The sequence below is a fragment of the Hippichthys cyanospilos genome, chromosome 15, assembly GCF_059441005.1.
Source record: "Hippichthys cyanospilos isolate Australia breed blue-spotted pipefish chromosome 15, RoL_Hcya_1.0, whole genome shotgun sequence".
NCBI classification, from domain to species: Eukaryota; Metazoa; Chordata; class Actinopteri; order Syngnathiformes; family Syngnathidae; genus Hippichthys; species Hippichthys cyanospilos.
The window spans coordinates 6,354,768-6,588,630 of NC_142383.1; the positions used below are offsets into that span (position 1 = coordinate 6,354,768).

At 39.0% G+C, this 233,863-nt stretch overlaps 14 protein-coding genes and 1 long non-coding RNA gene across 27 annotated transcripts; 8 read left to right on the top strand and 7 right to left on the bottom strand.

Moving 5' to 3' along the window:
- The first annotated feature begins 317 nt into the window (after positions 1–317).
- On the top strand, positions 318–8,511 carry loxa (lysyl oxidase a). Of its 2 annotated transcripts, XM_088435025.1 has the most exons (7): positions 318–1,061; positions 2,455–2,563; positions 2,933–3,064; positions 5,766–5,922; positions 7,697–7,792; positions 7,869–7,984; positions 8,061–8,511. In XM_088435025.1, the coding sequence occupies exons 1-7, from the start codon at positions 464–466 to the stop codon at positions 8,065–8,067; spliced, it is 1,215 nt and encodes a 404-aa protein (XP_088291151.1). In that variant the 5' UTR covers positions 318–463; the 3' UTR covers positions 8,068–8,511. The 2 variants fall into 2 exon arrangements, with proteins under 2 accessions (XP_088291151.1, XP_088291152.1); XM_088435026.1 differs by lacking the exon at positions 8,061–8,511 and having other exon boundaries at positions 7,869–7,988.
- Positions 8,512–11,156: 2,645 nt separating this feature from the next.
- snx24 (sorting nexin 24) lies at positions 11,157–16,533 on the top strand. Its single transcript, XM_088434375.1, has 7 exons — positions 11,157–11,481; positions 12,216–12,299; positions 13,730–13,834; positions 14,670–14,764; positions 14,861–14,890; positions 15,002–15,066; positions 15,383–16,533. Exons 1-7 carry the CDS (start codon positions 11,413–11,415, stop codon positions 15,451–15,453), a joined length of 519 nt encoding a protein of 172 aa, XP_088290501.1. The 5' UTR covers positions 11,157–11,412; the 3' UTR covers positions 15,454–16,533.
- On the bottom strand, positions 16,525–25,741 carry ggcx (gamma-glutamyl carboxylase). Its single transcript, XM_088434365.1, has 15 exons — positions 25,532–25,741; positions 25,141–25,344; positions 24,909–25,067; positions 22,819–22,984; positions 22,677–22,755; positions 22,497–22,603; positions 22,267–22,430; positions 20,986–21,275; positions 20,664–20,795; positions 19,533–19,684; positions 19,264–19,433; positions 18,746–18,876; positions 18,509–18,656; positions 18,235–18,433; positions 16,525–17,512 (listed from the first exon to the last, which is right to left on the bottom strand). The coding sequence occupies exons 1-15, from the start codon at positions 25,554–25,556 to the stop codon at positions 17,353–17,355; spliced, it is 2,286 nt and encodes a 761-aa protein (XP_088290491.1). The 5' UTR covers positions 25,557–25,741; the 3' UTR covers positions 16,525–17,352.
- Positions 25,742–25,862: 121 nt separating this feature from the next.
- On the top strand, positions 25,863–33,408 carry gmcl1 (germ cell-less, spermatogenesis associated). Of its 5 annotated transcripts, XM_088434372.1 has the most exons (17): positions 25,888–25,926; positions 26,062–26,138; positions 26,258–26,635; positions 27,326–27,496; positions 27,588–27,707; positions 27,900–27,996; positions 28,778–28,875; positions 28,969–29,081; positions 29,232–29,297; positions 29,905–29,989; positions 30,076–30,166; positions 30,247–30,387; positions 30,507–30,576; positions 30,666–30,741; positions 31,430–31,575; positions 32,158–32,245; positions 32,315–33,408. In XM_088434372.1, exons 4-17 carry the CDS (start codon positions 27,332–27,334, stop codon positions 32,453–32,455), a joined length of 1,497 nt encoding a protein of 498 aa, XP_088290498.1. In that variant the 5' UTR covers positions 25,888–25,926; positions 26,062–26,138; positions 26,258–26,635; positions 27,326–27,331; the 3' UTR covers positions 32,456–33,408. The 5 variants fall into 5 exon arrangements, with proteins under 5 accessions (XP_088290499.1, XP_088290497.1, XP_088290496.1 ...); XM_088434373.1 differs by having other exon boundaries at positions 25,863–26,448; positions 26,533–26,635; XM_088434371.1 differs by having other exon boundaries at positions 25,863–26,138.
- Positions 33,409–34,523: 1,115 nt separating this feature from the next.
- Positions 34,524–35,553, bottom strand: timcc (TIM double twin CX3C motif chaperone). The gene is made up of 3 exons (XM_088434376.1): positions 35,262–35,553; positions 35,051–35,191; positions 34,524–34,901 (listed from the first exon to the last, which is right to left on the bottom strand). The coding sequence occupies exons 1-3, from the start codon at positions 35,346–35,348 to the stop codon at positions 34,713–34,715; spliced, it is 417 nt and encodes a 138-aa protein (XP_088290502.1). The 5' UTR covers positions 35,349–35,553; the 3' UTR covers positions 34,524–34,712.
- A 328-nt stretch (positions 35,554–35,881) lies between these two features.
- On the top strand, positions 35,882–44,661 carry pcyox1 (prenylcysteine oxidase 1). 3 transcript variants are annotated; one of them, XM_088434367.1, is made up of 7 exons: positions 35,882–36,006; positions 36,348–36,465; positions 37,954–38,160; positions 38,320–38,494; positions 38,571–38,782; positions 38,850–39,002; positions 41,598–44,661. In XM_088434367.1, exons 2-7 carry the CDS (start codon positions 36,357–36,359, stop codon positions 42,266–42,268), a joined length of 1,527 nt encoding a protein of 508 aa, XP_088290493.1. In that variant the 5' UTR covers positions 35,882–36,006; positions 36,348–36,356; the 3' UTR covers positions 42,269–44,661. The 3 variants fall into 3 exon arrangements, with proteins under 3 accessions (XP_088290493.1, XP_088290492.1, XP_088290495.1); XM_088434366.1 differs by having other exon boundaries at positions 35,907–36,006; positions 36,330–36,465; XM_088434369.1 differs by having other exon boundaries at positions 35,960–36,006; positions 36,305–36,465.
- A 194-nt stretch (positions 44,662–44,855) lies between these two features.
- On the top strand, positions 44,856–50,909 carry LOC148411528 (uncharacterized). 2 transcript variants are annotated; one of them, XM_088434280.1, is made up of 13 exons: positions 44,857–45,004; positions 45,074–45,121; positions 45,201–45,227; positions 45,714–45,764; positions 46,573–46,608; positions 46,690–46,710; positions 46,787–46,825; positions 47,323–47,358; positions 47,448–47,489; positions 47,595–47,633; positions 47,714–47,746; positions 49,330–49,359; positions 50,820–50,909. In XM_088434280.1, the coding sequence occupies exons 1-13, from the start codon at positions 44,950–44,952 to the stop codon at positions 50,822–50,824; spliced, it is 462 nt and encodes a 153-aa protein (XP_088290406.1). In that variant the 5' UTR covers positions 44,857–44,949; the 3' UTR covers positions 50,825–50,909. The 2 variants fall into 2 exon arrangements, with proteins under 2 accessions (XP_088290405.1, XP_088290406.1); XM_088434279.1 differs by having other exon boundaries at positions 44,856–45,004; positions 49,330–50,909.
- Positions 50,910–52,054: 1,145 nt separating this feature from the next.
- Positions 52,055–69,283, bottom strand: slc20a1b (solute carrier family 20 member 1b). Its single transcript, XM_088434278.1, has 11 exons — positions 68,969–69,283; positions 66,920–67,547; positions 65,440–65,580; positions 64,855–64,940; positions 63,904–64,000; positions 57,947–58,066; positions 56,007–56,282; positions 55,024–55,588; positions 54,752–54,937; positions 53,685–53,769; positions 52,055–53,585 (listed from the first exon to the last, which is right to left on the bottom strand). The coding sequence occupies exons 2-11, from the start codon at positions 67,260–67,262 to the stop codon at positions 53,421–53,423; spliced, it is 2,064 nt and encodes a 687-aa protein (XP_088290404.1). The 5' UTR covers positions 67,263–67,547; positions 68,969–69,283; the 3' UTR covers positions 52,055–53,420.
- A 3,864-nt stretch (positions 69,284–73,147) lies between these two features.
- On the top strand, positions 73,148–82,157 carry stard7 (StAR related lipid transfer domain containing 7). The gene is made up of 8 exons (XM_088434173.1): positions 73,148–74,001; positions 74,652–74,815; positions 74,898–74,947; positions 75,961–76,071; positions 77,606–77,688; positions 79,170–79,269; positions 79,356–79,440; positions 81,270–82,157. The coding sequence occupies exons 1-8, from the start codon at positions 73,559–73,561 to the stop codon at positions 81,452–81,454; spliced, it is 1,221 nt and encodes a 406-aa protein (XP_088290299.1). The 5' UTR covers positions 73,148–73,558; the 3' UTR covers positions 81,455–82,157.
- Positions 82,158–89,975: 7,818 nt separating this feature from the next.
- On the bottom strand, positions 89,976–96,397 carry drg1 (developmentally regulated GTP binding protein 1). Its single transcript, XM_088435062.1, has 9 exons — positions 96,218–96,397; positions 95,202–95,325; positions 93,325–93,500; positions 93,161–93,230; positions 92,676–92,845; positions 92,461–92,591; positions 91,613–91,780; positions 91,372–91,494; positions 89,976–90,312 (listed from the first exon to the last, which is right to left on the bottom strand). Exons 1-9 carry the CDS (start codon positions 96,254–96,256, stop codon positions 90,213–90,215), a joined length of 1,101 nt encoding a protein of 366 aa, XP_088291188.1. The 5' UTR covers positions 96,257–96,397; the 3' UTR covers positions 89,976–90,212.
- Positions 96,398–97,470: 1,073 nt separating this feature from the next.
- kcnn2 (potassium calcium-activated channel subfamily N member 2) lies at positions 97,471–141,009 on the bottom strand. 2 transcript variants are annotated; one of them, XM_088435862.1, is made up of 9 exons: positions 140,189–140,959; positions 139,748–139,843; positions 121,968–122,386; positions 120,571–120,712; positions 119,101–119,211; positions 118,889–119,016; positions 112,797–112,805; positions 107,673–107,742; positions 97,471–102,220 (listed from the first exon to the last, which is right to left on the bottom strand). In XM_088435862.1, exons 1-9 carry the CDS (start codon positions 140,924–140,926, stop codon positions 101,945–101,947), a joined length of 1,989 nt encoding a protein of 662 aa, XP_088291988.1. In that variant the 5' UTR covers positions 140,927–140,959; the 3' UTR covers positions 97,471–101,944. The 2 variants fall into 2 exon arrangements, with proteins under 2 accessions (XP_088291988.1, XP_088291987.1); XM_088435861.1 differs by lacking the exons at positions 107,673–107,742; positions 112,797–112,805 and having other exon boundaries at positions 102,064–102,220; positions 140,189–141,009.
- Positions 135,154–161,932, top strand: slc2a11l (solute carrier family 2 member 11, like). Its single transcript, XM_088435867.1, has 13 exons — positions 135,154–135,322; positions 151,828–151,924; positions 152,034–152,132; positions 152,205–152,365; positions 152,445–152,569; positions 152,678–152,807; positions 153,363–153,511; positions 153,613–153,800; positions 155,336–155,446; positions 158,828–158,929; positions 159,009–159,084; positions 160,495–160,622; positions 160,704–161,932. The coding sequence occupies exons 2-13, from the start codon at positions 151,886–151,888 to the stop codon at positions 160,914–160,916; spliced, it is 1,521 nt and encodes a 506-aa protein (XP_088291993.1). The 5' UTR covers positions 135,154–135,322; positions 151,828–151,885; the 3' UTR covers positions 160,917–161,932.
- Positions 152,651–163,956, bottom strand: LOC148411534 (uncharacterized). Its single transcript, XR_015868056.1, has 6 exons — positions 163,819–163,956; positions 160,678–160,845; positions 159,005–159,097; positions 158,734–158,923; positions 153,316–153,782; positions 152,651–152,820 (listed from the first exon to the last, which is right to left on the bottom strand). It is a non-coding gene; the product is annotated as an uncharacterized LOC148411534 (long non-coding RNA).
- Positions 163,402–207,044, top strand: nt5c2l1 (5'-nucleotidase, cytosolic II, like 1). Of its 3 annotated transcripts, none has more exons than XM_088435865.1 (19): positions 163,402–163,547; positions 165,992–166,065; positions 167,361–167,478; positions 167,578–167,673; positions 167,744–167,835; positions 168,858–168,915; positions 169,019–169,112; positions 169,194–169,247; positions 169,764–169,847; positions 169,932–169,967; positions 170,772–170,879; positions 171,934–172,000; positions 172,087–172,257; positions 172,324–172,375; positions 172,585–172,645; positions 173,550–173,726; positions 173,807–173,889; positions 173,978–174,047; positions 206,911–207,044. In XM_088435865.1, exons 1-18 carry the CDS (start codon positions 163,468–163,470, stop codon positions 173,997–173,999), a joined length of 1,527 nt encoding a protein of 508 aa, XP_088291991.1. In that variant the 5' UTR covers positions 163,402–163,467; the 3' UTR covers positions 174,000–174,047; positions 206,911–207,044. The 3 variants fall into 3 exon arrangements, with proteins under 3 accessions (XP_088291991.1, XP_088291990.1, XP_088291989.1); XM_088435864.1 differs by lacking the exon at positions 206,911–207,044 and adding an exon at positions 179,590–179,608; XM_088435863.1 differs by lacking the exon at positions 206,911–207,044 and having other exon boundaries at positions 173,978–177,129.
- sppl3 (signal peptide peptidase 3) lies at positions 199,156–231,244 on the bottom strand. 2 transcript variants are annotated; one of them, XR_015868055.1, is made up of 12 exons: positions 230,692–231,244; positions 213,139–213,216; positions 209,307–209,398; positions 209,100–209,219; positions 208,817–208,895; positions 206,997–207,109; positions 205,464–205,570; positions 203,773–203,936; positions 203,312–203,502; positions 202,475–202,584; positions 202,067–202,340; positions 199,156–201,467 (listed from the first exon to the last, which is right to left on the bottom strand). XR_015868055.1 is itself a non-coding variant. In XM_088435866.1 (11 exons), the coding sequence occupies exons 1-11, from the start codon at positions 230,715–230,717 to the stop codon at positions 201,399–201,401; spliced, it is 1,149 nt and encodes a 382-aa protein (XP_088291992.1). In that variant the 5' UTR covers positions 230,718–231,242; the 3' UTR covers positions 199,156–201,398. The 2 variants fall into 2 exon arrangements, 1 of the variants encoding a protein (XP_088291992.1); XM_088435866.1 differs by lacking the exon at positions 202,067–202,340 and having other exon boundaries at positions 230,692–231,242.
- Between the last annotated feature and the right edge of the window lie 2,619 nt (positions 231,245–233,863).

Genomic DNA, 233,863 nt, shown 5'->3' on the forward strand with positions numbered 1-233,863 from the left:
AATTGAATGGTGAGACAGTCAAAGATTCTGACTCATGTAGATATATTATCTGCTCCTAGAGTTTTTCAGGTGACAAGCCTTTACTCGGTGGATTTAATTTTCATTGTGTTGCAAGGTAAAATTGTTAGATTGTGTTCATTGACCTACTTTTGCCGAGCAAGAGTGACAAAGAATTGACTGGTTTCAAAAGAACTTGTCCCAGAAGGATCAGACAGACGTGAGACGTCACGTATTCAAACGTTATATGACAAGTAACAGCCTTGTGTAACCATCCCTTCAGTGCCAACTCACAACTCCGCCTCCTCCTCATCGTTAAGTGCATGTGCAGGCTGCAGGAGTGGAGAGATGTGACTTCACACTTTCCCTTCGCCTTGCGTGTGCTCTGCGCGTCAGTTTTGCAATTGACATGGTTGATTTGTAAATTCAAACAAAGACAAGTGCCGGGGTCGCGAGTGAGTCCAACATGGGATTACGCATTGGCACGCCGCTTTACGCATTCGCGTGCTTCTATTTATTTGTCTTGACCCTCCGAGGTGCGACTTGTCAGAGGCACCCGCTGAGCCCCCGAGGGAATAATGCCCCTAGAGCCGCTCCAAGGCAGACTCTGCAGTGGTCTCACAATGGCAACATTTTCAGCATTTTAAGCCACGGCGCCGAGTACCAGCCGGCCAGGCGTCGCGGCGCGCCTCAGGAGCAAGTGCAGCAGAGGCCGATCACCATCATCAGCGACACCCCGCAGCAGCCCGCCGCTGCCCGGACGGGGTCCGAGGCGCTTCCGCCTGCTCTCCAGCGGCTGGTGAGAGGCAAGGAGCACCGCCGGGTCCAGGTCCCGGTCCAGGACCGCCCGAGCGAGAAGAGCAACGACACCCAGGCCAAGGTAACTGTGAGCCCGCCTCAGCCCAGGAGGGAGGACGGGATGGTCGCCGACGACCCCTACGACCGGTCCAAGTATTACGATATGGAGGACCACGATAACCCCTATTACAATCATTACGACGTGTACGAGAGGCCCAGGTCCAGATCATCCAGACCCGGATATGGCACAAGGTACCATCAGTACGGTAAGAGTGAGGACTCGCGTCGTGATATAATAATGTATGATAAAATAATATCTAACAATGATGAATACAATTTAATTCTTAATAAAATAGCACAATGAATGTTAAATTGTAACTTTGTTTAATAAGTAGTTTATAATAAGTAGTTTTAAATAAAATGACATTCAATGACATACAGTAATGAAGAGGAGATTGTTCTATTAAAAAATAAAATGGGGTACTGAATTAGACAAAGAGTGCTAATAATATAAGAATTTTGAAAATTAATTAAAACTGTAATTTATTGAGCTTTACTTCCATCCATCCACTCATTATCTTAAGTGCCTATGTTCGCGAGTGGCGCGGACATGCTGGAGTTAATCCCAGTCTTCAGGCTTTTAGGATGGCATACATCCTGAACTGGTTGCCAGCCAATTTTAGGGCATCCTAAGACGAACAACCATCCACACTCACAATCACACCTAATTAGAGGGTCTTATACACCTAATCTGCAGGTTTTTGAGTTCTCTGAATAAATTCCGGAGAAGGCATGGGGAGAACATGCAAACTCCATACAGGAAAGCCGGAGATGTATGTGAACACATGTGCTTCACATGTGAGACAAACGTGGTAACACGGTTTTCCACTGTGTTTGAAATAGATAAAATGCATAATAAAACCAAATAAATAACCAATAATAAATAATATACAATTACAAATAACTATATATTTGATATTGAATGAATACTATGACAGAAAAAATACAACACAAACACAAACATATTGGCACAGGGGAAGACTGGTTCGTATGTTCGTCTCATAGTTCAAAGGTCGTGGGTTTGCTTAGAGCTGCGGCCTTTTTTTTCGTTGAGTTTCCATGTTCTCCCCTTGCCTGCATGGATTTTTCCGGGGTTTTTCAATATCTTCCCACATTCCAAAACAATGTAGACATATGAGACACTCTAAATAGTCCTTAGGGGTGAACGGTTGTTAGGCTTTGTGAGACTTGCGATTGGCTGGCCACCAGTTCAGGGTGTACCCCACGTATTTCCCCAAGACAGCTGGGAAAGAATCCAGCATGCCCGCAAGCCTTCCAAGGAAAAACGGTTACAATTGGGTGAATGGATCTCACAAATGTCTGCCATAACAAAGATTAAAAACATCCAGTAAACCGACTTCTGCCAAGGCTTGTCATTTGTGTCCAGTAGGTGGCGGTAGAATTTCACAATAATAAATCCTATCATATTAAAACTACTGATAAATAACTAGAAAGAGCTACCATTACATTCATGTATGTGTTGTAAGATAGTATATAATATTTGTAAAGGCAGCTTTTTTATTTGAGCTTGTACTAGAATATTATGATCTGTATCTTTAAGAATGTTTCTCAATTTAAATAATAATGTCTTTGGTATAGGTCTTCCAGACTTGGTGCTTGACCCATACTATATTCAGACTGCGGCTTACGTGCAGAGCACCCCCATGTACAACCTCAGATGTGCAGCTGAGGAGAACTGTTTGTCAAGGTAGGCTGTTCACTTTTCGAGCCACCGGTGGTTTTCAAACAAAACAAAACAACACAGCAGTTAGCGTGATTCAGAGTCAGTTCCATGACTTTAAAGTGCTTGCGGCTAAGCTCTGCCCTGTGCAAGGAGGTAAAATGAGCCAAATCCTGCCAGCGATGGGCCTGCAAGGGCGGATAGGAGTAAAAGTAATCATAGTTTGCCTGAGGAAAAGAAGTCGGAATGGTAAACACATCACAGAACCCAACCAACCACGTGCATGCTTGCTATTTTCCACCCGCCATTTAACGCCAGGCTGTTTTCCCTCAGAGGCTACACCTCAGGTCAGGACGCCATTGTTGGAAAAAAACAAATATTCCTTCCTTTCTGCAGCTCGGCTCACTCGGCCCGAGACTACGACACCAGAATGCTGCTGCGCTTCCCCCAGAGAGTCAAGAACCAGGGCACGGCTGACTTCCGGCCCAGCAGGCCGCGTTACGCCTGGGAGTGGCACAGTTGTCACCAGTGGGTATATACACATTGTAGTAGCTCAAAGTGAAGTGACATTCACGAATGAATCTAGGCTTTTGAGCGCCTTTTCACTCTGAGCGATGGGAATCGATTCTTTATGAATTCCCATCACTACAAACAGGATAGTAAGGAAGTCTTTGGGTATTTGCAGGATGATGCAATGCTGCGTCTTTATTTTACACTAGCCTTCAGATGTGTGGGGTCACTTCAAAATGTTGTTACTTTTTAACATTCTCAAACTTCAGCTATAACATTCAAAAGCCCAGTAAGGCTCTGTGTTCATCAAAAATAAGTTAGAGCTTCTTGTCCTAAAAAGTATATTTCATTTTTATTTGGACATCACCGCCGCAGTTAAAGACAGACACATAAAAAATCTGCAATCATTCTGTTAAAATGTCTTGCACCTGAAAGTTTTTGGGGATGTCAAGAAAAAAAAAAAAATTACAATACTATGTGCTATGTGGTTTTGTGAGTCTAATTTTTTTATTTTGCTGAATAATGCATTTGTGGAATATGACTTAGACATCAAAATCCACAAGGTTTGGCAGCACGTGTGGTAGAAGAGTGGTTAGCACGTCTGCCTCACAGTTCAAAGTCCCGAGTTCAAATCCACCTTCCTCCAGTCTTCCTATGTGGAGTTTGCATGTTCTCCCGAGCCTCTTTCTTGGCACTCTGGCTTCCTCCCACACTCCATAAGCAAACATGGCAAGTGTATTGGACACTCTAAATTGTCCATAGGCGTGATTGGGTGTGTGAATGGTTGTTTGTCTCTAAGTGCCCTGCAATTGGTTGGCAACCAGTTCAGGATGTCCCCCAATTACTGCCCGTAGACAGCTGGGCTAGGCACCAGCAACCCAGTGGCCCTAATGAGGATAAGCAGCTCTAGACATTGGATGGATGGATGGATCCACAAGGTTTATTTATCCATTTCATCCCTATATATATATATATATATATATATATATATATATATATATATATATATATATATATATATATATATATATATATATATATATATATATATATATATATATATATATATGGCCACCTTGCAGCTACGACCTCGACTGTGAAGAACTTTTTTTTTTAACTCTCCTTTTGCTTTTCACTAGAGAGGGAGCTCTTATATCACACCTTAAGAACCAGTGCAGGCCCTTATTGAACATTTTTGTTTAACTTTTAGGGCAAAATTCCAAATTATCTAACTTTCACATTCTTTCAATCGAGAAGTTTCTCTGTATAGTAGTAACAACGTCTTTGTTCAAGGCTTACAGCACCATCAGACACAGTTTGTCCTTCAAATAGCCAAAGGACTAGCGGTCGGGTTTGAGTCATCTTAATGCTGCCTAGCAACAAACATTCAAACTCTATTTCAGTTTTGACGCTTTGTCCACTCTGACAAATGATTTATGTTTGTTCGATGTACGGGCAGCAAAGTATAAACACATACAATAGAAGGGTAGAAAATAGATCACAATAACTATAACTGAATTAGAGGGTGTACTAAAATATGGTTATTATTGGCCATTGGGGATGAGACAATGCATATGTTAGACAACAAGATAGAATCTCATCATGTAACACTACCTAAATTCATTTTTTTATCTTAACCTATTTTTAAAGGTGAACCCCCACAATTGACAATGAAAAAAAATCAGCATACGCATTTACTACAACACAGCAGTAGTTCATTCACATAAGGACATCTAAAACTGAGTAGCGTCCTCTAAACCAGGGGTTCTCAATCTTTTTGAAGTCAAGGACCCCTTTTTGGAAAGCAAATTTTCCAAGGATCCCCACTGCAAATGTTTGTGGAATCAAATTAAAAAAAAAAAAAAATCATTTGAGCCAAACTTATGTGCCCATTTCATTCACCGGCATATTCAATTTGACAACAAGTATATCTGTTACTTTTCAGCCATACTGAAGTTTACAAGATAAATATAGCAAACTGCACGCTTCCTCATAACAAACTTGGTCAATTTTCCCCAAACAGGTTGCTACACCTGTGCTACACCACAAGAAAACGCTTTTTTTTAAGTTACGAGCAAAAGGGTGAACTTCACATGACCTGCCAGTTATTTTCATTTGCAACACAGACATTGTAAAACTAACGGCAATATCAAGCCCTTTTCCGTAATGGAAAAGTTACTGGCTTTTCAATTCCACAGAAAAATGACCTCATTCCATAGTTATGTCTGGAGGAGAAAAAAAAAAATCAGCTGTCTGTCCAAATCTAAATGGTGAGCATGTGGCCAAGTTCCAAAACACTGCTGATGTATGCTAAATAGATTTTTTTTTGGATTACATACTGTAGTCAATGTATCCATACATTGAACAAACTCTGAAGGCAAAAGAAAAACGCTGGTCAGGTAGAACCTCTTAGAAATTTTAAGATATTAAAGTTTTTTACTTTCGAATTTTAAAGTTTTTAAGCCTTGCTACTGTTTGATAAAGAAGAAAACAACAACGGATTGAACAAACGCTTTTCAAAATTAATTTATGCTAACAAGATCTGAGTTATAGTCACAACATTATGTATACGATATTTGCAAAATTAACCCAAATTAAATTATTGTAAATATGAATACACCCTGTTTTGTGTGGTAGTTGAGTAAAAAAATTGGGAATCACTGCATTAGACAATGTTTATGTGTCAAGTGTGTAATAACATGGCGGTGTGGACCCACAGGCACTTTCACAGCATGGATGAGTTCAGTCGCTATGAGCTACTTGACTCCACCACGCATCGAGCGGTTGCTGAGGGCCACAAAGTCAGCTTCTGCTTGGAGGACACATCCTGCGACTACGGCTACTACAGGCGCTACGCTTGTACATCACATACTCAGGTGCTGTTAATAAGCTACTGTAATGCAAGGATGGGCAAAATATGGCCTACAGCAAGCGTTAACGCTATTAGATCCTGTATCCTGTAATATTTGTTGCCATAATTTAGCTCTTATTTCCAGGGCTAGAAAATGGAACCCAAACACCCCTCTCTAAGACACATAAAAAGCAATGACCATCCGGGGGGGGCAGAATAGTGGTCCTTTGGGTCACCTTTTACAGTGCTGTTTTTGCAAATGGAAAAAAAAAAGCACATAAGCGAGTGGGAGCAGGGAAAAAGACAGCACGCGAGCACAGGATGGAATTGGAAAAGGCAAACAGGCAAACATGCCTCACAGACTAGCACAAGTGGAAGTGGGGGAAGTATCGGATAGGAAATATGATAGCCCAAATGCACTGAGCAGGCTCCACACGCCATGGAGGCCCGACCACATGATGGAAGAATGAGAAAGTAGGGAGAAAAGGGGGATCTCCAGCAACTTCCTGCAGATGAAAGTCCAAAATAACACTTGCTTTGGGAACAGGATGACCATAATTTCAGTTAACCTGGAGCTCTCAAAGGGCATCCATCGGCTAAATTGGCAATCATTTCTTCGAAGCGAGCCGCTAACTTCTCCGAGCTGGTATTTATCTTATGCAGAAAGTTACTCAGTTGACCCATCACCGGATTTAGAATGTTGCTCCCCTGCCATAAACAACTGAGCGTGACCGAAAACTTCCACAACCCTCTACATCTGAATTTTGTAAAAAATCTGAAAACTGCCAGCTTCTTGTCAGAATTCTCATAAGATATGATTCTCCACCAAAAGAACTGACAGACTTACCATCTTCCACTCGTTCAAGCAATCCAGGGTATACTCATCAGCAAGCATTCAAATTTTTCTCAATTGTATAGAAACCAGCTGACCAATATTTGATATGCGCAAGGATAAGCAGCTGGATGCTGCGATGATGTGAAACCTTACCTAGATTTTTTTTTTTTTGATTTAAAAATATTTTGTTGCCTTTTTATATGCAATTCCTAATTATTCTCCGAAATCCAAAAAATCATCCGAGTCCAGAGTTCATTCACCCACATCCCAGTAAAAATGGATCTTTGAGATTTCTTGCCATCAGTGACAATGAATGAGTTCAATGTCTTTTGCAAAGTGGCAGATTAGGTCATGGATATATTATTTATTTATTGCAAGGAATGCATTTTTATGCCTGGAAATATGCCAGTGATGTATTGTGGTAGAATAATTACCTAATCCATCCATTCATTTTCTAGAGCGGCAAGGGTCACAGACTTGCTGGTTCCTACCCTTTGGGTAGTAGACGGGAGACACCCTGAACTGGTTGCTAGCCAATTGCAGGGCACACAGAGACCAATAACCATTCATGCACCCAATCACACCTGAGGACATTTTAGTATGTCCAATACACCTGCCATGCATCTTTTGATCGTGGATTTTCCTCCGGCTCCGGACGTCATCTGTGAAATTTGCATGTTCTCTCCATGCCTTTGTGGGTTTCCTCTGGGTACTACGGTTTCCTCTCATGTTCCAAAAACATGCATGCTGGGGGGATTCGACAATAAATTTTCTTTAGGTGTGTTTGTGAGTGCAAATGGTTGATCATGTACCAATGAGTTCCGTGCCTTACTAGTTCCAAACAGACTTGCCATTTCTCAAATCTCTCCATTACACACCCTTAAAATTGCTTTTGAACTCATATAACTGTATTAAAAGCGAATGTTTACACAGATCAATAATACCGATGCTGCCCATTATCCAGGGTCTGAGTCCAGGATGTTACGACACCTACAACGCAGACATCGACTGCCAGTGGATCGACATCACGGACGTGAAACCGGGAAATTATGTTCTCAAGGTTTGCCGCATGGAAACGTCTCCAAAGACGTGTTTACTGCATCCTCATCATCTTGTTCTTCACTTTTCGTCCACAGGTCAGCGTGAATCCTTTTTATCAGGTGCCAGAGGAAGACTACAGTAACAACATCGTGCGTTGTAACGTACGCTACACGGGCAACTACGCCTACTTGTCTGGTTGCCACATGGCAACGTAAGGCCCGACTCGCCATACTTGAACCATCATCCTATAAGTATTCACCAACTCATGAGTCAATGTTACTTTTCAGGTATTAACGGAGGAGAATCGGTCACAACATCTCAAGTGTGTGGCTGACATTGAGGATGACTGCATATGAACATATTTACAACACAAGGAGTCATTGATTAATAAAGTTTGAAATGTCAGAATACTAATAGTTGATATAGTTTAGATATAAATAGAAATTATTTTCATTGCATGCCTGGTCCCTTCAGTTATAGATTTGTTATGGTTTTAAGGTTTTTGTTTTTCTGCTTTTCTTCTGACAGGCTCTTTATATTTTATTCTTTACTCATGATTGTTTTCATTTTCTCTGTGAAGTATTGCAAGTAATAAAAGCCTTCTTTAAAATCACAATTGATTACAAATAATACAATAACATGTCTTTTTTTTAAATCACAGTGAGTGTATGGGTTGTTTTTTTATAGTAAAATGTGTTCAGCACGTATCCTATTTGAATAAAAAAATGTGATACTGTATCATTTTCAAGAAAGATTGATTTGAATTGATTCACCTATCTTTCCGTGTGTGTGTGTGTGTGTGTGGGGGGGGGGGGGGGGGGGCGTGCTTTTTCTATTGCTCCAACTATCTAATTTAATTAAAACTTTAAGACAGTGTGACACTTTTTTCTTATGAATATAATTCATATGTTCTCTTCAAATACAGTAGTAAGAAATTATATCAAGATATTTTTTTCTACCAAAGTACATAGTATTCATTGTCGTAAAAAAATATCACTGGATCCTCAATCAACAAATTGCAGGAAGAATATCACGCTCTCAATCAATCAAACAACAAATTAATCAATCAATCAATACAGTCATTAGTAACAATCATTCATCCATCCATTCATCCTGCGACACCGCGACATGTAGTCCGAGTGTTCGCCTTAAGAGGGCGCTAACGGTAACTTGTGAAGTGAAAGTTCTCCGTATGCTTTGCTTGCACAGTACAGTTCTTGTACCTGTGGACTTCTATGGTATGGCAAGCCTTTTGAGCATTTATTCGATATCAAGGATATCAGCCATTTGCATTTTTCACTAATTTGGTCTTTGCCGGCACTAGTTGGACGTACATCCAAACTAGTTATTAGCTTTGTCTTACTAGTTGTACAAAAACGCCGACTAGTGGCTAATTTTCAACAAGTAGTGGCACTTTTGTCCAACAAGTGTTGATTGGTTGTCCCACTAGTGAAATCAAGAAACACACTTGTAGTGCCAATTGCCCAACTAGTTTGCTTTTTGATGCACATGTGGCACACTAGATTGAACTAGTCATGTTCAAAGTCTTACTAGTTAACTAGTAAGACATATAAAAGCGTCAACATGTTAACTAGTCAAACACAGTTTGTTCCTACATGTTAACTAGTGACCTCTGATTTCCTCCACTAGTTTACTAGTGACAGCCGGAACACCCACTAGTGACACTAGTGACAGACAAATTACTGACAAGTTAACTAGTGTGCTCCCCTACATCCCTTGATATCGAACTAGTGAGTGTCAAATGTTTTACTAGTTAACTACTGACGTGCCAAATATCCACTTGTTATACAAGTGGGACAGTTTGACCTCACTAGTTATACTAGTGAGACCCAAAATGCTCACTAGTGCAACTAGTGGATGCCAATCTGCTCACTAGTTAACTAGTTACACAAAAATAATGAGGAGGTGGGGCAGACATGTTGCATCCTGAAATTCCATTGGCTACACAATTACAATCCTCCAAGTTCAGTAATGAGCCTGACAAGTGAGACAAAATACCTTCCACTAGTTCGCTAGTGAGATGACAATCTGTGTCACTAGTAAACTAGTGAGTAACTCTGGCAATAAGTAGTGTTACTAGTAAGAAAATGTGTTTCACTAGAAAACAAGTAAAGTCAAAATGAGACCAACTAGTACAACTAGTGGATATATTCAATTTACTAGTGAACCAGTTGACATTTTGAGCCTCACTAGTTAGCATGTAAGGCCAAAAGAGGTTGCAAGTAGTCAAGCAATCTGTGTTTCAGCATTCACAAGTTAACATGTAACCCGTAAATGGCAGCCTTGTTAGCTAGCCGCAATTCTTCAGAACAGCTTGTAAGCTAGTGTCCAACATGCAAATAAAGTGGGTGGGCTAATAACAAAATCTAAATCCTGACTGGAGGATTGTAATTGTGTAGCCAATGGAATTTCAGGATGCAACATGTCTGCCCCATCTCGTCATTATTTTTGTGTAACTAGTTAACTAGTGAGCAGATTGGCATCCACTAGTTGCACTAGTGAGCATTTTGGGTCTCACTAGTATAACTAGTGAGATCAAACTGTCACACTAGTATAACAAGTGGATATTTGGCACGTCACTAGTTAACTAGTAAGACATTTGACACTCACTAGTTTGATATCACGGGATGTAGAGAGCACACTAGTTAACTTGTCAGTCATTAGTCTGTCACTAGTGTCACTAGTGAGTGTTCCAGCTCTCACTAGTGAGCTTGTGCTGCAAATCATAGGTCACCAGTTAACATGTTAGAATAAGCCACAGTTGACTTGTTAACATGTGACTGAAAATGAGTGACAAGGTAGAGTTTCTGTGCAACTTGTGTGACAAAGTGCACATCTAGTGTGGCTGAATGTCCAACTAGTGCTGGCAAAGACCGAGCTAGTGAAAAATGCAAATGGCTGATATCCATGATATCGAATAAATGCTCAAAAGGCTTGCCATACTATGGCGTCATCAACAAACACGTCCATCCTTGAACATACTTGAAGACAGGTATCTGTACTACTACTATTGCTACTAGTCTTACTAGTCAAAATAATAACAACAACAACAACAACAACAACAACAACAACAACAATAATAATAACAATTATTATTATTATTATTATTATTATTATTATTATTATTATTATTATTGTTGTTGTTGTTGTTGTTGTTGTTGTTGTTGTTGTTGTTGTTGTTGTTGTTGTTATCTCAATTTACTAGGCGCATTTTAGGGAAGAGAACGACAATATCTCGATGGTATTCATAAATACATTTTATATTCTTTTATCGATTGAAGTCATAAGAAAGGATTCCCCTTAGCCATGGTCCATTGAACAAGTACCCGGATGTGTTTTGGTTTCTGTGTGAAAACTCCCAGTACGATGCATTGTGGGATATGTTGTATCCTTCAAACGCCACTAACGCTCTCACGGTACCGGGGTAAGGAAGCTAGCATGCAAGTACGAACGAGCGTACTTGCTTGCTCGGCCTTTTAGCTAGCTACCGAATTGGATGTGACCTTTAACTACGCGTCTGCTTACGTGTGCGCACAAGCGCGTCATTCGAGCTCACGCGAGCGTGTTTGTCATCTAAATGTTGCAACTCAGGACCTAAGTTGTACACCAGTCGTCGTTATGCATCCTATCAGCGTGTCCATTCCGTCTTTTCGTTCAGAAATCAACCACACCGAGAGGGGCTACACGGTGGGTGAGCTTATATTTGTTTTGCGTTGCGGCTAATTGTTGTTCATTTCCCAGTGAAAGGAATCGTACACTGTCAGTGCTTTGTGCTGTGTTTTATTGACACTGCGACAGTTTCCACTGTATGACGTTTCAAACAGAAGTTTTGAAAAAAAAAAAGACACAGTTATAGGTAGAAACGTTCAATTGTTGGCTCGCTTTTTCATCATACTACGTTTCCCAGAATGCATTATAACATTTATTAAACTCCAAAACGGAGAAATATTCTCTTCTGCTGCGGGTCTTTGGATATATTTAACTGTCAAATTATACGTTTTTTTTTTCCAATTCCAAATCGTCTTTTTCTCCTTTCAAATGTCTATTCTAGGGGTTTCACTATGAGACTGATGTTTTTTCAACCTAAAAAACACGTTAGATCCCCTGTCAGTAAATCACAGGGAAAAGATCCTTATTATTTCCATTTTAAAATTGGTGCCTTGGCTCAGTACAGGTTAAAAAACACTGTTTTCAAACAAACCTTTCAGATTTTGTCACTTTTTTATTGTGTTTATGTTCGTTGTAAAGTGATATTCTTTTGAGAAGTCGCAGGGACAAGTGGGACTGATGGGGGGGAGGTTTAACCGTCATCGCCACATGTTTCCTCCTGATAACCACGGACACATCAGCGGTCATTTGAGTTTGACTGGAAGTGGATCACGATGCAAACATCCCGTTTTTCATGGTCGTTCCTCTCTCAGGTTTTTCGAATCGACGTGCTGGTAAGAGGAAGGCAACATGCTGTTGAGAAACGCTACAGAGAATTCCACTCCTTGCATAAAATGGTGAGCTGATTAAGCATCACGTTCTTCTTACGCACTATGACGACGTTAAGCGGACTTGGAAATGTTTAGTCAACAGATCTGAAAATTGGGGTGGATTGTATGGGCCTTAATCTTAGATTTCATCTTATTATTTTATTATTAACGGTAAATAAATCAATGGGGAAAGAAATATGAAGGAGAAAGCATGCCTCTGCCAAAGTTAAAGTGTTAAAAATAAGTGCAGTATTTCTGTTCATTTGTCCATATTATAGCGTCTTACAACTACAAGAGCTAATCACTGGTTCACTAAGGACAACAGATTCAAGCTTCAAGAGTTTTACTGTCATATGTATAGTAATTTTATGCACACAATGAAATTCTTACTCCGTTCACTACCCGAGTAGCAGACCACATTCCATGTTCGAGCAATAAATAAATAGCAATAAGAATAACAATAAATAGCAATAAAACAACAGAAACAATGGTGGTAATAATATAATGCAAATATATAGTGCAAAATATTAGCGCAAAATATCATTTATGCATGTAGTAAGAAGCAAATTAGTGCGTGAGAGATTTGTTGAGAATCCGGGTGGCTCGTGGCTAGAAGCTGTTTGCCAGCCTGGCAGCCCTGGTACTCAGGCTCCAGTAGCGTCTACCTGACAGCAGCAGTTCGAACAGATCGTTTTGTGGGTGTGTCTTGTCCTTGATGAGGTTGCGTGTTCTCCGCAGAACCCTGGTGTGGTAAATGTCCCGCAGTGAGGGTAAGGCTGCTCCACAGATGTGCTGTGAGGTACAGCGTACCACATGTACCACTTTTGGGTACTTGGATTTTCTTGGCTTGATGCACTTTTTTAAACCACCACTTTCAATTTGCAATTATACAGTAGAAGCCATCATCTTTGCATAGGATGAAACTGTGAGCTGTTGGTAATTGATATTAATCTAATATCAGGATGAAAACATATTTTGTTAAACGTGTAAGCACTAATGGGTAGTGTGTCAGCACACAGGAAATCTCAGCCTCAAATAAATCTGTTCAAAAAAATGTATTTGCATGCTCAGCCATAAGTACTTCCTCTTCCCACTTTTGATTATAAACAGGGCCTCTTAGTAGAACATATGCAACATATCTGTTCGCATCATCTTCTCCCCCCGACCCAGTTTGATTCCAAAAAATAGTTGACTAGCAGTTTAGGACGATGTATTCATTTATTCACAGGTCTACTGATATATTAAAAAATCAACCAACAGACAACGATGAGGAAAAAGTAGGATTTAATTTGGATTTTTTTTTTTTTTTTTTTTTTTTAAGAAAATGGAATAAAAAAAAATTCAACACCCTTTTATTGGTAGGAAAAACAATCCAGTCTATAATGTATAATATATAACTAATCATTATTGTGAGATTTCACTAGATTTTCTCTTTTTTTTTCTTTTTATGTTCTCAGCTAAAGAAGAGCATAAAACCACCGGAGATCCCGTCCAAGCATGTGAGGAACTGGGTCCCCAAAGTGCTGGAGCAGAGGAGACAAGGACTGGAGCTCTACCTGCAGGTACTTGCCAGCACTACAAACCTTGTTTGCTACTGTCTCGACATGAGACCAAATTAAATAAAGTGATGGTGCCCTTCTTTACAACGAGTATCTAATCAACAATTGAGTTCACAGTGTTTGCTTCAGCCTGTTTATTGTCACTTCCAGTCAAAGTTCGCTCATAAAACAAAGAGAATTACGTATATCTTTAACCAAAGCATATAATTTAAAAGAGTCCCCTAGGTTAATCTAACAGTACAAAACTCCAAAGATGGTCGAACAGAAGTAGCTTCAATTGAGCAGTAAACATTAGAACACCGTAAAATCTCATCCCTCCACAGCACAAGATCGTTTTTCCTGCCTGTTTTTTGTGCATTGGAATACACGAAAGAATGCCCTGCTTGTTAATGCTCGGTGCTGCTTGTTACTGTTCCGCAGGATAGTAAAACACGCTGCCAAACATGGCATGGAGGCCCGCCTACTTCAAAATAAACATTACCATACCGAATATTACCGCATCTTACCAAATCACTTTTTTTGTGAAACTCTTTTGTCACAAGTTTGTATTTTACTGCCCCCTGCTGGCCAAGGTAAACAAATGAGAAGAAGCACAATGTCAATGAGCATTGAAGCACGTTGCATAAAGCTGGTTAATCCCTTTCATTCTACTTAACAATTGTATTACAATGTGATTTCATAAAGTACAGATTTGTGAATCGCTATTTTCTTTTTTATTTAAAAAGGACGAATGATGGTTCAATCAGTTTTTAGCTGCACTGGGGTCATCTAAAGCAGAAACAAGTTGCCACGCAGGGTAACGTGTTTTTTTCTCTGCTGTTTTCTCATGTCTTGTCAGACTATAATTATGGAGAATGAGGTTCTTCCAAAGATATTCCTGGACTTCCTCAATATCCGCCATTCCCCTTCCCTGCCAAAGACGGAGAGCTGTGGGTAAGTTGAAACTGAATTCAGACAGAAAGAAAAATTATTGTTTTTCCTGCTTTCGGTGGTAAGTCTTTCCACCTCACCTTCCATTTTGCCTTTAAGGTCTTTGGATACAGACTCAATGGAATCGAGGTGAGACATTTCTGTTTTACTGTATGCCGAACATTCAAAGTTACTGCTAGTCACTCAAATTAATGAAAAAAAAAATGTAACAGCTGGTTGGTTTGTTTGTGTGACTTTCAGCAAACTTTCACATCAGCCAGTCTTAGTGTTTCTGAATGACCCCTACCTCTTGCCAGATGCACATGGTGAGTTCAGGCCACAACATATTACACAACACTTGCATAGCCTAACGAGATCATTACACATTCTACCTTGGTAAAGATGACAGTGCCCACCATGAAAGATATTAGCAGTGTGTATATAATTGTGGTTTCAAGAGTCGGTTCTAATATTTTGTGAACGTATTTATCAATCAATTTTAGAAGTTTGTGATTTCATGAACCAATGTTATTTTGTTCATTGATTTTCATTGCAAAAAAATGCTAAATTAAAACATACATCAAACTTGTATTTCCCTTTAATCCCTGGTTTTAAGTGTTTCTTTGTCTTGATTACTTTTAGATGCATTTTCAAATGTTGTGATTGAAGGCGTCATCCATGGAGTTTTCTACGCTGACCTTCAGCCCAGGTAGAGCTACAAAAAGTCTGCCTGGAAGCAAGTCTCGGAGAAAATAACCTCATTTATATTCTCTTGGATAGAACACATTACTTTTTTTTTGGCTCAAACTTTAATCTCAGCGTAGATACGATGCATTTGAATCAGATGAAGTTCAACTTGAAGTGACTGAAGCAGCAAAATAGTCTTTTGCAGTGTTTTTAACATATCCTATACTGTGAAATATCTATTCCTAATCAATACAGAGGTTTGAGGAAAAGGAGTTGAATCACAGGGAGAGATTTATTTGTCCAAAATGGAATGATTAAGGGATACAAGCTGCTCTGAGGTGCCACAAGAGAAATGAGGCATGGAAGGCCTCCATGCAGAGCAGGGAGGTGCCACTCCCTTTACAATACCAGCAGCCGGGTCACAAAGGACATTGAAGGGACATTGGGTTCATTTTTAACCCTGAAGACTGACCTTACTTTGGTTTAATTTTGTACTTGCACAATGCTTATCAGAACACTTAATTTTTAATGGCCAGTATGTGACACTCGTACCAGTAATGTCCCAAGGGGGATGCAAATAATGAAGGTGATGTTAGAATGAAATCTTGTGCAATATAAAACCAAACACTTTGTCGCACATGGGCATCTCGATGAATTATAATACTGCAGTTCAATTCAAAAAGTGAAATACTTTTTCAGAAGGCCACTACTAATGTTCCATTTTTTCAAATGTACTTTTTTGAGACTCTTTGTTTTTTAATCATGGAATATTTTATTGTGTAGCAAATCTCTAAAACAAGTTTTACTTTTTGTGTTGAACTACAGATATATTAATTTTAGATTATTGAGATGGCTTTGTATATTGTCCAGTAAATATCCTGGAAGTAGGTGTATTAATGTGAATTAATGTCACATGTTGACACAGCAGTCTATTAGACCTCATCTTCATGTACTGAATCATCATTGAACTAAATCTTCTTGGTAATAGTGTACTCTCATGTAGGCAATATTGTATTGTTTGTGTTCTGATGTGTGACGAGTCTCAGTGTGTCACAGAATGGATTAAACTGACTAATTTATGATTAAAAACCCCAATGTTACTGACATCACAGACTCATTTTTATTCTTATAAAAGTGAATAAAAAGGCTTTGGCTTGACAAAAATGAACTCACAGTATGGAGGTTTGTATACAAGCTCACACCATTAGCAGAAACAAATTTGCTCATGTCGACGTATTTCCTCAAATAGTCTCCTCTGCTCTAATCGGCACCACATAATTTAGTTTTCTATATTGCTCTTTTGGGTCATGGCTGAAGAAGACACAGGAATCAGTTTAGTCTTCACTGAAAAATGGGGTGCTGTGAGACAAATGTGAACCACTGCCTCCTCCTGATCCTGTGGGTCGTAAATCTGAACCATATTATAATATTTTACTTGCTGACCTTTGTGTGTAAAACCTTCAATTAAGCCCCCATTACTAATCAGTTCTCTGTCAAGTATTTCAACAATTCTCGAGTAATAAATGACTAATGGTCATGAGTGTTGACAAAATGTAACCATGCCTGGCCACCGTTTGAAGTTAATATATATGATCATCAACATTTTATAATGTGCTTATTCAAATGATCTTGACTTACAGCAAGGTAAGAAGATTCGCATCCGACTCCAATCGTTTTCATTTAAAAAAAAAAACAAAACATTGCTCCTATTTCAGTCAAAAGTAAACCGCATGATCTTTTAGTGTTACGATTGCATGTTAGGCAAAAATACTGACTTTTCCTACTTCGGAAGTAATCTCAAACGACAAATACTTTTACAAAAATGTCCATTGTCAATCTGGGTTGCGTGTGTTTCCCAGAGTAGTAACAGTCCAGTAGTACAAGCAAACACACCCCAGATGCAGGGGAATCCAGCAAAAACAGCTTTAGAGTTCTCCGTGACCTATTTCATCTTTAAGACGCTCGTCCTGGTTTCCGTCTGCGTCAGGTTCCTTCAGGTTGGCAAACGCCACTTCCTGTGTCAGCTGCTCAAGCGGAGGCAGACCCACCGCCAGGTTTCTCATTGCAATGGCGGTCATTAAGAAGCTAAAAGAAAAAGAGAGGTTAATGATAAATGGTTCAGTACACAGGGTGGATATTTGCTCGTGCTGAGTACACACGTATTGAAAATTGTGCAGAATTTGAGCATTTTAATTTCCTTATGATCAAATTTTTTTACTACCCATTCTGCACAGAAAACAGTTAAATTGTAATGACATAAATTCTTGTCATATGTATTTGTGTTACAAGTTGTTGAATTGTTAATATATTAAATCTTAATTTTTATTGCACTATGCAGTTTTTGTTTTTTTAAACAGTGACCTTAATTTTGTGGAGTGACATCCAGCTCAGTTCTGTGCACAGCTTCCTTGCATTGCTCGCCTATGATATTGATTTCAAGAATCATGATTTGCTTTGTTTGGGATGACAAGCCCACTAGAATAACCTCAGTAAATTTCATGATCTACATATATTTAGGCATACAACGTTATGATATAGATTTATTGTGTATTGTTTTTGACTGATGTTTGAAGGACCAGAATTGGCCGATTAATCAGTTGGGCCTTTTTTGTATTTGGATGCCCAGCGGTACCTTGCTAGCTCTCATAGGTCAGTCTGGAAAAACCTCTAGTTCTGTTGGCGATATTGCTATGTGTTGTTGGTAATGTGGAGTACATCACACACTATAAAAGCAGGAAGTGATTACAATTAAAAAAAAAAAAAAAATCTATTCAAATATTAAGTTGTATTGCATGTACCCCACTTACCCTCGTCGTATGGCGTAGTACTTCTTGACGGTAAAGCGTTCAAGTCGTTCTAGCACGCCGGCCTCTCTGCGTTTCTTCACCTCTTTAATACGTCGCTGTCTCTTAAGAAAGAGCCTGACAACAGGATCGGTTGCATTGACTTCAGCGCCGTCTTCGGTTGACATGAGTGGCTGCAGCTCAGGTGGAAGAGGTTCCGTTTCTGTTTAGGTATGACAAGTCATTTATTTTTTGGGTTGTGGATTGTGTGTGAATAGTTTTTTTTTTTAAATGTCACCTGTCCCATTGCGTATGCGCTCCTGAAGGTCCAGCAGTTTGGTGAAGTTCTGCTGAAGCGTCGCCTCGGTGGTGTTGATGTAGATGTACATGTAGCATGATGGCTCCTCGGACACCGTGTGCACTCTGTGGTAAGCTCCGGCAGGAACCTCCACCAGACAACACATGACGACCATTATTTAATTGTGTTAAGCAGCCAAATGTATGGTAATGCAACTGTATCCCCCCAATTTTTTACCTGGATGTTCTCTCCAGCCTGCAAAGAATAGTTCTTCTTGTCCTCCACTATCTCCACTTGTAGGCTTCCCTGCAACAGATGGATGCTGGTGTTGCCCAGATCTTCACTTACAAAGTTCTCTAAATGGAGACCTGCAAGGTAGGCAAAACACAGGAAGTGCACACACATAAATGCTTGTAACAGCAGTTCAGTAACTAATAGGGATAGGACGAGACACAAATTCAACAAGGCGAGATGTCTCATGAGATTGACTCCACGAGAACGAGAGCACGTTTTTTCAAAGTTTGTAATATACGGTAAAATAATGCCAAGTATAAATGTGGAGCAGCAGCTATTGAGTATTTTGGTATTTGGATAAGAATAAAAGAAATACAAAACAGAAAACCAAATAACATATTTACACCTAATTATGAATGACCATTTTTATGTTTTTTTTTTCCTCGTGGTGTTCTAATGTCAAAGATCTCATCGTACGAGATCTAGTTCCATCTCGAGTACTTCAACAAGGAGATAGTAACCTGGGAAGTCGGCGATGAAGACAATCTCAGTCTGATTGTCCAACGTGCTCTCGATTTCCTGGAACTTGGTTCTCCATGGCGAGAGGTCCACCAGCAGGGGCATGAGCCACTTATTGGGTCGGAACGGCGACCAGTCGGCCCTGACAATGTCCACGCGTGGGTCGAAGATCCTTGGAGTCAATAACATTAAATGACTCGCGATTACAGAATTGTAAAATAAAACAAAGCTAAAGAATCTTGTTGCTTCGTCCTGAGCTATACTGCGTTACCTTTGCTGGAATCGTTCATTTATGGACACCCAGATATCAAAGTATATTTCGGGCTCAGAAATGTTGTAGCGAGGCAGGAGGTCACTGAGGCACGTGGCGTACTGCTTCAGCATGTCGCCGTGGTCCTTCCAGCGCCGGCTTTGTGTGAACACCTGACACACATAGTTTAACTATTGTAAAACGTGCCTACAGTCAGGTTTGGATAAATATAAATTCACTTTATTCATCATTTAACTCATTCAATTCCAAAGACATATTTGTATGTTTGTTTTAAGAGTCCAGAAAGTCAATCACAGGGAGTTATTTGTACAGTTTTTCGAGTGTTTGGATAAAAGAAGGTTTAATATGGCTGATATCTATAGATTAAATTGGTGCCTGAATTAAAAGGTGATTTAAAGCAATCAATCAATTCTGAAAAGCAATTTATGACTTTAATACTGTACTGAGGACACGCTCTTTTTAGACCCTTTGTTACCAAACACTTGGAAAACTGAGATGGCAATTGTATTGGACATACTAAATTGTCCTTAGGTGTGATTGGGTGCGTGAATGGTTGTTTGTCTTTGTGTGCACTGCATTTGGCTGGAAACCAGTTCAGGGTGTCCCCTGCCTACTGTACGAAGTCAGCTGGGATAGGCACCAGCAACCCTGTGACCCATAAGCGGCTCCAGAAAAAGGATGAATGGGTGGAATTAAATAAGATGATTATCATAAATATACATTTTAACAGATTCTAAATGATAGTACATTAACTCTCAGTGATCGATACACAGTCACAAATAATACAAATTTTGGATCATTTCTCTTAATGACACAACCTGAGGAAAAAAAAAAGGATCCCTGGATTAAGTACGAATGGCAACAGATGGATACAAGTTAATTGTACAAATCCTCTCTAATCTAAAACACCATTTGCTTGTTCTGCTTGTCACTATACATCGCTGGCATAGAGTAGAGAAATTAAGTTGTATTTAGTCATTTTCAGACAAGTGAAATTAATTCTCAGTGGGATCCCTGATGATAGTCGCCAAAACACCGTAAAAAAAATACTTGAGTTGGATGTCACCACAATGTGCATGCACTGTATCCCTATTGTAATATTCATTGTGTGTCAAGTGGCCACTAACTCACCCCTGGGTTGAGGTATCCCACTTCTCCCATTTTCCCATCCTTGTAAGTGATCTTAACATGCTGGTGGCTACGTGAGTGAACCATCATGTCCCAGGAGTATCCATACAAGCCATTGGTCCAGTTGTTGTAACCCTGGCAGACAAAAGCAAACGATCATGACATCAGAGACAGAACGATCCTTTTTATCAGCGGGCCTGTGACCCTGCTGACTCTCATTGCTCAACTGCGAGTAATGATAAGGCTCTGTTGACAGTAAACTGAAGCTTCAGAAGCCTGACGCAACAAATGATTACATGCTGTTAATGCAAATAAGCGCTTGTACCTGAGTGATGAAGTGGGAGTAAGGCAGGAAGAACTGCTCCAGTATGTAGGCCAAAGAAAAAATGGCCGCTAGCTTGTGTTTAAATCGTAGTTTAGGAGTTTTGGTCGGCGTCGGTTGGCGTCCCTTGCCGGGGGCCTCGTGGTAAACGCAGGAGGAGCTGGACTGAGGCTTGGCCGAAGTGAGCGGGAGGATGCCACTGAGGCACGCCGGGAAGCGGCCAAAAATCCTCCTCGGCCAGTCGGCATGGCAGAAGAGTGGACTAGTTGCCAGCATTGCATACGGGAACATGCCTGTGGGGGGTGAGCATGAAGGGAACGTCACACACAGTAAACATTTGTTACTTGTTGTAACACACTAATCCGCTGTTATTGGCAAGAAATCTCTGCCATGATTAGTGAAAAACTATGGTTATAGGCATGCTCCCAAAATGTTTACAATTGCTCTTGTTAGAGTTGAAAAGATAAACCTCACACAAATCACAAATCATGCTCTATTCCAAAATCCTTTCATGGGATGAACTTTAAAAACAAATACAGTATTTTACAGATTATTTAATATTCAAGAAAATAAAACATCAGATAACCCATACACGAAACCCCTCGACCAGAGTTATGTTTAAAAAATGTACATAATGTTTTTTATTGTGGCAGTTCAAAAGATGGATATAAAACAACAAAAAAGTGGTTTGCTCAATTATTTTCCTGAACAGATGCCATTTTAACAATTAATCTTCAGCTGTATTAGAGGTTATTTGCAAATACAGGTTGCAAATACTGGTTTCTTTCTGTCACTTGCTAAATAATAAGATATTAACATTAAAATAAATCGTCCATCTTGTCCGTTACAGACTTGCTCAAACACGGGGAGTTTTTTTTAGTTTAGTTTGGCAAAAAGCTTTGTTATAGCTCACTATACAGTATTGGCATCTCTGTTGCTACCGTTAGCATTTTGTAGCATATTGTCACACTACAAAAAACTACAAATAAGTTGAGTTTCTTAGCAAATAGTTACAGACAACACTTACTGTGCTTATTGAAGTAGAATATAATAGAATGCCTGCCTTAATGGCATATACATAAGCAAACATTTACATATTAAACCTTCATCTTTTACAAAACATTTATAAGTTAAATGTGTATTTGGAATTAGTTCATTTGACAAGCTCAAATAAATTAAATATGTTCAAATGTGGCCTTTGAGTATATTAATTACTGTACATATGATGAAATTAAACCATAAATTGTGGTCATAATAATAGTGGACCAAAAAAAAAACCCTCACCAATACTGAAGAGTTGAGAGTTCATGCAGTGGAAGTAGGTGACAAAGACTATCACATAAGGCCGCGTGGCATCGAAAAAGAGCAGGAAGCCTGCGCTCAAGTCCAGTATGAGGCCGCCTCCATGTACCACCAGCAAACTTACCAACTCCACGGGGAGAATCACTCTGTAGGATTAACATGATGAGTTTAAGTGAGCTGGGACTTAAGAGGCACATTTTAATACTACCTACTTGAAGGGATCAAACAGCCAATGGTGCGCCAGGTACGACATGGAATATCCTTCCACCCAATCAGCATCCAGCTTTTTCACACCAGCGATGAAGTAGACTATGAATATCTATCAAGAGACAACACAATTAGACAACCTGTAATGATTACATGCATTAAGAGAATGACCACAGGGCTCAAACCTGCGTCCTCAACAGAGTGTAGTTCCAAAGTGGCACATGTGCGTTTCTGATGGAAGGTCTCCTCAAACCGTCAAGTGACCTAAAAATTCAAAACATAAACATAAAATTCTCCCAGCAGCTTCCTCATAAAGCAACCACTCACCAGTATCTGTTGCCATCCATGAGTGTGAGTTGAAATCCGATGAGGCCATAGAGGTAGGAGTGATTATTCCATGCCGTTTTGTCCAGGAAGAAGATGTACCAGTATGTGGAGATGAACATGAGACAAGACAAACGATACAAACAGCCCAGCATAATGCCCAACGCACCTTCAGAGAAACACAGACGCACACACAAACACACACAAACACTTCAAATAAAAACGATAAAAGATTGTTTGAGGCATTGTTTATCTTGATTTGTATTGGTTGAACGCCAGCATCAGCAGAGATAATCCAAACATCCATCCATTTTCTAGGGCTGTTTATCATACGGTTCACCGGCTTGCTGGTGCCTATCCCAGCTGACTTTGGGCAGTAGGCGGGCAACACTCTGAACCGGTTGCCAGCCAATTGCAGGGCACACAGAAATGAACAACCAGTTACGCACCCTATCACACCTAAGGACAATTTAGTATGTCCAATACATCTGCAATGCATGTTTTTGGAGTGTGGGAGGAGGCCAGACTGCCCAGAGAGAACCTACGCAGCCCCGGGGAGAACATGCAAACTCCAACTGGAGCAAGCTGGATTTGAATTCGAGTCCGTGAGCTGGGAGGCAGACGTGCTAACCACTGTTCCACAGAGCTGCCCCAGAATAAGACCATTATTTTATTTCATTTTTTTTTTAATTTGTATAAGTAAGTTTGTCCTCCTGGTAAGCAATAACAGCAAGCTAAGATAATAGTTTCTTCTCCTGAGAAAAAGCTAACATTATCACACATTTGTATCCCTTTTACCTGCAAACCTGTTACTGTACTGTGATTGGATTCTTTATTTATGGAATCATGTAAAAAAAAAAAAAGTGTGGCAAGTGTAAGCTGTACTAATGAGACACTCAGCTAAAATAGTCGTCTATTTACTTTGGTGGAGGCGTTGTAGAGGCGGTACAAGGGCCTATTAACATCATTGTGTCTCCTGCAAACCATTTTTATCTGCTCTGGCATGGCTTGAGGTGAAAGCGCAGAATAATCAAAGAATTCTAAGAAACACTTGGGGGTGTTTAGGATGAAAAATGAAATGTTGTAACATGGTTGAAATCTCAGAGAAGTTGAATTTTTATGATACGGGCCATTTAATAACACATTTCCCAATTAAACATCACCTGTGTTCAAGGAGCAAATAATCACCTGTCGGCCAGGTGAGCCATGAGCCTGTGAATTCACAAGCAGAGCTGTGATTGGTTGTCTTGACCATGTGATGTCATTTTCATTTGACAGCAAATGAAAAATGTGTTAGTTATTAATTGTAGTTGAAAAATAAATTTGCAAATTGTTTACCTTTTAATAAATTAAACCCTTTTTAAATGTCTGTTGAGTTTACTACTTAGATTAATACCTTCAATAAAACATTTTTCCACTTACTGTCGACTGAAATGCCATCACCTGCATTGGATAACAACATATCATGGCTCATCTATTGGGTCATATAAATCTTGCAAGTTGAGCTGTGACTCCCTGAGTCTTGGACAGATGATGTCATTACCATTCAACACCAAGTGGAAAAGGTGTTTTTAAAGTTATGAATTATGATGTTTTTGTTCATCATAACTGCCCATAATGACAAAAAAAAAATTAAGATCGGATTATTTTGGACACATTGCCCAGCCCACTGGACTACAGGGTGTGCCAACCGATTAGGGGTTTTTGTGACCATGACCATCAAGGGCAAAAGCATGAATTGTAGGGAAAAGGGAGACTGCGTTTCCACTTGTGAAAGCAAGCACAGCAAATTAAGTGATTTAATCAAAATAAGCTGGTCAAAATGTATATGTACTGTAATGTTAAATATATGTAGGAATCTAAATATCTAGCCTAATACCATAATTGACCAAGTCATTTTTAACATTCTATCACAATGTCAATTAAAACATTGATGACTACATAAGGTTTGAGGGGGTGCAGTTCAAAAGCAACAGATTGCATTTGTGCTTTCATGTGCAATAGTGTGACGACCCCCGCGGAGATTTTCCCTTAAAGCTAAAGACGAGAGTGCTACTGATGGGTGAGGGGTGTGTATAAAAAGTACAACTCACCAAGGAACATCATCAGGTATACAAAGTACATCCAGTCCATGGGAAGGGGTTTCAGGAAATTGAAGAGTGGAAATCGGCAGACGGGGGCACCGTCCAGGTACTTGTAGTCCACATGACTGAGACCACGCTCCTGTGTGATGTCCACAGCCATCAGCAAACCTTAACACAAACACAAGATTGTGATACTTAGCACTTTGAAACAGTAAGTCATTTTACTAGTTTTAATAGTCACCAAACAAGCAACGGAAGATGCCCAGGGATGCAGGGTCCGTTGGCCGGTTCAGGAGCGCCACCAAGCTGGACCAGGAAGTCAGGTCCTCCTTTTTGAAGCCAAAGAGGTGCTCCAGTTTGCTTTGAGGTGCAGTTTGTTCTGTTTTCTTAGGCGCATTAGCGTTTTTTGCATTCGTCTGCTCTCCATCGCTGCCCACTAAAGCACCTATGGTTTTAGGGTAAAGTCAAAACACCCTCCTTGGAAAACCTTTACACGCATTATACAGGTGGTGCATGAGTTTATACTTGAAGTCGTGCAATCACCCAGATCTTACATAAATTATCAACGTTTTATTTTAAATATGAGTTGATTATTACGTTGGCTTAAAACTACAACACATAACCAGACTTACCAGCACTCGCGTCTCTCGCTTCCATGGTTGAAAAGCAAAATGTTGAGATGAAAGCAGTTACGGCGGGGTGAGTTCGGGCAGGGGCTCGGAAAAAAATTCAGTCTGCTATTCCGGCCCCAGGTAAGATGTCTTGCCCGCTGCAGTCAACCAGGCAGACCAACTTACGTGTCACAGTCCCACGCAGACCAAAACCACAGGCTGACCAGTAGGCGGGACGTTGGGTTGTTGTCGTGGAGACTCTCGTCGTCTATTGATTGGTTTCTCAGTAGACCGCGCCCCTATTAAATTTCAACGTCATATCCTGGTAGTGTAGACTTTTTTTTTTTTTTTTTTTAATAGACGAACGCTAGCAAAAATACTACTTATACGCAGTACAGGATTTTTATTCAGATAAGGTTTGTTGTACAACTGCCTTTAAATATATATTCTAAGCGTTTATTTATTTTATAAAAAGACGTGAAGTTAAATATTGACTGTTTAATGCACTTTATACCAGGCGAGAACGCCAGTTCATTTGACAATGTTTACAGAGTGCGATTATGCAGAAATTGTGCAGGACCGAGCGGTGTGAACGATGGAGACAAGGAAGCAAAAACCCTTTAACCAAGTACTTTGAGCCGCTGAAACACTTTCGTGTGGATATACTTGATGTTTTTTTTTTCTACAAGACAGTACATTTTAAATTGTACCTTCTGATTCACAACATACCGTTTATTTTTTGTACAGTTGTACTTTTACGAGCTGACGCGGGCGGCGCTATTGAGCCTGACATCCTCCTATGACGCAGCCGATGTACGCGTAGGCAATGAGAGAAGAAGAGCAACAACACAGCAGCAGATTCCCACTATTGTCACACTTTAACATTCGTCTCAGTTTACATCTGTACCATTTTGGGGGGAGCGAACAACATGTAACTGGTTTGTCAATTTTTGTAGAAGCGTAGATTGTGACGGCCAACGCTGTCGTCGTTAGAGACTTTTGTTTTGTATGGTATTTCGTAGAGCTAGCCCATCCTCAGCTGGCTGGGTGAGGTGATAAAACAGACGTGATTTTGTGTTAAAGTCCACGTCAAAACTACCCGACTGATCCTGCGCTCGTCAAAAGGTAAAGTAACATGTACGTGCTGAATATGCTGAAACAAACATCATATAGGTATACACTGTCCACCTATATGGCGGTAACCAGGTAGCCCCCGAGGATCACATGAACAGCCAGGAACCCTATTCTCCAATTAGCTTACGAGTGATAGAACATTGTGATTCTTTTTTTAGGAATTTTACAAACAATTTTACGTTTAACACATTTACATTACGTATCACACTTGATTTACATATGTATGGAAGCTGTTCTTTAATTATGAGAAATTAACATGATCGGTGTCTTCATATCAACTGGTAGCCCTTCGTATTCCTCAGTATCAAAGAAGTAGGTCTTCGTTTCAGAAAGGTTGGTGATCCGTAGAACGGTTACTTGTAAGAGAGCACCTTTTTAGCTGACTGCAGCATGGATAAGTGTTGTTCAGTCCTTGTATGTTGTGCACGTAGGAACCTACGTACTAATGACACAGTAATCTACTTCATGTAATACAGGGAAATGTGTTAATGTCTGTTTTGGAGGAATTGACTGAAAGTAACGTTCAACAACTACCTCATTGACTTCATAGATAATTGTAGTGGACGAAAATGTTGTTAATACAGTATTTATTAAGTTTAATTGTCTTCAAAAAGTGAAAATGTTCATTTTACAAAATGGCTTTCCAGTCACACTGTGTGTTTGTTTCTTCTGTTTGTTTAGGCAAAGATGGGGAATATGGGAAGCAGATTTCAGTCCTCGAAGGGACCAGAGGAAACTGGCGAAAGCAGCCGCAAACATGGGTGCGAATGGAAGAGGAAACGTAACACACAGTGTGACTGCGAGGATGACAAGGAGGACGATGATGCCATTCTAGATACACCGCGCAGGCAAGTCAACAGGCCCACCGTTGGTGAATCAGCAAGCTGTCCTCAAGTACCATCTTAACATTGCATTTTTTTTATCTCTAATCCTGAACAGGAAGAAACTGAAAAGCACATCTAATTACATTTATCAAACGTTGTTCCTCAATGGAGAAAACAGCGATATTCGCATCTGCGCGCTGGGACAGGAGTGGAACCTTCATAAATTATACTTGTGCCAGGTGAAACAAACTTATCACACACCTCATTTTCAAATGCACTTCCATGTGCAGTGGTAGGCTGTCCAGACACTGTGCCCCCACTTAAAAGGAAAAAAAAAAAAACTTGGAATGGTGTCTCTTGAGTTATGCAGTGTAAATCTAGCCTTAATGTCCTTTTTATATTAACGTTTCCCCTCTTTTGGTACCTGCCAGTCGGGTTATTTCTCCAGCATGTTCAGCGGCTCATGGAAGGAGTCCAATATGATGGAAATAAACCTGGAGATACCTGACCAGAACATTGATGTAGAAGGTGAGAAAGTCGCCTGAAGTATTAAGATCTTACAATGGTTCAAAAAATGTTTTTAAATAAGTTTTGAGAGGGCAGAAGGCAACAGGTTTTCTTCAATAGGTTAAGAGAATTAAGTGTTGAATGTGAAACTTCACACTTCTCTCCCCTTATTCTGGCATTCACCACTCAGGATTTACACCTGCTCTGATTCTGCCACCGCACATGGAATATTGGCATGATTTATTAGAGCCGTTAAAACATTCATCAATTTTTATAGCCCTTATTGTCATCGCGGGTGAGCATGAGCCTATCCTAGCTGACTTTACGTAAGAAGTGGCTGGCCAGTTTCCAGGCACAAATAGATAACCATTTCTCACTCACATTTGCACTTACAAGCAATTTTTAGTCTTCGGTGAAACTCACACGTATGTTTTTGGAATTAGGAGAACGCTAGATAACCTGCAGAAAACCTAAGCAGGTATGAGCAGAACATGCAAATGCCATACGGGAATAATTTATCCCACCCCCTCCCACTGTTAAGCAGCCATTCTAACCACTACTATACACAAAGCAAAGCAAAATAATAAATGCAAATCCAAATACTTGGTACATGTACATCCGTACTATAAACTGCAATGAGATGTTACATCTTTCCATAGTACATAATGCTATATATTTGCAAATGGTGAATAAAAGGCTTATAACAGGCTAAACTTTATCACTCATTCACTCACTTTTTAATCAATGACATCAGTTGTGTATTACATACTCTGATTTTTTTTTTTTTTTTTGGTATATTTAGCTCTGCAGGTAGTCTTTGGATCCTTGTACCGCGATGATGTTCTTATTAAACCCAGTGGGGTTGTCAATATCCTTGCAGCTGCTTGTATGCTACAACTGGTTAGTAAAATACTGAATTAATGTTTTTGTAAACGTGTCTGGCTCCAACATAAAGGCACAGTAAGGCAAAGTCGGTCTTTGGTGTTTTGGCAGGATGGTTTGATCCAGCAGTGCGGTGAGACCATGAAGGAAAACATTAGCGCAAAGACAGTGTGCAACTACTATGCTTCCTCTTGCATTTATGGCTTGGACTCCGTCATGAAAAAGTCAGTGCTTATTTTCCCTCAGATCTCAAAAGATCTCACCTCAGCGTTTTTGTCACATGGAAATTCTACCACATGATATAGATGTTGTGCCTCAGAATTCCTGAATGCTCTTATTTGCTGATGATTTGTCAGTGTGTTATCTTCTTGCAGATGTCTGGAATGGCTACTAAACAACCTCATGACACACCAAAATGTGGACTTGATGAAAGAAATTGGGTACGTGGTCCTTATAATAATCTGCATATAATTGGCATCCATTGAAATGCTTGGTAGATGGGGAAGTAAACCTCCAAAATGCTTCTAAAACGCTCAATAATATTCAACACGTGTTTTCCATGAAAAAAAAAAAAAACTGGTTAGAAAAAAAAGCTAAGGGCAGGGTAAAAAAAAAATAGATTGGAGCTGTTGACCGCAGAGAATCCTCAATAATCGGCATGCACACTTAATAAAATACACCAGGCCCCGCCTCTGAGAGTCACATCAGACATACAGACACATACAATATTTTCTATGGAATGTAGAATGCCTTTATTATCATTGTACAGCAAGTGTACGACAAAATTGAGAATTTGAATGGCAACAAGGCTCTGAACCCATGTGCCATCTTCCAGCTGTATTAACAGTACAATCCTTAAAGAAGCAAATATTTAACAGAAAAACATTCCACATAATGGTTTGTCATGGAACGCAAAAACAAGTGTTTTTTGACTCACGGTCTACGTTGTTGTTGGAGTTCTTATATTGGATCTCGTGAGATTGTGCAAGTGTACTTTACGTTTGTCGAGACTAGTGAACGTGAACTCTCATATACTTGTTTGCTCAGAACGGAGATGATGGAGCAACTTATCCAGTCGTCCGACCTGTTCGTCATGCAGGTGGAGATGGATGTCTACACTGCTCTAAAGAAGGTATATACAGTATTTGCTTTTGTTCTTTATTGATTGTATTGACTGAGTTCTTAATTGACTCTCGTATTATTTTTGTTTCTTGTCAGTGGATGTTCCTGCAGCTCAACCCCATGTGGGACGGACCCATAAAGCAGCTTTTGGCTGATGCCGACGCCTGGCTGTGCAAGCGCAGGACCGGTACTGTGTATAATCCAAAACAGTTAGCTTCCTTTTGCATATTTTTAAGACAATATTTATGGTTGGTATTTGCTTTACAGATCTCTGTGAGAGGGAGCCCTTCCTAAATACAGAGGAGGGTGCCCCCTTTTGTTCCGTCTTCAAATATGTGCGTCTTCAGTACATCGTCAATGACCTCGCTTCTGCGCGCATCCTGGAACGAGACAATATTTTGCCTCTGGGTATGCAGCTTTTTGATTCTAATTCAAATTCCATTTCATTTATGACAGTGAGAAGGAGATTTCATGATCAGCACAAAGCAGTTATGGTAGACCACATTGCTCCTTTTATACTCTTTCAGATTGGTTGACAACGGTGTACAAAACACAGTGGTTTGCCATGTTGCGGACAGAATTTGACAATGATAATGGGTGAGTTTTGCTGGGATCATCTGTGCCAGATATGTATTTGAACTGAGCTTAATACAAAGATAACATAGATTAATGCTGGTCAACTTCAGTCCACAGGAAGCCAACAAAGAGGAATTTGAATTCAGCAGCATGAGGTGTGGTAGGAAACTGACCAAAGATGGAGATGTGAGTGAGACATAATTATGATTTTTTACATTATTTTTCTTCTCAAATGCATATTCTCTATGTAATTGCGTAGGTTTTCTCCAGGTTATCCAGCTTCTCACATTTTAGAAACATGAGTGTGAATGCTGCCACTGTAAATAGATAAAGGCTTGAAATAAACAGTGTGACATAAATTATAGACATTGCCCCTCATGTAATCACATGGAATCACAAGACAGAATCTAACTCATTTCTGAGGACTGTCCCAAATGGTTTTTGAATGACAGGTCATTTGCTCAAGAGTGCCAGATTTTGTTATGCTTAAATCTGTGATCCATATGGATTTTGGTGACTAAATTGACTCATCCTCAAGAGTCCTTTATCCCAAATTATTGTTATCACATAGCTACCAACATCAACGCACCACCATTAAAGAATCATAGTCAATCGCTGATTGTTGAGGCTCAGAAACCGCTCATCAGTTATGCTGTCATTGTATGATACGGCACAAATCCCCGCTTGATGCTAATGTGAGACATATGACGCAGTCTGATATTTCATTCAGTAAAAAAAGCTATCATTAAACATTAATGACTGTAATAATAATAATTGTTGTCATTGTTATTTAATTAAAAGAATTTGTAATAAATACAGTATATGCTATGTATAAATTGATATGTTAAGGGTTTATCATTTTCATAATCCTCAGTACTGCTGGCGATGGACTGGTTTCAACTTTGGTTTCGACCTACTTGTAACCTACACCAACCGCTTCATCATCTTCAAAAGGAACACGCTAAGTCAGCCATGTGGGGGAGCTGTGAGCCTGCAGCCACGGCGACATCTGGCATACAGGTTTGCGGGGCCACCTTCTGACTTCCTGTTGTGGCTACAAAGCTGACACTGCATGTCAAGAGATTTTTTTTTTTTAATGTGGGTATATTGTCTGCTAACCCTATGTCTAAGCTAGGGTAGGTATGTGGATATTGTCAGTAGTTTTTCTTCTTATGGTACGTCTTGTAGGTGTACACATGACATTCACAGGCATTATAGCTGTTTTTTTTTAATAAAAAAAAATTGCAAAGCACTAAGGGCACGAAAGATGAAGCACGAAGTGGCAATGGAACACTGTACTCTGAACAAAGGCATATCCCCTGATATAAGAGTAAGCAACTTTTGCAACTGCATTCTCTTACATTTAGAAAATAATGTATTTTTTTCAACAAATTTTTTTCAGAAATATTCAACTCGTTTCAAGGCAGCTAAAGACTTGAAAAATGTATTTTTACTAGACCGTTGGTAAACGAGAAGTTTACAAATGATTAGATTCGTAGAACACATTATTTGAATCAAAATTGTCCAGTAAAGTTGATGAAGCTTTAGAGTCCTGGAAGAGCTTCATTAAACTGAACGATTCTGCCGCTATGATTCATCCAGGTTACGCTTGGCCTCCTTTGACAATCTTGGCAAGCTGGTGTGCAGCCGCTCTACTGGTTACCAGCTTCTCACGCTCGAAAAGGATCAGGTCAGTCACCGTGGTCCATTCTAGCATGACGTGAGTCCAAGGTTTTTGAATTAATGTTCCTCCTCTCAGGAGTACGTGGTGATGAATCTGGACAGCCGCCTGCTCTCTTTTCCGCTTTACGTTTGCTGTAATTTCTTGTACACGTCGCCTTATGTGGACCATCGGCTGGACTCCTCGGAGCAAGAGGGAAGCACACGCAGCATCTCCTGATCGGCACACAGTACCCGTTTTTGTGGTAACGTTGGTACTGTTTGGACACTTCGCCAGCACCTTCAACAGCACCAATGAATCACCTGTAAGCCAGTGTTGGGTTTATGTCACTGATATCTGTCACCTGGAGGCTGGTGTCATTCCACTGTGGCGCAAAACTGCATACCTCAACACGGTAACTTTCCAGTTGTACACTTGTTGATGACACCAGTGTTCCACATCGCAGTCACCTCACTTCATTGATGGGAACATTAACGAGACTGTCCTACAGACTTTTGGAAGTCAGAAAACGGAGACTTCCACATCATCTTGGCATCACAAAGCTGGAGTTTCTAGAATTTCCTTTTTCCCTAGTGTACATATAGTTTAAATACTTGAAAAACAGCAGCTGTGTTAAGAGGAGGAATTAATACAATTTGCTGTGCATTAAAGATTTGGTGTTAATATACACTATTTACAACTTAGAAGCTTCTTTTTTCACCTTGTAAGTACATCTAAAATGTAATTGGTTTCCTCTCCATTTACTTTGAATAAGCAATGTAATAATACTGTGCTCCACAGGGAGTCCAGCAATCTTGCTTCCTTCGCCACAAAGCCCCACTTTCTTTTGAGTTCTCAAATACACTTTTCTTACTTATTTAGACACATTTTTTTTGTTTGGTTTTCTTTTTGGTGCGGGTCCACATTTTCGGAGGGAGGTACGCCACAGTTCACTGCTTCCGTCTTTACAGTACCACTTTCTGCACTTCACCTGCTCATCTGTTAACTGAGATTGCCTCATAATGTCAAAAAGGCAATACAAGCTAGCACTCATGCTGCAATGGCATACCTTGTATTTTTATTCCAGTTTTATTTATTAGGTTTTTTTACTGCTTTTTTTTTAACTGTTTAAGATGTTTATTGCTAATAAAACTCCCACGATGTGGGCTGTGGTGCTATTATATTAAAATTTACATCTACTTCTGTTTTTATTTACACCACATCACATTAGGACACCATTAGACATTTAAGCTGCTGTTGAAACCGTTTCTACAATTGTTGCTGGATGATGAATCCAAATGCATTGTGCATTTGGATGTAGACAGTTCGAGGGTATGAATGACTCTTCAGGTAATGAACCAATTTATGACACGGTAGTTCAATTAGGTTCAGAGCTTCAGAAAGCCTCATTTTGCCCTACTCAGCTGACAGACATGATGGAGAAGGAACAGGGGAGTACATAAGAATGATAATTTGATTGCAATATTGAATTGTATAGATCTTATGTGTTGCATTAGGTTCAATGTCGCGCTCTATGGTTCTGGCAATGTTTTTGCTTTGCCATCACAAGAACCGAAAAGTCAAAGTTTAATTTGATTGCAACATTGAATTGTATGGATCTTATGTGTTGCATTCGCTTCAATGTCGTGCTCTGTGGTTCTGACAATTTTTTTTGCTTTGCCATCACAACCGAAAAGTCAACACAGTCTAAACTACTCTGAACTCTACTTTTTTAAGAATTGAGGCATATTTCTCCAGGAATTTTAACACAAACTTGGACCAAATGCAGACATCAAAGTCCTGCAGTATTTTGGTACACTGACTTTGTCTGTGAGGAAAGGCTCCCCTATGTTGCTTGAAATTATGCTATCTGTTGCCATGGCAACAATGGAACAATTTTCTTTATGCCAGTGCACCATTGTTAAAAAAAAAAAAAAAAAAAAAACTATGTATTTCACATATTGTCAAGTTTTAATTACAGCTAATAACCGTTATACAGGTAATAACTTCTGGAGTGCCACCCCCCATGTAGTATAATTTCATAACTACGATTATACTTTAAACATACTGTTGGTAGTTAAGAACACATTTATTTGCAAGTTTTTGAAATTTATATTTTATTAATTTTTAAAGAAAAACGGTCTAAATGTTGCATATTGACACTTTAACATTGTGTTTACTACTGCATGCCACAATTACCTTATGTGCCATATTTGCTTTGTTTTTTTTGCTCAGGTTCTACAGGAGATGCAGTTAAAAGGCAGTTGCTCTCTGTACCATGTTTCATTGTATTACAGAAACATACCTCCACCATTGAATGTGGGATTTACTTGTATTAAAAATGACAAACTTAAATATGAGACAGTTCAAAACCTTCTGGATGATTCCAACGGTATGGCATTCTGGAATGTTAGGATGCCATGTCTCCTGTGTTTTCATTTCCATTTCATACTTAATGCTCCCACTGGGCTCAGTACAAGTGTTGACTATGGTGGTTTCATTGGGCTATAGAGTCTAGGTTCTCCTGGATTCTACGGGTCATGCTGGGGATCAGGTTCATGTGGTCGTCCACGCAGCTGCCCACGCATCTCTCCATCAGGGATCGGACGGCTGGCTCCTTGGCACCCGAGTCAAACAGATCCTTTGCCTTATCATTGCAGTGCATTGTGCATCTGGACAGACGGTCCTGATGGCGAGGGGGGAAAAATGGTTCATTTCATTATCAACTGTCTTGAGAAATTACGTGAACACGGGAAGAGCTGGCAAACTTCTCAGCGATCCAATTGTGCTCATCACGTTGCCCATGTATGGATAAATGGGCAACTTGTCTCTCACCTGAAACTTTTCCAGCTCTGAGGTAACCAGTCCCTGGGCTTTGGCCAGAGGTGTGTGACACCTATCGATGCACTGATGCACCTGAGTCATGGAGTCCGTGGATCGATCACAGCAGTCCGCGCTGCATTTAAACATGCGAGCCTACCAGCACGAACAGACCTCGTTAATAATTGCACAGACATGGCCAAGTGTGAACGATCGGAAGCCCTACCTGCATTTTGCGGATGTGATCCCTTTCCAGGCTTTGGACCATTTCCTCCACTACAGCCTGAACGCGTGCTTGGTGAGCCTCCGCCATGTCTGCCTGTGCCGCTCAATACTTTTACTTATGGAGGAGACAACTATTGTATTAAACAATACGACGCATTTGCGTAACACGGACGAGCAAATGGTTTTAATAACCCATTAGATTAGGCATTAAGGTGACCTCCATTCAAGCATGGTTTCAAAAGGCAATTTCGTCACTTCCTGCTTACTTCCGTTATCGGGTTAACAAGGACTACCTTTTCCGGGTTTTGTATTTGTTTTTTTATCGATTAAAAATACCACAATTTATAGTTCTCTAGTTGTTGTTTATAGCACTAGAGGAAAGGGATACAAAAAATGGGCTGCAGTTTGTTTGTATACTTGAAAATGAACGTCTACAGTGGCCTCCAAAATAAAACACTTATAATATACTACTAGGGTAGAATGTCATATATAAATACACATTTAGAAATTAAGAGCCACTTTAACAAATAGATTATCATAGAATGAAATGATACTAAATTATTGGTCTCAAAAAGCTTTCCACACATGTTAACATTTATTTTGTCAAGAAGAGAAAACGTACCCGGAAATACGCTTCGAACATCGTTCCAGTTCCTCTGTCCTTAAAACTCTTCAAACTCACAAAAAGAAGGTTGCCTGTTTCTCTTTAAGCCACGCTTCTTAAAAAAACACACCTCCCCTTTTGTGTAAGTAATCAAATAGTCTTAACAATTTGTCAGTTTGTTTATTTTGTCGAAGAGAGTTGAAGTAATGTTAAAGACAATACCAGACTGGTGGTTGACTTTTTTTTTAATTGGTTTCACATCGAAACTACGAAATATTTTTTTTTCTGCTTTCTCCATCGACTTGACTGTATGGGAAGTTGAAATGTGTTAAATGATACTGAAGCGAGGACCTGCTTCTTCCTACTTGTTTTTTTTTTTAATTATTATTATTTCAATTTGGTCAGGATATACTTTGCGCCATGACTGATAAGATTTACAGCCTGACTGCTTTCATGTACATTCAGTTGTCCTTGGACCCTTAGAAACGCATCATGAGTGCTTGGACCCTCAGCCTGAGAGCATTCCTCGTCTTGACAGTCTGTCAATCAAGGAAAAGTTTGGCCTCCACTTCAGAGCTGCAACAGCCACCCACAAACATTGGTGAGATTTGAAGAGAAGCTTAGACCCTTTACTTAATTATTGCGCTAGCCTTTTTTCACACGCTGCAGCAAGACTTACAGCAGTGTCGTCTATGACCACTTGCTTCTTTGTGGGAGATTTAAGTTAAATTTACATTCATATTGATTCTATTTGTAGGGCCACCCTGCAAAGGGAAAAACATGTCACTGAGATTAAAATGTTACTCTTACTAGAATAAGGATTTATATTTTCAAGAACGTTTTAAGTGTTTTTAGTATTTCAATGCAAAATTGTCTGAGAACCAAGTATACATTCCTGAAGGAATTTTATGTGAGGTACATAGACTAAGGTAATCATAATTTATAGATGTGTCTTTGCAGGAGAAATGTATCTTTTCAGATTAAAATAAAATCTGACAAAAATTATAAAGGGAGGTTTTCATGATTAAAATCCTAACTGATGATTGTCATGTTGTTGTTTTTTAATTGGTTAATGTAGTCATTTTACAAAAAAAGGTGTTATATTTCAAAGAAAGGAATCCTTGACTGTCCAGATTGAATTTACAAGTTTAGGAGAATAAAGCAGTATATCTTTTGGACAAAGACATATATCACTGGTGCTGGTCCGAAACCATTTATCTCCAAACCGTTACTATTTAGGAGACAGCAAAAGTTACATTCTTGTTCAGTCATTAACATTGCATCACCAAAGAGAGCAAGCCATTTTCAACAGTTTAAATGAAACAGTATTGACTAGTTGTACAGATTGTTTTCAAGTGTATGAAAATGATGTATTTGTGACTTTTCATGTTTTAGCCCAATGCCATCGAAGTGCTAAGAGATTAATGCCATAATAAAAATATGGTAGCATATTGACCATTTCTCAAGTGATTTTTTTTTTTTTTTTTTTTTTTTTTTTAGGAGAACACAGCTATTTGCTTTTTTTGTTGCCTGGGAGGGGTGTATATTTTCACTAATAAATTTGTAATTTCATGATAATAATGTGGTAAATATTAGAGTCACATTTTCAAGTGTAATGTGTTAGAATATACAGTATTCGAGAATTAAATATGTTTTCAGAAAAAGGAGAATTACAGAGTTAGTTGGAATATTTTTGATGATAGTCATAATTTGACAGGAATAAATTGAGTAGTTGTATATTTGTGTTGTACATTTTTAAGAGCCAATTTTAACTAGTAAAGTCATGATATTACATCACGAATCATATTAAGAAGGTCCAAATGTACATAATCCGCAGCATGGTATGCAACGTTTGTACTCCTGTGCATTAGAAGTTCTCAGGGAGGAAACCAACACTGCTAGCTCTCATTTATATGTTGACATTTTCATATGTATAGTCAATAACTGGGTCTATTCTAACTATTCATCCCCCAAGCCAGTCTCACACCCCATGCATGGATTGTACATATGGACACTCACAAATAGGACTTCATCATGCATGGTTGGCTGCACAGCATTTATTGACAGTCTTGACATTGCTCCCATCCAGCTGTTGTGGGAGCAGGCATTGGCGGAACAGCCGCGGCATTCTACCTGAGGCAGGAGTTCGGACCCACAGTCAAGATAGACGTGTTTGAACCTGGCGATGTCGGTGGGCGGCTGGCGACAGCACAGATGGCAAATCAGGAATATGAGACGGGAGGTGTGGTGATCCATCCTCTCAACCTTCACATGAAGCACTTTGTTGACAAATTAGGTAATGGCTTTGACACACTGGGAGCATTTCTTTGAGAAATCTAGCTGAGGAATTTTGTAAATAATCAAAACTATACTTTCTATGCTAAATCAAAAGCGAAGAAATTTGGTGGAAAAAATGTTTTCTTGTTATGCATCTATCTAATGTGTCCGTTGTCAGGCATCTCCACACGTCAGGATGTCCCGTCAAAAAAAGCAGTCTTCGATGGCAACGAGCTCACTTTTGAGGAAAGCGACTGGTTCATCGTAAACTTCTTGCGCATGCTGTGGCGCTATGGGCTCAACTATCTGTTCATGCAGATGTGGGTGGAGAGCGTTATGGATAAATTTATGAGGTGAGGGCAGGGAGGGACATGAAATCGAATACATACAATGATATGAAGGTGTAAAAATAAGTTCTTCTGTTGACAGAATCTACCAGTACCAGCAGTATGGTTATTCCTTCACCAGTGTGGAGAGACTCCTGCACGCCATGGGCGGGAATGACTTTCTGAGCTTGATGAATCACTCGCTGGAAGAAACCATGAGGGCCGAAGGATTTACACAGATCTTCCTCAACGACGTTGTGTCTCCCCTCACGCGCCAGACCTACGGCCAGAGTGTCCGCATCAATGGTCTTGCAGGTTTGGAACCTTATTACTCACTTGGTGATCAAGTACTTTTTTTGACTTGGTTTTGTTGTTGCGTCAGGGGCTCTGTCACTAGTGGGGGCTGACTCGGGCCTCTGGGCAGTGGACGGAGGTAACAAAAGAGTTTGTTCTGGACTTCTTTACCACAGCAAGAGTGAACTCATTCAAGCCAAAGTGACCAGCGTTACGTTCAAAGTCCGCCCATCTAAGAAAGGTAACCTTCAGTTGTCATTTATGGACTATCTACTACAATATAGCCACCCATTCTCAAAAAAAAAACGTGTATATCTGCACAGTATTTACTTTAAACAGGTTCTTTAACCTGTCAGGTTCATTCAAACGTTTTATTCTCTAGGCAGCCCCACTAGTCTAGACATTACATTCTGATTAATACTGTGTTTGTGGAATATGAAGTTCAAAGGTTCCTTTATTTATATCTTAAGGTAAATTTTCTTTGCCGGCAGACACTCGGCGATCCGGGTAAAAACACACAAACAGGGTAAAAACACACAAACAACAATACAGCAGACAATACAATACTTAAAACGCCAGTCGTTGAGAGCCATAAGATCCTATGATATCTCCCAGATCAAAAGGTTCAATGGAGCCCAGTACTCTTTCCTCTCTTTGCCACGCTGTTGAGGTTATAAATGGCTGCTGGTATAAAACTGTTTTTGTAGCGTTTGGTCCTGATCTTGGGGACCATGAAGTTGCAGCCGAAGGAACGAGCTGGAAATCGCTACGCAGAAGGTGCTAGCTGTCCATTATTATGGTGCGGGCTTTCCGCTGCAGCTATAGAGCGCTGTCATAGGGAGTTGAGGCTCCCCAATTAGCCTTCCAGCCCACTTGACTACCCTTTCCAGTGCATTTTTGTCCTAGAGGGTCAAGTGTGCAAACCAGGACACCAGGGCAAAAGATATAACTGACTTGATAAAAGCACAGTAAAAAGGAACAAGCATGGTCTTACCCACATTAAAATGGGCCAGACGACGAAGATAAAACAAACACTGATGTCCCTTCTTACACACAGCTTCATTATTTTGGTTAAAAGACAGTTTTGAGTCAATAACAGTCCCGAACTGATTGCTCATGCATTCTAGAGGTTGTCCCTTAATGGCTGTGGGAATGTAGCTTGGTGTCTGGGTTCTAAAATCAATGACCATGTTCTTTGGTTTGAATGCGTTGAGCAACCAGGAAGGACTGATCGCACCAACTGCTAAAATCCTGAAGGACTGGACCATGCCTTGCTTCTGCGTCGTGAGAGAGGCTAACAATAACGGTGTCCTCCGCAAATTTTAAAATATAACACTCCTGTTTGTGTACAGGATGAAAAGTAAAGGGAAAAGAACACATCCCTGAGGTGAGCCAGTGGAGGAATAGAGTGACTCAGATAAAATGCCATTCACTTTGACTCTTTGTTTTCTGTCTGTTAAAAAATCTAAAATCCAACCCACCAGGTTCTAGTTCAGTTGGAAGTGCTCGAGCAGCATCCTAGCTAAAATGTGTGGTTGGATAGTGTTAAAAGCTGAGGAGAAATCAATAAAAGTGAGTCTAGCATATTTTCGTTTCCCTCTAGGTGTTTAAATAAAAGATTAAGCAGAGTAAGAATGACATCTTCCACACCTCTATGGGCCCTGTAAGCAAACTGCTAAAGGTCAAGTGCATGCGCAGTTTTCTCTAAAAGTTCATTGTGAACAAGTTTCAAAGAATTTTGATAATAGAGAGGTGAGGGCGACTGGTCTAAAATCATTAAGAGTTTTAGGTTTATTGACTTTGGGAACAATGATAATCTCTGCTTGTTTCCACAACCTAGGGACCTTCTGATGGCTTCATGAGTCATTAAAACCTATTATTTTTTTTAGTTAAGTTGCAAAATACACGCGTTTTTATCTGTATTCGGGGCAAGCCATCTTGCAGCTTGCTGTCAATTAAAAATCCCATCAGACTTGTTCATGACTCAGTTTTCGACCAATAACAGGTCAGTTACTCAAGGGAGGTACTCAACATACAGTAAGTGATATCTCATGGAACCAGCGCATGCCTATTATATTTAAGCCTCTCTGGCACATATATGCGATTAAATGTATGTTAGCAGCCTGTACGACGTACAGGTTCCAGTTCAGTGTACAGCGTACGTGGTAAAATGTTTACACACACACACTTCCGTATGTACCACTAGAGGGAGGTTTTAATAAACAGTAAATTGAGTGGACCTCTCGGGCTTTTTACACCAGATGGTGCTCAAAGCACTTCACAAAGGCTCACATTCATTCATTCACACACCAATGATAGTTTTAACCAAAGGTCACTTACTGGCAGACCGGGTCTGGGTTCAGCACAGGAAACGGTTCCATTTGGACCTGGACGTAGAGCCAAAAAAGAAAAGCAAGAAAGATTCCATGATTGAAAACCTGACTGGGCTCTTCTATTTCAAGCGGCGCAGTCATTGTCGACTTTATAGAAGTGGGTTAGTGAAAGTTGAGTTGTGTAAACCAATTGCATGTGATTTAGGCCATCCCACATGACTTTACTAAGCCAGTCAAATCTGCATTTCAGATAGTAAACCTTGATTTAACAACGGAGACAAAGCCACCAGAGGCTCTCCGTCTGCCAGGCTAAAATTAGGTCCTCCAAATTCCCTTTTTTTTCCTGTGGAGTGCAATCTTACCTATGTATTTATTATTCTGCTCTGTAATCTGCCATGATAGCACTAATACCCCGTTGAATAGGAAGGATACCCAACTATCTCTTTAAAAGACACAGAAAAGGTCATTTTGCCATAACATCCAAATGTTCACTTTGTTTGCAGGGCCCTCCACCAGCTTCTATGAGGTCAATTATGTTGGAGACAGTGGTGCGGGGCACTCAATGTATGACATCGTTGTCATAGCAACCCCGCTTCACCAGGGCAAGTCTGACATCTCCTTCTCAAGTTTGTCCCCACCAGTGCTTTCCCAGTTCCCCGGCATCTACCACCAGGTGTTCTCCATTCTGGTCCACGGCGTGCTCAACACATCCTACCTCGGAGTCACGCAGCCCGCCTCAGAGTTCACGGTGTCGGAAGTTCTCACGTCAGACTCCAAAGATAACATCATGTACAGTTTAACATCCGTGGACCCGGTCCACATCCCATCCGGCTACCGCCGACCTCCCGCTAGCCGCAGCAAAGTGTGGAAAGTGTTTTCCCCCAGAGCATTGGATCGAGAGGACCTCGGTCGTTTGTTCCTCTCCTGGGATTCCATTTCACGGACTCCATGGCTGGCCTATCCAGCTTACCGCCCCCCGCAACGACAGACCCCGCCCTTCATCCTCCATAGCAGACTCTACTACCTCAGCGCCGTGGAGTGGGCGGCCAGCTCTATGGAGATGAGCGCCATCTCGGCCAGGAACGTGGCGCTGCTGGCGCACCACCGCTGGCACCAGCAAACGGGTCGGATCGACCAGGAGGACCTGCACACGCGCTTGCGAGGGGAGCTCTGAAGTACGCGGCTTCGGGCCAAAAACATCAGGTATTTAGGTTGCGTCAGGGTTATACTGAATTTAATCAAGAACATTACTGTAAAGTGATGACTTGTCATAAACATGTCTTCTTATTGATTTTACAGTCATACACAGCATAAGCAAAGAGCACTTTTAACATCAGCCATCGCTGCATAAAATTGCTGTAGAGTAAAATCGGACATACAACAACAACGACGACTAACAAATGAATAACAAAAACACTAAAACAATACTGATTCAAAAGCCATAAAATTATATTTGTAGAGACGAGTTTCCAAAATGGACGGGTAGGTTCCTTGCATTTATTGGAAGGCCATTTCAAAGGGAGCCATTTCTTTCCAGAATTACCTAACTAAATATTTATTATTTTATATTTTCCCTTATGAATTCATTTATGGTAAGCAATAAACTAAAAGCAATTTAAGTGAAGTTACTCATTCACTGGCGTGGAATGAGTTAATTTTTTATATGTTGCTGGCACATGTCAGAATAAAATTGCATTATTTGCAGTAAAGAACTGGCTCGCTCTGCCATTTCGCAGAAGAACATTCAACTCATTCTCTGCCAATGACAGCAATAGACGTGAAAGATTGATTTGAACTGGCCTGGCAGTGAATGCGTTAATTTTCTTCATTTGATTTATTATTTCAATAATATAATTTTACTTACCCTTTGGCGAGCGTGCATACTGGATTGTTTGAACAGAAACACTACACACATTTAGTGTCAAGTTGTACATAGCTATCGAATATAAAATGCCTTTGACATTCCTTCACAAATATCCACTTGCCACACTGGTTCAGAACTTTTGACGGGAAAGCTTTGTCTTAAGCAAATTCTGAATATAAACGGGTGACAAGCTTTCCAATAAGTGTGCATTACCTTGGTATGTACATGCTTATGTGATCGCTGTTCTTTAGCATTAAGTGGCAAGTGCTCAACAATTTCACCACAAGACAATTCAAAAGTAAATGTTCTAAACCCGTAAAATGTAGGAGCCACTTTGGCGGTTCCACCTTTTCGCTGTGTCACGTTGGCCTCGCTCTCTTTTCAAGTCAGCCGCACAGTACTGGAAGTCACGTTTGTGAAAGTAATTAAGCGCCAACCCTCGCCTACTACGCAGAACTGGTTGTCCCTTTCTCGGTACCGACCTGCGTGACCGCATTGCACTGAGATGAATTGTAATGAAGCACTGTGAGTCACGTGACACTGCAGAGTATGCGCTGCCAAACTTTAATGTGGCGCCAATGTACTTTCATTTTGTGTGTCATGATGGTGACATTTCATTTGGTGGGTCTGCGCAAACTAATTCGATTAGCATTATGCAATCCAATGTAAGAGATGTATTCAAGATCCTGCCTAAATGTAGATGACAATGCTCAGTCTTGATTGAGTGGTATTTAGTCTTTCATGTTTAGAATTGTGATCGTTTACATTGGGGTACAAGTGTTCTACATAACTACTACTGTAAGATTTTTTTCTTTTCTTTTTTTTTCCCTTTAAGTGTTACCATGTAGTTAGGCGTCCAACATGAATAGTGGCTTGATGTTCCGGGAGAGTATGACAAGTTTGTTTTCATGAATGACAAGAAGAGGAGAAAAAAGAGAATCCACACTAATCGCTCAACTGTCATGACTTGAAATCACAAAACACTGGAATTAAGTGATAGATTAGTAACTTTTGAGTTAGTGTCAAGTGGTCAGTTTTGGCTCATTTATTCATCATTGAAACCTTTCGTACGATAATGAATATATCCCCAGTCGCTCTTCTGACACTGTTTCTTGACTCATTGTGACCGCTCAAAATGCTAAATGTTGGACCCTGTTTTAGTTTTCCCCTTCGGCCTTAATTCCTCATAACTTACAAAAGTGTAAATATGCTTAAGCTGTAAATGTTTGTTAATGACTTCTTCCTTAAACCTACCTCCTGAACAGACTATTGTTGAGTTCTTTTTTGGCGAAAGGAGGTAAATGCCACTATTTTTGTCCCTAATATGAGGAGAATAACAATGCTGGTGTAAATACAATGTCACCACCACAAGCAGTTATCAGATTTGATTATAGTATTGGTGCCATATTGTAATTTTATAATGTATTGACAACTATATTTTCAGAGGGAGTCATTTGCTAAAGCACTTTTAATGGGGCTAATCATGCACTTTGATTGACAAACTCCAAGAACTCTAACAGTCGGGAGCACAACTAAAAGGTTATTTTTATGAGATGTGGCTACAATACTGTTTACAATCAGTGTTTTTTTGTTTTTTTTAAACTGTGATTTGATGTATAGCGATCGTTTAAAAAAGAAAAAATACTGCGTCCCTTCTTGTGATGTCATTTATCAGCCAAATTAAATTACAAGAAAACAATAAACATCGTCTATGCGCAGTTTTTTATTTTGTTTATGAATTGGTGGGGGGGGGGGCAGCGTTGCGTGCCCTCCCCAAAATAATGGCCCATGTGATCAAAGTCTGAACAATGGGTGTCCATTGAGCCTTTGAATAAGGATGAGTCTGTTGTGGGGATGTGACTCAGGTATTGAGGGAGTCAAGGGTAACAATGGTACCAGAATACAAAAAGGACATGTGACGGGACATCAGAGGCCATATAAGATCTTTGATTCCGTTTGTCCACACGCACACAAAAGCACAAGGAGTTAAGATGAGATTTCTAGTTCCGATTTGTCTCCTCTTTGCTGTAGCAGCTTTGCAGTCTGGTAAGGTTATAAAAAACTTTTCATTAGTTTCTATTGCGTAGCATTCAAATGAATGGTCCTGGCTTGCAGCTTTCTCTGCATCACTGCAACCTGCTGAAAAGGACAAAAAGCCTTATGGTGAGTAGTGGTTTTGATGATTATAATATTGTTGCTGTTCATGATTAACTTAAAATTATACGGATTTTTTTTCTGGCAGATGCGCTGACCGAACTGCAGAAAATAGGTGATGTGCATTTCATTGTTCATATTTGACATGTAAATCAGATGAAATAGAGCATGCTCTACCATTGAAATGTGTTTTAATTGATAGCTTTTCATTTGCAATTAGCTGAACATGCCTTATAATCAAATTTGACTTTTGTTTTTAACAGAACTTAGAATACATAAGTGATTATGCAATCTGAAGTATGTATAAATGTTAGTTTTTTTCATTTGTAAAATATTTAAAAATGCATTATGTGTAATAGGACCACAAGTATTTATACCGTAGACAATGTACAAGGTAGAAGTAGTTCATTTTGAGTTTTTTTATTTCAATATGGAACAAAAGGTAAGACGTAATGTAGTTGATCATAGGTAAAGAAACAGTGTAACATTACAAGTTACATTGTCTCATGATATTAATAGCATTATGATTCTCAAAGTAATGCATGTATTAACAAAGCAGTGTTTATCATTTATTTCTGATTGTGTCTGTGTGTGTCTTCAGATCAGCTGGAGTTTGAGGCTGCTCAGAAAAATGAAGCCGCTCAGCTGAACAGTACGATTCTATTAACATAATGTGTTGTGTGACTTACTGTATGTTGTTAGTGCTGTGAAGAGACTAAAAATGATTAACACCTGTAATTAACGGATGCAATCATCTAATTCTAATCTCACCTCAAAAATTCGAAAGATATCACCCAGAATGTTTTTTTAATACACCATGTTATTGTGGCAGATCCCAAAAAAAGATGTGGATTCAATACTTTTTCTTGAATAGATGCAGTTGTAACTATTTACCTTCTGCCTGCAACCTTTAGCGCTGGCTGCAACCTTTAGTTTTAACCATCAGAAGGGATGGTGCTGTTTTCTTATGCCGTTTGCCAAATCATTCGAAATTGACATTAAAATAAACCATTGTACATCCTGTTTGTACATCCTGTTGCACACTCGCTCAAATGAGGGGTGTTCCCAAATTCAGTTAGTAAAAAAAGATTTGCTACGACCTGCTATGGTAGTGTCTCTTTTGCTATGGTTCCAGTTGCAGCTGGGTGCTTTGCATTTATGTGGTAGTCTAAACTTGAACTGCTTTTAAGGTTAAAGAGCTCTTTCCTATAAAAACACATCGAGTATATCTCTCTACCATTATTGGCCAAGGTGCCATTAGGGCTTTTCTTGTTATATTTACCACTCAGTCAACCAAAAAAATCACATGCTCTTGCATTTTCACACCTTCCTTCTGCTCTTGAACGTGCCCTCTAACACGACAAAAAAAAGACACTTCAACAATGACTGTAATCAACTGATTGCAATTAATCTGCCACCTCCAGTAAATGTATTGAATTTAATTGACATATGTCTTCCAGTTACAGAGAAGCAAGGCGAAGATGCACGCTATCTTGGTAAGTGAATCTTTTTTTTTCAGACTCATCCAGGTTTTTATGATAATATGTGTAATGCCTTGTGTTAAATATCCAAAACAGAGGCTGCTACAGATGATTCTGGTAAATCGTCAAATACACTCATGTTACTAAGTACTGTACACATTTCTATTAAGTGTCACCGGTGTTGTTTCCACAGTGGAGGTACACAGTGAGGATTTAGTCAGTGATGCAGCTGGTAAGTGCAGCTACTGATGTATAAACAAATAAATAAAAACATAAGAAAAGCAAAGAACGAATCTCACTGGGCAGTAAACAAGAATAAATGATCATATGCAGTACTGTACTCTATGGACAGTACAGAAAAAATGTGAACAAAAATCTGCAGTATTGTATACAGTATAGCAAAATGGCTATAAAAAATACAGTACATGCAGCTGTGAGTTGTACAAAGACATTTTCGATATATGAACAGCACAAATAATGAACAAAGCACAAAAATGTATAACTTACAAACATTTATAACATTTTAAATATAAAAAATATGTATGAACATGAATGTGAATTTGAAAAGGGTTTATAAGTCACTCTCATACATAAAATTATATGTACATGAGTTTAGAGGAGCATTTTTGTGGAGGAGCTTTTTTTAACGCGATTAATCGCAAGAATGGTCAGCGGCATTATGAGACAACTTCACACCAACATCATAAACCTTTGCGTTTATTTTCACAGTGGAGGTACGCAGTGAGATTTTGAGCGATGCAGCAGGTGAGCGCAACACGTGCTGGGATGCGGCACACATGCGCACAGCGACCCCATTACATAACACACCCATAATCCCCCTGTTCCTCCTGCAGAGGCGGAACGAAGCTCTTCTGACGCAGCAGCTGCTGAGAAGGGTAAGAAGGGGCATAGGCCTGTAGGTGGCGACAAAGCCCACTTGGGGAAAGTCACCCGCGAGTGTCGCATGAAATATCACATGACCTTGTTGTGTCTTTGTGCAGGTGCAAACTGTCAGTCTTCAGAGGAGATGGTGGCAGATGGTGAGAAGCACACGCTCAACTCCTTTGGAAAGTTGTCAAGTTATTAAAAGCGGTCTTGTGTAATTGTTGTTGCCTTGCAGAGCAACCACCTGCACGCCCAGAGAGCACTGCAGGTAAGTAAGGTCAAAGTGCCTCTAAAATGACACACTCACATAACAGCTTTCCCTAACATGATGTGAACCCATGCCACATTTGTTACACGTCAATCATGCCGAAAACATTGATTCAAAAACAAACAAACAAAAAAACACAATATGCAAAACCTGACATGTCCAAACATGATTCTTTGTGACATAATATAAGGTAGCACAGGGCAACACTTGACCTGTAGCAATAGATAACACAAACATGATGTATCGTAGTGTTCTGGAAATATCTTAAAATTGCAAGAACATTGTGATTTTCTAGCAAGTTTACAAACACGCATATATTTACATTACCTATCACACTTGATTTCCATATTTACTACATCTGTTTCTTAATTAGTGTGAGAAATCCTGAACATGATCCGTGTCTTAATATAAATGCATATAACATTAACCTATAACAGTAAATTATGACAGCAAATTTTTAGTGTGTATCAAACTAGTAGTTAATAATATTACCAGGAAGTAGATCTCATTTTCAAAACTGTTGGTGATGGTCCCCTGGTATAGTGCAACGCTATGTAGAAAAAAAAAAACTAACATAACAATGCAGTGCAGTTCAACACTACACTTCAAAAGGCAGCGCCCTGATATAAAGCTGCAATAATTACATTCCATAGTACTGAACAGCACAAAAAAAGAACAACATAATGCAACATGCAATGACACAACACTCTTGATAGAAAAACAATAGTTAAGCATCCAAAAACTATATCAGAACAATACAACAATACAAGACACTTTAAAACAAAATAGTTTAGCATAATACAACAATACAGTATATAAAAGAACAATACAAAATGATAGATTATAATCAACACTGTGCGTTGTTGACGTGAAAGGACGTCAACGGAAACCATACCAATTAAGGAGCACCATTGAGGTCAATTGACAAAAACTGTCATGTTTTGTTTTGTTTTAAAACTAGGAATAGGTGGAGAAAAGATTCGGGAAAATTTTGGAAAAAAAAAAACAAAACGGGCTTAATCACAATAGTTAGAATTGTCTAGCAGGTTCTCTCGCTATTTTTTAATGGCCGCCATCAACAGTTTAACAGAACAGCAAATACAACACGTCATAATACAACAATGCTAGATAACAATTTATGCAATATACTGGACAAACCTTTTATTATTCTTCAAGAAAGAAATTCAAGTCACTTCTTATAACCTAACAGTGCAACAACACATTAAGTACAACAAAACACAAGACAACATGATGTGACACACTTAACTGAAAGGAACAACAGCACAAGAAATGATAACAAAACACAACACACTACTTCATAACAAAAAACGTACAAAAAAACCACAGCATGCATATTGCATTACATAACACAGCAGACCACAATGTAATTCAACAATACAGCATGCGGCAATACATGACCTTGGGAGAATATACTACATAACAAAATTTATACCATAACACTGACACACTGAACAACAACATACAACGCAATAAATACATATGAATGAATAAATACAAATAATATATGAATAAATCAAAGAAATGTACCTAATCATGTGGCCCTTTTTGTTACGTTTGTGCAGATGAAAGCAAGGATTCAACCAAGGAACGAGGTGACCACACAGGCACACGTACGGTGTCGATATAATCTAAACAAGTGATTCTAAAATACGGGTGTTGGTATTCCTGGGGGTACGTGAAGGCTCTGGTGTTTCTGCAGGTATCAGGAAATCCCAATGTAGTACTTTGTAATGCCGTAAGAGGAGCACATTTTCAAAATGCATGGGAACATAAGGCAACCTATTGCTAGTTTGTGTTCTTGTGACTCCTCCGGAAACCATATAATGCTTTTATTTTGTTAAGTTCGATACAAATTCAAATTGTCATTAGTGACGCCAGAGCAAAACCGGATGTGTGGTGATGGCCCAAATGGCGACCCCACACCCATTGTTAGTCTCTCGGAAACGATCAAAATATTAGAGCAGTAGCACTACAATGCCAGAGGCTAACGTTAATGCTAGCGTCGTGTTTCACTTTATTCTTTTTAATGCTTTACAAAATCATCTTGCCGGCCGGATTCAACTCTCTTGTGGCCCGGATCCGGTCCGCGGGTCGTACGTTTGACACCCCTCATCCGAACGATTAATCGTCTATCTAAACTATCAATTTGCTCATTTGTTGCACCCTTAGTAGTAGACGCAGTGTGCAAAGCCAGGGAATAAATATGCTATGGCTCACCTACAAGTTATTATGTCATCTTGTGTACTGTCAGGCGCAGTTGGCACGTTTTACTACTGCCGGCTCAGTTTGACTTCCACCCCATGACTGCCATGGTATTTTTCGCGACCGTTTCCAAATCTCGCTGTGCAGTCCCGGGATATTACATTCACCCATCTCGTTTTGTCCTCAGTGGCCTAAAACCGCAAAGCGGGTAAACATAACTTAGAAGTGACACGTTCACTGCACCAGTCTGGCTTGATGCAGTAAAAGTGACTCCGGTGTGTGTGTCTGCGTGTGTGTGTGTGTGAGAGAGGGAGAGAATTTGAGCTTATGCAATGCAGCACATTTGTGGGGGAAACTGGACGCAGCCAGTCTGGGTCAGCTGGAAATAGTCAAAAGCCTTTTATAGGCCTTGGCTGAGAACATAGCAGTGACACTTTCCACACTAGTGTTTTTTGTTGATTTTTTTTTTTTTTTTTAAACAAGTTGAGGACTGAAAAGTGCCAAAAATAATGTGAATGATCCAAAGATGACCACATCTTTGGACTGGCTTTGAAATGTAGGACACAAACCAGGACAATTCTTTTTCAAGGCCACTGTCCCCTGGAATTAACGTATTGTTCTGGATTCATTCTGCAACTATATTTGCTTGAGCTACTTTTCGCAGTGTTTGGTGAATAAAGGTTCTTGTTGCTTATTCAAACTGGGCCAACGCATCTTACTAGACTTGTTTGAATAAAACCTGTTGAGTGAGCGATGATCCAACAGGAAGTCGGACGTCAATCAGAATAATAGCTTGCATTGCTGGGAATGTAACCGTTTTCTTTTTCTTTGTTCTTTTCCCGCCTAACAGATTAACTCGAGTGAGAGCGCGCACCCGAGTGGAGGGGGGCGGGGGTTCCAATTAAATATTAGTAAAATAAAAAAAAGTATTGAAACACAAGTGTCTTGTCTTTTCAGTTTTGTAAAAGGAATGTAGCAACATTTCCAGTTAAAGTTCCGGAAACTACCGTGGAAAATTTGAGGAGTTTTGGGAAATATTTTTAAGTTGGGTGTGTTGTTGGACTCATTCGGGCTAATATGCTGTTCATTTCTGGTAAATATGAAAATAGACATCTATTTCCTTTTCCACTTTTCCTCTTAAAGGGCACGGGCGAGGTGAGCCTATCCTGGAGAGATGGATGCATTGTTGTTTAGTCACCACCCAATCACAGGGCATATTTGGCATATTGCTGTCACTAGCTTGGTTTTATTATCACCCAACTTGGGCTGACTTTGAAAGGCTCATAACTTTGTCAAATATAAATGGATATTTACGTTCAACCCCTCAAAATGTTCAGTGGAATAACCTTTTTTAGGGGGGGTTTGGAGGATCTATGCCCGCTTTATGTACATTGTATAAATACGATAATAGCAAAAGTAACCGCTGTATATACATGGAAATGTAATAGGAATATTTATTGTCATAATTGAGAGTATTATGACTTTTGAAGACTTGCATTGTGGGAGTCCAGGCGAAGCCAATCATCAAAGTCATTGAAAGGCTTGCAAATGTCATAAGTTGGCCGCCCCACCACCTGGTGGTTTCAATTGCACCCCGTTTGCGAGTTGATGTTGAAAGTTGATTAATGCAAAAATCGAGCGAAATGCATGATAAAACATCTGGTTTTCAATCTGTCCAAAATCTAAAGTACTTCTAAATTTGAGTGGCAGTAAACGAGCCCGACACGGGCTATATTTGACACCTATGGGTGCCTTTCGACCTCCCATTTGCAAGCATTTAGAAGGGACGGCGGCGCGGCATATTGAAAGTCGTCATGTAACTAATGTTTTTTTTGGTATGATTTTCCTTTGTTATCACACATCAGTCATCAAAAAGCCCGAGTTGGGTCTAAGTTTTCCCCAGGGCTTCATTGAACTTAAAATATGCTGGAACGCGGGAGGGCCCGAGAGCGCACCGAGAAAACCTACACAAGTATAGGAACGTGAAGCTTGACACTAAGGCCAAGATTCAAATCCAGAGCTATGCCAACAACTATAACACTGTGCCGCCATTTTCCCATTCCCCCCCATGTAAGGTGTCCAAAATCACACTCAAAACTCAACTTTTATTGTAGAACTTAAACACAACAATATTTGAGTTTTCCATCCATTATGTGGCTCAGTGTGTTCATGTGCAGTAATTTAAATAATAAAAAAAAAAAAAAAAAAAAGACAGAAAATTCTTTGGTACCTAAAGGGCAAATGAAATACTTTAAGGCAACTAGAACATGTATAGGTGTGAATCACATTTAAAATGTATCGGCAAAATAATCAAATGCAAACTACCAGTGGAATGCAACATGTGTCCTCAAATTCACCAGAGATTCTTCTATCGAGAGAGAAATTACAAAAAAAATAATTCGGCCGTAGAGGCAGTTGGACACATGCGCAAACGTAACAAAGAGCTGATAGCAATCTAGCGCAAAGGATTTGAGCACATTCTCGTTTTGACATTCCATTCAAGTAACGATATTGTTCAGTGTTTTAATAGCTGCACCGATACCTCGAGGCGCATGTATTAAGCAAAGTCGCTCGTTTGCTTTCGGCGCCTTTCTGTTATTGGCCTGTGGCATTTTCTCAAAACAATATTGAACATGCCAAACTGTAAAGAAATGATCAACTATCACACCAAGTCATTTTCTGTGTCACCAAGAGAAAGCTTGAATGTAGGCAGTTTAATGCAGTTTTTTGAACTCATGAACTTACACTTTGTTGTTTTGGGCATAAATGAGAGAAGTATGTCCTTCAAAGTATGTCTTCATGCACACCTTTGCTGATTTGATGCACATGTTTTGAATTTTCCCTATCCTTCGTCCATAACTTTTTTTTTTTAAATGTAGTGAATATACAGTAGCAATCCCACTATAGAAGGATGCCAGAAGCCTGATGATAATTGCGTAGAATCCCGCTCACACAATAGCATGTTATCAGCTTCCAAAATGATTTTTTCATCTATGCCACCTCCAGCACGTTAAAACAGGAAACCTACATTTGCAAAAGTCTAATACTGCATTTTATTTGCTTTTTTTTTTTTTTTTTTTTAAACATTTAAACCAGCAAGGTTGTATTTACAGAACTGCAAAAGTAAAAAGAAAAACATTAGAAAATCAAGTTGTTGCCTTTTACAGAATGAGAAGATATGGAAACGTTAGTGAACAAAGAAATGCAACATGATCTCAATCGGAGGCCCGACTGGAAACAAGCAACACATTGCGGACTGCTAAATGATGCAGCCACAACCCAAAAGGCTTATAACACAAGGCCCATTAAACATCAAGTTTTTTTTTTCTCCTCCTTTTCCATTGGCTTGAGGTAAGCGATATATGAACCCCGCCCAACTTTACTCTTCACTTGGTGCGCGCCGAAGCGGTCGTAGTCTTCTCTCTCGTCCCCGGCGGGGGGCCCCCGAGGCTCACAGTGTTCCGGTGAAGGCGTAGATGAAGATGGCCATGATGGCGGCGCTGATCAGGCCCGAGATGGGCACGGTGACGAACCAGGCCATGAAAATGTTGCGGAACAGACGCCAGTCCACCGCCTTCCTGGAACGCAGCCAGCCCACCGCCACCACCGAGCCCACCTGACCCAAAAAAAAAAAAAAAATCCACTTGAGTCCATCCCACTTCCTGTTTACGGGAGTCGGCCACGCTTGAATGAAAGGCGTGCGGGCGTAGCCTACCTTGCAATGGGTGGTGGAGACGGGAAGGCCGAGGTTTGAAGCCACCACCACGGTAAGGGCCGATGCCAACTCGATGCTGAAACCACTGCGGGGAATCAAAACAAGGCGTTGAGAAACAAATCCTGACATTTTGTTCAATAGGGATGCAAACGTGTTTGTAACTTCAGGAAATTTCTGTTACTGTGAATAGTACACACCAACACTTTGGCCATGTTTCCCGTTTGGGGCTTTTGAAGTCGCTTTTGCCACTGCTCCCATTTTCTAATGTTACATTCATTCAACATCAAACCTTGGGAGTCTCGCGGTTTCCAACCTGCTCGGCTAAAAGAACAACTTTCTTCTTGAAACATATTGTGCAGCTGGATTTCTTGGGAGAATTTAGATTTCGATTTGGCTTGGACAAAATGTTATTCCTTTCTTCAATGGAGCCACAATAATCAAAACAGAGGGAAGTACGCTACTTCCAGCCGTAGCTGAACTGGCGAGAGCCACTGGGACAAAGATCGACATTTACTTTTGTAGTTTTACTTTCAAAACTTTGCTTGATGAAAGAAATAATACAAAATAACTCAAATAAACTTATTTAAAACATAAATTTGTGCACTTGGCAAAGCCAAGTTCAAACACTATTAGTTTTCCATTTTTGGCGTACCACATCAGAGCAAAACACCCTGCTCAAGTTACGTCGACCGGGACAAACACTGGAGAAGTGTGATAAAGCTGAACCCATAAGTGACTTTTCACAATTGTTTTTATAGAAAAAAAAAAGGCCTCTAACAATGAGTCTCAATTCGGACGTTTTGTTCAACAACTGTATTTTACGGCAAAATAATCTAATCAGAGAAAGCTTTTGTAACTGTCCGTCAAACAAAGTTTCTTGTTTTGTTTAAGAGTTTACGTTTATTCCAAGGTTCTAAATACTTATTACCAGCTTTGTGAAAAATAGTTGTTGACATATTTTTTCAAATTGCTGGAACTCACACGTAAAAAATATCCGGCCCGGTTTTGTGAAAACGCATCACAAATGTAGGTAGCGTACGTCTTGATGGAACGGAGACGGCGGGTACCTGGAGGGAGTAATCGGGGTGAGGTCCCTGCCCATTGTCTGGATGACTCTGCGGCCCCACACCCACAGGCCTATGCAAATGCCCAGACCCCCGTAGAGCAGCAGCCACGTGGGCGTGGGTTCGTTGGACGTCACGCTGCCGCTGATGTACACCAGCCAGAGCGCCACCAACGGGCCGATGGCGTTGCTGCACAACCCCCAAACGGAAACGTCAGCGCGGGCGTCTTTTCGACGCGACACGTGGCTCGGCGACATCACAAAACGGCCGCGTACCTGACGTCGTTTCCCCCGTGAGCGAAGGACCCGAAGCAGGCGGTGAGAATCTGGAGAAACTGGAAAAGCGTGGACACTTCGGGTTTGTCTGCGTCCAGTCCGTCCTCGTCCAAGGAGCTCTGGGTGCTGCCCGCGTCCTCCTTGCCCATCTCCAGCGTCACGTCGTCCTCGCAGAGGCCTTCGGGCGCGGCGTGCTCGGCCACGGCGTTGCAGTAGCTGGTGTAGCTGTCCATACGGATGCGCTTCCTGTCCTGGCCCTGCGCGGGGGCTTTGTCCCCGTCCTGGGGCTCGCCGTCCTTGTGCTTGAAGTCGGCGTGCATGCCGATGATGGCCATGGTGTAGGACGTGTAGCTGTTGTTGCGGCGGATGGGCCGGTCGCCGCCCTCGCCCATGCAGTCTCCCACCTTGGCCAGGTGGAGCTTGTGCAACAGGTCCTTGTACAGGCCCGAGTCCTTGTGAACCGTGTGGTACTGACTGTAGCCGTTGCTCGGGATCTGCGCCGGCCGGTTGTTGAACTGGACCTGATGGGGCCCGGTGACGGAACCGTTGGCGTGCTGCTTGGCGACTGGAGCGTGAGACACAAGTCGAACGGTCAGAAATTCAATCACTAGTGAAGCTAGCCAAAAGAGTCACTGCTATCGGTGAGCTTTAGTTAAAAGGGATACCAAACTTCTTTAGACGTTTCCGGCAGTGATATTGCTTCTATAATTCATTGGCTCATTATTTTTCAGTTAAATTAAAACCTTAGAAGCATTTTGCCACTTGCTGTCAACTAAAAATGACATCACATGTGCTCAGGGATCAGGTAACAACCAATCACAGTGAACCACGATTACCTAAACCTCATTTTCAATTTGTGGAAAATATTTCTTTAAAAGGCATTAATAATGAATAATTGAGTTTTTGTTTTTTACATACAACTGCTGAATTTGGCTAAAGTATCTTTTTTAAAGATCTTTGAGGTTCCACATTATTGTACTTACCAGCATTTGCAGTGTTACACTCGGTTTCGTCCGACTCTCCGACGTCAAAGGCCACCTTGCGCTCTTTGACGGGATCGCCCTCGTCGTAGTCTCCGATGTCAAACGCCACGTGGCGCTCCTCCGAAGGGGGCGGGCCCGCGGGGATTTGATCGCCGGCCGGGGCGGATGACGCCGACGCCTCCTTTTCAGTGTTTTTGAGGATGGGACAGTGGGGTTCCCTCAGCTCGCTCTTCTTCATGAGGGGGCTCTCCGAGGGACTGGAGGACTTGAGATCTCCTGGTCGGGAGAGGAGAGTTGGGAGTGAGCCATTGCTTGGGACTCATCCAAACACAAAGAAACACAAGTACAGGACATGGGGTTCCTTGCACACAAGTACATGACTAAAGGAAGGAAAATACTCTTACAAGGATCAGATGACTGAAAAGTGTTATTTACAATACCGCTTACAGCTTCCCTTATAAAAGCTGTCTTGTGTTTGTGGACTCAAGGTGATTCAAAACAGGAGGAGTGGGAAAACTCAAGGTGCTCAAAGGCTACAGTTTATTTATTTTCTTTTAAAAATCTAACAGTTGGACAAGGTCACTTGTATTGGAGGTTAAAAAAATGAAAGCAAAGTTATTAGAGCATAAATAACTAGTTTTAAATCAAATTAAAGAAAAGTCATTCCCAAAACAAATCCAAGTGCCACTCTATATGATAATCCATTTCTTCCTTAATGATATTAAAGAGCTTCTAACATATTTTCTTTCCGCAGAGTAATATGTGTATATAATTTACATTTGGCAATTTAATTTTTGATTAAAGTTTTACTGTACTGATAATTTCTAACTAGGAAATAAAACGCCTCATTTACAGAGACCCTCGCCTCTTATGGTGTGGCTGCCTTGCCCTCTTCACTATGTAGCTCAATGGTGGCGGGCCACGCTATACACATCCATCCAAGATGAATTATTTCCTACTGGTTTGGAAAAGAGCTTTGCTATGGCTCATTACATTAGCGTCTGTAGTTGCGGCTGGATGCTTTGCATTTATTTGGTAGGCTAAACATGAGCTGTGACTGTGGTAAGAAAGCTCCATACAAATGTGCAAGATTAGCGGTAACTCGAGACACAAATGAAAGTTTACAAAAAACACAAAGCGAATTCAGATTTTTTTTTTTTTCCATTCAGAATGCGAAAAAAAAAAAATTATATGAAAATTAGCTGTAGACTCGTTTCTGTCATTCTGCTTAGTCGTTTAGCTTCCTGTGCAGGGCCAATCGGTGTTCACTTTAAGGTATGATTTATCTTTGCTTCCAACCCTCAAACAGCTCAAGCACAAGAAGCCAAATGAATAAAATAGGATCTCAACAGCGGAAATGAAGCACTGTTAAGAGATTTTATAGCTCAGTTTGTTAGTTTGACGCCGTCTAATTCTTAACGATAAAATCAACTAGATTATTAAATAAAAAGAAAAAACACTTTGAATTAACACTGAGATGCAACAAATATTAGTGCAATCTGGACAAGTAAAATTCTCAGTGGGTTCAATTGAAAAAGGGAGCAGGACCTACGCGTGTTTATTTAGCCTGCCAATATTCTACGTGTTCCAGTCCTGACTCCCGTCCAGCCATGTGGCCGCATTGCGTCACCCAAACCGGCCGTAACCAGATCCGAGGCGGTCAGGCACATCACAAACATGACTTGTGAATGTTGCAAATGACCTAAACAGTCAACCGAAGCCTTTTTTTTTTTTTTTTGTTAAAGGCCAATCCGTCGAATCACTATGCCCCACAGATTGCACCAACCGCCCATCAGTTTACCTGAATGACCAGTGAATGGATTAAAAAGTAAACCGTCTAAGCAGGTGTCGCTTAGAGACAGCTAATAGTTTAAATAGTGTGGTCAGCAAGGAAACCATTTTAGCATCTAAGCAGACAGGGAAATTCATCATCCACTTACGTTCAATCTTCTTCTTCAGGCGCGGGCAGACAACGAACCACACCAAGATGGCCGTCAGCAGCGCACAGCCCAGAGAGATGAGCAGGATGCCCCACCAGGGAAGTTTGTCGAATCCCAGCACTGGACAAATACAACGCACGCAAATGGAGAAAAGGAAAAAAAAGGGCAGGTTTTTAAACAGTCACCGCCATTCCTTGAGCGCAACTCCCAAATTTGACGAGTGAATTTCAATAGGGATGGCCACTTGACTGAGATCATTTCAAAGTTCTTGTTTCTGAAATGTGTTTGCCGCGATTCATTCGATTCATTGAGGACTAAATTAAAATGTGAAAATGAGAAGAGTTCTTTACATGTGCCTCGCAATTTGGTTTGGGACCACCTACAGGCATACAACACTTGGCTAGGCACATTTTCACCCCCAATCCTAAAGATAATAACGGCAAGTGCGACAAGTCCGGGGTGAGTCGCTGATTGTTCTTAACACCTGCTTTTATTTTAGAAAAATCAATGGATGTGGGACCTAAAATTATAGTGGGAATGTGCCTGGGGGTCTAATACATTAAAGTACATACACCGCGCAAATATATTAATTGCGTGCTAGCATCACTAAAATCAAAGGCATAACAATTGCAATAATACAGATTAATGCTTGAAAGGTCAGGTATTGGTACTTGACCATCCCTAATTCCAAGATATATGATCTTTTATGCAGATTTATTTGACCGAGAGATTACGGTTAGATCCGACTATATCGACTGCTCTCAGTGTAGTTTTACAATCATGAAGTAGAATGAAAAATTCAAATAGAAAATTGCCATTAATTTCATGACATTTTAAGACCAAAAAAAAGCGCTATATAGGAAAATAGGTATTTCTTTAAAATTGTGTCTTTTCTGTTCGTGTAGCGAATGTATTAGTGGCATCAGTATCTACCCCAAAAAAAGTGATATTGAACATCCTTACTTAAAAGAAGAAATAAATCTCTAAATTTACTTACAGGTGATACTTCAACAATGCACTTGTGTTTTAAATCAAAGCAGCAGTCCCCCTAAGTTTTTAGTGCCATAAGTGATAGACAAATTTTCAAGGAACAAGAATAAAATAAGATTTAAAAAAAAAAAAAAAAAACAAGAGTCACTCACCATTAGCTAGGCTTCAATGAGCAATGAGCAGTGGCCATTTGGCATATTCAACAAATACTGACAAATATGACAGTAACGCAGGACAGTACGATGTTGCTATTCTATGAGTAAAGTCTCAAACAATTGTTCTGTGTGCTTTTTTTGGACGTAACCATGAGATTGGAAATTTCACTGTGCTACTGCCCTTGTTCTAGTCAGTCAAGTAACTTTTGGCTAATGTATGACTGCCGACCTCCGACGCAGTGTAGTCGGGTGAGCGGTGATTCATTAAATCACTGCAGCTGCTTATTTCAACCTGATTGAGCAATTCGACAAATGCAATCAGTGATTTTTGTTTAAATTTCCATGAATGTATTTCAGCCATAACAAGGTACAGTTGAGTCATTTCTCACGATGGATGAGTTCCCATACGACGAGATCTCACAAGATTAGAGAATCCCCATCCGGGCACAGCATGAGATCTATTTTTTTTTGGCAGTTTTTTACTTTTTTAGGTTGGATGTTTTTGACAGTAAAATGTCACCAAATGTGGTCCTAACTTAAATTAAACTTGACCACACTAAATAATATAACCAATCAAATGCCTTGGCATGTTTTTATTTTGAAATTCTTTCCTGAAGCATGTTGCAACAATGATTAACTTGACTGTTGCTCCGGGACTCGCGAGTCAACAACCAGCTTCTTAAATCATGTTCTATCGCTAATTCAGGGCAATAAAAAAATAAATAAATAAATAAAGACTTAACACTTATTGCGACTTTTGCCAGGGTTTATCCCATAGTTACCTTTTAAAGGCAGTCTGATATACGCAAACTACTCTTTGATACATACAGCCTGACAGTCGCCTTTCATACTGATAACTTTTGAACAAACAAGCCTGACTCAAATGTGTTCTGTGGTTATCACTTTGTTTGACTTGTTTTCTTCGCATTTGTCACTTCTAGTTGTTGTCTCATCTTGTGCGCTAATTCGCGAGTGAAGACTCCGAGTGAAGATTGTTTTGACGGTTTTAACATGCTGAACGTTCTCGCCATGCCTGCATGGATTTTCTCCCGGCACTTCGGTTTCCTCCCAGGTTCCCAAAAACATGCAGGGTAAATATTTTGGACACTCCAAATTGCCCTAAGGTGTGTTTGTAAGTGTGAGTGGTTGTTTGTCTTTATGTGCCCTGCAATTGGCTGGCAACCAGTTCAGGGTTTACCCCGCCCACTCCCCTAAGACAAATTGGATAGGCTCCAGCATACCCGTGACCCAAGTGAGGATAAGCGGTTACGAAAATGGATGGCTGGATGGATTTATATAAGGCATTATTGCCCATTTTATCACAAATTTTTCATGAATCTCATCTCGTTCTCGTGGACTCAATCTGGTGATACTTCAACTAACGAAATACGTTATCGCCTCGTTGACTGACATGTGGCCATGCGCCGTTGCAGTGCTCTATATGTAAATATTAACACAGTGGCGTTATGCAGTTGTAGTTAAACATGCGGACCCCTTTTGATGTGAGCACTTATGTAACATCTTTTGAAAACGTTTAAAGGGCAACAATGTTACCACAAGGCACAGCAAGAGTAGAGACAAGCAGTTCCTTAAAAGGTGACGTTCGCACAGGGAGTGCGAGGGACCAGGGGAGCGGGAGCAATAAGTGCACCTCCATGCAAACACTGCAGCAAGAGCTGGTGCAGCTGACGTCGGCACGATGCAACGTAACGACTTCAACCTCCCAGGGGTACCAGACATCTTGCTGCAAAACGACCTTGTCGGTGGATTTTTAAAAAAAAAAGTTTGCGGAAGACATTCAAACAGAAATAGAGCGAAGCCGAGCGATAAGCACTTAAGGGCAGAGTCCGTTCCGGATGGCTTTTGAGTCGGCTCGGTCACGCTGCAGCGTGAGACCGCAGAGCACCTCCCCGCTGTTTATTCAGTTATGTAACCGAGCCGCCCGAGCGCCCTTTGGGGTGGGCGTGGCCTGAGGAGAAAAACTAGAGGGGTACGGCTCCGAACAGCTGAGCTCGCTGTCCTCCGTGGGGCTCATGTGAAGCATGAGATGTTCACAAACAGGTGTCAGATGAGCTTGAAAAAAATAAATAAAGCGGGTTTGGGCGGCTTAGACCTTATTCACATTCGGTCTCTGTGTGTCATAGTGACTCACAGACATCCTGCAAAACAGTCCTACCGCAGCCATTAAGTGGGATGGACAGGACTGCGCAGGAAACGGAATTTTGACCGCAGTGGTTTTCCACAGCCTACCCCGAAAATCTCTGCACACCGTGTTACACAATTACAATTACATAGTGTTTTTTTTTTTCTTTTTTGTGCAGTGAGCCACCATCTTCAATTACGCAAGTGACTGCGAGGTACTTTATGGGGCGTGTGGGCGTCTTGACCCAACGTTCCAGCTGAGAGCTTGAGCGCTGAGAAAAAGGTCTTGGAGTTCAGTATTAGAGCCTCAAAAATGTAATAAATCAATATCTAAAATTAGCCACCACTGGGGGATTCTTATGATTCCATTCCAGGAAACTGCTAAGACTGCAAAACAAAAAATAATAAGTCCGTTTAATGTTGCTGCCTAGTATCGCCACAGCAACAAATGCAGAGTGGTGTTTGTTTTTCAGAGTAACTCGGGCAGAAAATCCCTGCCCAGCCAAACACATTGAGCTCCTATCAATGGAGGCTGGTGCGAGGGTCAGATTGTACCCTCACAATGACACTGACCCAGACGCGCACTCACGCTGTCTGCTGTGTCAAAAAGAGGATTTGTTTACTGGCGTTGGCACTGCCTGATAGATAATCTGGCCGTTCATTTTAAGTGTGTTTGCTTGGGGGTGGGGGGTTGTTCATTTACAAGGTCACATGATATCTTTAAAGGCCTTCTTGGCCTTACTCATAGAAGCTAAACAGCTGACCCTCAACTTCTTTGTCCTGTCCTAGAATTGTGCTAACCTTACTCACTTGGCCTCTGTCACTAGTGTGTGTGTCAATAAAAACATACATTCATTCATTTTTTTTTTTTTTTTAAAGTGCCCAGATATTCAGTCCCAGGTACTTTTGTATTTTTTCTCCTCTCATATGTTTGGCTGAAGGGCGGCCTTAAAATTGCTAGTGAATTAAGAATTTAACAAATTAAGTAAAAGTAATGAGTTTTGTAATAGATTGAGTTTAGGTAGTAAAATAATCAATTATTTAATACCTAAAGTAATAAATTAAAATTGCTAGTGAATTAAGAATTTAACAAATTAATGAAGTAAAAGTTATCAGTTTTGTAATAGATTGAGTTTAGGTAGTAAAATAATAAATTATTTAATACCTAAAGTAATAAATTAAAATTGCTAGTGAATTAAGAATTTAACAAATTAATGAAGTAAAAGTAATCAGTTTTGTAATAGATTGAGTTTAGGTAGTAAAATAATCAATTATTTAATACCTAAAGTAATAAATGTATCAATTACGTTAAATAATTAGATACTAAAGTACTCTGATGAATATGTTAATGTATATAATAATTAATTACTTTGGTACATAGCTCATACTGTATTACCTAGGTAACCAAAGTAATTGATAACTCTGTACTAGATCACCAAAGTAATCAATAACTTGAGTATTTTCGTACCTAAAGTAACGAATACTAACTTTAAACCAGTAATCGATACCCAAGTAGACCATTGTCTAATGTAATTCTTTTAGTAGCAAATGTTTTTAATTACTTAAGTACTTGATTGCCTAATGTATTACTTTACATATATATTATTATATATATATATATTACTTTAGTGCGAACCATGTTGGCACTTCTTCGGCCAACTACTCAGGGGAAGAAAAAAAAATGTCTAGGATTGAATGATTGAAAAGGAAAAAAAAAAATCCTGAGTACCTGAGATTGAACGTCTGGAAAATGACAACGTAAAAATGTCTTGAATGAGTTAAGTGCTGGAATGTGCTTTGGGATGTATGGCATTCTATCGCACCACTATGATAGCATCTGAAAACACTGTGTTCTATTACAGAAAACCAAGTGTACTGTCCTTGCTTGGCTACTATGCAACACCGTTGTATCCATCAGTCCATTGTGATTTGAGACCACTTAAATCAGTGAAAACGTGACCTAGGATGTAGTAATTTGTTGATGTGTCTAAAATGCGTTCTCGCACCTTCTTTTGTGCTTTTTCTTTTTTTAAACCCAAGTACAAGGACATTTGTACAGAATGTGCCTGGGTAAGCAGGCTCATGGGTTATGACGGAAGCACAAGTGACGGCCTCTCAGTGCGCTGATGTGAACGTGCACATCAGCGCACCAAATCTGGTCCTACTCTGGCCTGTAGCCACCATTTAATGGCCCAGGCCAGCTAACATCTTGTTAGGCCCTGTAGAGAGAAGAACACAAAAGGAGCAAAAGTTGCTCGTTTAATCAAAGAGTTTTTAATGTTAAAAAGGGCAACATGTATTCAGAAAAAGGTTACATACTATTTGGATTTCCTACTAATGCAAGTACAACCAAAGACAACACCCTTATTACTTCTCTTTTCTGCTCTCTGCGTCCGACGGCCACAGACAGTGACGTCAAGACTTTAAGTGAATTCTTATTTCCGTCTGCCTGCTGCGCTCCGCTTTTAACACTTTCATTCCGCCTATGACCCACTTGCAACCACGAGCAACCGAGAAAGCCCCAGAAAACACGTTAAAATAAACACAGTTATAAGGATAAACAGTCTGGTTGAGTCTGGAAAATGTGTGGGCACCCCGCAGTCGGGAGCAGTTATTTTTAAACTGTGGCTGAGGACAGACTTGGAAAATGAACGAGACGGTGACACTCACTTGGCGCTCCAGTGAACATGATGGAGAACAGGTTGATTCCCATGGTTATGCCATAGAACACAGGTAGGGCCTTTAAGCCATTCGGCACCGGGTCTTTCTGCAGAGACAAATCACAGCACCTTTTTTAGTTGCGCTTAGGTCACGCCAAGAAAATCTTCTAGGGATGCGCCAATATGAAAACGTTAGGCCGAAAACCAAAAGAGAAACACTTGGCTGAAAACCAAAAACAAAAAGTTAAGGTATTTTCGCACATTGTCTCACAGCAGCCAATTGACGTCGGGAACGGACTTTAACGTCACAAGCTGCGTAATGCACAGATCTGTATTTGACAGGTGAAAATGAAAAAATAAATAAATAAAACTTACTATGGCCATGATTCTTATTCTTATTCGGTGTTCTGCTTGTTCAAACAGGACTCATTTAAATGTGCTCCAGTTTTTCTTTGTGGTTGTTACATTTAAATATAACTAAGGCATGTTTAATTTATTTTTTTAATTGTCAAACTAAAAGAATTGATGATCGAAGCCTAGTTATTTGATTAGTGACTTAGATGGACCATTTATTGTAATTACATTTAATAAAGTAATATTACCTCCATCATTGTTCTTGATACATGCCAGCTTTTATGGTTAGATACTGGTATTGCCATTTGACGGACAGATTTTCTTTGTTTTTGTTTTTTTTAAATGACTTTGTTTTTAAATACAGCACGTGCATTGCATTAATAGTTAGTGGCTAGCTCTAACGCGTTAACCGTATAACAAAACGACAGCGTAGTTAGTGGTGTCTTAGCATCCTTAATCAGCGATTAAATATGATCTTTTTTTTTTTTATTGGCAGTGTGTTAGCTCTGTGATGTAATAAAATGAGTCGTTTTTTGGCAGCCAATACTTCGGTGCGTCCCTAAAAACTTCCTTCTTATATCACTCCAAGATCTAACCTTAAACTTACCTTGTGCAAGATGAACACGCGTACAAAGTAGAAAACCACAGCAGACGTTATACCAGACAGGAGAGGACTCAGAAACCAGGAAGCAACTGCAAATAAACAGGAGGCCATTATTAACGAAAGAAAAAAAAAAAAAACAGGCAACGTAAGACTATGAGGAAACTGTGGAATTTCCATTTATCCTTTCTCATCAGAATGTACAGCAATAGTTTGGCTCTACTTGTTGGGAAGCAAGAGCCACCCATCAGGTTACAAACAGGAAATGCTTGCTAAATATCCAGTTGCATCAGTTACCGCCAGCATTAGTAATTAGAACCCGCAGTGTGGCCTTGCCTGTGTGGAGGGGATGGAATAGAAACGCATGCAATCTATACAAGACAATTTTACCAGCTTCTGCTCAAAAATTATGAGGGCATGAACACCAAGTCCAGCAATTTACAGCGGCGTGACACTTCTTAAAATAACTACCAAGCGTGTCCAATTTAACACGCCAAGCCAAACATTGACTATAGTACTCCATTATGTATACAAAGGCCACAAGGCATTCTAACAAACACAAAGGCTTCGAATGAGTCATGCGTGACTTACCAATGCGGAGAAGCTGGAGCCACCTGACTCCCTGCTGGCCGTTGGCTACTAACGAGAAGCCAATGGTAGCACCAACAATGCAGTGTGTTCCAGAAATGGGCAGCTTGAGGAAGGAGGCAGCCAGCTGCCACACGGCAGAACCTGAACACAATACGAGACGGCTCAGCTATCTTCTATGTATCCGCTCGGAAAACACTTTTTTAACCTCAGCGGTGCCGTATATGCCCAAAAATTCTGTCAAGTTTAAGTCGAGCCGTAATCCTTGGGTGGAGTGTGGGGGTAATGCCGTTTTCATTGAGCCTCTGCAGTGGAGTAAATACCAAACAGTTTGTTTCAGCAGTTAAACTCACAAAAATGACATTTTAGTATGCCGGATAATTGCTGTATTGGATTTTTAAAGTGTTACAATTTTCATACCTTTATTTACAAATATTGATCATATTTATTATTAAAACTATTTCCTAAACATGGGGGAAAACAAAAAACAGTTCATCTTTGCTTGAATTAAAAAGCAAATGTTTTATTTAGATTCAACACAAAGTCCACCATCATGGAGAATAACAGAAAATTGATAATAGAATCCTGAGCTTTTGGACAATTATATATATATATATATATATATATATATATATATATATATAAAGATATCTCAACTATGGCTGAAACAGGTTGGAGTAATATGAGTACCTCAGTGACACACACACACACACACACACACACACACACACACACACACACACACAGACAAAATGGCATGTTTTTTTTCCTTGCACTAGTACAGTACATGTAAAAAAAATAAAATATAATAATAATAATGTCTATTATATTATATTTTAAATTCTTTAGAAATTGGGGTTCCCGTGATACGTGAACTAGTCCTCAAAAATAAATAAATTAAAAAAAAAAGAAAAAGTGCAATGAAAAATGTGCACGATTTGATTATGGTTTAAACATTTTTTCTTTAATTCCTTAGAGCGCCTGAATACAATTCAGTTATATTTAACTTTTAAGTACAACAAATTGTACTGTTTGTTTTCATTTAGGCGTTTACTTTTACGTGCAACACATTTACATTGAAATTCTGAGTAGTTTAAGTGCAGCGTAAAAGTTTCAACAGTGGCTAAAAATAGCACTTATGTTATAGAAATAACAACTGCCTTGTTTATGGGGAACACCACCTACTAAGGGCCTCCACTTTCCATTTGCATTTTAACGTTGTGGTCATTATTGCGGGAAACCTTTATTTTTTTTGTACTGAATGGGAATGCTTATGATCATACAACATTAAGACAAGTTACATTTTTTTTTAGCCTTCAAAATCGAAAGTGGTTCTACTATAATAGCAATGATATTACAGGTTGTAATGTCTTGCGTTTCTCTTTTAACCTTTTCCCTGCTGCTTGCATAATCAAAACGCAACCGGGCAAAACAGTCGATTTTAAAGCCTTTGTTTAAGCTGAGACTTGGCGCAGATACTCACCAAACATGGCACTGACGGATCCGGCCATCAATACGGAGCCATTGTACATTTCCACATCGATGATGCCCTTCCGGATGGTTTCGCTGACCTTGGCGCCGAGGAGCACCGAGCCCAGCGTCTCGAACACGGTGGCGAGGATGCAAGCCTGTTTTAAAGTGACCACTCCGGAGCCCACCGCAGTGCCAAATGAGTTGGCGACATCATTGGCGCCCACAGAGAAGGCCAAGACGAAGGCAATAATGAAGCCGATGACCAGCAGCCATAAGTAATCGGTCAACGGTCCTTGCGTCGCTACTGCAGTGGCTATCACTACTGCAGTCACGGTTGTTGTTGCCGAAACCATTGTTGTGGAATACTTAAAATAAACTATTAATCCTATAATATACAAGACAAAACTCTTATTGGAGGTAAGAGGAAATAAATAGATTTTCTTGAAAGCCCACCTGTTTCACAGGACTTATCTGGGACAAGCAAGAAAACGGAGGTAAAGTGTGCCAATTACTGGGGCTTATTGCTATCCTATAATTATACTACACAGGTTACAGTTTCTTTGAGACTGAGCTAGTGCGCAGTGTGAAGAGGCAGCCATTGTGCAAGAGTAAGCGCAGCAGATGGGCCAGGGAACATCCTGAAACAACAAAGAAAGAAATGTTCTTGAGATCACAGATTCCAAACTAGTGATTAAATAATGCACCACTGCTCATCTTTCCATGCCAGCAACATACAGTGACAGGCAAAATAATTAAATGCTCTTCCACTAGATGGCAGAAAGTACAATTAACCTGTGTACACTGTTCCCTCACTTCATTGCAGCCTGGTTATTGCAGCTTCATATCCTATCACAGATTTACATTTGAGACCAGTCCAAGATTAATTGTTTTATGTATATATTTTTAACAAAATAAAAAAACAAATAAAAGGTCGGACAGGAATCAGCTAGAGATTTATGTATTTATTTTTAACAAAAGAAACAAACTAAAAAAGGTGGAAAAAATAATCAGCTAGAGATTAGTTCGAAATTCCGACTTCCTGCTTTGCACAGAGCGACAAAGTACATTGGGAGTATATTGAGATCTTTTTTATATATATATAATTTAGTTTGCTTGTATGCCGTAACGTTTCTCTCATTTCAATTACGCGCTCATTAAAAAAAGCTATATGTAGGGGCTACTTCCGGGTGGTGGCGACACAAAAAGCCTATTTGTAAAACATCGAGAGTGGAAAAACCTGAAGTTCCAAACGTCTCACTCTATAAACTAAGAGGAAGCGCACAGCGCCGCGGGGTTGCCATTTTCGGTTAAAGTCGACACCCCAGGCCGGCTTTTATGAGCGTATATGCATATATATAAATAACGGAATCCCACCCTACTCGACTCGAGGCATTCGGGGGATGAACCAAATGTTTCGCGTGATGGCAGTGGAAAAGGGTCTGTGGACCGAGACGATTTTTTTTTTATCTTCTTAATGACGCGCACGTGTCGTCCATTCATACGACTTAAAACCCCTGCCATCTTTACCGCACCGGGGCAACACTACAACCAGTTTAGTCACTCCATACTATATACTGTAGGCATGTCTACTTTCATGTCAAACCACCGTATTCTTCATTATTTGCAGCCTTTACGGGATACGTGATTTCATTTGAATGAACGTACGACATCCGGATGTGCGTCGTTGATCAAAGCAGCCATGAGCCGCATTCAAGGACCTGGCAAGTGCTGGGCATATGGCCACCACTCCTAGTAATCCCGGCGACTTTCATTGTGTCGTAAAAATGAGTCACACGAAGTACAACTCGACTCAATTTCACCCACATGGTTTCTCAAACGTCAAACAAATTCACGATGGGCATACACACAAAAAGTGTGAGTAACACTTTTCATTCAAGCTAACGCGTCATTGAAGGAATTGGTGATAGACATTCGGCTACGACTGATGCTACAGTTAGCACGCTAACACGCACAATGATCCAGTTAAAACCATTAAAGCGATGCGATTGAGTGGAGCACGGGTTCCTTACGCATAAAGTGACAAAAAAAATTCACTTACCGCACATCCACTTGTCAATTCTATCTGAACAACGTCGTTCCTAGTATGACCGGTAAGCTAATGAGGATGGCGCGCGCGCGCACACAACAGAGCGCGCGAGGGAGGGACCTTGAAGATTTCAAATTTGAATTGAAATGCAGTCCAAACGAAAAAAAAGCCTAATACGAATAAGTTAAAATAAAATAAAAGAATTCGGAGCGAGGCGGGCTCTAACACGAAAGGATAACAGCGTCTTCTTTTCCAGAAGCGTCTCGATTTCAGCGGGCTTCACCACCTCGTGTGTGCACTCGCTGTTGCCGGCGAACGAGTGGGTGAGGGGGGTTTTATCATTGGCTCGTCACGCCCCTCCACCGCCACATCGCCACGCTATCGCCACCCAGCTGACAGCAGGACTTCTCAAATTCAAAGAGACTTTACTCGAATAAGTTGGTTGTGTGAGAGAATAAAAGACTCTGTAGGATAGCTGATTAATAACTAAAGGAAACTCAATACGGTATTTTTACTTGGCCAAATAAAGGGAAAAAAAAAGATTTTTTTTTTTTTTTTGGTTTGTGCTTTCAAAGGTAACATCCAGCCTTGATGTCCCTTTTTTTCTTTTAACAGGAAAACTATATTACCTTGAATTTTAGGTTTATCGCTTTTGGGAGCAGAAATCAGTAAATACTAGAGCTGTGCAGATTCATTCCAGTGTCACTAGAATAAATACAAAAGTCGATATTGGTTTTGTGTTGACACCAAAGACATTTGTATCAAATACTTGTATCCACCCCCTCCATCCACACAAGGGTGGAGACTGTCTTCGGGCACCAGGCAAGGTGTACCCTAAATTGGTTGCCAGCCAATCACAGGGCACAGAAACGAACAAACATTCACTCCCACAAACACAGCTAAGGACAATTTAGAGTGTTCAGTTTTCCCAACTGTGCATGTTTTTGGACTGTAGAGGAGGAAATCAGAGTACCCAGAGAAAACCCACGCAGAACTCGCAAAATCCACACCTGAAGGCCCGAGCCGGAAGCGAACCTCTGTCCCTCAAATGTGAGGCAGACGTGCTGAGCACTCTTCCACTATACCAGCCTTTTACATTTATTTGTGAGTTTATTTAATTCGTACTGGGTCCTTATAATTCCCCTTTAGTGCATGAGCATGGAACATAATTGCTGGCCCATCGTGCTAAAGCTACAATGATTTGTATTTTCAGTGGTGCTTAATATTATTTTGAAAAACAGATCATAGTTTTTTTTTCCACATATTTTAAAATCCAGCTTCAGGTTTATCCGATTGTAGTCCTGCCTTGATTCCACTCTCCATGTCTCCCTCCCCAAATTACTGTTTTGTTTTCTTCATGCTAATTGTAGAACTTTACGAAGATTAAGGAATGGGTAATAACGCAACAAAAAAGTTTAATTTGAAAAAAGAAAATTTTAACAGAACAAATGACTTAAAATGCCATAATCAAATCAATCAATATTATAATCATTATATAAGCAGCACTAAAAATGTCAGGTTTTTGTTAAGAGTTCCTGCTGTGTTATTATTATTATGGTACTTATATTATATGCTCTGTAAAGCACAACACAACACATTACAAAAACATTAACCATAATAAAAACCTAACAAACCAACAAAATGTTTTTTCCATTCTTACATATGTTTATGCCTTGAATGAATCGGTTACAGATTAAAAACAGGAGAGATTCAAAGGGGCTGTGGGAGGCTGACACACACACTCATGAAAAAAAAATCCTCCTCCTATTTCTAAAACTGGTCGAAGGCAGATAGCGGCTGCAGTTAGGTGTTGACTCAGTGTGGCTTGACATCATCAGAAGCTGGAGTAAAGTTGGCCTGTCAGTCTGCTTGAGTTGTGGTCTGCAACAGCTCCATGCGAGTGTTCTCATTTTGCAATTGTTTGACCGTCTAGTCAGTTCAATAAACGTCTAAAAGTAACTCAGTGACTGAGTTTTCCATGCACAGTGTCCATGACTTCCCACCTGGTTCCAAAATTTCCGCTCATCATCCATTGTGTTATATTTAAAACGACTGCACATTGAAATGCAACCACCACGGAAAAACACGGGAAGCATTTATTTTGTTGAGTCTACGATGTTTTTTTGGGGGGGGCCATCAAGATGCCACGTGTTGTAGGCCTATGTCATAATCCCAATTCTGTATGAAAATAAATGGGGAAAACGCTTAACTTCTTGGTATTCGCTAGTCGAAACACCTGTCTAGTTCGAATCCAGTTTGAATGATGTCAAAGCAAGGTTTCGAGGAACGTGCTTATCACTTCCGAATAGTTTAGCAATGTCGTCTTATTTGGCAACTCGTACCGGAAGCGTGTGTTAGGAAAGGGCGTCATGGGCGTGCCGACCAATTTCACTCAGCCTAAGCCAACTAGTAGGTAATTATTTAACTAATATTTGTATTATCCTTTTTTTGTTTTTAACGTAAATTCTATAACCATGTTTTAACATTTGCTTCGTCAGTATAACAATGAACATTTAATAACAACAAATATATATACATATACGAACAATCAGACGTTCCAAATATGTATAACAACAAGGTCATATAAAAAAATGACATATATGGAAAATTAAAATGAAAACTATTTGTGTATTTATTGACAAACTTCACTTAAATTTATCAGAATAAATGTCAAATCGTTTTATTATATACACTAGAAATCCTTGGTTGCGTCATCACGACGTGCCCGAAAGCTGTCTTGCTGTTTCCTTGGATAGTTGTCGCCACCTGCCGCCTAGTATGATGTGTTACCAGCTAGAAGGTTTTCCTGGATGGATATTCCTTTTACAAATACATATTGGATTACTCCTCTTCATTCATTTCATTCAGGACACTTATGATTTGTATCCAACTATTCACTGCTTCCTAGTAAGATATGTTTTCTTTTATTGTTGTCCTAGCCGATATATAGATAAGTGCATGCTTACAGACCATAACAAGCAATGCACACAATAAAAAGCCCCATTTTGTTTTTTGTTTTTTCTCGTGACATGGAAAAAAAGCTGAGATGAACAAACCACGCATTACTTCTAGGGAAAGAAAAGAAACAATTGTTAAAAAAAATACACAAGAGCGGTATTCCCAAATTCAAAAATAGAGTTATAGAAAACTCACGCTCAAAACAAGTTAACTTCGGATACCTTAATACTCTATCATAAATAATTTCAGAGTGTAAATATCAAATACAGTATTAAAAAAAAACTACACAGTGCCGTTTAATCAGTGTAGGGAGAAGTGAAGCCACCAACAGCCATTTTACGTTGCCACTCGCCATTCTTAATTTGTATACATTGATTTCTTCCCGGTGTTTGCACATTATTCACTGTTTATACTGCAAAAAAATACAATTAAATTAAATGAAACAATCGTAAAATGCCACCGTGTGGCGTATGGTTGTACCAACAAGCCTGGGAGAATTGACTTTTTTTTCCATTTCATGGCTAGAAAAATTATTATTAATTTTCTCTTTCAAGATGTTGTTACCTAGAAGTGCTCCTTAAAGATTCGTATGCATCACATTATCAGAACCATCAACATCGAATGAAAAATATAACCCCAACCTCTGTAAATCATAATATTGAGATTCGGAGTACAGGTACTCAAATATTAATACGTACATCTGAATATAAATACACATAATGGTTAAAGTTCGTTCTTTGGGGGTCTCTCATCACTCCGTACAGAGACCCAGAGTTAAAACACGCACAAATAAGTGTTTTCGGCGGGGAATATTATGGCGCTATATTTTAACGCCATTGAATATGACATAAATTGTCCTTACAACGGCAATGTAAGATAGTTGCCGAGGGTCATTTGATAGTCCATTCATACGTAAATCTGCATGCGCAACGTGTAGTGGACGCATATTGATGACATAGACCTGCACGTCTTTCCAAACTTTAACAGTAATTATGAAAACGGCTGTAGTTGTGTGATTTATATCGCTTAGAGCATTGATTATGTTTTATAACATTTACATTTGACACGCGGTGCAAAAGCTGACCTGTGAACATTTTGAACAACACATCTAAACTTTGTCGAAAAAGTGACCTAACACACTTGCTTGTACTGATTCAGATCTCGACCAATCACATTCGCTTTAACGTTCACGACTTTCCAATCAACACGCTTTTTTAAAAGGCTGTAAAGCTTTTCAACTTCCGGGTGGGCGTGTCTATGAAAGGATGGGAAGAAGAGGTCAAATGGGCTGCTAGGGATGCGAAATGTGTGCAACTCTACGCTTCTCCAGACTATTGTTACGTTCGAATATTTCAACGCTGAATTTGATACTCTTCCAAAACCTGCAACTGTAGGCATTGCACGTTTATTTCGGTCCAAGTTCAACTCGTTCAGTTGTTCAAGTGTCGTGCTAACGTTAGCCAATGCTAAATGTCGCGTGTTCGCTGAGCGATCATGTAATGGACATTTGCGAGCTCAAATCGGCCATATAAACTTTCAGTGGAGACCATCGTCTAGTGCGTAAAGGTAGATACTCATACTAGCAACTTCGTTAGTTTCGGGAGAGTCTGTTGGAATCTTGTGTCACTGTAACACCAAGCCGTCATGTTTCACTCCGTGCCCCGTCGTGTCACCACCGAGGTCGGCGTTAGGACACTCAGGCTTCCCCGGGTCAGGTCGTTCCGGCGGGTTGTGCAGGAGGATGACGGCCGAGGCTCGACGCCGTGGCTGGGCAGGGCTGCGGGTTTTTTGTTATCCACCCTGCATCGAGTGGGGGAGACCGTCACGAGATCTGGACGCAGGAGCAAGGGTTTGCTGTCGATATTTGCGGACCATTGCGGCTTTGTCACCGGCCAGAGGCTCAGGCGTGCTTGTCGTATCGCCGAGCTCTACTCTAACCTGTACTCGGAGAGGACCCGATGGACACTGGTGGGCAGCATATGGCGCAGGTTCCAGAGCAAGCATCCCTCCCCGGGCAAGTTGATCGCGGCCCTGGCGGGAGTCTTCGTATGGGACAATGAGAAGATTCAGGATGAGGAAATGCACAGGTTTGGAAACGCTTACTGTATATAGACGCCTTCATTTGTAACGCACCCTTATTTTTATTTAAGCATTCACCAATTGAAAGCCAAGGAGGAGGACCTATTTGAAAATGAGCTCATTTCTAGCACATGGCTGGTGCTTCATAGTGGCCAGAGAAAATTTGAATTGATTTTTCTGCTTTTTTCACATCCATGCAGCATTTTTAGAGTCCTTAGTACTGTGCCATAAATATATTTAAAGAATAAATATGCAATTGATCGGAATGTAAACTTTTAAAACAATCCATCTTAACCCTTGTGCCGTATTTTATCATTATGTTCAACATGGTTCTTGCAGTATTTTAGCCAAGTAATGGCACACCCTGGTATTGCGACAATGAAGAGGTTGTGCCATGTTGAACTCTGACATGTCACCATTTGGGTGAAATTTCTTAAATTTGGCGAAATTGGGTGTTCTTTCAATGTTTTTCCTGTGATGACCAAAAAAACAAAAAACAGGTACGACCCTGCTCATCAGTTAGTACAATGTGTTTTCCCATAGGTCTGTTATCTGTGTAATCATTTTGAAAATGTAAACGAAATCATCCATTTTCTGGTCCACGTTCTCAAAAGCGCAATTAAAGATGACCGCTACTATGTTTTGTACTTTTTCGAAGATGCGGGCTGGAGCTGAAGGCCCTGGAGGCTGTGAAGAGTCTAAACGCACACGCAGGCGGAGCGAGCGGTCGCGCAGAACCCGGCTGGGAAGTTGTGATGGAGAAGAAGGATTTCCGAGTGTGGAAGCGACCCATCCCCGACAGTCACCTCTACGAGTACAGAGGTTAGCAATGGAAAAAATGGCTGTGCATGCACATGGGCCGTTTGAGCTGTCAACATTCATTTCTATTTGTGTTTTATTGCAGTGTTGGGCTCATACACTGATGTCACCCCAAGGCAGTTCTTCAATGTACAGGTACAAATGTCTTGTTCTATGATGTCATACTGGTTTGAAATTGCCAATTGCTGTCACCGTGTACAGCGGAAGAAAAATATGTACAGTACGATAAAATGTTAAAAACGACAAGAGTATATGACCCAAATAAGTAACCAATTCCAGGTTATTTTAAGTATTCATGCTGATATCGTTGGCAATAGTGTTGAGTGGCCCATTGCTCTGCTAGTTCCCCAAAACTTAAAATATATATATATTTTTTTTGGGGGGGTGCGTATTGTTGGCATCATGCTCTTCATCTGGCAGTATCACCAAAAAAGCCTCGGAAAAGTCTCCACGTTTAAATACAGTGGAATATATTTATTATCGTTAAAAATCTATGATTTCAAAATCCAGTGCAAAATGTTCAAACGATTAACGTACATTGAATTCATGTCAAGTTCTAACAGCTTAAACTGAATTTTCATAGCAATTAAGTATTTTTAAACATGTCTAACACCCATCCAGCATTGTGCATTGATTAGGCTATTGAGCTAATTTTCAAATTTTTAATTTTTGAAAAGATGACTTTATCAATTTTTTTCAAGTAAAGCCCATTTTGTATTAAACAATAAAATGACATTATTTACTATTATTATTATTATTACTACTTCCGTTTTTAATGTTTATTACGACGGTGGGCTTTTATTCCATATAAGTTTGAAACCCTAACCCGACTACGTTTGAATGAACCACATGTCTCGTCCTCAACTACCGGAGACTTGGCTGCGTCAAGGAACCGAGAAAAAAACTTCAATATTAAAGCTTGATAAGGCTATTGCATTGACGTCCGTTTATTATTTGTTTGTGTTTAATTTGGCCTATGTACAGCATTGGTGGCATGTTTAGTTATTTTAAGGCGGCCGTGTATTTGTAGACTCACCTCTTGCGCAACACGTTTCTCACCAAGGCAATGTTAGCATACTTCTCTTACTAATGGCCGCAGTATAAATAGCATTACGCTCGACTGACCGCTGCTTTGTCTTTGGCCACAGTTGGATACAGAGTACAGGAAAAAGTGGGACGCTCTGGTGATCAAACTGGAGGTGGTGGACCGGGACGTCAACACGGGCTCCGAAGTCATACACTGGGCTACGCACTTTCCTGTTAGTTCCCCTTCAACTTCTTTTCAATTTCCTTTCCAAATATACATTCTAAAATAGTGGTTCTCAATGTGTGGTGCGGATACCACGAGTGCAGTGCTTCTGAATTATATTTTGCCAAGCCTCCCTTGGAAAAAGAAAACTTTTCAGGCCCCCCCGCTGGACGTGCTAACTATAATTAAGATTATTATCTATAAAAATTGCGTACGTATACCTAAACCTGCGTTCTTTTTAACAGCAACAAAAGAAAAAAGCAATATAAATCAACTTTCAACAACTGTTAATTATTTTTTACAGCGTTTATACAGGTTGCAGCTTAGTCTAAGACAGAAAAAAACTAAGTGCATCAAAGTGGCTGGAAAAAAAAGATCAATTCTTATTCGATTGCACATGACAAAATCAAAGCCTTTTCCCTTGGGTAATCCGATCCCCCCGGCATCACGTCGCACTGCACCAATGCAAGGGGTGTCGGTTTTTTTTTTTTTTTTAATTGATTATTCCATTGAATATTCCATCAATTAATCAAAGTTCTGATCAAATTTGATATTTCTTTAAAGTGTATTACAAAATGTTTTTTCCCCCAGATGACTGCCCAACTGTAATTCAGTTTTGTTTAGTGATGATAAAAAAAAACAACTAAATTAATGGTAGATTATAAGGAAATGCTAAATTGTTGAGACAGCTCACTTTTAAATTAAAACAATTTATCAAAGGTTAAACCATAGATACAAACTTAAAAAAAATATTAATTTAAAAAATAAAACTCGAATGTTACAAATACAGCTGTCACTTGTCACCATTTTTAGAAATTATTATTCTACTGAATAATTACAAGAACATTGTATTACAAAACAATGTTTCCCAAATAGAATTTATTTGCTGATTATTGTTGTTCATTCGGTACTGTCTTTTGATTAAAAACTAAACATGCGATATACAGAAGTGGGATTGAAGGATTGAGGGATTGATCCGTGCAATCGATCTGAAATGTATTCAATCAGTGGTTAGGTCACCGTTTTCCCAATCTAAAAGCAAATCTTTGCAACTATCTGCACTACAGAAATCAGAATAATTACTGCTGAGAAGCTGAAATTAGAGGGTTTGGACAATTTTAAGTTAGTGACTCTAAATGATTACGCAATTATGAAGATAGTTGTTGATTAATTTGACAATCGATTAATCCATTGATTTTGACATCTCAAGTTGTAGTACCAGCAGGTGCCCTCTAGTTGCTTTGAGAAAATGTCACCTTTTAAGTTCAATATATTTACATTTAAGCTATGAGAACAATTTGTTTTAAAAACTTTTTGTTACATTTTTAATGAAATCCTTTATTTAAGCACAATGTTTGGTGTTCAAGATGTGCATAATTTTGTCTAAAAAAAAAAAAAAATATATATATATATATATATATATATATATATATATATATATATATATATATATATATATATATATATATATATAATGTAAAATACTTCACTGTGCTGAACCAAAAAATGTTCTTTTTAAAATGATGTCATCTCTTCCTCCACAGTATCCCATGTATTCTCGCGACTACGTGTATGTCCGTCGGTATGAGGTCGACTTGGAAAACAACCTGATGATACTCGTGTCTAGGTAAGAAACAATTATTAAAAGGATCCATTATTATTATTAATGTATGGAGGTTGAAACCTTCACCCATATGTTAGTCGACACCTTCAGCTTGATTCTTATTCTTCTCTTTTATTCCTTGCACTTTTTTTGGCATGCTACTAAATTTATATTCATTCAGTATGTTCAATCCATTAAGCCTCATATTTGTTCATCCTATTCACTAAATGCATTCTGTTTTCATTCTGTTTTCAACTTTTTTTTTTTTTAAACATTTTCAAACCATTCCTATTCCATCGAGTTCAATTTATTGTTGTCAAACTCGTTAAGAGTTCAACCAGGTCATTCATTGTATATAATGCCATTCAAAATCATTACATACCATTCAAATGATTCCAAATCATTCCACACTTTTTAATCCAGCCTCCCAGCCTTCACATTATTATTATCCATACATCCATCAATTTTCTTGAGCTGCTTATTCTCACGAGGGTTTTTGGCTTGCTGGCGCCTATGCCAGCTGACTTCGGGCTGTAGGCGGCGGACACCCTGAATTTGTCGCCAGCCAATCGCAGGGCACACAGCGCCGAACAACCAGTCACACCTAGGGACAATTTGAGTGTACAATACACCTGCCATGCATGTTTTGGGAACGTGGGAGGGAGTCAGAGTGCCCGGACAGAACCCACGTGGGCTCGGGGACAAAATGCAAACTCCAAACAGGAAGGCTGGCGCAAGGTGGATTTGAACTTGGGTCCTTGAACTGTGAGGCGAACGTGCTAACCACTGCTTCACCGAGCTGACCTATTATTAATATTATTACTATTCTTATTATGGGTAGGAGAGGGCCTTATTTTAAGGTAGCAATTATTAATGTGTTCACTAGTTAATGCAGAATTATTCTAAAGCACCTCTTAATTCTCTCTTACAGCTTTCACACGTAAATTGACAAAATTTCTCCAGAAATTGCATTTTCTAGTGTTTATTATTACGCTTATTATTACTACTATATTATCATTATTATTATTTTTTAGGAATAGGCAAATACAAGTATCGGGCTCAATATTTAAGGCCAAAAATGTAGCCTCAAGCAAGACCATCTCATTAATAGTTGGTGCTGTACACCATTTAAAAAAAAAAAAATCACTTTGTTTAACAACATTTTGTACATATCATGAGTACGAGAGATGTCTGTGTACTCTAAAAGGGAATACTCATACTGGTATCGGTCCGAATAAATTTGTATCATATTTATTGTTTTTTTGTTTTTTTTTTAATGTTAAAGTCAATTTTTGTAAGAATTATTCATGCTCGTTTTGAATTGTTGTTGAGCTTTTGTTGTTGTTTAATGTTTTGTATTAAAAGACAAAGGCTAGACGTGCTCAATTTTTGATGACACGATCTTGCCATTGTAGCAATGCAAAGTCAATTGTCTATATGTAACCTTCAAATTAAATAACAGTGAAATTAAAATATATATGTGCTGGCTTTTTTTTTTTTTTAAGAGCTGCGCAGCATCCTCGAGTTCCCGAGTCTCAGGATTTTGTGAGAGTTCACTCCTATCAATCCAAGATGGTCATCCGTCCGCACAAATCCTTCGACGAGGTTACAATCAAACTGGATCATTTGAGTATTTTAAGAGTACACAATCCAAAGTCAAAAGTTTGAAGCGCTTTGTTGATTGTTGACAGAATGGATTTGACTACCTGCTAACGTACAGCGATGACCCTCAGACCGCCTTTCCTCGTTACTGCGTCAGCTGGATGGTGTCAAGTGGTGAGCTTATCTTTTCGCGTCTCGACTGTGTTGATATCAAAAGTCACTTTTAGACATCAATGACATGTATTCGTTGTTGAATTCTTAGATTTTTAGAAACTACTCAAATATTCTCTGAAAAAATTTAAAGTGAACATCTCCAAAATCCTTAAACTAACCCATGTGAAATGGTTTTGATTTTTAAAAAATAATTGAACGAAGCATTTATTTTTCTCATTTTTAATTTAAAATAGAATAAGGATTAAACTGAAAATAATGTAGTGAACATTTTTAGTCTTCATACAGCCATTGAATAATATGAAAAAATGTTTTTGTTACTAATGTACCTTAAACAATTTAACAAGTTAAAAAATACATAATTATATAATGTATGGAATATTGGAATATGTTTTAACACTTCCACTATGTACTATCCACTGAAATATAGTTTATTTTAAGTTTTTGTAAAAAACAAAACTAAGATATATTTTGAGTTTAATACCTATTTATGTGTATGCCTGCCTATAAATTCCACTAAGTACAGCAAAAGTGATTTAAAGGGAGTGTGTATTTTTTTGCTTTTGCCTGTGGGATATTTAAGGGCATTATGGTAAATGCAGCAATACACACTCCTCCGGCTGTCTATAGCTATAACAGACATGCCGACCTCCGGAGGAGTGCCAGCCCATGTAATATAATTTAATTATAATTATGTACGATTATGTATAAAACATACTGTTTGTTATTAAGAACACATTTATTTGCAAGTTTTTGGAATTTATAGTAATTTAATTCATTTTTAATGAAAACTGTAAATCTTACATATTGTCACTTTAATGTAATAATAACCTCACCCTCCAAAAAAAAAACACTTAAAAAGATTTTTTTTTTCTGTGTTGATAACCTGGAACTACAAACAAACAGTGGTTGCTCTTACATTAGATAGTGATGCATAAAAGAGACTTCATAAAGGACTTGTGGTATTTTTGGACTCCTCTAGTTAGCAGTCTTCAAATAAAGCTGCAGTTGAAATGTAATGCATTTATCTTTCGCGCAAGAGCACCTTCTAGAGGAGTAAAATATTCTCACAAATCCTTCATGAAGCTTCATTTTCTCATCACTAGTCTTAGTTATTCAAATCAACCAGTAGAGGGCAGTCAAGCATGAGGTGTGCCCAGTTACTCATCAAGAAGAAGCAGCAGCAGCTAATATTCCATGAGTAAAGCTAAGACACTCTTTTCTTCAGGCTGCCGGTTGCATTCCCATTAGCTTGACAAACCAAGTCTGTTAGCTGTTGACATAAGGACGTATGGCGCATTCAAATGCACTTGGGCATTTCAAAACCATTTAATAAAAATAATAAGTTATGTTATGTTATGTTATTCTGCCTGGGCACCGGTAAACATCTAAACGAAGTGAAAAATGTTCGTTTCACTCATATATGTATATGTATGTGTGTGTATATATATATATATATATATATATATATATATATATATATATATATATATATATGTATATATATATATATATGTATATGTATGTATATGTATATGTATATGTATGTATATGTATGTGTGTATATATATATATGTATATGTATGTGTGTATATATATATATGTATATGTATGTGTGTATATATATATATATATATATATATATATATATATAAATAAAATAGTTCTACTCGATATGAGGTCAACATTTTGTTTTAAAATTTGTTTTAAAAAAATATAGACATTTTTTAATTGAGTAAAAAAGATATTAACCGTTTTCGATGTGGTTCATATTCTGGTCATTGCGCACAAAATAAAAGGCAGGCTTACAGCGGTGTCCTTTTCTTTTACAGGCATGCCAGACTTCCTGGAGAAGCTCCACACGGCCGCGTTGAAAGCCAAGAACTTGGAGGTGGGCATCCATGACTACGCTGGCGTCATCAAGTCCAACGACAACATGGGCCGCCAGCAGAACCCGGAGCGCCTCGCCGCCGCCGAGAAGAAACACGCCGGCGGTCCCGGTCAGATGTTCGCTTGATGTGGACAACCATATCGGATGACTTGTCACAGATGAAACCCTCCAAAGCCCCCTTTGTGGCTATGTTGTGTGTGGGGATGTGGTTTTTTTTTTTTTTTGGTAGATGAAGTGTCAAAAAGAGGAATGGACCTCGGCCAATGTGTGATGTGTGGTCCAACTGACATGAGAGGCTCGGGCCAAAATATTTGTTTTGGGGCCTCTTAATGAACATTCGGGTGGACGTGCTTTTTTGCTTTTCTGCACTGATAGATGAAGGCCTCAATGGGAGAACGCTGGTCCCCCCCATAACACTCACAGTGACGCTATTTCTGATGTTGTGTCCAAACACGAAGAGGGCTTTAAAAACTAGCTAAACCAGTCCTTCTATGGCAGGGGCGCAGTGTCTTATAACAACCGTGGAAATCCTCACGTCCAAATGGTACACGAGCACTTGGTAGTCCTGGTTTGAGGAAAAACAGCACTTCACAATCTCTTGAGGTATCGTTTCACAAACGGGAAAAGGCAAGGCAAGATAGGGTCACCTATTTCAACAGTTTTGTAACGAGCTAACATTTCACACTGTGACTTTGTCCCTAACTGGATTTAAACGAGATGCACAAGCTCGGTTATTCTCTGTTAATTCCGCTGTGTTCGTCCTGGAATGAATGTACAAATGACGCGCCGTTTCAGAATAATAAATAAAACGATGTTTACAGCCTGGGAATGTGAGTGACAAAAGATGCATTTCCATGTTGTTCCCATTTATCTCGAGCAGTATGCTGCGTTCATGTGGTTTCGTGCACAGACAGGCTTCCTGCTGCTTACTATCTCGGCAATGCCTTGTGTTGAAATTTGCTCACTTATTTTCCCAACTAACACTGAAAAAAAAAAAAAAATCCAACTATGTATGTCGAAACAGTACTAATTATTGGGTGCTGGGTTAGAATACAAGGTGATAAATATGGAAAATGTTACGCGCAAGTATTGTAAGAATTAAGTACTGTATAAACAAATATCTCTAACACAAAATAATACAATAATTTCAGTTTTACAAGAGTGAAACTAACAATTATAAAACAAAAAAACGTTTAAATATTTGATATACATGTACTTACACAATTTTTGAGAAGTCATAATTAAATGCAAATTAAGCACCAATATTGGGAGGGCAAAAAAATATCAGAAATTTGATGCTGTATTAATGAGGAAAGGTAAAATCTTGCAACCCAAAAACAAGTTTATGTGTAAATTTTACAAGATTAAAGTGTGAGACTCAGTTTGTCTCGGAATGCAAAATTTTACTTTGAGTCACAACATGAGAATCAACAGTAAATTTTCTAAATTATACAGGTGCATATCATTTCAATATGCAAGTAGAATTAGATGGATAGATCTTTACAAGAATGAAACAAGGGAAAGGTCCTAATTTGCTAAAAAAAAAAAGTTTTAATTATGTTAAATAAATAATCTTATGAAATAGAGATCCCCCTTATGGAATGAATAATGTATTTATATATATATATATATATATATATATATATATATATATATATATATATATATATATATATATATATATATATATATATACAGTCGAACCTCTACATAGTGAACTTCAAGGGTCCGAGGAGAGAAGTTCACTATGAAGAGAGATTCACTTTATAGAGGTTTTCCTAAAATGTTCAGAATTCATTGATGAAATATGTGAATAATTTTTTAATAAATATGTAAATAATTTTATATACGTTTTTTTTTTAAATAAATATGTAAATAAATGTACATTAAACAACTTAAGTTGTTTAAACACTAAAATCTAATGCGGTAAAACTAATGTAAAAACATTTTACATTGAACAAATATCTTTATTATTATTCCACGAGTCGCATTATCTCTTCTCTCTTCTTCAGAATGCCACATATCGCAGCAGGCGAAGCATCGTACTCCTTTGCAATGGCATTCTGCTTCACTCCACTCGCACACTTCCGAATTATGTCGCACTTCTCCTCCAACGACAAAGGCTTTCGCTTCCGACTTATAGATCTAGCATCCATACTTTTCACGGCAGATTCCGACATCTTAGAATTTTCGGAGGGATGACCAGCGGAGAAACGCATGCGCAGTGGACGGCGGACGAAGTGAAAATGCAAGAGAAAGTCGCGGCGCGCGAGAGCGGCTAGGCAGGGAGGAAATCCCGACAGTGCGCCCAATTTTACAACTTCACAATTTTCGATAAGTTCAGATATTCACAATATAGAGGTAGATGCTGTCAAGGGACTGACTAATAGCATCACGATGAAGAGATTATTCACTATGTGGAGTTTCACTATGAGGAGGTTTTACATACACGTCAAATATAGCTGTTTTGCAAGGGACCGTAAAGATTCGTTCACTATGAAGAGAGATTCACTTTGTAGAGGTTCACTATATAGAGGTTCGACTGTATATATATATATATATATATATATATATATATATATATATATATATATATATATATATATATATATATATATATATATATATATATATATATATATATATATATATATATATATATATATATATATAATATACTGTATAAATATTTAAACATAGAATTCCATAAAAAGAAAAAAGTTCTTTTTTTCCCTCATAGTGTGCCATTGCACACTCTGTGTCAACTTGCCCACCCCCATGAGCGATTAGCATTTAGTTTGTCCAAGACAGCTGCCGTAGCGCAGCCTAATGGGATAATGTGTGTAAAGCCTGTTTTCCTCGTCTGCAGTCTGGAATAAAGGTCAAAACAGGCATAGCCATCACTATAAGCATTGTGTGCTTCAATAATAATACATAATACTCTGTCATGTTGAGAGAGGAATAAAAATCATTTTTTAATGTGTAAAAAAAAATGACCTTGTGTGTTAGGTGTGCTTTTTTTTAAGGAAATGAATTCATATGCACAACAACTATAAAACGATCATACAGAAAGCATACAGTAATGTGTTTTTAAAAAAAATAGCCACTTATAGTATTGTATCGTGTTGAATAGTACAATGTAGTATTGTAGTTTCTTTAGAAATAACCATGTGTAGTGAGGCATATTTACATATATCAGCTATGTTAAAAAAAAGGCCATGTATAGTAAGACTTTTTTAAAAAAAAAACAATCATGTAGTAAGGCATTTAAAAAGAAAAATATACTGTGTTGTAACATGTTTGTGATATATAAATATACACACACAATGATCACGTGGTACGTTTTTCAATATGTATAGAAACGTGTATCTTAAAAAAAAGTATCAGATGACATTTTTGAAAAACAAAATCGACACATTTAGTAAGTTATTTAAAAATAAATTGACCATGGTGTAAGGGTTTTGTCCCCCCCCCCCCCCCCTCCATCATGTATTGTAGGGCAATAAATAAAAAATGCCTAATAAGGCATTTTTATTTTGGAAAACAAAAAGAAAAATGCATATATATATATATATATATATATATATATATATATATATATATATATATATATATATATATATATATATATATATATATATATATATATATATATATATACATCATTCATTCATTCAACCGTCAAATATATGATAAGCCCAATTTCTTTGTACAATTATTAGTTTCATGAATTCAGGATAACGTTTTTGCATAATTTGAAAATACAGTAAATGTATTTCACAGTCCATTGAATGCAACAAAGAAAAGTAAATTAGGGGAGAAAAATATCTTAACACATTACAAGTTTGTTTCCTTCAAATATTATTTTTTCTTGGGCAAAATAATGCTGTGGCAAGGGTTATTAATTCGGTGAATTTAACGACATGTATTCATGTTTTATACTTGACAGACCAGCTGTGTGTGATCCGTCAAGACGAGTACTGCCGTGTACTAACATTTGATCATCTCCATAAGGGCAGGCACACTCTGCCTTGCATGTCTCATTACGCAATGTCTGCTAACTTTGATTTATGGATCCGCTAACAGCATTAATAAAACGACCTCTACCGGCTGCACTTATTAACCGTCCGCTTGAGGCACTTACTCTAATTGAGCCACCTCGCAAATCTGCCATGTTGGCTTTGGCCCTTAATCACAATTTAAAGACACGGAATGTTTGGATGAGATTTATTACAATGCACAACAAGGAGAAAAACGCTCTAGAAAAAAAAGTGGCGTAACCAACAACAAGAAGGTCATTTTGGATGCAGCAAGTGCTCACAAGTCTCCAAAGTGCTTGGCACAACCATGGACAGAGACCCACTGCATGGTTAGATCAAGCACAATGGTGCCCCGAGCAGTCAAGCCAGGAGAAACATCTCAACGGGAGCTGACGGACACAAAACACAGCGAATATTGCCCGCAACTTGAATTTACCTTGTGCGTTTGTGTGCGTGTGTAGAGGGGGTGGCATGATGGAGAAATATTTTTGGCACTCCAACAGACGCCATCTTCGAGATGGCAATCAAGTGGAAGATGAACATTGACTTAAAACATAAACCCGCGGGGGGGAAAAAATACATATCGCATATACGTGTATAGGTATATTGACGTTTCAATGTAAATTCCAAACGGTTCTCATCTTGGCTCCATTTTGCATTAATAACACAAGTATCAAAAGTGTCAAAACATTTTTTGTGACTGTTTTTAGTACATTCATATCCAATATTTTAATTGTAAGATAAGAATCATCCAGATCCGATGGACAATTTCTTTTCAATATTTCTGTCTCATTGATACGCCCCCCCCCCAAAAAAAAATAAAGACACATACACACAAATATATAGATGATTTTCCTTTGAAACAGGTCAATTTCACCAACAATAGCATGAATGGTCAAAGGTTATTGAGGCCAGCTATGCATCACCGCTAGTTAAAACAAACAAACAAAAAAAATACAATGAGGTATCTAAATGATCAAAATTCTGAAATTCAGAACATGTATGGTGGAAAAACGTGATTTTTATTTCGTAGTGTTCAAATTTTGAAACCTGACCACAAAAAATGTTCACGAGTAAACCCGGTCTTCAGAATGTTTGATGATCTTAAAAAAAAAAAAAAAAGGTGAGTGAAACATGCAACTAGCCACTCGCCTATCATCTTAAATTGTTTTAAACTAATCATTCTGAAGTACAACTTAAAGGTTAAAAAAAATATTTGTTTTTTCCCCATCAAAATCACTTGCCAAAAATTACGTGACTACTTTCCAGAAATTTCAAAAACAATGGAAAAAAAACTGAATATTTTTAACAAGTCAACAAATACAAATACAAATCTGCCTGGCAGCGAATCATTTTGCCCTTTTTTTTTGTATCAAAAAGAGCGAAAAAGGTTGCGGGTCGCTGCGGTTAAAAAAGAACAAATTCTTGAAGCTCCACCCTTATTGCGGACAAACTGCGTCAAACCCCACCCACGCCCCATCTGTCTCCTTCTTGACCGTCGTTGCGACTTTTGCGGAAAAATCGTGGTGAATTGAGATATTTTCTCTGTCAAACTTTCCTAATCGCCTCTTAAAGTAGTTCGCAAACATGTAAAAATGACTTTTGGACGATCGGTTCCCATTAGAGAAGCGAAGCAGCTAAGACGTCGGACGCTTTCCCCGCTAAACCCCAATCTTGTTAGCGTTTCTTCTCCTTTCCCTCGGCGTGTTTCGGGAAAGGAATCCCTTGCGTAGGCGGTGACCCGATGGCAAAATGGAAGGATTTCGGTGATGAGTTCAAAGGATGGAGCGCGTTCTCACGGATGATTGTGAAACTGAAACCTGGTTCCTTACCGGGACGCTTTCCAAGGTTCACCTGTAGCGCTGCAAAAATCAGCTATTAATGACAAATCAAAGGAGAATTTTGAGCTTTTATCCCAGCATGTGAGACAAGACCCACCTTTGGCTTGGGCGAGGACGCCGTGGAATGGCGGCGGCGGCGCGGGACGCTTTGTTGAGAAGATGTTTCCAGGCTGCACCGCCGGAGCCGGACTGTCCCGACCGCGTCCTCGGCACCCTTCAAGTCACCATCGCCTCCCTGCCCCTCCTTCCAGCTAAAGGAGGGGTCAGCGATGTTCTCCTCTCGGGATAGGTGCGCTGCCAAGGGGCGCTACTACACGCTACCGTGAGATGCTGACGGGATGGGGGGGGGGGGACTCCAATTCCGCATTTCATAAATATTAATACAGAGGCCTCCCTCCGCGCCCACCCTCCCTAAATGGCTAGTTTCTTTAATTTTGTTAGTGGGGGGAGTGGGAGTGCTTTATTCACTAAATGGCTTTTATTAGTGGCCGCTCTTCAACTCTTTCATTAGCTAAAGTGCTGCTATAATTTACACGAGGGGGAGGGACGGATCGGAGGCCGCGTCTGATCGCCGAGGGTGCCGGGCCCGCCGGAAAGTCCTTCAAGCGCTTGCGGAAAGAAATGGAGCCCACTACTAGGGATGGGACCCGGCACCATTTCCAAGACATGTCTCGTCTCACGATGTTGAGTCCGCGAGATCAGAATTTGGCAACATTTGGAATATACTGTATATAATGCGGTGGTTCTCAACCTTTTTCCGGTGAAGTGCCTCCTGTGAAATGTTTTCAGCCAAGTAGAACCAGTGGAAAGCCTTTTTGGGGTAGAAAAAAAAAAAGACTTTAAACATGCTATTAGTGAATATCGGTTATGGACTTCACAATTGGTATCCGCCCTGAAAAATCAATCTTCTGTCTATCGCTGATGTATTATTTGATCTTTTTTGTTAATATCTTTAAACTTTAGAACCTTTGAAATTTCATTTGTATTGGTCCACAAAAAATAATCAACAAAGTGTTCTCTTTTTGAGAACTGTTCTCAAAAACTTCATTATTAATAAAAATGTGTCCACAAAAATAGTCAACATAAAGTGCTAGACCCGTTCTCAAAGACAAATAACTATGAATAAATATTTGTCCACAAAAACTATTAAAAATAAAGCCTTTTTTGAATTGCAGTTGAGTACCGGCTCACAAAAATAATTCATTTAACTTAACTATTAATAAATATTTGTCCAGCAAAAAATAAAATGTTAGACTTAATTAACATAATTAAAAACAATAAAATAACAATATTTGTCAGTTGAAAGAAGAAAAAAAAAAGTGGAATACGAAACATGCTATTTGTTAAAAAAATGTGTTGAAAATTGCTCAAATGGCAAATTAACTGAGCTGAATGAACATGAGAATTTTGGATGATAAGCAATTTTTGAATACTGTTGGACTGAACACTATCAACATTGCAAAAACGGTTGCCATTCGTCCAGATCAACACACAAGGAAGCGATATCCACGTTCTATAACACGGTAGCCTATTAGCCTCATAACAGTCCATTAGAGAGGGATAGACTGTTGCTGAGCACAAAATGGCCGCCCCTCTCTTCGCCATGTGAACCATACGGATACGGCCCAAATCTTCTGAAATGCTTTTCCGCGCATGTGTGCGCGCTCGATGGAGTCTCGCTGGTCGCAAACAGCTGCTGCATGATGTCCCCAAACTGCGTCTGAGTGAATGAACTGATTAACCTGAGTGGCTGTCCCGACCGGCGAGGGAGAAAAAGGGGGATGCGGCGATGGAGGAGGTGGGGTGCGGGGTGGCACCCGGCTGAATAAGTGCCTTCATCATCAATGTCCCGTAAATCACCGAGCTGGACGGGCCTTTTAAACGAAACGTTTTTCCCCCCTTTCTCTTCTACTGAGCCAGACTTGAGTGCTTGGGATACTGCGGATGAGGCTTTGCATTTTCTACTGCATTGGGTTCACTGATGCTCGTTTTTTTTTTTTTTAATTTAAATGGCAAAAATTTAGATGTATTAGAATGCTTGATATCCAATGGAAGAGTTGCATGAAAAATTAGTGCTAGGCAGGAGGTGGGTGCAGGACATTCTGGCAAATACTGGCTGGGAAGTGACAATAATCTGATGGATTCATGTCTGGATATTTTAGGGGTGAAAAAAAAATGAGCGTGATTGCAAAATGTTCGTTGTAAACACCACTGCTCCTCCCCAAAAGAAGACCATGCTCAGCTGAACTTTTTGTGCACTTTAAAACAGGTTTTTGCATATGGAGCAAAAATTAGTCATGCAATTAAAGAAGTACAGTTAAAAGACAAAATGATTTTTTTCAGTTGGAACTTGTGCCATGTCAGGGAGAGAATTTACAAGTCTCTGCTAGCTAAAAAAAAAATTCATGGTTCTGCAATGCTATTAAATTAAAAAAAAAAAAGATATGTACTGAAAAGTCTACAAAATCTGAGCCAAGTTGTGTTACACACAACTTGGATTGTGTTAATTCTAACCATAGTCACATCAGCAACTGGAAGATGCAAAGTTATTTTTAATTTACCCTGTCATTTTTTGTAATTGTTTTTTCAACAAAATGTACTGTATGTAGGTGACAAATGGTAGAAATATGGTCTAATATTTTACATCACAAAATGCAGGTTTTTGGAAAGGGTTGTGTAAACCTTTATATTCACTGGGGGCAACAAGGTGGGTTGCATTAAAAAAATGGGTCGTTTGGTAGAGAAATAATTCGATATCTTGCAAAGTTGTGAGACTCATTTGCTTTTTATTGTTTCCGTTTCAATGCAAGCATGAACCAATATTCAATATGAACTAATCATGGTGTTGAGGTGTTTTCATGTGACATGTACATTCATGTCATGATATTAAAATAAAACAAGCGCGTTGCACAGAAGCTCTGAGCAAGTGTGTTTGCCTCTGCGATACCAGAGCCATGCACTCCATGCCACACTGATCCGCTTTTCCTTTTTTAAACGACCGCATTATTTCTTGACCAACTGGATGACGTCTTCGTCTTCCATCACGTGATCCTTGCCCACCTTTTGAGGATTGTGTTTGACCGACGATCCCCACACCAGCGCGCTGAAAAGAAGTTGAAGGGATCACATGAATGACACGAGCTGAAGGTAGGCGACAGCAAAGCGCGGCCTTCCCTCCGGTGGCGCAAAAGAATCTCGCTAATTAGGTGTGACGCGGATTGGCCCCCGCCGCCTCCCCGGAGGATGGCTAATGCTGGCCGGCACTCACGTATTGACTGATTGACGACCCGGGCGCTCCCATTTGGATACGGGCCCCCGGATCCAAACGCGCGCAGTTAATACGGCTCTGCGGTATTGGTGCATCGAGTGAGCGCCGGCTTTAACTAACGGCTTCAATGAGCTCTTTTAGAGCACCGTGATTCCTGGTTAGCGGACGCTTTGGGACTCGATCTTGTCTTGTTTTTCCGTAGGACTAAGATTTGAGACTTTTTTTTTTTTTCACGTGAGCAAATCTAATAGGATATTTCCAAAGTAAAGAGCAATTTAACTCATTGGCCATTGTTATCCTTTGTGGCAAAGTACTGGAGCGGTCTTGCAACTGGCCGTGGCCAACAATGCAATAACATTTTCATTTGCCTAAAATCTCAATTGCATCAACAATGAAGACGTTGTAAACCCTTAACCCTTGTAAACCCCGGACAATTTGTTACGCACGTCTATTTAATGAAATGCAAGGTTTAAGGTTTAGAGAAGTATTTGTCCGCTAATATGCTTTATATTATGGTTGCAAGTGTGCAGAACTGCACTTAAAAAAAAGAATCTAACTAAGCTGTTCTAATGTCCCAGGGAGGAAAAAAAAAAAAAAAAATGAAAGCCCTTTTTTATGATGTAAATCTTGATCTTGATTTTAACAGAAGCGTGACAGATATGAAGTTATTCATGTTAAGGCAGCTTGGAACTCTTAAATTGTTAAATGTTTTGTTTATACTTTTATATTTCATTCAAATTTCAGTGGGAATTGGCTAGGTGACACCCTGTAGATTTTTTCCCCAATTGATAAACTACAGAAACAACCAGTCAAAACTGAGCACCATCATTTTTGTCTCACGCTTACACGATTTAATATTTGTTCAGAATTTTCATTTTTAAATAGAGTACTCACTACTTGAATTCCTTGATGAGGTTCTTGTGAATCTTCAAGCAGAAGTCCTCGACGGCCGTGTGCTGGTCAGGCAGGACCACGGGAGACGTGTAATCGGGGAGCTGGCCTTTGGGTTTGGTGTAGCTGCGCGCGGCAACACATAATCACATCTCGGGTTAGGCAAGACGGGAAGACACATGGGGGAAGGAGGAAAAAAAAAAAAAAATTCAATCAGCTTCTGCTGGGCTTTTAGCGCACATACATGCGCACGAGCTTGAGGTAGTCCCACATCTTCTCGAGCAGGTCGTCAAAGTTCCAGCGGTGGTGGGCCGATATCGGCACGCAGTGCGGCACTTTGTAGATGACGTCGAGCTCCTCGATGGAGATCTGGTCGATTTTGTTCAGCACATAAATACAGGGGATGTAGACCCTGTGGAGAACACCGACGACCGTCACTACTCACAGAGAATAACTTAGAATTATGTCAAGGCAAAAAAAAAAAAAAAAAAAATCACATTTTGTTCTGACATTAATGTCATAACTATGATTGGGGCTTTTAAAAACAGCTGTGTGGAACCTGAGTGAAATTAATAATAGCTTGTGGGAAATATAAATTATAATATAACATGAAATATATCGGGCCAATGTTTATTCAAAACCGCAAATAATTAATATTTTCACAACCCTTTTTTTTAACCTATAAATTGTTATTAATAAACAGTAGTTGCACCATTTTCAGCCACAAAAGCTAAGCATTTCATCTTGTCCAATAATTATCAACCATGAATATTCATAACAAACCTCTTCCACCATTCCACCAACTACTGCAAATATTTGCTTGCTTATTCTAGCCACAAATATTCATAACATATGCAAATCCTTTGTTTGATCATCTTTACCCTGAGATACTTTATACGTTCACCACAAATGCTCATATAATATATATATTTTTTTAGTATGATTACCATTCAACCAACGATTTTCCAAAGTGCAAAATGGTCCAGCCAGGTCGGACCGCGCGTGTTCCCATCCCCTTCTAAAGACGGCCGGCTGCCGAGCGGCCACGCCCACGGGAAACGACAAAGGAAAGCCGGCGGCGGCGCATCTCACCGATTCCCCTCCACCACGTCGATGAGGTCATCCGCCGTGGAGTCGCTGCGGAGGGTGATGTCGGCATTGTGGATCTTGTACTCGGACAGGATGGTCTTCACCGTGTCGCCGTCCAGCTCACTTTGTGCGCACTGCAGAGCGGAACACGTACACGCCATGTTTTACAAATTCTAATGCTGTAGATGAAAGTGAAATTCACCTAAAAGACCACTTACGGTGGCGGTAAAGTTGATGCCGCCTTTGTCCTTTCTCTTGAAGCCGATGTTGGGCGGCTGCTTGTTGAGTCGGATGCCGAATCCCTCCAGCTCGTGTTCTATTAGCCTCTTGTGCAGGAGCGGCTTTAGCACGTCCAGCACAATCAAGATGAGGTTGCACGTTCGAGCCACTGGCACACAGGGATGTGGTAAGTGTGTGTGTACACATTTTTGACCCATTGTTAAAAAGGACTGTGAAGTGCGCAGGTAGTTGCAGTCCCACCACTGCTTCATAACCAGAATTTGCTGTTGACGCTAACACAATAATAAAGTCTTAATTACAGTAAATGCAACAAAAAACCCTTCTGATTATGAAATATGAAACTGAAATATAGTAAACGCAACAGTAACTAAATATGCCTTTTTTTGCAGCAGCAGGCAAATTTTGCAGTCTTGTTGATGAGAAAAATTGGCTCATGTGCAAAGAAGTATGTTTTTGGTGTCACCTGCAATAACTTGTCTTCCTCTGCCTTTACCATCTTTGGCCCCTTCAATGATTCCAGGTAGGTCCAGAAGCTTTCGTGCAAAAGGGCGACAAAGTCCAAATCAAATCACACACTGAAAATTGTCTGTAGCTGGTAATCACTTTCATCTGTATGTTTTCACGTACCTGGATTTTTGCTCCTTTGTACCGAATGACTCCGGGTACCGTTGTGAGCGTGGTGAACTCGTAGGCGGCAACCTCGGAGTAGACTCCCGCCAGGTTGCTCAGCAATGTCGACTTCCCCACCGAGGGAAAGCCCACAAAGCCAACACGGGCGTCGCCGGTTTTTGCTACATCAAAACCTGAAAATGGGAATGAATAATCAAAGTATTAAAACAACAGTGAATTGGACACATTTTTAATTCATATCATCAAGATTCTGTAATATAGTAAAAGCAGCAAAAAACTGTAAATAACACAATTCTCTCGAGCAGGTACAGCATTACTATATTTGCTGATGTACAGTAGCCTCAATTTGCATACTGTAATTTCTTTCATATGACAAAGATTAACAGTGAGACAAGAAATGAGATTTTCAAAACATTTTACTTTAAAAAGACCCGCCTGCAACAAGCAGCCACTGGCAAAAGAGCTCTATGACTTTGTACAACTATAAAAGAAGATATTGAGAAAAGTCGTCGCCTTTATGCAAACATGATTTTTGCTGAGGGGCCGGCGTGATTAAGTCCCCCAGTGCAGTGTTTCCCCAACCAGGAGTACATGCGCACATTGAAAGGGATATGTAGCAACTCAATTAGGCTCAGATGACTGATGAAAATAAAACTGCATACCATGTCTCTGAATATTCTTCTTTTCAGTGTTTTATCACCTGTTTAAAGGGGACTGAATTAAATGTGGTCTATTTTTTTCAGGTATATGTTCTAAGAATTATAATACACCAAAGGCAGGTTTAGTCTATAGTTTTATTCATTATCATAGGAGACACTAGAATGGAATACAGTAGCCTAGTCATTTAATTAGGTATAGTTAATATTAAGTTTTAAAGGCTGCGATGGACGCAATTGATTCGCTGCGGCAAACCCTGAAGGTAAAAGCAGAAAACAAAAAAAGTATTGTGGACACAAGTGACGAGATGAACCATACATTGTAAATATGTAAATTATGAAAGTAATTTAACCCCCATCATTCTTGATAAATGTTCGCTTTTACCGACTGATAGAAATTGTTTAAAGGTTTGCAATTATTAACGTTGAGTGCATCACTGCACTTTTTCTGTCTGAGTTTGAAATGTCCAACTGCATTTGAATGCATTATGTCCATGACGTGAGCAGGTGGCGCTATCGCTAGAGACTTACTGTACCTTGCCAAACCAAACAATGACAGTGTGACCAGCAGTTTCTTAGCATCCCTAATCAACAACTTTGTATGTGTTGATGTTAATAGAGAAATGATGTGATGGCAAGACAAACGAAGGACTAAAGCCAATCCACAACCATAACAAGGGCCAACTTCAAAATAAAAGTCTCCTAGGACTACTGCATTGTCATCCATGCATTGTTTGCTGTGTTTATTTTGAAGTTGGCCTTCTCAATGCCATGTATAGTGTGAAATGATGCTGTTGCATCTTCCCTGTTAGGTCTTTTTTTGCGGCATGCATCATATTAGAGTAAATATATAACAAAGCTGTTGTCACATCCATGTATGCACTAATGAAAACATGTACTTGCACAGTGCAACTGAATGAATTTTTCTCTAAAGCATGCTTGAGAACTTGGGGGTGATTCAGACACACAGTCGAGCCCTGAAATAGTTCGGGCCTAACTCGTTTCAGGCCTAAATGAGATGTCAATGAAAAAAAAAAAAAAAAAAACTTTAAATCAGGATTGTTTTGGTTGAGGACCATTTTTCATCAAGAAATAAAGCAGTGGTCACAATTTAAATAAAACACCAATCAAAGATTAAATTGCGGCTCCACTTTTTGTTCTGTAATAATAATAATAAGACAAAAACGAAAACACACACATCAAGTCCAGACTGGTTACCTTCTCCCGTGCCGCCACCGCTGCCTCCCTTTGGCGTGATGAGCTCCCGCCTTAGCTTGGCCAGACGTGCTTTGAGCAGACCCAAGTGGTGAGCCGTGGCCTTGTTCCTTTGCGTCCTGGCCATCTACAACAAAGCACAGCAGGAGAGGAGGCGCAAGCACCTGTGAGGTCTGACAACAGTGGATTGATTACACAATGATACCGTTCCGGAAAACCACCGACATGACCCATATTTGTTAAAGTTATGGTATATAAAATAAAAATACTGATGTTTCAGAACCGCATATATGTTACAGGGTGGTATTTTCATTTCATTCATTATGGTGATGTATTTAAACACTGATGTCCATTTAGATTAAATTGAATGCTAATATTCTGTTTGTCTTTCCCACATTGAACAAGAAAATGTGCTTCTTACCAGTCCTGGAATTTTTCTGACAATATGCTTGTCATATTACAGTAATGGTGAGAGTATTGGGCTTTCCAAAAATACATCTCTACACAGCCCAAACGAAGAGTTGTCTATTTAATTGGTTTAACGCTGTAATGATTAAAAAGAAAAAAAAAACTTCATTCAAAGTAGAAAACATCTGTTTCATTATATTATTAGAATATTTATATTATTACATTACTATAATAAATGGCAACAAACACATATTTGATATATATATATATATATATATATATATATATATATATATATATATATATATATATATATATGCGTGTGTGTGTTAGTTCTGAGCTGTAAAATGTAAATATCACAAGATGACGTCTATAAGCGAACGAAACAGCTACAACCCCAAGATAATCTGTTAAACAACACGACAACGAAACAACGTAATATTGGTGTTAACAGGCCACAAACAAACACTGTCGTTAAAGCACCGAAATGAAAGTGAACATAAGGCCCAGCTGTGTAATCGCGGCTAATTTCTGCTAGCCCCCAAAGCAGGGAGTTAGCTACAACGGGACTTGATTCATTTCGGTAGCGCCACGTTTTCTTCTGTACTTACCTCATTTTCGATCTCCGCTATTTTGGCAAGTATACTCATGATGGAGGATATTTGTGTCAGAGTCCTGTCTTACTGATAAGCGTATAGAAAATGAAAAACAGACTTGATTAGTTAAAAATAAAAAAATAAGAGAGACCCTGCTAGCACACTGCTACCACGCAGACGAGTTAACGTGCACTTCCTGGCGCTTAATCTCGCGAGAGCCAACGTCAAAGGAAACGTTTAACCCCTTGTGTGACTCACAGGAGCAACTACTTTTCATTTAACCCTTTTAAGCGAAAAACTAAAAAAAAAATCGCACCAAGCAACATTTAGCCAATATGCTTTTTTTTTCTTTCTGTAACCAATCATTAAAACGTTATTAAATAATGATATGAAATTAAAGGGTTAATACGAAATCAGTATGCTTATTTCGTCAGTGACAGAAAATTTGTTTTATGCTTCATATAATTGTATTATCTTTATTTGGTCTTATTTATTTGTAGGGGCTTGTATTCACCAACTTATTGACGTAATAGAGTAAGACTGCTTTACTTTCTTGGGTGTTTTACTGAAATAATAGAGGGTACCTTAGGGTCATTACCGGAAAGGCCTTTGGAACAATATAAAGCTTTCCAATGAATTAAAAACAATTCCCCTTCCATCATCTATTTTCTGTGGCCGCTTATTCTCACTAGGGTCGCTGGCTTGCTGGTGCCTATCCCAACTGTCTCTGGACAGTAGACGTGTGTGTGAGGGGTCTAATACACTTCCCATGCATGTTTTTTGGAATGTGGGAGGAAGCCGGAGTGCCTGGAGAACAACAATCGAGCGAGCTGGAATTGAACTCGGGACTCTGAACTGTGAGGCGGACGTGCTGAACACTCCTCCACCATGCTGCCTAACTAAATCACCTATCCATAATTTTTCTGTACATTCATCCTGTTGAGACTCAAGAAGCTGGAGTCCAATTTTGATGACTTCAGTGAAACTACACACTGGACTGATTGCCACTCAATTAGGGGCGCATTGAAAAGATAACCATTCACATCCACATTTGCACTCTTTGGAAGCTGAACTCACAGCACCTTCAATAAAGCTTGATTGTTATATCTAACTTATTATAAACTATCTACAGCTATCATGTCGCTGTCAAACGTAATGTAAATATGTCCACCAGATGTCTGGGTTCAGTTATTTCCATTATTGTGGCAATTACTGTATACAGTAGAGTGAATGGGTGCTGCATGAATTGAAATCAGACACATCACAAATCAATTGTCAGCCACATTTATCATTTCTCTTCTGGCATACACCTCAGTGTAATCATTTCCTGGAAAAATAAATGCAATTTAAATAATGACAATTGAAAACAAACAACAGGTCCTTCGCGACATTCTGTAAAGAACCTCAGAGATTTTATTTCATACTCAATATATACTGTATGTATGTACTCCATTCTGATGAGTCTAACACCACATGCTTGGTATGCTGAATCTGTTTGTGCCCAGATCCCTGTAGCTGTTCATTATTACACTAGGAGGTGTGCTTGTCCTCATCAAAATATACAAAAATAGTACTTTTCTATAAGGTAGATACGGTATTCAGCGAGTTGTTCAGCATCAGTTGTTGTTCAGCTGAGCACGAGGAGCACACGAAGGAAGGAAGAGGAAGTGAAACACAGCAAGACAAGACAAGGTTCATTATTACTGAGTTTGTGACATCTGTACTGTATAGATATGTAACTTGAGCTTGTGTACCACAAACGGGGGGGATTTGCCACCGGTCATCAATCTTTCCCATAACCCAAAATCTTCTTTCATCACAATACGTCACCAAACATCATTATTTAAGTGCGCTGAATAATAAAAGTGCACTTTCACACATTTCTGCTCTCACTTTGGCTGGAGGACTTTTACTAATATGTCGTACATGCATAGTGATAATTGAACCAACTTTATGCATTTTTCCTCTCTTTTGATCAGTCTGCCAAGGCCCAATTGTATGAACAATTATCTTGTTTCATCTTTTTGCTCCGCAGATACTTGAAAAAAAAAATGTATGGTCAACAATCACGTATGTTAAAACTGTTTTTAAAATTTATCTTAAAACATTTGTGTGTGTGCAGTGGTGGTCCAAATTAGAGTGACACCCTGCGTGGGGACCAGCACTTTGGCACCCACATTTTCTTTATAATGAAAATACAACAAAAGCAAATCAACAAAAACTCAAATTAAGGTACCACAGTAACAATACAAACTCTTGCATTCAGAAATTTAAAAAAAGTCATTATAACTTTATTACAATGGTTTTGGCTTTGTTTCTCATTATTGCTTTGTTTTTAGTCAAAGATTGGATGTCATAATTATTTTACACGTCCTTCTTGCTTTTTGTTCATCCTGCAAAATGGTCTATGATCTGTACTTCCTGCTTCATTTTATCCACAAAACGGCGCAAACTCCCCATTCACACGTGAATGCCGTTACATGCGGTGTTTCTTTTGTGGTGTTTTTTTCTGACTTTTTTGTGCAGGTTTTTAGCCACCCTTAGTAATTACCCCCATTCTGCCACACACAATGAACATGCCCAAGACTACGGACTATGTGAATCCGATGAGAGACGGAATGATATCCAACTGTAAGTGAGCTTGCGCTCGAAGCAACCACAAGCTCAAACTATCTTTCCGTTTCACATCACTATCAAGAAGTCTGGATCTTCATATCGTTCTCCAGCATATATAAAAAAAAAAAAAATCCCTCTTAACACAATACATGATATTCCTTTCTGATAATCGGGCCTTTGCTTACATTGACCACAACAGTGAAGAATCGCTGCAGTTTGCTCCAATTGTCAGTATGCTTGTACCCTGCTTTACATGTTCAAAAGAGATATTCCGACTTCTTTTTCACAATTGTGCCTCGCGTCGTCCAAAATATTCGTATGCATCCAGATTAGTTTTTTGACCTCATGAGTCATGCCAGTGAGTAGCTCTAGAACAGCAACCGACTACCTTTTACTTTTGGTGATATATCTTAATATAATTATGTGGGAACATGCTAATATGCAAATATGGGTATCACTAATGTGTCAATCGCACAAAATTATCTGTGGGTATCAACGGAAATAATTTGATAATACAAAAAACGTAATAGGGTTTATCCATCTGCAACATGGCTCAGGACTCTGTTGTCACACTGCGTCAGCCATCATGGCAGTTTTTGCATATTTGCTTATAACCACACACATGTTCTTCATTCTGTATTTATGGTGTCAGACAAATTAAAATTGTTACTGACTGCCGTTTTATGAGATATAGGACCTCATCCTAACATGATCACAATAACAATAAAACTTGACAAAAAAGCCAGTGTGGTATTTTAAGTTGGTTATTCTACTATTGGAATTGGGGCTCCTTGTTACAGTATGTCCATAAAATAAGATCACAGTATTTGTGTGCATGTATGTAGTGTATTGTATTGAGTATTGGGTCATTTTTCACTACTCCATTAATATACTGAATACCTACTGTAAGTTATATAGTGAGTACAGATGGCTATATACGTACATTAGATACTAGGGATAGGACGAGATCTCGTAAGAAGAGATCTCGCGAGATTAGAACCCCATGAGATTTTGCGTACCCGCACAATACAAGATTGTTAATGCGCTGCACCGCTTGTTACCACTCTGCGTGATAGTAAACGACTGTGCCAAACGTGGTGAGAGGGCCACCTAACTTCAAGATAAACCTCACCATACCAAATAATTCTTGGACACATTGCCCGGTTCGCTTTTATTTTGAAGTTAGATTTTTCCGAAAGCATGTTGCGACAACGGCTGACCTGACTCTTTTGACTGCGCAAACGGTTGCTCCAGAAGTGAATCGTGAGTCGCTGACCCATGCAATTAACAATATTAACCATCCATTAACAACACAACATAGTTCTGAAATCGCATTCCATCAAAAACAAATTAAAAAAACGTAATTACACTGTTGTTTTATTGTTTGACGCTTGTTGCCTTTTGTGCAGCTTCTCACTTAAATTAGCCACTAGCTAGCAGTCAGAATCCTTTTTAAACATTGCTTGACGTACGTTAATGACTGTCCGCTTTGATGCTGACAACCCTCGGTACCATTCCTACTGCTCACTTTGAACACATCACGGTGACTCAAATGTGTGTTCTCTGGTTCTGAAAACATTTTGTCTCAAGGAATCAAATTTATGGGGAGGGAGTTGCCTCAAAACTCAGTTTATACTTTGCTAAAATAATGCTAAAAAAAAAGATCAAACTTATGTGTTATTTGGTCTTCTGTTTATATTTGTTTATTCACAAATTAAAATAAACAAAACCAAAAATAATAGACCGAATATCAATAAACCCATTATCTGTAGCCAGAGATAAGAAAATCAGGATGCAGCAACGAAGGGTGCGATGATTAAAATTTTCAGCAAAGAAAAAATGATTTCAATAAACAATGACGAGGAGGCGCTCAGATGGCTAACCGACCAGCGGAAAAAAACAAAACAAAAAGAAAAAGGATAATCAGCCTAAGATCTATTATGTTGACTTTTGCACTGTGAATTGTTAATTTTCTTGTAGTGTACTCAAAAAAGCAGTGTAATAAGCACATTTTTTGAAAACAGGAAAATGTAATTATAAGGCATTAACTTTGTATTGCAAATTTTGCTAAAAATCTCATCTCGTTTAGTGGGCGCAATCTCATGAGGCAACTTGTCTCATGGGATTTGTGTCTCATCCCATCCCTACTAGATACACTACATTCATTGAAAATCGTGGAATTATCTTAAGGAAAACGCACAGCCCATATGACAGGACTGAATACTGTATTTTTAAAACCCCAACAGTGTTGACAGATTATTTTAATGACAAGTTGATCAACTGTATGGCCAGTTCCAGATGAATACACCCATTGGAAATAGTAAAAAATCACTTTTGAACCTGAATTCAACAATTAAAAAATAATTTCTTAGAGCTGAGATAAAAAGCGCCATTAGTAGTTATTGAATATTGTGACTGGGGCAAGTATCATTTAGAGAAATTAAACAAAAAAAATGGTTGATTTATATTAAAGTCAAATAATGTTTTTTTTTCTAATTCTATTATATGTTTAATTTAAGCTCAAAAGGTCTCCCTTTCTCATAATATTGTTCAGTACAGTGAACCCTCGCTTGAGGGATCGAAGACCAGACAAAACGCTTTGCCTCCAAACGCCACAAGATGGCAGCAATGCACCCTCTTCACACCAATCCGTAAATATGCAGGGGTTCACTGTACAAGGCCTTAAAAAAGCCTGGGGGAGGGTGGGATACATAGAAGGCATGACTTCCCCTCTACACACCGTTGGTCTACAGGGCACTGATGTTGATGCTGTTTCTAACCTAAAAAGATTACACTTGCTTGTATTTGCCTTCTGCTGTCACTCCAGTCCCCATCCAGTTCAAAACTATCCCCTTAATATCACTGCCATCTTCCAGTGAGAAGCACTATTTTAGTGCAGTAGTTTCCCACCCGATGACAGATCTTTACTGAGGCAAGCGTCATGCCAACATTGAGGTAATAGAAAGCAAAAAAAAAAAAAAAAATCAACTGCATGTAGTTATCCACTATCATTGGATTCTGTCATCAGAATTTGGATAATACTTATTGAAGCCATAAGGCTTTAAGATAAATGCAATTTGGCCATATGATGGCAAAAGTCTTCAATGGAGGCCTTCCCTTCGGATCCTAGCTGCTCTCCGAGGAGGTGGGCGGCGCCGTGGACGACGACCGCCGCCGCGATGCCGACTGCGAACGTTCGGGGCTGTGTTTGTCGTAAGGCTGTAGCTGCACCTCCAGGAAGTCTCTGTGCTGCTGGCTGATCACCTGACTGATGAGCGCTGGCAAAGCCTGCAGGTTGCTCAGCAGAGTTTCAAGCTTAGCCTCCAGCAAGGCGATCCTCTTCTCCATGTCCTCTCCCCGCTCGTTCAAGTCTGACACCATGTCATACATGATGTTCTGAGTCTGGGACAAGGCAGAGGAAAGGCAGCATTAGCTTCACACGCCGCTTTTACCATTTCTCACTAACATTCTGCTTGAGTAATGAAACTTAAATGCTGCTGGCTGAATATGGATCCCTGAAAATGAAGAAAAGAAAAATGATATTTAGGCTAGTTTCACATTGCACCCTGAAATGACTCAATTCTGATTTTTATGCCCCCATCTGACTTGTATCTGATCTTTTGATGGCAGTGTGAACAAAACAGATTTGAATTTTTTCAAATGTGACCCAGGATACTTGGGTAAATGTGTTCGATCTTTTGACATGCGACGTCATTCTGAACGGCCAGGTCGTATTCATCCGACTCACACAAACATAACAAACAGGTCGCAATTCTGCGCTCAAAAAGGTGGAAGCAGGTTGGAAAGAAACAAAAAACAACAATAGCGGACTAGGTGAAGAGGTTTGAAAACATTCTGAGGGATGGAGAAGAAAGTGTATTTTTTGTATGTGTGTGTCTCATCTCGCTCGCTGCAAACATGTGACGGAGACGTTGCTGTCACGGCACAAAATGCCAAGGTCAAATTTCACACCATTCCTCCTTCTTTTTACCTTAAACGTAACAGGTTGAAAATATGGTGGCTCTGGTATGACAGCCATTCGACCATCCATTGTGGTTTTTCCTTCAACAAGTCACAGTGTCCTCTACAGTTTGGGCCACTTGGTGTTCACACACAGGTCACATACAGGTTGCATTTATTTGAAATGTGAATGCCCTCATGAAAAAATCGGATTTCGCAAAATATTTGGCTTTGAGGATTTTGTCCTGCAGGGTGAACCGAGCCTTAGGCCTTAGACATTTTATCAAACAAGAAGCCATTGTTGTAATGTCAATCAGTGGTCGGCTGTCAGAGCTAGCAAGGCCTTCAAGGCAATTATTCTCCATATTCTCTTCTCTTCGTGTCATTTTATATCCATTTGATCATGCTCCTTCCAGTGTCGTAGTTTTACATTAGAGTTTTTAATCCAATCAGAATTCAGCTAATTTGTGTCGCCGAGCTGTATGAAATCTGCCCAAGGCCTTCACAATCAACAGTTGCGGGCGCCAATACACTGTGAGTGAACAGGCACATAAAGTTAATAGACAGTTGCAATAGCCAATCAGATCGCAAGGTGGCGACAGTAAGGCCATAGAGAAAGCCTCACATTGAATGCGACATGTACGCAATGTGATTTGTTTACCTAGCATGGGATGCAACGCTACGTCAAGCAATCTTAGCCGTTTGGCTGTGACAGTTCCTGTGTCCTATGCTTCAGTTGGAGAGAAGTGCGACCACAGTAAACGTCAATGTGAAGAACCTTGTCCCTCTCGTGTTTGAAAACAAGCTGGTATAGCCTGTGTAGTACACGATTAAGGTGATGCAACGCCCAGTAATGCATATGTGTGCTTCTCTATATGATTTCTCCATCTGTGGTATCATAAATGATGGTATTATGCAGTGTATGTTGGACATAACTATAAAGGCTTAAGTGTGAAATGCACGGACTGCCAATGATGTCAATAATATAAAAATTCAAATCAGAAAAAAGCAACATGATTAGAAAGTACATCATAATGCATACCTAAACTAAATATGTCATGATTATTAGACATGTGCCAAAAAATAGAATGAAGGTTCTTATTTACTACGACTGAATCGATATAAAACGTTCCAAAATCGATTTAAAACAAAACAAAAAAAATCTGCTTCCACACTCTCTGCTGTAAAGACCAACGTCAAAATAAACACAAAATAAACACACCAAATAACACATGAACATCAAATCGATGGCCGTAAAAATGGCATTTAAAAAACAAAACAAAAAAAAAACAAATCACTTTATTGTCTCCACTTGTATTTAGTCCTGCAAAGCAGACCAGAGTTAAACATTTGGATTATTTGCACATCTATAGATTGAAACAGAAATTGTCACTTAAATCTTTTTTAATTCAAACTCTTTGAATTGAATCAGACCCAATAATAACAATGGACTTGCGAGACAAAGATTACCATTCCTATTGAATACAATGTGAAATACATTTAAAGAGTCAATGTCAAGTTTTCGTCACTCATTAAAAAGAACCTTGTTACAAAAAGGCTAATAGCTGATCAGCAATTCCAAGTAAATTTAGCATTAACCCCCAAAGCAGTTAGAAGTAACAGGGTGTATGTATCCAAAGAGGCGTAAAGGTTAAAAGCAGAACACCATGTCCAGTATGGTAGGAGACACATTCAATAACAGGAGCACATGACTTATCTTTACAACCGTACCCTCCAGAAGCAGGCAGCAGCATATTTGCCGGAGGAGACAAGGGCCACAGGGGCTAGTGTTATCTGAGCTGGTACTCATGTTTGGGCACATTAGCCCATGTGACCTTGGCTTGACAAAAAAGGTGCTGCTGACTTTCACTGTATACTTTGCGCTCATCTAGTGCACCTGTTCACACAACTTAGCATAAAAAAATTGTTCTGGGGCTGGGGGAGATCCAAAAAATAAATCACCTTTTGAAAACACTGTCACGGGCCCTTGAACTGAAAAGTGAGAGTGTACCCCCCACCACACACACACACACACACACACACACACACACACACACACACACACACACACACACACACACACACACACACACACACACACACACACCTTTTCTGTAAGTTATTCTCTGACCGATAACATCATGTGTCACAGGAAATGTCGTCAGCTCAATATGCCTGCAGAGCTAAGATGGCATCTGTAAAGCTGACATTTAAAGAAAAACTACTGGAGTGCGGCCGTATGGAGCAAAAAGATGCTAAATGTCAAAAAAACACAAAGAGCAAGCGCACAACCCCTCACAAGAAGAGCAAGCATCTCGCTGGAGGGGGATAAAGAATGTTAGCAAGGAGCTGGAAAGAAACACTTTAGAGTGAGTTTATTCCATGTGGAATAAACACAACTGAGGAGGGTCCAGTAAAATGAAAAGGAAGAAAAGGCATTCTTATTGTAAAATGCGAACTATAGTGACAGAGATCTGCTTGCAACAGCTCACCCGTGACCTTCAAATGAGTAAATTAAACGCCCCCTGTGCATTATGTGAGAGACTCTAATGCGAGGAGTCATTCCAAAGTTGCTGTGCCATGGAAAATTATCTAGTTACACTCAATGATTATTTATTCCTACAAATACTGAATGTTTGTTCATCTACTTGCGCCACCAACGTTTAATGATAATTACAGGGGTAGTCAAGTAAAACATTCATTTACAATAACACGTTCTATGAGGTCGCATTAAACCAAACATAATATTCTGATTTAATGATACTTTAGTGGATTTGGAATTAAATTGCAAAATCCATTCATTTTTGTCCATCCCAGGAGGTGGCCAATTTGCCACTTACTGTCGACTGAAAATGAAATGGCACTCACTCACGGCTAAGCTAGCGAACGTCACAGGACCACATTTCGCAAACAGGCTGGTCGTTACTTATGCTGCATTCGTGGAAGCTGGAAAGTCGGAATGTGCCAGTTCTCGTCAAAAAGTATTTTATACAAATGTAAACAACAAAGATGGCGGATTCCGATCAATTGTTTGTTATTGTGGTCCATCATAACAGTTTGACCTTCAGCAAACCTCAATCACATGATTTTTTTAAATTTATATTTTAACTTCATTGCATTTCCTACATTTCACTGATGAACTTGGTGCTGGTTTAATGTTGTAATAAATAAAATCACATAAACATATGTTTATAATCCTGTAAATTTTGTTTTGCCATTCACTGTGTGTGTCTCCGAAGGATTACCCATTGTCAAGTAACGTCATCTTCAAAATGGTTGGCCAAGTTGGTGTTCTGTTTTTACAACTTTGCAACTTAGACCTCTCAGTGCAAGGAGGTGTTTTCCTAGTTAGAAGTCAGAAAAGTTTGAGTTTCGACGATCCTTGAATGCAGCATAAAGACTTGAGCAACTGTGATATCATTTTCAAACGACAGAATATGGCAAAATAGCCACTGCGAGAAGGATATGTTTTTACAGCTCGATTCATGTTCTACAAAGGGCATATTATATCAAATACTGTGTTGGGGCGGCATGGCTCATTGGTAGAATGGTTATCTTCCGGTGGGTTTGACCCCCTGACCCCAGTTGCTTCTAACGCTGCGTCATCAGTGGGCAAATGAGTAGTCCGTGTAAAGCTCTTAGAGTAACTTAAGTAGAAAAGCGTAGTGGTGGTGGAAAGAATGTATTGTAAACATTGATCGACATGACTTCTCCTTTTAATGACATTTTTGCTCGTTAGATTGCGCTTCCCTCCTAATTTAACCCTCGGCAAAGGTTTGGAAACCACCCTCTAAAAACCCAAGGAATCAGTCTTAAATTTTCTTGAAAAAACAAAAAACAAAAAAACAAGTGCTATCTAAGATGGGGTGACCAGATGTTCTTGTTTAACCCACACTGAGCCTCTTGTCCCGAATCCCGACGGATTTTGGACATTGCAGGGGATATGGGACAAGATTTTTGGATTTGCTTGACAAATTGAAAATAAGAAGAGCTGCGAGTCCACCCAAGGTGCATTGACAGGGGACACAAATTTTACTACACTGGTGCATTAAGATAGGGTCACGGTTGAGCTGTCATCCAAGATAGCTATTAGTATTGGCTAAAGCAATAGCATAACCACAGGTCACAAGATTGACATTTGGTATAAATTGTTCCTGATGAGAATTAATTGCATATTTCATTTTTCCCAGTATCCCAGTTTTTATTTTTGAAAATCTGGTCAATCTAATAAAATAAGGTGTAGCTCATAATGTGAGACGCAATGGTACCGCAGCTCCACGAAGAGCAGTTAGCATCTACTGGACACTTCTCTTTTGTGGCGCTACAAAAAAGGGGGCAAGAACCAACTGCTGCATGTATAAAAGCCATCTTGCAGCTGTTTTTATAGTATGACTCATTGCCAAATATTAGACTTCATGACACATTGGACCCGGTCCAGTTTGACTGCAGTATTCTTTTGAATGTTAAACACGCCCTCGCTTTCTCTATGTGTGTGTGTGTGTGTGTGTGTGTGTGTGAATCATCAGACCCCAGAATGCCTTTTTTCCCAGGTTACTGGTTCTGCTGTGTCAGGTTGGCCCGCTGCCCAGTCTTTGCCTTAAAGGTTCTGTTTAGCGCATCTGGAGATAAACTTTTTCTTTCTTTACAGAATATCCACAAAGTACCCACATACACACACTCTCGCACAGGGGGGCTGTATTGTGAAAATGCACAGTGTGGAAGAAAAGACAACATGTGAAAGGCCTGTCTGTTCATTTGACACCTGTAGACTTTTGATTGAGGAATGAAGCAGCATGCGTCACAACAACAACAGCTTGTACATCGAGAGAAAAGCGCTATCAGACTTTCTTTATGTGCATTGCAGCAGAGAACCATTATATACCACATATCTTACCTTGGCAAGATCCACTAGAGAGTTTGCTTGGTCATTCAGCTTGCGTTGCTCCATTTTAACACTTCTCAATCTGAACACAAGACCATCCAGAGGCCAGTAAATGAATGCTGCCGTCAATAGTGGGGTGGGGTTAACTTTGTGCACACACAGGGGCATACACACGCAGCGCGGTCCCGGGACATGCACAAGGAGGTGTGTGTAGAAGAGAATGCAAGGGAGGCTTGCAGGGATCACTCTGTTTGGTCAGAGCTGCATGCAAGTGGGAAGGAGCCTAAAAAAAAAAAAAGGGAGGTGGACGCGGCACTAAATATGGATTATCACTTATTATTGCAAATAAGACCACGGCAATGAAGTGGACTCAAATCGCAGCATTAGTGCACTGTAATGGGGCATAGATCCGAGTGCCACTTGACAATGGAGATTATAAAATTATTTTTAAATGGTTCTTTTAATGGTGACTTTTTTTTGATAAAACGTCCCTAACAGTTACCTTTTGAGATTTTCTGAATACAGAAAGATTGGACATCCTACTAAACAAAATCATGCTTGAGCCATTTTAACAAAAAGGTTTTTTTAATTGATCCTGAAAAAGTAATTATTTTGCATTTATGATTCTTCCGTTGCAAAAAAATCAGTTGTACAGTGTGTGATGTTTTGAGATGACCTCATTAAGCAAAGCATCTAAAAAAAAATTGCCAAGCGAAGTTCACCATTTGATTTAAATAAAGAAAAATAGTACTGATATTTCATCTGTATTTTCTTCTGTATTTGGCCAATAGCTGCATATGACAATTTAATTTAGATTATGAATAAAGTGCTGGTAATTATGAGGCTTATTACATATTCAACATTTTTTATCTTAAGAAAATGCAAGTGTAATTATATTTTTAAAGCGTCTCAAAAAAGCTTAAAATGAAATGGTGTCAAACACATTAGGAAGCCAAGTAATTCCAGCTACTAACTTTTGAAAATGCACAGTTGTGAAGTGAAAGTCCACAAATTCTGGGCCACCCCGAATTTGCGAGAAAACTGCCTGATTCTAGACAGCGTCACTTCAGGCAGAAGGTGGGCATTAAAATAGCTGCTGGATGAACAAGTGCCACCCATATTCATATAAATATTCCACACTGGTCCAATTCAACTTGTGGCAAATATAAAAACGAATAGAAAAATATCATAGATTTTATTTATAGTAAACATAAGCACCAATGAGGAAACACTTCCCCAATTGACAAAATCATGTAAAAAAAAAAAAAAAAAAAAAAAAAAAAAAAATATATATATATATATATATATATATATATATATATATATATATATATATATATATATATATATATATATATATATATATATATACATATACATATACATATATATATACATATATATATGTTTTTTAAAAATTGTTTTCCAGACCAACAGGGACAACGGTAGTACTGTAAGTTGAAATCAAACATATGAAGGTCTGTGAACAATTAGGCTTAATAAATGCATACTGTTTGCAGATCTTGGTGACTAATCAAAGAAAACAGATCCGGTGTATTAGCACAAGACCTTCAGGACAGAATTGTTCGACTGCTCACATCCTGATTTCTCTCATTAGTGTGCCCCAATGTGGCTGATGGTTGTGGTATTTAAAATGAATTGGATTGAATTGGGCAGGAGTAGGTCGACATACAATTACTGGGCAGGTCGATCCCCATTTGCAAATTAATTTTGAGCCGACGAGTTTTGTCCGGTTTCTTCCCAGACGTCATGGGAAGAGCAATGGGGGCGTTGCCTGAGGGGCTTTTTGCAAGTCGTTTGCTTTGTACTGATTTTTCCAAAACAAAATGAGGATATTGAAAGTGTGATGTAAAAATATTTGCCCAATTTAAAAAATACCTGAATTCAGCTTGTTAGTGAAAAATAGATGGAATACGTTTCAAACTATGTCACTGTTCATATCTTACTATACTTAACAACCCTGAGAACCTAACAGCATCTGATGTTTAATTTTATACTGCAATCTGAAGACATTTTTTAAATTAAATTATGGGATAAAAAAGTATTTTTTGTCACGTTTTTTTATGTAATCTATTAATTCTCCTAGACATATTTCTCCGGTCTGAACGATAACTACAGCACACTTTATAATTCACCTGACCTGTTTAATTCGTCACTGTCCTCTCAGTCACCTTAAAAACAGCTGTTGAGTTCTGACCATGTTGGAGGAAAAAACAACCCTCCTCCATATACAAACCACAAGATTAATATGATGCACTTATGGGCTAATTTGGTTATGTAAATGGCAGCACAACAAAAGGGACTAAATGTAGATGTCTTGTTAAATTCAAGATAGGCATTTACGGCCAGCAGAGGGCGCTAAAAAAGCCTTCAAAGGACCAATGCCCCGACCTCAAAACACCCCATATTGAATTCCAAAAATGTGACCTTTCTATCCTCTCGATTCATCAAACGTGTAGCATAAAATATCTAACGACATAAATTTAATGTTACATGACTATGACTGCAGTTGGCCGATAGCGGACAAAACGGTGCGGAGATCATCAGGCACGGGGTCTGCCTCGTTCGGCCTTTTTATTCCCAAAGCGTCCCCTCTCCTCGGTCAATCACCCGTCACCGGTGCTTGTGCATAGGAACAGCTTCTCCAAATCTGCTTGCCATCAGGACTGCATGGCAATGCGAAACCTCTTGATGTGTCCCACCCAGTTAGTGCAGTGCTATTATTTATTTATTTATGCTTTTATTGTAGCCATCGTCGTTATTTTGCGGTACGACATGGACGTTTGCGCTCAAGAGTCATTCTTCTATCTCAGCTGACAGTTTTACAGTATCTGTCACATGACCGTGCAAATGATGGGCCGCTGGCTTTGGCTTGACCTTCCTCTCGGGTCAGGTTGCCCCTCGCATATCTTGCGGATAAAGGACACAGAGTCATTTCACTGACGTAGCTCTCGCCTTGACTCCCACGTTAACCTTGGGAATGGGAAGGGAGAGCGCCTCTAATGGAATAGATACGACGGAACCTCTCAAGTCGAACACCTCTGAGATCGTCCAATTGCCATTTTGAGCAACATTTTGGTGTAGCGAGGAGGTATTATAGTACGTAGGGTCGAATAAAAATAACATTGTGTGACGTATGGTGCGTCAATTACAGTAATCGCATTTTTCAACAACTATTTAATTTTCTACAAAGCTCGTAACAGCTATTTACCAGAGTAAAATCTTGAAATTAATATCAAATTATCAATGAAAAAAAAACTAATTTCGACTGCTGTAATAGCTTTCTTTGACATTTTAATACAATTCTTTTTCCTTTGCCCTTTGACAAAATTTACAAATAATACGGTCTTTAACGTGATGTTAAGTGTTATGAGGATGTATTTTTATTAAAAAAAAGTCACAAAAATTGTAACCAATTTACTATGAATTTATGGAAAAATATAGTATTTATGTGCCACAATAAGTGTTTTATTGTGATCTATTCACAGATTTACAGAACATTCCTAAAGTTTGGACACATTTTCATATCTTAAAAAGTAATGATGGTCATTCCTTCATTTTTCTTTATTTAACTGATTGGTTCTTGCCAAAATATACATTTTAACAGTTGTCCATAATGTTGGCAGTGTAATGACATCTGCACAACTGATGGTTGCAACCACATTGATAAAGCAAGAAATTCCACTAATTAACCCTGAAGACAGACAAAGTGAAATCCATTTCAGATGACCACCTCTTGAAGATCATCGAGGGAATTCCGAGAGCGGGCAAAGCAGTAATCAGAGTAGAGGGTGGCTATTTGGAAGAAACTAGAATAGAAAACCTTTTTTTCTGTTATTTCACCATTATTAGTTAAAGGGAGTAGGCCTATGTGTAATTTTTCACATGCAGCTGTGGGAGCTTCAGGGGCATTATGGTAAATGCAGCACCTCCTGCTGTCCGTGGCTAAAACAGACATGGCGACCTCAGGAGGAGTGCCATCCTCCATGTAATACAATTTCATGATAACTAGAACTACCAGTACACGTAAAACATAATGTTGGTCGTTGAAACACATTTATTTGCAAGTTTTTGAAATTTATAGTAATTCAATTTATTCATTTTCAATGAAAAACGATCTAAATCTTACCCAGTGTCACTTTAAGTGCTTTCAGTGCTTTTGATGCTTTCAGTGAGAATCTACAATGAAAATTGTCAAGAAAATAACAAAAATGCATTCGATGGTATGTCCAAACCTTTGGCTTGTACTGTGTATATGTATCTATATGTTTCTGGAAATAGACCCGTTTGAACATGAATTTAATGTCTCACCTTTAGTATGTTTTGTATACATTTTAGTGAAAATTGCATGTTGGAATTGACATACTTTTCTTTAACTCTGTGATTGTTTTTTTTGGGGGAAACCTTATGTATCAAGAATGCTAGTGATATCGGTATATCGGTATATCAGTGACTACTCAAGATTTAGATATTGGTAGAGATCAGTAAAAAAAGTGGTGTTAAACATCCTTACTTTGCTCTGAATCGACTATTGAAAAGCTCAAAAGGTTTCAAACTCAAAATTCAAGAGAGGGAAATAAATGCATGACAGCTGCCGCGACCATCTTTGAGATTGAGTCATCCGAGAGAGAAACAGAGGAAATGTAGAAAGTAAATGTAAGAGCAGGCCAAACAATGGTTCCACACACCGAAAGATGACCCCCGAGCCCTGATCCGACTGACAAAGCTGTTCAAGTAAAAACAAGGGATATGGTGGAAAAGATGCTGCTCTAGCTAGCTGTGGAGCTCCAGTCGTCATCCTTTGGTACATGAAAGCACAGTTGATTGGAGTTTAATCAGTGGCTTTCTGATTAAAGATCAAATTGTCATCACACCCATGCAGAAATGGAAAGATCACCCTCCATCACTGATAATTGAAATTCACTTGAAGAGCGTCTGCGTAGAAGCGGTTTGATTGTGACACAAAATGTGTCATAAAAAAACCCCAAAGTGTGGCATGAATTTCACTTATCAAATGAGGGCGTGTCATTTTTAGTCATACTATCGGGTTCGAGGACAAGCTCTCGTTAGCATGCACACGACAGGTCTGGGTCTAAATGGGAGGCGAACACTTACTTTCGAGCTCTATTGCATTGAGTGGACAACAAACAGGAAAAAAAGGAAACATGAAGTAGACAAATGAATTATTGCAACATCATAAAGACATATATTCAGATGGCAAAATAATTGCTTTCTCTTGAGTCTGGCTGCTGCGCAAACCTCATCTCGTCCGTCTTGACTTATTGCTTCGGCAACCACGCCGTTATCTCTCCGCAGTCTCACTTGTTTGCTGCTGCGCTCGCTCTCTTCACTGCGTCCAATCCCCCTCTTACGCTAAGCCGCCACACACGCACGCAAGCACACGCAAACACACATTGAAGCAACGAAAACAACCTTGCTGCTGACGTCAGGACACTTACGCTTGGCCAAACAGACAGACGGCGCCACAAAGCGTTAACGGCCTTACAGCTGTTTGCACCTCGCATCCTTTACTGCCACAAGGGAAGACATCTCACAGCGATGTGAATTGATGTTTCACATTGCCGCACCACACGTCACACAGTGCATTCTCAAAGTATTACAAACTCCTTCAGCATTTTTTTTTTTTTTAATTCCACCGGTGCTCCGACTTACTATTTGATTAGGGTCACACGTGTGTCAGTGCTCTTATACTGATTCAAACCACATTTTATTTTTACATTTTGACAATTTCTGCAAATGTTTTAGCCTGAACATAGTACCAATGTTGATCCACTTTTTTCTCACTTGAGAAGTCACTGGAGAATCTGGGTTTTGTTCAGGAATTTTTCTTTCCTGTTCAAGCTAGATGACCTATAACAGCGGTTCTCAAATGGGGGTACTCCTGGTTGTATGGGAAGGCACTTCAAGGGGTATCTGAGATTTCACAGGAAATCTATATTACCGGTAATGCTTTTTAATTAGATGGCAGGAACAGTACAGATTTGTATATGTTTTCAAATTAAAAGCAAACAAACTGGAACATTGCTAAATTGTGTTGTAGTGACTTATTTTTCAAAACAGTGTATGCCTTTGTTTTGTTACCACTACTAATGTCGCTCCGAAGCCTGCTATCCATCCGAAAATGCTCTGTGGCATAGTTAAAAATATTTCACAATGAGGATAGTATTCCAAAAAAGTTTAGAATCACTGACCTGGTAGCCCATCCATCAATTTAGAATCATTGACCAAGAAAAATTTGCTCTAAGATTGCTTGAAAAAGGTGCCTTGATGCCAAAGCACCTTTGGCAAGGCTTACTACTAATGCAGTCTTTCTAAAATAACGGCAGGGAGGATGCTTTCCCACCCCCGCAGTATAACAATGTGTAATTGCACATCCATTACAGTAGGTAGCAGTGTTCTCTCATTTAGTTTCTGTTTAATTTCAGGCAAATTGATGCACTTGAAATCCTTTCTGTTTCAAACTAAAAAGTTATAAAAATAACATGAAAAGTTATGTTCTTTGGTAGGGTAATCTATATTTCTTATGTTTTCTTTAATGTTAAAAGTCAACTTTAATCATTTTTAGATTTCACAAGGATGTGTTATGCGGAACTGTTCTTATCAATTAAATGACACAAGTATAGCCTATAGCTGCAACAAAGAGTGGGGCGTGTATGTGAACTGTTTCTATTTTCTGGGGGTTTGGATTACAGAATTAAACGAGTAGCATTGATCTAACTAACCTTAGTCAAACAGTTTGACCATCGATAATTCAGATGATTTCATTCCCACTGTTGTGTTTATATAAAAATGATTGGGTATTGTGCAGTACTACATGTCACCAGCAGAGAGCGCAGACCTGAGTTGGTTGAGTTAGGCGTTTGGGTTGGGACGGTTGATGTTTAATTTTCGATGTTCAATAAAGTGTTAAAGAGAACAACAAGCGCGAGGTCACAAGACGACTCATCATAAAAGTCCCCAAGGAAACGGTGTAGAAAAAAATTGAAGATGGTCAAACTTTTTTGGATGTGAGTCAATCATTTAGCGGGCGGAGTCAAATGTTTTTCTCCACCCACATGCTAAGCCACACCCCCAAACTGTGCTCCGCAGGCCTTACTTGATTTAGATGTGATCCCAGTGGTTGTGTGATTTCAATGACTTTCAGCCATCAAATTATCAAATGTATGAGCCACAGGTCATTATGCAGGAACGCCCACCTCGGAGAATAACAATAAGCGGCTACAGAAAATGGATGGATGGATGGACCTGCCAAATCACAAAACAGGTGCAGCAAGGATTGCACCTGCACAAATAACATTATACGCCAACATTTCCGCTATGAATAGAGCCCAGGATCTTATGTGATTCTGACTCCAGCATTCACATCATACGCCAGGCAATAGATTAGAGATTTGTCATTGCCCTTGTAACATTAAAAGATACACACTCAGAAATGACAAAAACTATAAAGAAATGCTAACGTTAGCTGATCCTGTCACTGCGGCATTACAGTCCACCATCTCCACTTTGCTGCAGCAGTCCGTTTTCATACTTCTCTCAGTCTGCTCTGCATAACAACAGACACACGCCGAGAAGTAAATACACAATCTGCTCCCCCTTGTCTATTGTTTGTTAGTGAGTCTCATTCTGACCGATGCGTTCAATGCGGCATGGTTATTGCAATTTCCTGCAGTAGAGCTGAGCTAGTGGAAAAGTGGCTGAATGCTTGTGACAATGTGACATTTGGTTTAAACTCCTGGGCGTAGATTTACAAAGGTGAGAACATTTTATTTTTTTAAATCCTTTTACTGTCATCATACATAAGTAAACACAACTAAAAAGGTACGCTTGTAGAAAACTACAATGCATTTCACAATGCGTTCACTATGTGCTTACATTGCAGTAAAGTATATGTCTATAAGTGGGGACTATAAGTCAGGGTTTTGTTAGCCTGATGGTGGGCTGGGAAAAAAGTCGACCAAGTTGGGTCGCTCAAACATTTTCTGCACTGACTTTTCTTGCAAATGTACGCAGTGTTGCGATGGCAACAAACCAGAGTGACAAAAATAAAGTTCAAGTAAAATAAAGGTTCAATTATTGTAAACTGCCACTGCAGTTTTTCAGAGAACAAAAAACATGTATGCAAAACTTGATACACGGCTCCATTCCTTGTCTTGGTGCATCACTGAGTGTGTGACAGGAAGATGTGCTTTGTGTGCTTAAAAACACTGATTTAGCAGTTCCTGGACTTTCATCGAAATCGATATTGGCATATCGAGCCTCCCAAAATAAAGGAGAGAACTTCCCCCAAACCACAAAGAATGAGTTATTATTGAATATAACCTGTCACTTCAAAAAGTCTATGGTGGCTCGGTTGTAGCTGTTAGAATTTCAACCAGTAGGGGGCGAACAAACACAAAACATGCACAGTCCGTAAAGAAGAAGAACACAAAGCTATTGACCTCATAGTAGCTCATAGGCAGCTCCACTCAAATGTTTCCTGATGAATATTTTTGAAGCATCGTCTGTCAGTGATTTTTAAGGACACTATTACATGTATAATGTACATATAAGATTATGCTTGTGTGATCTAAATGTGAGTTTGTATTTTATTACCTTAAATTGCTGACATGCTATTGCTAATTGCTGTTAGCATTGGCAAATTTTGTTGGTGTCTAAAAATTTATATGCATAGAAGATCATCAAAAATGAGTATAGTTATATTCTCTCACTTCAACTCACTTTCAACCTTTTTAGATTATTTAAAAAAAATCACATTTGCGGTGGTTTGGGAAGTGCTAACTTATTTATTCAATGTAATAATCAACGAGATAGTGGATTTTGAAAAGATCTGTTTGTGAAAGCCCTACTCCATTTTTGATAACTGATAGCGGCGATAATAAAAGGTGGATGAAGTTGGACTGAAGGACCAGGTAACAAACACAATCATGTCTTTTAAATGTCCATTAAAGTTGTTCAACATAAACATGATCTTTTCATATTAATTACCCCAAATTGATACCTGACTTTCAAATGACAGCAAGCTATGAGGAAAAAATGTCAGAACTTCATTCAGACTGAAGGAGAGTGTTTTTCCCTGTGTTGAGAACACGATCCAAATAAAACAGTGACCTGTTGACAGAAAATCTCTACAGTGGATGGATGATTATGAACTTAATAGAATATAATAGGATTACCATTGAAGTATGTCTGAATACAATCCGAATGCACTGTCCAGGGCAGCACAGTCATTTCTAACTCTCTACTTTCATCTGCTCGCTGATGGCCATATCCTGTCCTACATTCATCTTGTTACAAGCATTACACTCAGTTCAGCCAATACTTGAGGCGCCCTCTGAGATAACACATACACACCAGATAGTGTATGTAACAAGCAATATCTCCAGGATGCTGAGTGCTATGCTACCATACAGATCAGGCCATGCCTCTTTCCTACCTAATCTGCATGCTTTACAAATTAGCTAACGCCAAGTGATCTCCCTCAATTAGGAGAGCGCGAGGTCTGTGTGTCATCATTACATCATTGCTTAAAATAACAAGGTGACCATAAAAAAGCCTTGCTAAACAGTGCTAACTGGATGTGGGTTGCAGCAGCAGCATTTTGTGTATTAACCAGCCTAAAAGGAGAAATCAAGTCAAAAAGTGACATGGTGTTGATATGCTCTTTGCACCCACATTCGTCTAAACAGAGCATTCTGATAAATTGTATTTGTGAAATATAAATTAAGGAGCAATAGTCACCTATTTTTATCAGTCTTTGGGCATGGCCATTTTGCCATTTGTTGTCGACTGACATCATAGAGCCCTCAGCTTGTCACGCAACCCAAACTCTAAAAGCAATTGTGTTAACAATAACCCAATAAAGGTTAAAAAAAAAAAGGATCGACCCAAGATTTGAGTTCATATTTCTAGATTGTTTAAAAAAAAAAAAAAATCCAAATTTTTCGGGTTGTCTTGGACAAAATGTCTAATTTTTAGGTTTGTTTTGTGTATCTAGAAAGTCGGGTCAAAATGACCAAAACATTGGGTTGGTCCTTTTTTTTTTTTTTTAACTTATATTGGTTATTTTTAACTCAAATGTTTTTAGACTTTGCGATGTGTGACAAGCATCGTATTGTAAATTGAATGTGCAATATAATGCAAATGCAATAACTCAGGGTTCTCCTGTTTTCTGCACTCTAAAATCACTTGCGTTAAAATAACCTAATTATCGGTCAAAAAAATTGGACCGACCCAATATTGGACCAATCCAATATTTAATCCAAAGGTGATTTTTGCCCCTTAAGAGATAGCTCACAAAAACAATATTATTCAGAATTCTGGTATCAAGACTGGTGGGGATGCATGGATAAAGAAAATTCTGACTTGACTTCCCCTTTGAAAACACAAACAGGTACGTCAAATGAAAGTCACACACAATGGCCCATTTACAGACATCAAACTACTGGGAGCGACCAAACGTACAAACAGCAGCACATAGTACGGTTTTAAAACTAAATAAGAGCACATTCGGTCACCTTTAGTTGAACAAAGCACTGAGCTGATTGCCGCTGAAAGAAGCCTGTGTGTCAATGGAGAAAAAACACCAGCAAGGTGAGGCTACGATCAATACTTTAGTGGAGTCACAGCGCACTTTGGCTGTCCTCGGAGGCTCGCGCTGAAAGAGCAGCTGCCAGGTAAGAGTGTGAATGAGCCCGTTAGGAAAAGCATAAAAACGAAATGCTCAGGTCAGCCTGGCGCCGGACCCCACGCATCCAGAGTGACAGTAACGCATGAATCAATACTTGACAGCAAACGGAGTCATGATAATGTTTCATTTCCACAGCAACACATACACACATACATATCTGGTTCCAAGAAAAAAAGGCTTTCTAACTGCATTTATGCTGACTAGTCCAATGCTGCTCTTAATATAAATGGATTACAAGAGCCTCTAAGTATTACGTGGCGGCGAGAGTGATTTACATACATTTATGGACTTTGCATATTCTAATGCCTCCTGCAAAGCAGGGACCACGCAAAGCCAGATCAACTCCTTAGCTGTGAAATGAAAGTGAAGTCAAGGAGGGGAAGAGAAAAAACTTTCAATCAATGTAAGAGCTCATTTAGTGTGCTACAGGTGTCAAACAATTCAGGATTCAGGTTCGACTGAGGTGAAAAGTGTGAGCAAGAAGCATGGCACCTACTGATGAATGGCTTGAAGAAATTTCCTCTGGTGCTTCCTGACTCTGGCATGGTCCATCTTCCTCACCAGTTTGGTGTTCTTGTAGATGAGCCACGTCTCCCTGAGAACATTCGCAGCTGTATTTTTCACCTGAAGGGCCGAGCAGAACAAGATTAATAGTGATCCTATACAAGCGATGGGGCCGACAGTCGCGGGCACGGAGGGACGACTTACTCTTTTGGTGAGCTGAGTGTCCATCATAAAATTGTGAACATGCTTTTCAGCTTTGGTTAACTCCAACTTCTTTGCCACCACAGCCACCACCAAGGCTGTGCAGCCTGCACCCTGGAAAACAGGCAGTAAAGTGCTACTTTACATGCAACTCATTTCTAATTCAATAACTAACAATGTAATGACCGCCGCGTACACCCCTGGGCATTTTTGGGACCGTTTCACACAGTTTAATAGGTATGTGGAGAAAAGCTGGAGTGTAGCTGGAGTGAAGATTGAGCATGGTGGTGAAACATTTTGGGGATTCAAGCGGTAGGGGTAGTAGAATTCAGCACATGTTGTAGTGGCAGCACAGGGATGTAAGAGATGTAAAAGAAGTACTGTAATACTAAAAGTCGCGGGCCTAGTAGATTTCGTAGTAATAGTTGCTGTAGTACTTGATGAGGTAATTGAAGGAAATATAGTAGCAGATGTAGCGGTGAACTAAGTAGCAGTTGCAGAAATAATGCATTAGTAGTATACAGTAGTATATATTGATAGACAGTAGATGGAGTACATTTACTGCAGCTGTAAACTAGTAGAACCAGTAGACTGATGTAGACGTAGAAGTAGTACATGTAAATATAGTTGGAGTATATGTGGTAGTAGATGTACAGTATATGCAGTAATCCAGAAGTAGTAGATGTATAGCAGTGAGAGCAAAAAATCTATTGGCTCATTTCCCACATTATGCCACTGTATTCAAATTCCAAAAAGTTGTTGGACAGAGTAGAAAGTTTCTTTCTCAATTCCCTTGTGATAAAATACCACAAGTAAACAACTATAAATGCAATGTATGGCATGAGATCAAATACATTATATTGATCAAAGCATAATAGGTGATTAAATCAATCAAAGTTTGGGCCAGACCGCTGAATTTACATTCTGAGTTCTAACATTTGTGTGCGAAGTTAGGGGAAGGCACTTTTCTGTTCCCCAGTGCCCGAAGAAAGATCCATTAAAGCATGCTTGGACGGGCTCGATTTGGAAGAACTTAAATCACCAACACCTTTGGAGTGAACTCGAACAGAGATTGCGAGCCAGTACCTCGCTCCGACCTCACAAATGTTGTTCTGAATGGATGGACAACATTTCATACAATCTTGTTGAAGTGTGGAAAGGAGCGAAAAGCAATTTCATACTTTCTTCGATTCTCACTTCCGGTCAATGTAATTTCCAGCTGTCTCTTTATTGCAGGGGAGGCCAAGGGTGGTCCTTGAGAGCCACAATCCAACCTGTTTTCAATGTTTCCCCTCAACTAAGACATCTGATTTAAATCAGGTTTGTTATCAGGCTTCTACAAACCTTGCTGATGACCTGATCATTTAAATATCGTGTGTCTGTTGAGGGGGAAAAAAAATGGCTAGATTGTGGCCTTCGAGGACCGGACTTGGCCCCCCTGCTTTAATGTTTAAGTCAGCACTATGTTCTCACCATAATGCCAGTCAGGAGGCAGACTCCTTTCCCACAGTACGTATTTGGGACCATGTCTCCATATCCGATTGTGAGAAAGGTGATGGAGATCAACCACATGGCTCCAAGAAAGTTGCTGTTGGTGTCCTGGTGGTCGTGGTACCTGCAATAAATAACGGACATGCTGAGCAGCTTTCTTTTTCAGACTAGGACATTACATGACAGCATTACTCTTTAAAATGTTTAAAATGTTTTTTTACATTTTTTTCAAACAAAGAGAATTGGAAAATGTAACAATTTATTGCTAAATTGTGTTAAAGTGACTCCCAAAATGTTGAATGTCTCCATTTCATTTATTTTTAGATGAAAACACATAGTCATTAGTGAGACAGCTTTACTGCAGACAAGCTAAAAAATAAAACACGTTATGTTACACTGTTTTCTGGAGTCGCTGAAAAAAAATGCATCTAGAGATGCCACAACAAATGTAGTTCCTAAGTTTAATAGATCAGACACAGAAGGCACAGCACTCATAGCTCATATTTACACTTGCATTGTTGTGGGTGGCGCTTTGTTATGTTTTGGTTAAAATTGGGGTATTATGTTCTGGGTCTTTGTTGGGTTTTGAATTTGCCTTTTCACATTCTGGGTTGCTTGGTATTTTGTTTATGTTTTTAGTTCATGTCTTTGTTCCCCTTGTTTTAGTTGTCCCATCAGTGTGATTTCATCCACCCGCCCTCATTAACCTGCTTCCTTTGTGTCTGCCAATCAATTCCCTGCTCCTATTGTGTCATGCCCAGGTGTTCCTTGTCTGTCAGTTTTGAGCTTATTTAGTTTCCTGTTTCCTTTCAGTTCTTGTCGGCTCATTGTAGCAGTTAGTGTCATTGTTAGTGTTGATGTTGCTGTCACTTTCTCGTGTTTGTGTGTAATTTTCCTGTGTTTTCTTGAGTTTTGGGTCATGTCTTTAGTCATAAGTTTCTTTCTGAGAATGTGTTACTTTGTATACAGTCTTCATCCTTGTTATTTTTTTTGTCATCTTCATATTACATTTATTTTCGAGTGCAAACAGCCTCCCTGCTTGCCTGCGTTTGGGTTCACATCCTCACACCTCTCCCCACCATGCTTGAACATGACAACACTTATGGACAATTTTGAGTACTCACGATACCTGAGAAGGATGTGGCGGATATGCTAATCACGCGTACACTGTGTAGCCTCACTACGTTTCCACATCTTTTAAAGAACAAATCACTTGACCCTTCAGATTCAAATGCACTTTGTTTGTAGATGCTAATTGAGTTCTTGGATGCATGGAGACAATCTATTTTTGTGCCTTATCTATGTTTGATGCTGAGCGGTGCAGCATAGCGTGAGGGGATAAAAAAGAAAAAAAAGAAAAACAACACAGATCCGAGCACCTCTCGCAAGCTCTGACGGTCCACGCCGCGATGATCCACAGCGAGATGGTGAAGACCAGCAGCACCGTCCCGGGACAGATGGTCATGAGGGTTTTCATGACGAAGCGCGTGTTGAAGTTGATCTTGTTGAGCGCCCCGATGCTGCGCGACGAGGCGTCCGTGAAAAGCTTGCTGTGCAGCAGCATGACGCGGGCGATGAGATACAGCCGCAGGAACATGGGGATGGACAGGATGATGTCCACGTCGGCGTCCGTCTGGGATGGCACGTAGGAGTAGGCCAGACGGGCGTTCCAGGTGAAGGTGTAGTTTCCCGGAATGGGGTGGATGGCGCACACCAGGATTTCCAGGCAGATGAAAAAGATGCGCTCGTACGTCATGGCTATCCTCCAGTCGTCGGCCGCGTTGTCCACCATAAATAACTGCCGGCACAACAGCCAACATTTTCATCATTGTGACACACCAGGTAACAGGAAATCATTAAAGCCTCTAAACAATATGTCACTAATGGCCACAGGTCATTAAAGTACATTTCTCACCCCGCATTACTCACTCTAATTTCTGATTAGGGCCAAGACAATGCACAGGAGAGTATGCACAACATCCCGCCCCGTATCCAGTACAAACGGCGTTTCAGGTCACAACCCAAATTGGAAATTTCCTCCCCAGAAGTCTAACTTAGACAAATAAATTACACATTGATCTAACATCGACGTGCGCGTACAAATTAATGGAAAAGAACACTAATGTATTACAACAAATGTGAATCAAAAAGCCCTTCGCCAAGAAATCGTGTGCCTGCTTGATGATCAATAAAACAGCTTACAGCTTTTCACTCTTGACAATCTGCAACCTAATAAAAATGCAAGCCAACGGTCAGGAAAGCCAGCAATAATGGAAATCTAAGATGTATGGGAAAAAACACCTTTGGCATAGATTCACTAGTAACAGAATGGGGATTTTTTTAACAATACAGTATGCATCTATTGTTGTTATTATTCTGGCGTGTGTACAGAGACAGACTCGGATACTTCACTGTTAACTTGAATTAATTCATTATAAGAATTTCCCATTTTGTGTTTCCTCATCAAGCCATAGGCAAATGTAGCGGCCGAGGCAAGATTTTATTTGAGGGGTTTGGGGAGAAGTGAACATTTTAACATTGCATTTAATAGGATGTTTACATGTTCACAATTTATTATATGAAATGAAACATTTTCTTCATTCCAAACAAATGTTGGTGACTTTAGCGACATCTTATCAAAAGGAGCAACAACTTCATGTCACTATTTCTATTCTACTATATTCCCCCCCCCCAACCCACACATGTACTTATATTGAATGGGCATTGCTTTAAATTTTTATCTAGCTGCTTTATGTTCTAGGTTATTTAAGATCACATTTTATTTGAATGTTACTGTTGTTTAAAAGTTCATCAAGAAGTTTCATTCTTTACATTAATCACTGCGCAAAGAGTTACATTAAGTGCATCTGCCTTAACTAGGGGATTCTGCAAAAATAACTCCAGAATGCTTTCATAAATAAGTATAATTAGTTACAGAAAATACACACATTTTAAAACTATTGTTTTAATTTTTAAAAATTACCCTGTAAACAAAACTGACTCCCCTGCTTATGTTCACATTTGCATGCTAAATTGTTAATTTTCTGTCTGTCTGCTCAATCAAACGAAAACTTTGAAAACTGCAACATTTTTTGGGCATTATTACAAAAAAAAACTGGAAACTCGTTTTGTCGACTCTCGAGTGACGTCTTGTGGGATTTTTGTCTCGTCCTCATCCTTAGTGCTTTTCAATAGGACATGTAATAAAAATCATCAATAATTTCAACTTAATTTTCTCACTAATGGAATCATTTCATTTTCATATACTATTTAAAATACAACTACTAGAATATTAAATTTACAAACGCACAGCTAGTAACTCAGACATTCGAAGGTTAATTCAGTGCAGATGACTTACAGTGCATGAGCTGGTGCTTTACTAGGGCAGGAAAGTTGATGTTCAAATTAATTCACCTTCCTCCACTTTATTTGAATGTCGATATTCATTTTGAATTTCAACTATTCTGTCCTTTTGACTTAATACTTAGATGTTAATACCATAGAAACAATATGAAAAAATATAATTACTATATATTGAAGATGAATTTCCACCCGTATTTTGGCACCCTTATGATTAGCCTATATTGCTTAATGGATGAAACGGTCGTGGTCTTCAAAAGGGAAAGTTTAAATTTAAGACAGATGACTAGCTACCTACAATGCCACTTCAAAGTGCTTGATTAAAGGATGGCTGTAAAGTTGGTTCTTTGCTGGTGCATAATGTTACATCCAAGAGCTTAGTCAAGTGCTTCTCAATAGCATTTTGAAAAAACCTCCAGGAAAGAGAAAAACTTTCACGCACCCAACTGACCGCGCCGACTATAAATAAGATTATTATCTGTGAAAACTGCATAAGAATACCTATAACTGTATCCTATTTAACATTTGCAAAAGAAGAAGCAATATAAATACCATTTCTACACTTGCTAACTATTTTTTACAGCATTTATACAGCTTACAGGTTAGTTTAAAACAGAAAAAAAAACAGGTGCATCGCAGTGCCTGAAAGGGATTGAGGTAGCCATGCAGCTCGATTCTTTGTCTGGCAAAACCTTTTCAAAATTTTCAGTCCGAGAGTATACTATTGCGATAAAAATGTAATTTATATTTATTTAACATAAAGTGCTATACTGCTCAAATATTGTGACTGAGTTGATGACTTCACTGTATTTCCACATGACTTCGCACATTCAGTCCATCAATCTAAGCCACATTTGCTAATTTTCCTCATATTGAAGCACTTTAGGCAGTGTTATTTGCACTCAAAGGCAGTAAATTGCACTACCAGCAACTGTATTTCTGCACCTGTGCCTTTTATGCACAACCCAACCAAGTGTGATAACTGCTGCAACTACAGTATGTGACACGTCATTCTACAATCAGATCATTTGATTGATGCCAGAGTCAACATAGAAGCGGAATTGAATGTATTAACTCGCTCCCACCTGTTCTGAAAAAAAAAAAAAGCCTACAAATGGAAATTGTGTTGTCTTATTTTTCATACTAATGTGAAAGCATTTTAAGTACTATGAACAGTGGCGTTAGCACTAAAACCTAACAAATGCATGCACATGCGTTCCAACACTACTGGCCCTCTTCGCTTTCTTCCACTTCTGTGATTTCCCTCACCACTTGGACTCTTTGAATAAAACAAGAGCAGAGAAAGGTGCAACATTAGCAGCGTGCAGTCAGCATTTTCAAGCGCACACCAAGTTGCACTGATGCGAACATCTGCTGGCGCCACATTAAGCGCCTGCCTCCGAGTTGGACGGTGCCAGTGACCACCAGTAAAGTCATCTCTCTGGGGACTTGATTGTGGCTGTAATTTAACACCCTTCACCGCTTCCCCGAACGCACACACGCGCACACACATTCCTACGGAGGCCCCTCCTCTCTACTCTTCATCATTTTCTGTGCAATTTACAGCTATCTGCGAAGACAGAGTGTATTCACCCCGAACTAAAGGCAGCGGACCGATCACAGTGCTCTCTTATCTCGTTTACACATTATCTGGTATGCTCCCTGTTGCAGATTAAAGCCCATCAAACGGCATTGGCTTCCACAACATTTGTCAAATAGATTTTCCCTGCTATTCCCATCGGATGTCCCATTAAGGTCTTCCTCTGCCAATGTGTACATGCCGTCAGGACTGGCAGCAGATATTTCACAAAACGTATCTGTCAGCAAAGAGGTGACTCCCGATGCGATTGGCTGTTTTAGCCACGAGAAATAGAAGCGGTTCTTAAGGGATAATAGTATGCATGAGATAAATTGGACGTGGGGAGTTGACTGCATGCACATTACGACTCCTAGTTTTTTGTGGTCAGTGTAAGTCTCGAGTAAAATGAAACCTAACAGTGCACTTGAGCTGAGTTTTCTTTTTCTGGCCTTTTTAGATGGATGGAGCTTTACTGAAACAAATGTTGCATTGAATTTGCTCCATTTTATTCGGTCAAGTGGTTGCACGAAATAAAAGCATCTGAATCTGAAGTAGAGTATACATCTACTTTAAAGATCTATCTGATCCAGATATTGTTATTCTACGCAATAACTTGATGAAATAAAATATAAAAAAAGAAATACAATTCACAAATTCATTTTTTTTCACTGTGGCAAGGGGGGTTTCCCTTTAAATTTAGCACAAATGCTCATGGGACAAACGACTCAATAGAATACATCTACGCTGAACTGCAAGAAGACCTCTCTTGCAGATAATGTTTAATTGGTCACGGTCATGTTTTGAAATCATGTTCAATCGACAGTTTGAAGCAAAAAACAAAACAAAACAAAAAAAAACGACAACAACAAAAACGTTCATATGCAGTTTAACAGACGTAAATCACTCTGTATCTAAAGTCTACTCTAATTTCTGTCACCAAATTATCAGGTGTACTGGGGGCATGCGTAGAAGGCCGGAGCATCATTTGCCAAATTCCTAAACTTGGCAAACTAGACTTGGCCCGACAAGGAAATGTAGACATACCAGTTTTTACTCCAAGCACATGTGCATCTGTCTGAAAAACAGGGTCCTCCATGGCATTGTTTTGCATCCCAGCAAAGGTCATAATTGTGCAATGGTAACCTATTTTTATTTGCAGCATTACATCCACCACAGCAGAAGGAGTAGCCATTTATCTACCTGTGCCATTTTAACAGAACCCAGGAAAGGAGGACAGTGTCATAACTCTGTACTTTCATACTGGGTTTGTGTGACAGGGACACAGCACCCCACAATCAGATGTGTGACATTTCAGTGACAATGTTTAGTGTGATGGAAAAAATATTTGAAATTGGGTGACAACTGAAGTGAGACTTCACACCTCTGCTGTGGTACAGAATTCCCTCACATACTGGTCTTGTCTGGTCCTGTTATGAATATAATACCACTTCCAAAGGTGGGAATGTGACTTACCAATTCACAGAACAGCAACCTCTCAAAATAAAAGGATGGAAAGGTGCTCGGTTTTAAATGGGTATATTTTTAAATGCTTACAGCCAATATGGGGTTGGACACACAAACAATTTGGTTTGCGAATCCAAGGTTAACGAGCATCCATGTGCAGTATTTTGCCCATTTTGGGGTCATTTTCTCTCACATCATTCTGGCAAAGTTTTAGCCAAGGGATGGGTGAAATTTCAGTTCTTCAATGCTTCCCCTTTGATGTGAAATACCTTTGATTTAATGTAAAAGAACTAAAAAAACAAACAAAAATGCACAAGGGTTGTTGTTAGCCGTTATCACCAGCCTATTCTGTATTTAATACACTTTGTTGGATCACTGTATCTTATTCTGCAGTTTCTATACAATATGTGTGAGTGGAGTTGGCTGTTGGACTCCACAACGGCGCATACAAGTCTTTTTCTAAAATTTGCAAGCTTGTGCGTGTCTTCGAAATTGCCAACGTGCACTCTAATCAGCCTTCACAGAGATTTACGCAACTTGGCATAATAGACTAGTGGCAGTCTCCAAAATAAAGCCCATAGTGTTTTGTGACTGAATTTTATAGTGGCTCCAACTTCAAACAATGCCTGTACCATTATGAAAAGTTTTATGACACTGACAGTTGATCCAGAGAAAAAATTATTTCTATTTCTTATATATTTATTATATTGGTCTAAAGAGATTTAAAAACTGATATTGATTGATTAAGATCAGTAATTAATTGATGCAATTATATCATTTGAATCTCACCTAAAATATTTGGAGAAAAACCCTCAATCAGAGATATTTTCCCTATTTTATATACAATGCATTTAGATGCAATGCGTGGCAGATCAAAAGATTAATATACATAAAAAAGTGGCTTCAATCATTTCAACCATTTTCCTTCGTCTGGATTTGAAACTAGTCCCAAGTGCGTCTTGTTTCAACCATCGGAAGGAATGGTGCTCCTTACCTTTATCAATTGCCAAATAATTACAATTTAACATTAAAATAAAATATCATCCATCCTGTCCATCTCTCATTTACACAAACGCAAGTTGTTCTTGAGGTTATTTTGGCAAAAACCTTTGCTATGGCTACCTGCATTCGCATCTTTGTTGCTTTTGTTGACTATTCACTGTTATGTGGTAGGCTAAACTTAGTAAGTAAGATTCAAGATTCAGATTCCAAGTTTCTCTGTACAACAAAATTCTTAATTTGTTGTCCACACAAATGTTAAAAAAAAAAAAAAAATCTAAAAATCCAAGTGGTCGTGACATGTCACCATCCGGATGAAATTTCACCTCCCCATTTATTGTCTTCTATCAACGCTTTCACTTTGATGTCAAATGCCTCAGACGTAAAAATCACGATTGGGCAAAATACCGTACACGAAATCATATGTTAATCGGACTAATTTATTATTTCCTCTATTGAATTCTACACAAACAGCATCCCAGAATACTGTCATTTATTTGACCGGGACATTGCAATTTACCATAGTTCAAAGACAGGTCATGAAACTGCGGTGCCGCACAAAGACTTGATAGCTTTTTGCTAATTTACAACTCCATTAGTTGTGCCAAGCAAGCTTACACAAACAAACTTAAACTGCTTTGAGTTATGCGGCATAGCTTACGTTATAATCACACGTAAAATATGTTGAAAGAGGTCATAACAGCAATCTCGAGTATGCAGATACAGTGATATCCATCAAACGAAACACTCACTGCAACCTCAATGCCGAAACCTTGCCAGCAAGTTTCCATTTAGTCTAAATTGGGATTTCTCATTATGGCGGTGAAAACAGTCCTGGCGGCCTAATGGGATCAGCGACCTAGATTGTAAATTTAGCAGCGAAACATGAAATTAAATTGCTGAATAGTCTTTTCCCCACATTGTGAAAATTGGAAACTCCTTTTCATCATTTTCAACGCAAGGTCAAAAAATGAAGAGAAAATCAATAACATGGCGTAACGCCTCTTTCCTCTCAAGATACGCCGCTGCCTGATTTGCCTCAACACACGTCAAAGGCTGCTTTGTATGATACAACAAGAACATAGCTAGCTACAACTTCCCTGGAGTGGCACCACAAAGGCTGCTCGACTCATCTATAATTATTTAAAAGCCACAATCCGTTTCCCCTAAACACACGAAGACGCGTCAATTAAATTTTCAGTGCCCGTTGTTCATATCAGCGGAGTGACACCGAGCTCTTTTGACAAGCAGACATCTGTCAGAGAAGTGTGTAACCCTAACCTGTCCAGCCAGCGCAGTGAAATGTAGACACACAGACACACAAACGGCAGTCGGCCTCCTCCGTCCCGCCTCCTTACTTATATACTTTACACCAACTAAATGTATTGTTTTCTGCAGGGCTCAAGCTGCGTTTTATTTTACATTTTAAACAACGCACATCCCCGTGTGAAGCGTTTACAGAGCTTGTTACCCCAAAACAATGTAATTAAACATTTAGACCCCGGTTGCATAAGGAGAGCTGACATGGTGGCTGAAAGCAATTAGGGTAATGGTTGACCTGAAATACAATACCCAAGGGCCCTTTACCACAGAGCATCAACTATTCAATGACGGCACAAGAACAGCAGTTATGACACACAGGTGCATGCAAAGCAATAAAGCATCTGGTCGAAGACTAAAACGGGAATTTGTTGTCATCTTCAACCCATCTTGAAAGCTGTTTACTTGTTATAGTCCGCTAATGTAATCAACTGTCATTGAAATACAGTAACAAGATGTGGAGTTCTTCCCTTAATGGCAAAGGGCATAACATTTAAGGAGAAAATCAAAATGGTGTCACAGGCGGCGCTAGTCTGATGCTTTGTGTAATCGATTATAGAATCTAAAATCTGTGTGAAAAGGTTTATTGGGATTTACGATGAATCTATTTTTCCTCAATTTGAAGATGATTTCTTTTTTTGGGGGGTTGAATGGTGGTTATATTACTTTGGCTGGTGCTAAATGTTATGTTGGAAGACAGTTCAACGGCACTAAACTGGTCAATGCACTCAAAATTAGCCAACATATCTTTTCCTTGATCCGGGTGTTGTGTCAGTGTAGTAATATTTGTATCCCCTGCAGCTGTAACTTGAGTCGACAAGCAGCTGTTCTGATTTTAGTTTGTCAAATAAATAATAAAATACTTTCATGTACCCCCTGCAATGTGCTCACAGGCTAGCTCTTGCTTGTTGGTGCGTTGAATGAATATTTCTAATGATGCTCTAGATGTCCTACTGTTTGAGGGGTCATTGAATGCATCTCTGGTCAACTGCGTGAGTGGGTAGACTACATACAGTACTTGCTTTCTTTTGCTGCTCCACATAGCTATTGATTGTTGAATGTGAGCACTTATTTCTTTTGGGGGTTTTTTGTTTTTTTTGCAAAACCTTGTTCAGAAAACTGAAAACGTTTGCGTATATTGGAAAGCAGCGGCTTCTTTTGATCTCTTCTAATTATATGCCACAATTAAGCAGTTAGTAACTTTTCTAACACATCTTGTAAACCACCCAAATAGCATGTTGCCACTTGCAAAATCTCGATCCATTTTCTTAACTGCTTATGCTCACGAGGGTCGCAGGCATGCCCAAACCACTCCCAGATGTCTCTGGACAGAAGGTGGGGTACAACGGTTTCCAGCCAATCGTAAAGACCAAACAAGACGGGATAAGACAAACAATCATTCACACTCACAGATGCACAGGGGGGCAATTTGGAGGGTCCATATACCTACCAGGGAGGTTTTTGGCGGGGAATGTGAGATGACACATGTGGAAGAACATGCACAATTCACACAGGAAGGTCGGAGCTGGAATTGAACCCACAACTCCTGTATGTGAGGCAGACATGCTAACCACTCTTTCACCGTGCCACCCCAGCTTCAATTTTGAGATTTGGATCATTTTTAAATTGTTGATTTTTGAAATGATGAATTAATAGAACTATTTTGATTATTTGCCCAGTCCTGCTATGAAAAATCTAAATTATAACATACTCTATTTTGAGCAACACTTTTTGTTGACTTACTAAATAATTCAATCAATATTTCTTCATAATCTCATTGATTTACCTTTGGTAATAATCTACAATTCTGCAAATGTTAAAAACCTTGATAAACTTTCTACTGGGACTACAAATATTTTATCACGTGTTTTAGTATTTCTTTAGCATGTCCTCCATGTTTGTTGTTCATTTTGCAACATCTAACTTGTATATTCATAAACTTAGAACAATATAGCGTGTTTATAACCTTACATTATTAAATTCTAATGGGACCTTCTGGACAAAAAAAAACTGATCTAGCGTGAGCAAACACTGAGAAATCTCTTATTCATGTTATTGTTTACAGGCTGAAAGAAACTGCACACACCAACAGAATAATTAATGTTTCTTTTTTTGTTTTCAAGAAATAACAGTCATCGAGTGTGTGCAACTGTAACGATGTACTGTAGCTGATGTAAAACTCAATAACTTGAGCAGGAGAGAGCAAAATAATAGTTTTTAAGCGAAAATGAACACAGACTTGATGAACTGCCAACATGAACAGCAAAATGCAGCACATTTGCGTGAAAGCCATATGCCACAGCTTCGTTTATAGATGTTCCAGTGCTGATTAATTTAAAGGACCAGTCAACGTATTTCAAGCAAACCATCTGTCTGCAAATTGCTTACATCGTCATATTTTTATAAGGGAAAACATACAATACGAAAATCAGCATTTTACAGAAATACAGTTGCTGTGAACTGTGGGACAAAGAATGAATCAAGTGCAATTTATTTGAGATACAGCACATACAGGCAGCCTATTAAAAATGAGCAAAGAGTGTATGCTGCCCATGCTTTTTTGTGGACTAACTCTTTTCTCTCACGTGAACCATGTATTATCCTTTTAGCTTGAAGGACGGACAATCATGTTTGACTCTTTGTAACACACAATTGGATCCAATCAACTTCATCCGGCACTTAAGCCGAGGAAGGAGCGGACATGTACTCTCCGCTCACCTGAGACGCACGCTAATCCTGCGCGCTGCACAACACAGCTCTAAGCAGCACATTATTGAAATCCAAAGAGACGATCCACTGGAGGTTTGCAGCGGGAAGGTTTTGGTGTTCGGTTGCCTTCGGGACAGCTCTGCTAGCTTGCGCTGGTTACCGCCTTCACCATGCTCAATATAACTAATGGAGGTCGGCTCAATATTTAATCTGTGTAATGTCGAGTGGGAAACATATATCTTGCCATCCAGAGAAAAAAAAAAATCGCTCAATTTCATTAGCGAACAAAGTTGAGAGGTTCAGCCCAATTAGACATTAATGCAATGCTTTATTTATGATATCAAAGCGAGTCGCTAAGGGGCCACTTTGCTCTGTAAATCTGAAACTGTCGCACGTTCCCCCTTGATTTTCCTTTTTTGCGCCATTCCAAAATCAAGTTTCATGCATGCAAATAAAGCCTTTTTAATCAAGCAAAGTGAGCACCTGAATAAATCTCTCTTCCTTTATTGTGGCGGCCAAGATGCACACCGTAGGTAAACTGAAATGACCCGCATGTTCACATTGCCATGCAGAGCACGGTTTAGAGAACGCCATCAATAAATAATCTTTAGGGTTCTGGTCGGGAGAAAAGAAGTACGTCTGCTCCAAAAGCTCGTATGTTCGGAGAAAACATTGAGGTCAGTAGCCAATGAAGTCACCTGACTCCAGCCCGGAGTCTCACGTACAGTCAAGTGGAAAATTCACTACGAGAGCTTTTAAGACAACTGGATTCACCATTGTCTTATATTTATGGCGTAGAAGTGCTTTTCATACAAATATTTACTTCTGAGTTAGTGCATGTTAGTGTGAGCACATGTGATGTTCTTTTCAGTCAACAGCGAGTGGTAAAATCTGTTTTTAAAGTGATTATGAGATGATTTCATAAAATATCAAATGTGTCACAAGTCATTAAAAATGATCCAAAAATACAAAGCATGAAAAAAAATTCTGTTTCCTATATTTGATAAAATAATCGTTTTCTCAAAATGAGAGCGTGGTGGGTGATAAAATGATGTCACCAAGTGTGACATCATTTACTGGAAAACAATGGTAGAGATAAATGGAAAGTCTGTATTGACTTTGAAATTGACTCAACTATTTTTCGATTGTTTCTGTGAGGATTCTGGGGTTTGAAGAGTGGGAGTAAGAGGAAGTTGTTGGCATGATGTATTTTGGAGCACACAGATTAGTCAGGAGACTGAAAATATTGTGACCAAACAGCCAGGATGTGAGACGAGACCCATCGAGATTATAGGAATGGAGAGCTACGATTGTTAGCTTAGCTTTACTGTTTAAAATTCTGTGCAGTGCTGTAAGTTATACATGATGAGATGACCAACTGGTCCATTTATTCTGCTAGCACAGAAGGCATCTCCAGCAGAGTGGAGATGTATGTCATCGTGCAGTCATACTCATTGTGTGCATGTGGCTCATCTAGCATTAATGGCGGCTAGATTGGCAACTCAGAACCATATGAAAACACAGTCAAGAGCTGGGTAAAATGGTTGTTACATCGACTCCTTTTTAACAGGTGCCCACCTTTCAAAAAAGAAAAAAAAAAATACTTGGACTCAACGTCGACTACAGCGTGTTTACCGCTACCTATCCGAGCTAACGCAGACGCTTCATGTATTTTTACGAGGCTTCACGTCATATTGCACTCGCCAAAAGTGTGGAAGCGCTCGCCTAAGCATGGGCATCCGACCAGGACAGGTCGGCGTGCCCAGCTCTGCTCAATGCATATTTTTGTATTCTGCTAGGTATAACGAACGTTGTATGAAAAACAGGCAACTACTCACTCACAATAACTCATTCATTGCCACTGATGACTATAGATGTCAAAGATCCATTTTGCTGGGCTAGCGGTAACGAGTTAATCATTCTTGTCACGATACAATCGTTGGCAGTTATTGAACTAAAAAGGAATTACTTGCAGTAAATAAGTGACTTAACCTGAGATTTCGTCAAAGAACTTTTAACTCATTCACTGCTAATGACGGCTATGGACGTCAAAAATTAACTTTTATTGGGATGGCAATGAATAGGTATTCTTGTGACGCACTGATCCACACCAGCATGAAATTCATTTGCTTTAGGGCAAAGAGCTTTGTGATGCCTTGCTATGTACCGTAAGTGTCTTTTTTGCTGTGGTTAACTCTGGCTGCAGTCACGGGTGGGTGCTTTGCATTTATGTGGTAGGCTAAACTTGTGTTTCTTCTGTGGTAAATAAGCTGCTTCCTATAAAGAATGCATACTGTATCACTCTACCTTTACCTTGGGGTGTTCTTTAAAGATAAATTGACCATTCATTGGACCGAGAACGCTCATGTGCTCATTCATTTTCACGTCTTCTTTTTGCTTCTGAACTTGCCGTCAAACCCACAACAGGAGACTATAGACTAAAGTTATGCCAAACACAATGACAATGACAGCCTGTCACCGTCTACTTCAGGGTGTGATTGACCTTTGCTTTCCAACTGAGACCAATTTAAAGTGAGATTGAAAAAAAAAAATCCCTTTACTATGAATAATTAATTGATCTCGCTAAATATGCCAATGACACTTCCTCATAATACTTTTAGCTTTTAATATTACTCACAATATGATTGGCAATGTTTACCTCACATAAGGACTTTAAAGGTGGTCATGGTACTTGAAACGTAATGAGTATCAAGTTAGTTAAAAAAAAACAAATGTTTTTACTCTGACGGTGGTTAAATAAGTAAGTATCCCTTTAAGAAACACAGCAGAACTATTATCACAAAGCGTTACAACATCAGCTTGAACATAAATGGCCCTCAGATGAGAGCATTAAGGGGAAAAAATGAACATGTCAAGTTTCGTCCCTCGAGGGGAAGAAGGTGAACCCGCTGACCATCTCAAAGCAGAATGAACGCTGACAATGACAAATCAAAGTCGGGGGAGACACGACACACTCTCCATCGGTACGCTAAGTCGCTGCCTGCCAACACAGCAACCGCAGCTAAAGTAAAAAGTCTAAAAATTCCTTTGGCGGATGGCCACGTGTCAACAAGAGGCATCAAGGCAACTTGATCATCTGCTAACACTTCAAGGAGGACTAAAAATAGGCTTATCATCAGCATTGGGGACAGGCGAAATTCACATGAAAGCCAATCAAGATGAAACGAGGCCTATCTAGCTTACGGACAACCTGCCTCTTTTTTGTAAAAATACACCTGGAGTACGCTCTGGAGGCCACCTGAGCACGGCAGATGCTTCCCAAACTAATTCCCATCACAGCAGGTAGGCTACATCAATCCCTGTCCGACGTGACCTTTTTCAGTCAGCAAAAACATTTCACGTTGTTAGGAAGTAGATAAACGGGCGGGAGTAATATTTACTGAGCTTGACAAGTGAATCAGTTTTAAGAGGCCGGGAGTGGTGAAGGGAACATTTCATAGCGCCGACTTATTACGGCTCAGTGTGTGACAGACATCTGTGAATACACAGGGATGTGCATGCATAATGGATTTCATTGCGGGAGGGCAATCTTGCCAGACTTAAAATTACTGTTTTATAATCCAGAAACACAAAGTTTACTCCACAACAAAAAGCAGGTTGGGGCAAGCCTACCGCATTTCTTTTAGGACTGCATTTGAAAATTATGATCCGTCTTACACTCTAAGCAGTTTGTAAATAAAACATGTTGTTATGTCAACGCAATCTTCAAAATTTGTTAGGTGTGTACTAGAGACCTAAAAGTAAAGTAAAGTAAAGTAAACTTATTGATAACAAAAGAGCATTTGTTTAGTCCAAGTGCATTTCATTTGATGCCAATTTTATGTCGATTTTCACTACATACTGGCCAGTCTACTATCTGTCCCCTGCATAAAGCAATCGTCAACGGCAAATTTATTTTTAAAAATAAAAACAAAAACTTTTCTCTTTGGCTCATGCATGGCACAATAATGAAGTGCTAAAGGAAAATTTTCTTGTCATATCTGTTTGTCATACTATATTAAACATGTTTATGTTTACTTCAGGTTGCATTATGTATTTTATGATTTTATTTTATTTTTTTAACAAACTTTAGATTGTATATTTGCTGTGTATTGTGTGTATTTGACTGTATCAGCTAATCATTGCTTGTAAAAAGTAAGAGTTGCTTGGTTTTGAATGACAAAATATATAATTAAGAACATCCATGGTATGGATTTATGTGCAGTAAAAAATGACACAAATGGTAAATGTAAACAACACAGTAAATATTTGGAACCAAAAACTTGCTTGCTTTGTTATGCTAATACTGTTTTCGTGATTGTCAGTCATTTTTATTTTTAAACTGTTTCATCCAAAATTACTCCCATAATGTATATATTTTTTGTCAGTGTAATGGTTGGCAACAAGACTTTGTAAAGAAAAAACTGCGTGTGCAACTGATTGATTTAAGAACAGAATTCAAATATTCTTTCTCTGCATATTTTACAGTATATATGCAGCTCAGTTGAGTTTACATTCTTCAAAAACTGGACCACATCACAAAACAAAATATTTTTGACATTACTGGTAAAATGATAATACACTTTATTGCCAGAGATGTAGTTTGCAGCCATATTTAACTGCACGGTATTCTACAGAGAGATTTTTCAGTATTTTTATTACTGTACTAATTATTCCATGAAGAGGCAGTGTTTTTAATCTATGTTTGTTTACCTTTAGCGGTACATGAGCAGGATTATGCAAAGCCACTTTGCCTAAACTTTGCAGATCAAAGAACAAACCGACTGAATCTAGTCATGGATATGAGAGGAGATGTACGATTTAGGCTGTTTGCATTTGTCAGTGTTGTAGGATAGAGCAATTCCTGACATTTGCACTTGAAAATGAATAATTTATGAATGTTAGTGGAAAAATGATGGCTGACCTAGGGATTGGGCATCGACATATGAACATGAACAAATTGAGACTGTTACAGAGAAGCTACCATTCCAGTTTAGCTTGGCAATTATATTAAGAGCACTTTTCAATGATGTGACAATGTTTAAAAATATTCCAATTCTAAAAATATTGCAAAATAACACTCCTCTAAATTTGACTATTATTATTTTAAATGCTAAGCTGAAAACCGCATCATAAAGCTAACTAAGAAAAACCAAGAAGTGCAAAGCTATTTTCTGGGCAAAAGTGCCTATTTTGAAGAATCTAAATTAGAAAACAAATTGTGTTTTGAACTTGTGATTAACATTTTTTTGTTGACCAAATAACTCCATTTATATTTCTTCTTAATGCCAATGAATTTTTCATCTACAAATCAGAAATCTTGAAATAATAATATGTATATTTCCAAACTTTTAATCAGCACTGTATATTTGCCAGGAAGTAAGCCAGAAATTCATTGAGTCTCAAGGTGGGCGTGCTGATGATATTTTTCAGTATACTGTACTTCCATTATGACTACAAAACCAAGCTTTCACTAATAACAATGTCGAAGAGTACCAAACAAAATCCACATGCGCCGAAAGTGTTTATGGGGACTGGAGCCAATAAATGTGGGCTGAGGCACCGCCAACAATTCCAGCCAACCTGTTATAGGCTAGTAATGGAAAGCTGCTATAATGAAGGGTGCATAGCGGCATTATATCAATCACAAATAAATGCTTACATGACACACAGAAAGAAAAGTTCAGCGAGGCCTCATTTATGAATTGAATAACTTACACAAATAAGCGAGAGTGGCTGAAAGGACGAAAACAATGAATGTGATACTTTCACGCAAACGTAAGCTCTGTAATTTATAAACAGCGGCGGGAGGGGAAAGAAACCACTTTGGATACACATTGAAATATGGTAATGCGCATTTCTATCATCACTCATAAAAGCAAGGTTTACAATGAGACATTTTACTGGTGGGCCATTCCAATGACAGATATCCCCCAGAGACTTGTAAGTTAGAAAAATACAAGTCTGGCGCAAAATATGACAATTAATCCGAATGGGGTATTGAACTGTTAGGCAAACATGTCTGGAAGTGATGATGGCAAGGTTGTCTGCATTCAGGTTGTTTCCCTTTCAAGTTAATTAAAAAAGGGAGAAGTCGCGCATACGTGAAAGCAACATAGATTCTGGGTGCAGGCTGTGTCACCATTGATTTTGTGGCTGTTCAACAAAGACGCAAGTGCTGCGGCTTAAGATGAACTGTTGCAGCACTGTTTCTGGCCAAGGTCATTAAACTGTCCAAGCGTTGGGGAACTCTCTCAAGGTGGTGCCGCTGCTTATTCATGCACTGAACACAGTAAGTTCTTGAATCATACTCAATCTTTTTCAATTGTCACGAATTTTTGAATGGGGAGAGATGAAAACTAACATTTTAAACTGATCATGTTATTTGCGTTTGGTAAAATGCAATCAATTAATTATATTCGTGATTATTTTTTAATCACTTTAACAATACTATTAATCTACAATTTTATGCTTTCTGTATGCAGATTAGATCTGTTTTTAATGCATCCGACTTCTTGTGCTTGAGTTGTTGGGGGTGGGAAAGCAAAGGTCAAGCACATCCTGAAGTGGATGCTGATGGCCTGTCATTGTGTTTGGCATAACCTGATAGGCTGTTGTATTTGGTGGGAGAGCAAAAACAAAGACGTGTAAATGAAGGAGCATGTGATAGTTCTCGGTCCGATGAATGGTAAATTCAACTCTAAAAAATGCCCAAGGGCACCTTTGATAAAGCAGAATGATAGTGATATTTTTTTGTAAGAAGAAGTTTGCTCACCGAGATGCAGCTCAAGTTTAGCCTACTGCTTACATGCAAAGCACCCGGCATTGACTGAAACCAGGGGTACCAATTCCAACAAAGATGAAAATGTAGTGAGCCATAGCAAAGCTCTATGCTACACCCAATTCGAGAACACCTCACAATTTGGTGTCAAGGTTATTTTCTAATTATTTGATGATTGACAAAAAAAAAAAAGAGCACAATAACATCAAGACTCCTGATGGTCAACACTAGAGCTTGCAGTCGGCACTTGGGACTAGTCTCAAATAAATCAGAAGTTAAATTGATAAAAATGCATCCGTTGAACTAAATAAATGACTGAAGTGACTTTTAGTTGTTGTACATCAATCTATTAAAGTGTGGCTAATGAGTGCTTGTTGTAAGAATAAAATATATTCTTATGTGATGTGGAACTGTCGTCTTTAAAGGGGAAGTAAAAAAAAAAAAAAAATCATGGCTCAGCTTGCGGAATGTCAAGTGTCTAAACTCCAGAGCTAGGCAATCAGTGAGATGTATCAACACAATTGTTTATCCTTCACAAGAGGCGGCCATTTTGCTGCTCAATTCCTATCCCAAAGGCACAATTAGTAAGAATTTGGTGTTGGCATGAAAAATCTTGTGAAGAAACGTTTCGACTTGACATTCCCTTTATTGATGATAGTATTCCAGTACTCTCATAAGGGATTACCCCAGAACGTGCAGTTAGTTTTAGTTCCACTTTCAATTGACATAAATTGAAAGTAACAGTAAATAAAAAAAAAGAGAAAATCCTCAATAGATACCTTCACTATCTGCAATTGAGTAAAATAATGTCTTTACACAAGCAAATCTCCATTTCTAAAAGAAAAGCTTATTTTAATCTATTGCATATGAACCTCAATCCCCTTTGGTCACATCAATGCAGAAGAGAAATGAAAAAAAAACAAAACACACAAGGTGTGTTTCATTACCTGGATCTCTCTTGCATGGTAGATGATAATCAGTCCCAGGAGAATGATTGTAGAAAGGCTTATCAGGCATTTTAGAGCTAATGAATACAGGGACTCCTGGAAGAAAGCGACAACACTAAAACCAAAGACAACATTCTGGCATAAAAAGAAAAATATCACACTTGTTATGTTCCAGGGCTGGATAAATCAAAATGCCTAATGATTAGGAAAGCACTTTGCTAAGCTTCCTCCGAGGGAAAACAACTACATTAATGGCTCATCTTCAAAAATAGTGCTTGCTTGTGAACCTTTGGATTTTAGCAACTCAGTCATCTGGAAAGTGAGTAAGAGTAACCTCGGAGACGCTTTTCTGTACCTTGAGAGCCACAATGCACGACTACAATACTTGTGAGAGAACTTTATATGTTTTGAAAAAAGTTGCCAAAATTTCAAGATACACACCTTTCCATAGGCTCCCCAGGAGAGTTCAGTCTCTATAACCATAACAACGATCCCAAACATCCCAAAGATTAAAGCGTAGTCGCTGAGTCGCTTCCTCTTCTCAAACAAGGCCCTCCTGTGGCCGAGCTTCTCCCCAATGTTCTGGTTCTTCTTTTTGCCCGATTTCCCCCCGCCGCCCCCGTCCCCAGACGCGTACGGCATGAGCGTGGCCGAGTGGTTCTCCGGCTTGGAGACTGCCAAGGTGTCCGACGCGTCCGCGGCCGAGAGAGGCTGCAGGGGCTGCGACTCGGAATCGAACTCGTGCACGTTCCTGCGGGACGAGCTCAAGTGGCTGAGCGGCCGCATGACGCCGCCGTTGTATCTGCAGCTGCTCATGGCTGTCTCATGGTGGGAGGCGTTCGCGTGGATGGCCCCGGGATGCTGCGGATGCTGCTGCTGACGACGACGAGGAGGAGGTGGGGGAGGAGGGGGATGCCTGGAGGAAGCAGCATGACTAGTGGGAGACGGGTCGCGGACGCCTCGCCTGGAAGACGTCTCCGAAGATGTCCTCAAAGTTACCGCGGTGCATGTCGGCGACGTCCCGCGGGGGACGCAGCTTTTCCGGGCATGGCAGGTGCAGTGGTCGGTGCAAGTGCAAGTGGAGCGCGGCGGCTGTCCGCAGGGGTGCCGGTGCCACTGACTCGGATCCAACTGCTGCTCCTGGTAGAAATGGTTCCGCAGCTGCAACGGGCTTCCCATGTCACGGCTCCCCCTTTTTTTTTTTTTTTTTAAAGCAGCAGTAGTCGGCTTCTACTCTGGTGTGCTACTTGGACCGGGACAGAGCCAAGCATGTCGTCTCTCGTACACGACTACAGCGAATTCGATCGGGTAAAGAGGACCAAAACAACTGCTCCGACGTCATGTAACACTTATACGGTCGCACGTATATAAATGAAGTAGATTTCTATTCTTAACACCCCCCCCACCCAACTCCCAGGCCCCACCCCTTCAAAATACACCCTCAACATCGATGTAACTATACCCAATATACTACGGAGTGTCTGAAAAGTCACTTGATAACACACGAGTCAAAGTTGAATACAGTAAATATATGTACGTGAAATACATTAATTTTTAAGCGCGCGACTTTCCGATCATCTTGTAACTTAAACGGTTGTACTTTAGCAGGCTGCAAAAAAAGAACTGTGCCAGTTTGTCCTCGATTGTCCGTACCTTTTCCTTTTCCGATATACCGGGACTTCACATGAACACACGTAACATCTCATGTAGGTATCACTGGACTTTGTGATACTCATTCGACTCCTTTGATAATTTGAGCATCCCAAGTAATAAAAATAAAAATAAAAAAATCTGTCATTACGGCAAAAGTCTCCGGCATTGGCGGCTAGCCGCGAACAGTAGTGTTCATGTCTAGCCATGAGCAAAACATGAGATACATTCAAATGCATTCGGACATTTTAAACTGAATTTCTTTATTTTTTTTATTTACTTATTATTAATCACCTATGATTTTTTCCGGATTTTTTTTATTTGTTAATTTAATAATCTCCTGTTACCCACTGCCTGGCAACACTCAAGTGCCGGCAAATATATTTTCCGCTTGACGCACTGATTAAAGCCATAAGTTAAAACAGAAACTAATTGGTGGCGTGTTTGCCAAGTACGGTTTTTTTTTTTAATTCAGCTGCTTTTTTTTCCTTACTCAAAACAATTTCTGAATTGTACATCAATATTTAAGGCATCGACCTTATGAAAAAATGTTGATGCAATTATTTGGTAAAAAAAAAAAAAAAAAAAAGTTAAAATGGAATATATGAAAAAAAAGATATGAAATATATGAAAAAAAAGTACACGTTTTGGGATCCCCCTCCAAACCGTTCCCTTTATGTTTTCTTTTAGAACTACATTTATATATCCATCTATCTAGTAAGTATAGGCATCAATCAAACCATCTCTATTATTTGTCCATCTAGCCATCGACCAACCCAACTATTTATCTCCACCCGTTCATCTATGAAATATTAATCCATCCGTCCAAGAAATGTAACAATCAATATTTATCCATTGTGTATCCATCCAGTTGTTGAGCTATTCCTCCCAATGAAGCTTTTTCTACCCACGTCCAATCTTTTGAGTTTTTTTTTTTTAACACGCTTAATTTGGTGACCAAATGTTGTAATTCACTAGATTGACGTTACAAAGTTAAGTCATGGCTACTTTTTCATTTGATCAGTTTCTAGTCACGTGAGCAAGCTCGTGGCTCAGTGCAAGTGCTCGGACCTGGAAAGGACTTGAGCCCTGCATAAACAGATTACAAGTGGTGCTCCCGTCAAGACTAATCACGAGGCTCCGAGTGCAGCAAACGAGACCCCAACTGCATCTCTCGTTAAAGTTAGCCTACATTTTGTTTGCAGCGCTCCAGTTTGCTCAACTAAATCAAACAAGTTGGTCCAGCTTCCACGTGTACAACTACTAAGCGTGGAGGTCTCCTCAGTAAAGAAAGTTTTCACATACTCGCTCATTGATCACGAAGATTGTTTCATCAAACTGTCCCTCTGCACAGCATCGCATTGCGCACTTACTCCCGATTGGGCGGATCGCCACATCACGTGACACTGCCTCCGCACTATCTCATTCTATTTGTGTGTCTGGAAAATGTTCACCCAGCCTCAAATCACTTGATTGTCTGACTATCAAAATTGTCACTATATTGTGAAATCTATTATTTTTTGCAAAGCATGTGCTCGACAGCCCATACTTGTATCTGAACACCGGTGGATTTTGTGGACAAGGTTAAAGCTTTATATGACATAGAGTGGGGTGGGTCTTTTTAAGGGCCAGGTCAGAAAAAAAAAACAAAAAAAAAAAACAACAAAACTTTGTATGATGAACATGTGAAAGTTGTTGTGTATTTAATGGAAATTAATGCAACAAAAATGAACTTGGATTCTTGGGAGGGGAAGTTAAAGAACCCATACATCTAAAGTAAAGGGTTATTCAACTTTAATGCATTTTTCCCTAGTTTTTTTTTCCTGATAAACTGTATAAACAGGCGTCTATTAATGTTGTCTACATGTGCTGCATATTATTTTGACGTTTATGTGGGTGATTTTTGTGGCGCCATCTTTAGGTGAAAGAGTGGGATGAACACCATTTGGTTGTATGTCCTGCTATTAAAAGAACAGATTACCAATAGCTTTTTGAACAATTTTCAGCAGCCTCTGATTTCAAAATGTGTTAATGTGTGATGATCAGACTTAAAAATGATTTGATTTAACAGTTACAATGGCCCTCCAACAGAAACTATGACTCCAATGTGGCCAACGATAAAACACGAGTTTGACACCAAAGGATACATCATTTGGCGATTATGACCATGGCTGTAATGATCGAATCTTTTTAAAATGAGTTATCCTAGCGATTATTCAATCGAATAATCGAGCCAGTTGCCTGTTAGTGACAATGAGGTAAATAACTTCTCATTGGTCTTCTTCTGTTACTTTTTTTTGATGAGCGGACTGAACACATTCTATGCTTGACTTGCCTCTAATTTGAACTCATAAAACTGAGTCGCTATAGCATATTTGCAGTGACAGATCACATTCTGGGATAATACAGTCGGTTTTTAATCACACAGATACATAGTATCAGTTTTTTGGCCGCTAGGTAGTGCACCAAGACGACAAATGGAGCTGTTACGTCAAATGTTTATGTGCAGCAACAAGTACTGCTGTGGTATGGCAGGTCTAATTTGCAATAATTTAATTTGACTTTATTTTGATCACTCTTTTAATTGGAAATCAGCCCAAACTAGATATCCTGTTTTATTTTAATCAACTTATTTTTCAAGTCGACAACATTAAAGGTAAGTCAACGACCTGAAATGCTTGAAATATTCTCAACAGAATACGATGGACAAGTACCAGAAGAGTTTCTGGGCCAATGACTCTATATCATCCTCTCTTCCAGGGTTGCCTAATCTCTGATCTGCATCTATTATCCTTTTGCGTGCTGCGCTCAGTTGCCCATGCAGCGATTCCTTTTGAGAGAAAGCAATGTGTTTGGTCATCTAAAGCACTTCCTTGTGTGCCGTAAACATAGCATGTTGAAGCATTGATGCTTTTTGCCAAGCTTGTTAAAGTACTCTTGCTTCAATTGCTTCACGCGCATATTGTATAACCACAGTAGCTTCTTTGAGCTGTTGTTGCTTTAGTCTCCTGACTTCTTAACTCTTTCAGCATGGCTGTTTGCTCCAGTGTTTTTTTTTTTATTTTACCGCTTCAATTTTATTTTCCGATTGCAGCGCTACAGCTTTGGCCTTCTCAAAACATTATGTTCAAAAGTGTCGACACTGAGCTTTGCTCTCAGCAGGTCCCTTACGCTTTGCGTGGGTGCTCATCGAGATCAACTATAACCCCAATGATGACAGGCCTAACAGTAAATGGATGGATGTAAGTATTTTTGACTCCTAACTACAACTACCTGTAATAGCTATATTAAATTTCAAAATGTATTGCATGGTGCTTTGGTTTCCTGTAGTAAGATCCCACAAGTATAGTTAGCGTAGTCTATGTCGCCTTAATGACCCCTGAAGCTGTTCCTATATTGCAGAGGGGCAATAGAAAGGTAAGTTTTATTTGGGTTTATAAATAAAGTTTTTCTATCTTAGAGCTGGGAACTACCAAGGTTCCACTGGTAGTAAAATGCTATTAAAGATGAAAGATCACCCCATCCAACATACTATAATTATAGAGTCATCTCCGCTTTAGCCGTCCAACTTACAAAATTATATTTTGATCATACACAAACTTACATGCTGATACCCAGGGGTGCACATCATTTTTTCGTGGGTGGCTCACGAGTAAAAGGACGTAGTGTTTGGTATGCACCCTGTCTTTTATTTAAAAAAAAAAAACAAAAAACATCTTCCTCAATGTTATTCTCAGTGACGCTCCAACATTAAACGCACCGTGTGCACACAACCACGTTGCGTTTTTCAAACGTGCGTCCTCGAGAAGTTTCAATAGTCCGTCAGTTATGCTTTGAGCCATTTCCTCAGGACCCAGTTTAATTAATCCCAGGAAGTCAGAGGTACATTAAGATAGGACTGTAGAGTGACAACGTAAACTGCCTCATTAACACTCTCACAGCAGCGAATGATACGCGGTCCCAAAAGCCAGTCCAAGCAGATTCAATAAACAAACAAATATATTCATTATAGGACATAGTTTTGTCTGCTAGCTGAGGACACGAGTGGAACATCTTGCACCACATTTAATTGTGCTTCAAGCCACGGCACATCTTGGAGCCACTTTTCAGGAAAATAAATTATTCAGCTCAGGCTCGGTTGTTGTCATGGGTGAAAATTAAGTAGGGTACACGAATGCACATAGTGAAGCATGCAATGTTACGCATCAGTTATTTCTGTTGCAAATGCGTACCACTTATGTGCATCCCTGCTGATAGCACAAGGAGGCATTGATACAAGGGAATGGGGTCTGAAAAACATAGCAGCTTGCTTAATTGATTTCTTATAGTGGTTCTTTTGGAGAAAGGTACCAGTCGATTACAATATTATGATCTCAAGACAGGCTTAGTGAGAGTTGTGCGTTCTGCTCCTAAGCACCTTTTCAAGCACTTCATCATTTCCAAGACATTTGTTCATTAGTCTTTTGAAAGATACTGATGGGAAAATTCAAATAATGGCCTTTGAACCTAATAAATCATGGCCTGTCATTCTGTTTAACCTGAACGATCAATCGGTCACCTCTGCCTTAAATGTGAATAACTCAATTAAAGAACAATATGTGTAGTATTTCCAATGGCTGCAATCTTTGACAACAATGGCAGTTCATGGCCACAAAAATGTTCCATCAGTTCCAAGAGCTCCAAGTCAAATTTCTATGCTTATTGGCAGTAAAAAAATCTAGGTAGTTTGAAAAAAATGCCCCATGATGGCAAGTAATTGCTTTCATTTATTATGCACAGAACTTTTCTTTAGCTTCGGGCATTCTCTTAAGGCGTTCAAGGAATGGGATGATTAAAACTACAGATGTCAGTCTGGATGTGAGGATCAGACTCGCTATTAAGATTAAGAGCCTCAATTAAACTCTAGACGCGACAGCGAAGTGAGGTGGAAGGAGTGCGTATTAGCGACAGAGCGATTATAAGTTCATGATTTCACTGTACTTCTTTGACATTTGTCTACAAACTCTGATGACCGACTAAGTGGCAGGACGGTCACCTTTGTCAAATTTGCTCTTGCTTTTCTGTTTTTAATGAGACATTTATCGTTTGGCTGGCAGACCATGAAAGTGTCTCCGGTGACTTAGTGAAGTGTGACAATGTCCTTATGTTTCAACACCGGCAGCAACTAAAAATGGTGCTCCTCTGCGTACTTACCGTGTTCACACTCTTAACTGTTTGGGCAGCTGCGCACTTGAATAGAAGTGATTGGGTCTTTTTTGTTTCTTTTTTGATAAAGGCGACACCTGAAAGTGCTGGAGGACATTCCATGTTAGTAAGCAGATACAGTAGTATCTTGAGCTCAACAATTCACAGGGGTAAAACGCAGCTGGTGCCAAGGACATCCATACACACACATCCATTTTCTACATTGCTTGTCTTCATTATGGTCATGACCAAGCTGAAGCCTGTTCCAGCTGATGTTGAGACAACTTGCCTACCATGTTACCAATGATGAACATGCATAATTCACATATTCATAGATACAAATTAACATGAATAATGAGTTTTCATACAGTAATTTTTTAAATGTACTCAATCCATGTTTTTATATATATATATATATATATCCTCACCCACCTTTTTTATTTTAAACACATTGTGTTTCGTGTCAGATTAAAAGATTATTTAAAAAAACACAACCTGGCATCAGTCTTTATTTTATAATGAACTTCAATCATTTAAATTGTAAAGATTTACATTCTGCTATAACTGCATTATATCTTATCAATTGCCATATCATTAGATCTTGACAATTGGCTTATCGTTAGGAATTAATATTCCTATAAAGCTGGGTGCTTTACATTTATGTGGTAGGCTAAACTTGAGCTGCTTCTATGGCAAGCGCATGTGTAGTCAGGGGATTTTTTTTTTTAAAGCAAAATTTACTATTCATCAAACTGACTATGTTCACATGCTCATCCAACAGGTTATGCCAAACAAAATAACAGTCAATTAGTGTCCACACCAGGGTGCAATTGATCTTTGTTTTCAAAATGCTATCAGCATTCAGAAATCATAAAGGATTAAAAGCTGGATTATGAAAAAATATACTTTAACTGTGACTGCAATGAAATCAACCATCGTGACTATAAAATATTCATGGTTTAGATTTGAGCAAAATCCGTTGACACACAAGATTTGAAAGCGTAAAAAGAAGTGTTCTGCCCAACAACAACATACTTGCACATTTTATCTCCACTTCTTGCTCTATATTGTGCCTGATACCTGAAATCCAACTGGGTTTTAGTAACGTTGCAACTGACATAACAGCCATTTACGTTGAGGATGAGATTTACGGTCAATCTACTTTAAATGTCCTGCTCAAGGCCATGATGGCACCATGTGGGATTTGGACTCACAGGTTTATATCCACTGTCAGGCTGATTTATGACCACTGTGCTGATGTGTTGGTAACTTCCAATTCACACGATGGGGTGTAGGCGGAGATCGGGCACGATAGAGAAGATGCTCAAGTTGCGCCCAACACTAAGCTTGGATTTTATGCAATTATAAATGTTTTAGAATACTTATTCAATATTTTTTTTTCTTCTTTGAGGAAGAGTTTTTCTAATCAAGGACTTAATTTGAGGACCAAGTATCTAATTTTGGGGAGCATTTTTTCGGAGGGGTGTTTTGTTTTCCCTGGAACCTGAAGCTAGTATTTTTTCATAAATGATAAAAATGCGACAACATAATGGGTGATTTAAAAAAAAAAGCATAAAAGACTGCTTCTAAGAAACATTTTAGTATTTTAATATCTTACAGCAAATCTAGCATAATGAAAGTTTTTGATAAAGTATAGATTTACAGAGCATGAATCGAAAGAGAAAATAAGACTTTCACTTAGCAACAAGGACTGCAGTATATTATGCAATAGGATAAAAAGAATGCTTCATAGTGTTCAATGTGCGACATAAACCCTACTCTAGATTAGAATCATAAGTGGTCATAAATGATAGCTTCAATATTTGGAATCGGCGAGTGACAAGGTTTTATCACCAAACTGAGTATAAAAGTGGTTGGAAATTTAAAGAGGTCATTTAGTTATTTAGAAGATTTCAGCAGTAAAATAATAACACTCTTAAAAACTGTTGGGTCAAAAATAATATAATTATAGGATTGAATGAATATTTGGATCAGTTTGACCCAACCTTCTGGAAAACAACCCTGAAACTAGATTGGTCCTTTTCGACGCATGACCCATTAACTGGATTCATTTTAACCCAACTGTTTTTAGAGTTTTCATTCTTCATCTACAATAAATACCTTAAAAAAGACATTTTGCCAAATGCTGTCAACTGAAAATGACATCACATGTGCTCAAGTAACGACTTGTTTTCTGAGTTCATCTGACATTTGCAAGCTGAGCTGTGATTGGAGCACAAAGTATATTTCACATCATTTCAGGTCGAAAGCAAGTTGCAACATTTTTCAAAAGTATTAATTGTACCAAAAAAAAAATCTCAAATGAATTGTTGACAAAATGTTACATTTTTTAATGCTGAAAACTGCTAAATAAGTACACCTTTAACCGATATAAAATTATGTAATCGCACACAGGTTACCCTACAATTTGAACTGTAGCTTTTTACTTATCTACTAGGCTTGCCTTTCGGTCAATGTCACTCATCCCTGAGAATGAAAACGCTTTATGGGTTTAATCATTACCGCGGACCTGGAAGGGCGATTGGGAGAGGACAGATCGCACTCATTTTCTCCAAAAGCCAGAAGCGCTTCTTGGCCACTGACTTGAAAGACGGCGCACCAGGGAGTGTAAAACAGCATCTTACATTACATATCAGCACTGTTTTGCAGTAAATACACTTTGATGCCTTCAGATTTTATTTAGAGAGCTCCAGAAATGTCGGCTTCACTTCATAATGCTTTAAAGGTGCATGCTCGACAGAGCCCTAAGCATTGAGATGGTTTCAGCAGCAGTTACGGGCATACAGGGAGCATTTAAGACAGCACATCATTTTGTATGTGGGTGGCTGATATTTAGTATGCACTTCCAATTTACTTGCATGTCACACCATACAGGACATCAAATCAGACTTACAAGGTTGTATCCCCCTCCAAAAGGCAACCGGTTTCCATGGATGGAGAGGCTGCATACAGAAAATTGGGCCAAATCTGATTTTTGGTGTTTTCTGAAAGACTGTCATGAGCAATAATCCTGTGGCATACCACATTCTCCTCCCAGTTCTGAGGGTGCCAGTTTGCTTCCCGTTCTGGCCTTTCTGTGGGAAGTATGAATGTTTTCCTCGTCCCCGCATTGGTTTTCTCCAGGTACCCTGGCTTCCTCCTACAATTCCAAAAACCCGTGTGGTAGGTATTGGACAATTTAAATTGCCCTTGGGTGTTTATGAGTGTGTGTGTTCATTCATCTCTTGTGTCCCTTGGAATTAGCTGGCAACCAGAAATTTTGTCTATTTAAAAACACAGTGAACTAACTGTCAAATAGGTTATCATCAGCCCATGCCTAGTTTTCAGATTATAGCTTTTCCAATTTCTTTTACTACCTAGTGAGCATCTTATGTAGTTTTTTTGACGATGTGACCCATTCCATCACCCCCAGATGTTGGTTAGTCAGACCAGACCAACCAACCTCTCATGGAATGTCTATTGAGACGACGAATGGTAAACACACTTACAACATTCTCATTTCCTTTTTTTTCGTCATTCGTTGGTCTGTCCGCAAAACAAGCATCCGTTGAATTTGTTTACTTGTGTTTCCCGTCAGTCTGAATCTCTTGCGGTACAATGCTGCTTCCCACAGGTAAATTTAGGTACAACAACAAAAAAATAGCCACATTCATGCTGTTGACACAAGAAGTTGGTGCTGGGGGCTCTACATAGAAAGGACACGGAAAGATTGCAGATAAAGATAACAAAGACTAAGTTACACTGAGTTAGGTCCCACTTCTAAGCTAATTATTATTTACTTTACAAAGTGCTGAAAGTCATAATTACAAGAATTTTACAAAAGTTGTTTTTCACCCCTGTCCTATCTGCACGTACTTAAACTAGATGCAAAAATTGGCACATAACTCCCAAGTTTACTGAGCAAACATATGCAAACAGGAGTCTTTAAAGTGCCAACTGCACTCGGATAAAAGTAGGGCCTTGTTATTGTAAACTTATTCTTACGATGGCTGTTTTTCACACTTCCACTAGATTAGGGATCTGGAGCCACAGGTGACTTCTCACCCTTCTGCCATGGCTCTTGGTGACTTTGGAAAATGAGTACTTCATGTAAAGTTAAACTATGGCAGTTTGCTTTCTAAATCTAGCCTCTCCAGAGTTTCGCATAGACCCCAACCTTGAAAAGCCAGCCCCCTCCTCCCACTATCCTCCAAACCTTTCCCCGTGACCAGCCCGCTGAGGGAATGGCTTTAAAACAAGAAGATAAGAAGTATTTATTTTACTGGTACAATAAAAATCATTGTGACATTAAAATAAACATGTTAGATCACAGTACTATTTAAAAGATTGAAAACACCTTCAAATTAAATGTTTGTATGTTTTTCTATAGTTTTCTGTTAATTTTCAATTAACAGTGAAGTCATGCAGACTAAGCAGCAACACGCATGGAATCATTTACCAAAGTTAAACATGTTACTAAAACTAAAATGTGTTTTAGATTCTTCAAAGAAGGCAAACTTTTGTCACAAAGACAGCTTTGCACAGCTCGGCATTTTCAACATCAGCTTCATGGTGTGGTTTTTGCTTTACGTAATGACCTTTCATTTCACAGATGTGTATTGGATCAAATAATGTGTTCCCAAACTTTTGAGGGTAATTTAAATATTTTATACAGCTTTTATTTTGCACCTATATATTTTACATGAGGTGAAATAGTCCTTAATTCAATTAGACCGCTGACATCTGCAATCTACATGCAGTAAAATGACAGCAAAACTGATAGCATTTTTGGTTTGAATTTCTGGGTGGCTGCAGGTGGATCTTTTGTCTTTAGTTTCATGAATAAAACTGTTTATTTTATTTTGAATATGCAATGCTATTCTCCTGTTAGGTGTCAAAATGTCTTTTGACTACCACTGTCTTTTTCTTTTTTTTCTTGGATTTTTGAGTGTTAAATGGCATTTTTTTAAAATAAACGCTATTAGGTTGTCGTAACAATTGGGCAAAGATTGTTAATACCATTGCCTGCAGAAGTCTTTTGTTTGTAATTTGCTAGAAGTTCATCTTCAGGGCTCTTTATTTGATTTGAAGACCGTGGTTAAATAAGCCTTAAGTATAACCAGCCCACAGTGTTTATCATCATCTTTGTGCAAACATAATTCACCACAGACACAGGCATGCCCTCACCCACACGTGCGTCATGAGAACATTTTAGCCTAGTCTGAAAGGAGGGTTAATCATTTCAGGGCAGCGTTATGAGGTTGGAACACCAGATTAGCTTGTCATTGATTCAACAGGCTGGCCATGAACAGACAAACGATGCTACATCACCTAACACTCCTGGTAGGTTCCGATTTTTCAAATCTAATTTTGCATCTCAACCTTCAAATAAAGCAGTTTTTCGTCTGCATATTTAATAAGATGAAAATGCACCTTCATCCATGTTTTGCAGTTGGACTGCCCTCTTGTTATCGTTGCCATGTTCATCTCGGGCATCGGCGGGACGTTTCAATATGGATTCGGAATATCTGTGGTGACGGCCCCTTCCGCTGTAAGAACACGTTTGGATAACAGGGATGGGAAGTAGTCCGAATCGGACAATGTTTCCATGTGCTAATTGCAGTACATCAAAAAGCTGGTGAACCAAACATGCATAGAGAGATACGACATCTACCTACAAGACTGGCAGGTCTCGCTCATCTGGTCTTTCACGGTTTCCATTTTTTGCATTGGGGGCTTGCTGGGCTCGTTCCTAGCAGCGCCAGCCCTCTCACGAATTGGCAGGTTTGTGCACAAATTCAGGGTTGGTTTTCATGATTACACTTGGCATTCATTCAGAGCTCTGTTTTCCTATCCCGCCCAGGAGAAAAACTCTTTTGTTAAACAATTTTGTGGCCATAACTGCAGCGGTGCTGATGTCCTCAAGCCAAAAAGCCATGTCCTTTGAGATGATTATGGTGGGGCGATTAATGCTCGGCATCAATGCAGGTGAGATACAGTAGCATTAAACATTTACAGGCATAGTGAAAGGATTTTTGTAACCAAGTTGATCCCATTTCTAATCTCTCACAAACGCCTTTAATCTTGTACTTACAGGAATCAGTCTCTCTGCTCACACCTTGTACATTATTGAATGCACCCCAAAAGTGCTGCAAGGGATGGTGGGCGTGACCGCTGCCACCTTCATCTCCATGGGCAAGTTCATCGGTCAGCTTTTGGGTCTCAGGTGAGATTTGCAGCTGAGGGATAGTAGTACAGGTGCATCTCATGAAATTAGTGTATTGTGGAATAAATTGTTCAGGAGTAAGTCAGTTTTAATGGGCAAATCATCATCATCCTGCATACAGCTACAGTGGTTGTAAAACAGATACACACCTCTGTTGACATGCCACCTTTTTGCTAATCCAATTGAGCAAAAAAAAAAAAAAAATCTTTTTTTTAAAAGGGTATGATAATGTGGTTGCACATAAATCAGGTTTAGATGTTCTAGCAGTTAATTTGTGTGTATATATATATATATATATATATATATATATATATATATATATATATATATATATATATATATATATATATATATATATATATATATATATATATATATATATATGTGTGTGTATATATATATATATATATATATATATATATATATATATATATATATATATATATATATATATGGGTATAAGTGAGATAGACAATGGAAGAATGGGTTTTGAAGACTACACACTCACATGTTTGCATTTACATCTGTGCCAATTCATGGACACTCTCCTTACAGCGAGTTATTTGGCACAAAGGATAGATGGCCCTGGCTGCTTGGCTTCTGTGGCTTCACTGCACTGTTTCAGCTCATCACCCTTCCTTTCCTGCCGGAATCCCCAAGATTCCTGCTGTTGAACCGAGGAGACCGGGAGGCCTGCGAGAAAGGTGCAACCACACGTTCAGAAACACTTGCTTTACAGGCACATATGAGGTGAATGTAGAGAACAGCCGCCAAGTCACATCTTTGTCATGTCGCTGCCGCTTAGCTTTGACGAGGCTTTGGGGGAACAAGGACCACGGCAGGGAGGTGGAGGAAATGCTGGAAGAGAAAACTGCCCTTCAGAACATCCGAAGTCGCTCTGTGATGGAGTTGTTTCGGGAAAGAAGCATTCACTGGCAGCTGGCAACCATCATTGTAACCTTCTCCTCGCTGCAACTTTGTGGCATCAACGCAGTGAGTCATATCATGTAAAGAAACCAAATGTTGCTTTGCATCAGTAGTATTTATACAGTACAGTATACCATTTATGCGATGACAAACAATGACTTTCTAACCAATTTGGTAGGCTACATTTGCAAAAAAACAACCTAAATCTAACCTAAACCTTTCAAGTAATTATTTTTGTGCAATACTAAACCTTTCAAATTTCACTATAATTATCAAATCTGCTTGCTTTTGGCTTCCATTTAATGAATTGATAAACACTCACAATAAACACACCAAATAATACATGGACGTTAATGCAATGGCTGTACAGTGCTCCCCCACCACTTCATGCATCACTTTTTGCGGCTTCAGTGCTTCCCGTTATTTTTCGTCAATTTACAGCAGCGCCTACCCTATGTACAGCAAGAATGCTCCCACGCTCAGTCCTAACATGAAGTCTAAAGCAGTCTACTACCCTGTTAATACGTGGTCCTGTTCAGTCGCCAATGAAGGCACTTTCCTTCAAACTAAACCACTGCTCGTCATTCTACATCGACACAGTCATGGCATTATACAAGTGTGGTATGCTTATGGGTGTGAGTAAAAGAGGGTGTGTGAGCAGACGCACGAGGAAAAAAAGAATGATAGCACAGGCTGAGCATAGCCCTTTAAGAAATCTTGCATTGCGGGTAATGGTCCATGTTAGAGCTCACAGCAGCGATGAGGGTTTCGCGACTGCTCACCACGCACTATGTGTTGCGTGTTGTGAAAGAAAATAAATATTGTATCCCAAAAACATACATGTTTAACCTTTGTACAGCGATTAGGAGATCACTGAGAAAGGGAAAGAGAGGTAGGCAGCAACGGGCCAGCTAGCTTCCTTTGAGGTCGGAGTCTCGCGAGATGATTGGTCTGAGTGATGTAAACTGAGAGGGCTGTGTCCATTCACTTACAGCAAACAGGGCCTTTTTGTCTTTTCAGAGCTCTGGCAGATTTCACCTGACAACACTAGTTAGCTGAGACATGGTTGGATAAAAAGCTTTTTTCCAAATGTTTAAGTATATAGCATTGGAAGCACTGCAAAAAAAAAAAAAGTTATACCAGGGAAAATAGTTTCCTTTGAAAATATTTATAAATAACAGAGAAGGTCTTGCTGGCCCCTAGGTCTGATATAAATGACCACACACACGCACACACACAGACATTCACGCGCACACAGCATATTGGGGATTTTGTTTGAAAATTAGGAGTCAACTCCGAGGGGACCTCTTTTAGAGGAGAACATAGACAGTCGACGTTTCACTATCCACTTTTTTTGCAGCCTCATCTCTTTGCTTGTCTTTTATGAAGATGTGTGCTGCACTGATATGCGACGAACCAATTGTGCTCTTCATTGTTTAAATGTTAATCCGTTTCAGCAATCATTCAAGGAAGAGGCTCTAGTCAATAGTCAAAGTTGGCTCATTTTCCTAGAATGTTGCACAAGACTTAAGAACCTTTTAAACCATAAAGTGGTTTAGATGAACGTATGGAAGCTTATATATTGTTACGCTTTACTGCAGGTGTACTTCTATTCTTACGAAGTGTTTCGTGCAGCAGGCATTCAAGAACATCAGCTCCCCTATGCCAGTTTGGGAATGGGGCTGTGTGAAATGACCTTCTCCATAGTATGTGTAAGTGACATCGTTTTGCTATTTTGTAAATTCTGTGTACAGAATTCCATTTTGTTCATGTTATTAGAAATGAATTCTTTATACAAAAACATGGAGGGGAAAAAAGACAAAAGGTTGGTTGTGGAGGATCAAAATTGCCACAAAAATAAATAAATAAATGTGAAAATTAATACATCCATCCATTTTCCATAGAAATATATATATATATATATATATATATATATATATATATATATATATATATAACCATTCATACGCTTTTAATGAATTTAAGGGTCATTCCAGAATTGGATGACATATTTGGGCTCTAAAATTCTTGAAACATAAACCTTCACTATTCTGATTTTCTGCTACATATTCATCAATAATAGGTAATTATCTATCACAGGCTCGAATATCTCAGGTTTCAGATCAATAGTGCAATTTTTATTACCTGATTCATTTGGTGTTTATAATACTTGGTACAACACTGTTACAAACACTGAGCATCCTAAAATAATAAAAAAAAAAAAGTACATAATTGATTTCCAAAATATAATTCCCTTTCCACGAACAAAATACAGTAGCATTCTGTCTGAATTACCATTTGATTTCACATATGACTTGATTTAAATAACTAACACATTTCAAACGCCGTCTCACCCAAATTTTCGAAAATAGCATGTTTTACTTTGGCAATTTCTGTATTTATTGTACAATATTTACTCAAACACTTTTTGCATATGTTTGTACAAACCCTTTAAAGGAAAATGAGTCTAATCCCTTTGGGCTAAAATGGAATTTGAAATTATTTTCAATTATAATGACATGGTAACAGGGTTGAAATTAGGGTAACAGGGTTGCATTAATTAAGAAGAATAATTGGCAACATTATTTTTTTTAATTATAAACGATTATATAAAAATGACACAGAAAAAGCCTTAGGCACCAAAGTGGTATTTGAATAACTTATTACTTTCTGTCAGAATTTCCCGAAGAAAAAACACCCCCAAAATGGAAGAAATACTAATAATTACAGACACTTTGTTTGAGAACATTGCTTTTAAACGCCTCCCTCCACTTATACCTTTGGGCTTGCTGTCTTCTCTCGCTGTGGTCTTTCTGAAGTAACCTCTTCCCTGTTTCAATATCCTTTGTCCATTTCTTACTTTAAGTAAATACTGCTGTCTCCTTTCTATATCTGCATTATACTTGGCTCTATAGCGTCTGCTTTTCAACAGCACTCAAAGGTGGGCCACAATGTAAGAAAAACAAATCAACTAACTTAATTTAGTGTCCCCCTGTTATGAATTCTAACTCATTGTTTGAATAGTTTCATTTATGCAATGGTGATCTTCACATTGAGGTAGTTAACCATAATCCATTTGGACTACATTTATGGAAAAAAAAAAAAGAAACATTTCAGTATGTGAACTTCCAAAACATTTTCGCAATATGCAAAGAACCTTAATTATATCTCAGATCGTGTAAATTTTTTGATGGAATTAAATAATAGTTTCTAAAGCCCGAGTAAACTGAAGGATTTGCAACCCTTTTACTCAAATCACAGTAACAGGGTTGCAAATCTGCACTGATGTTAGGACAATCCTTTTTACATAAATAAGAAAGAAAAAAAAGAATCGTCTTATTCTGATTGTATGCATAACAAGGTTGCATGAGGTAAAGTGAGACATTGAAGTAAGGCTCACTATTTTATAAGAATCTGAAAAATAGAGAAGCTCTAGCCATTCTTTTGGAAAACTGTTTGATGATGTCAAGACCAGCGTTTCATGTGATTCACTGCTTTCTTTTTCTTCTACCATTCTAAAAAGGTTATGGTAACAGGGTGTGGGACACACATTCCATGTATAATAATTATTATTTGAAATATTCTGTTTACTAAAACAAATGTTCCCAGAGTTGCAAGAGACAGCAATGAAACAAGTAATACAAAAAAATGCAATTTAAATTGCAGTTAAACTGTTTCATTTGAGATTCACTTTGGTCATTACAAGGTGTGACACAATAGAAAGATTTAATTTTAGGGGGGACTCCAGACTTATTTAGGATTTTAAACACTATTTCGCTTTTCTCGTTTTTCTAATTTGGTCTCGGGGTAAGTACTAAGAAATTGCATGTTTCAGTGTTTTGTATGTTGATGATTTAAAATTTGATGGGTATTTATGCTTTAGGTCAAAAAAATATGCTAACCGCATACAGAAAGGCTGACGCCAACACAAGTTTAGAACCAAGAGACAGCAATGTATGGCGTTATATTTGTGCCACAATTACGCGCGCGCGCGGAAAAAAATTTTGAGCGTTGAAAATAAAACTGAGCGAGCAAAAACAGATTTGAGCGCAGAAAAAAAGTTCTTGCAAATAAGTTTCTCGCTCAAAATTCCTTTTTGCTCGCTCGGGATAGCCCTCTCTCGCTCAACATCTCGCTCTCGCTCGCGATACTCCTCCCTCCCTCGCTCAACATCGCGTTTGCTCAACATCGAGCTCTCGCTCGCTCGAGTCGTCCTCTGCGCTCGCTCAGTTCTGCTCACGCGTTACGTTTGTGCCACAAAACCAGCCAATCAGAGCTTTTAAAAGCACTTTGATTGACAGCTTGGTATCCAATGAGATTGCTTGTTGTGTTCACCCGGAAGGAGGAAACGAGAGTGCGTCACATCGACGTGGCCGGGAGGGGTGGGCTTATATTATTAAAGTACAAAAACTAACAAGGTATTTCTGTCAAATGATACAATACAGTAATAATAATAATATTAAAAGTAATTCTCCAGCCCAAGTCCGTGTTGACGCACTCTCGTTTGCCCTTTTCAGGTGAACACAGGGCATACGAGAGTGCGTCAATGGATAGTGTACAAGCAATCTCATTGGATACCAAGCTGTCAATCAAAGTGCTTTTACAAGCTCTGATTGGCTGGTTTTGTGGCACAAATGTAACGCGTGAGCAGAATTGAGCGAGCGCAGAGGACGACTCGAGCGAGCGAGAGCTCAATGTTGAGCAAACGCGATGTTGAGCGAGGGAGGGAGGAGTATCGCGAGCGAGAGCGAGATGTTGAGCGAGAGAGGGCTATCCCGAGCGAGCAAAAAGGAATTTTGAGCGAGCAATTTCTTTTTCTGTGTTCAAACTCCATCGGCGCGCGCTCAAACTCTTATCATTACGCGCTCAATAGTTTTTTTTCTTGCTCTCAAAATCTGTTTTCGCTCGCTCAGTTTGATTTTCTCCGCTCAAATTTTTTTTCGCGCGCTCATAATTGTGGCACAAATATAACGCCATAGCAATGTAGTTGTAGCCCCACCTTGTGGTAGTTTCTCTCTGTAATTGTCTTGTTACTCCAATACTGCGTAGTGCAAACATTTTGCTCTGTGCCTTGCTTCATGTTGGTACTGCAGTTCATGATCATTGAGAGTACAGGAAAGAAAGTGCTCCTCTTCACAGGATATATGGTCATGGCTCTCTCCCTCACCCTGGTCACCATCACGCTCTATCTGCAGGTGAGGCACACCAGCATTGCACCTTTAGACCACCAGATTAAAAGGCACAACTGATGCTTGCGTCTTTTCCCCCACCTAGCGTCAGATCTCCGAGCTATCGTACTGCAGCATGGTCCTCATTTTTATCTTCCTCTCCAATTTTTCCATTGGACCAGGCAAGTTCTTTTGCTTGTGGGTGGGACACAAATGAAGAGATAAAACAGTCAGAATAAATTGAGCAGGTGTACCTAATAAAGTCGTCAGTGACATGTAAATAAACTGAGTAGCTTCATATTAATCTGAAGTGATCATAACTAATCTGAAGTGAGTTGTGTGCTTTCATTTAGACAAAAATAGTGCTTTGCCACCATCTTGTTGTCAGTCCAAAGGAACTACATTGAAGAGAGCAGAGGGTTTTCTTTTCAACAAAAGCATTATTTTGCCACCATTGTGTGGCATTTTAATTACGAGGAGCTAAATTGAAGGTAGTGCTAAAGTAATCACAAAGGTAGTGCTTTGAGTTATCGACAGGCAATTATATACTATTTTAAGGGAATATCAATTACTAATGCATATTTATTATTTGTGGCAGGCCTCAGGTCCCAATCTGGGTCGTGTTTGTGAAATGGTCTGGATAGGGGCTGGAGCCAAGTATTTTGGATATTCGGTTATCCTGCAGAAAATTGGAATCCAATATTGAGTATTTGGATAAAAAAACTGAAAATATTTTCGCTTGGTGGAAAACTACAATGACACATTTCCACTTAACCATGAATAACAAACTTTCTACGTTTTTGATGATCAACATTTCTTTTAAATTGAAAATGGGCTTAACAGCACACTACTTTCTTCCTCCTGCTCCAAATGTTTCCCCATCAAATTTGGCTGATGAGACAAATTTGCCAGTGGAAACAGCACATTAGAGTGCAGTCATTCATATCTATCACCAACATACATGGAGCACTCGAATGCCGCTAACTGGCGAATCATATAAGGTAAACACAGCTATAAAGGAGCCTGATCTGTTGGTAAACACTGGTCACAAGTACCATATGTCAGTGTAATTGTGTCATATGTCCAAGTTAGTGTAATTAAGTCATCTATCTGCTAGGACCCTGAATTGGCGATTTGACTATACACCACGATATGCTGCCGGGAACAACTTAAAAATGTGTGCCAAGGCATTCATGTCCATATAATATTTGGTAAAGTAAGGTTTATTTTAAGGGTGGCCTTCACACTGCATTTCCGGTGTTTTACTGTTCACAATTTTTGTAATAACTGGCTTGACATTTGTTTTCCAATGTGTGCACTAATACCACTCATAAGCGAGAATCCAAATGTGGGGGGAAAAAAGGACTTGTTTCAGCCCTAGTGCTGGAGCAGGGGCGGCCATTTTGAGGCAGTTTTTAGGGTGTAACATTGGCCGTGTTTGTGAAGTGTGATACCGCAGGATTGTCCATTTTTGGGGCCTAATGTCGGTCTTGATAATGGAGTGTTCTGCAAAAATCATTTCAAGCAAGTTGCATTTTGCTTATTTCCATTCAAAAGTGGCTTAAGAGTGTTGACGTGTTCTTGCCCTGTAGGTGGAGTAATACCTCCCATCCCTGGTGTAATTTTCACTCAGGCATTCAAAGCGAGTGCATACACTGTCGGGTGCACCATGAACTGGCTTGGCATGTTTCTAGTGGGGATGACCTTCCCCATCATAGTGGTGAGCTCTTTTACGTCTTCATGTATATGCAGAATGTTAGAGATGACACACTCACCCGTGATGCAAATGCTTCCATTCTAGGCGAAACTTGATGCCTTCTGCTTTATCTTATTCTTGATGATATGCCTTACTTCTGGGCTGTTTGTGTACTTCAACGTGCCAGAAATGAATAATAAAACAGCTTTGCAGATCGCAGACGACTTTGAACGGATGCACAGCAAGTCTGCAAGGTTGAAGGGGGTAAAAAAGGATGAGCTACCTGGAGTTGAGAAAACTTATGAGACCAAATTTTAGCTTTAGTCCTGATGTTCAGCTTGCAAAATTGAAACCTGACAGAAAAAGACTTTTGCGTTATATAGTCCTAAAGTTCACATCCCTGTTACACCCCTGTAAGTACTATTTCTTTTTTATTTTTATTTTAATTTTGATGTCTGTGTTTAATTTGGAGTTTAAACTCAATTACAAGCAAGCTAAGATATCAGATTTTTCCATAGGTGTGGTGATAACCAGGGAGTGACCATGGCCACTGGCCCCCATGTACTGTAGCTCTCCACCTGCACGTAGTATTAAAGTAGATCATGTCCTTCAAAAAATGGTCTCAGAAAATTTAGGTCATTTTGTCGTTAAAACATTTACCACATGGCAGTGGTAAATGTGTTTAACCGTGTGTAATTCTTCAACATGGCTGTAGGACAAAAGCCTATTTGTTATGCTTTTGTCAGCAGTTTTAAAATTATTCATTGATACAAATGCAGTTATTCCAGATACTTTTTTTTTTCAGAACAACTTTGAACAGATTTATAAAAAACTTATAAATATGTTTATATTAACTCTTTCAGTACCTAGTGTCATCGGAAAAGGCAACCTCTAGAGTGCCTAGTATATTGAACATTTTTGCCCATCTTTCAAGGCTGACAGAATATTGTGTGCTATGTCTATGTAAGCATGGATAGTATCATATAAAAGACTGATATCATTCCTTATTTAGAACTACAACTATGTAATATGTGTGTTGTATGTATGAAAACACCGAACCACTGAATAATGGTCATATTTACAGTAGCACAATACTGTAGTGCTCAATTGGCTTAATATTAGATAAGCACTAGTCAAGGGTGTCAGCTACCCTCTATAAAAACATATTTGATGAGAATTTTATGATTTATTATGCGTATCACTATTTTAAAAGGCGAGAATTCTTGTCCGTGGCACTTGAAAGAGTTAAACAAATATTCTTGCTGTGAGTGAGAAGGAAATTTGGGTATGTGAATGTAGAATGTTTTTCATGGGTACATATTTTTACTTGACATGTGTGTCGCTCACATTTTCAATAAAAAAATAATGCAATAAAGCGACACAAATACAAAACACAATAAAACACAGTGCTTTTTGTATCCTTCCTTGATTTTGAAAGTTTCTGTGAGTGTGGTTTTATTCCACTTTGAATTGTAATGACTTCCTAAGGGATCAAGGGACTTAAGTAAGTAACCAATAAAAGCCTTTGTATTTGTATAAATTGCGTAACTAAGTTGATGCTGCTGACTGTGACACTATGCATGACCTCAGCATGCGGAACCCTCAACACAGTTAACCAATCAGACAGACCAACATGTGTGACAAACTTCAATCTTTAGCGTTGGCCATACATCAGGCATGGGCAAATTCCAGCCAGGGGGCCAAATGCGGGCCCATGTTCAAATTTCCAACGGCCCAGAACCTCTAATTAATTATGTGAACTCAACAAATCACAATGACCAAAAAAACAAAACAACTTTGTTGTTGTTTGTTTTTTGTACACGAAGGATGGCAGCAGACCTGTGGCTGCGCCCCCCGGTGCTTTAAGAAATATGCTTAGTGCACGCTCTGCTTCTCCGAACACAACTCTCAAATTCATATTTTGTGTCAGAGTGAACCCCTCGCTGCATGATCCATGTGTGGCTCTTCCTAGCCCATTTCTAGGAGACTGCACGAAGAATGCAGCAAAAAAAAAAAAAGAAATCAGACTGGGCTGTCTCTTCCAGAATGATCGCAAATATTTTCAAAATATTTAGACACTCCTGCCATACATATGTTGACTCTGATCCTAACTCCAAAAAATAAAATATCCATAGGAATATAATAAAAACATAACTGAGCCATAAAGGAAATTGTCTATCAGGATGCAAGATCGATAGCACAACAAATGCAAATTTAGGTTCAATTCTGTAGTTAGATTCAATTCCAAAAATGTTATCAGAAACTTTAAAAATAAGATAGCGTGTGGCGACACCCAAAGTTATTGAGATCCTATATAAAACTTTTGTCTTTACATGATTAAAAACAGCTCTTGATAAGATGCACTTCAAACTCGAACAACACATATATATTGCAAAAACAAACAAAAAAAATACAAAGCTTTATTGACTAAGGAAAATATATTTTAAGGTGGGCCGGGCATGTAAAATCATGGTAGTATATAACATGAAAAGAGCAATAAGACAACTTATTTGGACCTGATTGGGTTTTGCACTACTAAAGGAGTCAGTGAGCATATTTAAAAATTTTGGCTCTGCTGAACATGACTCCCATTAGGAAACTCTGAGTTTTAAGGAGCCTGCACTCAGGGGGCGCAGCCCTCAGCACGCAAGTGTGTGTGCATCTCTGATAACACAATCTGCGCCACAATCTGGAAGGCCGCATACCTCTCAAGCCGCTTATGTGCGGCGGTAAACAAAACGCAGGAGGGAGGAGTTGCGGGATCCTGCGATTCACGTCACATGGGCAATTTAAATGTAGACTGAGGTCAACCCGGAGAGAACTTGCATCCCTCCTCAACAACACAACAGGCTGATTTTATTTATTTTTTATGTCAGCAATTTTAGACCCCATGGACACAGAAAGCTGTGTATGTGACAACTCCAAGATGACTAAAAGCAATGGACAAAGGTGGGTTTTTATTATGTATGGTAATATTTTAAAGGCTGAAGCCATTTTTGAAGAGATTCTTTACTCTGTGCAAAACATGAATAATCCAAGTATTCCTTATCTACAGCATGTTCCTTACATCTATAGGATTATTTGTCACCAGCCGATAGTGGACGAAGTAGTCCCATGAGTTGTGCTCCAGAATATTTAGCAGCAAGGAAGAAAGATCTTCAAACAACTAGTGTGTGTGTGTGTGTGTGTGTGTGTGTGTGTGTTAGTTATTCATAGTCACCTAGTAGATACAGTGTGGAAGCTGAAACCTTGTCCATCCTGGTCTCTGCAGAGAAAACACAACAGTCTTTCTTGAATAGAGTATGTGAGTGTCAGTCAATTGAAACGAGGCCAAGAATGTAGAGGATATGATCAAAAGTATTCCCTCTACCCTGGCCTACCTAACGCCATGACTGCTGGCAGAAATTAGGGACAAAAAAATTAGGTCTGCACCAAACTATTTAAATCAATTAATGTTTCAGTCAGTTAGGCAATGAATCGGATATTTTAGAAAAAAAAGTTTTAAATTTCATCCCTTTATTCAAAAATAAGATTTGAAAAAAAAAAAAAAACCTGTTCATTGCGAGGCCAGGTAAAATAGATTAAATAACAATTAATACATTTTATTTGTATTGCATTTAACATTTAGCAGCAAATCTAAAAGTGCTGCAGTGAATTTAAAATAAGTATCACAAACAGCAACAACAGTAGCAATAAAAAAACACACACACAGTTTGACAAATTTACAAACTTAGCAGAGTAGGCTTGGACTTACAGTATGTAGTAGCATTGAGTCAGTTAAATAGGGCAGACAATGAACTACAGCATGGCTTTTTGGTGACTTGTTTGGTGAATAACATGTCAGAAAACAGACAAAAACATCTGTAAATATTTACTTTTGATTCAAAACAAAAGATCACGAAGGACTAAAGAAATATATAGTAGCCTTGAGTCAGTTAAATAGGGCAGACAGTGAACTACAACATGACTTTTTGGTGACTTGTTTGGTGGATAACATGTCAGAAAACAGACAAAAACATCTGTAAATATTTACTTTTGATTCAAAACAAAAGATCACGAAGGACTAAAGAGATATAATACCGTCGAGGGCTGAAATTCTGGGGATTTTAACACATCTAGGTCTTTATATGATCAAGCCTATCATCAAAAGTAATATATTGATTAGTTTGAGTATAGATTAGTTGTTGATCAATCATTGCACATCTAAAAAACGACAACTGCAGATTAAAATGAGCCTATTAACCAGCAAGAGTTGTAGAAAAACAGCAAAACCAAGATGTAAAGGGAAGGGGTTAGGTCATTCTGTTGTTGACAAATATAACCCCATCCATTTATGGTATGCTTGTCAAAACATTATTTCTTATTATATATTTAGATCAATTTTACTGGAGCAGCATCAGAACATACTGCAGCATACTGAAAATAAAAGAGTGGAAGAACATTAGGTTAAGAAAAAAAATACTTAAAATGTTTCAAATCAATTTCACATGATTATATTTAAAGCTGTATGCTTGACAGGCCGTTTATTAAATGAAATTAGTTATCCTATCTTAGTTATCTACAATGGCTTAGTTTAGCTGATTTAACCCTTTAGGTGCCAGAAATTGTTTCAATGTATATTTCTATCACAACTTGAAAAGGTTATAGGTTGATAATGGTTGGCGATAAAGGCATATACTATTAAAAAGGCCTCTTAACCCTCAACTGGGGGTAGCCCTCATATTTTCTGTGAGCTGATCAGGGTGACACCACCTCAGTGAGGGCGGCGCGCACAGTCCGTCTTTCGTGAAATTTAATGATTCATTTTATTCCCTAAATTTAAAAGCGCAGTTAACATAAATGAGAGGTGGCAAGGGGTCTAAAAATTGTGCATGAACGTAAAAACAACAACAACAAAAAACATCACAACATTCTTCCCTAAGTGTGGGGGTCCCCCCCTGGCCACCATATACTGTAGCTCCACCCACACACCCCTGCCTAGAATGTTGCAATTGTGTTTGAAGATATGCTATCAAATGCTACCATTTTGAAGCAAACTAAAGATAAACAGTAATTTGACTTTTCCACAGAAGTGCAGCGACTCATATATTCAAATCGAAATAAAAGGAAAACCCCATTGAAAATACGTGGTCCGACCAAAATGACTTGTAAGACTTATAGAATACACAAACATCACAACGATTAGTAAAAAGAAAAAAAAAATCTCGTTTTAACCAGTTTGTTTTAAAAGAGGAAGAAAGAAGCAATGATATGTTTTGAGCATATTATACTGTTTCTAAAAGGATCCTTGTGACAATTGGTTTCAGCTAATCTCACAGTCACATTGAATGACAATCTCTCTGACGTGACGTCAGCTGATTTCAACTATGGGATGTCCATTTGTTCCATCACAGGATTTTTGTCAACAGAAGCTTGACTCTGGAAAACATCAAATGTTATGGATTTGACATGGACTATACCCTGGCAAGTAAGTACAGTCACACCTCTGAAAGACCTCTGGAGATTAAATTGTAATATGTTTATGATTACAGTCACCAAATTAATCACAGTTTATCTAGATCTCAAGACATTTACTTCTACGGAGGTACTTTGCTTACCTCAAATCTATCATTATGACTGACCTGATTTCTGAGTGCCATGAAAAATATGTCTCTGCTTGGATGATTTTTATTTTTCTTGTAAAATTTTGAGGAAAGGAGGTAAATTTTAAAATTATTGCTGCTAACAATGCTAACAAACAATGCAAAATGCCCTAGATAGGCTAACAAAACTAGAATCACTGTCTTGGTAATTATAAACTTTTAGAGATACTAAATGTATGTAACAATATTCAGCAGAATTTTTTTGACTGGAATTAATTTAGTAAATGACTTGATTTTATGAAGTTAACACCTTTATAAGTACATTTTCCGACTGATATTGACATCAAACTCAAAACGCAATATTGAGCAATCATGGCTAAGCCTGTGAAAATCACATGAAGAAACACAGAAAAGAGTTGTGCAATGATTGGTCATTACATGTCCTGTCATGTGGTTTTCAGTCAATACCAAGTGGGAACATATGATTTTTTAAGGCATTATTTGTACTTGAAAACATAACAGAATTATCAAATTATAGACAAAAATATAAACTTCCTATTGCCTACATTGAAGTTTAAACAACTTCTAGTTGAGCACAAATAGTGCAGCAACATATGTAGACAAGTCCTAAGCATGTATTTTTCATCTTCCGTGATAAACAAAATGTATTGTAATATACCGCCCCCTCGTGGTCAAGGCATGTACAATGCACTACATTTTCATGACACAAACTGTTCAGTTCATGTTATTACTGTGTTTTTTTTAAAGTACACTACTCTAAGTGCTATTTTCGACATAAAATATAAAAAAAAGAAAATGTTTTGCTTAAAGGGCTGAAATGGAACAATGGTGTTTCTATGTGTACAATCTAATCTTTACTCGCTTTCTCAAATAATTGAAATAAAAAGGTGACCAACTCATTAATTCGATGTTTAAATCAACTGCATTAAATAGAAAATGGTGAATGGACTGCACTTATATAGCATTTTATCTACGCCACAAGGTGCCCAAACCCTTTACAAAGAAAGCCTCACACCATAATTACGCCATGAAGCGTAGTTATAATAAAAGCGTGAAAGGGTATCAGTTTCTGTATAAAACATGTCATGCCTTTGTGTGCTTAAAGAGGTGTTTTAATACTAAGATGTCATGCTGTCGTCCCTGTGCTTTCTTACAATAGTGTACAAGTCACCAGACTATGAGAGTCTGGGCTTTGAGCTCATACGGGACAGAATGGTGTCTGTGGGCTACCCTCATGAGATTCTGCGGTACACGTACGACCCGAGCTTTCCCACAAGGTTGGTTTTTCACTGAAACAATATTGCTTAGCTGCGAGAGGCTGACTTTAACCACTTCATCCATCCCTGCCACCGATCATGTCGCCCACCTTCCCCCAGGGGCTTAGTGATCGACACCACGTACGGTAACCTCCTGAAAGTCGACTCCAACGGGAACATTCTAGTGTGCAGTCACGGCTTTTGGTTCCTTCAAGGGTAATGCGAAGGCAACTGGCGATGGATTTTCCAACAATGACCAGTCTATTTATTTGTTTGTGCCTTAAAGTGAGGACATTCACCGCTATTACCCCAACAAGTTCATCCAGCGAGACGACACGGACCGTTTCTATATTCTCAACACGCTCTTCAACCTTTCAGGTTTCGCTTTTAATGCTCTTTTTCGCTTCGACTAGTTGTTCCCAAACTCCTTTCACCATAAGTATCACCATCGTGATGGACAACATCGCAATTCACCAACATACTTTTCCCAAAATAATTTTGGGGTATCAGGGAGACGTGACAGTAGCTCATGAGTACAGTGAGTTTGCTTTATAAGAAACCACCAGAGTAAAAGAAAAGCAAGTCAAAAATGGTGTCAATCATTGCTCACACATTTGCGGGCACACCCAGAGCAAGAAGCACCGAATGACCTCACACTAAAATGTTACTTTGGGAGCTCTTCTTAGAAAAAAAGACTAGCTAAAGTGAAGTGAAGGGACATCCAGTAGATGAACAGATTCAGAAGCTGTGTAGAATTGGAAATTCCGCTCCGAAGGTACATTTTTAACAGCTTTTTGACAAAAATGTTTGTGCATTCCAAAAAATTAAACTTCAAACTGATTACATTAGAAGGTTAATAAACTCCAGGTTATTGCCATTCCCTTGTCAAGATGATTGTAAAATTAAGATATAAGAAGTAGAATGACAAGTTTTTAACAAAGCAACATTTAACTTTGTCTCATTTTTCCTGCCAGCTTAACTCTTTCAGTGCGAAGCGTTAAGAAAAAGTCAAAGCAGGGCAAAGTTATGCACAACATGAACATTTCAGCGATTCTTCAAAACACACCACATTTTAGAATCAATATTTATGATTGCTGAATGATTATGATACGATGATGATATGCAAACTTACAACATGGTGCATAATTAAAGATAAGCTTACATTATGTAGGGTCTTGATTAACATTTCAGTGGACTCGCATATGATTGCTCCACAATTTTGTGTGTGTATATGTATGTCCATGTTTATGTTCCAGGGAACTAAACGACTTCTCCGCCCACATCTGCCTGATGTAAACCTGGACATAGTATTGTTCGCTATTATTAAAAAAGAAAAAAAACGTGTTTGGACAAGGAAATGCCTAGCCCTAATTAAAGTGTGTTTTCCATACTTTTTGCAGAGACATATCTCTACTCCTGCCTTGTGGACTTCTTCACCAAATGTACCAGATACAAATGGTGAACATGCACTTCTGATGTTGGCTCCTTGCGCAGCCGTCTTTATTATTATTTTTTTCTTTTTGAAAACCAAATTAACAATAACAAAATTCACATCCCCCAGCGTGCTAAAAGGTTATCACTACGGCGATCTGTTCATGTCATACAGAAGCATGTTCCAGGATGTTCGAGATGCAATGGATTTCATTCACGACACGGTAACCTTTGCACAACACAGATGCCTTTTTTTTAATCCCTTTTGATGCTTAGTAAGTGTTACATCCTCTTTGCATGTGCAGGGACTCCTCAAGGAAAAGACCATCAAGAATATTGATAAATATATTGTCCAAGACGTGAGTAGTTAAAAAAAAAAAAAAAAAAAAAATATATATATATATATATATATATATATATATATATATATATATATATATATATATATATATATATATATATATATATATATATATATATTCCGGACTATAAGGTGCACTGGTACATACGCAGCAGCAGCAAAATATGAGCAAAAATTTGATTTTTGTGACGGATAAGTCGCACTGGACTATAAGCCGCAGGTAATAACATCAGATCTTTACGCAAAAAGATGGTATATGAAGTTTATGATTTTTTTTAATTATTTGTTTTTGTAATTGTCTGCCAACAGCAACATCCTCTCTTTAACAGGCTGAACATGCCTGCATGTTTAGTCCCAACATATTTATAGAAAATCAATGGATAGATATGTTAGAAAACAACAACAACAAAAAATGCAGATAAGCCGCACTGGACTAAAAAAAAGTCACGGTTTACAGTCTGAAAAATACAGTAAATAAAACAAAGTAACAAATATTTCAACATTTTTCTTACAGCCCAATATTCTTGTTCTCTTGAGACGGATTAAAAAGGTGGCCAAGGTTTTTCTGGCCACCAACAGCGACTACAACTATACTCAGGTAGGCCTTCAGAAAGACTAAAACCCTGCAAAACTGCTACAAAGGTGACGAGTGATTACTCTGAACTTCTTCCTTTCATCAAAGGCCGTGATGACATACCTTCTTGAAGAAGGTGCCAAGGTAAAATCATTTGGCTTGAGTATGTATTAGGAACACATGATGCTTTGCCATTTCTGCTGCAGTATTGTGCCAACTATTGATAAGGAGGATTTACATATTTTTTGGCTTAAAGGTACAGTGTGGAGGTTAGTGCCATCTAGTGGTACACTAAGAGAATGCAACCATTTCAAAGTATGTATGATAGAGTGACCACTCTTCACAAGCATACTACCACTACACATCGTTCGTAAAGTTATTTCCCTTTGGATATCATGTGAGCCTCCTGTTGGGCAAATGAGGGGGTGGGGCCGTGGGGTGGGGGGCGGGGCGAATATAAAATGCACATAAAATATGAGCTCACCATTAACGGTACACCAAACAAAGTCCGTCAGTGTCTCTCTCTTCGATATCAATCATTGCTATAACTCAAAAGCTGTTACTCAAGTAAGTCCCAAAAATTATATACTGTATCTTACAAAAATGTACGCAAATTACAATAATTAAATCAATCATAAATGAATTAAAAATGCAATTCATTTCAATACAAAAAGTCAATGAGATGCCAATGGGTACTTGTTCACCTGGTAAATTGAGCATCAATGCTACTACTAATGCAATACAAACTGCATCCTGGCTATAATGTCGACTAAAAAAATAAAATACAAAGGTAATACAGTACTGTTCTTAATTTGGTGTGGTATTATCGCCATTACAACAACATGAAGGTGCATTTCTTACAAATGGTACATAACATGTTTTTAAATTGGTTATTTTGTGGACAAAACACAGCAGGTTACTTTCTACCTTAACTTTTCTACCCCACAGTCTGGAGATTACCCTGACTCGTGGCGGTCCTTCTTTGACCTCATCGTTGTGGATACAAGGAAGCCGCTGTTCTTCGCGGGGGGTACAGTGCTAAGACAAGTTGACACGGTATGAAACAATTCTTCACGTCAAAATTTCATTGTACAATAATACATTAGAGTGCTGTAACACGGTTACACATATTTGAAACTTTTATAATATATATTTCTCATGAAAGAAAATGTCATGGTCATTCACGTGATCAAATCATGGTGGTCATTCATGGTGATTCACTAGACCAGTATAAAAGGTCAAATTATTGAGTGGTCAAGTTACTAAAATATGAGAGACAGGACAAGAAACAAATCCCATGCAGTAAAATGCCTCACAAGAATGAGCCTAAGATATTTAGGAGAGATTTTTGCAAAAATTTGCGATAAGAAATAATGCCCAATATTAATTTTCCAGTTTTCAAAATAATTTTTCATTGGAATATTGTCTTTGTACATAGACTGCAAGAACATTGACAATCTAGAATGTAAATGTAAACATCACTTTTGTCACAGGGTAATTATTCACACGCAGTTTGTTTTGGTTGACGGTTCCCATAGGTTACCGGAATGGAAAAGGTATGCCAAAATGGTCAAATAGTCAACAAGCGATTTATTCATTCAAATTATATTTAAAAAGCAAAATAACACAAAAATCTCTTAATACTCATTTCCGAATATTGCTTTTTTCTTTAAGTCTGTATAATAACTGCACAGAGCAAGATTGTGTGCTGTATGCATTAAAGTTTTAAAAACATGACTCTGAAATGCAGCAGAAACAATGAATTGTCAGCCATGGTGCCCCATTTAAATGAGGAGAAAGTGTTTCTCAGTGTAATACATTAAAGACACATTGTCTTTCTCTCCTAATAGTTTTTAAATGCCATTTTTGTTGAATTTAGCTTTTCCATGATTCACCATTTTTTAATACTGACTCAGTGGTTCTTGAGATATAAGGGGATAAAGGAAGTCAGCCTTGCCCCTTTTTGTTGAAAATGTCAAAATTTGTCAAGCCGTTTATACACCTTGAGTTAAATTTCACTGTTTGTGAGCTGTTGTCATGACAGAAGGTGCAGGTTTGTAGTCCAGAATATATTTCAACTTTGAAAATTGTAACTGAATTTGGGAAACAGAACACAGGGAAACTTCGGATCGGGACGTACACCGGCGCGCTCCAACATGGAACCGTGTATTCTGGAGGTAACAAAGATTTGCCAGTTTTCAGTTGCCACTTGGGTAGCTCTCTGCCACTCTGTATATTCACTTCATTACTTATATGGCCTCAGGCTCCTCAGACATTGTGTCCGACCTGCTAGAAGTGAAAGGTAAAGACATTCTCTATGTGGGGGATCACATCTTTGGCGACATTCTCAAGTCTAAGAAGCGCCAAGGCTGGAAAACTTTCCTGGTGGTTCCAGAGCTCACAAAGGAGCTCCGAGTGTGGGAGGAAAAGAAAAGTATGCCGCACTCTTTTCAATTTTAGGTATAACTTGTGATTGAGTTTTTTATTTATTTTTTTTTAGATTGGTTCGAAGAGCTGAAAGGACTTGATATTTCCCTAGCTGAGATTTACAAGTATGTAAAAATCATAATTTTGAAGTGGATTGTTGTTCAAGGGTGTTTACTTTTTATCTCATAAGACCAAGATGCTTAACAGAAATGGTGAAGTAAAATCATACTGTGTCTTAAAAAAATAACTATGCTTAGTATTAGTATTTCTGCCAGTTTTTATTTTATCTTATGTTATCTATTGATTAATGACATGAAGATATTGTTGCATGCAGGCACCTGGACAGTGGCAGTGAGGACACTCCTGACATCAGCAGCATTCATTCCAGAGTGAAGGTTAGTTTACATGGAATATCATACTCCTGATATTAGCTCAGCCTTAAAGCTGTATTGTGTAGAATTAAGAATTCTCATTTACTGGTGTTATGTCAATCCTGCGCGTGCACTACACATAAACATACTCTTGAAGCATTTGCCATGCAAATGAGAGAGCGAGCAAATACGAATACAATGCTATACAAATAAACTTGACTTGAATTACGTCGGCAAACATTTTCCTCCTTTGCTTTCGTAGCTAAAAGAAACATGACAGCCTCTAGATGAGTGGCGCTCCCCATGTAATATAGATTACTAGACCTATGATTTCATATTTAAAGAAATATGTTGATTTGATAAAACACACTTATTTACACATTTTATAAATTTATAATGGGTTTTAAAAACCAATAATTGTATAAATACACATTGTCCCTATACCACCACATATAAATTTGTCCCCCCAGGTTTTCAGCACAGTTAAATATATCACTGCATTGTATTCTTATAATGACTGTCTCACCAGGCCAAATCAATCTTTTATTTGAAACATCACCAACCTCATGCAAGCAATTGCCAACTAGTGGAAAGCTAAATCCGGAGCTGGTAGCACCAGAGATAAAAAATTAGAGAATGACTACAACTATTCAGAAAACCATATTTAAGTAATTTGTTGTGATTCTAATTTAATTGTCAAAAGTATATTAATTAAAAAATACTCTCGGTGAAGGCATTTCATTTGTTTGAAGACGACGTAGCATTTGTAAATACTATCAATTGTTGGCTGTGCTCATTTACGGCTGGTGATGCAGTGTTTCAACTTTCATTTTAAAAAAAAATATTTTTTTAAAAAGAATAGGTGGAAAACAGATGCCACTCGATAATCAAGTAGATGACAGTTTGATTGTCTGCGTGTCCTTTTTAGATTTTGACCACCTGGATGGATATGTCTTACGGGCGGATGGGCAGCCTACTTCGAAGCGGCTCCAGACAGACTTTGTTTGCCAGCCAGCTAATGCGCTACGCCGACCTCTACGCCGCCAGCTGCCTCAGCCTGCTGCACTACCCTATCAATTACCTTTTCATGGCTCCTCCAGTGCTGGTCAGTCTTCCTTCGCTCACGGCGGAAGGACAATGCAACTCTTTCCGCCAATTGGTCACCTTCAGCCTCTCTTTTCACAGATGCCTCACGAGGCCCCGACGCTCAACTCAGCTGACTTTACTTTGCTACCGTTTGCCAACTGTCAGTGTGGGAAGGCGCGAAGGTAACCTTTGTTAGTTTTGTTTTACACTATTTGATTCGAGTATTACTGTATAAAATGGTGAATGTTTTTTGTTTTATCTGAAATGCAGCGATAACAACACGAGAACATGACAAGGGCGATTTCGAAGAACCTCCGAATGAAGACTGCATGTTGGAATGGTAGGCAGTCGCGAGACAACCTGTTGCCTTAGTGAATGACGCCCCCAGCTGGATGGGAGTGGCTATGCACCATTTTTTACGTAAACCTCCGATACAGTCGCGGCTCAATAAATTGTGTATGGTAGAAAAGATCATTTATTTCAATTGTTATTTTTTTCCATTTAATTACAATAATGAAAAAAAAACTTGACGACAGTGTTAAAATAGCACGTGATATAGAGACAAAAAATACCATAATAACAAAGTGCATCTAAAAAGCCTAAACCAATCAATTACCAGGATTTTGGAACAGAAAAAAAAAAAAACGACACAGAGATAAATCATTTTAAATCATCACTCAGAACCCTAACCTGCACAGCGGTTTTTTTTAAAAGTTTATTTTAATACATTTACTTATTTATTTTGAACATGTGTCAAAAAATAGAAAAGAGGCCAAATCAATAATAAAGACTATAACTGTCAGAAGTGTACACACTTCAACACCATTGAAAGTGCCTCTGATAAAAAGCCAATTAAAATTTAGATGTTCTTGTAGTCTTGGCGTTTTTCCTTTACCTCTCTAAAAGATTTTCTATTTCCCCAATAAAATTGTCCAAATTGTGGGCCATTTTTACGGTGGGGAAAAAAGGTTTTGAAATGACTCATTTTGGTCTTATTCTTTTTTGCACTGCAAAATATGGCATGTGTCAACAGGGGTGAATAGACTTTTTATATCCACTGTATTTGTTCCATAATTGCTTCTAAGGTTAAAAACAGCAACGAGATACCAATTCAAAATTTCTGTCACTTTACCTGTTGATTGACACAATTTTCACAGCACTTACTGTCATTAGGGTTGTGGATAACCTGGGTAAAGTCTATTACTGCTAACTTGGGTCATGAGGCGCGGTACACAGCATCACAGCAGTGAATCATCACACTCATATTCTCACCTTTGGACAATTTAGAATTGTAAATGAAACCAACCTTGTATTCTGCACATGTTTTGCAATGTGGGAGGAAAATCCACGGATGAAAGATGCGCACTCCATGAAGGGAGGCAGACATTAATATTGGAACACCTGAAATGCAAACCCAAAATATCAAAATTGTTCATACGTGGGGCTGTGAGTTTTCCAGATAAATGTGTGCACCTTCAATATTAATGAGTAGAAACCACAATTAATGGTCAAGTTTGAGCTTCTGATTAAAGCGCAATAATTAGGCTAGTAGGCCCATTACTGAGCACTTTAAGAGAATAACTTTCTGTTGTTCATTAGACGTCCGCTGGGTGGCGGTAAATTACCAATGCAGCAAACCTGTTTATCAGTCTCTTTCTCAACACACACATGCGCACATGCACGAGTTCAGGAAGCTACAAAAATGCAACATATTTCAAATCAGAAATACATGACGCTATTGCTGTTTTATTCCAACTGATGGATAAAATAGCTTTTCGTTTTCATTACGGATAAACAATTAAATAAATGCTATGCAGAGGTCCTTGGTTTTGGAATTTGTACTGGTCCGAATGCGTCATTGTATGACATTAACTTATGCTTAACCTAACAAAGTTCAATGCAGAAATACATGACAATATTACTTTTTTATTACATCTGATCGATAACATGTGTTTTTAACTTTACAAACAATTAAATAAATACACCAGGGCACTTGGTTTTTGATATTTTACTGTGTCTGACACTAAACTACGCCAATACAATTATGTCTTAAATTCTAAAAGCATTACTCCTATTTTTCTTCCATCCATTATTTTGACATGCATCTACTCCTACAGAATTCATTAGATTCACATCTTTCTCATTTTCAGTACAGTATTCCAGAAATGCCCACCTATTACTACAAAAATTCACTTTTCCCCACATAAACACCACATCCATTCCCAATAGGACACTCACACAAATCCTATATTCCAATTAATCTTGGGAAAAATTTCCAACCTGCAGAAACTTCCAACTGACCAAAAAAACAACATTTTCACCCCCCAAATCCCCAAAATAAATCCCTCTTTTTTCCCAAGGAGAAAATAAAAGAACACATTATTGCTCACATTTGAATTTCAAAACATTAGGCACATTTCACAAATCTCGGAAATTATTTTCGTGTCAACAAATTTTACAGTCCAGAAAACAATCGCCACTCATTCGCATTTCAGATTAATTGATATAATTCCATTTCATGCAACAAATGCAATGTTTTTTTTCATGCAGCCTTTCAGCACACATTCATTTTTTTTTCTCTCCATAAATTGTATGTGTCAAGTCATAGTAACTATCTGTATGAAAAAAATGCATAAGCCATAGACATAAAACAAGCTAATGAAAAGAAATCGAACTGTTGTAAGTTAATGCACCTTCTTTTGACACCAAACAAAGTATTGTTTGACTACTGCACTAACGATTCATCGTCCACTAATCTTAACTTTGAAATGTCATGTTGAGACAGTCACAAAAATGATCACCAACTTCAAATTTGAATTTAAATAGCAGCTGTCACTGTGCTATCCCTCTCAGGCCCTAATAGGTCAGGTTCAATTTGAACAAACAATTTGAAACAAAAAGTAAAAAAAAAAGGCTACTTACTGTGGACATGAAATGCTAACAAGATAACACTGTACATTTCAGACATTGGAAACACACACTAACATTAGCCGTCGCTAGCTGTTTTGCATTTCAAGCAATTGTGTAGAGTTTGTGTCCATCTTTGTTGCACCTCATCAGCTGCTTGCAAACACTCTCTAAGTAAATTTTACAAAAATCTAAATTTTGAAATGGAGAATAACATTTTAAAGCTTTTTTTTTTTTAACCTTTTTAACCTTTTTTTTAAGAAGGTAGACTAAAGCTGTTTTCATAAAAGTGTCAACATAAGTCCTGCTTTCCTGTGTGCACATATATTAGCTTGTTTTTGTTCAAGTAAATCAGTGAGTACATCAAATATGATCATAATTAGTTCAGTTTTCATTGTTTTTGACATTTTGGCTTGAGCGTTTTTTGTGAATTGTGCGCCTCGGCTCCATCAAGTATGGAAAAAACTGAGACATATAATTGAATTAATAAATCATGTAGACAAGCAGATACTGTAGACCACAGGTGTCCCATTTGTGTGCCTACTTCATGTTATTGTGTGCATTTGTAAGTTGCAAATGTTCTTAATTTTCAAAGCTCGCGCCCTTACCGCCCACTATTAATGAGCAGAATAACAACAACAAAAATCTATTCTGTTCTAATCTATTCTAAAAAAACAAAAAAACAAAAACTGAACCAGTCAAAGGTTTGGAAACAACCTCTAATTCTGGTGTATTTTTTTTTATGATTTTAAGATTTTCTGGATTAAATTAATACTTAAATCATTGAATAATAAAGAAATATTGAGGGAATTATTTATTGAACAAAAATCATGTTCATCAAAGTCAAATTTTTCATACTTTTGATTCTTCAAAGTTAGCACATTTTGCCCAAACAATAGCTTGGCGCATCTTGGTATTTTCCGTCAGTGTTATGATGTGGATCATGCTTAATGACATGAAACGCCTTTCAGTTCACCGATGTGCATTCTCGAGAGTTAATATCTTAAGTTACCTAACTTGTTTAATGTGTATTAGCTCATTTGAATTTGAAGGTTTTATTTCCCCCAATCTTTCGAGTGGTAGTGTCGATCTCAAACTAGATCAATTTAACGACTGTTTTTCTATCACTTTTTTTGTGTGTATTTCAATACTATGACAATAACATTCATTTTCAAAGTCATAAAATTACTCGGTGGTTATTTTTAAAAATGGGCATTCTTGCAAATGATGATTAACCCACCAAATAGAAAAATAGATAGATGGATATTCAAGAGAGACAAGACAAACAGACAGAGGAGTGATCACATTTTTTCACATGCTGCAAAACTTCACCAGACGAGTTTGGAGAGGTGGTTGAGTGCTCATATGGAATGTGTCTCATCTGCGGAAGTCACCACCGCGTGTGTGAGAGTTTGTGTATGTGCGTATCTCCTTGTGATTAAAATAATAATGACGGTACAATGGAAATAATGATGATGATAATAACAGACGGAAATGTACAAATAAGATTACAAAGGATGTGTGTGAGGGTACATGTTGATTGAGATTCTTATAGCGGTCGGTGGTGGAATACAAGCAAATTCAAAGTGGAATCGTTAGGTGGGCAGATTTATCCGAACCTTTATCGGAATGCATCAAAAGTTAATAGAACAATGCAATGTGGATGTGATTATCTTCTTTTTTTGCCTCTAACATGGGAGGAAAGTCCACAAGAGGATACACCCCCTGTTTTAATTGGCACCGCCTCCTTCTACAACCAGCCACACTCACATGCACATGCCTGCAACACACACACTTCCCAGATGATTTCATTTCCTGTATCACGGGCTATTTCGGTTTATTTGGATTTCCCTCTTCATTGTCTGCATGTCGGCGGGATTTATTATTGTTTCTGTTTGTTTTTGTGTTTTTTTTTCTCTCTTCTTTTTAATAATGATTGTGTTGTTTTATTTTAGTACCCTTGTGTTCAGTTCACACTTTTCATTGTTTTTGATTCTTTTTGCCTTATTCTTTGGCAAAAATGACATGACATATGGCATAAATTTGATCAAAATAAATCGTCTTATAATTAAGTCACTTTAGTGTCATCAAATCTTTACCGTCTCTATTGAGGAACAGTATGATTTGTAATGATTGAACACCACTCTGTATTCATACAAGACACAATATGTAACAGGCTTTGAGCAGTTTCATCATTAACAAACCCATAAACCCATGTTTGATTGTTACCAATTAATGCAATTTAAGGTAAGCAAGTGAGCGCAGGACAAAAATCAACAGGTTTTATTTAACCTTATGGTCTACTTCAATTTCATTGTGCAACTAGACACTTTTTCTACACATTTAAGTAAGATTGCTTATTTTAAATATTGCAGATTTTCCAGGCCTTTTGTCATTTCCAACAGTAAACATCCTTTTTTTTTTTTTACTTTGAACTTTGCTTTTACCAGCCCAAGCCTCCTTTTATTGTCTTTTCCCCCTCCCACAATTCCTACATGTTAGGTACATGACCTGAATATTCAGTTTTACAAGTTCGAAAAGTTTTTAAAGCAAAAGAAAGAAAAAGACAATTTCATTTGATTGCATCAGGCATGTTTCAGTGCTATTATTCAAATAGTTTTTAACAGAGTAGTTCATTTTTTATTCTTTTTAAACTGACAAAATGCCAAATAGAAAGACATTCTTTGTGGTCTATTTTTAGCATATTATTCCATATAAGTGATTTTTTAATTGTTAACATATAATAAAAGTGGTCTCAATTAGTCAGGGGTGTAGACAGTATTTTTTAATAGGATACTGTACATTTACTCATGAGTATCAAGATGTTTGAAAGCGCTCAAGAGGCAAAATATGCATTTTTACATCTTTATTGAAGTACACAAGTACAAAAGTATATAAACACAAGCCAAATACACAGATCTTTTTTAAACAGTTGTTTGTGTCATTCTTTTACATTTGAAAGTGCTTCTTCGCAGGCACTCAGGGCAGGATACAGTGCGCTCTTGTGCAGCCTGCAGATGTACCACCGTCCCCCATTCCACACATTCCAGGATTTCCCAGCAAGCATTGCAAGCAAGCCCAAACAAGTCACGTTCTTGCACTGGGGCGGAATTTCACACAGTCAAGTGACTCGAGGCGGCCTCTCTTTCTTTTTCGGGGGGCCCATCTCGACCGACGCTTTCCCTACCGTGCCCGTGCAGTCGCAAAAAACAAGTAAATGAGTCACTTTGTGTCGTGACAAAGACATAGCATTTTTTTTTTCTTCAAGTTATGCACCAGCGGTCTGGAAAGAAGGCTCTTTTAGCACGGTGCAAACAAACAAGGCTCTTTGCTCCGCAGGTTGCCCTCAGGGTTCAAACATGAGGCACACACGGGAGCACTGACACCTAATCTCGACACAACCTGAGAGAAGAGCAGGACGAGAGGGACGGCTTGGGGGGAGGGCGAGGGGCCTGCATTCCTCCCCGAATGTCCCCCTCCCCCCTCCCAGACCTGCTATATGCTTACAAGGATGCTCAAAAACACAGAGGCCCACCCTCACACTGCTCCACTCCACTGCTTCCTTTTAGCATAAACTCACACTCCTGTGTTTGATGACACAACAACACACGGGTGAGGAGGACAGTTGGTGTAAATAAACCTCATGTTACGGTTTAATGTCATATACGACGCTGTTACCTCAGCTAAGAAGGTTATGTGTACACAGTTTGCGAGTTAAGGCCACTCAGACTACTTTGAGTTCCACTAAACTTTTTTTTTTTTTTTTTGTGCTGTAGGATTCCCAACTATTGAAGCTGTTTTTTCTCCAGCAAATGCATAGCAGTTTAAGTATATGCAATTATTAGTATCTACCAAATGTGCATTTAGTTCATTTGATCGAAAGTGTTATATGGGCTTTGCAGAGGGTAAAGGCAAAGTGTGAATATGGATGTGTTTTTATTTCGTTTGCCAAAATTGTACGAACTCTTTCATACATTTTTGTTTGTGTATCATACAAAATCTACTCAGATTTTCACACAGCTTTGACAATACTCATTTTTTAAAGAATTATTCTAGTAACAATCCAACATTTTTAGGCCATATATTTTGTGAGCCTGCCCTTCTCCATAAACCTCTCAAGGATTTTATCTGAGCGCATAGATCTTAAAGACCACATTATAGTTTTTGGAAGAAGCCAGAAATGGCATCAGCAACATTAGAATCACTTATTTAAATCAATATGCGACGCCATTGAAAAGTTTTGATTCAATAATGTATTTACTTCATCTTCTAACCACTTTGCTCTTTAATATTTTCCTAATTTCTCAGTGAAAAAAGTGCAGTAATCTTGAGAAGTGGAATTCTATGAAATGCAAGTCAAATTACTCACAGAGGTTGCATTCCTTCTTTAATTTCACTACTAACCCTATTGAAACAATTCCCACTAAACTTTGTAGAGGGGTAAGGCATCGGTCAAGGAAGAAAGCATTCCATTTTGGGGGCAGCCTTGGATACATGAGACAAAGTAGCCCTGTATTTCAACTGGGTGATTTTATATATATATATATATATATATATATATATATATATATATATATATATATATATATATATATATATATATATATATATATATATATATATGTGTGTGTGTGTGTGAGAAAATGGAGACATACACAGGTGGAGTGTACTAATTAAAATGAGTGGTTAAGTCATTCCAGCTTTACTCCACCCACCAAGGCGTTTCTTTGTGTTCTAATATTATTCATATGGCAGAGTGAAGTAAATTCTTTGAGGTAGGAATAAACCGGGGCTGATTAATTCCACTGTGCTGTTTTTATGGTTTGTTCAAAGACAAAACTTTGTGACCAAACTTTGTGGCCAAACAAATGATCGGAATTGGATCCAACCTTTCTTGGATCTAATGAATGAGGGGAAAAGGTGTACATTTGGAAAGAAATTGGGATTATGTCTTGTGGGAGATCTTTCTTGTGACTTGACATTTTTAAAGGGTTTTGCTTTGGTTGGGAAGTTGCAAAAAAAAAAAAGACTCATCAGTGCAGGAGGCTGTTTCACCTGCCATCAGCCATCAAGTCAAGTCAACCAGTCCACTTCCACTGGCCAGTTCTGAAGCCAAATGCTATGACAATACTATTGCACTGCTAGAATGGATGTTACAGTAGTGCAACATTGTCAAAGCAGCTGACCTCAGCATGTGTCAGCACACGGCCAGAATAAAGAGATAGAGAGGAGGGTTGGGGGAGGGGGGGGGGGGGCGGCCAATCTACATTTAAATAGTTGCAATGGTTGACCACTATTTAAATATTCTGAGGCTATTTGGGAGGTTGCTTCCACTATTTCACCAAGGGCAGGGAAGCTACGGTTTGAGAACCTTAAGCGACTAGCCAGAACATTTGTGATCGCCGCAAAATTCAAAAAGCCATACTTGTTTTAAAACAGTTCATTACATATAAAAATGTTGCACAGGAATTTAACTAGAACACCGAAGATACGGAAGCAACGACTGGTGGAACATAGAAGATATAATCCAGACTACAACATAATTTTAAAAGTAGTGTCTTCCTAAAGAAAAACTCAAGAAAATCTTGTTGCAAGGTGGATTGTAACCGCCATGTAATTCTAATGAACTAAACCCTCTAAAAGCTTATCAACGCATATGATAGGCAGTTTTATTGTTGTCATATTTTTCAAAGGATTCACTAAAGGAACAATTGAAAAAAATTCCAACCGCAGTACACATACAATATTTTATTGTATATATGAGTCAGTGTTGTGTGGGTCCATCAACCAATGCCCTTTTAATATTGCACTGCTCATCCCCAATGGCCAGTAGTGCAACAGAAAAAGGGCAGTGGTCAACAACCATGGAGTCTTTTTGCACAAAGAAAAAAAAAACCTTGAGAAAAAATAAATATATACAAGTTGAATGAGCACATGCTATTTGCAAAATAAATAAAATAATGAAGCAGCTCAATGCCTCTGTACGGTTGAAGAAGGGGGCACAAGAACAAAAAGCTGCTTGAGTGTTGAATTAACTTCCTAAATTTAACAGCATTGCTTATACTCTCGCCCTGAGAGAATGGGAATTTCCCAGCATGTGGGCCCATACTATTCTCTTCAGTCAATGACATGCATTCTAATTTGGGGTAGAGGAGGAGGAGTAGGATGGGGGTTAAAGGGAGGAAGAAAAGGAGAGGGGAGGGGGTGCACATTAAAGCCTTCCACACCTTGACTATCAAACTATTAGCCCGACATGGTCCCAAGTTGTACCTCTGGTGAGTACAAAGAGTCTCTTAGAGCAAAAGGAGAGAGAACAAGTTGAGAAAAGGGAGAAAAGCTCTTTTTGGGGGCGGGGAGTGCTAGTGAGGCGTTTGCGCAACGCCGTCCGTGGCTGTTACACAACGTACACAATCTATAGCATGAGGCCAGCCCCTGGACAGCTAGAAAGGAGAACATCATGTGGTCGCATGGTGCTGTTTACCTGCTTTCCCTCACTCTCTCTCCCCGCCATGTCTACAAGGAGGAGGAGAAGAAGAAGGAGTGCGCGCGGCCTATGCGCTTCCTCCACTCCACGTCAAGCCACCCAACCAGCCAGCCCCGGAGTCTCTTTCCTGCCAGCCCACGGCGCAACACTGACGACTTGTTAGATTGCACAACAGGCTTGGCTGCACGCACACGCCCGCAACGTGAAAATGTAACCCCACACCCACCCCGCGACCCCCCCCCCCCCCCACTCCCTCCCCTTCCTCCCAATCATCGGATACCTATTAGGTGGCCAAATAAGGTGCACTTTATCCTCTCCAAGTCCTCCCACTCCACCGGCCCGAAGTCGACCTGTTTTGCACGCGTGGAATCAAGTTTGCATACAAGATTAATGCATAAAAAGAAGCTACAACTCACCGTAGAGAAACCCCCCACCCCCATCCGCCTCGCACCCCCCTCCTCCCTTTCTACCTCTCGTCTTTCCCACGGAATACTATCAGCAGGAGAATCCGTAGATAGGCCAAGAAAAACAACGACGACAAGGGAAAAGAGAGCCGCTTTCCTCGAAATCACGCCGCGTGGAAGGCGGGTGGTGGAAGGGAAAAAAAGAGGGGGTGAGGGGTGGGGGGGCAATGGCTTCGGTTTTCGTTGTCCCCGCGTCGTTAATAATCGCACAAAACGGAGCCAAAGAGCTTCCGAAAACGAGCGTCAAATCCCGCGTGAACCTCCTCTTCTTCCTTCGTACAGGGGCGGTGGTGGAAAAAGTGTTCCGCGCACACGTAACACACACAGCCCTCGAGCATACCGGACTCCATCTTTGACTACTTGACATTCACAGGCTGGCGAGGCTCGAGTCGCCGCTTTTGCATTGCCGCGCGCCCATTGGCTGTCTCCTGCGCTAGTCCGCGTCGATTGGCCGCACCGCGGCGCCCGCCCCGCTTATTGCGCGTAGCTCATTGGTCAAGAGCAACGACCCGTCATTCGGTGCAGCGAATCCCTGATTAACTGTGTCCCATTCACAAAAATCCACCCAGGCTCCGCCTTCTTCCCCTCGCGGTATCCTAATTATTTTATTCACTTTTTTTGGGTGGGCCCGCTGCAAAACCAAGGAGGTGTACTTATGATATTATAATTAGAATGTAATTGAAGTTAGCCCGGATGGACGTGTCACCAAATAAAGATTCACCTCGCTTACTTCTGGACCAAATCTGGTTAAAACAACAACGCGGATTTAATCAAATGATTATGAAAGAAAATCTAACAATTTGTAAAAGTTGCGCGCATGGACAAAATAAGGAGCCCCCAGTGACAAACTGTCGACTGGCTCAAATTGTTACCATGGTCAGTGCACAAAATGGAAGCGCGACGAGTTTTTTTTCCCGTTTTTCTTTTTCTTTTTTTTATTGACGCCCAGAGAGGAGAAGCGGTCTGTGAAATTTGGCATTCCTGGCCTAGAGGAGCTGAAATAATGGCATTATCCCGCGGTTCCCCCCCAACCCAGTCCGCTCAGATCTGATTGTGCAGCCACTCGGTGCATTTTTTTAATGTATAGTGTGAGGCGTGATGAAAATTCGACTCTTCTTCTTCTTCCTCCTCCTCCTCGGTGTCCCGTGAAAACGCACGAATTCATTTAAGGCACCGATCCAGCAGAACTCTCTCCACTCCCTCCTATCTATCTGGTTCCAATAATAAGTTCTGATAGTGACGGCTGGTGGTCCACAGCGCCCTGCTGCTAATACACAAACTGCACTAGTACGCACACTCGTGCAGGGAATTAATGCTGCGAACGCCTGATTACCTCATTTATTACTGGTAGTAAGCACCCCCCCCCCCCCCCCCCCTTCAAACACACACGCACACGCACGCACACACACACACACACACACACACACACACACAGGGTGAAAACCAACTTAAATTGTTCGTTCGTGATTGTGGGGGATGTCATTCGATTAACATTCATGTCAAAAAATCCAGCCAAATCCAGAATAATTTCAATAAAGTGTTGAAATTGTATTAGCAAAATTATGACACATTAAAAAAAAACAACAAAAAAAACTTAAAACGTTTCCGTAAAACTGTTTAAAAAGTGTCCCATTTCTATGAGGTTTGCTTTTTGAATAGAAATACATAACACTACAATAAACAAGTAGACAGTATTTCAAAAATGTGCTTGATCAACTTTAAAATGTGTATGAATCAAATTAAATATTGGACTTAAGCTGCTTTTCCCCTTCAAGTGTTTTTAATAATTAAAAAGTTTTGCATACATGTCATTTAATCTAATTCGCCTTGCATTTTGAGTACAATCAATGGAAAATAAAACAATGCATGGATATAAAAATAGAGTCATCTTTAGCCTTTTAATTTAGCTTATTTGATTACACATGTATGATAATTCAATTGAACTTTTTTGTTGTCAGGCAATTCAGTAGAGCACTTAAAATATCTGGATGTTAATGGTCACATTCGGAAAATTTACCGGGAGTATCGAAAGGATTGTTTTCGTCTGTTTTGTCTCTAACTGCAGTTTGTGAACTAAAACATTTTAGTTTGTGAACTAAAACATTTTAGGGAGGTGGTCTATACTTAATTTGTATGTTTTTTACATTTACACAACTTTTTTAAGCAGCTTCACTTGTGTCAATGAGTGTTTGATAGCAAGGACCGAATGTTTTTATGACAAACCGATATTAAATAATTGTTCTTGAAATATAGTATTAGATAAAAAGTGATTTTTGAGCTTTTACATTTTGAGAAAGTGTTATGGGGAAATGAGCTTGTTTTTATGAGTCAAGCTGATGATGTTTAAAAAAGCGAGGAGAGGGGAAAAAATCACTTGTTTTAGAAAATGTTTCTGTTTAAAAGGTGCCTGAGGGGATGTTAAAAAAAAGGGGGGGGGGGGGGGGGGGGACTTTAAGGCTACAAACCTGCATGTAGCAGTATGGCTGCCTTGCCTGTCTAAGTGTGTGTGTTTGAGTGTGTGAGGTGTCATATGGGCCCAAAGAAAGCCTTTTAAAAGACGCTGCTTATTGTTGTGCCTCTTTTTTTTTTGCATTTCCCCCCAAGTAGCAGCTCCCATCCTCCCAAAATGTACCTCCTTTCTTCCTCTGCACTTTGACCTCTTCCCTTCCCCCATCCCCATTTCCATCTACCACACACACACTCACACATACGTCAGTATACATACATGCACACACATAGCTGCCTCCTCCTCCTCCTCAGTCCCGAACTCTCCCATCAGGCCAAAGCAGTGTGATGAATCGTCATTGATAACTTGGAAGGCGCTTAATGGTGACGTTTTGGGTGGCTGTGGGAGGTTTCATCTCCTTTCTCATGAAGGAGCAGTGGCTGGAGCCCACCTCGAGCCCCCCGCTCCTCCTCCTCCTCCCTCTCGTCCTCCCCCCTTGAAACAGACTCTATGGACTGCATGCATGACATTCCAGCTGTGTGGGTGGCACGCTTTTTTTTTTTTTTTTAAACTGCATCCCCACCAGTACACAGCACGTCCCGAAGCTCTGAACAGCACGGGGACCGCCGTGGCCCCGCATCCGCCTTTCTTTAACCTCGGTTTTAACTGCCTCAAAATAAGCCCTACGACATATAGGTACCATTGCACGCTCTACTGAGAGCCCGCATGTAAACATTTATGAAGATAATGAGGCTCAATTAATTACCAGTAGGTGTGCGACTGCACTGAATCACATGGAGCATGGTGAGCAAACTATTTCAGTATGTTGTACTTATACATAACTGGTAAATTTAGACCTATTCCAAAAACATTTAAAAGGAAAACTATTAGTACGCTTGGTGATGATTTAGTATGTGGATATTTAAAAAAACAACAACCCTGAAATAATAGTACAAACTAGACCCTGTTTGATGTCTTTTTTAGGGTCAATAACAAGGGCGTTAGCAATATTTGGAGCCAGTATTAATTTTCCATAAACTGTAAAATATTGCCATCAATAGTTTTTAACAAACAGGAATATGCTGCCGTCGATACATCATAATGTTATACATTATACATATCTGTTATAAAACTCTATCAAAAATTTCAGGGAGCTTCCAGTCATCAGCAAGTCTTAAAAGTGTCACAGTCCACCATTTCAGCCACCTCACTTCCAGCTTCACCACACCCGCTCAGCCCTCCTTCTAATCAGCCTCGAACACCAACACCTGCAACCATTTACCCGCTCAGTATAAAGCCCGGTCACTTCCCTCCACAACCCGCCAGATCGTCTCTATGCGCTACGCCGAGCTTTCCAGCAATTCCTCCTGCCAGCCTGCCTGTTGTCCGACCCTGTTCGCCCTTGACCTCCCGATTGCCTGCCGAATTGACTGGATCCTTGGTATTTCGACCTTGCCTGCCTCTGACCACCCGCTAGCCTGCCGTCTTTACCTGTATGCCCGAGCCCCCCTCCCGTCTCGCTCCCTTTGCCCGACTCCCAGCCAAACCCCAGCTCTCCCGACTCCAGAACCCCCCAGACGTCTGTGCCACGCTCCCGTCAGCTCCCACGACTACCCGCACCTTCTGTTCAATAAACACTCTGCCATTGCCCTTACCAGTGCGTGCGTGCTCTTGGGTCCTCCCTCGTCCCGCCGTAACAAAAAGGTGAAATGAAAACCGGAAACAAGTCAATCATTTGCTTTATTTTTACAGAATTGTAATAAATGCTCTCCAAAACAGCTTACATATTAAAAATTAGCTTGTTTTAGGTATAAAGTTACCTAAAATTCAAATAAATGGTTCCCTAACACAGTTTGAAATTGATTTATTTTCGTCCCTCAGATTTTTTAAAATCTGAAATTTGACATATCTTTCAGGAAACGATAATGTTATTAATTTTGATATTTGATGCTGGCATATCACGAGCGATCATGACAATATGAAACATCACAGTATACATATTGCGTCCCCTTTTCTATATCTAAAATGTTAGAAAACATAACCTTTTTTTTTTTTAGCACAAATGATGTATCCTTGGTAATAATGCTGACTAAAAGCATCTCTCAGTGTGATGCAGAAGCAGTTTCTAAAGCTTATAGTAGGAGGAAGTTTATTTATTTATTTATTTATTTATTTATTTTAAGCAGATGAGAACATCATGTTTTACAAATTAAGAACATTTTTATCTCCGTTATTATATAAACCAAAATTGTTACAAGGGAACTGACTTCAAAATTCACTGTAATAAGTTCAGTTTGTAAAGTTTGCCAAAAGTAAGAGGATTTAGTTTTTGAACAGTTTTGAACCTTTACCATTTGATTAATCAGAAAAAGATACCTTGATAGCCATCTCCTTTTGTCTGCAATCGCTTATATATAAACACCCTCTTGGTACCAAAAATCAACTAGATCCATAGTCACAGTACACTATAGCTATTATTACTATTACAAATCGTAGATCTATTTAGATGAGTTAAATGAATCCAGTATTACTGAAACCCTTTCTGAATGATCAGCAATACAGTTTTCTACCACACTCAACAATCTGGAATCCTAACGAGATAGATAGATGGATGGATGGATGGATGGATGGATGGATGGATAGATGGATAGATAGATAGATAGATAGATAGATAGATAGATAGATAGATAGATAGATAGATAGATAGATAGATAGATAGATAGATAGATGATAACTGCACTTAAACAGGACTTTGCTACCTTAAGTAGTCAAAGAGCTCCACACTGAGTACTCACTTACCTACACAGCAACAAGAACTACAGGAGGTTCACTGTCTTGCTCTGGACACTTTGACATGGTCACTATGGTCAGGGATCAAACCCACAACTTTTCATTTGGGAGATGACTATGTGACCAGTGAGCAATGCCGCCCACAGTTGATACTGTAAATAAACTGGGGGGAAAAATGATGCGCTGAATGCTCAGTCTAATTTGGTCAAGTGTTCTTTCACAATACAATCATCTAGATTCTGATAGATTTTGAGTCATACTTTTATTTTTCGTGCAACCAGTTGATGAAATAAAATTGAATGCTCAATGTAACTCTTTTCAAGTGGATACAAGCTTGCTCGCTTGCTAGCTAGCTACTTATACTGTAGCTAAAGCTAGAGAGATAGATAGATAGGGTTAGGGTTAGGGTTAGGGTTAGGGTTAGAGTTAGGGTTAGAGTTAGAGTTAGGTAGATAGATAGATAGATAGATAGATAGATAGATAGATAGATAGATAGATAGATAGATAGATAGATAGATAGATAGATAGATAGATAGATAGATAGATAGATAGATAGATAGATAGATAGATAGATAGCACTAAAAAGGTTACATTGAATTTACACAATTTTACCTTGGTAAAGATTTCTATGAAATAATAAACTATCTGAATACAAATGCTGAACATTTTAAAATACAAGATACATAAAAATGTATCTGGAAGCAGGTGATTTTATCGTTTACTGGCTAACAAAACACAATGAAGTAACTTCAACACCTCTTTTCCAGGCAACAAGCAAAAGGAACAAGTCTAGTCAGTTTTGTCATCAGACTGTTAAATTCTCGTTGGTTTCGCCTTCTTACACGGTAACCTACATTTTATTCTAAAAAGGCTATATTTGGTGTCAGTCTGAACAGTCAAATTTAAAACAAAAATTTACACTTGGAAGAGAGTAATAACAAAAAAAAAATCTGAGTAAATCTAACTAAAGATGTACTCTGTTTAGACCAGGACCAAATCTAATCTTTTAAGAGTAAAATGTACTCGAGAAATTTACCATGTTATCAAATCTTCAACATACACGGTCTATCTACTCTCTATAGAGATATCAGCACCCTGCTATCGCATTTAACGAGTAAAACAAGCAAGCAAACAGATGTGTAACCAGTGAGCAAAGAGTCACGCTGAAACACTCCCAAGCTCACTTATTGACGAGTGCATCGATTGCCTATCGATTATTTCCTTAGTGTGCATGCGGCGCACGTGGTCACCAACAGGCCTCGCCCATAACTGACAGTCGACATCCTCTTCATGCAGTATGCATACATACCCCTCCTCCTCTTTGCCCCTTTCCACTTCAACTATAGTGCATGAGTCCAGCAGAGAGAGAGAGAGAGAGAGAGAGAGAGAGAGAGAGAGAGAGAGAGAGAGAGAGAGAGAGAGAGAGAGAGAGAGAGAAAGAGGGAAAACTCAAGCCCATTAAATGAACTTCAGAGGAATTCCTCACTTTACATATGGAATGCACTCGGGGTCGAAGGGCAAAGGGCCAGAGGGGAATCCACCCGCGCCCGGGCAGGCAGGCAGGCAGGCAGGCAGGCAAGTCGGCCTTATTTAAACAAGCCTGGAATGCCTGCTTGGCCTGCTGGCTGGTGTGCAGGAAGAAGAAGAAGAAGAGGAGGAGGAGGAGGAAGGAAGTTCTCAGCTATTAAGATGAACGCGAGGGGCCAATACATAGGAACACTTTTTTTGACCTCTGGTGCCTTGCTGAGAGCTTCTATACTCTAAACTCAATGCAAAAAACCCAGAATGCAACAGAGTTACCTATTTGTAATTGTGCTTGTATTTTTAGTAACATATTATCATCTATAAAAAGTGAAAGCCGCTTTTAGTAATGTAGTAGAAGTTTAAGTAACAGTTAAGACATTTTTGCACTGGATTATTCATAATTAGTGGCATTTCAAGATGGAATATGTCTTTTCAAAAAAATCAAGCTCATGTCTCTGGGAATGATAATTGAGAAATTGATATGTTCCAATTTTGCACTTGATTCACCTTCAAATGATATAATACATTGAGGTAATATTTCATCATCTAGTAATCCCATATTTTCATTCGCTTTAATTACAATTTGAACTGTTTGCTGGAAAATAAAAGTTAAGACCTTAAGCGGATTGTTTTTGTTGAATCCTGCTTTTGTAGAAGTCTGGTTTTGTGAAAATGCATCACATATTTAATACACAGTCAAAATAATGATAAATGTAACACCCTTGTGTTTTTTACTTTCTCCCACACATCAGAAATGCTCCTGTGTCTATTTTGTCACAGGAAAAATATGAACGTGAATATAAGTGTTCAAAAATATCAACACAAACTAACAAAAAAAATCAAATAAAAATTGTTTAGATCATTATTATTAATTCGAAAAGTATAAGTTAATTACACCGAACAAGTGAAGCATATGTTTCACAAAACAAAACAACTTATTTTTGTTTTTTCTTTCGAATGGGACAGGTTTACACAAAGCATAAAAACAATGGCAATTCAAAATGTTATTATTTTACTGTGATCCTGAGCATATTTCTTTCTTTTTAGCAACCAGATCTTGTTAGAGCATGCAGGTGTACCTAATGAAGTGGCCGTTGACTGGACTGTCAATACAACTTTCTCACTTCTTCAAAAGTGCATATTTTGTTACTTTACATGCTTCATAATAACTTGTGAAATTGTTTGCAACAAATAACGCAAGATTGCCTCACTTCCTTTAATGTCAAAAACCGTGCATCTCTCGTCTTTACAAAAGTGATGACCAATTTTCAGTTCATTTCAAAACCCGAACCTTAAACCTTAACCTTGTGCTGAGGACCTTCTTAAAACATTTGTTCACATAAAGATTAATTTACTGTCATTTATGTGCATTTTGTATGACTTTTTTTTTGAAGTTTTGGACCTTGAATGTGTCATCTTTAGGTGTGGGCCCCTTTAAAAGAGGCCCTGCAGCCAAGACCACACACCAACTACTTTTGTCAAACTTCAATAACATCACAATATACTGAATCACGTGAGTCCTACGAAAATGTTTGAGTGCAAGAACTTTTACTTATATGCTGACTATTATTGAAATATATTAGGACACTTTTCAAGTAGCATTGATGCATACAATTACATCCTTTTCTTTCTTTTTTTTTAATACAATCCAACAAGAAATGGAAGATATCTGTGAAAAATAGAAATGGTTCATACTACCCGCACAAAAACTATATTTATTTGACTATTGTCATTAACAAACAATAATGTACAGTTTACATCACAATTAAATGTGTTGTTTTATGGTGATTCATAATTATCTATCAATCTTTTTATCCTGAGATGACTAGTAAAAATAGAAATGATTACAACGCCTCCTTGTACGACTTTTTAAAATATACAATAGTGTGCTACATATTAGAACCATCCAATTTGCTGATTAATAGTGATAAATGTTGTATTATGGTATAACTTGTAAAGAAAAGGTGTTTCTGCATAGTATTGCGTGAACAGTGCATATACATAAAGAAAGCAGGTGTTTCTGTATTGCATTGAGTGAAACGTGCATATACAAAAGAAAAGCAATATAATATATATATATATATATATATATATATATATATATATATATATATATATATATATATATATATATATATATGTATTAATTAGGGTAACTATTATATAAATAAAGACTGAATATACGAGAAATCATAATTATATAATAACTTTAATAATTATATGATAAAAGTGCTCTTCTTTTGTTGTTATTCTGAGTGTTTATATCTAGATCTAGATCTATAATTGATTGACAAGTGCGCAAAAATATTATGAGACATTTGATAGCCAGAAAAAAAGCTTCCAGTTTTAAACGCCAAGTCTTAAGTGTAAAGCGATTTGACACAAACTGCTTCTGTAAAAACAAGAAGGAAACCTGAATTACGCTTATACTATGAATAATTTCAAAGCTGTTTGCATCTTAGTATTTTAATGCATTCTTATTAAATCAAAATCACTGATGTCATTAAAATGAAATGTTATTTTGTTTTTTACACATTTTTTTGTTTTTTTTTACACATTTTTGATTGGGGTCCTCAGATTGCAATAAAAAAATAACCCTCTCTCATAGGTTACCACATATGAATGAATCAATTCAGCAATCAATACTTGTGTAGTGCGTGTGTGTGTGTGTGTGCGTGTGTGTGCGTGTGGTGCTGGGGGTGGGGTGGGATTGGTGTCAGTGTCCAATGAATGAATGAAGAGTGCTCTAAATGTAAATGAATGCATCTAATAGCAGCTGGCCTTCATCACCTGGCCTGCCTGGTCATGTGACGTAGGAGCACCTCTGGACAACAAAACCCAGCACCCCCCCCCACTCCGTTTTTCGGACCGCTTTGCCAAATTTCCTTTCAAATGACATGCTACAATCCCCATGGCCGTGGTGGAATTCTGGCCACTTCAAAGCGGCGCAGGGCCGACACAGCCCGACGGCCAATGGCGGACGAGGGGCGGGACCCCGCCTGCCTTGACCTCCCCGACCTTACGCCCAACCCCGTCAACCCTCCCCCCTCCGGCTCGGCCCAGTGTCATGCTCGTCAACCCCCCACCTTCCATGTCAGTAAGCCCACCAAAAGCTAATGAGCGCTGGCTTGAGCCTTCCGATCTTAACATCTGTCACCTTTAACCAGTCCAACAAACAAAGCTATCGAATAATTCAAGTTTTTCATTCGTCACATATATTTGTCAATCATTTTACACTTCTCTTCGGTTTACAATGATTGCGTTCCTACTGTGGCAACGTAATCCGAATTTGTGTAAATTTGAATGAGCCGTACTCCAACATAAAGGCAATATTTGTCAAAAACGTGATGGTGGAAGTAATAGCACTGATTTAACTCATTTACTCAAGTAAATGTAAAAAAAATATTGTATGGAGCCTTTAATGTCCTCGTCCACATTTTTTTTTCATTCACGGAATTTACTGTTCAGTAACATCCTGAAATAAACAAAAAACATTTTTCCATACAAAACAGGACTGTTTATCAATATGCTCATTCTCTGAAAAGGAAAAAAAAAACAAAAACAAATGCTAGATACTGAACTAAACTCTGACAAGAAAATCAGAATGAATCAAAAACAGGTCCGGTACAAGCGAAACGAAAACCAACACAAAACAAAACAAAACAACATAATTTGTGTTTGTTTTGATTAGCAGTGGAAATTTTCAACATTATCGACATTTACGCTAGCATTGGACAGCTACGTAATTTGCTATGAAGCATTGCCCTGAAGAAGCTTTGCGTGTCCCTCCACATGTTGAAACTCTAAACTTTTTTGCTACGTTTATTCTTCAAATATCAGAAATGTTTTTGTTTCGCAACTTACAACACTTACTACAGATTACAATAAATGGTAAATGGTGAATCATCTTCCATTTTCGTGGGAGCTATGTCAAAGAATTAACATAAAAGAATAGAATTGCATTTGAGGTCCACACGCTGTTTAGTGGAAAAAGGCACTTTCATACATTTAAAAACCTATTTAATGGAAAAAAAGATGCTTTCATGCTTCCATTTGTCATTGTCATGCAAATCAGTGTTGCATATTCATAGATTGAAGTTGAAATAATTGTCAATCCAACTTTTTTGAATCAATAATCATTTCAGAAAAGTTGAAACGTGAGGACGTCAACGATTCCCATCCCTAACCATTATGACTAGCATCAAAATAAATATAGTCCAGGCGAGCTATTGGCTAATCGTGATTGAATTTAAAGGGCACTCATCCTCTATTAGTTTCAGGTCTGGGGAATGTCTTGGCAAGTCCTTCAACTTTATCCGTCCTGATGAAGTCCTTTGCTGCATTGGCAGTGTGTTTTTGTGTAATTATTGTGTTGTTCCACGATGAAGCTTCCCTTGATCCGTTGTGATGCATTCTTATGAGGCCGTTTCAGAAACAGCTATGCAAGCCATGACATACTGTAAGTCTGCCATGCTTCATAGATGGGAGTGCGTGTTTTGGAGCAAAAGCAGACCCAGTCTTCATACATTGGGCTAACCTTTACAAGGTCTTTCCTTCCTGCTGCCATCAAGCTATATAATGCACAATAACTGTCAAATGTGCAATACTCCACAACTTTACTTAGCACTTTAGCACTCCAGCACTTTAGTTCACTTCTTTTTATTTTAGTCTCACATTTTTATGTGTGTGTGCGTATACATATATACGGGAACATTTTTTTTAAATTATTCTATTTCTGTGGACAGATCTGTTTTAATTGGTTGTTGATGTCAGTTAAGTGTGTCGAATGTATGAATGTACGATTGAAAGATGTACTGCTATTGCTGTAACACCTTGATTTCCTGCAAAGGATCTATCTGTCTATTTATTGGTCTTTCCATTTCGTCGAGGTTAATTTTGGTCTCATCAGTTCACAAAACTTTGTTCCAAAACTTGTGGCTTATCTCTGTGCTTTTTTTAACTGATGGGTGTCAAGCTCATTTTTATCATGGGCCACATTGTGCTTGAACCATTGTGACTGCGAGTAAAATAAATACATTTGACACATTTTGAGGCTGCTTAAAAACAGTCATAAAGGGTATTGGTAACTAAAGGAATGTGTAAAAGTTGAAGAAACATGCAAATTTGGTATTTTAGCCAGAAATTTTTAAGTCAGAATTAGCACACATAAAATGGTGTGGCGGGCCGAATTTGGCCCCCGGTCCTTGAGTTTGACACCTGTGCCTATTAGCTTTAGGTGTTTCTTCGCAGCTGTTACACTGCTTCTGACATCAGCTGTCGTTCGTACCTGTTGGATACTTCTTATTTTTAGCACATTTCAAATTTTGGGATTGGCAAATGGGTCCGATCAATTTTCTCAACTTGTTAATTGGGTTCTTGTCTCCTATAGACAGCTATCTGGTTCTCATATTTGCATAGCAGCAAATGCAGCTTTCACAGGTGACACCCAAAGCCAAAGGGGAAGACACGTCCAAATGTTTTTGTCATTAATATTATGATCATTGCACCCCCATTCTGATTAAAATTGCGGATTATGAATCAAGCACCAAAATCCACATCTTTTTGTTCATTTTAGTAGGTGGTCATTTTGTGACGGTTGCATGAAAATGACATCACGGTTGCTCGGGGACCAGGTAACAACCAATCATGGCTCACCTGTTTTTTGTAAGTTAGATCATGTGACATTCGCAAGCTGAGCCACGATTGATTGTTAACTGCGCGACTGTGATGCCATTTTCAGTTGACAGCAAGGGCAAAATGGCCATAAAAATATTTATGTTCGTGTTTAGACTAGTTTAAGCTGCTTAGAACATGCTATTGTAAAGAAAATTTTGGGGTTGACTTCTCCTTTCCGCAATCAATCTAAAAGGCAGTCCCATTCCAAAAGTCACTTGAAAAGTGGGCACTTTCTAACACAAAGTGTTCTGCCCTGAGCCGTTGAACACATCTCGATGTAAATACGATGTGATAATAGCTGTAAATCTGAATTTTTATCTCATGTTCATCATTTGATCTGAAACCCAAATGCCTTCAGTGTACAACAAAAACAAAGGAATTGACTTTGACATTGCAATAGTTTTGGAGGTGGCTTTATGCCTGCGAGTAATGTTAAATGATCTGTTAGCATGTGCTGCTACACCATTTGTGTTCAGATGTCTTGTTTAAAGGGTATCAAAACCACCGCATGGATGCTACAGGAATTGTTGGCCTGTGTGCCTATGGTTTGCCTACCCATTGTATGCTAGCATTAAGCTAGCAGAGGCTATGTAATTGTTTTAAATACACAACATGCACTTCTGCCTGGTTTATGTTTAAGTTGACTGTCAGCTTCAGCTTCAAAAAATATATGTCTCATTCCTTTATGAAGACAATTTGTGCGCCAACATATTTGAAACATGGATCATTTATTCATTGAAATTATTTTAACGTTCCAAGCAAAACCACAAACCATCATATTATATGCACCTGTATTTTAATTATTCTAGCTTAACCAGCTAGGAGAATACTTTTTATGAGCTTTTTTATTTTTCATATATACTGTATATGTATATTTATCTGTTTGGAGCAGCTGTGACTGATACTCAGGCACATGAAAAGCAAGTACTTCAAAACAATGCAAGAAAAATTTGTCACAAGTAAATGCTGTTTGAACACTGGTCGGTGTTACGGCCTTATTGCCATTTTTATCAATTTGTATTTTGCACATTTGAGCATACAGTACATCCATAGTTGTGTAATACACAGCACACAGTAGGTTACTTTTTCCTGCCCCAGGTTGGCTGAAATAGAGCTTGAAAGCTCGTAAATGTATTTCGATATAGATAGAATTTTTTTTACAGACACTCTTTGCTGCGCAAAACGACCTTGTCATTTTTAAAGAATCGCTTTATAGAATTAAAACTACTTTTATTGTATTGCTTTTGAATTGTCATTTTACATTGTTATTGTTTACTTTTCATTTTTATAAAATTATTCATGACCCTCTTTTGGCATGCGATTTACAATGTGAAATTAAAATACTATATACTCCACATATTTATTTGTATATGATCAAAACAACTATCCTATCTGGTGGGCTCAAGAGAATTGTCATAAAATACAATTGTCCTAGCGTCACAATTATTTATTTATTTTTTATTATTGGTGGTTTTTTTTATTTTTTCATTTTTAACTTGAAAATATTTTACTCGGAAAACGCACAATAGAACTCCAACCACGGCTCAAGTGTTAACAAATGTTACAAAATAAAAATAAAATCGTTTAATAGGTGATGACGAATAAGACGGGCGGTACTGTCCGGATTTCACGGGGGTTGACTCAAGTCGTTTTTGTAGTTTAGGAGAATTAAAAAAAAAAAAAGAGACTTGTTTTTGACTTGGGTCGCATTAAACATTTTAGACATAACTTCCAGCGACAGAGTGAGACGGAGAGTGCAGCCTGCGCTCGTGAGGCTTTGGAGTTCAAACTCTTGACTCATAACAGCGTCTTTGCTTCGTCATTGTTGCGGCCATTGTATCTTCATGAAGTCTTCGACATGTCAACCCACCCTTCTAACCCACGCTCCCAACTTTCCACGGCCCGGAAGCTAATTGTGTTACCAACATTAAAAAAAATAAATAAATCTCTTTCCCCCCTTTTTTTCTTCCGTTCGTTCTTTCTCCTTTGTCTTTTCCTTGTGTTGGTCACTGTATCGTAAAAGTCAGTTGTGGTATGATAATGTATTACTTCTTGAAAATATAAAGTTATCACGAATATTTCAACGCTGACCTAAATAATCACGAACAAAATCATAAATTAGAGGTTAAAGTAAGTAAACCACGACATTTTAAGCCGCTCTAAAAAATACATAATTATCCACCATTCCGCCCACGCTCGTTAAGAGATAATTCGTACTGTGTCTCCCTCTGCTGGACAACTACCACACATTTATCACAGTGCAGTATTAGTGGTAAAGGACAACTATCGCTGTTTTACGACAGTTTACGTTTACGGCAACAGCGTTTAATTAATTGACTTCAAATTCCCAGAAAAACGTGTGGACAAAAGCTTGAGTTTATATACCCAATTAATGAACGAATGACTTTTTTTCTTTTAAAGTTTCACAGATTGCACTAGCAAGACACCCATCACTTATCAGCCGTCGAACACAATATGCAGCCAGAAATATTGATGGTGCTTCATATTTTTTACAAATCTACAGCACGCTAATAATAAGTCACCATTTTACAAGGGAAGTAAACCAACCAGATTCGTTAAAACCGTTCATGTCCATTTCCATGCTTAGCCATTTTATCTGTTGCGGTCAAGTGAAAATGACTGAGTAACTGAGTTACTCAGTTCCAGTTACCAATCAGTTTATCTGTTTTCTACATTGGGTGCTGTGACAATCCCAAAATGAGACTTGATTGGTTCTTTTCCTGAGGTTGTGATTAGATGTTTCACTTGACAGCAAGTGGCAAAATGACCACTCCCAAAACTGCTGGATTCTGCTGCTTATTTCTTATTACACAAATGCAGTATTAATCAGAATACAGTACATACAAGTTTATTTACATAGTGCTTTCACAACAGCTACAGCTGTTAAAAAAAAAAAAAAATAATATATATATATATATATATATATATATATATATATATATATATATATATATATATATATATATATATATATATATATATATATATATATATATATATATATATATATATATAAATGATACAAATAAAACAACAAAATTATTGGACAATTGGATTTAAAATGAATATTTTAAAAACAATTGAAAATAATATTTCCTCTATCCTGGATGTGACCCAAATAAAGACACAACAGCACTTACAGTTAGAGTCATGTTTTATTTACAGCACAATCCTGAACGAGGGAGACAAAAATGTTCTTTTTTTGTGTGTGTCGATAGAACGCATCTGAATTCATGTTTCATCACAACACGGTTCTTAATTTATTGAGTCACCATTTTTCTATATAGAACCATTCAGTCGCAATAACTAGAGCTGCAATCCTCTGCTGGAGACAAAAATCAAAGGGCTGAAAAGAATTCCATAAAAAAAAGTTGTCCACAATGATCGTCTTCAGCTATTTATATATGTATATATACACATATACACACACATATATATAGGCATATATGTATACTTATATATGTATATAAATCTATATATTTTCTTGCCATGTCCATGGAGAGGTGATGGGGTTTCAACAGTTCAGGCTTAGAGAGGGTTCTCCTGTCCCAAATATTGAGCCTTTTTTTTCCTCCACCAAAATCACAAAAGTCCCGAGTACAAACTCTGCTGTGTACATGGGGAGGCCCGAATAGAATAGGTCCAATTTAGCCTGCAAAAAAAGTTCAGCAGTAGCCCTCCAAAATGATTACAATGTACACTTAACATGCACGTCCAGAGTAAAAAAAAAAAACAAAAAACAAAAAAAAAACAAAAAAAAAACAATGGGAAAACACTTAAAAAAAACCCAACTGTGCCATCCCTCAGGCTTGCCTCTTGCGATATAAATTATAAATTTATTGACAAAAGCCACAAAATAAAATAACAATAATAGAAAAAAGATTGGTTACAGTAAAAACATCCTACATGTTAGCTTTTAGTTCTAATTTCCATTGATCAATTTCTGATTTTTAAAGTGATTTCCTCCCATCCTCAGGTCCAACACGCACGCGCGCGCACACACACACACACATTCAGTATCTATACATGTAACCACAGTACGTGTTTATCCCCCACTGACCATCACAATAGTCAGGTCTTCATCGCGCTCACTCGCTTGTTCTGTGCAAAAAAAAAAAAACAAAAAGGGACAAAAAATGTCTCCTGGATAAACGTAACATACCTTCAAATTAGTTCAACATTCATTTACTTGAAGAAACATCATAAAAAAAAAAAAAGTTTACATTTTCACCTGTCTGAACCTGTCCCCCGTTTTGAAAAAACAAAAAGATCGAAGTACAAATTTGACAAATAAGGTTTCCACACCGGTAAGCCCGGGTAGTCGGGCCGCGTCGATGCCAACCTGACTATTGTCACAGCCGGTCCTAATTAAAAGCAGATAAAAAGCATGTCCTCATTCACACACACACGCACTGAGAACAGGAGCAGAACAATAACGGCCGCCGACACTTCCTTTGTCTTTCTATCACACAAGCAAACGCATGAAGGGTTCACGGGTCGAGCGGCCGTCGGTTTCGAGCCGCCCGCTGCTCAGCATGCTCTCCGACACAAATACAAACTCAAGAGATGGCAAAAATACAAGTGTACACGTATTTACAAACGGAAGCCACGCCCGCCGGGTGTGTGCTTCGCAATTTAATAATGCATCGTTTTCTGTATACGCAGAGAATAAAACATTTTCTAAATAAAATACATTGTTGTCTGTGCAGAATTGGGAGTGAGGATAGCAGGTGAGCAAAGAGGAGGAGGAGGAGTCTGCGTGTGTGTGTGTGTAAGTGCCCCTCCTCTCCTTTACTGCATTTCCCCCTCCCGTCTCCACGGCGACGCTCCGGTGCTTGTTTGACATCGCTCCAAAATTATATTAATAATAATGTCAAGAGTAATGACCACAACAATGCTAAAAAAATATATATGTAAAGCCCCCCCACATGTCTCACAACTGTAAGTCCACAAAGGGAGGAAGGGGGGAAGGGGGGAAGGGGGGAAGGGGGGGTGTCAGCAGGGAGGTCATGTGATGCGGCGTGACAAATCAATGCAGGGTAAAGACGGAAGGAAGGAAGTGAAACATGAGCAGGATGTTCTGTGATGGAGAGGAAGATGAATTGTGTGTCAGGCCGTTTGTGAGACACACACACACACACACACACATACACACACTTGTGTCCTTCTGAACCGGGGTGCAGAAGGGGGCGGGGGGGTTCTCCGCAGATGGGTGGAAAGCATGAATGAGTGGTGACGACATGGCCTCACTGTGAGGGCGCCCCCTCTACAGTATTACCCCCCACACCCCCCCGCCCTTGTGACACCGCTCTTCCAAGGGAATGGGGGCCCGCTGAACGCCCCCCCCCCCGGTTGCAGGTGGCTAATTGCCCGGATGCATCATACCTCCAGGAAGCGGGAGCTGGGCTTGGCGTGGAAGGGCTCGGACCACATGCGCCGCAAATCCCCCTGAAACACACCAAAAATGTTGACATTGAAATAAAATGAGAAAATGCAAAATCATGTACACAAATTTAAATCTTTTCATGATAAATACGGCTAATACTATGGTCCAGCGCATGGTGACTCAAGCAAGATAGCCTTTCTTTTCAAGTGATTTTCTTGAAAAGAAATGATTTTTACGATGAATTACAAATTGAGGTTCACCAGCACCAGAATGGATTATGTTTGACTGGAGGCTTTCAAATGATTTCATCAGATTTACTGCACTGCACAACATCTCAATTACCATAATTGCCTTAAATATAAGAGATACTTTTTTTTTTTTCACAAAAATGAAGGAAAAGTGCGAGTGCGTCCTATACACAGTAAATTAAAGATTAGAATTTATTTTATTCAACGGCATTTGAGGAAAATTGCATCCTTCAGCAGCATAGACAAAGTTTTGATATACAGATGTGCATTTTTATTTCTTTATTTTCATTCTTACAATAATTACGGTAATGGGATGAGCTAGAGGGCTGTGAGCAGTGCCTATTGTAGTTAAATGCAGCTATTGTTAGCTGAGGCATTATTTTCAATAAAAGAAGCGAGAAGACTGAACCTACGTCCGAGTCTATCCTTGGTCTGACTCCATCCCTCACGCAGGAAAATTATGGTCGCTTTCAAGAAGGAAGTGTTTGTTGTAGCAGAGCAGATTGCAAACCATGAGGCCGCTACGCTATTCGGCTAATGGCCCTCGCATGCAAGATAATGAGGAGGTACAATCAGCATTTACAAATATTTCAACGCCTCTCTTCCTGAAACTGTCTGTCAGGCTTCCTAGCGCACTCATTCTCTCTCTGTCTCTCGCTCTCTCTGTCTGTCTGTCTCTCAGCAGCTCTGGCAACAAACACAAAAACAAACAAATAACCAACCTATCACAAATTTTACATGATCACCTAGCTGTTTGTGCATCTGGCAATTGGTAAGGAGGTTAGAAAATTAGGTAATCAGTGAACTGATTGCGGACGTACCTTCAGGTAGGCCATTGTGAGCAGAGGCAGCAGGGTGAAGGGCACCAGGTAGAGCAGCGCAGGCTGAGCAGCGCGATGGATCCTGGACGCCACGGTGGCCGTCAAAAGACCTGACCCCAAATGGGACATGTTAAGGAAGAGGTACCGTACAGAAATAGCAGGTTCTGTATGTGTGTGTGTGTATATATAAATGAATAAGTCGTATTGTTTGTATCGAGAGTCAGGAGCAATAGTTGCAGTAGAAAGATAAGTCAAGCTGTTACGATTGTTGCTGCCCCCGGGACATAAGCGTACTAAGCCATTTGTATGCATATATTAGTTCAACTAAGGTATATTTTGAAGTTTCTGGCATGTTTTAATATCATGCAGAGCATCAACCATTGTTGCTGCAGTTGACTAGACAGCTTGTTTGACGCGTACATTAATAAGAGCCTCAAGTTTTATTTTGACCTGGGGTAGTGTCAAATTATTCGAGGATCTGTGTCAGCGCTACTTCTCCTATACCCTTTTTTTGTTTTGTTTTGTTTACCCGGAAAATGTGTCACTGAGCATTATCATTTAATGTTTGGCTCATTCTGCACCTTCAACCCACTATTGGGACTTGTGTGGTTTAATCAGCGTACACGGTACACCAGAAACATGAAAAATCAAAGATAGTCTCACATTGCCAACAAAAAAGCAACATGCTTCCCCTACTATGATATGTGTGGACATGTTATGCGTGTAGACGCTCAAGAGTGAGTAATCCCTCTAGAAATAAGTCTAATTAACAGAGTGTAGGCATGGCCGCCTTAAGCCTTTTAAATCCAGCCACTCGCCTATTGATTGCTCACTTACCCACAAAGTATCCGATGAGAGTGCAGTGGAAATAGGAGACCCGTTGCATGCGTCCCGACATGTTCCCGGGTCCCGAGGCCTCCCCGCTCGCTTGTTTCTTATAGTTGTCGTAGCGCAGGACAAAGCACAAGAGCAGGCCGGGCATCACGATGTCCCCGATTCCCAGCATGGAGAAGTGACTTCCTGTGGAGCTGTGACACACCGAGGACAAACGCAATGTTTGGAATGTTAAAAATCTTCACTATCTTGTCATTGTGTGCAAATAAAGGACAAAGAGTCCAATTTGGTGGAGAAATGTTCTTTAACAGCCCACTGAGGCTGTAATGCTCATTGTTGCAGAAAATTAAAAGTCGTGAGGAGAGAAAAGCGGAGAAAAATAAATTCGATACAGAAATACGAATTAAAAAAAAAAAAAAAATCAGCAATATAGAGAAAGTAAAGGAATTCAATGTCATCCCTACCTGGGAAAGACCAGTTTTCCGGGTAAGGAAAGACGAGGGACGTCACGGGCCATCCCCGGCCCCAGGTGCAGCTTCCTGGACAGGACGTCAATGGGGTTCTCAGCAGGTTGGGTGGCAACTTTGACCATCACGTTGCTGTTGAAGATGTAGGCTGAAAAGAACACCTAAAGGGAAGCCAAGGCGCCGGCATGTTATATTCCTCTGCTTACACTGCTAGTTGCTAGGTGCCCGCGTATGCTGAAGATGAGAGAATCGCTGCAGCGGCGGAGACTGATCATTTGCTTTTATTGCTGTGTGTGATCCATCCTTTTTCCAATTCGCTTTAATGTTAATGTGACACTAAAACCCGGCATTGTTTTGCTCCAGGGATGCCCAGACTGTTATGAAACGTACGAAGCAACAATAGTAAAACACAACGGTTAATAAAGACATGGCCAAACGGGTTAAGACAAGTCAATAAGTATGTGTTAACGGAACTTGTCCATGAAATAAACATTTCTTCATCATTTGTGCGATAGTCTGTCTAGACACAAACCTAGCTCGGATACGAATAAACAACTTTTAGACGACATGAGCTTTATGCACCATGTGTTTCCTAACCTTTATTGAACCAGTCAGATTTTGATTAGAAAATTCTTCAAACGTCCTCTGACACACCTGAATCTCTAATGTGCCATGGCTCAGTGGTTGGTAATCACTGTTTAACACAGTGATGAATACACAATTTATTTAATTACAAGGAAGTACACCATCTACAGTAAACAATTTGGAGATGTTATCGGATGTGGGAAAATGAATGAAAATAACCTTCCAGATTACTTTCTATAGGAAGGAACAAAAAAACGACTTATTATCAAATGAATTAATCAGACAATACTTCACTGTTTGTGTGTGCAGCGGTTAATTACATTTAAGATTCATCTTGTGCGCCCAAGCACCTCAAATGAGGAGAGCGGGTTCGGAACTGGATTTTTTTTTTTTTTGAAGATTCATCTTGTGCGCCCAAGCACCTCAGATGAGGAGAGCGGGTTCAGAACTGGATTTTTAAAAACAATTTTTTGTCCCCCTCACTATTCAGTGCTTAGGCTGTAGTAGTAAAGTCACAATTACATTTAATATTCATATGAAAAATACGTCTTGGCCACGAATATAAAACACTGGAATGAAAAACTCCACGTATGTCATCAATCAGTTTGTTAAGTTTTTCAGTCATGTGATGACATAATCTTAACCCCCGCACAAAGTTGTTTATCATTAATAAGTAAAGTAAATGACGGTATGTATAAAATAATCCAATGTTAAATCATCAAGTAGTATGGCATCTGGTGATGCCTGACAATTTGATCATTGTGCCGTTCATAACCTTGTGACGCCATATGGAAAGTTGCGAAAAATGGAGGCCCTATACACTAAAGTGGCAGAAGGGAGGCCTATTATTCAGTGACTTTTGCTTATTGTTCCATAATGAAGAGTGTCTATGATTGACAGTGGCAATAATGTCTTTTGAGGTTCATAAATCACAGCGACATCCACCAAAGTCAATAACACGACAGCCGCATCCAAATGTTTTGGCTCAAACTAATTTGCGAGACAGTGAGCTGATGACAATGAGTTTGCCCTCATGTATCTTTGCTCACGGCGCTGCGTAAGCGAGTGTGAGTGTGTGTCAGCGGCTGCAGTGATGTCCTTACCCAGAATACGTCATAGATGAGCAGTCCTGACAGCAGCAGGCACGACACCTTCAGACTGGGCAGCCGCACAAAGGCTATCATGGCTACGCACAAGCCCATGGCCAATGCTGCGAGGAAGGAAATATCACAACAAATACATTAAAAAATAAGCGTTTGTTTGAAAAATAGGAAATCCTGCCTAATTATTAAGAATGTCATTCATAGTTCTGGTAATAGAAATGTCCATTTGACAAAAAAAATTACCATCAGTTGTGGGGGATAAGTTACGGGGGGACGGTTTCATCATTGAATGAGAGAATGTTGATTTTCGTTTTATGTACACATTTCTCTATAATGAAATGAATAAATAAGGCTTTAACAGATCCCCATAAAAATACTGTTGCCTGTGCTTGGTGCAATTCATTAGATTAATTCATCATTTAAAAAATAAAAGATTTGAAAATGAGCTGAATTGTGAAATCAAGATTTTGCAGTGGCATATGCTGATGAGTGGTTTACAAGACATGTTTAAAATGGCAACTAACTACTTAACTGTCATCTTTATTCAGCTGTCTGCAGTAAAAAGCTACAATTTTGCTGATAGGCATCTCTTTTAAAAAGATACGAAAAGGTACCTAGGATTGAATACGTGCACTCATAAAAAAGCAAAATTGTATTTTTGGGACTGAATGAGTTCATTTGGCAGTTAAATTAATTTTCATGTACCTTTAAAAGCACATTTTTTTACTTGCTTTTGACTGGAAATGGCCTGTTAAAGGCTTAGGTAATGACCAATAAATCACGGTTCAACTTATGAACATTATGTGACTGACAGGTGAGCCATGATTGGCTGTTGCTCAAGCCTTGAGCACAGGTGATTACATTTTCAGTTGACAGCAAATAGAAAAAATGTGTTTGTAAATACGGGCAAAATATTTAGCTATCAAAATAATTAGAGACAAAAATTTTCATTGCTAAAACAGCAAAATAAATGGACCATAGCATTAGGCAAGTTATACACAAGTTTATGTGAGAGTTTATGTGAAATTTTATTTGAAATCAGAATTAGTTATTTTTGTTAATTTTCTTTAAATAAATCAATTCAGGAAATAAATGTTTGCTGGGTTTATTTCTTTCAATAAAATCAATTCAAACCGTATTGTCCAAAATTATTGCGGGGGGGGGGGGGGGGGGGGGGGTGTCAAGGTTGCAGAAAAGGGATATGTTTTGCCATGTGAAGTGTAACTGTGATAAAATAAGGACCGTTTTTCTCCAGGCACTTTGATGCATTTTTTTTTTTTTTTCTGTTTAGACAAACTTTTAACCAGTATAAATGCTGTAAAATAAAGTAGTACCAGTTGTTGAAAAATGGTTTATATTGCTTTTTCCTTTTGTCATTGTTGAAAAGGATACAGCTTTAGGTAAAGTTACATAATTTTTATCGAATAATCTTATTTGTGGTTGGTAGGCGGTGTGCGCATTGGGGAGCGCGACGTCAACTTGGTTGTGGTGAACCATCCCAACCGGCACAACGTTAGTGAAAGGATGACGCACCGTCCATGAGGAGCCAGTGTCCGGTCAGCACCCAGATGAGCACCAACATGACGGAGAGGGAGAAGGACAGGAGCTCGGCCAGGGTGAAGCGGCCACAGCAGCCAAATGAAATCCTACAAATCAAACGTGGGAGAAAAACATTTGAAGACGTTACTGACAAAGAAAACATAGCACTATATTTGGAGATGTCTAAATAAACATATAAATCTGTGGAAAGAGCCAGGTTAACGATGACTACGCAAGTCAAGTTTAGAGTCTTTGTGTGAAAGGGTTCATATCTGGTTGCAGAGTGGGTGGGTTGTTGCCACTCCTTGTGGTTCACCAGTGCAATGGAACAGCTGCAGTGTCCAGACACCATGCTAAACTTAACCTTTAGAAGGCTGCATGGTCACTGAGTTGATTTTTTTGTTTTGTAACACAGCTAAGCACGCTTAATTCTGCATCATCATGGGAGAGAAAAATGCTGCTTATGATATACAACACGCAATGAGGAAAACTTTTGTGAACGCTAAGAATTAAGTTTTAGTTAAAACTTGATTTCTTAGCCTTCTTTAACCTTTAATTCAAAATTAAATTTATGCATTCATTCAGCATAAAATAAGGTCTGCTCATCCAAATGATATATGAATACACTTCAGAGGGTACGTGAGGTTTTAACAGGATATTTGAAGTTATCAGCAAATCTTATTTAATACTTCTTAAATTGCATCAGGAACACTACATTTATCTTTTCAAATTAAGCGCAAAAGTAAATGTAACATGAACCAACAAATCAGACCTAATATTGTTTAGATCTTAGAACTGTGCAAAAACAAGTAACAACACTTCTGATATTATGAATTGACCTTGAGCACTTTGACATCGGTGATGTCAGTTGCGTGCCCTTTGTTTATGCGTGTGTTAAATTGCTAATGTACCTGTCATCTTATTTTATTCCTGGAAACATATTAGTTGTTATACAAGTTTTCTGTTGGTAGCTGTTGGCTTTCCATTTTAGTTCGGGTCTAGCTAGACATATGTTAAAAGTTTATTGTACACCTAAGCACTTATTTTTGGGGTATTTTCCGGCTGCAATTCACATTAGCGATTAGCATGCTTAGTGATTCCTTGTTTGCCTTTGGTGAACAGTAGTGCTACTTGCTAATAGGGCAGTTCATTTGTCACCATGAAGGAGAAGATCCACACCTCGCAGCTTGTTGCTGCTGCTGCATACAGACTTACGTTTGATAAATTTACCGTAAAAACTGTGCTTCTGTGACGGAGCAAGCAAGTTTAGAACTACCAGCAGCACTTCCGAGAGTATGATAAAGTGACGTCCCGTGACGCATTTTTTTAACCCAGTTCAGAGCTGCTATGTGTGACCAGTCCAAAGTAGCATATTATTGATTGGTGAGCTTGGGGGATAAAAGCCAAGACATGCTTTGATGATCTCAAAATTGCCTTGCCTGAGATAGCGATTTTGGTCCAGAACGATACATTGTTCAGCCTTATATCATAGCCTATCTTCAAGAAATGCTGTATAAAACACGTCTAGAGATATAAATGTTCCAAAGTTTTGAAATCAGACATGGCTGGCACAGCACTCCGGTTTAAGTCTTACATAAATATGAACCCCATTCAGTTGCACTGGCATGTCATTGAGAGAATTTCACATCTCTCTCTAAAGTTGAATAAAGAATGGCCATTAATTGAGGAAATAAAGTGATAACATAGTTCAAAAACCTTCAGTCAATTTACTCTCAGAACAAATGCAGATTATTGCGTATAAAGCGACCAATCAAGAATTGATATATACAATTAATAAATAAAACACATCTTACTTGTTCTGTGGGGAGCAGGGCCTCGTCAGATACTGGCACATTGGCAACAAGAGGAAAGCAAAAGCAATTGTAGCGAGCACTGAAGGCGAGAAAGAAAAAGCAGAGAACAGCAGTGAGATGCAGTCAGTTCATTCACGTCCGCTTTTTTTTTTTGTGTCCGCTTCACAGAGCAGCTAATGATCTTTGCACTTCCATCAGCGGAGCACAAAAAAAGACACACACGACTGTGTGTGCAAGACTTAAAACACTCATTTGCTGTACTTTTGTGCTATGCGGCGCTTACCTGCTGTGCAGATGGTGAAGACCACCTGGACCGAGTCAAAAAAGAAGAACATAACTAGCAAAGACACGGAGGCTCCTATGGGAAGGAAAAGTGCCTGCGTCGAGTCTATAGTCTGAATACCTGCAAGACAAAAAAATAATATGAAAAATCAGCACCATTGGGATTTGCGCCGCAAAAATAAAACAACACTGTAAGGACCACACTCACTGTTGTTTGTGTTGTTGTTGTTGAAGGACCCCGCTGCGGTGGGGTTACCGTCTTTGTCCTTCTCTTGGTTCTCACAGTCCATGTTTAATGACCTGCAGTGGGAATGACAGTGGTGTGAGGTAACCTCATACAGTATTTACAGCTTCTTTAACAACTCGGCACGCCATTTGATTGGGACAAATTAATGACACTTGAGCTCTGAAGTGCAATTGACTTGTTAGCTCCTGTGGTAGACGCAAAGAGAAATCAAAGCCAAATGAATGCGACCAATTGACACTAATAGGACTCATCTGGGTTAGAAAAGCATTCCAGACACAAAATACTAACTGAGATCAAAGGTGAGATAATGGATAAAACACAATGGGAATGATCAGAATAATTACATGGGCTGAAAGCTTGACAATGCTAATTTCTTCTCATCGATATTGCGATTGCATTTACTATGCAACTATTTTTTCAAAGTCTTTTTCCCATTTATATTAATTAATACATATATTTTTTTTATATCAGTCACAAGCAATAAATTATTACAATAAACAATGTTCCGAAGTTTTGAAATCAGACATGGCTCATTCACGCTTACCTAAAATAAGCGAATTGAGCATTGTAGTGCTAACTGTGACCATTGAATGACAGTGTTTCCACAATTACAACTCAGCTATAGCCTACATCAATTCTAACGGAAGTCAATCTTTCATATGGCAGCACCCGTATTTACATAGAGATAGCACACAATATTCTGTTGGCCTTGAAAGCGAGTGAAAATGCTAAACATACTGGCTCTCTAGAGGTTTCCTTTTCCAATAACGCTTGGCACTGAAAGAATCTTGGACACACATGAATTATTAGACACCAAAAAAGTTTTCCTATGCCAAACGGTTCGCAATTATGACTAATTGAATTGACTTACATTAAAGGTCATCTAAAGGTGTCTTTACAGTTACTTCCAGACAATGCTTCAGCTATATTCTAAGAGTAAACCAAAGAGTAGAGTTGCCTGTTTGCTACTTTGAGGTCAATAACTTCTTATTCGTCGTCTTCTGCTGCTACTTCATCTTCTTGACGAGCAAAGTTGCAGACTGGGCATTGTTGTGCTTGACTGTCCTCTCCAATTTGAACATCGGAGCCACTATAGATTGTTTACAGTGACAGTTTATATTCTTGGATAATACAACACTAGAACTTTTTGGGAAGTTCGTTCTTGAATTTTGGGGAACTCCAGATGCTAATATTGTCTTTAATGAAAGTCCGTTAACTACAACATTAACATGTGCTTTAAAGCATAATAACAGCAGCAGTCATTCAGACACTATGGCTGGATTCACACTGCAGAACTTAACTCTTAATTCTGATTTTTTTGTGATATCCCTATTTTTTTAAATTTATTTTTAGGTGAGGATGCTCACATCTCCAAATCAATGCGACCTGTATGTGACCTGTGTGTGAAGGCAAAACGACGTAAAAGTGTCCCGCATGCGCATTGAGGACATTGTGACATCATATAGCGAGCGTTGTTAATATTAGTGTTCATTGAAGTTTCTGGCGATGTTGAAATAGCAGTCATACAGGAGCAAGAATATTTAAAATCAGATAAATTTAAAGAGGATATTAGATTGAGGAGGAGGAGGAGGAGTTTTTTTCCAATGGCATTTTGTGTAGCGCCTGCAAACGCTTGCTCTCTCTCTCAACTTGAAATGAGTGTGAGAGAGAGACAGACAGGGAGACAAACTGCACCTTGCTCCCTCTCCATTGAGTCGTCTCTGTCTTGTCTGCTATTGTTGTTTTGTTTTTTTCCAACCTGCTAGCACCTTTTTGAGTGCAGGATTGTGACGTTTGCCGCTTTTTTGTTACGTGCGGGTCGGATGAATGTGACCTGGCCATTCAGAGTGACATCCCATGTCAAAAGATCGGACACGTATCGAATTTAGCAGCCTATACCCAAGTGGCCTGTGTCGCATTTGACAAAATTGGGCGTGACATCCACACTGGCAACAAAAGATCAGATACAGGTCAAAGAGGGGTCCAATAAATAAATAAATAAATAAATAGATGGATAAAATCAGAATGGAGTCACTTCAGGCTGCAGATATGAACCTAACCTAGACATTACCAGTCACAATCACAGATTTGAGGGGGGAAAAAAAGGAAGTGTCTGTTGCATGAGTGAGGGCCGGCGCAAAATCAGTGCTAAATACTTGAATGAGGTTGGAAGTAACAAAGCGAAGTTGCAACACCAAAAAAATTCATGATTTTTCTGGGATTTATTAACTTTACACACTACATAAGATGTGCAAGAAATGTTCTGGGAATTGTGACACTCAGGATATATTCCAAAACCAATTTCAAAACTACCAGTTTTCCCCTTGGAAATCATCCACTTGAAGTGTAGTGTAAATGCAGGTCTAACTATCATTGACCACACAGGCACTGAAGTCCCCCAGCAGACGTATAAGCTCAGTATGCACTCCAAGCTCGGTGAGGTCGCGTACCTGCCATTGAGGTTGCTATATATAATCAATGCATTGTGGGTATTTTTTCTAATGCAACTAGTTCCATCAAAACACCATTACAGGTGTGGCCCGGAGTGCTCATAATATAGCAAAATGATGTTACAACGACAGTGCCGGTTGCAGCTGGGCTGTGTGAGAGCTCTGCAAATAGATGTGACAATAAATGTACATTTAGTGGATTGAAGCCCAAGAGGTTTATATAGCACATTTGCAAAATGCAGCAGCAACGCCACAGTACGCCTTAGCACCATAAGCTCTTCTAATCATATAACCTACCTTATAACGACATACAAGGCCCATGTGACATAAATGTTATTTATTTTATTCCACATGCTGCTATGCCAAAGTCCATTTCGTTACATAGCAACTCAATAGCAACCCAGGAGGTTTTCCTCCCCAACAGCAGAATTTCACTAATGAGAGAAAAACTGGCCAAACACATCCTAACAAAATACAGTCATTTGACCTTAGAGTAACAGCATCATATAACGTGCATTCGAAGCAGGTCATTACCAAGGCAACTCCAGAACAAATTATTTAGGATTCTATACTGTTAGTCTAGTTTTGCAGCAGTAAAATTGATCATGTTTATTAGCCTCAAATAAACTGCATTACACAGATAGCCCTGTCACAAAAAAACTTAAAACTACTATTTGGAGTTAAGAAGGAATACAATATGGGTGGATTTACAATCTAGATCCATGTGCTAAAACCAGGCAGTGAGAACACAACAGTAAACAATAATAAATTAACAATACAAGTGTTAAATATGACATGGTTTAGCCAGATCTCTGCAATTACTTAGCTAATTCAATAATGACACTATAGAATGAGACAATATAGTCGGGTGAGTGTGTTTACGCCAGGTATCACAGTACGCATTGATGAGGAATGTATGATCTACGCGTTACAGATTGATAGATATCCAATATGTTTGAACTTTTGATCTGCATTCAGAAGAGGCCAGAATTCAAGCGGGGGTGCATGATGACGTCAACTCAAACTATGTAATGCACATCCATGTAATTCCCTAGGTGTGTCGAACAGGGTAAGGGAACTCCAGTTCCTCGAGAGCCATATCCTGCCTGTTTTCAGTGTCTCCCGCTCTCATCATACCTGATTCAAATGATCAGCTCATCAGCAAGTAATGTGAAAGCCTCATAATGACCCTGAATATTTGAAACATGTGCTTTGAAAGAGGGATGTATCGAAAGCAGGCCGGATACGGCCCTCGAGGAACTGCAGTTCCCCGCCCCCTGAATTAGAGAAATGCAGAGCCAAATTTGAACAAATAATCTGATATTTCTCTAAAAGACCCTTACCTGAAGCTGCCATAGACAATGAGCAGGATGGAGATGAGGAAGGTAGACACCTGGCTGGAGTCAACTAAGGAGTACGCCCTGGGAAAAAGAAAACATTTTAAAAATAGAGAAGCAATACCATAAAAACGTTAGAGCCTAGAACAAATTAACTTATTTCCAGGATCAAGCGCCACAGAACAATTTCAGTTTCACTTTTGTAACTTGAATGTAAAGAAACCTCAAAAATGCATTTATATATATATATATATATATATATATATATATATATATATATATATATATATATATATATATATATATATATATATATATAAAATGGTAATGGTTTCATAGTAAAACAAAAACAGCAAGAACTCATAAATTGACTTTAAAAAAATAAATTAAGACCGTTTGAAAACGCAGCAAAACAAACAAAAAAAAAGACAAAAAAAATGCCAACCACCAATGCTAACATGAGCTGCATATATACGTTTTGTTAAACTAGTTCAGCTACAACTGAAAAATGAGCCTGTAAATGAAGAGATTCCTGTTTGGTTACATTTGCATCTTAGGTTTCTTGCAGTCTGATCAATACAAAGAAACGTTTTTTTTTTCCCCCATATTACTATTTTAGCCGAAATCTCACCTCGTCTTGTTCTCCTTAGACATCTCGCCTAGTGGAATTTTGTCCCATTCCTATTACATATGATGAATACATATGATGAAATTTGTTCTAATTCTATTGACCTGTCCTTCTAAACAAAGTACATTTTTACAAGCAACGTTTAGGTGAACAATGCAAGATATGTGCGGATTTGACACTGTCACACTTTTCTAATTGAATAAACAAGTCCCAATTTTGAAAAAAAACAAAAAAAAACAAAAAAACATACACACAATGCAGGATCAAGCAAAAGTAAACTAACGCACATGATGGAAAGAAATGGTAGCTTTGAGCTCAGTTGTGCAAACGATTAACGAAGCTTACATTATTCATTATATACTATACTATACTATACTATACTATACTATACTATACTATACTATACTATACTATACTATACTATACGTACTAGTACAGCTGTACTTTTCTGCCAAAAACCAGCATCTGCTTCAAAATACAAACTCTATATCCTATTAAAGGGGGGTAAATAGTAACCTGGTAAGCCTTCTGAATTGGTATGTTGAGTTAATTGCTCTAAAAATACATGCACGTCAATCTCGGTTTCAATGACCAAAAATGGATGCATTTCGAGGAGACAGGGCCTGCGGCGTGGAAAGGTGTGTGTTGGCAACCATTGGCGTTTCTCTTTGAAAAAAAGCCCCACGACCCACCCAAGCAAAAAACATCTAAGAGCACGTAATAAGGTTAAATATTATTGCAATCAAGCAATAGGCCTCGTCAGCTACTGGCATTGAACAGAACTACAAAACGTTTAAAAAAGATTCCAAAGGGATGACATGCACTTCAACGCAAACAAGCAGTCACATGTTTAGAATTTAACACCAGAATATTTCTTCCACTTGACAGAGTCGCAGCTAAAAATACTGAATAAATTGCAATCAATTAGCACAGTGTGAAGCTCATTTGGGATCAATGTATTAGCAATATTACACATGTCAGTTATTTGATATTTAACTTTTACTGCAGAAAAATTAAATGCAAGACCAACAGATTGAACGCGATCTGTTTTATTTTCAATAAAATATTGAATATTTGATACATTCCAAAACATGTAACATGTTGAGTACAAATAAATAATTAAAAAAAAAAGCTATTTAAATTTTTCAGTTATTTTTTTAATGGCTCTTAGCGCCCAGTCACTTGGAAGTAAATTTTAAGACACTGCACGGCGCTTCCTTGGATAACCACTGGAAGGCAGATTAGCCCCCCCCCCCCCCCCCCCCCCCCAAAAAAAAAAAAAAAAAAAAAAAACAACAACTTGGAACACTATCACCTGGCTGTAACCTCTAAAATTATACAGACAGCAAGTTTGTTTGACTGGCATGAGCATAGATTTGCAATTTTGATTAAAACAAACAAACAAACAAAAAACACATTTGCCTTTTTAAAGTCGTGTTTTGAGAACCATCTTGTAAGCTCCAAAAAGGGCACAGAGGGGGTGGTAAGCAACATAACTTTATTTCGATTAGTAAAACTTCGTTCAATCATCTCCCAGATGTGGAAAACATAATCAAAATTCACTGTATTGGTTTGGACATGCAAACGTGGAATGCTGCTTACATCTGAAGGGTTTTTAAGACAAAGACCTCCCCTGCTCCTTCGTGCATAGCAAGAAGGCAAAAAACAATTACACAAACATATAGCAAACATTGCGCTTACCATTACTTATTTTGAAAGCAGCGTCTTTTTGTGTCAACTCGACAAGCATTCAACCATATCCTTCGTTTGAACTCCCCGTCGTTAAATTAAGCAAAAAAAGAAAAACAGCCATTGCCAGTTACAAGTTTTAGAAAGTATTAATTGAAACCTTGACTCTTTTACCGCTGTGGTGAACTGTCAAGACGGTAATCGGCCCAAGCCTAGTCGTCACTTTGCTGTCATACTGCTCAGAGCACAGAGGGGACACATTAACATGGCATCTAGGGAATGCTACAATATCCTGCTGTGACGCAGAAACAAGAGTTCTGGTTTTCTATTCATTTCATTCTTTGGCATCTTGGCTTGGTAAAGGCACCTCGGAGCATTCACACAGAACACTCCAAAGAGTTGCAACTTCTAGTGCACATATTACAAAGGCAGTGTTCAATGGAAACCCAAAACCACAATGTTTTTCTTTTCAGGCAATGCCTTGTGGGAATGCAAGGACTTTCCTTTCAGATCAACATCCAGGAGTGCAAATGCGCAAAGGGGGCTTAAATCAGATCAGGCGTCTTGATGGAAGTGTTGAAAGTTTTGACACAGCTAGGACCTGACCTGCAACCTTCTAATGCAAGCCTGGGTGCTAGGGAAAAAGACAAGGCGGCCATTGTGGCTCACTGCTTTCTGACGGGCGGTCTGACCGAAATGCTGACCTGTCAGTTGTCTGTCAAACTGGCCCTTCTCGAGTGAGGAATGCAGTGGTGTACATATGTAAAGTTTGTATGGCCTACATATCATAATCAGTGCACTACAGTATGTGGCTGACCAACCAAATCTTCTCCTTTTGGCAACCAGAGGCCATTTTAGTAGTGTGTGTGTGTGTGTGTATATATATATATATATATATATATATATATATATATATATATATATATATATATATATATATATATATATGTACTGTACATACATATACACACACACAGTGCTTCGGTTTGCCTGTGTCCCAGACGCATAATGTTTGAAGAGGGTCGCATAATTTTTTGTCATCATCATCATCCATCTACTCTTATATTGAACCAAACTTGATGTCTTATGAACATTTTCGTAACAACTTCGTCCACCATGTTCGTTTTGATCTTGCGGAAAAAAAGGATGTTAATTGAGAAAAAAAACAACACAGCTTTGTTAAATAAATGCTGCTCACGCCATGCGCTTCACGGTTATGCTAATGATGATCAAATAAAACAACAATTAGATCGTTGTCACGACCATGCTTCCGGGAGTAATTTCAACCATAACGATACCATCAAATACGAGAATCTACTGCACCAATAAAACAAATACAAAATTGTTTAAAGGATCATGAGAAATAACCCTTTTATCTGAGATTTTGGATGTAGACCGTTATCATCTGTTCTTAGGCTGATATTGGACCAATATCAATATCGAACCCCATTATGAGCCCCAATCCATTTCTAAAGCCGCTTATCCTCACTTGACGCTGGTCCAACAAATGCCTATCCCAGCTGTCTTTGGGCAGTAGGCGGGGGACACCCTAAACTGGTTGCCAGTCAATTGCAGGGCACAGAGAAACGAACAACAATTCACACTTAAAAAACACCTAAGCACAATTTAGAGCACAGGTGTCAAACTCATTTTTGTCGCGGGCCATTTTGTAGCGAGAACTTCCTTCATTGGGACGATATGTTGAGGAAACCAAGTCGATTTTAAATTGTCTCATAGTATTATTACTGTACACAACAAATTGATGGCTTAGTTGTTTTGAAATCAGAAGTAAAGCAGCCTAGTTTGTTCATTTATTGTTTACATTACTGTAACAGAACAAACCAAAAAATCTCAACTTTATTTTTCATTATACACGACAAGCTAAAGTTTAGCAACGGACATGGAAACTTACATGATTTACTTTTGCGGGCCACATAAAATGACATGGCGGGCCGGATTTGGCCCCCTGGCCTTGAGTTTGACACCTGTGATTTAGAGTGTACAATACACCTGCCATGCATGTTTTTGTGGGAGGAAGCCAGAGTTCCCGGAGAGAACCCGCAAGGGCTCAGGGAGAACATGCAAACTCCAAACAGGAAGCCCGGAGCCAGCTGGAATTGAACTTGAGAGTCTGAACTAAGGCGGATGTGCTAACTAGTCTTCCATCGAGCCACCCCCTATTATGACCACCACCGATGTAATATATGTTTCTGAAATCAGTTAGTGTGTGTTTATTCTTTTAATGTTTTGTTTCCTGGAGAAACATTGTTTCATTTGCATGCATATCTAACAAAGTGAATGTAACTTTGCGATTAAGAAAAAAAGAAGCTCTTAATTATTTTGCATGTTTATTCAAAATAGCATAAAGGAAAAAGCAGAGAAAATATGTACAAGGTCTATAAAGAGGGTAAATCTTGAAGCGTTCGCCTTGTCTGAATGACAAACTTCTGCCTTAGTCATCATTTTTAAACACAATTGTGGCCCGGTATAGCGGATCAAAGATGGAGGTCATAATAGAATCAATCCAGTATGACATCAGTTCAGGTGTCATTTGAAATGGGTGGGGGAGTAAGGCTCATCTTAGAAAATTTAGAGAGAATTTCAGAAAGACTGACCTTGTTCCTCTCAGATTCTAATGATGTCACTGCAGGGAGTGCTACATAGACACCCAGATTCATCCACCTCGTAGCTAATTCATATTCTAGCATCAAACTGGTTCGTCTGAATTCCGTGCACAGTTGCCCGCAGAACATGGGCGAGATAGATGAATGGAACATTTAAAAACAAAATACAATCCCGGACTGTTGAGGGCTGGAAGCAAGCCCAAGGCGCCATAAGCCCTCCTTGTCTACTGACAGACTTGTTTTTTTTTCCCTCTCTTCCCAATAACACAATTCCAAATCAGATTCAACAAGCCAACATGCGTGATTTGTCCACAAAGGGTCAGCAGGCAGTAAAGTAGAAAAATTATACTTTGTCACATCTAACGCAGTGCATGTGTGCTCTGTGCTGTATTTAACACCCTTTCACAGTAGCTACAGGGTGTAGCTGCCTTGAGACATCCAATTGGAGATTAATATTCATCCCCCTCCATCGTCTGATCCAATTATGGTTGTAATGGGCTAAATCCTCCAGGAACAGGAATGTAATTTGTGATCAGCTGCGACCTTTCTGCCTCCATTAAAACACCTTCACCTCCCCGTCCCTGCCATTTTGGACGTATTGCGCGTTTGCAGACTCACGTGGCATTTGTACCGGGGGTGGTGATTTACCAAAATCAACGCACAATATTTAGATGCTTTAAATGAAGCGTAATTATCTGGTTTACATAAAGCATATATAAAATTTACATAAAGCATTGTTTTATATTTATGAACAAGTAAGTGTTTCACATATAACAGTCATTTCTGGATTAGAACCCCCCAAATATATACATAAGATGGGCTGATAAAACAGGCTTATCAATCAGAGCAACAAAACAAAGTACAGTGGACCCCTGTGTTACAGCGTCCCCGACTTACGTTATTTTCATGTTGAGACGTGGAATAATGGAGGAGGCTTTGCGACCAAAAACAACTGTCATGACCCTAGGGGCTTGGCTGTATTTGTGTTGTTTTGTCCCCACCTGCAGGTGTTTTTAGGTAATGACACTAATTTTATGTTGTCGTCCCTGCAATGCGTCACAACAATTCTGGTCTGCTATTGGTCGGCATCACTTGTTTCATAACGGCGGAACGGAAACACTTTGTTCGATTGCGAGTGGTTTAAAAAAAAACGTATTTATAGTGCATTTTACTGCTTAATTCAAAGTTGAAAGGGTTAGCCATGGGTCCCAAGATTGCTAGTGATGTTAAAGAGAGAAGTAAGAAGATGATTTATATGTAAACGATGCTGGAGATAACCCTTATTACGGAATATGGGCATAACAAGCGCCACTCAAAGGTAAATAAATCCTTTCTATATTTTCTTATTTATGTTTTCTGATTGTATATATGTACAGTGTACATACATATAGTATATATGTATGTATATTATATATAAGTAACACTTACTATACTATTTTGGTACTAATGTTGAATATGTATGTCGAATTTTGATGTTTTTACCTGGCGTTCTAAACGCATTAGTTATTAAACATAGGTTTGGATTGCCCATCACACGAAGAATTCGCCTTACGACCCCAACCGCGGAAAGGATTAATCTGTACACTGTATATATATTTTGAGGCTTGCAACATAAACATATTATTTTCGATTGTTTTCTATCACACTAGATTTTCTCGAGAAATTCTGCGATGAAGGTGGAAAGAGATTCAGAAATATGATAAAATGACATGAACCAAAGTATGTTAAAACAAAAAAAAAATATCAGGTGGGCAGACTACAAACCCAACAGGACTGGGATAGGCTCTTGTGAGCGACCCTTGAAAGGGAGGATACGTGGATCCAAATATATGGATGAACATTGGGTGCAAAATTATTTTCTTATATTGAAAGCCACTTGCTCTCAACATTCCTATTACACTACAGTCTGTGCAGTCAACTGGCACGGGAAACATCAGCTTACCCACACTCACATAGATTTTGGTTGTAAATGTGGAACGCATTACTTACTTAAGATAGTGGGCTTGAATCTTTTTAGACTATTAAATGAACAAATTCACTATTAATAAACTTTGGGAATAAAGACAATCTTATCAGACAATGCTATAAAACAAAATTTTCGGGCAATGGAGCAAATTTAAAAAAAATGTTTTGTCGGGTTAATTTCTTTCATTAAAAGCGAAATAATCCAGAATGATAAAAGAAAATGGACATTTTATTTTTGGGCCATATCGCCAGCTACATGTTGGATCCATTTTTCTGGCCAGCCAATAGCTGTTCTTAATGTTTGGCATCATTTGACATGTTTGTCACACCCCCCCCCCCCCCCCCCCCCCCATGAGTTAAACTTCCATTTGAAGATGCGTCCTTTGGACGTGTCACCATTCTTAACCTGCCGTCGCGCTTTCCATTCTTGTGCTATTACTCTGTCAAACAAGGCAGAATTAGAAATATCTTTTGGCTTCCTTGGAGCGAGGAGGGAGACCACAGTGCACAGACAAATGTGCCTGTGTGTCTAGCTCTGCTCACTGTTACACTGACCGCTACGCTCTCCCATAATATTGTGGAATATAAAACTAAACTATTATCATTCCAATTGGCCAGATATTTATAGCTTTATATACTATTTGGTCATTGTGACCTATAAAATTATGGAAAATGAAGAAAACTAACCCTTTTACAATTATCCCAGATAAGCTGACAATCGTGTGCTCTGACTTAATTTCTGATTTGATCCCAATGCAGTTTAATATAATTACTTGGAATATTTGAGCCAAGGCACATGTTTTACATTATTTACAATATTTACATTGTTACATTACGAAAATATTACACAAGTATATATACCGAAAGAAATGTTCTCTCACTTTATTTACAAAAGGTAAATATCATGAAAAAATGTTCTCTCTGCAAGTTAGTGTACAATTTGGTCATGTTTATTTTATGATGTTAAGTTAACATCATAAAAAGATCACAGAAAGGAGACAACAAAGAACGTCGGTAAAAGACTTAGGCTTCAGTTGACCGTGGCAACCATAAAGGAAAAAGCATTCATTTTAGCGCTCGAGAAGGGTTTCGCCCCTGTGAGCGATACAGTGACCACTGAGCGACGTTCCTTAATCGTTACAGAGATGGAAAGATTACTCCATTTATGGATTGAGGATCAGAATCAATGTAGACTAAATGGTGGCTTTATGCTCATTCAGGAAGAGGCAAGATGTATTTTCCAGACTTTGAAAAAACAGGTAGGATGGACGCTTAAACGGAGACATTTACCGCAAGCAAGGGCTGGTTTATGTACTTCACCAAGATGGAGAGGCTAGTAGATCCTACACATATTTCCTTAGCAAAAGTTCCTACAACCTTCCCTTCCCTCTTCTCAACCCACCTCTCAGCAGTAATGGTAAGCATCTTACTTTTTATTTCAACGTGGCAAGGGTTTGGGTTATGGAACCAAGGTAAGAACAAAACTAGTTCGTAAATCTAGGACTACCTAGAAGCATTTGTGGACCAATCAAGTGAAATTAGGTAATTTCCAGCAAGATACCTGACGATCTACCACATAGGACACTAATATCCCGATGTCCAGGGGTTCGGAATCATTGACAAAAATGGTACAATTTTCAAGAAACAAATATTTAGATTCGCTATGGTATGTGATTTGAATTCTTTTGACACAGGTGACCTTACAACCCTTTCAAATAACTCTCCATTATGCATATGCGAGCACTTTTGCAAAGTAAATGGTTTTCCATTATGTGGTTAACATCTTGTTCTACATATATGACCGCAATCAGTTGTGACACTTGTTGATGTCAGATTTGCTCTAATTTCAAAATGAGGCTTTTCATAGGAAATGCATGAATAATATATCTGGTACAAATTGTCAGTCACAAAACCTTTAGTAAGTATACAAGAAAGGTTTTACGTAACCTTCTAGCATCAAAGAGAACAGCGTATGAGACTTCATTTTTACACATTTTAATACGTTTTATAAAACAGTGTAAAATCCATGACACAAGGAACTTTTTTTTCCCCAAACAGCACATGTAAGAGTATCTCAAGGATTTTTAATTATACTGTGAAAATGTTCCCCTGCGGGCGACCAGCATGGGCGTCCTCGAATTGACGTCATTGAACTACGTTGGCTGCCTTCCTAGTTTTACAGTGTGCTGGTAGCTTTTCTTCTAATTCATTTCTTTGTTTGATTAATTTGGTCTAAGGCTGTCATGTTTCATTGCTAACTTTTGCTTGGTCAAAACCATTTTTCAGGCTGTGGACGAGACGACCCCTGGGCCCGATGACGTCACGCACATGCGAGCTCAAAACCCCAAGCGCTCTCAGAGAGCTTACACGGATTGCGTAATTCATAGAACACTGCATTTTCCACGCAAGAACGCAAGAAAGTATCATGATGGGCCATGATGATCGGTTGGGAAATTAGGATGGGTAATCAAGATGGCTTCCTTGTGTCCATTGGCCAGCTTTTAAGAGCATACTAACGTCCGAGACCGCGACTGAAACACCACCTTAGACGACTAGTCGTGGCCTATGTTTATGTTGAAAAACACCAGACGGCGTTTGGAACGGTGCTTTTTACGCTTGACGCTGACTGGTGTTCTTAATGTTACTGCTTAATGTTAATGTTCCAAATGCCATCTGGCATTTTTCCAAAATAAACAGCGATCGCTGCTAGACATCTAGAATGCCGTTCTCTACGCCGCCTCTGATGCCGCTAGGCATAAAAAGCACCATAAAAAACGGTGTTCTAAACACGTAGAGTGTAAGTCAAAACAAATGCGGATTACTGTTGTATGATCTCATAGCATTACATAGCATGTTGCTTGCTCATTTTCGAAAGCCGAAAACTTCCCAGACAGCCGACTTTGTTTGTTTGGACAGGGGGAAAAGTTCAACTCATTCGCATTCTTGACCCACACTTTAAAGGGACTACCTGAGCTCTACCTGAGCATAGCACATAAAAAACTCAGTGAAAGTAGCATATGATCAATATGTTAACCACTTTATCCATGGTAGTTAGCTGCAGTAGCTTACTTACAGTGATACTGAAGCCAACAAACTGATAAAAGGGCAATGTGGTTGGTTTGCTACAGCAGAAAAGGACTAACGTGACACACAGATGAGAGCTACACTCTGTAGCTGCATTTAAGGCAGACAATGCAGGACAAAAAAATAAAATAAAATAAATTACCTGTTTTGACAGAATTGCCTGTTTTGTCAGACTTAGAACTGTTTTAAAAAACCTTGACCTCTAAAACGATATTTTGCGAATCCGGTTATCATCCCATGCCTATTCAGCGCTACTGTGCACTGAAACAAATGGTAAACTATATTCTAATTCTCTCTATCCCCCTTCTCACTCGCTTGGTGTAGGCTTGCAAAGTATGGTGTCCACACTAAAGTGCGCGTGCTCTAAATTCCACATGCGTAGTTGCGCCTGCTCAAAATTCTACACACTGTACCTTCAAGATTTCTTTATACTCCCTTGGGTGTCGACCGCACAGATGTCAGTGAGTCAATGTTTTGATTTGGCACAACCATCTAGTGGCTTATTGATTTAAAGGGGCCGTAAGATGAAAAGTCAACTTTTTGGAGCTTTTAATCATGCTCCAATGTTGATTTCTCACCCAAAACACTCCCAAAGTATTCTTTTCCTCTACTGGTGCATTTCTAAGCATTCCTTGCTTATTCTGCACTCTCTCACCGACCCCGCCCATGAAGATGAAAAAGGCTTGAAGCGCACTTATGACAATAGGAGCAAGACAGGAGCAATTCATATCTCAATTCACACCTCCACCTACCACCTGTGCAAGAGAGAAAAAAAAAAAAAACCTAACTGACCTTATCCAAATCTTTCAAGTTCATTTTGGTTCCAGAGCTGATAAGGAGAGATTCTGCACCGAGTTGGCCAAGTAAACAGCAACATTTCATTTATTAGCTACAACATCTTACAGTAGAAAATGCAGTAGTGGCCAAAATGTGTCTTGAGAGCACACAGCCGGGCAATCAACTTTAGTAAACAATTCACACGAGGGCGGAACTATTGTTATGAATACTGGATTCCCATTGGCAATTATTTGACAGGAGGAACAGGTGTTAGTGAGAGCAGTGTATCAATGCAGTTTTGCATTTTAATGTCAGTAAAATGCCTGTTTTTAGCCCCATTATTCATGTTGTTGGAATGGTCTCCATCATCCGCTGGCCTTGTGAGGATAAGCAGTCAAGATGGATGGATGCATGTTTCAGCCGGCCGGCATTAAACGTCATGAAGGGTGCGGGGAAGCTACACGTTAAAGTGTGGTTTAAATGAGCCATTTTACTTCCTGGTTGGAAATATCGCTATCATCAAAATTAAAATTGCCAATGTGTCAAATAGGCATGGAACGACATTAGATTCTGAAGGTATGGTGACCTTGATTAAAAATATCATGGTATTGCTGAATTGACATCAAAGCTCCAAAATATGCCATTTCATAATATTTTTTGCTAAAACGATATTTTCCAGTTTAAAAAGTTTTATTTTTTAAACAAAATATACGGTATAACGCAGAATTTGTTATAACACACATTTACCATGCTAAATGAAAATGAAGTTGTAAATACAATAAAAAATTACCTTCAGTGAGCAAGTTTTGTTCCAACAATAAACAAAATCTTGAATTCTTTCTGATTATACATATCCAATTTAAACTGAAATGGGCTACAGCACAATATAAAAAAACATGATCATTCCAACCACTACTATGTATCAATTAATGGTACAATGTAGAGTTTTCTTGTGGTGACCAACATTTTCTGCACCTACGCACGGCACAAATCCGCCTGTGCTGTCTGGCTTTCTACTGTGTATATCCCTCTCCATCGCACGCTCTCTCTCTCTCTCTCTCTCTCTCTCTCTCTCTCTCTCTCTCTCTCTCTCTCTCTCTCTCTCTCTCTCTCTCAATTACACACAACGGTTGCCTGCCCTTTTTTGAAAGCCGAACTCTTCCCACTCAACCGATTCGATCGTTTGATTGGTTGGCCACCCTCCAGCTTGTGTCCTGCTTTGATCGATATCACATAAAGCGCTCCGCAAAAGTAGCATATGATCACATGTTAGGTATGTTACCTGCAGTAGTTAGCCGGTAAATTAGGAAGTGGACAACACAGCTGTAACATGATTATCTGCTGAAACTGAAGAATACTCACGTATGATAGACAAATGAAAAGAGTCTCTCACTGCACAGTGCATATGACCTTTAAAGGTAGACAAAGCAGGAAGGAAAAGAACTTATCAGTTTTGACAAATTTACACGATTTTAAATAACCGTGACTTTTAAAACCACGATGTATCGCCAATCCAGTTATTGGCACATGTCATATATAATAACCCTGTGGAAATTATTTAAATATCATGTTACGGCCCCTTTGAAAGGAAACAACTTCATTTAGTCAGACCATCAACAGATTTGTCTAATGGGAAAAAGACAAAATCATACCAGGGGAAGCCCGATGATGACATGCACAGGCACCATTTTGTTACCCTATTCAGAGTTGGTACTGGATCATGAACTCTTAACCAATGCTGCTGACCAGTATAAAAATCTTGTGTCCATACTTTCATGAGTGGGCCTTGAGAGCACATGTATATTTCACCTAAAGCTGCACAATCATGGCCAAAATTATAATCACGATTATTTTGGTCATATTGCAATCACGATTATTCATCATGTTTGATCAAACATGATTTATTGCAGTTTTCAATGATTGCACTTTTCAATGATTGCACATTTAAAAAAAAAAAAAAAAAAAGCAGTCTACATTGTATAAACAAGGCTTGATATTTAAAAAAATAAAATAAAATAAATAATAAATATGGCAAAAACCTGCTGAGTGCAAACTATTTAACAAAATGAAGCCTAATGAATAAAGTAAATAATAAATATGGCAAAAACCTGCAGAGTGCAAACTATTGAAAAAAAAAAAAAAGAAGCCTATTTAGAACCAACCACATACTACACCACAGCGTTAAGAACACCCACAACAGCCTTAAAGTTTTTTTTGTAAGAAAAATATAAACAGTACAAAAGTACCAGAATCACTCGAAGTGAGTATGGACTTAGCAGTCAAAATGCCATTTTTGGTCATTTCAAACACAATTTATTCTCATTTTTGCCAATTGGATTTTCCAAAATTGGTTTCAATTGACAGCTAGGTAGGATGACTGAAAGTGCTTGATTTGACATGTAATGGTAGGCAGCTTTTCAGATGTTATTGCTGATTATTGTGGCTTTTCAAATGTTATTGCTGATCATCATCTTAATTAATCGTGGCAGCAAATATTGTGATCACGATTAAAATTCGATTAATTGTGCAGCCCTAGTTTCACCACTGTCTTGCAATGGGCTCTCTGAATTGTAGTCTATTTGAGCTGCAGTATTAGTGATTCCTCAACTAAATTTAACACATCTTTGCCCCATTCAACACCTCACCATGCACAACCAAGAACACCACCACCTAGGGGCATGTCAGAAGTGCCACACACATTTTGACATTGGTCTCGATACATTGGTGAAACGGTGGCATGGATCAGTGATGAATGTTGTTGTGATGATGATGGATTACAGAGAGGCACTTCTGGCCAAACATAACACAACGCATATGGGAAAAACATTTGTTCCCACACATCCAAAAACTGTAATTTTGAAAATATAGGCTCAGCCTTTATCACACACTACAATTAAAAAAGCAAAGACTTTTGCTTTGTACTGAAAAAGAAAAAGAAAAAAAAAAACACATTTTTGGAAAAATATATACAGTGATATTACTTTAAGTAAAAAATACTTATTAAAGTTCCTTTCTGCACAACTTTCTGGGGGTACTGAACACTTAAAAATGAACACGCTTAATTAGCCATGCTATTGACTGACCCAAAGATCGCCTCATATGTCACAAACAAACAATGGCTGCAACTGTTAGATGTCTGTTTTCATAAAACGATTGGATACATACATGGCACTGCTGAATGAGTCAGTGTGACGTGAATGCATGTATGAAAGGTCAGGACATTCTGAGATAGCATAATGTTCTCTAAGTATAGACAGTCCATATCAAGCCTGAAGCTACCTGCTCTACGAGTTACTGACAGAAAATATGCTCATTGCAGACCTGACCACAATTTAGATGGGGGGTGGGGGGGGTCAATGAGGATGGGACAAGAATGAGATTCAATAGGAGATTAAAAAAAATGTAAACATTATTCAATAACCGTGATGATTAACTTCATTCAAATTTAGATTAATGTTCCAAGAATGTAAAAAAGACTGCAATCTACCATGTGAAATCCGGTTCCAGTATTGCAAGAGGGAACTGTGCTCTTGGATTTGTTTTAATCTACTGCTGCATAAATAAATTTAACATATCAAAGTGTTGACTTAAGTGAGGCTCTTCAAAGGTCAAAGAGTCCTTTGCAGGATGCGTTCCACTGGGGGAAAAAAAAAAAAAAAACCTCTGGCGTCTGCGCAGGAATTTTATGTAGCATTCTCAACTGTCATGCATTTGTAAAATACATTAGCGGTGTTATCGAAATATAACTGGGACTGTAACTCCTGATTACTTTAAATATAAATTACTGTAATTGTATCAATATCAGTTAGTCAAATGTGTTCCATTCCTTTGCTCCAAAACAAATTTTAAATTGATAGTACAGAAAATACTCAAACACAATTACCAATGAACTTAAACTAATGGTCAATTAATTGTTGCCAAAATAAAGCACTTGACAGCCAATTGACAAATGACAACAGCCAAATGTTTACATCATTTGTAAACAACCACAAGTCACACAAAGTGTAAAATACTCTTTTTAACTGCTCAGTCTTAACTTTAATGATTCATGACGAACACCATCCTTTAACCCAGTGTATGTTTCGGCAATCGGCGGCTCCGGAGCCACATGTGGCTCTTTCACCCTGCGTGGCTTGCGAAAATAAATAATGTTTGGTTCAGACTGATCACGGACGGGCGTAACAAGAGACACATTTGATTTGCAGTCAATGCAGTATGCACGATTAGTAGGGCGACACCAGGACATACACTATATGGAGGGACGGGACACGAAACGTGACGCGAGACAGTCAATCAGCTTTGGAAATAAAACAAGAAATGGAAACGTAGCATGGCCTTTCAGAATAAAAGTACACAAATAAGAACAAAAGTAAACATTACAAACTAAAATGCCTGAATGTTTTTTTAACACACAATAAATATTTATGCTTCTGCCTGTGAACAAGGATGGACTCAGTCGTTGGCTCAGTCTGCAAGCTTCTTTTATTGAAAACAATGCGGAAACAACCTGATTAACACGAACATCGCTAAGAGCTGAATGACGAACAGAGAATGTATGTAATGGAAATGCAGCGCAGCCTTCCAGATTTAAAACACACATTTCGCTTGAAGAATTCTTGACAGAATAAATCTTTACTCTCGCGTGCGTGAACAAGGATGGACTCAGATGCTGGTTCGGTTTGCTTGCTTCTTTGATTGAAAATAATGCGGCAACAACCTTGGTTGTTGATTGAAAATAATGCGGTAACAATCTTGGTAATAAAAGCTGCTGTAAGCCGTTCTTGGGACTCCTACCACCCAAATGACTCTGTCCGCATCCGCCCTCCCGCTCGTCCCATTAACATCTTCATTTCAGATGTCAGAAAATGTTTGTGGCTCCCAGTGTAGCCTTTTACATGGAAAACGGGTCAAGATGGCTCTTTGAGTGTTGAAGGTTGCCTACCACTGACCAAGTGATTCTTAACCCCTGGGTTAGGGTTCATTTCAGGGTTGGACGAGTTGTTCCACGAGCTCTTAGTAACTGTGACATCAGTTTTAGTTTGACTTGACTTTTTAGGGATTAAGACATCATGCGGCATACGACTTCATTCAAGTTACACATATATGATCTATTAGCATTTTTCATTACGCTGACTGTAATTACAATTCCTATAGCATTACTGTAGGTTCGTGGTAGGCTACAACACACTTTGACTTGCCAAATCTTTGGATTACATTACTGCCAAATATTTGGATTACCCTTGTAACTACGCTTATAATTAAGAATTAAAACAAAAACAAGTTAAATAAAACTACATCAATATAAAGGCGAATAACAAATCATGGTAATTGCTACACCAGACAGTTAAGTTGCTATTTCTCGTGTTTTATGAACATTTTTAAAAGAATTACACTTTTGTCTCCAGACAAAATTAATAATTTGGGTGTAATACTCCTCCCAGACACAGTACAAGATCCATAATGAACAAACACCAAGATTGCTGCACTTAGTTCAGTGAGTAAATGTCACCAGAAGTTAAACAAGCAAAAGGTGGTGATGTGACAGTGCAGGAGGTATAAGAGTGGGACTGATGTGTGATGCTGAGGCTCAAATGATGCTCTCGTGTGTGTCGGAATAAACACAAGGTGTGACTATTTTTTCTGTAAATTATCATATTTTGAAAAGAAATTTCATCAACTGTCACCCTATTGCAAAAAAAAACAAAACAAAACAGGAAGGCTTATGTTTTAAAATACTAGTTTAAGGTGATGTTGCAAAATTGAGCTGAGAGCTACTGAGAAGAAATTTGTCCTCTGCCACTTTGCAAAGAAGTGCTTCAGGACAGAGACATTTTACATAAACACGCTCAAATCCTGAATCTCTAGACAAACCAAACCAGGGCTCTTCTAAGACAAAAGGTAATGATCATACTTGTTCAAGACAACAACAATCATCCGATGATACCAATCAGCAACAGAAAGTGAAACCAGTCTGAAAAGTCTGTTCGATGAGAAGATTTTCACACTTGTAAACGAAGTTGCGGAGCTCGTAAAGTGTTCGTCGAACGAGGCCTCGGCAAAGTGCAAGTGATTTTCATTCATGGTGCGTTTTGAATGATCGCGTCATCTGACTTGAGTGTCAACATTCAAGGTAGCTTCAGGTGCTGGTATCTCTTCCCACCTGTTCAAACTGCGATGTGCGGCAACCTGTCGAGTGCTACGCCGCGTGAAAAGGGGTGTCATGTTGGGACACGATTGCCACTATGCTGCAAACAGCGTTTAGCCCCCCACACGCGGAGCCGTCGTTATTATGTGCGACTCGTCGATGAACGCTGGCCCTCTTTCTCTTTCACATCAGCTAACGCTAATTTGTTTACCCACTAATCAGCTTAACGCTCCCGTGCAATGCCGCGTCCCCTCGGGGTTTGGAAACCCAACTAACACGAAATCTAGATAGAATATTTATTAGAGCACATTTGTTCCGTGGGTAGGATTTTCCAGTTAGCTGGTGGGCTAGCTCGTTAGCATCCGTTCACAATAGCACCATTGGAATTGACCTCAGCTGAATGGCGTTAGCACGGCAAGCATCATTAGCCGCGGCCGGATAACTACATTGATTTGTCTGCTCAAAAAATGCAAAGACGAATGACACGCAATTCTCGAGGTTGGGACAAATACAAGCCTGTTCGCTGCGTGGATGGGAGCAAACGTTAACGGTTAAATGTGTCCCTGCGTGAATGGCACTTGCCAGGAGCGACATAGGAGGCTAGGTGGCTAATGCTAGCGGGTAGCACCGCGCCAGTGCGCACTCACCAAGATGAGTAGCCTTGCTCCGCCATATCGCCGACAACAGTGGAGCTCCGCGACAGTTGGCTCACACGGTTTGGGGTCCCCGGCGACGACCCGTTGGGCCCTCGATCGAGGGGGATGTGTGGGTTAGGGGCGCAGGCTCCCTTCGGCGATCCCCTCGTAGTCCGTCGCCCTAGCGGCTACTTGACGGTGACAACCTGGTGATGCATCCCGACGGCAGCTAGCCGAGCCACTAGCCGATTATCGTGCACTTGAAGCGGCTCCGATGATGGGGGTTGCTTGTGGTTAGGTGGACGAGACAAAAGCACTCCCCGAAACAGCAACGGGAATGGTTGTTTACGCTCGTCGCTTTTTCTGCAGCCGTCCGTCACCCCCCAGCCGAGAAGGCTCGGTCTCCAGCGATGCTACACCCACTGTAAATCCATATTCAAGGCGACGTATCCCGAATAAATTCGCCTGTTCCTCAAGTCTGCAGCCCTCGCTGTTATGGAAGACTTGAAGGCTTTGTTGTCTATACTTGAGTGGCGGGAGCGCGCACACTCGCCCTGCTGCGCGTTCACGCGGAGAGGGCTTTGCAAGTAGGACGAGCAATGGAACGCTTTTGTGCACCCGAAAACAAAAAACTAAAACTAAAACGGCTTCGTTTGCACTTACAGCACCGCGCACGTTTAAACGCGTTTAAACCAACACATAAACAAATTAGGGAAGTACAAATTGGGGTCGATTTTATGACCAATTTGTTGTAAGACGTGAATCAGTTTATTTTGAAAATTTAGCCATCCATCCGTTTTCTTTTACCTTTTTCTTCTGAAATTGAGTTGAGGATTTATTTCTTTCTACTTGATATACCCCCCCCCCCCCTCGTTTGCTATTTTTATTTGATTTTGGGGGGGTGTTGTGTGTATTTAATCATTTGCTAAGTGATTTTGAAATGCATTCAATATTTATGTAGCTACAATGCTGTTTCAGCTGCAGGTGTTTTTCTATCCGTCCGCCCGTCCATCCATCCATCCATGCATTCACCCATCCATAATTTTCTACCACTTATCCAGGGTCAGGTCAGAGCAGCAGCTTAAGCTGGGAAGCCCAGACTTCCTTCTCCTCAGCCACTTTATCCATCCCTTCCTGGGAAATCCAAAGGCTTTCTCAGGCCAACCAGGATACATAAACCATTTCTCAAAAGGTGTTCTCAAATAGGGTGGGTGCAAAAACAACACAAGACATCAGGTTTAAAAAAGTTCGCAATTAGGCAAAGTACTGTAGTTGTATTTCTTGCGTTAGTCCAAATGAGGAAGACACATGATGGAGTGGATTCTGAGGTTGTAAATACGCAACAGATGTTTGCATATGGTGTTGCATTGAAAGACACAACCCCGGCTTCAGCATATTTGGGGAATGTGCCACAGTTTAAAAAAATTCAACATCACTTGACGAAAAATCTGATGGCGAATTCACCGAAGTTGAGGCAGAAACGTCAGATGAGTGGATTCCGATACAGATATACTGATATGAGCAGAAATCCATCCCCAGAATCTTCCTGAAACCGCAGAGGGATACACTAACGTCTGGCATAGGGCTTCTGTATATCAAGACAAACACAAAGTTCTCAAGCATATGTGCAATGGAAACAAACAAGATGGGTGTGCAAATTTCGCAACATCTACTTTCATCCAGGAGAACGTGTCACACATTATCACACAAAATTCAAGTGTTGGGTTTAAAGAACAGATGCATGAACACAAACCTTGGAAATAGCCCAAAAAATGTGCAAATATGTTGACAATCATGAACATGTTGCTGTTATATACTGTACATATGAACGCTGTTATTATGCCATCAAAAATACATTTTCATTGTTTTTGTTGATGTTTATAGAATGGAAGGACAATTTAGATATTTCAGATGCAATTAAATAAAAAAAAGCAGTGGCAAGACATCAGTGGCAGTGACATACTTTTTTTTTTGGACAGCATCAATACTTTTTTTTTTTTTTGGACAGCATCAATTGCTTTCAATACAAATGGACAGGAAAAGTTGATGTTAAGTGTCTTAACACCGCGGAGTACTCACACACAGGTGTCCTCTGCTTGACGGTATAATTGCCCAGTCAACTATGTGCGCCCATTCCATGTCAGTGCAAATTAGACGGAACAGTGATGTGCAAAAAGGAGGGTGAATTATAGCTTTACAGACGATGCAAAAATTTATTCTATGAACAAGGATGTCCAGTTTGTAAGGTGGGACTGCGGGAGAACCTAGGTCACCTTTTCACTAGATTCTCTCATGAGAAATGATTAGGTGATGATTGAAAAGACTGGGCTCATTCCTATTCCATTTCAAAAAGTTGGTAAATTTTGTAGCCCTTAGGTGTCATGGTAACAGAAGTCATAGCCCACGTTTGCATGAAATGCAACTACACCCTAAAACCGACTAATTCTAACTTGAGTGTGACGAGCGAATGAAGTTTACTATTAACTTGAATTGATTACTTTTTTTTTAGTCCTTGTGTATTTTGAACAAGGGATGTCACATACCTTTAGGTATGCCAACTGGGAAGTCTTAAATGACACTTATTTAGCCATTCTCAGCAGCAAAAATATTTTGTCTGTTGGTTAATTTAGTTTTAATAGCACTGAGTACATGTGAGGTGATTTTCAGGTGACAGAAACTCACAAGTTGTATTTTTAAAGGTATGGAATGTACATTAAAAATATTCACTTATCAAATTAATAATAGCCAAAATATTACCTTCACACTGTTGAAAATGGCTAAATTTATAGTATTCCTTTAAATTGTGGAAAAATTGAATACTAATAACATTGTTAAAAACAATGTAGTACAGTATACGGGTGTTTTCTTACATACCATTGAATAGTTAAAATAAGTAAGTGAAGACCTACACATAGTGCACAGCTGTTGACATAAATAATCCCTTTACAAATGTCTAACATTCACTGATACTACTAAAAGCATTCAATCTAAAATAAGATTTTTTCCTTTTTTTCATGGTGTCTGCCTTGCAACTGTATATATTTTTGTTCTTTTATTTGTGTGTTCAGGTTTATTTTTTCCCCACATGTTTGAAATAAACTCTAAACTAAACTCAACTAAACCAAACCAAACCAAGATAGTGGACTGGTAATCTCTATTGCATTGGTTGAATACATTATTTCTG

What these genes read in the sequence shown, in the direction of transcription:
- loxa (XM_088435025.1), top strand. Translation starts at nt 464, where the DNA reads ATGGGATTACGCATTGGCACGCCGCTTTACGCATTCGCGTGCTTCTAT. An exon ending in CTTGTACATCACATACTCAG is followed by an intron (nt 5,923 to 7,696) that starts GTGCTGTTAATA and finishes CCCATTATCCAG; the next exon opens with GGTCTGAGTCCAGGATGTTA. An exon ending in CGGGAAATTATGTTCTCAAG is followed by an intron (nt 7,793 to 7,868) that starts GTTTGCCGCATG and finishes TTTCGTCCACAG; the next exon opens with GTCAGCGTGAATCCTTTTTA.
- snx24 (XM_088434375.1), top strand. Translation starts at nt 11,413, where the DNA reads ATGCATCCTATCAGCGTGTCCATTCCGTCTTTTCGTTCAGAAATCAAC. An exon ending in ACACCGAGAGGGGCTACACG is followed by an intron (nt 11,482 to 12,215) that starts GTGGGTGAGCTT and finishes TTCCTCTCTCAG; the next exon opens with GTTTTTCGAATCGACGTGCT. An exon ending in GACTGGAGCTCTACCTGCAG is followed by an intron (nt 13,835 to 14,669) that starts GTACTTGCCAGC and finishes ATGTCTTGTCAG; the next exon opens with ACTATAATTATGGAGAATGA.
- ggcx (XM_088434365.1), bottom strand. Translation starts at nt 25,556, where the DNA reads ATGGAAGCGAGAGACGCGAGTGCTG. An exon ending in ATACCTGATGATGTTCCTTG is followed by an intron (nt 22,985 to 24,908) that starts GTGAGTTGTACT and finishes GTTTCTCTGAAG; the next exon opens with GTGCGTTGGGCATTATGCTG. An exon ending in ACTCCCACTTCATCACTCAG is followed by an intron (nt 20,796 to 20,985) that starts GTACAAGCGCTT and finishes TTTGTCTGCCAG; the next exon opens with GGTTACAACAACTGGACCAA.
- gmcl1 (XM_088434370.1), top strand. Translation starts at nt 27,332, where the DNA reads ATGGGGAATATGGGAAGCAGATTTCAGTCCTCGAAGGGACCAGAGGAA. An exon ending in GCTGTGCAAGCGCAGGACCG is followed by an intron (nt 30,167 to 30,246) that starts GTACTGTGTATA and finishes TTTGCTTTACAG; the next exon opens with ATCTCTGTGAGAGGGAGCCC. An exon ending in GAATTTGACAATGATAATGG is followed by an intron (nt 30,577 to 30,665) that starts GTGAGTTTTGCT and finishes GGTCAACTTCAG; the next exon opens with TCCACAGGAAGCCAACAAAG.
- timcc (XM_088434376.1), bottom strand. Translation starts at nt 35,348, where the DNA reads ATGGCGGAGGCTCACCAAGCACGCGTTCAGGCTGTAGTGGAGGAAATG. An exon ending in ATCACATCCGCAAAATGCAG is followed by an intron (nt 35,192 to 35,261) that starts GTAGGGCTTCCG and finishes TCGTGCTGGTAG; the next exon opens with GCTCGCATGTTTAAATGCAG. An exon ending in CAGAGCTGGAAAAGTTTCAG is followed by an intron (nt 34,902 to 35,050) that starts GTGAGAGACAAG and finishes CCTCGCCATCAG; the next exon opens with GACCGTCTGTCCAGATGCAC.
- pcyox1 (XM_088434367.1), top strand. Translation starts at nt 36,357, where the DNA reads ATGAGTGCTTGGACCCTCAGCCTGAGAGCATTCCTCGTCTTGACAGTC. An exon ending in ACAGCCACCCACAAACATTG is followed by an intron (nt 36,466 to 37,953) that starts GTGAGATTTGAA and finishes GCTCCCATCCAG; the next exon opens with CTGTTGTGGGAGCAGGCATT. An exon ending in AGTCCGCCCATCTAAGAAAG is followed by an intron (nt 39,003 to 41,597) that starts GTAACCTTCAGT and finishes CTTTGTTTGCAG; the next exon opens with GGCCCTCCACCAGCTTCTAT.
- LOC148411528 (XM_088434279.1), top strand. Translation starts at nt 44,950, where the DNA reads ATGAGATTTCTAGTTCCGATTTGTCTCCTCTTTGCTGTAGCAGCTTTG. An exon ending in GACCGAACTGCAGAAAATAG is followed by an intron (nt 45,228 to 45,713) that starts GTGATGTGCATT and finishes GTGTGTCTTCAG; the next exon opens with ATCAGCTGGAGTTTGAGGCT. An exon ending in GATTTTGAGCGATGCAGCAG is followed by an intron (nt 47,359 to 47,447) that starts GTGAGCGCAACA and finishes TTCCTCCTGCAG; the next exon opens with AGGCGGAACGAAGCTCTTCT.
- slc20a1b (XM_088434278.1), bottom strand. Translation starts at nt 67,262, where the DNA reads ATGGTTTCGGCAACAACAACCGTGACTGCAGTAGTGATAGCCACTGCA. An exon ending in CCTGAAGAAGAAGATTGAAC is followed by an intron (nt 56,283 to 57,946) that starts GTAAGTGGATGA and finishes TCTCCCGACCAG; the next exon opens with GAGATCTCAAGTCCTCCAGT. An exon ending in TCTCCACCACCCATTGCAAG is followed by an intron (nt 53,586 to 53,684) that starts GTAGGCTACGCC and finishes TTTTTGGGTCAG; the next exon opens with GTGGGCTCGGTGGTGGCGGT.
- stard7 (XM_088434173.1), top strand. Translation starts at nt 73,559, where the DNA reads ATGTTTCACTCCGTGCCCCGTCGTGTCACCACCGAGGTCGGCGTTAGG. An exon ending in TCACCTCTACGAGTACAGAG is followed by an intron (nt 74,816 to 74,897) that starts GTTAGCAATGGA and finishes GTTTTATTGCAG; the next exon opens with TGTTGGGCTCATACACTGAT. An exon ending in CAGCTGGATGGTGTCAAGTG is followed by an intron (nt 79,441 to 81,269) that starts GTGAGCTTATCT and finishes TTTCTTTTACAG; the next exon opens with GCATGCCAGACTTCCTGGAG.
- drg1 (XM_088435062.1), bottom strand. Translation starts at nt 96,256, where the DNA reads ATGAGTATACTTGCCAAAATAGCGGAGATCGAAAATGAG. An exon ending in CGGTGGCGGCACGGGAGAAG is followed by an intron (nt 93,501 to 95,201) that starts GTAACCAGTCTG and finishes TCCCATTTTCAG; the next exon opens with GTTTTGATGTAGCAAAAACC. An exon ending in CTCATCAAGGAATTCAAGTA is followed by an intron (nt 90,313 to 91,371) that starts GTGAGTACTCTA and finishes ACTTCTTTTCAG; the next exon opens with CGCGCTGGTGTGGGGATCGT.
- kcnn2 (XM_088435862.1), bottom strand. Translation starts at nt 140,926, where the DNA reads ATGGGAAGCCCGTTGCAGCTGCGGAACCATTTCTACCAGGAGCAGCAG. An exon ending in CCTGGGGAGCCTATGGAAAG is followed by an intron (nt 139,844 to 140,188) that starts GTGTGTATCTTG and finishes GCTTTCTTCCAG; the next exon opens with GAGTCCCTGTATTCATTAGC. An exon ending in GCCTCCTGACTGGCATTATG is followed by an intron (nt 119,212 to 120,570) that starts GTGAGAACATAG and finishes CCTGTTTTCCAG; the next exon opens with GGTGCAGGCTGCACAGCCTT.
- slc2a11l (XM_088435867.1), top strand. Translation starts at nt 151,886, where the DNA reads ATGAACAGACAAACGATGCTACATCACCTAACACTCCTG. An exon ending in GCCCTCTCACGAATTGGCAG is followed by an intron (nt 152,366 to 152,444) that starts GTTTGTGCACAA and finishes TATCCCGCCCAG; the next exon opens with GAGAAAAACTCTTTTGTTAA. An exon ending in CCGGGAGGCCTGCGAGAAAG is followed by an intron (nt 153,512 to 153,612) that starts GTGCAACCACAC and finishes GCTGCCGCTTAG; the next exon opens with CTTTGACGAGGCTTTGGGGG.
- nt5c2l1 (XM_088435865.1), top strand. Translation starts at nt 163,468, where the DNA reads ATGTCAGCAATTTTAGACCCCATGGACACAGAAAGCTGTGTATGTGAC. An exon ending in ACTAAAAGCAATGGACAAAG is followed by an intron (nt 163,548 to 165,991) that starts GTGGGTTTTTAT and finishes GTTCCATCACAG; the next exon opens with GATTTTTGTCAACAGAAGCT. An exon ending in TCCCTAGCTGAGATTTACAA is followed by an intron (nt 172,376 to 172,584) that starts GTATGTAAAAAT and finishes TGTTGCATGCAG; the next exon opens with GCACCTGGACAGTGGCAGTG.
- sppl3 (XM_088435866.1), bottom strand. Translation starts at nt 230,717, where the DNA reads ATGGCGGAGCAAGGCTACTCATCTTG. An exon ending in CTTCACCATCTGCACAGCAG is followed by an intron (nt 208,896 to 209,099) that starts GTAAGCGCCGCA and finishes TCTCGCCTTCAG; the next exon opens with TGCTCGCTACAATTGCTTTT. An exon ending in CCCTGCTCCCCACAGAACAA is followed by an intron (nt 207,110 to 208,816) that starts GTAAGATGTGTT and finishes TTTGATTTGTAG; the next exon opens with GATTTCATTTGGCTGCTGTG.